Consider the following 288,358-nt stretch of genomic DNA (forward strand, 5'->3'; position numbering starts at 1 on the left):
ACAGTAATAAATCTCCCGCATCTAAAAAAATAAACTTGCTAACTCTCAAAAGGGGAAACAAAGAGCTGATTGGTTTCAACTGACAGATTAGTCTATTGAATTTGTCATTTTTTAAATGCAGTTTCTTCATTGTACTGTATCTCCCCATGAGAAAATAATTTGAAAGATGGTTCTTCATACATTTTTATGTACAATTTACAATTTATAACTATCTCCCAATTCATTTTGAATATATATACACTACAAATCAAAATAAGAGGGAGCATTATACAGTTTACTGTTTCAGCATGAGTTCAGTGAGGAGACAAAAAGGAAACTCCTTGAACAGCAAGGACTTCATTGAAATAATTTTTAACCAGGTCTTTTCTGGTTAAACATTTCAGGGTCTTCCAGACCTTCTAGGTCCCTTATAGACATTGTGCCATTAGTGTTGTCAAAAGAAAAAAAAATCAAAAACAGTGTGCTAATAGGAGTCCAGAACCCCTTTCTTGACCTGTTCCCATGGGAAGCATTAACAAGAATCATGTCTAGAACAACTTTTGCACAGCAAATTCATTTCTCATTAATGTTCTTTTCTTAAATGTGAGAGTGGTAGACTACAAACCATTAATCCTAACAGCTTACACTCTACAAGAACACTGCTGGAAATTGTTCTTTGTCTAGGGACTTGTGTACAGTAGAACCACAACAGAATTTTGCATTATCCTTGTTTTTTATGGACTCTAAATTGTTTAAATATAAAGTATTAATTAATTGACTTAAAATAGATCACTAGATGGATAAGTAATGACACAATACTTGAATATCAATATATTTTAGGGAAATCAGTGAATGTATGGTAATGATATTAGCAAAAACATAGCTTTTCCAGGGTGAAACATTTAAGATACATAAAACATACAGTATACACCAGGGAGCAGAAATATTTGTAATATGTTTTAACTGGCCTGTAAAACAATCAAGTGAAGAATACGCAGACATATTTTGTTTGTAAAACTCCCCCCCAGTTTGGCATTATCACAAAACCACTTTAGCTATAATATCTTACTTTCTTTCAGATAAAGCTTACGCAATACAATAGAGTCTAAACTTGAAAAGTTAATTGTAAAGAGGAGTATAAATTAACCCTGTTCACCACCGTTTAATACCTTTCTCTTAGTTCTGGATTTTGATGGAAGACATGGTGTTAACTAATTTCTATCTGAAGCATGTATGCTTTTTTCTAACAGGATGACATTAATATTGCATGTTCCAGGATTACATTGCCTTTCATACCAATCCCTTTATTTTAAAAAGCATTCAAAAAGCAGTTTACAGCATACATCATGAAAGATTATTGTAGTTAGTAATTAATAATGCAATTCTTTATAAAATTAGATACCTGTAGTTAACATATCATTGAAAACAGCACTTGCAAAATAATTTAATGAAAAAGTAACTCCTGTTATCAAAATGACAACTTTAATGGTTCTGCTTGAAAACTTTAAACTTTAACAATAAATAAAATGGGGAAAGGAGACTTATTGCATTAAAACAATCTTTAGTGTTGCTCACAGTCTAAAAGCTTTGCCCAATTTTTTATTTCACTAAATTAATTAATTTTAATTAATTATTTTCCCTCTTAAATGAATTGTACTGAACTTTGAATCTCAGATTATCCTTCTTTTAATATTGTAATTTGTAATTGTCGATTGTTCATGATTAGACCAGGGGTTGGCAACCTTTCAGAATACAGTAAGTGTGTCAAGAGTTAGCTCATGTACTTGTTTTTATGGATTTGCTTGCCATTGATACATTTTTAACGACAATAATAGCTCTACTTACGAACTGATTAATACAATATTTAATATTAAAATACAGTAATATCTAAAATTAATAAGTTAATATGCTCATCTTACCATTTAGTGAGATCCTTACACATGCTTTCTCTTGCTGAGTTCAGTTGTTAACCTGCTACAGGAGGGACAGAGACTAGACTTAATGTGTGAAAATATGCGTTCACAGAGATATGGTGATCCAAATGCTGAAAAAGTTATCAAAATGCAATCTTTTAAATGTCAGTGGTTTGAAATCTCTGTTTCACTTGGAAAGTTATTGGCATCTGAAACATTGTGCCTCAAAATACAGTAAATAGGTGTTTAAATGTTAAAGTGAAAGTTGAAAACAAAATCATAAATCCCTCTGAACACAATGCAAGAAGTTTGGCATCTCTCTAAAAAAAACAAAATCAAGCAAATATCTAACTTTGAGCTAAATTTAGTGTGGTGCATTTCAAAATCCCCAACATCCATCCACTGATACACTGAAAAATTTATGTCGCTGGTATCAAAGCTGTCTGGTTTAATCAGAGAATAAAACATCGGGCCAAAACATTAGAAATACTGTACTGAAATCGGAAAAAAATGTTAATACCAGTTCTCATATGGACACTCCAAGTGAACAACACAGATTGTACAGTGTTTTGAAAGTTCTTTAAGATGTTGGAAATAGCAGAAAGTTGAGATGTCAATGTCCTCAGCACAAATGCCAAGTTTTGCAAGAAATATCTTCCACATTTCGAAATGACCCATAGCAGTTTGATCTGCACCCTGCAGATGGAGGTTGAGTTAATTCATATGCGTGGTGATGTCAGTTCAAAACATTAGTTTTGCAACTCATTTTTCATCATTCAGTTCAGGCTAGTTTTGACCTTTTTCTGACAAAAAGATCTTGAATGCATCAAGACAGCATGCCAAAACCTTCCCACTGCTTTAAAATGTTTGACTTTACACTTAAGTCTGAAAAATGTTATCAGTGATACGGATTTCTAGCTTTCCTGTGAAAACTGTAGGCAAGCCCCGCAAAAAAAAATGCTGTAAATAAACCAAGTGAATTGTTTTTTTCAGTGTAAAAGACCTTTCATTATGTAGTATTTTGTATAGAAGTATGGAGCAGTCAGGGACAGTTTTTAACATTTAATTTTTTGTGTCTTATATGTTGCACGTCGCTTTTATTGCATTTCCTGTTAAAAATCCCTGCGTGCTGTAGGTTGCCAACCCCTGGATTAGACTCTCAGTTTCAGCTCCCATTCTAGCAGTGAACACTAGAACATGTTCTTCTGAACTGCACTCTGTCTGGCAAACCAGTTCTGCTCACCTTACAACCCCACAGCATGAACAGTAGGTCAAAGGTGTCAAATAGGAAAGTTAATGCAGCTCTCACTAAATTTCAGCTGTTTCTTAACGACCAGAGGAGATTCTCTCTGACTTGAGTTGCTCACGAGACCCCCCGCCCCAAAGAATAAAGAGCTAGGAGGTCTCACCTATTCATGTTGGAAGAAAATTGGGGGAATGTTTAAATCACAAATATCTGTAAAAACGATAAAACCTTGCATTAAAAAATGGGTGGAAACACATGTACTATGTTCTACTTTTAGGTCAATATAATTAATAAAAATAATTGCTTACACTTATATAGTGCTTTTCTGGACACTCCACTCAAAGCTCTTTACAGGTAATGGGGACTCCCCTCCACCACCACCAATGTGCAGCATCCACCTGGATGATGCTACAGCAGCCATAGTGCGCCAGAACGCTCACTACACACCAGGTATCAGTGGGAAGAACAGAGTGATGAAGCCAATTCATAGATGGGGATTATTAGGAGGCCATGATTGGTAAGGGTCAATGGGAAATTTGGCCAGGACACCGGGGTTAAGAGCTATACATTTTCTTTTAAGGAAAAGTGGTTTGAAAATTTTAGAAAAAAAGACTTACTGTACCACTTTCTGTCATACTCGCTTACCATGAATCGTTACCCTGATGAATGTTTAGTGTGTATTATAGTCTAATGTGACTGGCACCATGTTGGGAAGCAATTATCAACACAGACCCATTGTAAATCAACAAAGAGAGATTGTAAAAATGTAAAATGAACAATGAGTTTAAATAAGTAAAAACAAATCAAGGGTTAAACTTTTCCCCACTGTCAACAATTTAAAATGAAAAATATAAACTTTCACTGTACTGTATATAGCTATAACAAAATGCATTTGAAATTTGATTTTTTTAAAAAAGAAACTAACTTAATAATCTGTATCATGACTTGTGCAATATTACATTCCTTAAGGAGGAAAAATCAGATTCATTTTTTGATTGGAAATAGGGTTGATGACTGAACATTTCTCTTCTTCAGCTTTACAGTAGTTTTTTTTTAATTTAGCTGAGAATATTAAAATTCATACATTTCTCACAAACATTTATGATTTACAAAAAATATAATGGCTAAAATTTTTAACCATTTTCTCTCCTTTTTTTGAAATATATTCTCATGAATAAATAGCATATCACTCTTGTTAGCATTAAAATAGAGCAAATAAACATAAAAGCCACTTTAGCAAACCAAAAGGTTTTTTCTCATACATGCAGGCTTTTCATAAGAAGTACCATACCTTATATAAATAAATGTCATCAAAAAATGGGCTATTTCATTGAGACATACAAAAAAACCTGTACACAGTATCTTCAGATATCCATGGAGCACTGTCTTTTGTCAAAATGTCCACATGCACAGGTATAAAGCTTAAAACCTTTTTGTGTCTGAATGGTTTGCGAGGTCCATAACACTACTGTTTATAGATTGTGTGTCCCAGAGTTCAAACATTTACATATGTGGGGATTTCCTTTGAGATTTTGATGTTGGCATGTGGTGAAATGCATCCTGGGAGGAAAAAAAAACAAAGAAAAAAACACTGTTTAAATTCATTTAGAATCAGCCATATTTCTTCCCTTGTACATTCACTAATTTAAAATATCCAACTGCAACACATCTCACTGTACAACTACACGTTGTCAAACTGCCCTCTACATGCTACAAAGTACAGTTGCACAAACAGGAAGCCTTCATGTTAGGTGGAGAATTGATATGTTAAAGTAAATTTCCACTTAGATTTACTTTCATTGCACTTTGGCAATTAAAGATAACTTTTAGGATGTTTGATAGTTTAAGAACAGTTACGCTATTATTGATGCAAAATGTTTCCTTATTTAAAACTTAAGGTGTTATATACTGTACACCAACACAGCAGTTTATACCAGTTAGCAGCAGTTCAGATTGACTCATCACTGTCCTCTTCCAGACAATATAGAGAACCAATTAAAAATGTTTATAGGGTTACACAATAAGGTTTTTAGACCACACTTAGACTTACAGGGTTCATCAATACCCATGAAAAAGGTGAATGAAGAGTAACTAGAATACTTCTGGGTCTAAATTTAATATTGTACACAGGCTAAAATAGTTATTCAATTTCAATATTGAAGTTATTCAATATTGCGCAGAAAAGGAATAGGATAGAAAATCCAAACTTTCCAAATTTCAAACTGTATTGATAAAGTCGTCCATTGAATTACAGATCGGTATGACTGTATTTAGGATTGAGTACAAGAGGCACGGTTTTATACAAAGAGTAGTGCGTGTCTTGGACAAACTGTCAATTCACATTGTTGAGGCCAATTCTGTGGAAAGCAATAAAAGAAGGAATACAAGAAATGGGGGGAAAAGATCTTTGGAACAATAAATATTATCAATAACTCAAAGAAGCATGGGCCAAATGGCTCTTGTTTGTGCCAGTTTTGTGGCACCGAGAAATGATTCAGGAACACCTAACTGATTTTTCAACCCATGCAGTTTGGACTGCCAGTATGTAAGAATATTGCTATTACCTATAGCCCGTGTATCCAGCTCCTTGTCCAGTAGCTCCAAAGAAGTCACTAATTCCCTTTGTGTATCATTAGGAGTGCTTTCAATGGGACTCACTGGACTTATCATTTCTTGCTCTTTTTCGTTCTGCATCTGCGCATAGACATTGATGCCTGGGATCTTCCTTGAGGAAAGATAAAGATAAGTCATGGATAAAGAGCATTGCCAAACAAGTATTTACTTGTTCCCCTTTCTTTATGACTGGAAACATGCTGAGGATTTGCCATTCTAAATTAATAAAATATAATTCTACACAGATACGTCAATTTCTCACTTGACAGCATATTGATAACTTTTTGCCACTGAATGATGTATTTATTTTAATGTGGTTTGAAAATGCCAGTTGAGTGTTTAGTTTGGATTTGAATTTGAATTTGGAAACACAAAATTGTGCATTTTGGCACAATTTAGAGTATAAGCCTGTATTCAAAACAGGAGTCATTCTAATCTGATATGTCAATAAGCATTCATTATATAACTAAAGATATGAAAAGCTGATTTAACAACACAACTAGCAACTGAGTCCTGTGATTATATTATAACAAATGAATGTACTGTATACACTTGTGAGGATTTTTATGCACATGGGATTAATAAAAAATAAGGTAAAATAATAAATTGCAAGTTTGTTTCTAAGCAATTGATAATCATCCATTATAATCCTTTCTCTTGTAAAGAGCTAAATCAAAGTTTATTTTTTTATCAAAATGAACTTGTTTAATCTTTTTTACGTAGTTTATAGAAGGGGACATAATCTAGTCTTTGTTGAGACTAGAGACATCCATTTAGTACAAACATGCAGATATTAAGAAAATTAGTTGTTTCCGCCAGTAAGACACAATACATAAATCAATCCCTACTAAAAATATATATATCAAGAACACTGTACCTTTTGAATTTATAGATGACAAACACAGCTAACCCCACAAATACGACTGATAACAACATGAGCATTGCAGAGCCACTGTGACTTTCACTGGTATCCACAAGAGGAGCTTAGAAGGAAAACACAGAGCAAATGGGATTCACGTAAATTTGTTTTGAAACAAAATTAGATACTGCATATATTGAAGCTTTACAAAAAATAGCTCAACAGAACATTTATAGCTACACCTGACAGATAATAAGTAGAAATTAAAATAGACATTTGTACTGTAAAAAACAAATTCCATGTTTTCCATAAATTCTGTTGTATTACATAACACTGTCCTATTCTGGTACGTTCAGGTTGCTACTCAGCCATTTTCTGAAGCACAATGATCCCAGGTTTTCTATAGGGTTTCAATATACTGTATATCAATATACATATACTTAAAGAAATAGTTGAAATTATAAACCTTTTTTTCCAATATGTCAGCTACATGTAGTAGCTTGAAGTAGCCTTTGTATGGGTATATTATTGTTTGTGTTACATTTTCATGATAATTATTAAAATGATTATCAAAGTCAGAAGGAAAATGGCTTTTCTGAGACAACATCTAGTCTTTCTTTTGAGTACACAGCCAAGACGCATACTTAAATAGAACTTACCTGCTGATAAATGAGCTGCATAGACTGTGACTTGAACACCTGGCCGAAGAGTGAACTGTATTAAGTTTTGGTTGAGTGCAGAAAGCAACATTTCAGAAAGCTGGGGAATGATAAAGAGGTTTTCATAGTGTTACCATTGCAGAAGTAAAATCCTGGTGAACTTATGGCTTTTGCAAAATATCAACACCACTAGGTTAAAAAGATAATACCACATACTGTACAATTCTGAAAGATAAACAACGAATAATGGGGAGCATATTTATGGGGAACTATATTCTTATCTACTGTAACACACCCTTAAAACTGCCTTCTCCATTGTTTCTCTGCTATCTGGGAGTTGGTATTATAGGTGGCTTTGCTATACTAAACAAAGGTAAATTACTTTTCAACAGTGGACTAGTTTCCATGCATAATGGTGACCGTGAACCTTCGGTGGGGGGTGGGCTTATTCTGGCTGGAAGAATAAACCTAATGAAGAATATGGTTATATTCACTTTGACATGAGACTGAAAGGCAAAACCCCAAAAGCCGTAGCCATTATTGTAATGCAAATAAAAGTTTCACCATTGTTATTTCCTTATGAAACAGTTAGATACACTACAATGATGTTTTTCCAAATGAACCATAAGCTATGCCGTGGTATTGGGTGCAAAAGCCCTTGGGGGGTTTGTTTAGAGTTTCAGTATCTTACAAGCATGACATCCACCACCATCTATGATGGTCTTTGAAGCATATGTTAAATTATATGGTATACATATTTGAAAATGTAGACATTTTAAATTTTCATCTGTTTGCCAGAGAAATAGTCATTTTTAGGTTTGTTCGAAACATCAAGCATTTTCTTTGTGAGCAAAAGGTGAATTTGTTTTTAGCTCTGACCAACAGCCCATACATATTTCTTTCCTTAACATTATAATGTGATAAAAAAGGTGTTTTCTAAGGGAACAGGAACTACCGCCACCTAAACCAATCAGTTTTAAAGTTTGGTTGTTAACAGTAATATGCTAATAATAATAAAAGTGATCTAGAGTGTACACACAATGTGCTAACACTGCATGAGGGGACAGTTCAATGTTATAAATCATGGCATAAACAAGTAAGTGTTCCAGCCTATTTTTATTATTATGAAGATCATAAATCCTTTAATTCACTGGCATTGCTATCCTCTTTTAATCCAACACCCAAAGCCAAGGAAGAAAGAACTATGATTTGCAGCTGTTTAAGGATATTCTACAAAACAAATGCCTTTCCAGAATTCATTTTCTTTCTCAGCTTTACTTCATTAATTTTATCTGCCCCATTTAGCAAATTAATTGTGATATGAGCAATATATTCAGTTCTCGATTTCTTTTTTTCTAGTAGTTAAAATTAGACTATTCTATGAATAATTACCTTTTTTGAAGTGTATCAGGGTCAGTAAATCTATTAAACTTTTTAATAAGCTGCCTACACATTACACTTTGGAGATGCCAATCTTGAATGATGATTTATTACATAGTTTGCCAGACAATCAAAACCTGTTTATGATTAGATCAACCGGATTTCTTAACTTGCAACACCTTACATAATTACAGGAATCCTTAGGACATTTTAAAAATGTTTTCTGATAGTACTGTACGTCAGAATCAGAACCTTACACATTCTTGTATTAGACATAATCTCTCATTTTCATTCCCTAGCACAGTTATATACATACACACTCATATACATGGCACTACGTTGTTTATAAGCAGAGGTGTTAATATTTAAAATGTGATTTTAATATGCAATGTACATAAGAATTTGCAAAAATTGGAATAATCTTAAACATACTCTGTAGGTTATTACACAGACACAAACACAGGTCCTTTCTTTGGTCTGCACTCTAAAAGCTATCATCCTCATATGTCACTTTAGGTTAATTATTGCATCTGATTGCTCTAAAATATTCATGTATCCAATGCATATATCATAAGTAATGTACATATAGTTACACAAGGGCACCACTGCCCATAAAAATGAACAAACAGTGACATCTAGTGGGGTAAAATAAACACTGGAGTAAAATAAACACTGACATGTTAAGACCTTACCGCATCTTCAGACTGGAGACTAAATAAGTTTCATATGTTGTAGTAACACCTTGAATTATTTTTAATACTATGTAAAAGTAGTTCATAAACAAAAAGTAACAACAGCTGTGTATAAGACAATGTATTTTAAAAAATTATATCATGCTAGTTAATACCAAACTTACAGTACATTAAATATGAAGAAATAAAGAACAATCCATACACAAGCAAGTTATTTGCTAATAAATATTACATAATTAAAATTTCACTGAAACAGAAAAACATTGGTTTGGTGTAGTGACAATGTTTGAGTGTTGAAAGCATTAAGATTTACAATTGATAAGAAACAATTACAAAAATCTAATCACTACTCACACTTTTACCAGTACCAAATCTTCTTGTTTTTATGTTTTATTGGAAATTAATATTTATTGTACAATTATATCTTTTAATAATTGAATACTGCTTTACATTTTCAAAATATGTTTGTACTGATACTTTGATGTCCAGAAAGTATCTGAAGCTGGTTTTCAATACCTATTAGAAAATCACTTTTTTCCACTGTGCTTTTAGAAAATGTACAGAACAGGTAAAGTACAAGTGTCATAAAAATGACACTTTTGAATTCAGAGTAACAGAAAACAATCAAAAGTCTGGGTAATCTCACAAACTATGTAGTCTACCCAGTCATTTTTTAATCAAATTTAAGGCTTCTCTGACAGAAGAACGACTAAATTCAGACATAGAGTGCAAAATAACCTCTTAGTTTTTGTGTTTTTGTTTAATCACATAAAAGTCTTACGACTTTCTTCTTTTTTAAATAAATCAAAACTTCCATCAACAACACTCACAGGTTCATGACTGTACTACTCCACAAATACAAAAACACACTAAAAATACCTAAACAAATGTATAAATAGATCTTTCAAAAGTCCCCAGCTTGCAGGTAAAAAATTAAGGTCAGGATGTTGTAAAATGAGAATGGTAGCAAAGATCCAACATTGTTTTATTGTTAAATGAGTATCAATAAATGCCAGGAAAATCGTCAATAGTCATTACCTATTATCATGGTCTCTGACATTTTTTCTCACAAAAAAAAGTTGTTAACCCCTTAATAATTTCAAACAACTTTTTCCCAGTGGCTCTGACTTCTAAATATAACACAATGATTCATATCACTGTAGGCACCCAGACATCTGTACTTAAGAGATGTAAAGAAACAGTAAAAAAGCATGTAAATAAGACTGATAGTCTGCGAGGCTGAAATCAAGATCATTCTTTGAGCTTGATGCTGTTGTCAAGCTGAGAGGGGAACGTAACATTCTGTAACGAGACAATATTTTTACCTGATCTAAATGTGCTGCATTTCTTTCTGGTTTCCCCTCTGTTAACTCTTTGTCAGGTAAAAGAAAGAATTCTGCAGCTGTTGGTAAGCCAGGGAGAACTGTAACCAGGAGTTGTTCTTCACCAATATCTGTGGCCTAACGTAACATAAATATACATACATGTATACATATTGCAATCAGAATTGTTCAATTACAATAAAAAACATTTTCACTTTAGAATGTATTAACCCTTCTTTGTCGCTAAAAACATTAGAGAAAACTCTGATTATGTGATAATAAAACACAAAGTGAAGGAGAATAGGTCAGTAAAAGAAATCATATAAAACACTTAATCTTGTTCAAATGTGAATTTTAATATAATCTTCTGTATCTGAACGTTTTGTTTCACTTAATTTGCATGCTATAGATACAATAATTATGCATGTTATTTTTCCTGTCTTTTCTTGTCTTCTATATTATCATCATTTCCATGAAGAATAAAAAACGTGGATTTAATATTACATCACAGTCATTTCTTATTTGGGGTTTTATAGTTTTTTACAGAATGTGTACTAAAGCATTGGGATGCACTGTTTGTGGAAAGAAAAAAAACAATGCTAAGATTACTGTATTCAAACTTGTACAGCAACAGAGGAAGAATATTATTTATAATGTTAAATTGTCATGAACTTCTTTTTATCTGTGTAAAATTACCCTGGTTTTAAGTGTCCTCAGTCTGCATGAATAGGGTTTTTGACAGTTTACAGCAGGTATTTCACATTTGATCCACCAAAGCTTCTCAGGTCATGTAGTAAGTATCTAAAACTATTTTCACCACCACTGTTACAGAACACTTTTCTGGAAAGACACTTTATTTGATGATAATTCGGTAATAGCTTCAACTACAAATGCCTACAAATGGTGATGAAAGGAAACATCTGGTGCAACTCACTTGCACCAAAGAATTCTTGATGACTCTACTGATGTCTTGTCTCCATTCGGCAACATCAGGGTTATAGTCATCCAAATTGGAGGAAAATGCTAAAAGCTGTGATCTGAAATATTCTTAAAAGAGAAGATCAATTATAAATACATATATATGGTAGTCAAGTATGATTATGGGTACTTTTCACTAAAATCTATTTTAAAATAAAATTAGTCAATTTATTTGAGCTATTCTGCATTCATGTTTTTGCAATAATATCTGAGGGTTATTTTCAATGAAGATCAAACACTGCACTATATTTTTCAAGGTTCGTTGGACAGCAAAATAAAGGCTCTTAATATATTTTTTAGCTTTGATGAGACTTTGAATGAAAATAATGGCAACAAATAGAAACCCAATTATAATAATAAAACTTCATAACAGTATCCACACAACAACTCAGCCAACTTTTAATATATCTGTTCATAACTAATTGTCTTAAAATTGGATTTAAACAGCGAATAAGGGGTGTAAAACAGAGGTTCTACAGTATAACAGTAATTACTACTGCACCCCACCTATATTGCTCTTTTATACTGTATGGTATATTTCAGTTTATATACATGAAGTTTTTATATAAACTTCAGTATGTCCAAAATTCAGCAGCCAGAATCCTTATCATATCGCATGCAAGTAATCACATTACTCCTGTCTTGGAGTCTTGCTTCCTATCAGGTTTTGTGTCGACTTCAAAATGCTCATACTTACCTTTAAGGTTCTACATGGATTGTCACCTCAGTAGCTATATGACTTATTATCTTCCTACTCCCCACCACACAATCTTTGTTCATCTGATTTTGTCTCCTGTTTGTCCCTCAAGCTTGCTTACACTCACTGAGTGGCAGGGCCTTCTCTTGCTATGCCCCAGAGCTCTGAAATTCTACCTACCCCCAAGCATATCAGAGAGTCACCCACCCTTAGCGCATTCAAATCCAGCTGCAAATACTTCTTCAGAAAGTCTTTTATGTAATTTGGCATTTGTGCCTACTACTTTTCAAATCCCTTTTCTATGTACTATTTTTTTATTCCCTATCTTTGTTAGTTTTCATTTGTTTTGTTTGTGGTTTTTACTTTTCCTGTAAAGAGTTTTGAGAAGATACTGTTAAGGGAGCTATTAGTAGTAGCATCAGTGGTAGCAATAGTAGTAGTAGAACCTAGGTTCTGATTATGCTATTTTTTTAGAAAAATTTAAAAGATTATGACATTTCTTTAAAGCAGTGACATTGTGAGTTTGTATGCAACTTTTAAAGTTTAACACCCAACAAATGAGTCAGGTCCTACAGAATTCCATGAGTAGACTGGATAGCTAAATACTCCTTCTTTTTGAAAAGTTAAAGTCTCTCACCATGAACAGCAATTGTTTTCCTGTCTTGCAGTAAGGAATTCCCAGCAGACACTTGCACTGTGACAGTGTTTATTCCTTCCTTGCTGAATGTAAAGGCAACACTTCCCTCTAGAGTGATCACTGGCTGAAATTTAAAGAAAAAAAGATAAGGAGCTGGTGTATCCCTTGGGGTCTTCTTATCAGCCTGACTACTGGGAGGACATTGGGTTATTTACACTATGTAAACAATAGAAGCCTACAATATTTTTTCTTGAATAGTTTTAAGTTGCCTTTGAAAGAAAGGTAACATGGTCACACGAGTGAAAAATATTGTTTTTTGTGATGCTTTGCAATATAATAATAAACAAGAGACATGTAAAAAGGATTTAATAAAGTAATTAAAAAAATATTAAACGCCACAGTATAAAATGAATTTTAAGACAGGATTCAAAAGTGCTGACTGACATGTAAGAACTGGTATGAGTTGGGAGATCATTTCACAGCCTTAGGCAACAGCACAGAAAGCACATTCTTCTAGTGTTCAGAGCCATGATTTTGGAACTGAAAGAAGGCCAGAATCTAAAGAGCACAAGTGATGTGTAGGTGTAAGGGGACTTAATGGCTCATTGATGTAGTCAGGAGCTGAACTATTCAAGCCCTTAAAACTGAGCGGTAGTATTTTGTTTTTTTTCTAATGCTCTGGTGCAAAAAAGCTTTAAAAAAGTCATCAATTATCATAAAGTTTAGCTTTAGTTAAGATCTACAGTATGTACAGTAGTTAGACATTATCTTAACTAATGATACGTTAGATATCTGAGCTAAGAAGATGTTTTGAAGTGGCAGTACACATTGCTTACTAATAAGCAGTTCTGGAAAATGCCAAAAGCGTGTTAGCTTTTCTGCATCAGATTGAAAGGAATGTAAATGGAAGTGAGGAAAGTTGCAAAGAAGAAACAGAAACTTTCACAACATTGTAAACATGTAAATTAATTTTATTTTTCCACTTTAGATGTGTCTTAAAGTCTCAAGATTTGTTCAAGGCAGTAAATCACTACTCTTCTGCTACTACAGTGGAGTTCACTGATCCTCCACTGATGGAAAATATACACTGTACTGAAGAAGGGTATTGTCGACTTGATAAACCCCCTGAAATTGTTTCTCTCTATATACTGTACCCATATAATATCGGTGAGAATAAAAATCTGGCCCAGATTTTTTATTAAAGCTAGAGGTCTTAAAATTTGCAAAATATATAAATCAATAATAATGACTTCTTTAGCATGACTATAACACAGATTAAACCAACACTACCCACCCACATACAGTATCAACAGCAAATTACAAACCAAGTACTGGATTTGGATGGTTAACTTAGGAAAGCTGAGGCAAGCAAACAGCTGCCACTTAGTAACATCTCTGTGACTGTGACATGGGATGTTGTTTCCATTAAACCCAGGACTCATCCAGAATAACAAACACAAAAAAAGCAAAAAGTATGAGCACTGTATTCTACATTATATAATGAAAATTAATCCTAATTTAAGAAGTTAGATTTTTTAAAAGAAGAGCAAAAATCACTTAAGACTTATTTATATCTTTAATTATTTGATAGTGTAACTTCTAATTCATAATTTAATCATAGGTTATAATTTATATTTAATTGTAGGAGAAGGTAATATCATTTTTAATATATAAATTTATATTATACATAAAGTTATTATATATAATGTCTGATGAAAATGTGCTTTTATATCATAATAATAAGTTATTACAATGAATGTACTTTATTTATGTATTGAGAATCTATACAATTTATCAATCAGGTGTGTATATAATGTCTGAAAACAGATATTTTTCAATTTATAGATCTCTTAAGAGTGGCTGAAGTTTGATATAGATGTAATATCAGTTCAAAAAAAGAAAATAATCACAGGTTTTCTAAAAGAAAATTCATATTCTGACACTCTTTAAAATTACAGATGCTTCTTAAAAAATTAAAACCTATTTGAACAATGGTATCAGAGCCAATGTACCTAGATACCTTTACTGAGTAAGCTCTGAAAACACTGAAAACATCTCATTGACCAACCTCAGTGTTATTTCCAAACCACCAGATGTAGGTGACTGTTCCCACTTGACTTGGCCAAAGGACTGCTGTAAGATTGACTTCTTTGTTCTTCACAGCCACAAAGGGAGCAGAAAGGTGAATGTGCTCTAGCTGACCTACTCAAGGACAGAAAAACATCCAGCATGACAGACTGGAGTCCTCATTCTTTCATTTACAGTATTTGACAAAAATTAAATAGATTGATTCAATTCTCTGCATGCATATTTTGCTTCAGTTTTTTTTGCCCCTCTTCCTCCTTCCTATAACCTAAATTTTATCCCTGAACAGCTCACACTCCATGGAGTTTTATACAAATGTCTCTCTCATTGGGAATCATGTCATCTGTGTGTTATTTTTCATCTCTAACACACTGAGCAAACCGGACCTCATTTTCTTTTTCTGGCAAATCAGATTGACAGATTGGAGAGCTCAACATCCCTGATCAATAAGTCATTACCATTATATCTGTCAACCTCAAATACATCAGGGGGTGGTCTGTTCACTCACTTAACAGCAGGAGTAACTTACATGTTACGTGTAGGTAGAGGACGGCACTGTCCGATCCAAGGCTGTTCTCTGCAGTAGCAGACACCTTATAAATCCCCACATTTTTGTACACATGCTTGATCCCATCTTCTATGGAACTCACATTGGAGTATGATATGGCATTACCATCACCAAAATCTACCATGATGCTTGTTTTAGACCCATCACCCTAAAACATAATGTTTAATACAAAAGGCACAGTCAAAAAGCACAGTAACAATCCAAGAGAGATAAATTATAGAAAGTACACCAAGTAAAAAAAATTCCTCATATCACATCATGAAAATTCTAAATAGAATTGAACTACAACGAACTTTACACATTAGTAGGACACAAGCATTGAGCAAATTAATGCATCTTTACAATGTCACTGAGGTTTGAAAATGAGACCACAGAGATAAATACAGGCTTTTCAATGACATTTCAGTAAATTATCATAAGAAAGGATAACATTTGTGTCAGTAAGTGGGCACCTGTGACTACATTGGCTCCAGGAAATGGCTGTTTGATTACAGAAGTGCCTGAGTATCTAAGAAGATAGAGAAACTTCAGTTTTGGTGAAATTACAGAGTACTCTGACACAAGAATAGCCCTGTCAGTGTTATTCTAGGATGGAATAAACAAAATCTTTAATCACGTCTATTTCCCTTCAGGGTACTTACTTCTTCCAGAAAGATGAGGAAAGTGACGTTGTTACTCAGAGTGGCTGTCAGCTTTCCTTCACTGGTGACGAGATGGAGGCCCCTAGGAGGCCGATTAGGACACTGCTGCCTCCTGGCTGTGTACAGCTCCTTTACCCCAGCAGTGCAGTTATTGGACACCACCTTCCGGTACCTGACAGACACAAACCGGCAGAATATTGGAAGAAGAAATACTATTTTGACAATTGTGAAAGAATCTTTTTTAAAGGGAGACTGCAGAGCCACCTAGGGTTAGTTCTTTTTACTCTTATCACCAGGGCTTATTCCACCACAAATTCAGAGTCAAATAATATCAGCCCTTTTCAAGAACATGAAGTGCACTTTATGAAACTGAACGTTTTTAGTTTAACAGTGTTAAACTTCCCCCCTTGGCATGAGGTAACAGATTAGTCGGAATAACAAATGCAGGGATCATGATAGACTCAAGTATGAGAAATCAGACTTCAGTTTTTTTAATGTTCTCTTTTTCTGAATGCCAGGGATTGAAATGATGCTCATGCACATGGCCTGTTCATGATACCAGGCACTTCTGGCAATCATTATGGCTTTCATTTGCACAGATCTGTCTGGAGCATACAGTACCTTGCCATAGGGTGCCCCATGAGAGAAGCGATGCTGATGTGTCAGGTACCATTGCATTTTTGCCTGTATGACTCAGCGCACCTGTGTACAATTTGGCACGTAGACCCGGTTGGTTATGACAAGACCCTACAGACTGGCAGTTTTACTGATGCATTGCTAGTGTGAATGACAATGAATAGTACCAAATGTCATTCAGTTGTAGAAGTTTCTGTATGAACTTTATACTGTCAGTCTTCATAGTGGCAGAAATAAAATGTTAAAAGTTGTTAGCAAAAGAGAAAAAAATGCTGTAATACCAGTGCTTTTTTACACTGAAAACATGCAGTATGTTATAATGATATAATGATAAGTTCAAAGGCAGTTCATTTATTACATATATTTATATTTCCATTTCAGAGCACCCAAGATGCCAGTTTTACTGAATTCTGTATTGAATACATATGATGGAATCACTTTGGTATATAAGTCAACGGGATACACCTGAAAATGCAAATACATTTATTACAGTGTAATAACATAGTTATTACCTTTTAATAATGTGGTAGTTATACTTTTCAGTGATATAATTGCAAATAATAATCCTATGACTGAACCAGCAATCACACTATAAATTATCTTTTTTCTACAGTTTACATTTGTAAATCCCATATTGTACAGTAAGTAATTACATAATGCAGTTACAATATCAGCCATATGACTTTAAATGTAATTATATGTATTTCAAAATGTAAATGTCACATAATTGCAAGGTGATTAAAATGTTACTACACTGTAATTAATGTAGCTGTATTTTGAAGTATATGACAAATCTATACTTGGTCTCATGTCTATTTCAGGTTGCCTATTCAAATATTGTGCATAAAGATTCAACACTGAACTCTTCTCAGTTTCTTTTAAAGATGATCATTTTAGGAGAAAAAACATTCACTGACAATGACAAAAAAATCTCATGACTTTTACATACTGTACGCTTACCCAGTGCTGTTGAGGAAACTCTTTCCTGAGTTGCAGATTCTGGACACAGAAGATGGAGTAAACCAGAAGGCAGGTGTGCACTTTCCATTTCCTCTTCGCTCATATCCATAATCACTACAGTGTGCATACAAGAACATACTTATCTATTAAACTGGCTTTAAAATTAAACACAGAATCAAAGGCAATTAAAATGCCATACAAACTGTAAATATCCTGACATACAGTACAATATACTAAGACTGTGATTTTCAATGTGGCTGTGTGATCTTTTCAGGTTTAATGATCAGTGTATATCTTTTCTTCATACAGTTTATCTAATATGGATAACAATTTGAGTTTACACTGCAGTTTTATTTATACTACTACAATTAAAAAAAATAAAGAAAACATGAATATATGTAAAGTCATTTCAAAAGGCTTAAAAAAGCTACAGTGAAGACACTTTTTAAAGAGCAGAACACCTTTTATTTTTATATTCTGTAGTCCACACAAACTCAGTATCTGAGATTTTCACCTGTCTATTTGGCTCTTATTCTTATAATGAACGAGGAAATGTCACAATACCACCAAACAAAAGAAGTATCTTTCTACTATTTTTTTATTACAAAAGATACTTTCCTAAGGCAAGTGTATAACTACAGTACAGGGATCAACAAATGTTAGGCTATATACAGTAGCTAAAAGCCTAACATTTAAATAAAGGGATGTTATATTAAAATGTACACCATTAGTAAGATCTCATTTAGATATTTTGTACAATTTTGGTCTTCACAGTGCAAAAAAAGATATTGCTGCTTTGGAATCAGACCACGGAAGAGCATTCCAGTTTTAAAAGAATATGCTATACTGAAAGGCTAAAAGCTTCTAACTTGAATTGTGCAACATAGAAGACTAAAAGTTAATTTTTTCAAGTATTCAACCATCTCAAAGATATTGGAAAAAGTCACCTTTTCTTCATAATCAATAGTAAAACATGAAAAAGAGGAGAAATGGAAACTATGTGAAAATGCTTTTGAAAATGGAAACCAGCAGGCATGTTTTTACACAAAAGGTTATGGGAGTCTGGAACAAGCTTACCCAGCCATGGTGTTGAACCTGTTACCTTGCCTTCTTTTATTTGCACTAATTCATACGTTCTACTGAGCACATGTCACAGCAACATACATGTCACTTCAAATTATGTATGGTGAGGTGTTCATATTGAATTATGTAGGTTACCCCTTGGGTTTTGCTGGCAGGTTAATGACAATTTGGGAATTGTTGCAGGTCTCCTAAGTGTTCTTTGCCTCATTGTTCCATCCAGACCCTATTTATTAATATCAATTCTACTGCCAGTATTTTATAATACAATCCATGGGCTTTTTGCATATAAACAAGCAAAATTGAAGTGATGTCAAACTTTTAAAATTTATGTATGTGTACATTACAGAATAAATCCACTTAGAAATGCATACTTTACTATCGTTGTCATAAATTTACCTGAAGCATTTTTTTTATTAAACTATCAAAATGCATGCCATGTTGAGCTTTTAATAGACTGCACACTTTTCAATGGGTTACAGAACAGAGCATGACTAAGATTGATGAGAGTTTGATAGCAACAGAGCTCTGTGTGGTTTTTCAAATCATTTTTCAGTCTACTGTAAGGTGTATGTCAAATGCACCTCTCTGTGTAAAAGTGAACTGAAGGAGTACAAAAAAAAGAAAAAAAAAACAACTTAGGAAAACACAGCTCTTTTCCAGAGTGTAAAGGAAGGTGCCACAAAATGTTTAATTCTTATAAACCTCCAGTCTTATCAGATGTGACCGAAGTTTACTACTACAGTGTGTCAATTTCTTCTTCCCCCTTATTCCACAGAAAGAAGCAGCAGTGGAAAAAACATACAGATTGAAAACTTTGGCAACTAATTAGAATGAGTACAAACACACTAATCTAATTAAAAAGGCAGCACAGTTGTGCTTTCCAACAATGATGGTAATGAATTACACCAATTAGTGGTACATGCATACAGATGCACAGCAGAGTTGTGATTGTTAATGAAAGCTATTACACAAGATGAGTAATTGCTTTCAGGAACCTCAGTTTGAATAGTGCACACCACATGGGTTGAAAAGATTCTAGGGTTTGAGAAGAAAAATAAAAACACAGTAAGACACAAAATCAAACAGAAAAAGGAAATTAGATCTACTGTATATTCTAATATATTGTATTGTAAGAGGACAACAAAGAAAAGAGCATATCTACTGATGCCCATTCAAGTACAGTACAAATTAGCCACTAAACATTCCTGATGTCTTCATCGTAATCTTTTAAAATGAAGATTTATTATTTAGTTAATTACAGTTTTAGGCATGGACATTTTTGTATCTGATTAATAGTTGTCACAGATGAAGAAAAGCAAACAAAGCCCGAACCCATTAAATTCCCAACTCTAAATCCCAAAGCTTTCTTTGTTATTGCAATATTGCATTAACTTGAGTGCCAACTCACTTCAGTTTATAAAGAAGTACCAGACTATCGTCTTGCTTTGTGGAATGACCCCCTTGCACTCACCATTCAAAATCAGACTCTGTACAAAGACAGGGTTCTGATGTCATTGTGACAGAATAATCTTTTCCCATGACACATCTGGCTGTTGGCTTGAGTTTCCTGTAGATTCTTTTCACACCCATAATGCATGGCTCACCCTGCAGGGAGACATTACGCTGATCAAAAGCATCTGTAATGGGGACCTTGGTTGACAAAGTAACAAGGTTAATATATTTTTCCCATTCAAATGTCATTAAAATGATTAAAATAATCAAAGGATTGATTCCAGTTGGTTTTAAATTGGGGTGGAACAATGAATCAGTGGTTAACATTGCTGTCTCGCAGTGCTTGGGTCCGGGGTTCAATTCTGGACCTGGGGTGCTATCTGAATGGAGTTTGTCCTGTATGTTCTCCCCATCTTTGTGTAGGTTTCCTCAGGATGTTCGGGGTTTCTTCCACAGTCCGAAGACACACTGGTAGGTTTACTGGCCCTGTTGTGAGTTCATGTGTGTTTGTGTCTGTGTGTGTGCCCTGTAACAGAGTGGCTTCCTGTCCAGGGCTTATCCTGCCTTGAGCCTCTTGCTTGCTGGGATAGGCTCTGGCTCCCCTACGACTCCATACTGCATAAAGCAGTTTGAAAAAGGATGGATGGATGGTTTTTAATTGTTTTGTTTTTAACTCAATTTAATTAAAATTGGTATGTGAAATTCAATATTGTAGCTATGTTCTCTTTTACTAAATGTATTTGGGTGATTTTGTCTTACACTACATGCTAGTGATTTCAGTTCCATCTGATACCTGCTATCCTGAAGCACCTGCCTATTCCTCTTAATGGTTAAGATTGAATACTGTTTACCACTGTTGTGGTGGAACTATGATCCTTGGGTAACAAATGCTTTTCGCTTAGGCATGAGCTCATTTATCTTCCTCACTCTCATACTTGGCAGTGTTTCTGTGAAATTTATTGTTGGCATTCTGAGTAATGCTAAATTAAAAAGGACTGAAAATTGGCACGCCAGAGGAAAACAGTAATTGTATGAGTGGATAACAAAAAATACAGTGGTTTAAATAAGTACAGTATGTCAAAACAAACAGTATTTTTATTTTTAATTTGCTAAATGCAAATTTCTGTTTGAATTGTAGTTTTTAGAGGTTCATCAATACAGTTTATTTTGATATATACCAAAGCAGTATAATTTGTATAATTTCCATGAGAAATGAAAAGTGCAGTAATGTACAACAAGAATTGTGTTGACAGAGAGGCACCTGTAAGACTTACTGCACTGGGCCACTTTCAGATCAGAGTTCAAAATCCTTGTTTTAAATGTTTCACTTTAAAGTAATTCCATCAGATGAAAATTTACTTATAATAGTATAATAAGATACATATAATAAATGTATGTCCTTTAATAAATTGTACAAATATATTGCAGATATTGTACTTTGTGGCATTGAGGAGTCATTGCAAATTATCATTACTTTAATATTTCAGTGCATAGGTAAACTTTGGGTATATAAAATGCTGAGATTCTTACCTGGTTGTGCAGATGCCATGTCTGATAATCAGATTCTGTACATCTCCGATTAAAGATTGACCTGAAGTCAATTTTGACTAGCTGCCATTCTGATCGATGGCTAAAATGACCAAATATACTAAAAACAAAAAAGAGAACCAGTAATAATATTAAAATTATAAGTCTACAGTTTTGAAAATCCTTCATATTTGTTGCAAAGGGTGGAGATTTATTCGGATCATTGAATTCATAGACTGTATACTTTCTCTGTCTGGTAAATAATACCAGTAAATGGCCTGGCCAAAGTTAGAAAATGACATGCTTATGGACCATTTCCATCAAACACTATTATTTTCTTAAAAAAACAATTATACAGTCACTAGCTTACCAGAAATTGATCTTCATTGATCCAAAATCAAAAGAATTTTGTTTTGATCTGAGTTACTGTACTTGGGAATAAGATCCTTTTTAAAGAGGGGAGGACGATAAGACAGGTTCAAAGAGTTCACAAAACTGTTATCCTTTGTGAACAAAATTTATTGCCAAATAAACAAAATTCTTCTTCATCTCCTTTTTGCTTTGTGTCACCGCACATAGCACCTCTTACTATATCAATAAAGATTATGTATTGCTAGGTGTCCCAGGTGGCTCAATCAGTAAAGATGTTCACTTTGAATGACGGTTGAACTCTGTGGCTCTGGTGTTACTGGTTTGTGCATCTATCATGACATTGCTCTTTAATGTCAACCTTGTTGCACCTACTGCAACATTCCCTGCACCTCCAGGCTTGTAGTGACATCAGTGATAGACTGATAGACTACCACTATGATAGACTTTGCACTACATCTCCAATAAGGCACTGTGGAGTTCAAAGTGCGTCAAAAGTGTTTCAATTAGTATGTTATACCCAAGGACTAAGCCTTAAACAATTGGCAATTCAAAATTGGGTGGGAACGTTATAAAAAACATAATCAATAATTCTATTGAGTTGCTGTAGTACTGAATATTGGTAAAAATCTATGGTGCTAAAATCTATCTATGCTAGAAAAGGCCTGTTTTTACAGATATTTTCCTTGCCATCAGAAGTACCTCTTGAGCCAAATTGATTTGCAGGATTTTGCATCTGCAAACCATGACTTCGGACAACACTCTGCTTCTACAAAAACCTCTTGAAAAGCCTACATCAATTCCAACTTAACCACAGCTACTGTCTCAATTTGATTTGATTATTTTTTATTTTAAAAAAAGATACAGTACTTCAGTTCAAAACTCTGCACTTCAGGTTTTCACTCACGTCATTATCAGAGTTTCATCTCCAGGTTCTCCTAGCACTCCATCCACAAAGAGGGGGGTGAAAGTGAAACTGTACTTATTCCACACCCTGCCTTCATCAAAACTCAGCCTGTGTGAAGTAGGAGGAAATCAGAGTCCACAAAAAAGAATTCCCACAGAGAAATATAAAATAACCTCCCTCTTCCTTAACTCATAACATATGATACAGTACCTATGCAGCAACAGGATGGAAAACTTGTTTTTAATAATTCACTAATCCTATTGATTATCAAAACAGAAAAGAATACTGTAAAGTGGATTAAAGAGTGAGAAACTCATTGTAGGTATTGACAAGTTTCCATAATCCCAAATCATTTTTAATAGTTATTCATCCACCATTTATCCACCCAAACTTCTAGCCAGGTTTGCACGAATATTTAATTTTATTTGGCAGGCTTCATGCAATATAATGGAATGCAATAACAGACTTTGGAATTCTTCAAAATATATTTGAATAATCATCACAAAATCCAACCCTTTATGATGAGCAAAACATGCTGAGCTATGAACAAATATTTTCACATCAATGCTGATCAACTACTGTCCATTTTTAAGCAATTTATGGAATGTCAAATGTGGAATGATCATCCTGTTTGTTTGTGCCTCTATTTGGGGTACTTTTAGTAAATGTATACTCAAAACTAAAAAATCTCACATCTCCCTGCTATGTAGGTGACCTATTTTTATTCAGCTTAAGGCAAACAGTAGTCATTATCACAGCTGATGACAAATGTAAATATTTTCTTAATTAGAAAAATTCTACAGTTTCACCTAATGCACCTTGTGCAGGTGTTTGAAATAATACTTCTTGTCTTAAGGGTATGCACACGTAGCTGAAACTGGTGTAATTAAACAACATCCTGCTGATAATAAGGTGATTTTTTTTCACTGTTTCATATAATTGGCTATCAGATTTACAGGAAAAGTGTCTGGAAGATATACTGAACAGGAGTTATTTTTAAATAATAATTTTTATTTGGCATTACCAAAGATGTCTGATAGGAAGAGGTGTGTGTCTAATTGCAACTAAAGCACCACCTTGGTCCAAGTAAAGAACACTATACTCTTCATCAAAGATCTGGAAAAGAAAAGATCACAGACTCTTTTTATGAACACATTCATAACAATCAGGAATACAGTCAATATTTGGGCTTACTATAACAAACTTTAGTGTCTTTGTTTGGACAAAGACAGTAGACAAGGACATACACAAAAACTTACATATATATCTACAATTATCAAAGGTATAAATAGACTGAAATACAATGAAATTAAGGCTATACAGTATACAGTACCAGTCAAAAGTTTGAATACACCTCCTTAAAACCAGACCTTTCATGATTATCTGTGCTTTAAACTGTATAAACCTGTCTATAAACACTTAATATTTAATTACATGATATGTGTACTTCATCTTAAGTGAACTGCATTAAAAATGTTAATTTTTCATTTTCAATAAAATGAACACCCAAAGCAAGTGGATTTCAGTCTGAGGCCCAGGTTAGTTAAAAGTCAGAAATGTGTATAACATGGTGTTAGAACACTAAAAGAAGTTTAAAATTGTCTGTGTTCATGTTCTCACAGACTAGCATGTCGCCTAATTTACCTTTGTCACCAATTATTGGTAAACAGGTGAGGGTCCACAATTACTATAAACATAGGGAGCATGGGCAAAAGTTTGTAATTCCTGAATGAGATTCCTAATACAAGTACTGTACATTACAGAAAATATATATAATTAAAAGCACGAGTATTGAAATGTATTCAAGTATTCTAAAGTAATACATAATGTATTGAATAACTGACTAAGAGGTTGATTGATTGTACTGTAGCTTTCAATGTGATGTCAGCACCCGTCCTGTAATTTTTCCCCCATTATCTGATAACATTTCCCTTATTTTTCAGAGCTTGTTGTTTATACTTGTTTGTGTTGCAGTGGTTGCCTTGCTGAATTGTGAAGCTACAGTAAATGAGGTCAGGGTATCATTTCTGTCATGAAATGAGTTACCAGTTTGCCCCTTTTATTTAAATTTTCATTAAAAAATGCTTCTTTTAGGCCTTGGCTGGACTTACGGCCCTCAATTATAAACAACTCAATATCTGATTAATCATATAATAGGATGTTCTCGAATAACTTCTGAGGTTATGCATTCCATTTCCATGTGCTTAATTTGTATGTTTTCTTTGATCACAGATTTGCACTTTCATCTTGTCCACCTACTCTTTGCTTGCTGAGGGATAATTCTGCCAAATGATTTACAAGGTATTTGAGTCAAAGCTTAGGTTTTATATAGATGCAATGAACAATTACTATATCAGATTTCACTGCTATTTCACTCCTTAATCTGAATCGGGTCCTACTTGTTGATATACTGTAGTTTTATATGCAATAGTCTAGCTCATGTGAAATTGATTACCTGGCTTTAGTAATTCTTTAAAACTTTCTGAGCTTCAGTAATTACATTTTTTTCAGATTTTCAAATTGGTTTTCAAACATTTGTACTTTCTATACATTTAATATTAGAGTACAGTTTGTACATTTTTGCTTCATAGCACATTACTTTGCTATGAGTCTTGGACTACGGTCAGCATTTATTGATATGGCTCTGGGTTCTTGCTCTGCTTAATTCTGAAATTATAAGGCTCTTTGGGATTACATGTCAGATCCTTGACTGAAATTATTACGGAGTAGCTGGAATTTAATGCACTACTTTAAAAGAAGGGGTCCCTCACACAAGAAGTAAGTGCAGTACTGAATTATGAAGACAACCTTTTCGAACACATCAATCTTTGAAAAATCACCACTCTACAGCTTTTCTTTTCACTTCTACCTGTATTTACCTGTCTCCAGGTGTTACCGGCATCAGACGTTATAAACATACTGACATTATTGTTTGACAGCTCAGAACCTACGGAACCTTGAAGACAAAGAAGGAAAAGTATTAGACATTTTGCACTTGACTTCGATTGCATTTAAACTTCAAGTTTATACAGTTCTACGACATAATACGTGTACCAATTCCATTTATGTATCACTCACAACAGGAAGAGAAGAAAAACCCTGCTGTTTCACCATTTTTTTCCCATTAGATCACTGTTATCAACAGTGTTAGCAAGTTATCAATGCCAATGCATTGTTTTGAAGCTAATTATTGAGGTTGTCTATGATGGCACCTCTAAACTAAATGGTTGTTTTTTAGAAAAAGCCCATGAATTGATTTTACAGAAATTATTACATAAAATATTCTGTGTCAGGTGTGACATTTATTTGGGTACACATTTTTATGTACTGTACATTGCCCCTGTGTAAGCTGAGAATAAATCATACTGAGTAGGATTTTTGCATTAATAAGTGATCTTCCTTATTTTAAATATGATAAAATATTCACATTATATAGACATCTTCATGGAGTTTTTGTCTATGTAAAAATGTAGACACAATTCAACTTAAAGGTATATACTAATTAAAAGAATTGATTCCCTCCTCTATCCTAGTCTGGGTCAGAATTTCAGCAAAATTAATTGTCAAAGGACACACGATTGCTTTTAACATGAAATTTAAATAATCAAATTCTTATGACTACCCATTCCTTCTGCAGGTCACAGTAAACATTGAAGTAAACAGTAAACTGGACTAAAATCAAAAAGAAATTTCAAGAGAGATATTGATTTGCAAGGTTGTACACTGCAAATTAAAAAAATTCTAAGCCAGTACATACACTTCTATTTATCAATATTCTCTGGTTCTGACATTCATTTCTGATATATTTATATTATTGTGTATCTATTTTTGCAATAATGAATTTAATATTTAATATTACAAGCAAATTCCTTTATAATAAATAAAATGTTGAAAGCGAAATCAGAGAAGGCGAACCCAAGATGGAAGTGGCACAGAAGCAGAAAGCAGACAACTTAAAAATGATTTTATTTTTCTCATATTTCCCAAGTGAGTACTCTAAACTACAGCAATATGACACATGCCTTTGGTGTAGATAATTGAGGCTTCTTTTGTAACAAAGTTTTGTGGTTTTCAACTATAAACAATGAGGAGCAAAACACACATTATAAAACAGAATCTGAAGAACTTTCATGTGCAGTTAATGATAATCATACAATGAGCTCAGACCAGGCAGTGGGGTCAACTTTAACAGTATTATTGCCGCCAGAAGACACTGCTCATTTATTCTGGATGCACTAGCTACAAGTACAAGGGGAATGACATTAATTAATAAAACTCTTTTGGTGCAGCTTTCTATTAATCTCAGTTGTAAAGCAGCACAAGGACAGTACCATTAGCATCTATTAGCATCTTCCCAAAGAGCAATTTTCCAGAGTGATAATCTTTTTCTACAGCGATAAAGAATATTCCTTAAAAATAATATCTTGACTACAGGAGAACAAACGCAAGGCTCATTAAGGCAATCAGATTAGATAACTGATGCCTAGGGTAAAGTGGATGGAAAATGATAAATGCAGTTTTACCCACATAGACTGTAGCAACCATATAATGACTGATTTTTTGATACATGGAAAATTCCAACAAATGGCTGTATGTGACATGGAAAATTAGTTACAAACATGAACTTATTAAAACTGATGTAGAGAAAAAAATCACACAGCTGTCTTACAACAATCCCTGCTCAACAATCTGTAAAATATTTTTTTGCAACTGTAAATCCAAATTACTATCTTGCAATAATATTATTTTTTTACCACATTATAATTTAAATGTTAGTAAATAAATATCAAATGTATCTGTGGCACCATGGGTTGGTAGAAATTTCAGTAGTGTGTCAAAACCAAAGTGCTCTTCATCTTCACTAACCATTAACTCTCCATAAATCTCTCTATTCAATAACTAGGTTTCTTCATAAAACAAGCCCTTTCTGACCAAACAACTCATACTACCCCCAGCAGATAACACAGGACACTGACACATCTAAACGCAATACCCCTTAACCTCCTCAGCAATGACAAAGCTTCTTGTTACTATTTTAACCAAGAGCAAATGGAGATCTGTTATATCAACAACTCAAGACTCACATATTTCAGATAATGATTTTACCAGTAAGACAAACATAACAGGGGATAGTCTGTATGTTTCATGTTAGCTTTGTGTATATTTGTTATTGATTACAAGTGCCTTCCTCCTTTACCTGCATGACATCAACCAATCATGTGACAACGTCATGGGGCTCAGGTGAGTGTGTTTTTATTATTTTTATGGCCTTTGTAACTTCAACATTACAGTAGCATTTCACATATTTTAATACTTCTTAATGCTGACAACATTTCTGAAAACAAGACAGTTTTAGAAAGTCCGTTTTCAGTAGAAATATTGTTGAATTCTTAAGTTGACTAAACCAGTAATCAGTGCACAAATCAGTGTACAAAGGTTTTTACCTCTTTTTAATTATTTCTTTATTCTAAATCTGCTCATAGCTGGTAAACAAATATTATCTCTATAAAGAGCTACTGTATGCAATCTAAAATACATAATGATAAAACCAAAACAGATACTGATGAATAATATTCTCCATCTAGCATGGTCTAGATAAAATGTGGCTTCATAAAAGCTATGTGCAGTCCATCTGTTATTATTTATTAACAAACAATTACAATGAAACCAAAGTTGCCTACCTGTGGCAACTATAATTCCAGGGGCTGAATATTTGCTTGCAATATTGCCAGAAGTGTAAGGATTATCAGATACCTGAAGATGTAGGTGCAAAGAGCAGTAAGGCTGAAAAAAAAAAGATAAAGAGAAAAGTCAGAATATAATTACGGTGCATTTATCAAACACTCAGTCCTCATTAGAGTACTCAATACTTTCATAGCATAAGCTCATAGAGTTACATTAATTCCTATTCCATTCTCCATCTCCAATGCACTCCCCCATTGGGCGTCCATAACATTACTTTCTATTAGAATAACCTTTACTGACACACTCCTCATTATAACATGCAAAATGCCAATGGCAAGAACATATTGTGAAGAGTGTTGAGGGATTTTATAATGCTTCTGGGTTTTCTAACTAATTGAAGTGGTATTATGGCACAAAATTGTTCTGTTAATTTGTTTATCAAATGGTGATTATCACTTTATGCAGTAATGTAGGTTAAAGAAGTTCATGTTAGGTGGAACTCATTTACAAATAGCAATGATTGTTAGTTTTATGTCGACTTTTTCCATATAGAACATATGTTTTTAAAATCTTTTGGCAGTATATAAAACTGCATCAAAAACAGAAATTAATTTAATTGAAGTGCTTCTAATATGTGTGACGTAAAAGCCCTTATCCCTTAGTGATTTAATATATTGCAGTTGTTTATAATGTACTGTATAATGTGCAAAGCCTTGCAAAAGTATTCAGACCCATGCGACGTTTTCAGAATGTGTTGCTTTAAAGCTTGCTGTCATAACACTTTGAAGTAGCAAGTAATATACACAACACATCCAAAAAAGAAATAAAAGAAACAAGTAAATAGATAAAAATAGATAAAAAAATAGAAAAGTCATGATTGAATAAGAAAGTAATCAACCATGTGCTATGGCAAACCTACATTTATTAAATCACCAAATTATTTGAGTTGCCTCTGTTTGTTTGGAATAACAACAGTTCTCACAATTTCATAATAAAAAAAAACACCAGTTTCTGTTAGGTACCTTGGTTAGGCAGATAATTAAAGCAAAGCTCAACCACAAAGATCAAGGAAGCTTTGCAAAGCTGATAAAGGGATAAAGTAATTAAAATGCTCAGAAGGCTACAAATATACAGTACATGTACTGTATACAGTATACTGTATATGGAATCTTTATATTCCAGTGAGCACAGTTTGCTTAATCATTAAGATATAAAAGGTGCATTATATCACCTCAACATTTCCTAGATTAGGCCCAGATGTCCAAATTGAACAGCTGAACAATGATAAAAACAGTGAATGACAGGCCAACAACAACTTTGAATTGGCTAAGATGGAAAATAACCTTGCCTTTGTGGTAGAGTGTAAATGTCCTATCTTGCATGGAGTTTGCAACAAAGCACCTGAGTGATCTTGCAAAAATGTGGCAACAGGTGTGGTTCTCAGATGGTCTTAATGTCAAACATTACATTTGGTGCATACACAACAAAGGACATTGAACATTCAATTCAACACCTTTCCTATTTTGAAGCATGCCAGTGTCAGCATCTCGCTGTAGGGATGCTTCTCCTGTATGGGACTGGAAAGCTTGGTAGGATTGAAGGAAAAATTAATGTTGCAAAGCACACGTAAATAATACTGAAAACCTGCCTCAGTCTGCTAAAGACTTAAAAATGGGGTGAAAATTTACCTTTCAGCAGGACAATGATCCGAAGCACAGGCCAACTCAAAGTTGGGGGAGATTTATTCAAATATACTGTACATGTGACTGCAATTGCTACTTCTGCCACATATTTAATTCATAGGTCTGAATGCTTATGCATTTATTTTTTGCTGACATTAACCTATCTAACCCTTAGAAGTCAGTTTGAGTTTTCAGGTTTTGAATAAAATATTAAGTTAAAAACATACATGCATCATTTTGTAATTTCACAAAATAGGACGCTATGGGAAGAGTCTGATTTGTTTGCAAGTCACTATATAGATATATCATATTTTTTATGGAAATTAATGTTAATAAGCCCATGCCGTTTCACAACACTGAGTGGGGCAGAAACATCTAAAGAATCTCCCTAATCTGCCTTCACATATACAGTACAGCACGTTAAAAGTTAGCAGCCTTTAAAAGTTAGACATCACGCTGATGAGCCCTAATGAGGGCTGTCCATGACTGCTGACTTACTTTATACTTTAGCAAAAGGATGAATTGAAACTCTATTTAGATTCACTCCAGTGTTATGAAACAGCAGGAGTTAATATCCATTCTGATAATTAATTTTATAATTCATAATTCATAACAACTTCATGATTTTAAAACATACCGAAAAGTACTTCAGGCACTACTGAAGTTTAGCATCCACCTTAATAATATACAGTACAGACTATGTGCCAAGACCTTCACTACACAGCACAGCAGATAAAGAAGAGAAACTGCTAGACCAGTTGAAATGAGTGTAGAGACTGTAGAAGTATAAAGTGAATTTGGCCAGAACACCAAGGTTAACACCACTGTCCTTATGAGTGCCATGCGATTTTCCACGTAGTGAAGACATCGGTTTAACATCTCTTATCTTATCTCTTAACATAAGACTTATCTGCAGCATTTTCCTGGCTGAGGCACTGAGTTGCCATAGTTTAGACATGTTTTGGGTTGTGGGAATATGGAACAGGGGCAGCACAGTGGTTAGCATTGTTACCTTTTAATAATAATAATAATAATAATAATAATAATAATAATAATTGCTTACACTTATATAGTGCTTTGCTGGACACTCCACTCAAAGCGCTTTACAAGTAATGGGGACTCCCTTCCATCACCATCAATGTGCAGCATCCACCTGGATGATGCGACGACAGCCATAGTGCACCAGAACGCTCACCACACATCAGTGGGGAGGAGAGCAGAGTAATGAAGCCAATTCATAGATGGGGATTAATAGGAGGCATGATTGGTAAGGGCCAATGGGAAATTTAGCCAGGATGCTGGGGTTACACCCCTACTCTTTTCGAGAAATGCCCTGGGATTTTTAATGGCCACAGAGAGCCAGGACCTCGGTTTTACATCTCATCTGCAGGATGGCGCCTGTTTATAGTATAGTGTCCCTGTCACTATACTGGGGCATCAAGACCCACATGGACCACAGGGTGAGCGCCCTTTTAGCGTCAGGGCCCTTGGTTCAGTTCCTAGGTTGTACTGTATGTTCTCTTCATGTTCGCATGGGTTTCTTTCAGGTGCTCCAGTTTTCTCCCAGAGTCCAAAGACATACTAGTGGGTTAATTGGCTTCTGAGAAAATTAGCCCTGTTGTGAGTGTGCCTGTGTTTTCCTTTGCAATGGACTGGCGTCCAGTTTAGGGTGTATCCTGCCTTGCACCCATTTCTTGCTGGAACAAGCTCTGGCTCCACTGTGACCCTGTATTAGATAAAGAGGTTAAAGAATGGATGGATGGAGCATGGTTTGAGCTACCCAGCCATGTGGCTGGATGAGATCTGTGGATCAATAAACTACTACTAGACAGGCTAAACTGGCCAAATGGCCTTCTCTCATTTTTTAACCTCTCTTATGTTCTCATGTAGACTTTAACACTGTTACTAGTTTATCAGTCATTTCAAGTGGCAGTTAATTTTTTAGTTTTTTCATGACACTGTATTAAAATCTAAAAAAAAAAAACTATTACAATTGTCCATTTTAGTTTGATTAAAACGATGTTTTGGCTGTGGTGCCTTCTTCAGGTGTGACTTAATACCAGTAATAATAAGGGAATGATGAAAAACGTATTTGACTCATTTTAAACATTTGATAGGTACTGTATGATTTATTTATAATGTGCATTAATTCACTTCCATGAAAGAACTGATTTTTTTACAGTGCAGACATACTACACTTGCAAATTTGATTTGCTTTTAGCCATCTTTTCAACACCACCACTAAAGAACACATTTATAATGAAAACTCTTTAAGGGTCACTCTGAGACATAAACATAAACACAATAAAGCAAATACCCTACTGCTGTTGTGTAATAATAGCCCAAACAATGCAAGCATTGAGCCAAATGAAGCCCATTAAACCATTAGTGCCTAAGGGTTTGCATCATTCCTCAGAGCTGTGATCTGTTCCACCTCATTAAAGCATTAAACTATATCATAACAGGATAGTGAAGGATACTCTGTGGTATAAGAGTTTCAGTAGGAATTGAAGTTTAAGCAAGGGAAGTGATTAAACATGACAAGTCATTTTTTATTTCTCTGCCTTATTGCCCCTCTTGGTTTTCTGCTTGAAATTACTAAACTTTCTTTGTCTAATATGTTCATTTTATAAAATGAACATATTAATTTAAATGGCTTGTTTTGCCACAGAAGCAAATGCTTTTTCAAAGCTGAATAAAACAACAGCAAAAACATACAAAGAATGGGAGCTCAGACACTAAAAAGGAGAAAACAGGGTTAGCTCAATAACTGTTTAAGGTAAGAAAAGGCATCTGACTGAACTATACTTCAGAGTCACACAGAAAAAATTAAAGAAATGAAGAGCAGATCCTTCGATCTCATATCAATTGTAATTGTGTGCTACAGTTGCTAGGGGGCACCGAACACAAGCATGTAAGCAACAGAAGCATTTAATAAAACAAAGGGCTAGTGATATTAACTTTATATTTGCATTAAGGACATGAAAGGATGCAGATGAAATGTATTTTCAAACGGGCTCTAATTTGTATTTATTTATTTTTAAATTCTATTTTAATGCTTATTTTGGGGCATAACATTGAAAGTAATGATTTTTTAAACAATGGCTCCTTGTTCCACACAGCCTTACCTAAAAAATATCTAATATTCACATATTAAAGTTTAAAAAAAATCTTATGGTACCTTCTGCATCAAAAGTATCAAGATGGTTTTCTTCATTCTCTTCTTCATCATCCTCTTATTATTACAGGTATTAAGTCATTTTCCCTCCATAAATTGCATTTAAATATATCTAAAATCTCATCCAACATATACTTTAACAGCTGCCTTGTAAATGAAAGCTGTTAAGGTTTTAGAGGCATTTGAGAATGGATTATGTATAGGATAAGTACCTATTAAAAACTGTAATAATGCAGTTTGTATAAACCAGGATTTACAGTAAGCTCTGAGACAATTGCGGGAGTTCATCCAAATAATTTTGTTTAAGGCTGATGCAGATTTCTAGTAGTTAACATTTGTGACTGATTGTTCTATGTGCATAAATACAGTACTTCATTGTAAAGCACTACACTACTTAGATCACCCCATAAAATATTTCTGCTTCTACCAAATTTATTGCTCTTAAGACTTTCATACCTCCTTGTTCTTAATGGGGAAAAGGTTTTTTGAAACAGTAAAACAAAATATTGTACTTCAATTTTCAAATATAAAAACATATTTTCACCATTCAAGTGAATAAAACCCCTTTCTGCTTCACATAAATAGACCACATTATTTTAACGTTCCCACTCTGGTCTAAGAAAATTGTTTGAATTCAACATCAGAAACTGATGAAGGAGAAAGGAATTGTGCTGTAATGTCAAACAGGGCCAGAAAGAAGGCACACAGAACTGCACATGAACTAGAAAACCACTACGAGTACAGATTTTCATGGTACAATGCTTCACGTGGAGAGTAACATGCAACATAAAGAAAATCACACAACTAGCTGTTGCTGAGAATAATTTGCCTACATTCTGTGGCAACCCCTTATTTCACCATGATACAGTAGCTCCATTGCATAAAATTCATTAAGTAGGTATCATAGGAAAGAAGAATTATTTAAGAAGAAATAAAAAATACAGCAAAAAAATCAAAGAACAGAATCTCTTTAAAAAAAAATAAAAAAACAAAGAACAAAACAAAAACAGAAAAAAAGAAGACAGAAAAAAGACCTGAAGATAAAAATATTTGAAAAAAAACATATACAGTATTTGTTATTCATCACTATGTTGCATTTTCTGACTGCACGCTATCCCTGGAGCATTTTATTTGGATATGTTATGAACATAAATATTCAAGAAAATAATACATTATAAAATTGAAACATATGGCCATTTTAGGTCATTTTCTACTGTGGTATCTGGTAGACTGAATATTGAAAAACACTGCAAAACAAATAACTGTCATTTCTAAAACAAAAGTAGATATTAGCATCCAAAACAATAACAGGAAAGAAAAAATCAATGTTAACGGCAATTGGGATGAAGTAGCTTAATGAATGTGCCAGTGTTCAGGACAAATGTAATAGCTGAAATTCAGATTGGTTAAATCATGGACCCGTTTACCTTTTATAGATCATGAAGACTTCATTAGATATTGATAATATAATTATACAATAATTTATTCAAGGATTTTCATACAGAATGCTCCTTAGCCTGATCCATGTCTTTCATCAAACGGCAAACATTTTGCATTTAAAAAACTAAATGGTTGCAGTTGAATTCAGGAATAGAAAACAGTGCATTGGAATGTTTAGCTACCCCTTATATAATTGTACTGCATTCACTGCATTGCCCAGGGAGTGAATTGAGAATTTGTAAACATCTGGTACACCCTGTGGTCAAAGTACAGTATTTTCTACATGGAATTTGTCCTTCATCATGACAGAAGCTCTTATTAGAAAATGTCTCAATCATGTCAACAACCAAGTGGCTAGGGCTTGTCTTTGTAAGTTAATAACTACATTGCTTCATGTCAGTTTAAAATGCAGTTTGTTTAATTATTTAAAATTAGAATTTGATGTCTTTCCCAATCTGCCAAGCAACTAAAATAAGATACTTTAAAGACCACCTTTATCTCAAACAACAACAAAGTGTTACGACCAGCAATCAAAAACCTGTTACTGGAAAACGCTCTAACCAGTCCCCAGTGCAGGCTAATTCCACAAAGCAATACTGCACATGATAATCAATCATTCTCAGCTGTCCTTCACTAAACTCACCCCAGTCTCCACTCCTTATAAGCCCTCATTCAGTATCAGTCAGCGCTAGGTATTGGTTTCTCCCCTGGAGCTCCTACCTCACCTTTTGTTCTCTCTGACTACCTATTCTTAAACCTTTAAAAAGCCTGTTTACCGACTATGTCTTTGCCTAGCAATTTGGATTGCTCACCTAACACTCTGAGATCACTGCATAGGGTCCTGATACTGTATATGGCAGCTCACCGTCACACAATGTTTCAGATGGATTCTGCTAACAGCTGCATTAGCAATCCAGATGCTTCAGGAGTGAAAGCAATCTAATACAACTGAAAGAACGTAGGGACAGCTAGTATTTCCTTCAGAAGCCTCAATGTGTTCTAGCTCATTAAAACATTAATGCTGATGATGCTCAGAACTGTATTTTCTTCTTTTAAACAGGCATCCCTTTAAAATGAAGCAGTCAATACACCAGTAATTAAATTTAACCTTTCACTCTATGTTTCTTTTGCTTTTTTCTCCTTCACGTATTGGATTCCTGGCTGTATTGATCCATCCTGTTAGTCCTGCTTTATTACTGTGCTGTTTGGCTGCCAATAGCGTTCATGGTCAATCAATCAACCACCTCCAAAATTGGAGATAACTAATTAGCAGCTAACCCAGAAAAATTTAACATCTCCAGCTCCCACCAACCTGTCAGTATTCCTTCCCTGAAACATTTGAATTCTGAAATGTGCAGATGTTGGACAGCCTGAAGCTGCCACTTGGACAAGATGGGGCATTTTGGAAACACAGTCTGGCAAATCTCCATTAAAATAGAAACCAGAAATAACAAAAGAAACGCAAGAACAGTTGCCAAATTAGCAGCTTTTGACAGTGGTGTTTGGATTTGGATCTAAAACATAGTTCTGTAGATATTAGACTAGTAAAATTAAAGTAATAAATGTATTTGTTTGCACTCCAATGGAATAATAATAAGAAAAAGAAAAAGAAATTGGATTAGTAACATTGCTTTTAATAGGCACATATGAGATTCTGATTCACTGAGAGACAACAATTAATTCCTGCATTCCTGTGTTTGGAGGTTGAAAGTAACATCTGGGAATCACTAGTGTAAAATAACTACTTAAAGGGAGCTCAGTTTTGATTCCTGTTTTTTACACAAACCATTGTTCAGTGAAATAGAGGTAGAATGGACACTATTACATCCAAGCATGGGTGTATCCATACCCATGTGGAAAACAAGTGCCTCCTTTTTAGACAGAGAGATTCATCTATTATATTTCTGCCAATCATAGTAATGTCATGTTTTGAAACACTAGAAATATAGAAGATAACACATCATTATAATTGGCAGTGCCTCTACAGTATATGTACAGATAGACAGGTGGACTAAATCAAATTCATGACCTTTAGCTCTGAAATTTCAGTCAAAAGGATACTTACAGTAAACGGCACCTGCATCCACATCACTCAACATTTGACAAGGCTTAATTGAGAAGCCTGACAGAGACAACTCACCAGAACACATTGGATGTCGTTACCCCTCAGGTCTGTGGCAGGTGCCTGCAGTAAACGCCAGTCTCTGCCTTTGTTGTACGTGATGTAGGTCTTCACTTGGTTCTCAAGCTTCTTGTTTGCCAAGAACATTCCTTTTATCCCTGCTACCTAGGAAAAATGGAAGAAGCTGAACAATGCATCTATCTTCAAAATATTTAGATTTTTGATTCAGTGAAAAGTCAATACAACAGTTTTAGAAGTTAAAGACAACAGTAGTACAAGTGCAACGGAAATTAACTTGCTGTGTATCAAGATATATGACTACAGAGCTCAAAGACGCTTAAATAAGTACATATTCTGAGACCGTTTTACAGCATAGACATAATATAACGATCTCTTTTTTGGGTGGCACAGATTAGGCCACTACAGTGCCTTGCGAAAGTATTCGGCCCCCTTGAACTTTTCAACCTTTTGCCACATTTCAGGCTTTAAACATAAAGATATAAATTTTTTATTTTATGTGAAGAATCACCAACAAGTGGGACACAATTGTGAAGTGGAACGAAATCTATTGGATTTTTGAAACTTTTTTAACTAATAAAAAAATGAAAAGTGGGGCGTGCAAAATTATTCGGCCCCCTTGCGTTAATACGTTGTAGAGCCACCTTTTGCTGCGATTACAGCTGCAAGTCGCTTGGGGTATGTCTCTATCAGTTTTGCACATCGAGAGACTGAAATTCTTGCCCATTCTTCCTTGCAAAACAGCTCGAGCTCAGTGAGGTTGGATGGAGAGCGTTTGTGAACAGCAGTTTTCAGCTCTTTCCACAGATTCTCGATTGGATTCAGGTCTGGACTTTGACTTGGCCATTCAAACACCTGGATACGTTTATTTGTGAACCATTCCTTTGTAGATTTTGCTGTATGTTTGGGATCATTGTCTCGTTGGAAGATAAATCTCCGTCCCAGTTTCAGGTCTTTTGCAGACTCCAACAGGTTTTCATCCAGAATGGTCCTGTATTTGGCTGCATCCATCTTCCCCTCAATTTTAACCATCTTCCCTGTCCCTGCTGAAGAAAAGCAGGCCCAAACCATGATGCTGCCACCACCATGTTTGACAGTGGGGATGGTGTGTTGAGGGTGATGAGCTGTGTTGCTTTTACGCCAAACATATCGTTTTGCATTGTGGCCAAAAAGTTCGATTTTGGTTTCATCTGACCAGAGCACCTTCTTCCACATGTTTGGGGTGTCTCCCAGGTGGCTTGTGGCAAACTTTAGACGAGACTTTTTATGGATATCTTTGAGAAATGGCTTTCTTCTTGCCACTCTTCCATAAAGGCCAGATTTGTGCAGTGTAAGACTGATTGTTGTCCTATGGACAGACTCTCCCACCTCAGCTGTAGTTCTCTGCAGTTCATCCAGAGTGATCATGGGCCTCTTGGCTGCATCTCTGATCAGTCTTCTCCTTGTCTGAGCTGAAAGTTTAGAGGGACGGCCAGGTCTTGGTAGATTTGCAGTGGTCTGATACTCCTTCCATTTCAAGATGATCGCTTGCACAGTGCTCCTTGGGATGTTTGAAGCTTGGGAAATCTTTTTGTATCCAAATCCGGCTTTAAACTTCTCCACAACAGTATTACGGACCTGCCTGGTGTGTTCCTTGGTCTTCATGATGCTCTCTGCGCTTTCAACAGAACCTTGAGACTATCACAGAGCAGGTGCATTTATACAGAGACTTGATTACACACAGGTGGATTCTATTTATCACCATCAGTCATTTAGGACAACATTGGATCATTCAGAGATCCTCGCTGAACTTCTGGAGTGAGTTTGCTGCACTGAAAGTAAAGGGGCCGAATAATTTTGCACGCCCCACTTTTCATTTTTTTATTAGTTAAAAAAGTTTCAAAAATCCAATAGATTTCGTTCCACTTCACAATTGTGTCCCACTTGTTGGTGATTCTTCACATAAAATAAAAAATTTATATCTTTATGTTTGAAGCCTGAAATGTGGCAAAAGGTTGAAAAGTTCAAGGGGGCCGAATACTTTCGCAAGGCACTGTATTTAGTCAACTTGTGGTCTGGAAAGAAACTGTAACTTCTGCCTATACGTATTTCACAGTTCTCCTGGAGTTGTCTTTCATCTCCTTGGTAGAGATCATCTACCAGAAAAGGCCATATTTGTATGGAATATTGGAGGTAAACAATGTGCACCATGGAAATTAAAACTGAGCCAGGGGCATTGCAAACCTGCTGTGAATAACCACAGTGTCCTCAGTGATTACATACGTATGATCTATGCTCACGAAGCATGCCAATAAACCAACTTCACAAAGCTGCTTAATATTAAATGTGCCAGCAACAAGGTGCAATCTCAAGGAGCATTCCAGAGTGTTATCCTCTCTAATATTTGACCAGTGCACTGTAAGTTTCCTGAATAAACAGAAGCTTTTTTCAAAACATTTAAACCAATTACTTATTTCACACATTGAAGCAGGATCCATAGCCAAATAATTATGTTTTGTATTTCTATCTACATTTCAGTGTGAAATTAACCTCTATTTTCTCCAAATGTATAAGCAGAGATATTTATGGGTTTAACTGATAACGCTTTGAAAGTTAATGAAACTTCATTAGTGAAATGCACAGTACTCATTAAAGTAACAGTTACAAATTCCATTCACATTTCTCCATGTCTACAAAAAGTAAAAGTCAGATAGGAAGTTATCCATGAGTTCATGGATTACTTCAAGGGAGAATAATAGTTTTTCGATTGATTTCAGGAGAATACTTTTATTTTATTTAAGAGATAAAAAAAAATGAATCTAAAGAAAAACCCTGCAATTAAAACTCAGTCTAAAAGCAAATTTAGAATTATTATCAATCCATAGAATCCAACAAATTCCATGGAGTTTCAGTAATATAAAGGATGAAAATATATTATTACAACAATTCTTATAGCTATGCAAAGTCAAAAGAAATGTTCTATTTTTGTGTCCTCTAATTAAAGACAAAACTTATAACCTAAAGGATAATATAAGAGCTTAAAATGAAACTTCTCATTTAAAACAGCATGCTGTGTAATCAGCAACTTAATCAAAATACATTTTATGAACGTGATATTTAGAAATTCATATGGGCTTTTGAATAAAACAAGAAACTAATGTTTGTAGAAGGACTGTGACAAATTTTCCTCCAAATAACATCACATCAGTAACTAAAATATATAGTATGAATTTACATCACAACATGTGGTTTATCCATTTAATTAGATTGATAAATCCTCTATCTCATTTGGATCTAGACAAATGAAATTTGTTGAATAAGCTATGTGATTCAACCACAAAACATTAATGTCTTTTTAAATGTGAACAACAATTCACATTTCTTGGGTAAGCCCATTATCTTATGTAAAAATTAAAACTGAGCACCTAAGACTTACACGATGTGCTTTGAATGTAACTAAGGTTTTAGACTTACAGTGTGTGACAAAAAATCAGTTTTGTTATCTTAGTGCAGACAATCCTGTCTTTTAAGGAAATTTGAAATCTGTATTGATGTATTTTCTTCTATGGGAGAGATTGAATTGTTTTAAATGACCCAAAAGCCTCTGATGAAAATAAGAAAAAAAGGTGTAAAATCTCAGAAAAGATTACAAGAGTACTAGGGCTGAAGAGAAAGAAACCAAATATTAAGTACAGTTTAAGTGAACATTCCAGAAACAATAAAAGCCAATTATAGGAACTCACCCAACCACAGTATTTCAAAGGCAAAAGTAAAGTTTTAATAAGCCTTCTTATAAGCTTTCTTTGTAAGAATAAAAAAAGACTTTTTGCTCAACTTCAAGGCTTGGCACTTTGTTAATGGTTCCAAAGTACAAGTATGGTACAATAAGAAAATAAAATGTCATTTTATCTCAGAATATGATATATTCTGTTTTAATTCTGTGTGAAGTGTTTTAATTATAAGTGTTTTGATTCTTATTCTAATAAGAAATAATCAGTGATTACCTTAAGAATGCACTACATGTACAGTATGTGTATACTGTATATGTTATTGCCAGCCCTGGAAACAAGTTTTCAATCTGCCAGAATTCGAACTCCATCTCTCAAAAACTTTCCATGTCTCAAACATGCAGTGAAACAGCACTAAACACCTGTGTGTCAGAGGCGTGATCTTCCTCAGAAAATGAACTTGCTTGAAAAAACAATTCTTCATTGTGTAGAGATTCATTTATGCTTTTAAGAATCAGAACAATTTTACATAAGACATACATGAAATTCATTTTTATTTTATGTTTTTTCGTGTATGTTTTGAGGCAAGACCATGCCCATGTAAATCCCTTAAAATCATTTTTGAACTGTTATCTAGATTTTGTTTGTTTAATCGTATAGTATTGTTTAATAGTAGTTCATTAGTTTATGTCTTCAATGGTCTTCATTTCGAGTAGCACAGTGTTTAGTATTGTTGCCTTTTAGCACTGGAGTCCTGGGTTCAATTCTGGACCTGGGATGTTATCTTTGTGGAGCGTGTACTGTATGTTCTCTCTGTGTTCACGGTGGGTTTTTGCCAGGTGATCCAGTTTCCTTCCGCAGTCCAAAGTCATACTGTTAAGTCAATTAGCTTCTGGGAAAATTGGCCCTCAATGGGTGTGTGAATGTGTGTGCTTGTGTCTGTGTGTGCCTTGTGATGGATTGTTGACCCATCCAAAGTGTATCCCACCTTGTGCCCATTGCCGGGATAGGGTCCAGTTTCTCCTCCACCCTAAATTGAATGAAGTGGTTAGGAAATGGATGACTGGATAGTCTTCATTCTGTTCATGCTTTATTGATTCAATTCTAACATCCATTCACAAAGTACAGGTGCTGATCAGAATGCACATCAAATCATGTTTCACTGGTAAGCACACTGTGGTATACCATGGTGTGCTTTAGCATGTTGACTTTAGTGCTTCACTGCACAAAAAAGATCAATAGATCAATAGATGGTCAATAGATGATTAAGATGCAAGTAAAACAGTAGCTTCATTAAATGTATTTTAATACTTCTTTAAATCCACCTAAGATGGAGTATTAATAAGGACCCGGGTAACAAAAGGACATGTTGGCATTGGAAAATAAATATGTTATTTTATAAAATGTCCATACTTATTTATAAACATAAATATATTTACACAGCATACTTTTGTTGGTAGTAGTAGCTGATAATAAATGCTTTTAAAATAAAAGTTTTTGCTTTGTGGTTGGTTTTGCTATCTCTTGAATGCAGTCTTTGAGGGAGTGCCAAACCATCTCTATTGGATTTTAATCTGGGGATACTCAATACGAATACAAGACATTGATTCTGTGCGTTTCACATCATTGTGCCGAGTGTCTAGATACTGTACTGTACATACCGTATTGCTCCCTGATGTTATTGTTTTTTAAGTAAACAGTACAGGTATGCAGAACAGAAATGACCAATAATAGACCAGTTAAGAAAATACTGAAGTCTGGTTAGTTAATGTCTGTGCTCTGCCTTTCTAGGTTTTTGCCAGTCCCAAAAAATTTAATGAGCGGCACAGGTTCTGATTAGTGCAGGGAAGCACTAATGGATTAATAAACATTTAATACCATAAAGATTGAAGTGACAGCAAAAGTTCTACAATGGGAATTAAACTTGGGAAATTAAATACAAAAATCAAATTACCTAAAATGAATGTATACAGACTAAGAAGTACTGAAGCGCTTATATGCATTTCTACAGTTGGTATAAAAATAACTGTAGAAATCATACATACATACAGTATCTGTATTTTGAATAGTATTTTCTTGTCTCATACTTTAGAAATCAAACTTCAAAACTGATGACTTGATTATAGTTAATATATCTTCACTAATGTCAAAAAGCCAAGTATTTCATTTTTAAGTATCTTTTAATGTCAGTTTTATCAGACTAACATTAATCTGTCCTGAATGTAACATAATAAATTCTGTGCAACTTGTAGTGGATAATTTTTCCTTGTTAGGAAAAACCTAGACAACCAATATCAGAAGAACTGCACAAAGGTATCCATAGCAATTAAGATTTTATCTAAAAAGTATCATTTTACAGAACACCATTTATGAAGACATACAATTTAAAACAAGAGCCCTAACGAAAAACCATAAATATAAATTAATCTAATGTACTGTACTTCTTATATAAAATTGATCTGATTCTTAAAAGCATAAATGAATCTTTCCCTCCATGTATCTATCACAATTACATACAGTAGATATTTTTAAATCTCCCCTTTACTAAAAAGCATATTTTATATGAAGACATTTGCACAAAGCATATTGCAGATGAGGCTGTCCTGATTTGGCTTTGTCAATAGATTCCTCCTCACCTTTCAATGATCAAGAGTGATCAATATAAATCAAGACCTCTTTGGATTCCCAGTGAACTTATGAAAGTATTACAGATGGCTGCTCATTACGGAAGATAAAAGACCCAAAATAATGAGAAGGATGGGAGCAAAAAAAAAAACATACATAAAAATGTCTCAAACACACAAAAAACAGCAATAGTTATGGGCACATTTATTATATGTTTTGCACTATGTCAAGTTAAGCAAGAGGTTTGTAGTAACCCGAAGTCGATAAGATTAATCTGTAAAGCCATCAATACAGGCAAGTGAACACGTTGACAGTGTGGCAGTGGTTGTACAGTATGGACATACTCTTTCTCCTGCATGTCTAAACATTAATATGGGAGACACCACATATTCCCTGGACACTGAGACAGAAAAGAATTTTGAATTTTGAAGTTGAATTAATGTTTTCATATTCATAGAGGACTATGGCATACAGTAGATCTACTGTAGTGAAGAAGAATTGAATAAATGAACTTTCATTTAATGCCTTTTCTATGAAAGTGAAGAGCCCATTCATCTTTGCCCCTTGTCTTACCACATACAATATTCATATGTCACAGTTTTCTATTTGCTATTAAAATGATCTTCCTGCATATTGTATTTTTACTTTCTATGTTTATTCGTAATCACGTTGAATGCTGTACAGCGAAACACTATCCTAAAACCTACCGCATTATTTTTTATTCTGTTAACCTTTGCAAAAAGTCGGAGGTTGAACATTCAGAACCTAATTAGCCCTCTAATAGGGTAATTACTCAAATGTGAAACGAAAATATGGCTTGGGAAAAATAAGGCTAGAAAGATTTGAAACAATTCTGTGTTAGCACAACCCATAAAGTTCTGAAATACATGTGGGAATAGCCACCCAATTAGAATTAGAAGAAACGTTTAACATCACTGCTCAGATTGATAGTGGTTTATTTCTGATCAAGCTATAGAGCCAACTATTGTAAGTGCTGATAGACTGGATAAGACACATTTACTTCACAATTGACAACATTCATTTGCTACTAAGTGTGATGAAATACAAAGATTGTATTTTATTTTATTGATGAAAGAATCCAGAAAAATAACCTTTAATTAATAAGAATAGCCACAGGTATAATCATATTATAATCATACAATTATTCATAAAAAATAAAAAAACAATAATAACACATGGGTTATTGTTATTATCATTATGATTTCAATAAATATTAATATTCATAATTTTGCAAACTGCATACCTACCAAAACTTTAATCACTGGCTACCACTGAAAAGCACCATGAAAATGAAGAAAGCAGTGACTAATAATGCACTATACAGTAGCTCATGAGCGGCATTAAAGTTTAACAGTTTATGGATTCTTCTGAAATTATTGACATTTCATCCCAAAGTCTGCAGTAATAGATGTACAGTAGATCTTGATATTTAGCAATGGAAAAATATTTAAGGATCCTTTGACTTGAAGGAGACAACAACTGTAGTGATGTCATTCAGTGATCTGTAGTATTATCTAGCATGATGCAGCACAGTCATTTGTCAACGTTAACCACAAGAGAAGCTTGATACAAAGCTTCAGTTCAGGGCACATGGATGTGTGTAGATACAATCAGCAAGATTAGCCGGCTTTCAGTGCTACATACCTCATAGAGATCAATCATAATGTTCCCTTCAGGGCCCATGCTGCTCATGACATTCTCCAAGGCCAGGGTGAAGTAAACCCCTCGAGCCTCTGAGACATACAAGTTGTAGGTATCATTCTGATTCCATTCTTGCACGGCAGCTACCACACGGTACTCATCCGTGCTGATAACATGCATATCCTGGAAAGCAACAGCATTCAAGTTATTTACATTAGAGAGAAGCTGCTGGCGGTCCATGCTCTGATACTGTTATATGTTTGGAAACATAAAAAAAGGAATAGTGATGTTACTGTATTTTGTGGGGAAAATATTGCTTTTCTTTGCCTGTGGTTTAATTTCAATACAGTTTTCAGAAGATTACCAAGTAAATTCATCCCCCCAAAAAATTATGTTGGTGAGTATAATATACATAATATGAATTTTAAGCCCAAATGCCATTAAAACTAAGATGTCTGCAATAGTACTCTCCCCCGCTTTGAGTATAAAAACTTGCTGAGATCAGTCACGCTACCCTTCAACACCCAGTCTAATTTGCACCAGTTCCATGAAACTGGATAATCTATTTCAAGATAGACATAATATTCTCATTACCTCTGATTTTTTTCATGTCAGCCCAGCAAGCACTACAGAGCACACGCAGGTGCTTTGCAAATTGCTATCTACCTCAGACTGGGCTCAAGTCACCTGGAACTTATTTCTCTAGTAATCCTTGCAATCTATTTAGGAACCATGCTGATAAAACCCAGGGAGGAAGAATCAGATTGCTATATATTTTGATACTGGAAGTCCTCTATGGAAGTAGCATTAAAAAGAGACATTTTGAGTACAGATTCCTCACCACAGAAGGTTAAAGGGCATGACATTTTGAACTCGAAAATCCTGTAGTTTTCAGGCTACCCTTTTGCTAATGATAGCTGTCTTGACATTTGCATGAAAGGATATCAATAACATGAAGCTCTAAGATTAGACATGCATTACTCATAAATACAGTACATACTGTATAAAATAGATCTATGAATGCAGAACTTAGGTACTCATTGTACTGAACCCTTTTGCAATCTGTAGAAAACTTCACGTTTGTACTGCTCAAAACTAAAAAAAAAAATCTCTATGGAATTAGAAATATATACAGTAACTATATGAAACATATACAATGTTATATTTTTTCTTTTTCTATCCATCTGTTTATATAAACATCATAATATGTTAGACTGAACCAGTGTATATGGATACCATTCATTAAATGAAGATGTTTTTAGTAGGAGAGATTTGTGATTACCAGTTAAAAATTCTTACCTTTGGCAAAGTGTATTTTGGTAGCTTCATTTGTGTAAATGTTTCTCTTTTATAAGATACGTAGTAAACTGACTGGCCTCCTGTTGACACCTGGAATTCAAAACATCAGTTTTTCATTTTATTGCACCTTTATCAAAATGACCTTTAAGTCCACTGAAGCCTTCAGAACCATACAGGGTATGTATTCTAAGAATCTATTTAGTGCTTAAAGCTCCAAATACTGATACTGGATCAACATATTGGAATTGACTGCACAGAATGGAAGTGAATTAAACTTTTTTCTTTGCAAACTATGAATCACAGTGATTCAGTTGGAAGATAAAACTCTGATCAGGCATTTCATAAGTACAGGTATGTATTTAGATCTTGAGAAAAATAATATACAATAATAAATCTGGTTCACATAACTGTAACACACCAATCACCAATAAACCAAATGTAATTTTCATTTTCATATTTTTTTTCAGAAGTGGCAGTAAGCTTACTAATTTACAATACAATTAATAATTAAAATACAAATGCAATTAACTTTAAAAGATTTTCTTCAAGGTTCCAATTTGTCATGTCTTTAAATAGAAGAGGCATCGCATGGGGTTTCTGACACTGGATAGATGGTTCAAAAGACATTCTTCAGAAGGGATTCATGATAAAAAGATTATTTTAAAATTGTTAGGGTTTTGATACTGAAAATCAGTTTAATAAAATAATCAAATTATTGAAACTGAAAAGGGCAATGATATATCATAAAGATCACAGTCATACCTGTGCAATATACAGATTGAGAAAAAATATTTTTCTTGCTTTCTTAGCTTCTGTACCTGTGTACATTTTATCTCTTACAATGAAAGAAGGAGAGATACTATATTCCTAGTAAACTATGGAATAGGTGCTATCAATCAGCTGTCAAAGTCAAGACATTCTACGTTTTCCTATTCACACATTCAGCAGGCATTTTTTCTCCTTCATTGCCTTACACACAAATCAATATTATATCTTCGAACATCCCATAAACACCAAAACCCCTTGGCCCATAATTAAATACAATAATGAAAATACAATGAATACTATTATGGATAAAACAGGGGACATTTTAATTATCAAAAGTGAAATAGGGAAAACAAACTACAAACTGGCTTTAAGCTACAAAACATGACATTATATGATTTATATGCAATGCATCCTCTAATCATTTGTTACCTTTTACTGTATTACAGTTACAACAGTCTTTCTGGTATTATTTTGGCTTATATAGATTATTTTCCAGATACACTCCAAGGTGTAAAGATGGAAGACAACTCCTAATTTTATACAGAACTGAATCTATCCAAAGATAATACAATTATTTTAAAGAGAATCAGAATTTATGACCACTTCACTAGTTAGTGCCATAACAACACCACATTTTGCAAAAGCCTCATAACTCAGGGCAATGTTATATTGCTACCACTAAATTCAAACTAGTAACACAATAATCTCAAGACCATTTTTACTATTTATGAAATTAAATAGTGACTACACCAGTTGTTAACGTGTAATAATTGATGCTCCAGCACTAATGTTCTGACGTGACAATGTAATTCCTACATTTTAATTTGAGAATCTAAAAACAATTATAAAATATTTAATAAATAATTACTTTAGAAGATTAACCACAGCCTTTCTTTCATACCTCTGCCTCCTACTTTAATACTTTTAAAACAGCAAAGAGTGCCTCATTATTGTTGTCATTTTGGATTAATTTTCTGCTTCATATTGTTAGACCCCTAAGTGAATAAATACACATCTACAGGCTATGAGATATCATTTTTAAAGACACACACTACACAGAAGCAGGAATTCATTTTAGATTCATGGCTATTAGTTTTAGTTTTATCATGTGATCCCATTAAGTTTATATGTCTTCAATCAACTTCATATTTATTGAAAGGTTATAATCACTTATTACCAAGTCTTAGCAAAGTTATTCTACCTTATTTAGTCAGAAGTTATTTTATTGCTACACTTTGGAATTTTTAAACACTTATTGAACTAGAGATCTGCTGAAAAATATTATTTTAGCAGAAAATAGACCTCAATGTATTCCAGTAGCTGTTTAGCTGTCTGAAAATAGCAAATGCTTACAATGCAACATTAAAATGTAAATAATTCATAAATAGCATTATTAAAAAAATACAGACAGCATTGACTATTTTCTCTTAATTAAGTAGCAGTGATGACTTAAAAATATTGTGATTTAAAGAGAAGTACAGTATCTAGCTGGAAAATAACTGCCAAAACCCAGAAGCCCTACTTATACTGTATTACATGTTCCATACTCATGCTGGTGTCGGGCTGGTTTGGCTTCTAAATTAAATGATATATTTTTAATGCTCATGCCTTTTTGATAAGACTGGCCTCCCTTGCTGCGGCATTGCCTACTGCTGGATTTAATTTGTAAATTATTGCAACAAAGGCAGCTGCCAGCATGACAACTCTGCTCAATTGGATTGACCTTAAGTGGCTCTGCAGGGGAGTATAGGGTAAAGCACTGACGAACACAGCCTAGGCAGTTCTCTGACATTGAAATTTAAGCTTTTCTAGTCCACAGCTTACTGCCTCCCTCACCTCATACTTGGCAATTACATACCTGAACAAACACATACTCATCCTGAACCACCAGGGAATTGGGGTCAATGTATCCTGGAAACGGTTTGCCTTTGTTGGCCTCTGTGCAGTTTTGAAGTTTGCAGGTGACATATTGGGCTTCTGAAACAGATATCAAATGAATCATCATATTAAGCCAAAGGAGAACAGCTTTCACTGACATTCAATCAGAGACTTACATTAATTGCATCAATGAAGTGACAAAACAGCAGAAGATCATAAAAAACAATGGCTTTTTTTCTTCTAAAATTCTAGGGCAGGAAGTCAAAAAAAGTCCTTTAGCATAAGCTAACAGTTTTTTGAAAACCAGCTGATCAATACCAATGCCCTTATGAAACAAACAACCTCACATTCAGTCGTCAAAATGCTGGTACTGAATCTCTTTCAGCAATATAACATCAGATACATAACCACTAAAGATATTACACCAAGGATTTAAAAATTAGATCAAGCAGCATGGTAAAGCGAGAAACTAACAAATTTCTAACAAAATACAATGTAATTATCATTCCAGTGACAGTATAGTTTAATACAAAGACAGAGTTTCTGAGTACAGAGCAGTTCTTATATTAAATTAGGGCAGTTGATATGGTGGATCATAACATAACCCGCAAATGACTGTTATTCTGCCAATCTACTGCTTATTCCTGGTAAGAGGTAAAGAAACCTGGAATCTATCCTAGAAGCACAAGGTGTAAGCCAAGGCTTTACCAAGTATGCTAGTCTTTTGCAGGGTTGTGAATAAGCACAAGCACATAGGAATACGTTTCATGCAACAATTAACACAGTGCAACTTGCAAGCCCTGCAGGTACCCCAGAAATTTAACCTAGAAATGTAGAACTGTGAGGCAACAACACTAATCAGCACACAACAAATTTTAAAAGGATTAGTATTATTATTTTAAATTTAGAAATTAATTATAATCTCAGTTTACTTCTGAACATCCTGTAATACAGTGAAAATGAGAAACTATGAACACACTTCTCCAACATGTACAGTACATCTGTCGGAGCAATTTGATGAACTGTGTTCAACAGTGCTGACATCATTGAAAGATCCCAGGTACCTGGAAAAGGGTCAACTGTTGCTCAGCAAGCCAAGCAAATCCCAGTTGACTAAAGCTACCCCAACAGCAAAGCAGGAGGTCAACTAGTATATCACCAGTTGATGAATCCCAATCAATCAGCTGATAGAAGGTGGATTACTTTCTGTCACATCTAAATTATGATAATTAGTCTGACTTTTACTCCATCCTGACCAAGTAGTGATCAGAAAGCTTGACAAATCCGCCTCCCTGCCCGCAGTCTATGCAAAATATTCTTGTTGACTATTGTTCTTGGAAAAAGAGAATCAGGCAGTCAGACTAAAAGCAAAGTGCTGTCTGCACCATGACCAATGTTCTTGGCTGCCCTATAATTAGTGAAGCACATAATTTTTTTTCAAGATAATCCCTTCAAGATAATTTTCAAGGTAAATTTATTCAGTCTGAAATCTACATTTAAATATGTAGTCAACTGTCTAAAACTACAAAAACACAACTTTAATTAGGATTCTCTTTGTCACCCTATCTCTGTCTCTCTAGTTTTTGCTCTATAGACATAAACATGAGCAAAACAGAAAGCATTGGAGCTGCAATGGCTGAATGAAATTACTTACGTCCCTCTGAAACAATGGTTTCCAGGTGAATTAGGCCAGGCTCCTTGTCTAAACCCGTTTTTGACCTACCGGTGAAAAAAAATATCAAAAGAATGTTATTTCAAGGTGACGACAGCTCCCTTTACCATAGTACGTATTGTAGTAGTATTCAGAAAACCGGAGTGTCTGTCTTCTGATTTATACTACCACAGATAGTTTCTCTGTTAAGTGCAGGAACACTTAAAATACCATTAATTAAAAGGTAGATGCTGGTCATCAGTACTAAATGAAAAACTAAAACCTTGACCTCTAACTCTGCAGTGGCAGATTAATTACTCATATAAGATATTTGATTATCTACAGTATGCATACCTACTCTACACTGCTTATCAAAACTCTTCTTTTAAATGCAATGAGAAGTTACAATATATGTATTTTCAAAGCATCAACAATGTATTCCAAGTCTCTACTAGTTTTCAATTACCATCAGAATTTCTACTTTTTTTTTGGAAGAAATCAATCTTGTTTTAGCAAACTTTAAGTCATAAAGAATGGAAATTTCAAACGGTTGATCACAAGAGGTCAAGGTAAATACAATTATATACAAATACAGTATATAATTAAATCATTTTCAAGTGTTCTCATCATTAAAATAATTTGATCCTCTATACACATTAGTAAAGTTTAGAGGATTATTTTTGTATTTCATCATATAGATCAGGTAGGATTAACTGTCATTTTAAAACAAAATGGTTTCAGAAGAAGATTACCATAATAGTATGTTTCGCCATACAGAAAGAAAAACTGAGAGAAACGAATCAGACAATTCAAATCTAATACTTTTGTGCAGTGCTGTACTTCTATGTATACCTCATGTATTTGTGTTGGAATAAAATAATTTCTTCGACACTTCTAGAAAGAGAACCAGATCAATATGATGCAATGTATTTTAAAGTAACTCTTGTGCTTTATAATCCACTTTACTTTTTTAACAATGAGCTTTGGTAGCTGTGCACAGTGGGAATGCACATCTTTTAATGGTTGCATCCATGTGCAATCTTGACATTTACTGTTTTTCTAATCTTTTAGTCTGAGAAGGCAACTTCTTTGTATGGTACTGCCTTCAATTTAAACAAAAGACAAAAAAAAACATTCATTTTTATTAAAAGCTTCATTCCAATAAAACCCGCCAAATGTACAGTATCTAAGCCTTTAAATTAGGATAATAAGCTTTTGATTGTTTTTCTTAATCAAATGTACTTCTTCATAAAGAAGTTGTGCTCTCAGCTTAAAGGATTACTGCTATAGCATTTAAGGTGTTTTATTTAATTAATAAAACAGATCACTTTTAATACATTTGAACAACTGCATTGTTAAAACCATACTTTAATTAGAGCAGTGCCACTCATTGCTGCTCATAGAGAGACACAAATCCAGCATGTTTTAAAGATAACCCAAATTCCTCTGTAAAGAACTGGAAAGAGAGTATTTACATACACAATGAAATAATTGATTCCGTTTAGTTGCTAAGAGTTCAAATGGACTGGAAATACAAAGTTCCCTGGGTATTCCAAGGAACTGACAAAGTTATCACTACCTTAGAAATATTCTACAAATAAAAAAAATGTACAAAGAATTACCTAAAGCAATTCTTGGTGCAAAAAAATCTTATTGCAGTTGAACATGCTTGTTCTCCTTTCCCCCTTTTAATTCATAATTGCAGGCTGTGCCTCTGTCACACTATTTGTATTGTTCTGACTTTGTTCTGGGGCTCAAGATGTGGTGGGAACATAAAGGACAGTAATGACGAAGAAAAAAATGAACTCTGGGGTCAGCAATTATGATATAGAAATCTCTATGGAGTTTCAGAACTGAAAGACTGGTTTCTGAGCTGGAGAGGTTACAGAAAACAAGGAAGGAGGAATTTATATCAAGGTAAATGTTCACAATGTTTGCCAGAATTTTAAATACTTTCAAATTTTTCAGTACTTCATAAAAATAATGGTATAAGGAAGTTTTTTAATGTTTTTTTTAGAATGAAGATAAATATTTGATCCAGCCTTCCACATCTTTTGAAGTAAAAAAAGAGCCAGAGATTTTAGCTACAGTGTCCCCAAGTTTATTGTTCAAGGCTGCCCTTGGTTTCTGACAGAACAGCAGAACAGAGCCTTTCGTTAGAATGAGACGCTCATTTATCTGCTCACTAAAAATGCCTACAGGCATTACAGTGCATTCACCAAATCCTCCTTTCTGCTTTTTGATGAAAAATCTCTGTAAGATTAAATATTTATTAAAAAGACTTCAGAATCAGAAAGACAACTTCAACCAAAGTACAAACAAAGAGGGAACTCTGCCTGTTTCAACGAGACAGATAATTAGGACACTTATTGGAAGCATTGGTGGATTAAACTTTGCGGCTGCACCACCTCTTCCTCAATGACCTACTTTTTAGTTTTCTGGAGACTTGGATGCCTAGGCAAGCTACAGTATATGAAGGAACACTGGAGCATTTTTTTGTTGAAACATGTGAAAGGCCTGTGCTACAACACATCTATGCTTTTTAGGCAGAAAAAAGTAACTTTCCTTCACAGAAATGCATCTACCATTTTAATTAACATCTGCTGGACATCTGTTCTGCATCCCATATCCAAATGAATACACATTAATCCCATGTTGTACATTTTGTAAGAGTTTTGAAAGTTTTCATCAATTTAAATTACTAAGGCTTTTACCAAATTTCAAACTCCCCAAACTTTGATAAGGTTCTCTTTTAATGTATGTTACAAATTGCTTGCTGTTATTTAGTTCCAACAGGTTTATTATTTTATATATACAGTATATACTTACAGAATTTTTTTATTGATTTTTTCTGAGTAAACCTGAGATCCAGGAATTACACAATAACATTCTTGATAGTAAATTATATAATGTAAGTCCATGCCTCGGGAAATTCAACTGGATATACATTCTGACTCCTATTCTTAGACTTCCCATTAAAGTCTACATGTGCCATTTCTACAGTACAGTATATACCCATCTCATACAAATTAGACTTGTAACTGAGAGTTGTTGGAAATATATATATATTTATTTTTTTTCTGTTGATTGCAAGTTTGGAAATTCTAAATCAAAACTAATTAGGAAAAATTAAAGTTCATGCCTTTTATCTTTAAAAAAATATACACCTGTTTCACCTTTCTATTGTGGCAACAGTATTCACATTATCTACCCCAGAATGACTATGACTGGTTAAACAAAATGCCATCTTAAGTACAGGATTAGAACTAAAATAAATTTATTTTAAAATACTTTGGTTAAAATTAGCAAGGCTTTTGTTTAAACACTGACCAAAACAAGTGTTCCAGTAAGGAGCTGTAAAGCATTGTGATAGGCTGACAGGAAGGTAGGAGATGATGATTTGGTCATCTTCATTCACCTGCTGTCAGGTGATGGATTGCTAAAAAAAAGGCAAAGCGGCACTACCTCTTCAATATTTCCTGATTTTATTAATTGTGTCTGTTGTCAGGAAGGCGAGATTTCTTACGTTTTTCATCTCTGTGCTGTAATAAAAGTTACAGACTTGCCCTGTTCAGCAGTCTGTAATTGCTTTGTAGTTCAATTCCTTTTATTGGTGGAGTTTCCATCAGGGAATTCAACTTCCAGAGCCTTAGCACTGCAGCTCATATTCCTTATAATAAATCTTATACATGTGCTAAACAAGCAGCCCTCTAGACTCCCACTCTGCAGCTTGTTACGAGTTTGACAGTTCTTCCAGAATTGCTCTACTAGAGCTTTTTAAGAAGTTGAGGCAGCGATGTTATAAATGACTGGGTTTGACAGCTTCAATCCAGCAGACGGGAAACCAGCTATCCATAAAGCTAAAGAAATATGAAGAGAGTAAAAGAAAAAAGCAAAAAAAGGAGCTGCATTTCCAAGTTAAAAATAGATTAGATACTTTTCTAAGCTTTGCTTCAGCTTTCTGAAATACTAGCCAAATATCAACAACAAAAGCAGGGCTACCCTTCGTGGAAAATGCAGCAATGTAGAAATGTGCATTTGTGTAAGACAGACCAATTTTCTGGAGTGAACTTGAGTTTTACTGTTTCTACTGGATGTATTAAACATTATGAGAGGTAAAGATCAGCTGTTCAGCTGATGTTCTTGAAATTGTGCCAGAATTGCAAAGCACTGCTGGCACAAGACACTATTAAAACAATAAGCAGCTTAAAAACAAGAAAGCACAAAGATAATCACGAAGAATCACTAATGATCACGAAGAAATCATACATTAACACTTGCATCTTTGCAGGAACAACTTATTCCTCTGCCTTTTAATAAGCAAATGTGGTACAAATTATATTTGAAAAAACATCGATAAATCATTTTTGGAGCAGCAGATGTACTCTGGAATGGCCTACTGTATATTCACTATGCAGGAGGATATGACAAGTAGTTTTACTTCCACAAAAATGAAAACAATATTCTGAGAAGACAGAAGAAAAACTATTTCTGCATATCATTCTTTCCCATGCATAATACTGGGAGCTCTTCTGCCAGGTCTCAATAGCCTTGGATGATGTACAGTAGGTTGAGTGTGTTGATTGACTCAAGAAATAGATAATACAAAATTATGACTTATTATTATGAAAAACATAAATCTATAAAGGGAACAATGTAACCTTTGTATAATTTATTTGGAAAGACAAGGTTATCATGTGATTAATTTCCAATTTTGAAAATGTTATAGTTTTCTCAAGCCTATTTGTGTGGACTTCACAAAATAATTTAAATAAGTCATTGTAATAGCCCAGAAATAATCTGCCACGTTGTAATTGATTAGTGGTAGTGTAAAATTACAATTTTAAGAAAAATATGCTGGCATTAGAGCATGCAATGTTCAGCTCTAATGGGTTCATTCATTAAGAGAGTCATAATCATCTGTACAGGCAATTACCTGTAAAACACCAGTGCATAATGTTCCAGCCTGAATCAAGGATATACTCACAAAAAAAAAATCACAAGAGGTATTTAAAGTAATAAAGTATAATAACATTCTGCCATTGTTTAATCTGTAATAGCTTATTTTTTTCAAAGTAAGAAGTGTTTTATCTTATTTACAGGTATTGCTTTCTGAGCATGTATATTTTTCTATATACTTTTTACTAAAATGTGTGTGCCAGAAATGCATGAAACAATTAAAGTATATACTGTCACACTATAAAAATAGATAGCAGAACATGTTCTTACACATCTGAACTGTGCCACACTTGTTGTTTCTGTTTTAAAAATAAAAGACTTCAGGAAACATACAGTATACCCATGTGCATCAGTCTTAAAGTTGCTACAGTATGTCTTGTTAACCTTCTGACTATTTCAAACAATGTTTTTGTTACAGCTTCCCTGCAGGTCACCTATTATTGTAGGCTGCATTATTGGACTTGCTACCCTCTGGTGGACAAATAGGGAACTACATTTCAGTAATTTCAGTCGTTGCATTCATACAGTACCTTACCCATTCTGGTACCCGAAACTCAGTGCCATTGAGTCACTACTCCACATTCGATTTTAGCACAGTATCCATTTTTATTTGACACTATTTGCCTTTAATACATATCTGTCAAATTCAGTTACTTCAAATAAATGTTTTTCTGCTGCTTTCTTAATTTCTATTCACAGACATTATTTAACAAATCACCTTGAAATTGATCACAATCAAATTGTGCTAAATCCTTAGATATGGTTTAGTTAAAGGTTACCTATAAAGTCTGTTGGACTGGGTTTATGCAGCAGAAGGCGGAGCATGAATGACAAAAATTGATTTTTTTTAAACCTGGAGAAAAGAGGGCCAGGATATGGAATTATAAATTACAGGATCTCAACATGCATTTATTTTTCTCCTGAGCAACCAGCACTTTAAGATTTTATTTCATACCAGTAGAATCGGTTAGGGGTCACTCTTTCATGGACCAGCTGCCACCGCCTCCCGAACTCCACGGAGCTGTAGAGCTGAGGAACAAAGACAAAGACTATTAGAAACATAGTCCAGTATAAATATTTGTTACAAAATACAAAATATGAGTTTAATGTCATTAGATGAACTTTGTCTGTACAGAGCATGTTTGCTTATTTTGTACATTTCTGATTTTCAGTTGACCTGTTTTCTCAGAAGCCAATTAACTTATCAGTCTTGCATATCTTGGGACAGTGGGAAGGAACCCAAACAAACACAAGGAGAACATACAAATTCCACTGAGAACTGAACCCAAGGCATCTGCACTGCAAAGCAGCAGTGCTAACCACTGTATCATTTTTATTTCCATAATTATACAATATTTTCTTGCTGCAAATGTGATACTTTTCTTACGAGGCATTATTTAATGCTAAAACACCGCATAAAGAAATTAAAGAAATCTCCCAACGACAGTACTCTACATTACAGTATATGTTGAGCGCATTGAAAACAATTACTAAGAAAAAAATAGGAAGATGATACATTCTTTTTTCTATTATGGCTACTAATTCACAATTAACTTCTTAAAAAGTTAAAACAGTTGTAGTGGGGTTGTGATTCCACAATATTTTGAGAAAATCCTTTTGAGGGAGAAATTAAACTACACATGTATAGAAATTAATCTGCATTCTGTAAAATGAATGAACATTACGACTTTGCTTATAGCTTTAAAAACTGCAAACACTGAATTCTATTTTGGGCAGCAACAACAACAAAAATGAATTCACGAGGAATGACAACACCCAAGATGAAAGCATCATGGAGCGAAATTGTGGTTTAACCCGCTTGGCTGAGGGAGAGGAATGGATTGTCTGGAGCATTTACTAATTACTGACAGCTGAGTCTGATTGAGCTTGGTTGTTGTCGTCTCTTTTGTTATAAACTCCATTAAATAACATAACACCGGCAGGTTAATGAGTGTTTTTAGTTAATAATTAGCTTGTATTATATTACAGGCATTCAAAAGATTCAGAAGCAACAAGTCTCACCTGAAGAAAATAAGGCCTCTGTGGGATTGTCTAGCTATACAGTACATTTAAAAAACTGCAGGGAGAAACTATTTTTTTTTATTTTGAACGCCTTTGTAAGCGATTTACTCCATGATATTTCAAGCATAAGACACCCAAATCTGGAGGCTGAAAGGATAAAAAGAGCTGCAATATAAAGAACCTGCAAAATGGAAAGGATATCCCAAGAAAATCATTCAATATCTAATTCCTGATCCTGACAGATCCTGGTGAGTAGGTAAGAGACAATAGAAGCACAGGACATCTACAAGCACACTAATACTTCAAAATACAGCGAGTCAAAAAAGCAATGATTTTGTCTTGATCTTTTGTATAAACAAAAAAAAATCTTTCCAAAGCAAAAGATGCATCAAGGATATTACACTTCACAGAAATGTGAATGAAATGAATTTTTTTAAAAAAGTTTGATTTCACATCCATGCCTAGGTTTCCTCAATGAAGGGCTTTTGTGAAAAAGAATACAGTACAGTAGTTTGTATGTCCTCCTTCTTTGATGTGAGAATGCTTCAAGTTTGTAATTGCAGTCACTGCAGTTATTTATCTTCTTAGGTAAATTTGGAAAATAACTATAACCAATGGGAATAAGTGAAACAAGAAGAAATATTTCTATTTAAAGCAGCTAATTTCCTGGATAATTGGTAGTGAATGGTTTTAGGGGGTCAATCATACTGTAGGTTGAACAGCTAAATTCCTGCTTAAATAGATTTAGCAACATATGGAAAAATGTGTAAATCACAAACCGTTGACATCACCTGCTTCTAAAGTTAATTTAATTCCTGTATGGAGTTAATCTCATGAAAACAACACTACCATCTGTTAGCTTGATCTTGTCAGATTTTTAAGCTAAAAAAAGATAAGCCTGGCCAATACTGTGTTGGGTGCTTACAGATGCTGTATGTGCTGCAAGTAGTATTTGTGAAAAAGGAGGTAGAGATCTTCACTCTGCAAGAGTATTTCTAAACCAATGCCCACACAAGGATATAGTGCTGGGATTTTGTCATTTGGAAGAGAAATTAAATTGAGGATATGACTGCTTGGTCATTAATGATTGCATGGTACTTTTCAAAAGAAAAGGGGTGTTAAACCTGTTGTCCTGGTTAAATTCCTATGTTCCTTCAGGAAGGTAGGCCTTTCTAAAGTGGACCCTCAGTTCAATTGGTTAAGGAGTTTCTCACTTTCTCTTTTGGATTGTTGGCACACGTCACCCAGATGGGCAGTTCGCTTCAGAGTGAATGAAGTGGGTCTACTTCTTTGTGTGAAATATTTGGGGATCCTTTAGAAATGTAGGAAATTTCTTCCTTAAGATTCTTATGATTTGCTTGCTACATCAGAAATGTTTACCATCTAATTCAGACCAGCAGGAATCCTTTTGAACTGTCCCAGAATAGCTTGACTGAATATACTGTAAAAGTATATACAGTACTTACAGTATATACTGTTATATACAGTATAGACCAGCTATTATACATTGAAACCCTATTGCCCATGAACCTCAGTCCAATACTAAACAGTTATTATTTTTACTTTCATTCTGACACAAACAGATGTGCAGCTCCAGATCTGATATTAACAAGAGAGGAGATAAGGCTAGGTCTACTCTATATCAATCATTGGCTTTGACATTTTCTGACTAGTTTACTCCTAGTTAGTGATCAAAGTCTGATTTGACAACTACTGTATGAGCACAGCCCTACAAAGGAGGTACCAGGATTCTGTAATATAAAGGCCCAAACCAATTTTCTAAGCAAACAGCTGTACAACATATAACAACTCAATACTAGTTTATGAATGTAATTTTGTAACATAGCAAAGTTGTAACCTTTAGTCTTCTACAAATTAGTCCTAATGTGAGTTAAATGAAGCTTAGCCAGCCTATTACATTTGCTGTTTTCAATTTGTAGCAAAGATGAGGAGAAAAAACTAAATAACATCACATATAGTATTATATATCACTGCTTTGGTTCCAGTGATATAATTAAGTTTGCATATGAATTCAAAAGTAGAGAAAGGTATTTAAAATATTAAAAAGTAGACATATGCACCACAAGAGTGGTAACATAAAATTAAATATGGTAACAGCATATAGAAACCACAACGTTACAAATCAATACAGTATATCTACACAAAGACATGTCTATTTTGAAGATATCATCTACTCTACTCCTCCTGAAGCAAAAAAAAAATGCTTATCAAATAACGAGAATGACAGAAACAGTGTCATTTATATTACACTGATTTAAACTGAGAAAGGAATATAATCTATTTTCTTCTGAATTTCTGCTTGCTATGCAACCCATTTTATGTAACTTTAAAACTACAAAATAAAAAGAAACATATCAATATGGTGTGCCAGACATAATGTCTTCACTGAACCTTTCAGACTTAAAAGAAGCACAAAGTATAGTGTGGAAAATGATGAAATTGTTAAAAGGATTATTAGAAGTAATTCAGTACAGAAAAAAATACTACAAGGCACTTTTAAGATATCCTCAGTCACTTATCTGAAACTAGGTTCTGAAATATGATTTCATTTCAATTAAATAAAGGATAGAGAATGCTACAGGAGGCATTTAGTTCTAAAAGACTGTCACTCAAGCGGTCTTATATAATGTCTACTTCTCTGATCTTTCCAGAAGCAATAAGGGCTGTTTCCGAGGTTCTTACTGACATCAAAGAAGCTTTGGTGACTGAAGTGGAGAGGATTGCTTGAGTTACCTGAGATCAACAAAGGCACTGATTGAAATCCTCTCAGCAAAATGATCACAAGTCTTTTGGAAAGGATAGGGCAATAATGCACTCATCACAAAAGACAATTAAATTAAAGTAGTTTGTCATACAGGTTTCATTTTGACTTATTGTGTGTCTTTTTACTACGGCCTGGCAGCAAATACCACTTTTCAAAACCAAGCTTTAACAAGATGTGCTGCACAGAGCAGTAAATTTAACATTAGGCAGGTACTTTGAACCCTTGTTGTTGAAGAAGTGTGGGTTCTACTGGACCCACTAACCTCTTCATATGTTATTACATTTCAGATGAAGCCATCATTTTAGGACCTGACAAATTTGAAGTTGAGTTACAAAGGAGAAACTGTCAGTCTAAATGAATCATTAACAAGAGAGAAATACTGAAGAATTAATTTACACTAGGATAATACACTAAATAAAGTATAGATCACGCACATTTGTAGTATGTTTTAAGCTTAGCAAACACTGTAATTTAACATTTCAAGAAAGTAGTAAATTTAGATAACTTAAAAGTACTTGAGAACTCAGACTCATTGTACACTGTTTGGAATAACATAAGATGGAAGGCAGTGGACAAAATAAAACTTCACATCTTTTTCTTTCTAACCGTGCATCTGCATTGCCTGTACATATTTTGCAAAAATAATAATCAATGGAATAATTCTCCCTGGATGTCAGTATATTTTATTCCTAGCTTATTTGATAAACAAGCACAGGGTTACATAATTAAATGCTTTGCCTGTCTAAAAAAATATGTGAAAATAGGTAAAAAATGTTCTAATAATACATACAGTAAATGTTAAAGATCACTCCAAATGATCTTGGGATGTCATTTGCACAGAAAATAATGAGACTGGCAATCTTTTGTTCAGGATCTGAAATACAGGTTGCCTTGTTTGAGAGCTTATCAGACATTGCTTTGACACTGCAAAGCTGATTGACATTTCTCACCTTTTGGTCATGGCTGTATGCCAAAATCCAGTCCTCTTGCTCGGGATGAAACAACAAGCTCAAAATGTAGAAATTCAGGCGGTACTTCTGATAGGTGGCCCCTTCATCTGAACTGATGAGCAAGCTGTTTTCAATCTCTGGGTCAGTCAGCAGCATTATCTGAAAGGGATACCATAAAAGACACCATGAATTCAAGGAAAGCACAATAAGCTATTTCTTTGACTATACAATTTAAAATTCTGTTTGGCTGCAAAACCATATTATTCCTATGGAAAACAGCATTATGTGTGATTTTATTCATAACAGAATATACAGAATCTAAGGATTCAAGAAATGTGGGTAAAATAATATAAACAAGAATGAAATCAACAAACTTTGCATGACAACAAAATGTACAGTATAGCAAAATATAGCAAAATGTTTTTTAACTGATTAGTCTTTTTACACAAACTATAAATTAAGCAGACTCAGGGAAAAATCTTTCTACAAGATAATACCATATGGCTGTGAGTTACTCCACCAAACTGTGGTGTCTTTTCTGTTGCTTTCTTCTTTTTTCTCTTAAAATAATGTTGAATACAGTAAACAAAGCATTTTAACTACATAAAATGTTAAAGAATGAGAAAGAAGGTAAAACTAATAGTCATTTAATACACTAGTGACTAGTGTATTTAAATACATTAATGTAATTTAAACACAAGGGGCACCAAGAAAGGCTAAACTGTCACAATACTTTCAGCAGTTATAGCTGAAATGATAAAAGGAATGGATTATGTCTGTATCTGCAGTATATGTTGTTGTATAAGTACTATATATATCTACATGTTTTTATATGTTAATTGTTCATGTGATAATACAGGCTTAAATCTCTCTTAAGCTATTGGTTAGCAAAAAAAATCAATGTTTTTGGTATAGGATAAGCAAATTCCAATCAATATGCCATTCAATAAAATACATTCTAACCTGCAATGAAATTTAATTTACTCACCTACATATCGTGATAATCTTTAAAAAGGTAAAAATGATTGATTAGCTGAAAGAACTACTTTATTTGCTTTTAGTTACTTTAAAGCATGCAGGGCCTGACCATAAACTGATGTGGCAAAAAAAAAACATTGGAGCAAACACTTAAAACATGTATTATGATTATCATTTAGATGAGTTCAAACATGTTTTGACATTATACAGAACAACATTCAGGCTAACTCTGACCCTCATTCAAATAAGTTAAACACAACATCTCTAAAAAGAATGACTTGTTAATTACAGTACGTTGTTCTTTTAGCAAATATCACATCTTCATTCTGATGATCCTTCTTTCTATCTCTCTTTGTGCAGTTACTGTATTTGTACTAATGTATTTATAATTATTGATGTATTATTTCTGTGTTTTCCATCTTAATTACACACAATTACAACATAGTGCCTTGCTAACAGTGTAAACGTGGGTAAACAAAATTCTTCTTTGTTCAATAAGCATGAAGTATTCCAGTTTCTAACAAAATGAAAAAAAGAAAACTAATAAAATCACACAACCTCAGAATCTCTTTGTGTACCAGGAAGCAACAATATGAACAATATGGTCATTATCTGTTTTTGTACTTGTACTAAGAGAACTGTTTTACTGTGATAAACACATTGAAGTTTAATAAGTCCTTAATAATTAATGGATACATAATGTTCAATATGCTGTTTAATAATTAAAGCAAGAAAAAGGTCAAAGCGCATTTGAAAGAGTGTTTTTGAAGTAAATGTTTTTTAAAGTGACGTGACACCTGCTTTGAAAGCTTCTGAATTGCTCATGGCTAATAGCAATACCTTGTGTTCACATATTACTGACTTCTAAGAGCTATTGACAAATCTAGTCACTGTGGTCAAACACATTCAGCAGTCTGTCCCAAGGTGTCTCATTAAATTGATCACATACTGTAGGTGTCTGGAGGAGTTCATGCTGGGATGTTCAATACCTCCTTTTTCTGTTGTAATGACCTCCTTTTTTAACTACTGTGAAACATTCCACATTTTTTATGTTCTTTATCTACAGCTTCCTCAATCAGCCTTTTACTGTTTAAACTTTTTTTTGCAAGTATCTGATTCAAACAAGTGCCACCACTTCATGTGAGTTTCTCCTAACAATTATGCCTTTAACACAAATTACATCATACGTAATATATATATTTTTAGAATAGCTTCTAAGTGATTCTTGGGCTTGTAGAATGCAAACATTAAAACATCTTTACCATAAAGTCACTAATTCAGGTTTATTTTGAATAAAGAAAAAAAAAATATATAAAAGCAAAATGACTCTGAATATTCATGATTTACAGCAGAATAACAGTCAACAGTAAAAAAAAATCCAGAGAGGCAATTTGTAGATTTGTAGACTAATGTGTAGATTATATAAGGGCCTTAACATTCATTCAAAGATTTTATATATGATCAAATCCTCTTTCAATATTTAATACTATCCATTTTGTTCAGTGATCTCTTTGCATTTACAGATCACATACTGTTTGAATTCAACCGATAAGTCACTAAGAGTAAAACAGCTTACAGGCTAAACTGAAACAACAGTACATTCTGTAGTGAATATTTTAAAATGTCCTTTTAAATTATTTCCTTATTTCCTTATTTATTCTTCATTTTAAAAGTTCACCAGGTGTGTAAAAGTCAATAACAAAAGAAACAGACCAGAATAAAAAATAGCATTGCAATTTATGTATGTTTCTTTAGGTTTTAGCATAGAAAATCAGTAAGTGGAAACAAAAAAGCAAGCTTTTATTTTTTTACGATCATTATCTGCTTTACTTATTAGAACCATTTTTCTACAAAAATGTAAAAAGCCAAAGGTTTCTTTCAATATACATTTACAGTATATTGAACAGGAGCTAGTCCCTTTTTTGTTGTACAAGACAAAGGTAAAACATGTGTAAATTCATAATCATCAATCATAGAAAACCAAAAAAATAATGTTGCTCAAAATAACCTTTTCTTTTGATCTGTTGAACAAAGTAGATTTTAAAAAAGTGAAGAAAAACTTTTTTATATCTATGCCTAAGACTCTGAGGGAGGTCTGTGTGGAGTACCAAAGAATTGTACTTTAAAAGTTTATTTTCCTTCCTCCCATATCTTTGAAGAATTGGGGAAATGTCTCACTTTATCAAGTGAAGACACACACTTGGGATAAACAAAGATTGAGAAACAGTTGTTGGAAAAATACTTAATTAGCAGAGTAGAAAACAGAACTGGAATTGTTAACAAATCACTGGTGCATGTTATTTTAATCACAGCGATTCACGTTATGCATAGTTCATATTTTTAAAATCCTTTTTACACTTACTGAGCAGCAGAGTCATCTACATGATCTTGTTTGTGTTTAAAATTCCCTGACTGAGACAATCACTACACAATGTCAAATTAAATGGTAGTAGCTATTAAGTACTGTGAAGGTGGAAAGGAAGTGGAGTCATTAATATGGAATCACATTAAAACATTCCATTGCTAGTTAAATAATTCACCATTTAATTCCACATACAAGCAGAAGCAACATTATCAGTGACTGAACCTAAATCCTGCTCAATTGAAATACCACTAAACTAATGGCACAGAGTTTTAAAGTCACAGCACATAAATTAAATGGAAAAAACCATGTTAAATAAGAAATGGAATAGACCATTCTGGCACATCACTAGAGAACAGCATGATCTAGCAGGCCAACAGCCCAGCATGATTTAAATCCATCTTTAAACAACAAATTATCCTTAAAAATGAAGAATTACTGTAGTTCACACACTGTAGGTCTTTGTTAATTAAAAGCAGGTTAGCACAGACACAGACATAAGGAAAACCAAAACATGTATTCTTAAGTTTGTGTATCTGCAGAATATAACAAACAAAATAGAACTAAGGAGGTTAAAGCACAGGCTACTTTAAAGGTCATACCTTTAAAGCTACAAAAACCTTCATTATGAATAAGCAGTTTTTATTATTGTTATTAGCAGTAGCAACAGTTTTGGTTACTGTTGCATTTGTACACTAATAGTCAGTGCCCCCTTCTCTTCTACACTTGCCCCTGCAAAAACGTTCCTGCTTTCAATCTATCATCCAGACTCCCACAAACAATCCCCATATGACTGTGTCTTGAAACACTCCGTCTCTTATTCCTGGCACATGTATTCTCTGATACACTCCTACCTGGGCAATATTTGCAGCATTTACAGTGCCTTGCGAAAGTATTCGGCCCCCTTGAACTTTTCAACCTTTTGCCACATTTCAGGCTTCAAACATAAAGATTTACATTTTTTATTTTATGTGAAGAATCACCAACAAGTGGGACACAATTGTGAAGTGGAACGAAATCTATTGGATTTTTGAAACTTTTTTAACTAATAAAAAAATGAAAAGTGGGGCGTGCAAAATTATTCGGCCCCTTTACTTTCAGTGCAGCAAACTCACTCCAGAAGTTCAGCGAGGATCTCTGAATGATCCAATGTTGTCCTAAATGACTGATGGTGATAAATAGAATCCACCTGTGTGTAATCAAGTCTCTGTATAAATGCACCTACTCTGTGATAGTCTCCAGGTTCTGTTGAAAGCGCAGAGAGCATCATGAAGACCAAGGAACACACCAGGCAGGTCCGTAATACTGTTGTGGAGAAGTTTAAAGCCGGATTTGGATACAAAAAGATTTCCCAAGCTTCAAACATCCCAAGGAGCACTGTGCAAGCGATCATCTTGAAATGGAAGGAGTATCAGACCACTGCAAATCTACCAAGACCTGGCCGTCCCTCTAAACTTTCAGCTCAGACAAGGAGAAGACTGATCAGAGATGCAGCCAAGAGGCCCATGATCACTCTGGATGAACTGCAGAGAACTACAGCTGAGGTGGGAGAGTCTGTCCATAGGACAACAATCAGTCTTACACTGCACAAATCTGGCCTTTATGGAAGAGTGGCAAGAAGAAAGCCATTTCTCAAAGATATCCATAAAAAGTCTCGTCTAAAGTTTGCCACAAGCCACCTGGGAGACACCCCAAACATGTGGAAGAAGGTGCTCTGGTCAGATGAAACCAAAATCGAACTTTTTGGCCACAATGCAAAACGATATGTTTGGCGTAAAAGCAACACAGCTCATCACCCTCAACACACCATCCCCACTGTCAAACATGGTGGTGGCAGCATCATGGTTTGGGCCTGCTTTTCTTCAGCAGGGACAGGGAAGATGGTTAAAATTGAGGGGAAGATGGATGCAGCCAAATACAGGACCATTCTGGATGAAAACCTGTTGGAGTCTGCAAAAGACCTGAAACTGGGACGGAGATTTATCTTCCAACAAGACAATGATCCCAAACATACAGCAAAATCTACAAAGGAATGGTTCACAAATAAACGTATCCAGGTGTTTGAATGGCCAAGTCAAAGTCCAGACCTGAATCCAATCGAGAATCTGTGGAAAGAGCTGAAAACTGCTGTTCACAAACGCTCTCCATCCAACTTCACTGAGCTCGAGCTGTTTTGCAAGGAAGAATGGGCAAGAATTTCAGTCTCTCGATGTGCAAAACTGATAGAGACATACCCCAAGCGACTTGCAGCTGTAATCGCAGCAAAAGGTGGCTCTACAAAGTATTAACGCAAGGGGGCCGAATAATTTTGCACGGCCCACTTTTCATTTTTTTATTAGTTAAAAAAGTTTCAAAAATCCAATAGATTTCGTTCCACTTCACAATTGTGTCCCTCTTGTTGGTGATTCTTCACATAAAATAAAAAATTTATATCTTTATGTTTGAAGCCTGAAATGTGGCAAAAGGTTGAAAAGTTCAAGGGGGCCGAATACTTTCGCAAGGCACTGTATACCTTCATTACCAATTATTCTACACAGTTCCTAGTCTTGGTCCTGCTTCTTTTCTGCCATAACTAATGTAACTCTCTACTGGCCACTCTGCCTGCCAATGCGATCTGTCTTCTCCAACTCATCCATAACTCTGCTGCTTGACTTGTCATTACACATGCTACACCATTACTTCAGTCCCTTCACTGGCTTCATATAAAATACAGGCAGAAGCAGTGTCTAAACCACTTTGCACCTGCTTGCATTCAGTGTCTTATCTCTCCCTCACACTCTCCACTCCTCCACATACTTCATTCTTCCATACCCATATCCCATTCACTCCATCCTTACTCCATAGTGGTTGAATGAACTACGCAAAGGAATTATGACTGCCTAATTCCTAACCATCTTTTGGCACTTTCCCATGATACTCTGTTTTGACAGCATTCCATTACCTTTCAATTCTCTACATTCTTCAATAACTCCTGAACTGCACAGCACTGTGCTTTTAATTATTGCTTTTAATTCTCACTTTGGTAATGCAATTCACTTGTTGTTTTATTCACTAGAAACATACAATACAGTACCAGTGGGCTGTCAATATTACTGCTTTGTTTCCACCTGTTTATACTTGGAATTTTTAATAGTACTTCATTTATTTTTCTCTGCATTCATGTGGCACATACTGTAAGTCACATAAGAGCATGTGCTAAGCAAATTAAAAAGAAAAAAAGTGAAATTACAACTGTGGGAAACTGTGCTGTATGTGACCTTGAACACTCATTGAAGATACATTAAGTTTTTAAATAGGAATGAGAGCCTCATTGGTTCAATAAATTGTAAGGAAATACAATTTTCTTGTTTTATTTGTATTCAGTGAAACTCTATGCATCAGCATTTTACTAACGTAAGATCTGCATTATTATCTTTTGTTAGGAAAAATACAAAGTACAATTGCCATGGCATCTTTTATTCTGCTTATATTTTACAATGTGCTGTTAAAGTACTGTTAAATTAAAGTTATTTGACCATCTGTGAGGTATTTATAAGCACAGTGTTCATTTTAGAACTACAGTATGATCTGCACTATTGTTAGTACTTACTTTTGGCAATGTCGTAAGTATTTGCCGGAAATGGTTACAAAGCCGCAGATGAAATATTGTCACATCCACAGAGCTTTTTGTGTTGATGCTGTAACAGATTGTGAGAATAGCCAGGGTTGTCAACAGGTTTTCAGGTTTTAAAAATAAGGAGCACATCTAATATACTGTATCTTTAGCACAGTGGGGCTAAATAAAAATCAGTTACAATCCATGTATATATGTAAACTAGTGACACAGCAATATGGACACTCCTAAAGCCTAGGTTTGTAGACTGCAGAGATTGCTGTGCAACACTGGTTAGCATTCAATGTAGAAACGTTTGGCAATACTTGCCAGCCAGGCCGCAATCTCAGCATTTTGAAGGAATGAATAAAATAAATAAATAACATAACACAAAGTGCTTACACTTGCAGTTCTGCTGCTGCCAGATTTGTGGTTCATTCACAAAACATTTTGCAATCTTACCAAGTTTACAATGCAGAAAATACATTAGAAGATTTAATTTTTGGGTTACTTGCATTTTTATTGATTTTGCACACAGGCCCTGCTGGTACTATACCAGCCTTTCTAGTTAAAATGTATTGCAATCTGAAAATCAATACATCACAGCGAAGGATAAAAATGGGTTATGGAGATTCCATAAGCTTCTTCATGGGGCTGCAGATTCCATCAGTTTCAGCTTGACCTTCTGCCCTAAAGCTGTATGGTGAGGAAGAGAGGATGGTTTCAATGATCAAGAATGACTTGTTCTTGTCCTGTATTCTCCAGGAGTACATAATCCCGAAATACATCCTATTTAAAACTGATATTAAAGAGGGCTTTATGCTTTAACATTTTTGAAAATCCAAGCTAAAACTGGTGCTAAAATGGTGCTTCATTTCCATATTTTAAGTATAGAATGACCAACACCTTTATAGACAAATCTCCTGATTTTAACTACTAAAGTGCTGAAATAAAACCTCTTACTGGTGTTCTGGAAAAACAAATGACCTTTCAGATAATTAAGCCATTAGATAGCATCACACCATATATAATTGCTTAAGATTTGGGCATATGGGGAATAATGGGCAGAGTGGTGACTCTGTGGCAAAGGGTCTGCGCCTGTGGCTGGGAGGTTGTTGGTATGAATCCCGTGGCCGGAGAAATCCTACTCTGTTGGGCCCCTGATCAAGGCCCTTAACCCCAAGTGCCCCAGAGGCGCTGTATAAATGGCTGACCCTGCTCTCTGACCCCAAGCTTCTCTCCCTGTCTGTGTGTCTCATGGAGAGCAAGTTGGGGTATCCAAAAAGACAAATTCCTAATACAAGACATTGTATTTGGCCAATAAAGTGATCTTATCTTAATATTACACTACTAATAGGCCAAATGTTCAGTATGTCACGTTTAAGAAAATATGTCTTCTCCTTTAACAAATATGCAAGCAGGCATTACACTGCAACAATGAAGCAAAAAAATAATTTAACACCATTGAGGAGTCTATCTCCACTTGCAGCAAGTGTTGTTATCTAATTCTAAGACACTGAGGTGAATTGTTATTTCCTGAACAAAAAAAGTCCTGAAATTATAGAAACACTTAAATATGTAGGCTTTCCTATAGGTTAAACATCACAAGAAAGAACTTGTGATAAGCCTTTTTAATTTGAATTAGTCTTCCGATTGATGGCATTAACAATGTGATAGATGGCATTATGGCATTAGCACTGTAGTATAGTACACAGTATATTTATTACATATTAAAATTAAATATTTTATCTAAAAGAAAACATTTATCAAATAGTCTGTTTAATAATATAACATATTATTACTGTTAAAAGATGACCTACAGTAAGCTAAAAATTACTTTTTGCCATTTCTTGTTTTAGTTTAATACTTTAAGGTTTTTATTGTACAGGTATATCATGCAACATACAATACAATATACAGTAACTCCATCGCCAGTTGTGTATATATTATTTAAGAAGATTTAGCAACACTTTGATTACATTTGTTTTATTTGTGTACCTTATACATTTGTATAATGCAAAGCTAGCAGCCATATCACCCTACAACTTACAACTGGCAGCCCACTGAAGCTAAGCAGGTGTGAGCCTGGTCAGTACCTGGATGGGAGACCTCCTGGGAAAACCTAAGGTTGCTGCTGGAAGAGGTGTTAGTGGTGCCAGCAGGGGGCGCTCACCGTGCAGTCTATGTGGGTCCTAATGCCCCAGTATAGTGACGGGGACACTATACTGTAAACTGGCGCCGTCCTTCGGATGAGACGTAAAACCGAGGTCCTGACTCTCTGTGGTCAATAAAAATCCCAGGTTTTTTTACTTCGCCTTGTATAGGAGCTGCAGACTGTCACAAACATCTTTTAAGGCTGCCTTTTAAAATGGAATGAGTGGAGAAATTTATACATTACCCAACACACAACACGTATCCCACTTTTGTAATGCACTTTAAATATTTTTTAATAAACATGGTGTATATAAGATACTTTTGAGCTATGGTGCTGGAGAAGACTGTTATGGATACCATGGACAGCAAGGGTCACCAATAAAGAGGTTCTGGAGTGCATTAAGCCAGAAATTTCGCTTAGGAAAAGATCACCAGACTCCGGCTTACTTATTTTGGTCACCTGATGCAATCAGATTCATTGGAGAAAGCAATGATGCTTGGAATGGTCAGTGGAACAAGAAGACAAGGCCGCCAAAGAACACCGTGGCTCGACGCCATCAAAACAGACACTGGCTTAGGCATAGAACAGCTGAAAGGGAAAGTAAAAAAAAAAGCGTGGCGAGAGATGGCCTATAGAATCGCCGAGAGTCAGATCCGACTGAATGGATAACATCATCATCATATAAGATACTAGACTAGAGGATACACTGGGTAGGACATTTTGAATCATTTTTGCTTTGTAATACTGTACATATTTATATCCAAAATTGCCCAGAAGAACATCTCAGTTGTATTAATTTAGTCTCTTAAAGCTGTTGGGAAGAACTGTGTGGCTTAATCCGATACACATGAAAAATCCTCAGTATATATACTGTATCTTGGATATCTCAGTGGTACTGTATGTAAAGCTATACTAATTAGTTCCATACTATGCATGAAGCTGAAACATCTGGTGAATTTCATCCATCTCCAAAAAGAGAGAAAGTGAAAAGTACTCTTATTCCCATTCACTCCTAAATTATCTGAAATCCTCACATTAACAAATGCAATTATGAATTAACGCAGTGACTGATCTGACATTTCCCAATTGGTAATGTACCTAAACATTGCTTTTGTTTGAGCAGGGGAATTTTCACCATGTGCAATGCACTAAACTATTTGTAACTCCATACATACTGCAATTAATAGCCCCAACCAATATTTAAAAGTAAAAGAATTTTACCTACTGTATGTTGTTTGTTAACCGATGTACACATTTACAAAAATGATCTTATGAAAACTGACTTATTTGAGTTTTAAATAAAAAGTCTGAGAGGATGTCAAACTCTAATATCGCCCATTTCTGCCTACCTACAGTAAGAATAAATATCATGCTTTTTGCTTGAATGAGGAATGAATTTTCACACTCCTTCCTCTACTTTATCTTCACTCTTGCAAGAGCTCCCTGGCTCATACTCATTAAAAAAGTGATTTCCAACAGCCCTATATTTACAGACCCAGTGTCGGATTAAGGTGATCAGAGACCCCTAGGCTACACATTGTGTAGGCCCCCCTACCCATCCCATTACCAGAAAAAAAGCGAGAGAAAATACTGTAATAATTCAGTGATGCATTGGGAGGAAGAGCCTGCTACCGCCAATTCAAACGGAATATGACGCAGCACACACAGGGAACATGTCCACATACTACTATAGCCTGTAATGTAAGTACAGCAATGCAACCATTAATCAGATTCACAGCCAATCTATGAGCTGGCTCGTCATCTTGATCGGCGTTGATGGGGTCTGCGCCCAAGCCAGCTGCAGCTTTTCTATTGCTGTAGCACTGGCTGCAACAGTAGCTGTAAACTCGGGGTCGGGGTCTGGCACAGGCTGACTGGATGACGATTCAGCACACTTGAAATAACCCATCAATTTGGGAATCTTTTTGAGTAGATCCTGCTCACTCTGCTCTTTTAACCGCTGTGCTTTTCGTTTTTGCACCCCACTATCATATTGTAACTCAACAGGGTAATGCGACCTAATGCGGCAAGGGCGCCCACCTGAAACCCGTTGCGTTACATTGGTGTCAGAGTGGGATTGGATAGCCCTTCACTGGGGAAGGCGAGTTAAACTGGGGAGAGTGTAACGCTTATGGCCGACAGGTACTGTGTAAGAGCCGGCTTACCAGAGCGGTGACGGCACCGCCCTTCCCTGTAATAGCAGGACCACAGCCCCTGGGCTGTGGAGAGATCTCTCTTCAGCTCACCGGGCTGGGTCCCTGTTGAGTGATGCGGGAGTCCTGGGTTCGAGCCCCCGACGGTGCGGGGCCGACCTAATGCGGCAAGGGTGCCCACCTAAACCCCGTTGCGTTACAATATTGTAATGAATACAGCCAACAGACAGATTGTACGAACCGGTTGCAGGACGGTGACAGTACTGTCCTCTACTCCTCTGCGTATAACAGAGATCTTGGCTGCCTGGGCTGAGGAAGGTCTTCTTTAGCTCAGCCGGCAAGCCCCTGTTGAATGACGCCGGAGACCCAGGTTCGCTCCCATGTTGTGAGGAACAAATTGGGGCAGGAGCGGCGTGGGCACAAGCCCCAGAACCTGAACTTGCTACAATATTTTCTGTCACACATTTTGATATTAGCCACCATGAAACTGCACCAGAGATGACCCACTAAGTGACACAACAGTGATATAAAATCCTCCAAAATAAATTTGAACTGCGAACCTATTGCATCTAACCAATCATCGATTCACAAATTATTCAATGTTTTTATGGACCAATGGGGGCCCACAGGTCTGTTAAAAAAATAATAACAACAAAAATTCTGGCCAATCAGGGCCCCATGATCAATGCCAGCCTGTTCATTATTCCGCCCCAGTACACACCAGTTATTGTACTCCTCAGCCAGGTGAGTTACCCCAATAAAGCACACTATTCAAATGTCCCTGCTTCCCTGTCTTAATTAGGGTTGGACCAAACTTCTGAAAGTGGGAGAAGATGAAAAGACAAAGGGATATGACAAGTTTAAAAATACAATCTAAAAAAATGTTAAACAAAGTAAAACAAAAGATGTTGGAATGAAAGCTGGAAGCTGAGTTCACATCAGCATTTCCCTTTCTCACTCTCTCTTGCATCTCATTATATTTTATACATGGATTAAAAGATTATTTTGCAACAATGATGAGCAAAAATCTGTCAGAATGTCTTCTCAAAACATTACTTAGAAAATTGGTGAATATGTGAAATGCATTAGTTACAACAAGAAATTATGGTATACTGAAGCATGTGCAACACTAAAATATTTAATTTAATGTTCAAAATGAGCAATTTAGCTTCAAAGGAAAACATCTACATTATACAGTTTAGATGGACATTTAAATCACTGACTTCCTTGTAAATTTATTGCTCTTGTTTTGGTTCTGAAGTTGTTTTTTAAACGGATGCTGTAAGAGAATGCATTGCACTGTTATTCACAATGGATAAAATAAGTAGTGTGAGTATGTTTTAATCGACCAATTTTCAAATCTGTTATAGACTGCACACTGGATATCTATAATTTCCCTTTCAGACTCAATATTTAACAAGCTGTATGATATTTGCACCAAGGATCCAAACAGGACGACCTGTGTTATATTCTGTATATAAATGTCACAGATGCTATTATAATTCTCCAAAGGAACTGTATCAGCAGACTTAAATTTCTCCAATTCATGCACATCCTCATAAATATTTCCCTTCTCTAGTATGCTAATCGGTCACATGAATGATTAACAGCGAACCTATTTGTTTTCACAGAAGTAATTATAATGCTGCAGAATAATAACTTGCCTCTCTCTTTTTCAGGAAAGCTGGTCTCACATTAATCCTTCAAGGCACACTGGAATGATGTCACACTCATGCCCCAGACAGACCTCCGCTTCCATGCCTTTTTTTTTAAACTCTACACACAATTTGCTTAAGGAGTTTTATAAAGCCAAATACAGGAGAATAATGTCAATAAAAACACCATCCACTGGTGTTTCTCCACTCATTCCATTTTAAAAGGCACCATCATACCCTTACAAATGGGAAAATACAGACTATTCTAAGGACATAATTCCAAATCTGTAATGCCTTTTAATTAATAAATGTAACAGAATGTCTGCAGGTGTGACAAAACAATGTTTAAGTCATATTACATAAACAACAGGAGACTAGAAACAGGAAGAACTCTTCTGTCACAGTCCTGCCAGGCCCCTTTCTATACTAGAAAAGAACTAATAGGGCATAGTACTTTCATTTCGGAACAAATGCCCTAAGGATACTGTAAATGTTTCACTCTACACAGAAAAAGGCTACCTTCTTGTCAGATTCCATCAGGTTTTGAAAATCTGATGACATTTCCTTACCATTCAATTTGAGATTCCAAGTCTTTTTTGTGGTGTAATCTCAATCCTACAAGGCTATGACAAGCACAGAAATCAAGGCTCTGGAATGCAAAGTAATAATAAATGCTATTGCTATTTTTTTAAAGTGCACCTTAGCAAATGCTAAATTCTTGATAGTCAATGTACTTAAAATTCAATGGAACTTAAAATTCTCTTATCATATCTCTCTCAGCACCAGCAGTCACAGGAAGATTTTTATCAATAACATTGGTTTCAGCAAAGCAGATTTAACAGTTTACCTGAACATGAGAAGAAAAAGCTTCTTATTTTGTATTCATTTTTTCTCTCCAAACAAGTCTTTTAAACTAATGTGGCCAGTCTGTTGCTTGATGAATGTTGTGAAAATGCCAAGTAGGTGGGCTCTTTTGTTCAAAGCATTTCATTGACTATTAAATGTAAGATGAAGCTCTCCTCTTGCAGCAACTTTATGGGTTTCTGACATTTATCAACTTATATTTGTCACTGCATCCCACATGTAATGCAAAACAGGTTCTACAGAATATGATAAAGTGGCAGCTTTTACTAAAAATAATGAATACATAAATCAATTGGTATGCATTTATCCACTGTCCTGGCTATTAAAATGAAAACAGCAAAGCACTCACTGTTTTGGTTTTGTCATAATCTTGACAACACAATTTTGAAGTCTAAATTTTAAGTTACATGTGCAAGTTATTCTGATGAGTCTGCTGACCAGTGTTATAGGTAATTTGCAGTATATTCTCTTCTGCTGAATAATTACCTGCATTATGGGGAAGAGAATCAATTTAATTCTCTCAGCATTTCTCACTTCTGAAAACTAGAAGCTCATTCTAAATTAAGATGAGTGTGACAATGGCATTATGAAAAGGAAGACTAATTTAGAGTTCTACAGTGTTCTGCTTCATGCAGAGACTTGTACATCAGCCAAACAAAAAATTATAAAGGCTTACAATTCAGCTGAACTTTGCATTTTGTACTTAGCAATCACAAAACTAAAGTTCTGGCTAAATTAATCTCATTTTTTTATTTCTGTGAGTATTAAAATTGTGTCTTCTGCCAACTTGAAGGATGAACAAGTTACAAAAACAATCTTAAACCTTGCTATACAGTACAGTACATCCTGTAAATAACACTACAAGGAACTTCATTCTGGGGTACAATCATGTCCGATTCTCAACTGGACATACTGTATCAAGTGTATAATATGTATTTCTCTGTGGGCTTTGTTTAAATTAGTTTACAATTATATAAGGCTAGATCTGTCATAAAATAGCTTTAGTAAATCGGTAACAACAGATTAGATAAAGATACAGATTTTCTGTAACTGGCAAAATAAATAAATTGGCAGCATTTTAAAAGCAAAGCATAAAATAATGCACCATAAATTGTTTTAGACATGTTTATAACTACGATTTGGTTTAATCTCAAGGAATTAAACTAATGAAGATACATTTCTAGTTTGTTAGATAAAGCATGTTATTTTGCTTCTTTTTCTGAACTGGCATTACTTTCTCAGTACAGTTTACTGGAATTTTAAAATATGAAGCAATTCAATAAAAATTCAGTGACCACATACAGTAGGCAAAGAGCTTTAAAATGAGTCTTCACCTGTGGAGAGGTACTGTAGGACTGAAACACATAGGAATGGCTATGAGCTAAACTCACACTCTTGATGTCTATGCTCAATGAATGTTTCAAAAAATATTGATAAATTAGCAGCTGTCTTAGAATTATATTTTTGTCTAACAGGAAAGGAGATGCTTAAGGAGATTCTCATTCTGCCATTTTGTAACTCAACCTTTTTCATGTAGTATCTGTTTTTAAAATGTATTGTATACCAAATTGCTACTTGAACAAGCTAAACAATAAGGTGGCATAAAGTCAGAGCATACTCTGGAATTAGCATGCACACATTGTAGCTGCTAGGTTTTAAATGTGATTAGGACAGCTAATTAAGGTACTGCATATTGCTGTTGAAAGAATAAAAATGTGCTTCAACCTGGCATACTTCCCTGCACACAGCATAATGATGTGCCTTAAATTCTTGACAAAAACCTGCAGTTGAACAGAACTAGAAAGAAACAGCCACCATCTAGTGGCTGCACTGTTTACTGCACTAAAAATATATAAATTATAAATGTTAGACAGTATGCATCACTGTTTTGGCAAACAAATTAAATTGCATATTGCATAAAATAGTATCAACAGTTAAAATAGTGTTTTAACATTGTTCATTAATAACACTGACCACAAAACCGATTTCAGTGACTGACTTAATTTATAGACCTAATCAAGAGCCAGTTACATTTTCCCTTGAAAAGGAACGAAAAAAACCCCAGCAAAAATTATCATTCTTCAGACCAAATCTTGGCACTTGAGACTCATAGTTAACCAGGATTTACAGGTTGTTTTAAATTAGTTCTCCTCAATCCTGGTCCTAAGGGACCACTGTTCCTGGAAGTTTTCATCCCAACTGAGCCCTTAATCATTGGTGCTAATTGATGCATGTAATTGATCTGCTTGCTTTTTTTCCTGTCTTTTCTTGATTTTTAAAGAAACGCCGTAGTTAAGGTATGATATATCAAGCATCATCAGCATACAGAACATAGTCTCTCCTCAACCTACTAATTATGAATTTCCTAACCAAATAGTTACTACCAAGCCATTTATTATAAACAGACACAGGTGGGTAATTTATCAAAAATACCCATAATGAGAATTTGTTTTGTTTCCTTCTGTTTAAGTCACACTTGTTACATTTTTACATTTTAGGATAATGCACTTGAATGAAAGTTCTGGACTTCTGAAACTCAAGAGTATAGGGTATAACATGTCAAAAGAGTTGAAACAAAATTAACAGTACACCTAAAGAAAAAAACTAAATCAATTTGACTGCAATAACATCTTGGATGAAGCTACAAATAGAAGACACATAAGAGAACACACTGGTAAAAAAAAAATCAACAGCTTAATCGTATATGGAAGGCTTTCATTTTAATTAATTAATTGAACTGTCTTAACTATTTAAACAGGTCTTAATAGTTCATGTTTACATTTTTCAATTTTTAAATGAATAATGTAATGTAAAAAATAAGACAAAATACTTATAGTTTGACCAACTTAGCACAATCACAGATGATTTGGATTAAAATATAGTTATAATCAAAATTGGTCAAGAGAGTCTATGAGTATTTCAAAATCAAAGAGTTTGTAGAAAAGGCACCTAACAAGGTTTCAAGATAGACATGTCAGTGAAACAAGGTTGCATTCTGTCAGAATTCCTTTTTATTCTTGCATTGGACTGGCTGATGAAACAAGTGACAAGAAATAGAAGACTTATCATAGACAATGACATTCATGCAAGAAGGAATGGATTACACTGATGATATTAGTCTTCCTTCCAGCCAATACCAGGACATTCAATAGAAGATGGAAATTAGACAGTAACAGTAAGTGGCATTAGTCTGAACATCAATAAAGGGAAAACAACTTGAAGACCAATTCCAAGGTGAATTACCCAGTTACAGTGAACAACATGCCTTCCATCAGAAGAATGGACATTTCTAATGTGTCAACAGATATTGAAAGTGGGAGGAATGTGAACACACAAAACAGCAAAGCAAACAAAGACATAGTTCAACCTCCTAAGCATTTAAACCAAGTTAAGTATCATCTTCAGTGTGTTGCTAATGTCTTTTAAAACTACTTAAATTGCAATTGACTATTGTAATGCTCTATTCGCTGGGGTTTCTAAATACACATTGAACAAACTCCAATATGTCCAAAATTCGGCAGCCAGAATCCTGACCAGGTCTAGTGCACGTGATCACATCACTCCCATCCTGGAGTCCTTGCACTGGCCTCCTCACCTCGCCTCCCCACCTCGCAACCTTTGCTCTTCTAATTCTGGTCCCCTATCTGTCCCCCAAGCCTGTCTGCACTCTATGGGTGACAGTGCCTTCTCCTGTTATGCCCCCAAACCTCTGGAACTGTATCCCCAAGGATTTCAGAGAGTCACCTTCCCTAAACTCATTCAAATCTAAACTAATAACCTTATTCTTTAGAAGAGCCTTTACTTAACTGGTTCTGTTCTTTACTTCTGTGTTCCTTCTGTATTCAGTACTCCCATCCACTGTCTCCTTTCATTGTGTATTATCATTGTACATATTTTTTTATTGCTGCGTTTGATCTGTAAAACTCTTTTAGAAGCCACCTTTAAAAGTGCTATATAAAATAAAGTTGATTATAAGAAAGATATTAGATATTAGATAAGATATTACTAGAAAGATTAAAAACGTCATGCTGCCACAGAGTCAAATGAACTCCAAGAATAACAAGCCTGGAGAGCAGCATCACAGCAGATGGAGATGGCTGATTATGTACGCAGAATGCCACCTCCTGCAATTCCTGGGGAAGACCTTCAATGGACACCATGTGGCGAGAGAAAAAGAGATAGGCCAAAGGAGGCATGATGCATAACAATAGAAGGAAACCTCAAAAGCAGTGGCTTGCCTTCAGAAACAGCACCAAGTGTGCAGAACAGCAGCAGCACTCCCCCTACATTGTCTTCAACACAACAGGATGTAGAGAGTACAGAATGAATTAACAAGTGTTTGATGAGCAAAAAAAGACCTTCCCTTTTCCTAATGTTAATAGCCTTAAAACTCCTTTCATGTTACTAATAGATGGCCGTATTAAAATGTTATTCAAAATAATTGAAAGCATTTCTTTGTGTTAAAAAGTGCCTGTGAAAAAGCACCTGACAAACACTTTTAAAGTGCATACCCTCTTTGACACTGAGAGAATAATATAAAAAAACAGATGTTAAATGTTTCATGAACACGCCTATAGCACAACAGACAATTTTGCCTAATGCCATTTATGTTTTCATCAGTTATTCCCTTTGTGTGTACAGAAAAAGGAGTTTAAAGTTACTGCTTATTAAAGATCAATGTGGGTTATGTGCCAATTACTCTTGAACTGAAGATATATCATTTTGCAGCCATGTCAGCAAGAAAAAAGGACTTAACGAGATTTAACCATTCATCTAACACAGGAGAAAAGGAACGCTTAATTGAAGCCTAGGGCTCAGGTCAGTTGACTGGGAACAAGGCTTGGCTGCTGAATGAGAGGTTTGTAAATGTCAACAGTAGGTTTGGAATGTTTTAATGAAGGGCTGCTCCCTTAGTAAAAGCCGAGCATCAGGGTTAGAAAGTTCACAAGCCGGGATTTGAACAATTGTATGGCACAAACTTGCCTTTTAATAAAATACAGTAAACACAAATAAAGGATTCATCTCTTTATTGATTTATTTATTCTAGTTTTTTAGTGCTCCTCACAGACACTGCACTGCACAAGTTGGATAACAGTTGTCTTTTTGCAGCTTTAAATGGTACTAAGCTAGGGCTTGGAGAGAATAACAGTGGCCTTCTTTTCAATTCAATGTATGTATTCAATGTATGTATGTAACTGTGTAAAATCTGGGAATGAATCTCTTCCACATAGAGCTACGGTAGTCACCTACATCATTGTACTGTATTTGCTAATGATGCCAGCTCTGTTACTAGTGAAAGGCTTGTGAACTACCACAATAATAATTGTTTTTTTTTAAACTTTTCAGATTTCTACTATTTTGTGACACACATAATAGCTCCCTGACCACACACACATCATTGCTTTCATATATGAACACAACAATGTATTTTTGGTCTTTACAATCTGTTAAACAACATGCTTCATATTTAAATTAGTCATTTATCATTATTGTCAAAGCTAAAACTAACATTAATCCATTAGATGGGCAAGCTCATATGTCTCAAATAAATACTATAGAATTTGTTTAAATGTTTCACTTTGCTCTAATGAAAGACCCACAGTAATATGACTTTCATTATATTTTTTTTCATATTGGAATATAAGATATAAAGCATTCCAGCATTCCATCTGTAAGCATGAAGGGACATTGTTAACCCTATTGCTGTGGAATATAAGGGTAGCAAATGGGAAAATTCTGGGCTGTACTATACCGTATGTACTATATGATCACCAATACTTAGCTTTTGTTTGAACTAAATTTCATACATTACTGAAATAAATATGATTCTAGGTATATACAGTACTAATCCTATTTGATTAATTTTTTAGTATTGATAATAATATAAACTATAACTCTTTCCTTGCACACATTTTATACAATAAAACATCTTAAATAACACATTTGTCATTTTATATTTGAGTATTGAAGGACAACAAGATAATATTACAAAGCTGGTTCAGTTTTGTACTTAAGGAAAACATGATTTTGTTGGGATACTGAATTTATTTCAATGCCTCCGGAAAAAAATATGTTGCCAAAGATATAAAAATGTCAATTTCATTTGTCCAATGAAATGTCAAAACAACTTGGGAGATTAGGACTCACACAGAAAGCCATGGATGGGTGGGAGGAAAAATGCCAAGAAAATAATATTCCAAGATGAAAAATATATTTACTTGGACCATACATTTGTCATAAATTAAATCCTAAAATCAAGGTAATATACAATGTTTATATTGCCTTTAAAAAGAAGCATACTATTTTGCACAACAAAATTCACAGTAGCAATCACATAATAATAACAAGAAAGTATGCTTTGAAAAAAAACAAGATTTAAAGCTGTATTTTTAGAAGTCTGTAACAATTAAACAAATTACAGTACCAATGACCATCAACAACAATTTGTTAATTAAACTGCTAATACGAAGGTTGTTGCAATAGGAGGATCAATTGAAGAAGAAAGTGAAAAGAGCAATAGGGTGATTGTTCAATGACTGTTAATTACCCTGCTTACTATGTTGGCTCAGCTGACCTCTTTCACTGCAGATCTAAATTATGGGGAAATAGACAACAAGAAAAAACCTGTGAAAGAGATCAGGCTGTACTTTTAATAACTAAAAGAGAAGATGAGACATACTTCTGTAAGGTTAAAAATAATAAGTCATCGTCAACAATTTTCGGTCCTGACACTTAACTGTAATCAATTATTCTTTACCTACAGTACAAGTAGTTTAAAGCTCAATGGTCATTGTTTTCCCTCTGCCCTGTACTGCACAGGCATTGCACTTCTATAACATGCCTGCCTCACTGAAATAATAATAATTCCTCACACTTATATAGCACTTTTCTGGAAACTCCCCTCCACTGCTGCCAACTTGCAGTACTCACCTGGATGATGTGACGGCAGCCATAGTGCGCCAGTACGCTCACCATACATCAGCTATCAGTGGGGAGTAGAACAGAATGAACCAATTCATAAATGGGGATTATTAGGAGACCATGATTGGTAAAGGCCAATGGGAAATGTGGCCAGGACACCAGGGTAACACCTCTACTTTTTTTAAGAAAGAATATTTGGTGGAAAATATACAGGAACAGAGGAATTCAACCACAAGGCATAGATAGACTAAATCCAACTCTGACCACAAATTTTCAATGTAATCATTTTTAAATAATAAATGGCACACAAATATCACCTTGAAACGTATAAAATCTGTTATTCGACAACTTCACAGCACTTCACAAACTCTCCTGGTCAAAGACACTAAAGTTCTTTCTCTTTTCCCTAAGGGATTAGCTTCCAGTTGTGAGGCAGAGCCTCTCATGCGACTCTCAGTGAGTCAAGGGGCTATCTCCTCCTTTCTATCACCTGAGGGTATAGCCTAGTCATGAGGCAGCGCCTCTCAAAGCAACTCTCAAGAAGTCAAGGGAGTCTTCCTCTTCCATTTCTATCCCCTGAGGTCCTACATGTAGCTCCCTTTCACGAGGCAGCACCTCTCAAATGACCCTCAGGGAGTCAAGGGAGTCATCCTCTTCTTACTCTACCCATGAGGGCCCAGCTCCCAGTCATGAGGAATACTGAGCCCCCTACTTTTCAGCATTTAAATGTTTCCACTTTGTCAGCTTTTAAGATCTCATGACCTCAATCACATGAGATCAAATTATCTGAAGGCCAGCAAATCTAAGCATTTAAACCAAGTTAAGTATCATCTTCAGTGTGTTGCTACTGTATATGCTTCTGAGTGCTGAAAAACTCTTCCATTGGAATTGACTATTGAAATACTCTACTCTCTGGAGTTTCTAAATTCACACTGAACAAACTCCAATATGTCCAAAATTCGGCAGCCAGTATCCTGAGCATGTCTAGTGCAAGTGATCACATCACTCCTATCCAGGAGTCCTTGCACTGGCTTCTTGACAGGTTTTGTGTCTACTTCAAAATCCTCATGCTCCCCTATGAAGCTCTACACGGCTTGGCACCACAGTACCTGTTTGAGCTACTGCCGTCCTTCTCCCCACCTCACAACCTTCGCTCTTCTAATTCTGGTCTCCTGTCTGTCCCCCAAGCCTGTCTGCACTCTATGGGTGACAGTACCTTCTCCTGTTATTCCCCAAAACCTCTGGAACTCCATCCCCAAGGATATCAGAGAGTCACCTTCCCTAAACTCCTTCAAATCTAGACTAAAAACTTTATAGAACTTTATAGAAGAGCCTTTATTTAACTGGATTTCTTCTTTACCCCTCCTACTGTATTCAGTACCCCACCCACTGTTTCCTCTCATTGTGTATTTTCATTGTACATATGTTGTATATTTTTTTTGTTCTTGTTGTCATTCTGTAAAGCACTTTGAAAAGTCACCTTTAAAGGCACTGATTAAAATAGTTTATTATTATTTTTATCATTACTATAAAAAGTTCACTTACTTAAAACCAGGAGTAAACTCAAAATAACTCGGTGCCACGCAACTGTTTATTCCTATCCAGTTTTTCTTTTTTCCCCTACTGAGCGCTGATGCTTATTACAGACATTCTCAGATTATGCCTAAGGGCTGACAGATGTTTCTTTTTTTTTTCAGTGCAAGGTTGTTCATTTCCACCACATTACCACCAAGCATATTCTGTGCAGCACCCAGCTGATTCAACTTGACTTCTATTTTTGCACAGATGTAGATTCTACTGGACTTATGCTTGCGTGCCTTTCTGAGAGACATTTTCAAAGACTCCAGATTACAAGTACACTGCTAAATACAGTTCATCCACGGTTTTTAACAGGGCAACTTAGAACTCCACTCCTGGGGACTTCCAGATTGGTGAATCACATGGGTCTGTGCATCTCAACAGTTTTATCACGTACACAGAACACATTTCCCTGGAAATTAGGAGGCTGGTTCTTGAGGCTGTTAAACTGTTCAAATGTTAAACATTTTGAATGGACTAAGTTGAATTTAATTTAACTTTGATTACCAGGTACAGTATATAGAGAAAAGTCAATCAGTGTCATGTTCTAGAAAGTTTTCCTGAAACCAAAGTCAGACTTTAAACATGTGTGTGCTAGAGAGCTAAAAAAGAGGTAACAACAATCTGCACTTTGTAATCTCTAAATCTAAGATAATATTTTAAATATCTTTACAAACCATACATTACAAACAAAGCCCGAAAGTCCATAAAAGACACACTGTAGGTTTTGGAAACCTACAGAAATTGAATACTTTACTATGAGTTCATAAGTTTTGACCTACTTTCTTACTATTTCTTGGTTCAGATAATCAGAAAATCGGAACAACTAACACAAATAAAAAGCATTATTCTTTTTTAGAGAAATTATTGCGCTTTCTGAGTACTGACAAAAGATGATCTGGATGGGTATTGTAAAAGAATTGTGTAATCAATATGTATTTGAGAAAAAAACACAAAATGATGAAACCAAATAAAACAGATGGAATAGCAGAATCTTTTGAACCTTGGAGAAGTACAGTATCGTCAATGACTTTGAGTAACCTCTAACAATTACTCTTTTCATACTACTCTTCAAGTCAAGGGAGGCTGAACATCTTCAAACCACATTTTCATCTTCAAAACCAAAATAACAAAATCAAAATCCAGGCATAACATATGGGCGAACAAAATAATGAAAAAAACATTTAAAATAACTGCCAAGATTGCTAAAAGAAGATACTGCCATTCAGCAAGGTAAAGAATGGATCCACCTAATTAACAGCTTCTGACAAAGTGATAATGAAGTTCTTCTGTTTAGCGCAACTGTTCGTTTTACACAGAGCTAAAGATGGCTCTTAGGACATTCTCGTTATTCTCATTTTAACACTTTTCACGTTCATTATAGTTTTCAACAAGCCCCCAAGAGGAATGTCAATTTTTTTGTTTTCACCAGTTGGCTATAAATGGATGACATGAAATATTCATTTACATTTGTAAATGCAGGCTCATTCCAGAGTTGCGTGAAGATAAAAGGCCATTCAAAGGCATTGAACACAGATGTATGGAGATCATCTGAGGCAGCATTCATATTCCACCCACCTGCCTGTTGTTGGGAACAGAGCTTCACAAGGGTGTAATTGTTTCTTAACAGCATAGACACAATACACATCAATTTCGGGTCAATTTATATATGGAGAGGTAGGTTTTAACATTTTTAATTAATGTAGCACTGAGATCTGTTATAAGTGGTGCAACTAGGAAGACAAAGGCAGAGCCCTGTTATGCACACACAGGAACAAGCACAAAAAATCATCAGCTTAAATACTATAGCATGTCATGACTTTCATCTAGAAAGGAAATATTTTTTGTTATTGAATCAGCAAATACTGTATATTAAAATTAAAATCTTTAGACTAAAAACAATTTAACAAATCAAAAACAATGTATTGTTGGTATTGTCCCTGATCTATGGATTTGAAACCATAGAAATAATTGTTTTATAAATAAATTAAAATTAATTTGCACATGTCCATACTTCTGCCATTGTTTAAATAAATATTTTCAAATTTAGCAGACCTTTTTGTCAAATAAAACCAGTGTGTGAACTATGCATCAATAACTACGTCTAGAAAGTCACCCAGCAAGAAAACCTTAGCTGTACAGTCATATAAAGAAAAGTGCACAAGACTCAGTAACCAAACTGGGTTTGAAATTGAAATATTCAAAATATGAAGTATCAGTCATTTTCCTTAACCCATACTATAGATTAACTACTCTTGCTTGCAAACATGTAAGCTGCCATTTGAGAAGTGTCTCAGAATTTTTTTCATACTTTATGTGATAGCACTACATTCACTAATGTGCATGTATGACATACTGTAAGAATCCCTCTGTAAACAAATATTTTAATACCCAGCCTATACCCCTGCATATGTAGCAAAAATTATTTCTAAATTCTAAGTTCTTTTAATTAAAAAACAACATAAGAAAGCAAATATATCTGCAATTTTTCAGCTCAGACAAATGAAAGCAATGGTGTGCAGTGGCTCAATATCAAAAGAAAGGTTAGGGTGGAGGTCCATATTGGAGTAATAATGCTATGCATTAAGATCATTTTGCAGGGTCCCACTTGCTGTGAAGCACAGTTTGTAACATGATCAAAGTACGACCATGCAAAAGAAATAATGATTTTTGACTGCAGAAAGAGAGGACACAAAGAGAAAATGACTACTGTAGAGTAGGAGGGAGTGGAGAATAGACAGAGAAGGCTGTGCTGTCACATTGCCAGCCTTCACTCCTGGGTATCTAATTAACTGCTCAGCTGCCACTTATCTCCCAAGAGAAGGCATAGAAACGAGGGTTGTAAATAAGAACTTATCCTTTGCCTTTGATTTTGACATTGAAATTCACTAAGCCATTTGAACTTTTCCTATGGTATACTTATTCTAATAACAAAAAAAATGTTTAATGCCATCAAATAACATGGAAACAAAATGTTACTTTGCATTCTAAACACACAAGCCATTAATTATCTCCCCTTATGCATTTTTAAGAAGAATAGCACATTATGAATTTTCAACTTGCAAAGCCAGGTTCTTTGAGGTTAATATTCAAGTTTCAAGGTTTGTTCAAAGTTTGTTCTTGAAAAGATCTCATATTCAAAACAAAGAGTTTGACTTACTGAAGTTTTCATTACTTGTATTCTGACTTGGTTTCCCTTGATTGCACAAGACAAAACTGTGCAATAGTTTTCCAAAGAAATGCAATAAGGTAATATAAAATGCAACAAATCCCATTAGGGTCCCCATAAATGAAATAGAAAACTTGGTTTAAGAGCTTTGCGTTAATGGAACTATTGCTAGATTGTTGTGGCACATCTAGTTCAAATCTTGTAATTAAGATTTAAAGATTGCAAGAACCGTGGAAATCTGCAATTTCAATTTAATAATCTATCCATTCATTATCACAAAGTTGCATGTCTTGGTAAGGGTCACAGCAAAATAGAGCCCTGGAACCACATGGTGCAGAGCAGTGCTGATAGCATCTGATAGAATTGGGCACCTGTCTATTGCAGGGCACTGGACAAAATGGGATACCATAGCAGACATTCCTTAGACACCTTTTCATGATATTCCCATTCTATGGGGTAGGAAACCATAGAGAAAACACAGACAACTAAAGAAAAGCAATGGCCTAGCCACTGTAAAATCATGAGAAAATGATAAAAGACCTAGGATAAATCTACCATGGCAGAATGGCATGCAAGGGTAATGTAAATATATAAATATAAGGGCCTTACCTTTCTCTTGTTATTAGGGCTGACATACAAGTAATTCAGAATAGTTTTTGCTCCTACTTTGTCATTAAGCTTCTCATATGTGGTTCCATAGTCAGTTGACCTGAAATGTAATTAGAAGACTCAGTGAATAGGTTATTGCAATCAACAGCACAGGGCTATATTTAATAGGCAGAGTCAAAGCAATTTAATAATGTTTCCTATTTTCTTTAATACACTTATGCTGTACACATAAAACAATGCCGATTTTGACTGACATATTGCAAATTAACAGTGAAATAAGAAAATAAAGCAGTTGGCAAGGTATGTATTTAGGCAGACCCATTTATAAAGAGAAAGCCAACCATGAAATACAAAAGAGATTATTAAATTAATGTGCCTGTTACACCACCAACCCATCCACCCCCACACTCTTCCTCTGGTTTCTAAACATTTCAGAACACACTGCTCAAAAGTTGCCTCAAACTGGCGTGTCAGCCACTGAAAGACTTTCCTTGTTTATCCCCAAATCTATTGAGATTCTTTTTCTACAAGTTGAACCTAATCAGTGCAAGGTGTCAAACTGAAGAACATTGAGGATTCCAGTTTAGCAAGGGAACTGGCCTCAGCAGAATGGGATACTGTGACACTGTCAGGCAAATCAACCCCAAACTGTTTTCAGTCTCCGGTCCAAGATTAAAACACAAGTCTGGCTTTTCCTTTTAGGATTTCACTGATTTTGGCGCATGGACTGAGCATCTGCGCTCTATCAGTTTAGTGAGGCAGATCCCTTTTCCCAGTGGTTGTGTATTTGAAATACTAGACATGATTCTCCCTTTTTTCACCTTGGTTTTGATGATTTTTTCATTCACTGAAACACAGATTACAAAACTTTATTTACCAATAATATAATAAATCAGACAGCAGTATACACTAAAATGTACTATATACTACAGCATATCTAGGAATTTAAAATTGAATATTTATTTTCGCTCTTTGGAAAACAATGCTGTTGGTCACAACAATGTCATCATTTTGGAGGTTATGCTCCAAGTATAGTCAGTAGACAAAGAAAAGCTGCTTTGTTTCTAACCAGACGAAGATAGGACAGGAAAAGAAAGAAAAAATTAACAGTCGGTGTATTACAGTATAAGCACTTATTCTTTTCAGAAATACTATGAATACAGTAAAAAAATTACAGAGAAGAGAGGCACCAAGGTCACTTTCTCACGATCGTGTTGTGAAGTGAGAGACCAGCTACCCCCACCCAAGGGGCACAATTTAAATTTAATCAATCAACCTGAGTAGCATGTCTTTGAAAAGTGGGAGTACAGCGAAGCGCCTGGTGAAAACCCATGTGAACAGAGGAGGAAAGTACTAATTTACAGAAAGGTACCCAACTCCAGGATTGAGAATCAGCAGTGCTAACCGCTACGCCAGCATGCCCCCAGGCTGCATCAATTCCATAAATAACATTTCTGTATCTTAATTACAAGAAGTATTGCTACTGGGCATTAATATGAAAGATCAAACTTGTTATAAATACTACATCCATCCATTTTCTAACTGCTTTAGCCAACACAGCAGGGGGAGGGGCAGGTGGGGGGGCTGTCATGGCAAACAATCCATCACAGGACAGACACACATAAACAAACTCACAAACACACTCACACCAGAGCCAATTGTCCCAGAAGCCAATTAACCTACCAGTACAGTATGTCTTTAGACCGTGGGAGCACCCAGAGAAGAACATACAGTATAAACTCCACACAGATAGCACCCCAGGTCTACCCACTGTGCCACAGAGCCACCCCAGTACTATATCTACTTAAATCATTCTTCATTTTATGTTCTGTATATCATACACACCCCTATCTTTTTGCATTTCATTTCATGCATCCCTCTTTCACCTTTTCTCCATCTTTGCAGCTGCCCCTTGATTAACTCCACACTCTGGCACTCTTGTCCTATGGCAGGAAGGCTGTCCACAACCAAGCCAAATCACCCTATAACTAAATACTGTTACTCAGCACTATAACACTATAACTACTCAATATACATGGGTTTCATTATTCCGTATCAAATGTTATATACATTTAATTTGGAAGATGAAGGTTAACTTTTTGTAATCCAGACAAGTTTGATTAAAAAAAATAATAATGTTAAACCCATCCTGTCAGTATGAGATTTGTAATGAAAACAGTTCAACCTTGCACATCTCCGTAACCACCAAAAAGCAAATTCTGTATGGATCTAGGCCAAAGTTCTCAAGGATATTCACCTGCAAACTTTAAACGTGCAACTTTTTGGAACCAAATATTTACAGATTTCTTCAGGTGTTCTGCAAAAATATTTTCTGAATCCTTTATACAGTGCTGCTTGGAAGTTTGTGAACTGTGAACTGGACCCAGATGATTCGCCATCATCGAGGAAACTACGAATTCAGTCACACCAAAATATTCTTGGGGAGAATGTCAGCCCCCTGTCCATGAGCTGAAGATGAGCCTAAAAGGGGATCCTCCAGCATCACAATGACCCTAAACATTCCCGTAAATCTCTCAAAGAACAGATTATGAGGAAGACATTTTGTGTTTTGGAATGGCCAAGTCAAAGTTCAGATCTCAACCCAAGAGAAATGTAATGACAAGACCCGAAGCAGGTTCTTCATGTAAGACAGCAAACAAATCTGGTGTGGTTGAAGCAGTTTTGTAAGGAAGAATGGGCAAACACTCCTCAAAGCAGATGTTAAAGACTGATTGGTAACTATGGGAAATATTTGGTTAGTGTCATATCTGCTACAGGGTGTGCCACTGCTTATTGAATTAGGTTCACACAGGGATCATTGAGTTTCTGTTAAATAAATAATTTATAAGTTTTATTTAATAAATAATGAAACAATGAAACTATATAGATTTTGTATGTGTGACTGTTGGGTTATCTTCATTAAGTATTGAAGTTCAGATAAAAGAGTTTTTAAGATAATGTGTCTAAGACATATGAAAGGTTCACATACTTTCAAGGAGCACTGTATTTCCTGTAAAACCAGTGTGTTTTCTATGAATTTCTCATTAACTAGGAGCAAAAATAAAGATGCAAGTATTCATTTTCTTTCTCCTGATACCTCATACAGAGAAAAACCCACAAGATGCCAGTAAGTTCCTACAGTATGTATACTGCTAAATTCCTGTGATATTCACTAATACACAAAGAGAATTACCTACTGGATGAATATGCAACTGTAACTTATCCCCACAAGGTAAATAGATCCTTTATTTAAATAAGCCAGTCTATTTTCGCTGTAATTACTTTTCCTTAGTTCTACTGAGGATATAACAGTCTTCAGGCCAAATCAAAAAAGTTCTCAAGATTTAGTGTGATTCAGTGAAGTCGTTAATTCTCACAGTAAAGCAGTGATGGCCCTATAACCACTTAGGGTTATTCCTTGTTCTATGAAGTGTCAAAAGGAACAGTAATAAAATACAGAGAAAACGTCAGGAAAGATGCTCACAAAGGACCAGAAGAAAGATAATGGAAATTTCTAAAGGGGGCAGCACAAAAGAACAAGCTGAATGGCATTGAGTGTGTATCTGAAGTCAGAGAAAGTGATCTGAGAATTCCACCTCAACTGAAGACAGCTCAACAAATTAAAGTGTCAATAAAGAGGCAGCTGTGAAAAGTTGGTTTAGAGGCTGGCACTGCAGTCAGGAAACCAGCTACAGTACGTCTGCAGCAACCAAATAAAAAATAATGGAATTTGACATGAATGGAGGTCCAACTACTACCTTTTGTTTGAAGTTTCTCAAAAATGGCAAAAATGTAATATTTTATTTTGTATATGACAAATAACACAAAATAACAACCAAAACCATTTATACATAAACTGCACTGTCCTTTCAACACTAACATGTCCTGTCATTTGCCAAACCACTTTATACCATATGGTGGAAGCCAGAGCCTACCCGGCAAGCAACGAGCCTAAGGCAGGGTACAGCCTGGACACGGCACCAGTCCATCACATGGCTCAACACTAACATAACACAATTAAATTTACTAATCTGCCACAGATCAAATTAGAGTATTCACTGTTCAATTATTGCTGGATTAAAATAATCTGTATTTTTTTTTGCTTTATTTCTCATAGGAAATAAATCTGAAATGTTCTCATAAAGATCTACTTCTTAGCTTTTATTTTATGTTATCTGAATGAATGCCTCATCAAATGCATAATTATACTGTACATAAAACTGACCATACTAATTATTGACTTATTCAAGCTGAAATGGCAAGTTCTGCACCATAACCCCTTAACTATGTACTGTATGCTCGTTTAGTAGAAAGAAGCTGCAAACTTAGCAAACAGAAATAGAATGTTTAAGAATTGATGTGTGAAAAAATAATAAATGTTATTTTTCTATAATCCAACAAGATGTCCTGTTTTTCCTGCATAAATATGTAGACTGAACAGCATTTTTGGAGTGCATTTCACTGATAGTACCAGCAATACACTTATTTCATATGCCATCAAGAAATCAGAGTAATCGTAATGTGAAACTGGACATTGCTCACATCAAACAACCACTGAAGATATTGCTTTTGAAGATGTGAAGTACATTTCATCCCATGTTGAAGAAATAAATGCATTTAGTTGTTACTGATAGAACTGTGCTGTAAATATGAATGACCAAATCAATAAAATCAGATGATGCAGCATTTCAGCCTGGAATCATGTTTGAAAGCCTTTTTTCTTCTGAAGAAGAAATTATTACATAGCTTTAAAACTGCTTTTTAAATATTTAAATATTTTTATGTTTGGTAATTCTTATTTATGGTAATATGTTGTTGTAGCTTTTGTTTACGAAATATATATGCAAATAAACATTGTACTTACAGTATGTAGTGTGCATACAGTATGTACTATATATTTACAGGATTTTGGCACAAAGATGTTCAGGACAATGAAAATGGGTGATGATTAAGCTCATTTCACTGCTTCTCAGGGTTCAGTTCCATGGGGAAGCTAAAGACACAGTCATGTTTTACTAGAACTATGTTGTATCGGACTTATTCAGTCTTTAAAACTGCTCATCAGAATGGGAAAAACAATATAGTGACAGAGATAGAAACAGACTTACTACTTAGAAAAGTCACTTTTGACAGAACTAGGGATCTTCCTTCTGCCTCCTACACAATTAACCAGCATCTAGGCCACATCTACAACCATGAGAGTGTGTTTTTACATAATGCTTTTTGAAAGTATTAATTTCCTGATGAGACTGTCCAAAATATTTACATTAAGCAAAAGAATCAGCAGTAGCAGCAGTAGTAATATACTGTTCCATTACTGAAGTATTAAGTGTATTAAAAGCAAATGGCAATGACAAAAACATACTTTAGTCAACAATAAATATTATTAGAGTTTGAATCAAAGACTTATTGAGACAGTGTTCTTCTACAACTATTCTAAATATAAATACAGCCATCCATTTTTGGTAATCACTTTATTCCTAGCAAGCACAGGGCACAAGGCAAGACTTCACCCTAGGGGGGAAGCCAGTATATCGCGTAGCACATAAACACACCAATTTAGTCTTATTGTATGTCATTGGACTGACCCATGCTGACACAGGGAGTGCACGTAAATACACATACAGAAGACACCCCAAGTGGAGTTTAAATTCAGGATCCAGAAGATGGTAGGCAGCAGTGCCAGAAATAATGCCACCATGCGACTCTAAATAAATATATACTGTAAGTAAATAAATGGCATGCAGTCTCTAGGAAATTCATCCTTTTCTTTTGAGCTTTTGGTTCCCAAGCCTACTATAATGCCTGTACTTCCCTTACACTGTTAATCATATTTGTATGCTAAAAAAAAGAATTATATATTTCTTGTTATCACTGCAGATATATATCTGTGAGTAGTTTTGGGATGAACTAGGTCATAAAACACAATATTTATAGCTTCTCCAGAGATGAGCAGGACAGTTGGTAATATGCTCCCCTGACTCTTAAGTCAGGGATAGGATGAACATAAAAAGAAGTATGTTTGCAAAAGGCAATGAAAGGATGAACTTCTGAATTACTGCCACTTCAGATATATAGGATACTAGTGGTAATATTAATAGAATGAAGACATGGTGCTTGTGTATACTGTTTCTGGAAAAACAAGACATTCAAAAATTAATCCACAAAAAATCATTACTAATCAAACTTAAAGACTTAAAGTGTCTACAGTTGACACTTGATTCCATGTTATTGCCTTGTTGTTTCATGTAAGTTAAAGCATAAACACTGATGACTATTGGAAAAAGTCTGATATTTTCTCTGAAGGAGGATCATGGTCAATACTGACTAAATAATGTCTCATTGGGATACGATGTGATGAAATCTATATATATATACATACAGGTGCTAATTCCATGATGAAAAGAGAAAATTAAAATGAAAAACAAATAACATTTTGACTGTGGAGCCCATTTCAGGCTCTAATGAATATTCAACAGAATTTGAAATCTGTTTAGATGGCTCTGCCTCAAGCATTATGAAATGGTGAACACAAATGAATATTAATTCCCATAATTCACAGTCACTGCTTGCTTTTACAACACACCGTGTGTTTATGTGTGTGTTATACAGTATATATCCATGCTTATTTTTTGTAGGGATTGAGTTCTAATAAAAGTCTTCAAGAGGTAAAAAGTATAAGGTTATGTATAGCATATGATTACTTTTGGGTTAATCAAAACCATGAAAATAATTGACCATTTTAGTGATGTATTCCTGTAAGCCTATGCTACTGCTACTATAAATTAAAGTGGTGGAAAATATGCTTTCAGTATTAAAGAAAGCTTTTGAAGTAGATATAAGAAGTTAATTAAATTCAAGCGATGTGGGATTTCTGTGAAGATGATAGGTCAGGATATATATCGAACAGTCACTTATTTTTTCCATATTAATTTATCTAAACATGTTGCTTAAAACAAATGCATATAACTACTGCAAGAAAAATGAGTTTATTTTTAATGCTGATGGAGGCAAATGTGAAAAATATACCGAAATAAAAAAAATCATATTACTAAACATTTATGCACTGCCTTTTTTAGAAATAAAATATAGATTTTGATTAGATTGTGAGAATAAGTTACTAATATGTTAATTGTTGTGTACAGTTGATGTTTAAGGTCCAGATGTGATAGTCTGGGTTGGAGTGTCCAGTCATTATAGAACTCCACTTCATCAAAGTGCACCTCCCCTCATTTTGCTATATTGATCCAGTAGTGAAACCTCAATAGCCACCCTTCCTGCGGGCTCTTCCAAACTTGACACATTCTGTACCTACATGCAACTCCTGGAGTAAGTACTTTCTAGCAAGATGAGCAAGTCACAGCTGTGCCATGGACCCCTTAATTACACACACTGAACCCCGATGAAATTTCAGTTGTTTAGGTAAATCATTATGAAGGAGTAGAGATGTGATTGGAACAGCAAACTTTAAGATGGTAACACCATGCGGAGGAGAACTACTGTACAACCCAGGACTGTCAGAACACCTACATTACTGTACCCTCTTCTAATGGAGGATGAGCCAGCTGAAACATGAGATGCTCCAAGGTTGAAGTTGAGATGAAGGGAGGCATGTGAAAATGCACAAGTGAAAAAGCAAGAAGCATGATATTTACTGTATATGTAAGATGGTGGAAGTGTCTGAAATTAGGTTTTGATCCACTCTTCAACAATTGTTCAAAATTCTCACCAATGAGCTGAACTAGGATGGAATGTACTATTGATGTGAGACAAGTGAACATGCAAATGCTTGTTCAGCCATTATAAGAGGAATAAGGTAGAATCTGCAAACTGAAGCAAAGTACAGTATGTATCACAGATTTCCAGCTTATATTGCTTCAAGCAATGACCAAAAATGTTACAGCAATATCCTATGACTTCCATAGTAGACACACTCTTGATCACCACTGTTGATGATAAATGTTTTTCAGTAAAAAGATTTTACATACAGGTAATGTCTTGTCTGTTCATGTCAGTATATTTGCTAGATGTTTCTTTTTATGCTCGGTATATTTGCAATTCTACATTAAAAGATCCCAAACTACATTAGTAGTTTTGCCTGGAGAAAATGAATATCATTGGGGCTTTGCAGTTCACAGATGAAAAAAAAAAACATTACTGTCTTATACAAAAATGAATCCCAAGCTATGATATGTCGAGTCATGAAAGACCAATTAGTAGCTGGATTAAAGCATTTAAAAAGCATCCTACCCACTGATCCCTTGCGAAGTGCAGTGAACTGTTGACTTCTCCCTTTTTTGTAATTCAGTACACTTGGCTTTTTTATTAAAACTGAATACATTTAAATATATTTTCAAATACTAACCCACCTTTTGGTCCCAGGCTTTGGTAACAAAGGTCTATTTATAAAAAATATAACTTTGACCTCTCTTGATCTATTAAAAAATAATTGTAGTTATTAGGTCTGCTTCTATAGCCACTACCAATTTGTCTTAATTGGCATTCACTTGGTGTGCCAGTATTTTCATTAAAGAACACGATTCTCATAGGCTAAATGCAGAAGAAGGTAGCTGAGAGAAATACATAATTGTCTTGGGGAAATTTAACTCATTGAATTAATATTTCATCATGTTAAGCTTACTGTATGTCCCAGACTTTAGGTAAAAATATACTGTGGTTATTTTTCTCCATGGAGGTAATTTTAAATTAAAATTCAAGGAATGGGTGATTTGTCTGTTCTCCTATTTTTGTACTCTCAAATTCAAAATGTGTGTACTGACATAATGTAAAATACAAAGGCATGTTGAGACAGAGACTAAATAATATTAAATGTAAATTCATTACATATTCTACCATATAATTCATATTTGAAAATACTACATACAGTATATACATATACACACAATTTATATACAGCAAGGTTTACTCAATATACTGTACTTATAATAACATTTTTTTTGTTTTCTCTTACTAGACAATAAACATAATATTCCCTTATAAATCAAGAAAAAAAGTCCAAATCTTCTTGTGCCATTTGGTTTTCTAATGTAGCTTTCTGAAAAGATTAAATGCGTAGATTTTTTTTCTTGACCTAACAATAGGATGAAGGGAAGTGCTCATATAGACAATATATGCAACAGTCAACAATACCTTTCCTTAAAGTTCAATATTTAATGCTGTGAAACCTCTTGATCAAGATTGTTGTATTATTCTTTCCTAAATGTTTGGCAGATTTGAAAATATTTTCAGAAACAAAAACACGGGACCTCTTTTTCTCAAGTTCTAATATAATATTTCAGGTGGGTAGTTGCGTCAGCATGCATAGTCAGCAAAGGAACGAGTAATAGGTTTATTCTATGCTGAAAAGAGAAGAAAGAAAACACAACATTTTGGCTGTGAAGCCTTCTTCAGGTGTGAGATAAACTAAAATTTTCCTTCTGTATTAAATCAGTAAGATGTGAGACGATTACTTATAAAGAACTTGACTTGAAAGAATAATAATGAGTCAAACATTATAAAGATAAACATATCTAATCTAACACTTCCATTTATTTTGAGCTAACGGATGTACTGTAATAGCATGAAACATTTAAGAGATAAAGATTACAAGAAACATGGATAGTGCTCAGGATCAATAACTTAATCAGGGAGATGAAGCATATTCATACTGTATAGTGCTGTGACTGGAACAGGGTGGGGATAGAGAAGAAGACTCTAAAGAAAAAATGTATACAATATAGAATATATTGAACACATTAAAACTGAATAACAAAATACAAGAGAGACAGGTTAGAAGTGAAAATGCATATTGGACTCAAAAAGATGTGCTTTCATTCAGTGGTCTGGATCAGAAAAGAATGAAAAGTTAATGCAGATGGTTTCAATAACAATACCTTCAGTTTCCACAGGGAAATGTCAAGAGTTTACTCAGACATTAACAAGTAGCTATCATACACAGACCACTATGTTTTGACATTAGCAGTAAACTTCTTTCTTTTAAACACAACATCTGGCTTATTTTCAGTTGCAGTGCCTCTTATGAAAGAGCAAACAAGTCATGAGTATAACTAAAACTGAGGGGAAATAAAGCAACTTCTTTGCTACATGTTGTGTTTCATGTCCAATATAAACAGAGGCAGACTTGAAAGACTTAGAGGCTATGAAGCCGGTAATGATGATTTTAGCCTCCTCAGTCTGATATGAACATGGCACAGGCATGCCCATTCAAATTTAATTTGTCGTCTAGCACACTAAGAAATAGAACACAAAAAAAGGTTATCAAAGGAACTTTATTAATAATTAAAGTTATTATGCTGAAGAAAGTCAGAACACAGAAGTGGGAGTTGGGTTAATGGCTTTTTCCTATATATTTGTTATAAAAATTGCAGTACCACCAGAGTACAGCACATTTCTGTAAAAATCCCTCGTTTCTTCTTTGTCGCAGAGGGAAAGACATATTTTCTTAATTTCTCATATGCACTTTCAAACAATGTTACACTGTGACACCTTATGTGACATGTTCTTCCCTTATCTTATACTGATACTCAGTAAAACAGCAAATTCAACACAAACACAGTCACAAGATAGGCACAGGTGCATTTTTCATTTTATTTCTTGCAGATTTATTATGAATTGTAATCTGGTGAAATTAATTACAGGTAGTCACTCTGAATTCATGAATTATTTGAACCAAACTGCACCTGCAACATTTATCAAAATGGAGGTTAACGACATACGGACTATGGGACAATGACATCATCTTGCTATTGATCAGCTCCTTATAGCCCATCATAGAACTGTATGATTTAAAGCCCCATGATTTACTTTTACTATTACTTTGTCTCGCTACATGTTCCCATAGAAACTGATCTAGATCCAAGCAAATGAAAAAAGGAAAATTATAGCCTTTTCAAGGACAAAGTTGCTGACAATTCTGTGTTAAATTGTCAATGCAGATACACACCCAACACTTTTCCCATCAACAGAGCTACAAAAGCTAAGTAGAAAATAAAAAATATTATTTAATTTTAATGACTCTAACATCAGAAAGCAATATTGAAATGTCTCACTTTCTGTTTCTGAAATAACTTTTTGTTTTAGTTTCATCCTTAACCATTAAGATAGCAACATTGTCAAGTCATCATTTGTTTTACTTGAATTGATGTAACTTAAATCTTCCTAGAGTGGCAGCACCAGCAAAAAAAAAGGTCTTTGTTTGCAAGAAGTTGGACAGCATCTGGGACGCATGCTTTATACCAGACTGCGGATCCAAACCAAAAGCATTCTTTCCCATTCCCATTTTCCATGAAGCCTGGACAAGCAAATCCCCGTTCACCTACTGTAGATGGCACAGTTTCGGATCTCATTCCACAGACGGGCAATGGGGCTCAGGTAATGCAAGCAGGTCAATCACAACATTACATCCTGATCACAAAAAAGCCATTGCTACCGAATCAATATAAGGGCATGTATTGCCCTGCAGGAATATTGTGATTTTAGGATGAACCTGTACTGGGCAGTAAGAGAGGTCCTATTACTTGAGAAGTGCAGTTCCATGCAGTCAGGTTGCAATCAATCACTACAGGTGGAATTCTGTACAAGCTAGATGCTCTTGTTCCTTCATATTTGGTCCTGCAATTTGATCTTTATATGGTATTGTTACACATTCTCCCAGTTTGTAGTCTACTACTGACAGAATCAGTTTGACTGTAAGATCTTGTCAGGTTAGAAATGAACACAGAGACACTGAGCAACACTACACTGAATTGGTCTAGATACTACTGTACAATACATACGATACTACAAGGTATTTATAACGTTTCAGAGAGTGAGAAGCAGTAGACTGACTTAGTCCATCCTCCAACATACCAATGGCTCACTGCTTTCAGAAAACTGGAAGCAAGGCATTGTTCTCTTTATGATCATAACACATTCATTCCTTTGCATGTTTTTTTTTTCTTGGTGTTCTTTTCACCACATTACCTGTGCCTGATCAGCACCCACAGAAGTCACTTGCATGTGACACGGTGAGCCATGAATGATTGGCCAAAAACATTTGATCAGTATTGAAAATCTACGTATATACTGTATATTTCTAAAACAACGTCCATAAATAGGAAGGTAAGTTTATTATGAAGCTCAGCATACAGAACTCAGCATACAGTTTAACATCAGCTTGGAGATTTGTTTCCAGAGTAGATAGCAGTAGGAAATAAGTATACAATGGCTTATTTTGTTAAGGATATTCGTACATGTTATTCAGTGATTGAAGATGGTTTCTTTTTTTACTTACACCCCATGGTGTGTTTAGGAGCACAGTTCAAGTGACTGTGAAGGCTTCTGCATTCTCCCAGTGCACAACTAGACAGCTTATCTGCTCTTAGGCAGCTTGTTTACTGAACATAGGTAACACTTGCTGAAGGTGTCCACCCCCTTCAGCCACAAGGCAGACAACTGGTAAATATTGATGAGCAAATAGTACAGATTCACTGACAGACCTGTACATGGCAATAAAGTGCTGGTAAACAGCTCACAGGGTACACATTTGAGTGTGTCCAATATTCAGCAGAATACTTCAGTAGAATAGAGTAGTTTATTGGCATTTGTACAGTACACGTACATTGGAATTCTAAATCGCACTCATCTCTGGGACATACACAGTACAACAGACAACACCACACAATGTACAACAGACAACAGGAACAATAAATATATTGTGTAAAAATAAATAAATATGTAGTAGTGAGACTGAGAAAAAAAAGGGTAGACTATGTAAAAAGTGCAGAGTGCAGGTGTGTATTGAGTTTGAGACCCTGCAGTTAAGTGTTGAGAATGTGTACTGCAGTGGGATAGAAGCTGTTCTTGAGTCTCATGGTCCTTGCTTTAACAGTGCGGTACCGCTTGCCAGAGGGTAAGGGGGAGAACAGTTTGTGGCCAGGATGGCTGGGATCCTGAATGATGGATCAGGCTTCATTGTGAGAGTGGATGGTGTGAATCTCAACAATTGATGGTTAATCGCATCCTATGATCCTCTGTGCCGTTGCCACACCCCTTTGTAGTGCATCTCTGTCATGCATGGTAGTACTGCTGGACCACACAGTGATGCCACTAGAGAGGACACTTTCTTTGGTGCTGAAGTAAAAGTTAATGAGGAACTGCTTTCCCAAACCGCATTTCTTGAAGCACCTCAGAAAGTGCAAGCGCTGTTGTGCCCTTTTCAGATTCGCTACAGTGTTGTGAGTCCAAGCCAGGTCGGTGGAGATCCGTAGGCCGAGGAACCTGAAGCAGTTGGCAGTTTCCACTGCTGTGTCATTGATGCTGATTGGGGCATGACTCCCTCTGGATCTCCTGAAGTCTTTTGTCTTGCTGACATTCAGGGCCAGATTGATGTCAAGGCACCATCTTGTAAGATGCTCCACCTCACTCCTGTATGTGGACTCATCGTTGTTGTTGATCAGCCCAATAATAGTGGTGTCATCTGCAAACTTAATGATGTGATTGCTGCTGTAGGTGGCTAGTGTTTAGGATTGCTGTAGAGATATTGTTGACTATTTTTTACCACCTGAGGTCTGCTCATTAGGAAATCGTAAAAAAAAGTTGCAGATAGAGTTACATACTGTAAGCCCATATTCCTGAGTATTGGGACCAGCTTGGCGGGAACAATTGTGTTGAAGGCTGAGCTGTAATCAATAAACTGCATCTTAGCATAGGTACCAAGTCTGTGTAAATGTTCTAGGGCATTGTGAAGTGCTGCTAGAGATATGGCATCATCAACTGAGCTATTCGGGCGGTAAGCAAACTGAAGTGGGATAAGGGAGTCCAGGATAGAACAATTTATGTAGGACAATATAGTCTTTCCAGGCACTTCATGACAACTGAAGTGAGTGCCACTGGGCGGCAATCGTTCAAGCAAGTTACCTTGGTCTTCTTGGGCAGTGGCACACTTGTGGTTTTCTTAAAAACTCTGGTACAATCAACAGGGACAGAGAGGTTAAAAATGGCTGTATACACTGGAGATAGCTGGTCTGCATAGGTTTTAAGGACACGAGAGGAGACACCATCTGGACCGGCTACTTTGCAGGTTTTAACTCTCTTAAAGGCTCTACGCACCTCATGTTTAGACAGCTGTAACACAAAGTCCCCTGGTTTACTGGGAGCCTTGATAGCGTGCTCGGTGTTCTGAACCTAAAAACGGGAGTAGAAGATGTTCAGCTCATCTGGTAGAGATGCTTAATTGGAGGAAATACCGTTGCTGTTGACTTTGTAGTTCCTGTTAGCTTGCAAAGCATGAGTCACATGAGTCGCCCCCAAGCTGTTTTTCTAATTTGTCCTTGTATTCCTTTTTTGCGAGTTTTAAAGCTTTCTCCAGGTTCTACCTTGATTTTTTATACAGTACTCTGTCCCCTGATTGGAAGGCAGCAGACAGTGCTTCAGTTTGGAGTGAACGTGTTTGTTCATCCAGGGCTTCTGATTTGGATATATCCAGATCTTCTTTGTAGGTATCTTTCCGCACAGTAGTTGACATTGGATGTGACCACCTCTGTATACTCATTTAGGTCAGTGAACGAATCTTTGAATACACAACAGTCATTTCAAAACAGTCTGCGAGTGCTTGCTCAGCAGCGTCTGACCAGCACTGCACGGTCTCTGCTGTAGGTGGCGCACTCTTTAGCTTCTGCTTGTAAACAAGAAGGCGTGGTCAGACTTCCTAAAATGAATCGTAAAATGGAGCGGTATGCTCCTTTAATGGTGATATAGCAGTGATCCAGTGTGTTATTCCCTCTAGTGAGAACAAAGACGTGCTGAAAGTACTTTGGAAGTACTTTTTTTAGGTTACAGTGGTTGAAGTCCCCCACTGCAATAGAAACAGCTTTCGGATGCATGTTTTCGTTTTTGCTGAAGACGCTGTACAGCTCGCTGAATGTCGATTAAACATTAGCATGTGGGTGAATGTACACAGCGATCATAATAACAGCCATAAAAAGGCGACATTTAATAGTCAAGTATTCCAGATTAGATAAACAAGAACTGTAGAGAATTTCTACGTCAGTGTATCAAAGATTATCATGAAATACTCCACCTCCATTCACCTTGTCGGTAGAATTAGCTGTGCGGCATCCTCTATACAGCATGAATCCAGCAGTTTGTACAGCAGCATCGGGAACATTGGGTTTCAGCGAAACAGAAGACGCAGCAGTCTCTCAGTCTGAGTGTTGGAGTGTTGATGCGACAATGAAGTTCATCGATCTTAGTGTCTAGCACATTTGCAACCATGGTGCTGCCTGATTCGCGCTAACATGCCGCTTCTCGTACCCCGCTTTCTTTGGCATTCATGTCCCTGTTTGCTCTGTGCTTGAGAAGTACTGATTCTAGCTTCAGAACCTAGCTTCTGAATCTCAAGTATTTGTTGGTCGTATGTAATGGTCCCACCCGTATTTTTGCATATAAAACGAGACATAACACGTAAATAAACGAGAGCAACACACGAGACGTCGCCATTGAACGGGGCCATCTTGAGAGACTGCATTGATACAAGTGGAGAATTAACTACATTCATTCTATTACACTGAGTGCTACTATAACACAATCAAGTGCTTATACATACCTACAGTATATTGAAAGAGATAAATTGATGGTAAAAAGCAACACATACAGAACATTAAAAAAATTGATTGTACAGTAAATTCAAACTACCGGAAAAGTTAACTTTCACCAATGGTATAAAGAAACTAAATACTGTATACTTTAGAGACAAAAAAACACTGAAAAAACAATGTTTTAAAACATTGTAATCTAACATTTTACAAAAAAAAAACTCTGTTGTCTGCACATAAGATGCAAAAAAAACAATGGAAATATTTTTTACATTATTATGGGTTGACATTTTTATTTTGCAAAGTTTCCTAACTAACTTTAACATTAAATGTCTCATAAAATATTGATATCCTCGCCTGGTGGTGAGGAGGAAGCGCCCCTAGGCACTCGTAGTACCGCTGGGCATGCTGGGAGTGGTAGCCGGGGAGAGTCTGAGGGTCAGTACGATGACCGGCGGCTGACCCTACCTGTGTAAATAATGTCCTAGTAGTTCTAGTGCCCTGTGTAGTCTTATAAGAGTATAGCGTGTTGTTAAGTAATTACCACTGTGGTGTCTCCGGGGGAAAGTTTATGTAAATGAAAGTAGTACTCACACCACACTTTTCTTTCCTGAGTTTCGTGGCGTTTCTTCCTTCAACTATCTTCCAAATACAGTCCGTAATATGTTCCCTTAATCCTGATCCGATCCGAGTTCCAAAAGTCCGTAATAAAGCCAATCCGCTGAAAAGAACCTGTAAACGCTACATTGCTGTCAGAAGCGGGCAGGATGGACAAATCGTGGCAGACACTACCCGATTCTGTTAAGCGCTGGCTGACTCTAAAAGAAACAGAACCCATCGGCAGCGCACATAGGGAGCCTGAGCAACTCCTGGGTGCGACAGGTGGCCACAGCCCTTACCAGGGCTATTCAGTAGTGGTCCCGCCAGGAGAATTGGGGCGACTGGCCGCTACTCCTGGTCAGCAGGTGCCCCAGAGAGAGGATACCCTCCCTGCCGGAGCCGATCAGCGATTTCCACACCCATCGGCGCGGGTGCGACCAGGTCACTACGATGGGGAAGCGCCTTGGGAAACCTACGAGGCGCAGTTCCAGCTCGCGGCCCAGACTTATCCAGGAACTACATCAATTTAAGCTTTTGTCTTTCAAATATATTTATACACATGCCTTATTAAAAGTTATATTAGAGTGGGTGGCATTAGGATACTGTACAGGCTTGAAAATAACTTTTGCTAGTGTATAAAAGTATAAAAGGTCAGAAAACAAAAGCTAAGCAGCTAAGGAAGTATGTTCAACGCATCAATTACCACGTACAGTATGTTTGTATAATTATGTTGTACATAACAAATTCTGTGTAGTACAAAATTAATATTTTATTGAAATGCTATAACTGTAATAAGACATGTCTGATACAATTATCTTTTTTACTGCATTATTATAAATATATTATGAAAGATCTGTTCCTATTAGGTGGGAAAAGAAAAAAAAAGTTGGGCTATTATCATTGTAGCTCAAAACAGAAAAACTGATTTTAATTTAGTTTAATTCATTCGTTTTGGATGACAGTACTTTTGCAGTGTCCTGTATGGATCTATTGATAAGAAATCAGATAATTGGTTTCAGGGGTCTTTAAATTAATTTAATTAAGAATGCTGTTCATACACCATCAAACTAATTTGTTAGACCCATAACTGTATATGGGCACAGTCATAAATATTATTTCCACTGAAGTTTGTTTAAATGCATAAAATATAAATTTTAAATATTTAACCATCCATAGTTCAGTAGTGGAATTTAGTTTACCTTAATAAATCCCTTGTTACTGTTTATTCTTTCCTGAAAAAATACCAAAATCAATTATAATGTACTGTACTGCATTATGAGTATATCAACCATCTGGTTAAAAAAAAATAATTAAAAAAATAAAATATTTTAAAAGTGTTTTTTATTTGAATGTTAAATGCTTTAATGAAAAAATGTTTACAGATAATATTGTTTAAAAAATAATGCATGGTGAGATTAAAATGATGTCACACTTACAGTATGTACAGTAATGGTAGAAAACACTGAGAACAATGAAATCTGTAAATAAATACAGAAAACTCCTGTTCATTGTGAGTTGTAATATCTGTCAAAACTCATGCATGTCTTGTACACATAAAGGAAACACAAGTTCTGAGTGGGAAGTAAATGACTGATGGGATATGACTGTGCTTTCAGCACAAGAACTTCTTTGCTTGACTGACCATGATGGCAGAAGGGAAATGGATGAAATGCATGCGTTTGGGCCCGGGGGTGAAGACACAGGAAATGTTATGCAAAGAAATGTTGGCATGGCATAAAATTCTTTTAAAGAAGCCTGTCGATATCCTAGCAAAGAAGTCTTAAAAATGAGGGCTTTCTAATCTCTCATTAAATCAACATTCATTTTTTATTTAAATTGTGATCAAGCAATAAAAGTTGTTATATACTGTATATATATAGTTATTAGCCTTTCTCACTTGTGTTGCTCTAATTTGATTTAATGGGCTCAGACTTGAACTGTAAAGAGCCATTGTCAATTTTAATTGGCTAAGATTTGGAGCTTCTTTTTATTTAGTATGTACTGCACTGATATAACAAATTATCACTGATGAAATGGTGAAGAATGTTCTCAAAAATCCTTTGGCCAGGAATGTGTAAGCACAAATGACATTCAATGAAATCAGATATCAATAACTACATGTTTTTTTTTAGTTAATATCAATGCAGGGTTACGTTTACTGAATGAGTTACAGACGTCATGCCACTTGCCACTTTCTAAAGTGTTGACCTCTGCAGTGCCAGAGGACTTGGTATTGTGGATAGCAGAATTTATATTAATTCGACCTCTGCAGAAGGAAGAAAAAACAATAAATTTGGGAGTGTCCGATACAATGTTATCACAATGTTATTCCCACTTGTGTCTGCTCATCATAAAATGAATAATTAGCAAATGAACTCTTTAGATTATAAAAAAGGCAAAGTTCTGAATGCTGAGGGTTTTAGAAACAGTATCTTTGACCACAGAAACAAGTTAAAAGTCTTATAAACAAGCAAGCAGATTGATGAATTCATTAATTAGCACTGAAGAGTTACAGCTCAGCTGGAATGAAAACCAGTAGACACAGTCCTCCTTCAGGACCAGGGCTGGGAATCACTGCCCTAAAAAACTGAGCTTAATCAATTAATACAAGATCTGAAAAGCTATCGCTATATGCGTTCAATTCAATTTGAATAAAAACGTTACAATCACATTTTTGTAGTAAAAATCTTTGTTTAACTTTCCTCATGATGTGATGCATGGTTTTGTACATTTTGCAGTTTATGTGATTATCAAATGAACTCAGTGATGATAATAAGTTTACTTATTGTCATTATATCTTGATAGACCCACCTATCATCTCATACCATTGACCACCTAATCTGTGCAACTTTCTTTAACCACCCACAGCCTCCATTTACAACAGGCACCTCTTGCTGTAATGGAAGCTATGGTATCACTTGAAAAGATATATGTATTATATCCTCTGCAGTACACATAAATTATACAGTACATGACCCCTCAGCCATTTCAAAATCATCTAGAAATTATTGTATATGTCTATTGATCTCATTAACTACATCTTTTGTAGAAATCTCTCTGCCATTTACATTGGTTAGACAGGAAAAAGACAGTGAGGATCAAACTTTTCTCTAAGCCAACAGCTCCCTATATCACCTCTCTTAGTCATGATCTTATTGTTTGCATCCTTCGACAGGGATTCTGAGACTTCTACTCTAGGAAGTCTCCTAGAGTAAGGACATCGGGAGCCAAAATTATCCTTAAGTTTGGATTACACCTCTTTTTTTTCAATGATAGACTAATTTTTTTTTACATCTTATTCAATATAAAGTGAATCATAGAGTACATCTCACATAGCACAAGATGTATAAGATGGGCTTAATGAATTCAGATACTGAACATGCTCACACTAGACACTCCAGATAACTACTTCCATGCCATTTGGCTCTGCCCTACAACTCAACATTTTTGGCAGACAGTTATTGATAGAATGTCCCTCCTTTTGAGTTGCAGCATTCCTCTGCCTGCATCTCTTTGTTTACTGGGAGATCTCTCAGTAATTAATCCACCCATTCAGTACCCCCAAACAATACTCGTCACCTTAACTATTGCTGAGAAAGTTATTCGCTTGAACTGGAAAACCAGAAATTCACTCAATGTCACACAATGGTTAAATCTACCTACTGTACAGAACATATATCAATAGAGAAAATGAAAGTCTCAATTACAAATCAAACTAAACATTTTGAAGAAAGTTGGGCTCCATTTATTGAAAATCTAAATCCATAGTGCACACTCGCATATACAGTATCGTAGTGTACATATAATACATGTACACTTTTGAAGTATGCACCATGTATTACCATCATATGCCACATTTTTCTTTTCTTTTTCACAAGGGGCTGTTATCATACTTACAGTACCATCCCATATTGTGATTATCCCTCCTTAATACTATATGTAATATGTAAACTCATAGTGTACTAAATGTAACATACGGTTTCCCTTTAATACTTCGCATTTACATTTTACTTGTCTCATCTTTTCATGTATTCTGAATGTGCTTTATCAAATTTGTCTGTTAAGTTTTTTTCTTTCCTATTTTTGTTGAATTTGTATAATCAAAATAAGCTTTAATGAGATTACGTAACTGCTCCAGCATTGGATTAATGCCTGTCTGACCTGGGTAATTTTCCCCATGGGACCATATAGGTGACCGGTACTGTGTCCTGCCTGCTTTTTGCAGCAGTGAGGTGTGCATGACTGTGACCCTGCCCGCTGGCTCCCTGGAGGAGATCAAGGATCAGAGAGCCTCTGGCAGCTTGGTGTTGGTGCTGGATCTTGTGGATACTCTGTGACTGAAGGACAGTACCTGAACACCCTGTCTATCCTGTACATTGACTACCATGTCTGGCTTGTGGACTTGGATTACATGGTCAAGGTGGTGTATGTTCCCAGTTATGGCCCAAGAAGGGAGTTGGTGGTGTCCTGTCCCTATTGCACCTGCAGACCAAAGGAGAGCTGCAAACGTCCCAGGAGTTATCAGGTGGCTTATGGTCCAGAAAGGATCTCTCCATCCCACTGCCCTGGCCAAGGCATGCTATGTGGATCCAGAAACACTCTCCTGCTACTATCCACTGGAGGAGTGCATTGCTGACAAGCAGTTTGTCTTTGCTGGCCATCGGGCCAATCTCTACACCCTGTGGATCCAGCCTGGTGATTGCTGGCAGCACATCCAGCACCCCTGTCATCTGTACCCCAGATCTTTCCATCTTCAAGTTCCCTGTAACTGGTTGTAGGACCTATGCTTCTGTGGTGGGAGAGACCACCATCCACCTGGCTGAGGTGAAGTCCTTGTGTGGACACAACAGCCAGAGCTATGGTGTCATTACCAGAGACAGTCCCTCTGCTGAGGGAAACCTGGCCAGCACAGGCTACCTGCTATGCTGTCACAGGGAGTGTTTGGGGTACACCTCTGGATTTCTACAGATAAGAGGTACTCCAGGTTCAACCCTCAATACCACTGGCCTCTCCGGCTCCTGGTGGGGAACCAAATCTACCTCGAGGTGCAACTGCTGAATGCTCCAGACCCCAACCTGATGCTGCTAGTGCACTACTGCATTAACTAACCTGCTCTGGTCAGACTGGGTCCTGCTGTATGATGACTGCTCTGGACTACGGCCACATTTCTAACCTGCACATCCACTCCAGGCTGCCTCTGCCCAAGCACCACCCCCACTTCAATATCCACACCTTCCAGTTCCTGGACAACACCCCCTAATCCTACATCAATGAGGAAATCTACTTCATGTGCTCCATAGAGCTGTGCCTACTGTCTGAGCGGTAGTGTGTGGAGGGCTGCTTTGATGGCCTCAAAATCCCAGTGCTGGAAAAGCCAGATATTGACAAGCGCTGTGTCAGAACACCCTGACCTGGAAGAGATGCGGCCCTTAGAGGTTAAACCAGGACCCAGCAGTGTGTCTTGAGGGTGGTCCCAGTTGTTAATATCAGGGAAAGTCAATTCTAATAAAAATGGAGCTCAACTGGGAAAAAATATATAGGATTTGAATACTTGGCAGCTGTCTGGGGATCTATGTTTAAGTCAGGATGCATACCTTGTTTGTAAATATTGTAACTTGTATGTTGTATGTCTATGTGTGTTGTTTACTGTGCATATTGTATTATTAAAAAAATGATAGACTAATTTCTTTTTAGAATCCAGCCACTCATTTATAGATACTAGCTTTTCACACCTCTCCCCCTGATCTCCCTTTGTTTGAACACTCTTTCTCACCTGCTCTGTCCTGGAGAACTCCTGTTTTCACTCCCTCACACTTTAAAAAAAGCTTAACAGCTTACAAGTTGTCTTTGCTTTTCTTCAACTTTTCAGTATGGAAATCATCTTTACTTTCTCCTATACTGTATATTTATATGTTCAAGAAAAGTATGACTATAATCATTAGGGAACATCAATCACCAAAACGGTTTTCCACTGCCACCAAGTAGAAAAACAATGGAAATATACTTCAAATTATATAACGTCTAAACCTAAATGAAACAAGAGACATACACTGTACATCCGTTCCAGAGCAGCAATTAGTCATCAATGGAAAAAAGAGCACTCCAACTATAACTTTGAATTCTTAAGCACATGCACACAAACAGCAATAAGGCTATAAAAAACACTAAAGGAAGCAGAGGCACAATATTCTTTAAACATGAATGAAATTCTATTTTTGTATCCATCCTACAGTATCTGCAAGCACATTGCAGGAATCCCTTTTAGCGCTAAGGCATTTCTTCCACCATGTATGCAGCACATGGGAATGAAAGAGAATTGGATTTTTCCTGTTTCCTTGTTTGTGTTGCCCTCATTATAACAGCAACTTCCAGCAAGAAAGAAAGCAAGTTTTGTATTATGCATTTTAAGCTGGAACTTCTTAATTTATACAGGTATGTTGCATACAGTACATGTACTTTAGTTTTAAAAACATTTTTAAATAGTTTTGTGGTGAAAATGCACATGATAAAAATTAAAAAGATAACACCGAGAGGAAGCCATGCTGTTAATCTAGTCTGCATGATAGAGTAGTTATTGTAGCATTGCATTGCTCTAAGGATCTCAGCCAACCATGTCTTAAAAGAAGTCAGGGTATTGGATCCAATAGCTTGTTTCATACTCCCACATACAGTATGAAGCATATGGCATGGCATGATCAGTTAATTTAATATCTTAGTTTACTTGAATTTATTCTCTTTTACATAACTATTGACAAGCTTCCAAAAAGAAATGTTGATTCAGCAACAGATTTTCCTTCCCTGAGGATTTCTGTATCCTTATACTCCCTCACCTTTATAAGAAACAACAGACAGCATTGTTCTTCCATGGTATCCTTTAGATACTAATACTGCTGAGGTGTTTGTATATTAGTGTTTATGTTTCTAACATACCGCTCTTGGAACATGGTTTCTGTCCCAGGCTGAGGTGTTTTCTGTGCAGAGTTTGTATGTTCTCTTGAAACTTGCACATTTTATAAGCGCAATATATACTGTATATTGTACAGTATATACAGTATGTGACCATAACACATATACTCTAATTGAAAAACATGTGCTTGTTGATATAAACACAGTACTTGGAAATTTAAAATCCTTTAAAAGTATAACCTTGTCAAAGTGCCAGGAACTTTAATTTTGGAAATGATAATAGAAATGACCATTCTTTGTACATCAATGCAGCTGTCTATGAAGAAAAAACTACACACTGTGGATGCAAAGTGCAAATGGTCTAGGTTTACCAAATATTTTAAGAACAAGTTCTTTCCAATACATTGCCTTCTAATGTTTCTAAAATCCAAAATGTACAATTTTGGAAAATTACACTGTATTATGTGCCTTTGTGATTTTAAGCTGCATGTTTTGTGCGTTCAATGTTTTTGATTTGTTTGATATGTTCAAAGAGTTTGATTATTTAAACATTAAGGAATTTTCCTGAAATCTACAAATAACATGCTCTTTTTTCTGTCCACTGTTGTTAGTTTGTCTAAATTGTGACACCAATATTTTTGGGGGGGATTTCAGATTTTTCAATATTTGTCCACAGCTTATCTGAAGCATGATTATCTCTACCAGAAGTTCAATTTTCTTCAGAACTAGTTACTGCTTTTAAAGATTATGTGTAGACGTCTCCTGGATACCAGTTTTTCAGAAACATGAGAAAATTGCCTTTATTATGTGGTGTCCTGTAATAATATTGAATCAGACTTTCAATTCAAACTCAGCTGTGGCATGTAAAATAAAACTCCTTTTCTCATTATTAAAGACTGGTACTTACAATGAAGCTCTTCATAATTTTAAATCTTTTTCTAATACCTAGCAGGGGTGTATGAGTTCAAATGCTAATACATGACATTTTCCAAATGTTTTAGACAAAACACATCAAAGAAGGTCACATCAAGGGGTTTCAGTTTTATATATTATTTTAATTTATCCATTTGCATTATCAGATGTTTTAGATAAACCACATTAAAAAAGGTCACTTCAGGGGTTCTGTTTTATATATTATTTTAATTTATCCGACTGCACTTCTGAAAAATTGAAAAAGCTCTCTGGGGACATGAGGAGCAACACTGAGCAAGGAGGCAAAAACGAGAGCATTAATAAATCACTGCAGTCATTAAAACACCAACAGTTTTGAATGTGGCATGAAGTTCACTTCACCAATCCTGCTTCACATAAAAAATAATTAATTAAAAAGAGGGGCTCAATTGATTAACAAAAGGTCACTAATTGCATAAGTAGGCTGCAAGATAAACAATAAACAATATGACATACAAAATGGGTGGCAGATTTGCTGTGTATCTGAAATTAATTTATGAAATGCTTTGCTGAACTAAGCTCCTGTTTCTCCTCCTTAAAACAGCAGACTGGCCCCCCCTTTCTCCTCTGCCCTTAGGAATCATGGCTGATTTCCATGCCAAAATCCTTTGAGGGAGCCACAGCAAACTGGTGCGGAAGAATTTCTTTTAATCCTATCTTCTCATAGCTCTTGTGCTGCAAAACATTACCCTCTATTGGGTACTTATTCTAAGGTTAGAATGGATTCTGCATTTCATACGAAATGATGCAAAGTAATTGGCTGTTGTTTGTATTTTATTGTATAATACCATAATGGAGTTTGCATCTAAAATACGATAACTAGTTAGTAATTTCAGAAAAAAATATTTTAATAATTGCATTATAATGTGTTTTCTTTAAAATGTGTTTTTTTCAGGATTTCCCAGTTGTACTGTGGTCATTAAGCCCTTAATCATAAATTGAAATAGAAAGTGGAGTAATAGGAATGCCCATCACAAGATGACTTCAAAATGAAAGCCCAACCAATATGAACCCTTATATGAACTCTGATATTTGAAGGATATTAGTGATCCAGAGACCCTGTGTGAATGATATTGGAGTTGGAGCTCATTTTTAGGAACCGTCCTGCCTACCTTTAGCTTTGAGCTTGATGTTTGAACACTAAGAGAAATTGTATCTGTTCAAAGTGATTAATACACAGAGTCTCATAAATGTTGAATCTCTGTAAATCAGCCTCCCAACTGGTGATGAGACAACACACATCAGCTGAATCTAATTTTCTGTTTCTATCACAAAAGGCCATGAGAATAACAAGAGCAAGTCATAAAATGTGTCCAGTTAAATGAATCCTGAGAGTAACCTTGAAACAAGCTGCTCCATAATGGCTTCCCCCTGGTATACTCATCTGTGAAAAGTGCACTATGAAGCATATGAGCAACATGTGAAATGTCTAGCAGGTCTTACAACAATTTCTTTTAGGCATAGGCCTGGCAACTCCTCATTAATTCTACCCACAAATATCATTCGTTTTCTGAGAGAGGAAAAATCCAATGGGACTCAATGCTACAGGAGATCCACAAGCTGTCCCTGTTTCCTTTGTGTTTCACACTAGATCAGTCATTAAACAGGCAGAAAGAGCAATCAAGACATTTCACTGGGGGCAACGACTGTCATGCGCGTTGAGCACCACTTACAGTATATTACCCACTCATATCTATACTTCCCAAATCCTTGGGGCCGATAATGAGTAGACAGAATAAAATGCACAGCAATCTCTTCCTGGTTGGACTTGATTGATTTATGATTTGTTTTTCTTCTTGATCATTGCATTTTCCCAGTCATATAAAGTTCTAAGTTCAGTAAGTCTGCTGTACTTTTTCTTACTTATTAATATGAAAAGTTCAAGTCGATCATTAATTAGTTGATTTGTGTGCATAGTGCTCATTTCACAAGAATGCAGTTTGTTGACTTCATGCAAATGGAAAAAAATATAAAATGTAAGAGTCATTCAAACACAGAGATCCATTTTGTCAAGGAAACTGCTGGCACTTTATGCCAGGAATAGAACAGCAGCAGAAGAGCATAGAGGGTTCGGTAGAAGTCTGTATTCATTTCTAATGAAAATGCTTTTACACTTATTAATCTATAAACAACTGACAGAGTAATGACAGTATTTCTCAAAAAGATCATTATAATATTCCTGTTATTTATTTTAACAAGGCAGTTTATTGGTTTATTACTAGCTGGTTACTAGTTGTTTAAATTGCTATTGTACATTTTTTATATTTTCTCTTTTACTAACTACTTCTCTTTTCACAAGTAGTAATTGCTATTCACAATTGGCAGCTAACTAAAATAATCATTGATAGAGATTCGACTGAACAAAAGCATAATGTTTTGGTCACTGGAATGGCCACTCAGTACTTTAGTAATACATTTTATGTTTACACTAAACAATACGAAAAGTAAATTAAATTATAAAAACTTAAATTAGGGAATAAATGATCCTGGCTTGTATACAAGAAAAAACATTTGTAATGCATATTATGTTGCTCATGTGAAGTAAAAGTAATGTATTACAATATAATAATATAAAATATTACAAAAGCAAGGAGATCATTTGGCTCATCTAGCTTATTTTGTTTGAGATTTAAGGCCTGCAGGTAGCATAAAAGAGTGGAATTAGACAGTACCATAATTTTGCTGCATGCACTTGTGTGCATGGTTTTATATAACTTTAAAATAGAAGTTTATAACTTTTAACACAACCTTTATTCATGTGTACAGATGAATCACTTCCTTCTACAGTTTCAAACGTCCTTATTCTGAGAAGAGAATATTTGTGACTAAGTGCCACAATTGAAGTATTAGTGTAGGCTGGAGACAATTTGCTAACATTCTGTTCTGTTCTATTACGTAAACTTTTGGTTGCTTCAGCTATTGAATTGTTTTTTGCTTGCAATATAATATAATTATATACCTTGTTTATTTTACAATTACAGTTTTACAGTTCGCTATCAAATCTGTAACATTGCATATTTACATTATATTCAACAAAGGAGTCAAATCAATAATTTAAAGAGTAGGCCATGTTCCAGAGACATCCATGCATTCCCTGGCATGACATTACCTCCACCATGCTTACAATTTGCGCATAAATAACACATCAAGCCAGTAGAGTGTTGAAACAAGAACTATGGACAGAAAAAACTTTTACGAAAGTTTGAACATGTTCAAATGTGGAGAAAGAAACTAGACGCAACAAAGAATTCCAACTCAAACATAATATATGACCAGGCTTGGACTGCATGAACTGGTTCTTTCATCAATATTGATGATGTAACTAAAGAATGCTCCAACAGAACAAATTACTGTAGTTTACAGACCTTTTTTGTCTGCATTTGTGGATGAAAATGCTTCCATACATTGGCAAGGGTTCACAATGACCGAAAAGATATAGCCAATGCAACAAAGGATTCATCACAAAGTAAAAGTGGAAAATCTCTTACTGCCCAAGTCAATCTCTAGATTTAAATCCAATTGAGACTACATTTTACCAATCCAATTGAGCCTACTCTAGTTTTTGTCCTTCTCTCAGGGTGAAAGGGTTCTGATGTATAATTACATCTGACAAAGAATGTGAAAATCCTGTACAACATTACCAATGATATCCTCACAAAAACTGTTTCTTTCTGCATGCATCCCATGCATGCCATTACTGTTACTTTATAATTCCACATCAAACAACCAATGTCATCACAGCAAGTTTTCTCATGGGGGCCACCAGAGACCACAAACTGGAACTAAATATTTGTTTTATAAATAACTCTGTGCAGTATACAGTAATAATTTGGGTATAATGCTGAATAATACTTATGATATTTAGTGAGGTTCCTGTGCCTATTTAAAAAGTATTTCAAAAAAGTTTTATCTAACAAAAGCTATGAAAAGCTTTTAGTGAAGTATTAAAAAGGATGTTTACATTTGGACAAACCTTATACCAGAGAATTTCATTTGAATTTTACAGGTTAGTCCTGGAAAAAAAATGCTTTTTATTATGTCATAAGGTCATCTGTATGCATACAAAAGGTTTATTTAACCCTAGATATTATTCTGAATTTCAAGTGGAAAGGAGTGAACCATTACTATGAAGAAATGAATACATATATATGGCTAAACATAATGACAAAGAAGGTGTTTAAAAATGGGACGTGCACCATGGATAATTTGCAATGCATAATTAGAACTAAATGCTTGAAAGGGAATTTTGAGTAAGATGAGAAAGTGACAATAACTTACGTTGCAAGGCTTGCCTTTCAGAATACAAAATTTCATCTGTATTCTAGAAGCAATGAACAAAAGTCTGTGGGTGGGTTCTTGTAAGTCAAGTTAATGAAGGGAAAACTCAATAACGATGTTGCATCCTGGCATGAGCTCTTTCAGATTTCAGGCAAAAAGAACATGGCAAATATGCTTGTGTTGCTTTCTGTGTAAGATGAGCTTGTTCTTTGATTCATTTTTAGAAATGCTTCATTAAGTGTCAATATTAAATTCCCCAATATCTGATAAATATTTAATTGGAATTCTTTTGTTAAAGCGTCATTTATGCATGACTTGATGCATAATTTGGACCGATAGCTACAGCAACATTTCTCTGTGGAAATAAGCTATGGGGAATGTACCGCATCAATAATATGGCATAAGGCATCCACAAACACTTTTAGTACTGTATATCAACCAACAGAAGTCCCAAAACACCAATAAAGACATAAGAAATCTTGTAAATTATAGCAGGCCAACTTAACTAATCTAAAATTTCATCTGGCCATTTCTCAAAGTTTGGGCTTCAAGAATCTTGCTAAGAGGCCTGTTCTAAATACAACACTTCGTATGTAAAGAAGTGCTTTTTATTCTCTGTCCTAAAATAATTCCACCAGTTTGTTAAGTTTCTTTTCTATGCTATTGACCCCATGTACCCTTTAGGATGTTAAAGAGTTGGATCAAATCTCCATTTATCCTCCTTTGTTTGAGATTGAAGAGATTGTGTCCTTTAATCTATTAGTATTGAATGTGACAGTACCCGTGAGACAATATCCTTGGAATCATCCTTGTTTCTCTTCTTTCAATTCTTCCAAAGGCCATAATATAGTTTTTGCAGTACAGTGACAAAAACTTAACACGGTATTCCAGTTAACCAAATCCCCTGTCTTTGTTTTATTTCCAATTTTCCTATTTTGATAAAAAATATAATTAATGAATAAACATCAGGAAGAGCAATCAGACACAAAAATTGAACCCTGTTATACCAGTATTTACATCAGCCCAATTACAGGAAGCTATCATAGCTGCTTGTTCAAACACTTCTTGTAAGTTAATAACTAGCACTTACTTATTAGAAGGGTATAAGGCCTTCCATTTTCTAAACATTTATATTATCCATTGTTTTTATGTTTTGTTACAGGTTAGATAACTCATTTCATTTCATATCTTTACCAGAGGTAGGGCTGCCTGGCCTATACTTTCTCCCTTTTTTATTGAATTTTTGTTATATCTGCCATTTTCCCCAATCTCTGGTTACAATTAAGTGTCAGCTGAAATATCCTAGCTAGTGATCTATGAATAGCATCCTTAATTTTTTTCAGTGCAACTGGGAAAATACCTGAGGCCACAGAGGTTATTTTTAAACCATGCTTATAGAACCTCAGTGTCAAGAATGCTAAAATTACCCAATACCGATATAGCTCCTATAATATGGAGCATGTTACTGCATATGCTCAAAGGATATTCTTTTCAGCTACTGTATTTCTATATCTCAGTGTAATTTGCCTGTTTCTGTCTTTCAATTAGACCTCTTTACACCCTCTTTAGAGTGCTTTTTCCTTCTGTTTTTTTTTCTTAATTACTCTAGAAAATCTTTTAAGCCATATTTTATACTTACTGTATTTGTTTCAAGGACTTATTTGTTTTGAGTTTTTAACATTACATTTTTGGTGTATACCACCCTTCTGGTTCATAGTTTGTAAGTCCTACCTAATTCCACCTTGGTCTTATTATAAAAATGTAAAATAATAATCCTTTACAGTATTATAGAACTAATTCCCAGTTGCATAGCTAACATACACCTCAACTACTCTATACTTCCTCAAAACATCAGTGTACTTCTGGTTCAAAGGTGTTCTAGAAGGACCCCCGTTGCTCCATAAATGTAAACCTAATTTCTTCAGCAGTTTCACATCATCTATGAGCTTTGTGTTAAGTCTCCATGCTGTACAGGTATTCCTTCTGTTTCCCTGAGTTAGCATGTGACATTGACAGAAAAACGGAGTATGCCTGGACAGTGACAATTAAGGAAGTCAAAAAAATAATGCAATAATAACTCTCTTTTTATCATTTTAAAAGAATAAAAGTTTATTTCTTTGCCAGTATTATTTCAAAGTGTTAATCCTCCATATAGCACATTGAGAAAAAAAAAACCTTCAAGGAGAATAGGCAGAAATGTGAATTCTCAAAGGCCCTTGGTATTAGACTTACTGACGAAAATAAATATTAGAGTATTTGTTATTTTGTTTTTTAATATGAAATTGACATCTAGGCTCACGGGACAACAAATGTTGCATATCTCCATATTGCACCATATCTTTAAAAACTGATTTATACAAATTAATGTTTTACTAATATACTAACACACATTCAAAATTAAAATTTCAATCTTCAAGTGTGGATTTTGTCAATATGATGAGATTTTTTGTGAGCTTATAACAAATGTGATGTTTTCCATAAAATATATATATACATGTTTATATGTCCAAATATATTCATACTTAAAAAAAAAAGATTATATCGATTTGAAGGGGTAAGGATATGTCTTTTTTCAACAAGAATAACAATCCAAATAATAATAGTATGACAGATTTTTACAAATCAATCAAAGTTCATTTCAATATTGGCATTCTTGTATAAAGTACCACTTTGTATCGATCTGGCTTACCAGATGACACAAGAAGCACAAAGAGAAAAATGGACATTACCAACGCAAATTTTGTAAACAATAGCATGTACAAAGCTGTGCATACTAAAGGTAAAGTAATTTTTGGGATTTATACTGTATATACTGTATTTCTATTGTGATTTTCTGATTATATTTATGATATATTATGCTATAAACCTTCCTAAACTTCCTAAAGTTTAGTTCCTAAACTAAGACAATTATGTACAGTAAGTACTGTATATTACATGCTAAAATTTTCAAAGATATTTTAGCTTTCAGCAGAGCATTAATTTATTTTTACTGATTATTGAATTATTTAAAAGGTGTTGCTGCACTGCATCATATATTGTTTTTTTCGTGATGGGCAAGCCTATATTATTTCATACAAGATGCTTGAAATCTATTAGAAATATTTTAGTTCACAGATGTAGTGACCTAAAATTAATTGTGGACCGGGGTGTTTTAGAAGTATGCTGTAGTAGTGAAATTATCAGCTGTGCATGTCAGACTTTTACAGGTCAAATGCAATTGTGCTTTGTTGCCTTGTTTGCATGCATAAGCTATTACTTTAGATCTAAAATTTTGTACAACATACTTTTATATCACAGAGCATTACTGTTCATAGCTGGTGGATTTTTGTCTTTACATACTGAGGGATGTTGCTGTGTGGCCAGCTGCAGGAATATCAGTTTTTGGAGCCCCAGTCACCTTTTTCATTGTCATATCAAATTGAACACAAACTCTTTGTGTAAAGAAGTGCCTCCTGTGCTCTGTTTTAAATGCACTTCCCCTTAGATTCCACTTGTGTCCTCCGGTTTGTGTTTCTCTGCTGATCTATGAAAAACTGACTGGGATGACTTTGTTAACACATTTGACAAATCTGGTCTTGCCTTATTCTGTAGGTTACACTCCACACTAAGCTGATGTTAGCTTTCTGTGTCTCCCCAAGGCAGGTTTGTACAGCCTGAGTTTTTCTTCTAAAGGACTAATAATATTGTAATGCTTTGTCTCACTGGATTTGGGACTCTGAGTCAGGGGAGTCAATCTACAAGTCAATTAAAAACTCGCCTTTGGACCTCGCCTCCCAATTAATTTTAAGTACCGCTTTGTTTTAATCACTTAACTATTTATTAGCCCTCATTTGTTACTGTACCTTGGGATGCTTGCTGTGAAATCCACTTAATTACTGTTGTATTGTGTGAACAAAATTTATATTAAATAAAATAAAAATAGGAGATAGTAATCCTTAGCAACATAAAATTCTGTTAGAATTTATTCCTCACTTTATTCCTTGAAGTAATAGTAGGTTCCAGGAAATGCAAACAGCTGAAAGAAAATATTATATTTTGACATCTGCATGTGATGTAATTTATGGGTCACGTGTTCAGATTTGTTTTATAAAAAATACTGTTTTATTTTCCATTGTCATTATAATCCTATTGTTATATTATTATAACCATTGTTACTATACCAGGTAAGAAAGTATGCATTAATTTAATTTTGTTTATTGTAAGTGAGGAAGGAAATACCTTTTTATTTATTTTTTAAATAAAGGTTGAAACAATCATAAAATGGATAGCATGCTTTTTCATGGTGATGTTCAGAGCTGATTATAAAATTTACCTGATTTGCAACAGCAATATCATTAATATGCATTTCTTAAATACTTACAAAGTGTATTTTGGAAAAGAGCATACAGTACTGGTACAAAAAAAAATGAATGTACTTTTTTTAGCATACCCAGGGGCAATGTGCAGGAATGGGATCCAGAATAGGTGAGTCTAGGTAAAAGAGACAGACAAACACAGCTCTAAAATCAACTGCTCTTTCTTCACAGTGCAGGGAAAATAAATTAAAACCACAAACCACAAAGTCAAACAAAGAAAACTCAAAACTTTTCCAAAAAAACTACCCTTAAAAAAACTCATCCTCTCCCCAGGACTCTTCAAAAGCTCACAATATCTATCCATCTATCATTTGGTCACTTGGTTCCTCCCCTTTCCCCTGATGCATCACATTTCCAGAGGTTCTCAGTCTTTTGGCTGGTATTCCCCATTGTGGACAAACAATACACTGCAGCATCAACAACTTCTCTTCGACTTTCAGGTGCCTGGCAGACAGCCTCTCCTCCTTTTCCTTTGTGTAACACTGACCAATGGCAACTCTGCCTCTTTCGCTGTTCCTGTTTCAGGAAGATCTGGACGGTCTGACTCTTCTTCTACCACTGGCATCGTGAATGCAGGCTCTTGCCAAGGTAACATTGGCCACTTCTAGTCTTCCTTCTCTGGCCCCAGGCCATCCCTTGCTGCCTCAGGTCTGAGTGGTAATGCACTATTCTGGTTTTTCTATCACCAGGTTCTCTGTTGGTTCCCTCTATCATTCTTAGGTGGTCCCTTCTCTGACTTGAGTTGTTCTTTCTCAAGCCATAGTTGCATCATTTCATACTTCTTCTGGAGGTGTAGGCCAAGATACATCATCATCTGCCTCTGGGAACAATGGGACACAGAACACTGTTCCTCCATTACCTCTAGTGACTCTTGGGAGAGCTGGAAGCCTCTGCTTCCTGTTTTTTTAATTGTCATCTATCACATTCTCTTTCATCAACTAGCCATGTGACTAAGGGTGGCAGGTCATTCCCTGCAGCTTTTTAGGGACTGCAATACAGACAAGAGCTGTCATCTTGATTGAACCTGCTGTCCTATCACAATGACTAACAAAAATATCAGACCCGTTCTGCCTCCCATTTTGTGAAATTACAAAATAATGCATACACATTTTTAAACTTCTATTTTATTTAATAATAATAATAATAATTGCTTACACTTATATAGCGCTTTTCTGGACACTCCACTCAAAGCGCTTTACAGGTAATGGGTACTCCCCTCCACCACCACCAATGTGCAGCATCCACCTGGATGATGCAACGGCAGCCATAGTGCGCCAGAACGCTCACCACACATCAGCTATCAGTGGGGAGGAGAGCAGAGTAATGTAGCCAATTTATAGATGGGGATTATTAGGAGGCCTAATGGGAAATTTGGCCAGGACGCCGGGGTTACACCCCTTCTCTTTTCGAGAAACACCCTGGGATTTTAAATGACCACAGAGAGTCAGGACCTCGGTTTTACGTCGCATCCGAAGATTGAAAATCTGAATGTTCAGATGGAAGACGTATATGACACCAAAAGAAGGAAAACTTTTGTCTAGGTTACCAAGAGAAAAAAGGCTTCAGACAATCAATATATAGGAGATACATCAGCAAGGGTGTAAAAAACTAAAAAATGTATGCAGAATAAAGCCACCAAGACCACCAGGATCAATGGAGAGGGCCAAATGTGATGGCCGGAGTAAAAGTATGTACTTGTTACTGACCTCAACTTGTAGTGACATACTGTAGTAGTGACTGATCATGTCCCAGGACCTCACTTGCTGGCCCACACTGATGGGACAACATTCCAGCAAGACAACCTACGGCACATCCTCACACTGCTTGTATACCAAAATAAAATGTGACAGCTACAGTACAGTATATTACGAATATCCTTTTCACTAGAGATGAGCCCTTGAGGCCTTGTGGGATAAACTATTGATAAGATTTCCCAAGTGAATTTATTTTATTTTTTTATTGAGCATTATGGAAGTTAAATTATTAACTAGCTGTTTATTAATATATTTTTATTTTACTTTTGGGGTTTGTTTTGTTTTACTTCATGAACATTAATACATTTTATAAGGCAATATTAAAAAAAACATAACATTTCTATTTCCCATTCATTTTAATATCACAGAATATTAATGATGAAGAAAGTGCATGAACAGTTCTAAAATTTTTCATAGGAGTGAGGAAGTGCTAACTATTAAACACTCTTTGTTTCTATAAATATTACAAAATCATGTGTTTGATGAATGGCGAATAAAATAAGTAACCTTGAGCTCAGTACACTGATTACCAGAATCTATATTTTACACTTGCTGAAATTCATCTTTAGATCACAAAAGAAAGGGTTCAATAAGCAGAAATTTGAAATCAGTGAAACAAGGAATAAAAAATGGCAATACTTAAAACAACCATCACTAAAAATGAATTGGTGGCACAGAAAACAACTGCAGTAAGTCTAAAAAAAGGAGCATAAGAAAATGTACAAATAAGAGGAGGCCATTTGGCCCTTCTGGCCCATTTGGTAGTTAGTAGGTACAGTAACTGATCCAAGGATCAATTATATAGCTGTTTCCCAAAAGAAGCCAGGGTCTTGGCTTCAACACCATGGCTGGGTAGCTTGCTCTATACTCTCACAACACTTTGGGCAAAGAAGTACCACATGTTTTTTTTAAATACACATCCACATAGTTTCCACTCCTTCCTTCTGGTTCATGTCACAAAAGACATTAAATCCTAAAAGAAGAGGTTCTGGACACTAAACTAATGGCAAGCATTAGATTTGCTTAAAAAAATCACTCAGAAAGCACAGAGTATTTTTCCTTTAGACAATCAAATAAAAAATACATACACCCAATACATAGATTTTTCTCCTAACCAGTTTGAAAAGTATGTACTGAATAGCAAGCTGTTTCCTTTATGTTATCTAAAAAAGTGAGACACAATTACTGTATTGTAATGAGTAATAAGTATTGTAATATTTTGCAAAAAGTGATCCAACTTAGTTGTTTTCCCCTTTCTGAGCTCCCTTATAATGTACAGGATGTGCATAGCTGGCTTTCTATCTACAGTTATTTGAATAACCCTCATCTCAATATACAAATTATCACATTACACCTAGTTTTCAATGGCAGGATGCAATCATGTCCAGCTGATGAACTGACTGTCCAAATTTGTGAAGAAATACATAAATACTAAAGAGTATGTACAAGGTCACATACAGTATACAGTTCTGACACTAGTGTTTTTCACGATAGCTATGCATCTGAGAAAACGTTGTCAAAACCTGGAATAATATTACACTAAAAGACAATTTCTTGATTTTATTTCTTATTATAATCACCCTCCATCTCAAACACTAAACACTTTATACTGTATATCCATTCTTAAGAGTATCAGTTTCTCGATTATATTACTCTTCTATCTGCTTTTTAATTACTTGTCAATAGAAGCCTTTATAAATCATTGTGTTCAATGCCCCGAGGAGTATAGACTTCAGCTGAAAAAATAATAATCATGCCAGGCCACATCTTTGTTATAGCATGGATTCATCTGTTCAAATCCATTTTTGTGAACCTTATCCTGTATGAATCTGATTGTGCAAATTAGCAAATTGACAAACATATGCCGAACACCATTCCCAGAGTTACTTGTGGTCATTTCTACACAGCTATATAGACCAGTGATTGTAGTGCAATGATGATTTCGATTAGAGGTATCCTGTTTAAATCTCAGAAGATGCTGGCCTTAATCTTGTTATTTTAGGCTTTGATGCAGAACATCTTTGGGAGTGGAACAGTGAATAGCACTAATTCAATATTGCTTTCTTCCCAATACTCAGTCACCAATAGTCAGAAACAAAGTCCCCTGTCTTGTGAGCTAGGGTTCCAACATACAACATACTGTAAAAGTTTGACATAATATTTGCACACATAAAGCAATCAATGCTTGGTCAACTGCTTACCTGTTTAAAGTTTGCAAATATATCAAACAAATATTATTTAGATTTTGAAAAGATAAACTTCTGTTTAATTTTGACAGCATCAATATTTATTTATTGGCTGGACTTGGTTGATCTTTTTGGGACTTATTAGCATTTCAGTGTGCAAAACAAGGTAATCTAGATATTACTTGAAAATATTGTTGCATGGACATACTTGATTTAATTAAAGTTTAGGTTTTAGCACTCAGAGTTTTGTGCTTTCCAATGCAGACTACTGCTTGGCTAGTCATATTAAAAGGACATCCAGACCTAGGGAAATGAATCAGTTCTCTGCTAACTCATGTTGTCAGCATACCACTGTTGAATATTTAGGGCCAGCTTTTGCTAACAGAGTTTCCAAGCATCAATAATAATATGACGATTCCACTTTCCTTTACCTTTGATGTCTTTTTTTTTTTAGCCTGATTAGAAATGAATGGTAGCTGCCACTTACAGCATGATACTGATATCTTTTAACCACATTAACCAAATTAAAAAAAACAGGAAATGTGTAATAGTCACCATCAAAATATATGAGCTATAGTCTATGAATGACCCTTTTACTAATGATAAACTAAGAATATATCAAATGTACAAAAGTGGAATTACATCTAAAAAAATATTAACTTAATAATATTAAGGATTTTTTAAACATAATTTCAGTTTACATTGAACACTATTCAGGATTTTTTTAAATCCTGGACTAAAAAGGTAGACCAGTATTTTCCTGAAATGCCAAAGGATATGTTTTATACTTAAACTACATCCTGTTAACCCTGCAAATGGCTCTTTTTCCCAGCCTAAAGCTGAAATCTATCCTGAAAATCTGTCGATCACATCTGGTTTTACAGCCAATGGTGATCTGTTTTTTTTTTATAGATACAGTAAGTGAGGAGATCAAAGTGCAATAATTAATACAAATTTCAACTTGATTGAAAAATGAATAAAAAAGTTATTTTAACTTGATTTCCAAGAGAGACTTACTATAATATATACAGTAGAGGATTGGCTTAAAACTGAAAAACTGAATTCCATTCATCCATTTTCTAACTGGATTCCTGTCCATCACAGGGCAGACACAAACACAAACTCAGACAAGCACACACCCAAACAAGGGCCAAATTTTCCAGAGCCAATTAACCTCCCCAAGGTCATAGACCAGGACAGTATGTCTTTGGACTATGGGAAGAAATCAGAGCTCCTGGGGGAAACCCATGTGAACATAGGGAGAACAATACTAACCATTATACCACCATGCTGTCCAACACTGAATTTCACTAACGTCAAATTAAGTATTTTAATATCTACTTTATCACTTTAAAACCATTCTTGACAAATACATTTACAAAATACAAAATATGTATTACATAATAAGTATTACACAATACATTTACAAAAGTTCTGTAAATGTAAAAAAAATGTATGTGGACTATGCAGTTGCTAGTCTTACAACAATGAGAATTGTGTTTCTCAAACAGGGCCATGTCAGTTTAAAAATTTAAATAGGGACTATGAGCTTTCTCCCAAAATAATTTTGAAACATTCACATGCTTGTTGAATGGGTGAACAATGGAAAGAGAGTTATGTTAACAAAAACTTAATTTCTATATAAAAGAAATAAAGAATTTCATACTTTATAAATGTAGTAATTTGGATTATAAAGTCTACAACATCTGTAAATAAGCTTGTAGTAACAGACAAATAAGTTCTGGAACCCGAGATGAAGTTTAAGAACTGAGTTTATTGCATGCAAGGAACAATAAGACCAAAGTATTGTTCGAAATATAGGTACAAAACTTCCAGTTTATATAGCAAATTTCACCCGCTTCTGATGCAAATTGTTACCATAGTAATGGGGGGCCACCTGTGTTTGAACATTCCCAAGACCTTGAACACTTGTGATGGTCGGTTTTATCTTTCCTTAGTTAGGGAGTCTTTATCTTGCACTTGGAATTTCATGTAAATTAAATCCCATCCCTGCCATAACTCAAAGGTGCCTAAGTATGGAATGTCTTGTGCCACAAGAAGTCTTTGTGGAGAAAGAAATCAGTTAACCCATTTTTCACATCTTATATCTTTCTTCAAGCTCTAAATAAGCACCACCTGTTCTAATGTATACACTCAGATCATGTTACTTACCTCCACAAGGAGCTCTCCGTGACGCTTCCCAGGTTGAAATCAAACAGCTTCGTCAACATAAGAATGACCTAAACAAGAAATTGGGAAACAGACTTTTAGAATCATTTACACCAATTTGCCCCACTATGGCCATTGTGTAAACTCAATTATTATAATAAACTCAGTTATTATAATAATTAGATGAGATAATTTTAGCTTAAACTTTAATATTTAAAATATCTTTTTTATTCTAGAAACACACATTTTGGAACCATCAACTGCACTGACACCCGAAGAAGGCTCCACAGAGAAAATGTTGTGTTTCTTTTCTTCTCTCGAATAAACCTTTACTTGTTCACATGCTGACACAGCTACCTACTTGAACTACCATCAATTGAATATTTACAATTCAGCTGACAGCAATAGGCTGTGTACCCGCTTGTCAAGACTGAGGAGATGTAGACAGGCTCCTCCAATTGAGACATTCAACCTTTTGACATAATAGAAACTCCACATCACCATAAAGGAGGTTTAGTACTGATTAGAGGAGAGGAATGTCCCTGACTGACAACACCATAGGCCTGCAGATTCTTAGGAAGTTTCAGGGGTTTCTGTTTAGATGACTAATCTCCAGTCCTACCCCAGTGGCTTTGTGAAAATTGTAAACTGCTGTTTGGAGAATCCCAGTAGCAGTCAGCTAATGACATGACCCAGGCTTGAACTTATTAAGTCTAGATCACAGAACTAAAATTACACACATAGTGAGCAACTTTATTGGTGGAGTCCATGAATCATCATCTGTTACAAACGCAGCTTGAGGTTTTTTATAATTCCTGCTGTCATTTTAAGTTTTATGATTCTGCCATTTTCCCACTGAATGCCCCAAAACACGAACTGCCCAGCCATTAAAAAATTCTGAGAAAAGACTGCTTATATTATGCTAAGGATGGAAGACTATCCATCACAATAATGTCATACCATATCTAAACATGAGGAACTTCATTTTTAATAACCCTTAAAATACATGTTACATGGTTTTAATAACCCTTATAATACATTTATTTAAACTTGACTGCTGAATCAGTATTGAATTATTCTTAGACATTTTCCAATTCTTTATTGGGCTTCTGAGTGGCTCAGCCAATAAAGGGGCTTGTATGGAATCCATATAAGCTCACCGTGATTGAAATTTACCAGGCAGCAGCAAATAGCTGGCTGAATGTTGGAAATGAATTGGTTTAAACTTGACAAGGGTATCGTCCTCTTACAAGAAAACTGATCCTCCACTGACAGGAGAGGTGTCTGTTATTAAGAGCTGCTGCACTGCTCCAATCAATGCTTACTGTGATGGGACCACCCTGGTACATTACAGAGGAAACCTCTACCTGTATCTACATATCATGCAGGTGCAACATTCATAGATGTGAAGATGAGTTGACAATTGACAGTTCACAAATTATTTTATAAAATTAGTAGTAAAATCCTCTACTGACAACAGACTACTATATATAGGGGTGAAAAGCAGAAATAAATGTTCCTCTTGGGAGTTCAAACCTGCCAAGAGAAATAAGTAGATTATCTTGCACACATGTTTCTGGAAGCATAACCAAGAAGATTGTGTATTTTCAATTTAAGAAAACATTCTACACTATATAACTACACAAAAGACCCAGTTCATTTAATTAAATTGTCTACCTATAGGTTTCCACATCAAAGCTGTTACATTTTAGAAATACCAATAATTATGTACAAATACATTAATAAAGTTATGTATCGCAAAACTAATAATAATTTTTGTATCGCAGATTGTATTGTTCTAGATGTACTGTACTTTACACTCAAACCAAGGTCTGTAAAAATAAAAGTACCCCTCCAATAACCATAACACACAGCTCTATTTAATACATTTCTTTTAACTTACAAAACAATAAATAATGCTCTGACAACTTCAGGGCTATCATTTGTACAAAATCATTAAACATGACACATTTCTGGTAAATCTAGCTATTGTACACTACTTTATATTGTATGTATATATACACTGTACTGTACACTGACCACAGAATTTCTAATAATATTTAAGTAAAATTAATTACTTCTCCAAAAAGAAACCTTGACTGTTTCCAATAACTTATCCTTAATGGATTTTTACAATTTTGGTATAGTGTAGCTGCCCAAATGTGGTGGTGTATCTTCATAGTAAGAAAGGTAACATACCTGAAAATTGCTTTAAAGCTTATGTGCATTACCTGTTTTAAAGCACTGTGGGGGAATTCCATCACTGTGTAAACTACATTTTCCAAAACATGGAATACATTATTAAAACTACACTTAATGAATATACATGTAAAACTAACAATCATTGTAAATTAACATATCTATTTAAATATTTATTCTTTATAATACAATATACATTTACAGTATCTCCTTTATAGACTACTTTGAGTCAAAAGGTAACAATCAAGTAGAATCCAAAATACTGATCCCCTGTTGCAGTAGTTGCAGGTGATCTTCAGAGACTCAGAAGATCCATGTTCTGATAAAAGGCTAATTATACACTATGTGCTCTGTTACACTCTGCCCCTCTCAGCTTCAAAGAACACTCAGTGGTTGACCTTGTATCATTGTGTCTGATTTGAGAGATAGCATCACTGAAGCATATACAGTATGACAAGATTCTGGACTTGAACTTCTGTCATATGTACAGTACACCTTCTTGTTTCTGAGCTGCACAGACCACACACAAGATCTAACATGCTTTACTAAAAGACCAGCACTTTGAAATAAAGGATTTGAGTGCTGAGAGACTATGAGAGTGGGAAGTGACATCATCATTAAGAACTCGTTATTCACGATTTGCAAAGTAACACATGGAGACAATATTACATACAGTATACTGTATCACTTCCAAAATATTATAATGAAAGTGGTTAAATACTTTTAACTAAAAAACATCTAGAATCCAAAGTACATACTGTATAAATCATTTTTTTAATTCCATAAAGCTTTTCACACTGAAGATAAAACAGGATTACCATAAGAATTATGACACATAAAGCATCAATTTTGTGAAGCCAGCCTTTTCCACTTCCCCTCAGTACTGATAACTCAAGCTGACATGTTGCATGTGCTCTTGAATTAAATTCAAATGAACAGATCTGTGTTTTTTAAGTAATTGCATATGTTCACTGACAGGGTGCTAAGAACTAGTGTGTTTTGCTAGGGGCTGTACCATCATAAAACAGAACAGTTTGGGGCCATTTTTTTTCTAGACCCACAGATGTTAGTCACATGATACTATTAATTTTATAACCTGTCAGTTGAAATAACTACTTTAGAAGGTACGTATAGCCCAACAACTTTATAAGAATTTGCTTATTTGTCTGGATGGTAAAAAATGTCAGTTAAAGAGAAACTGTTTCTTCAGTATTTTACAGTTTTGAATTATCCTTATGTACGTATACTTGTATAAGTATGCTGCACATTCACAGATAAATGTTAGTCAGATATATTTAAAATGAACAAACTACTGAAAGTGTGGTATTTTACAAGGTGCTCTGAAAACTGGGCATCACACCTTTTAATAAGCAAAAAAACAAAAACTGGAAAAATGAAACACTTCACACTCCCAAAGCAACCAAATCCTGCTAATTATTTAGAGCTCATTATTTAATCATAGTGGGTCCAATCTTAAAACTGTACAGTAAATATTCTTTATGAAACCCTCCAAGCTGAAGAGATTTGAAAATTGGGTCAGTTGAAATCTAAGGGGAGAATAAAGACTGAAAATCGGATTTTGCCTGCAGCTGGATAAAAGTACAGGAACCTGCAATCTATTTACTCTCTGGCAAGGGATTCATAGGTATTTGAAATTCATTATACCTTGTGGCTGGGAAAATCAAGAAGATATTTATAAGGATGAAAGCACTACATGAAGTGTAGCAGAGGATCATTTTTTCCTAATTAAAACAATTTTTATTTTTAACTTTTCCTAGCTTTTGAACTTGCCAATTACATTTTCAACAGCTACAGTCACTTGTCTATTAACCACTTCAAAGATACAGTATTTCTCAATGTGTTACTTGAAGGCAGTTGAAATAAACACATACAGGATATGTAAAATAATTTATTTCAACTATTACTTGAAAATATGTATTATAGTATTTTTTCACTCCACATTTTTGTATTTAATCTTATGCTTTAGGAACTGTAACAACTTTTAAACCTTCAACATATTTTCTTTAAAGTTCCTTGATATTAGTGTTATATGATGTCATAAACAGTACAATAGCTTCACCAATAAAAACAGTAAAGCTTGGGGACAAACTCTCAATAACCAATTAATATTACATATTAAGCACATTATACAATTACATATTACATTTCACTAGTATGCTGCAAGTTAAGGATGTAGCCTAAGAAGATTCACCACTCCAAACTGGAGGGAAAACCACACCTTAGATTCACCAAGATGCAAGATCCTGAAAAAGTAGTCCAGTTTGCAAAATCTATGGATGAAGCTCTGAAAGTCACTCAGAATGGTGATTCTGTCACTGACACGTGGGAAGAACTATATATAGCGGTGCTTTTTCTAAATATGGGAAAAGGACCTCGGAGAACAGAGACTGGTTTGAAGCCAAGTCTTGAGAGATGAATCCCGTTACTGAAGCAAAGCGTGCAGCCATCGCGGAACACAGGCATTCACCAAGTGGGAGGTTTTTGCAGATGCTGAGAGCTGCCAGGAGGAAAGTCCAGCAGACAGCCAGGCGCTGTGCAAATGAGTACTGGTAAGAACTCTGTGAAGACAGCTGAACAGCAGCTGCAACAGGTAACATCAGAGGGATGTACGATGGCATCAACAAAGTCCTTGGTCCTGCTCAGAACAAAACAGTACCCCTCAAGTCCTCCAGTGGGGAAATGATTACTGACAGAGGCAAGCAGATGGAGAGATGGGTAGAACATTACTCTCAGCTTTACAGAGAATACTGTCATCAGTTCAGCACTTGATGCTGTAGAGTGCCTGCCCATTATGAATGAACTAGATGCAGAAAGCCAAACCTAGAACAACTCAGCAAGGCCATTGACAGCTTGGTTTTTGGTAAAGTTTTAGGCAAAGATGGGATTCCCCCACATCTCATCAAGCGCTGCAAAGGCACGCCACTGCATCCCCTATATGATGTCCTATTTCAGTGCTGGAGAGAAGGAACTGTAGCCCAGGACATGAGAGATGCAAAGATCATCACCCTTTACAAAAACAAGTGACTGCAACAATTACAGGGGCATCTCTCACCTGAGCGTTGTTGGCAAGCTCTTTGCACATGTCCATGTCCGACTCCAAAAGCTGGGTGAGCGTGTCTACCCCGAGTCATAGTGTGGTTTTAGTGCTAAAAGATTCACGGTGGACATGATCTTCTCCCTCCGTCAGCTTCAAGAGAAGTGCAGGGAACAACATCAGCTCCTATATGTCGCCTTCATCTACCTCAAGACATTTGATCTGGTCAATAGAGATGGTTTCTTTCATATCCTTCTGAAGATAAGATGCCCACCGAAGCTACATAGCATGATTAAATCTTTCCATGAGAACATGAAGGGCACAGTCCAGTATGACGGCAGTTCATCTGAAAGCTTTGACATCCGCAGCGTAGTCAAGCAAGGGTGTGTTCTGGCCCCAAAGCTCTTTGGGATCTTCTTCTCTGTGCTTCTGAAGCATGCATTTGGGTCGTCAACTGAGGGCATATACCTCCACACCAGATCAGATAGTCAGCTATTCAATTTGGCACGTCTCAGAGCAAGAATCAAAGTCCGTGAGACTCTCATTAGAGACATGCACTTTGCCGATGATGCTGCAGTCACCACCCATACAGAGCAACAACTCCAGAATCTAATGGTCCACTTCTCTCAGGCCTGCACAGACTTTGGACTGACCATTAGCCTAAGGTACTGCATCAGGACATGGAAACATAATCGACAACTATGAACTGGAAGTCGTCTATCAGTTTACAGTATATACCTGGGGTCCATCATCAGTGACAACCTCTCCTTGGATGCTGAAATCAGCAAACGCATCAGAAAAGCTGCCATGACTCTTGCTCGGCTTAGTACTCGTGTCTGGGAGAACACGAAGCTCACTGTCAAGACCAAAACAGCAGTGTACAACGCGTGCCTCATCAACACACTTCTCAGCAAGACCTGGACAACATACGCAAAGCAAGAGAAGAAACCGAATAGCTTCCATCTGAGCATCAAGGATGTCTGCAAGCGAGACATGAGAGAGCTAGACATTGACGCTGCATGCTGGGAGGACATGGCAGGTGACCGTGTCAGCTGGAGATTCATTCAGCGTCAGCTCAAGATAGGAGAAGAAAAGGTCCTCAGGCAGGCCGGAAGAAGAAGAAATCATCAAATGTAGCGCTGTACCACCAGGTACACGGAGACTGTCCACAGATTCAGCCACTTCAACAGAGACTGTCACTCCCGCATCATCAGCCACTCCTGATGCTGTTCCAGTCGCAGAGTAACCAGTAACTAGGGCGCAACATCCATGGTCGACCCCGACTGACGGAGGCTAATCATTAATTAATTTAATGAATTAATTACATATTCTGGAATAAAAAAACAAAACAAAACTGAATTGTTTTCTCCTCAATTTTGTAACTATTGTTTTCCCCAAAAACTGCAGGTCTTCCAACTATGTTTAACTTCTCAATTATTAAATACCTTAAAAAAAACAGAGTCAATTCTCATTCTCTGTATTTTCCTGTTGAAATATTAGACCAGTGAGAGTCAACTCCAGATCTATGTATGGATATATGGATCTCTTCAGTCATTACATACTTGAAAAATTAATAAGTATATTGTGTGTTTTTTAGGGGTTATACACTCTACATAAGATGTTTAGAAATGTATTATCATTCCTGCTACAATAACACATACAACACATTTTATTCTGGTGGGAGCAATGGAACACTGGCATATGAAATTTTAAAATCTTATGTTAAATTTGAATGGTGTATAAATGCAGTAGTCTTTAAACTGGATATTGAGTATAACTTCTACCCCTCCATGTTAACACGTTTTCTGTGAATACTCTATGGTGATATACAGTAGTTTATATCAGCAATGCATGTAAATTAACTTAAGATACATTAAGCAAACATATTATAAATAACAAATTAATTGTTAGTTTTGTGCACTGTTCTAAAATCCAGATGCCGTGCAATGCTAATCAGATGTTAAAAAAGTATCCATTTGATGGCAATTTGATATCATATTGTATATATCATATCAGCTTATACTTTACATAAGCCTTATTTGTTCATTGCATCATTAAACTAATATTTAGTAACTTAATTCTCAGATTATACAACACAAAAAAACATATACTGACAACAAAGCCCAAAATGCATTAAGAGTTTTTCTTATTAGATCATTTTGTGAAATCACCTACATTTTCTACTGCACAACATTCATACAGTATCTCAATATTTTAGTTTTGATTGAATCACTGGTGAAACCTCATTTTCCAAATAACTTAATATTCCCTTTATAGCAACACAGCACATTGAAGATTTATATTTTTAATGTCAACTCAAAATTTTAACAACCTATTTTGCAATTTTGCATGATAACTCACAACTCAACTAAACTATCAATTATAACTTTTAAAATGAATGCATCTCTATTAACATAAGTTTCATTACTAAGATTCAGTAATCTCTTGCACACAATCTCCATACAGTACTAAGGTCAGATACTTCAGCTGAATTACTTAGCAATTGACTCTTTTCTTTCTTATTAAAGAAGCCATACCATCATCTCCACTGCATTACTTATGGTCTCTTAAGGCTGCCTCTTTATTTCTAGGCTTAATGTGTACTGCTGAAACCCTAAGGCAATACAAAGTATGGCCTTTTCATATCCACTGAGACCCTGTACTTAAGATTCATAAACAACATTTGAATTGAGCAATGCTCCTGAGTCAGCACATACTTTTGCTCTAAGACTATTTGCTTTCTCAATATGCCACACAGCTATTATTAGAACGTGATCTTCTGCTAGAAAAGAGTTATCTTCTCCTTCCAACTTTGCAAAATTGTTTGACAGCAGACTGTTTGTCGGCATTTACAATGTGCAAAAGGGACACACTACAGCAGCAGAATCACCTTACATTTGCCCCTGCAACCACTCTAATTATGCATGCATTAAGAGCTGCAAATTAAAACGTCTGCTTTGAGATGCACCAAAGTAAGAAATATACTCCTCTAATTAAGAATCAGAAAATACAAGTAAGTGCAGAGGTCCTTTGAGAGAAATTGCTGAGGGACCAAATAACCTTAAATGTCCAGATAAACCAGTGGATATGAATGACAAAGCATCCAGTAACACCAGCTGGTAGGTGAAATCACAGCTTCTTCCTTACTACCTTTCCCAACAGGCTTCACTGCTGGTCCAGGTGTGTATAAAATGTGCTTCAGTGGGATGAAAGGAACTGGCCAAAATTATAGTGTTTAAAAGTTAGGTTAAAGCATCCATTCATCAGCTGAAGGACAGTGTGCACATGAACCTTCTGTCTGCCACATATGGAGACTAATGTAGGTGGCCAGCACCAAGTAGAGATGTCAGATGGCTTCCCACTGGAAGGTACATATGCTAATATCATAAGCATGCCAATTAGACTTGTGCATTTGCTAAACTGTAAATATCACCTCCCAAGAGGTGATCCCTGGCAAAAAAGAGACCTTTCTTGCAGTTTAGATCCAAGATTTTTAACAAAAAATCACAGCATAATCAACTTTACATTTTTCGTAAAATCGATCAGCTTCTTAATAGAAATATTTTCTAGTATCACACAATACATACTTTGGATTGCCTCTGAAGACTGACACTCTCCACCACTTTGTCTTTTATTTGTTTCAAAACCTCTTTGGTCTTCACTTTTAAATTGTCTTAATTCTATGTGAGTTGTGGCCTGAAATTCAATATCTAACTGGGAATTTACAGCGACAGATGCATTTACTTTGATGTCAAGCTAAACTACTTGGATTGCTCACAGACCATTACACTGCTTTTGTGGCTTTTCTGTTTTTTATTTTCACCTGAACTGATTTAGGTTTGCTGAATAACCCTATGAAATCAAGAGTATTATAGTTTTCTTCAAAATCAAAATAAACTACATGCTATCATTTTTTCTTAGATTTATCAGTTTGGAGTTGGTAACAGATTCAAAACCTTTCTAAGTATAAATTTCTATTTGAATGTGTCATGATTGAAAGCTCACGTATGCAGAAACATTGTAAGAGAAATGAATACTTTTGTAAGGGACTGTATGTGTGGGGTGTGTAACATATCCCTTCTGTCTCTCAGGAATCTCCCAGGACTAAACCACACAGTCACCACTCACAATGGTGAAACCTTCTACACCAAGAGGGAAAGAATGGTTTCCTGCCACAGGAGACTGAAGTGTTATGTTAGTCCTAGTGCATGAGTAGTTTACTGTATATGTACTTACATATGTACATACTGTATACTGTATATGTCCTGTACTATTATAGAGAAATTGAAAAAAAAACAATGACTTGCATGTACTGTATGATTATTCAATGACAGAGAAAACTATGGCTACTATTAAATGCTGCATTTGGTGTAGTCCATGGCTGTCCTTATAAAAAAAAAAAGATTTGGACAATAAATAATGTTACATACAAGATAAGTAACTTTTTGTGCTTCAAAAAATTAATATTCTTACAGTTATAGATACTAGCTACTGAGTTGTCTCATGAATCTAGGGGAAATAGTCAAACATCTAGAGAGTGTCAACATTTGTAGTTTGTAGTAGAGGAAGGAACGTGAGAGAGTTAAGGTGGAAGGTCTTTGTTCCGATCAGATTTGAGTTAAGTACCTGTATTTTAACCTTGTTAAGAGAACTTGCCATTCTATTGTTTTTAGGAAACTCCAATTTCCTGTATAGAGAATCCCTAGGTTATAAATAGCTTCTCCTTGTTAGTGGATGCATTTTTAAGGAGATAGATTTCCCATTCATTTTGTAGCATCTGGGTTTATAGAGTGAGATGTAACTCTAGGTTGTATTGTTCTTGGTGCAGAAGGCAGGTGTATCTCTATAAATGTGTTAGGTGTTATATTGTATTCCAATTCCAGGTAGCAATATGTTTTTTTTAGTTGTTCAGGACGTAGACGTTTGAGATGCCCTGTTTGTAAATAGTGTATCTGGCATGTTGTTTGTTTATGTTGTGTGTTGCTTAGTATGTTATTGCCAACCGCTCATGTATATTTGTGGCAAAATCTTTACAGTTTATGATTATATTATTTACAGTAATTGTTGGTTAAACCACTTGGTCATTTCTGATACTCTCTATTTTCATAACCCCATTGGTAGCAATATGATACTATTTTTAAAAGACAGATGGTACAGTAGACTGTTTTACCAATATTACCCTGCACTTGGCTGGCCAGAAAAATATGGTAAATGTTACACTGGTGTGATACGTCTTGCATTCAGAAAATACAAAGACTAAATGCTTATTCACATGCAATCTGAAAAAATAAATTTACATTTTAACATCTAGTTCTGTACTGGCATACATCAGTGAAAATAATTCTAACTATAAAATATTTGCATTTTCCATATTTGCAAGTTTCCAAATAATGCTGTGGAAGTGTTCTGTTTTCTTCTGTCTGGGGATGGTTCTTGGCATAAAAGCTACATCCCAAGGACATTTTCTGCAAAATAAAGCACAGATGAATAGTACCTAAATTCTACACAAAAAATAATAATCAATGGAATATCTTAAGATAACCCTAATGGGTTATCATAAGTGAACACACACAAGGCTGCAGGACCCGACAGCATACCCAGTCGCGTCCTCAGAGCCTGCACCAATCAACTGGCGGGTGTATTCACAGACATTTTCAACATGTCTCTGGCCCAAGCCGTAGTCCCCACCTGCTTCAAGACAACCATCATCATCCCCATTACCGAAGAAAACCACATGACATGTCTTTATGACTACCGACCGGTGGCACTTACACCTGTCATCATGAAGTGCTTCGAGAGGCTGGTCATGAAGCACATTAAGGACACCATTCCAAACACAGTGGACCCGTACCAATTTGCCTACCGGCCCAACAGATCCACAGATGACGCAATCTCCATTGTCATACACACTGCCCTATCCCATCTGGACAAAAAGAACACATACGCAAGACTACTATTCATCGACTTCAGCTCAGCTTTTAACACTATCATTCCAGAGAAACTAGTCAAGAAACTCAGTGCATTGGGTCTCAACACCACCCTCTGCAACTGGATTCGGGACTTTCTGACAGGCAGACCTCAGGCTGTCAGGCTTGGAAACCACACCTCCGGCACACTAACTCTGAACACTGGGGTCCCCCAGGGGTGTGTGCTTAGTCCATTACTCTACTCCCTCTATACCCACGACTGTAAGGCCAAACACAAGACCAACCCCATCATCAAGTTTGCCGATGACACCACAGTTGTAGGTCTGATCACAGACAATGATGAGAGGGTCTACAGGGAGGTGGTTAATCTCCTTACGTGGTGTGAAGACAACAACCTCACCCTCAACGTCAGCAAAACCAAGGAGCTGATCGTTGATTTCAGGAAACTGCAAAACGGACATGCCCCTATCCACATCAACGGGACTGAAGTGGAAAGGGTCAGTAACTTTAAATTCCTTGGCGTCCATATCACAGAGGACCTCAAATGGTCTCTCAATGCCACCTGTCTGATCAAGAAAGCGCAACAGCGCCTGTACTTCCTAAGACGGTTGAAGAAGGCTAAGATATGTCCCCAGATCCTCACTAACTTTTACAGATGCACTACAGAAAGCACACTGACAGGCTGCATCACAGTGTGGTATGGCAACTGCAGTATTGCTGACCGATGGACTGGCAACTGCCCAGTCCATCACTGGGGTTGCCCTCCCATCTATACAGGACATTTACGACAGACAGTGCTTGAGGAAAGCTCTAAGCATCATCAAAGACCCCACACACCCCAGCTACAGACTGTATGACCCTCTACCATCTGGAAAACAGTACCGGAGCATTCGAGCCCAGACTACCAGACTCAGAGACAGTTTTTACCCCCGCACTATCAAACTATTAAACTCCCAGCCTCTTTCACTCTCACCTCACCTCTCACCTATGATCTGAACCTCACAGTGCCTTCTTTCTTACCAAAAACTCAAACACACATTGAAATCTACCTTTACCTTACATGTCAAAAAGCTCACTCCCTATAATTTCTATCCCTTTATTTCATTCTGTTGATGCATGTTTTTGCACATCTGATGTTGTTTTTGCACATTACCTGTCACCTTGTTGTTGTTTTGCACATTGCCTGCTGTTGTTTTTGCACACTGCCTGTTGTCTCTGTCTTTCTTTTATTATACAATTGTATTGTTTTTTTGTACTACTTATCGTCTGAGAGCTAGCTAAATAGCATTTCGTTATACCACATACCTGTATATGAGTATAATGAAAATAAACTTGAACTTGATTAAACCCTAATGTTTCAAGATGAGTATAAAAGTCCATTATGTAATTTAGACTCTGTGTTTCTAAAGTAAATTTGAAAAATAACAACATAAAAGTTATAACTGGTTTCTGAGAATTGAAATATAAAGCAAAATTCTCTACAAAGACTGTACGATTTTGATCCTTATAAATTCAGCGTCAAACTAATCACAAATTACTTATAGTAGACTTACTGTTCAGCTCTTGGTGTAGACCATTTATGACCCATTGATTCAAATAAAAAACAGCATTAAAAATGTACTGCTTTATTTTCCCAAGACAGTTGCAAAAATGCTTTACACTACCTGCTTTGAGACTCACTTTGCCATATCTGCACTGCCAAGCGTCAGATATCTATGAACACATACCAACAAATCCCTACTTATGCAAAGTACGTCTTAGGTAACATTGGAGGCTTAGTTACTGTATTTGAGCAAGATCCTAAAACTACATATTCTTTCATGGTGACAGGTGTAAAAGACTAAATGTGATTTTCTAGAATTTCAGTTATATTCTTTAGACAGCAGGTATGTAAAATCCTCTATTTAAAGATAGAGATCTAAAAAATATATAGTCCTGCAGTGTGACATTTGCAGATCACCAAACAGTGGCGGTAGACAATGAGACATAACTTAGGAGAAATCTTAAAAATTGTGCTGCACCAACAAACAGTAATACTTGCCCATAGCCAACCTTGAGGGATCTTTTCAGAAGATTTATTTTGGTTGGAATACTTAGGATATGTCAAAAGATCTAAGCGGAACAGAAACAACAAGTCACAAAGGAGAAAGGCTCATTACGGGATTAAAAAAATATATATAGCATGTCAAACACAAGATAATACAAACTACCATTCTAAGTTATCAATTTATTAGGCAAGCTGCAACTTAACACAGTTTTAAAATCTTAGTCCTGGGATATATTGTTTGGCATATTCATAGGCTCTGTACATTCACATTTGTTTTTATCACTTTCAAAGAAAGTTAACAGAATATCCGTTGACCTTTTTGGTAATATTGACTATTTTCAGGGAAAACTACAACAGTTTTCATGCTGTTGTTATTTTCCCATTTTTATTACTCAGTGATGTCTGGTCACAAACACCTGACTTAATCTAGGTTAAAACTTATAGAGATAACAAAACATATTCTGAATGCACTATTCCTTGGAAATTCTGGTAAAATAAATATATAAAATTAACATTATTGAAAATAAACGACAAGGTTTTTAACATTAAATGTATCTGAACATGGAGGTGGACCCCAAAGCAGATTTGTGATGCATAAATTTTCATTATTTACATTTTTATTTAATAAGTAATATATCACTATAACCAAGCAGAATAATGTCTCTCACTTTAAAATGAAAATTGTTTTTCTTTTTATATATCCCCTATTTGGAATTGCTAATCATAAAATCTAATTTGGCTGATTGCTGCCACTTCCCTACCACCATGGAGAAATATTAAATACATGCATGCTTTCCTCTGAAATGTGAAATAGTTAAAATGTTTGCCATGTTCCACAGTTAGCTTCACATCATCTACAAAAGGGACAGTACTGAATGAAGGACTGACACATTTCTAACATTGAGAACTCATAGACTCCCATATCTCAGTAAGCTACAAGAGTCTGTGAGCATGTTTCATGGTAGGCTGATGATACCTTAGCTGACTCAAGCCCATGCAACTTATTGTGCTCCACCATTTGAGAAATTCCAGATACAGTCATCTAAATATTTGAACCAGTATCGTCTGCACTGTGGGACTCAACCTGAGTTCTTAAGGAGTCATTGCAAATTCTGTAACAACTTCCTTCAACTTATTGTGTAAAAAAACAAAGACATAATCTTTGATATAAAGCAACCATCAGCTGCAAAACCAACTGTCACTACGGAGCAAGAAATTAAAATTGTCAACAGTTACAAATATCTTGGCACTACTGTTACTTACAAACTAACCTTTAAGGTTAACACGGATGCCATACAGGTATGTACTGTAAGAAGGGCCAACAGCAATTCTCCTTACTGAGACAATTACTTTATTCTATAGAACTTTCATGAATATGGGCTAACATTCACTGCAGTAGCCTGGTTTGGTAACCTAAATGCATGCAACAAAAACAGACTGAGCAGGATTGTGAAGTTGCAAACATTTGTACGTCAAACAAATAGTACGGAAGGCCAATATAATCATTGACTGTCATGTCCACCCCTTGCACAGTGAATCTGAGTTTCTTCCATCTGGGCATCAATTTAGACTACGTGTATCTACTGTAGATTCAAATGAACAGAATTAAGTAATCCTTTATGCCCAGGGCTATTAACTTGCTGGATTTGGAAAATTGACTGTGTATTTTCCTTATTTTTTCTTTCTCATTCTCATTTCTCATAAAGAAAGAAAAAATGCGTATGTTTCTTAATTGTTAATGGGTTCATGTTGTGTTAAATTCATTGCATTTTGTATGTACATTGTATTTTACCTGCCTACAAAGCAAATTTCCCATTTGGGAAATAGATGTAAGTTATGAGTAAACTAATGAAAACCTTAACTGGTTGAGTCACCCGAGAGCCCTTTCATTGCATATCTGGAATGGAAAACTTGTTTTGAAGAGCAGTTCACTAGTTCTAACACTGAATATACTTATGTCAGAACTGAGACAGAACATCAGCATAATTTTAGAAAAATTGAGCTGTTACTGAGAAAGTGCTTACTGAACAGTTGTAATGGAAATCTTACACTATGATAGTTTTACCATATAGGACTGTTTATTTAATTACTGAAATTTTGTTTCTCAAGCCATTCAAGTGTTGTCTGTATTTCAAAGCCCCAAAAATAAAAAGTGAGGCATAGAGTAAAAGCTGAGCAAGAAGCAATAACCTTAAATTTGGCCTCTTCTGAGTAAAGGGCTTACATGTCAGTACGATCATGAATCTTAAGCCAGACTTAAATTGCAAAGCTCAACAATGGGCTTTGAAACTGACATATTTGTCTTGTTTGTCTTCTGTCCATAACTCTAATTGCATCTGATGGTATGTATTGAACAGGAGAATGAAAGAAAGAAGACAACCAGAATAAATATGGCTGGAGAAATAATTAAATTTGAACAAAACTGACTATATTTATGGAAATAGCTTCAATTGGAGTTGCTGCAAAATATAATGAGGACATTGTTCTACACTTTATTAAATCATTCACAGTAACTGTTGGGACAAAATAGTAGATAGGTATGTACTGCTAAAACTATGAAGTGATACCTAGGGCAAGTGGAGAGGGGATTGCTAATGAAGACCAAAATATTAATAAGAACAATGTACAGTAAAACCTTTCTCTGTTGCTTTTTATTTTAAAATGGCCAATAAATTTAAATGTAAACCAACAGTTAATACTGATTCTTACCTTCTATGTTGTATTACATTAAATGGCCCAGGTGTGCCCATAATTACAATTGCAGAGAAATGCATAGTGAGTAATGTAGTGAATAAAAACTGCATAGCAGACAGGAAGAAGAGTTTCTTATGTGTTTGAAAAAGCATTCCTTTCTTTGGTAACTCACAAAGTATGCAAAGCAATTTGTTTCTTAACACCATGGGAAGAAGAAGATTGTATTTTCACAAGCTGACTGGCATACAGACAGTTACTGTCAGTCACACTGTATGTCAAGTTTACAAAACTACAGCTCAGAGAATTTTAACATCTTCTTTCAGCACTATTTATTTTGAACTTGGATACCAGCAGAAAGGATGTCTATCTTTTTTTTTTAAGTGCCCCTAGGCTAATAGCCATATTCATTGAACAGGACAATATGTTATCTTCTGACCCCATGTATTGTAAGCTGTTGTGCATGACAGTTTAAATACACAGAGAGTTTAATATGAAAAAATACGAGAGGTGAAAATTTATTTCAGTGAGCTGCATAGCTATATCATTTAAACTGCTACCTTGGCTTTATTCAAGAAATGAATAATTGAGATCCATTAGCTATTGAGAAGAACAAACAAGGTAGATGTGCCACATGGTATAGTCTCAGTTGTAACTTTATTTTCTTTTTCTTAAGTACAACACACATGCCGATAGCTTAACGATATATTATGATAGTATCATTACATTACTATAAGCACATTATACCCATGACCCTTTCTGCTCTTTTGTGGCTATTAGTAATTTAAAACATAGCATCATGCCAAAAATAATAAGACATTTCCCCTACAGTCAATATTTTTAAACAGATATTGGTTTATGCAATTATAGTGAAACTATTTCTTATCACAGCAATAATACAGTATTTTGATTGATTTTGTCTATAAGATATCAGTGCTTGTAACAGAGAACTTTCATGTTTACACACTAGTACAAGACTGATTTTATTTTTGTAGGATTCCTACAATAGGAGCTGACAGTTTTAGATTAAAAATCTTTAAAATAATTTAAATCCTAAGGCTAAAGCGCAAATGATTAGAAGAACAAATAAATCAGATCCTAGTAATTAATTTAATAAAAAAACAATTAATTCTTATGCTCTGTACATTGATTTATTTCAACTTTTCCATAACAGTCTTACTGCCAATTTGCATTACTATGGCATTTTATGACAACAGAACTTGCCTAGAAGCCATCGAAACTGCTTGCAGTCCTTATTTTGTTTGTTTGAGGAATAATATGGTAAAGAAAGACAAAGAAACAAACTGTAATGAAAGTATTAGGACGTAATACAACATATCCTCCATCCATTTTCAGAACTTTAATGCTTGGGCATGCATGAAAAATTATAATAAAATGCATAATTATTCTTATGATTAAATTTTTTGAAAAGCCAGTGGGGAAGAAAACTTTGCCAGCATGAAGCCACTGTCAATAATCAGCACTCACAAATGCATCTGTACTTTGAACTTATCCCAGCATTCAGTCAGACCCATTAGCATACAATGAATAATGGATACCCATGTGTGCTAGAGTGTGTGTCTATGTGTGTGGCTTGTCTTTAAATGAATAACTTTTCTGAAGACAATGTTTATTCAAGCAATAAATCACTGTTTAGTACTTTGCCACCAGGGTAAGATAACACTTGACACAATTATTGAAATAGGATGCATGGCCACCAACTCATGTTAGGCAGATAACTCAATGCATAATGCTCTGAGGGTCTATGGCACCAGGATCTATAAGAGGATGCACTATGGTGATTGATTTTCTCTTTTAAAGTGGATTAAGATCAAATGGAATATTGTAAATTTTATTCCTTGCCCAAAAAGAAATACAATGCTAATGATCTGATGAAAGAACAATTCTCTAAGATGCAATGAAGGAAATGTTAAAGCAACTTTTTTGGAATACAGCAATGTATTTGACGTACAGTAAAGAAAAATTGCTATAAAACACTGATACTAAAGATGAATCATTTTCACTCTTCAAACACTTTGTAGAAGTAATAAAAAGTGCTAATAGAATATTTGAAATATAGTTAAAACTGTGGTATTTAAATGAATGCTTGTTCAGTTAGAAAGGTTGTTTAGCTGTTACTGCAAACAGAGAAGACTATAATATTAACTGATTCTTGGACTCAAAATTGGAATTCTCAAAACCTAGACAATGTCAGCCCAATGGACATCTTCAGAACCAACACTGAGACACAAAAGAGACAACACAGGTGGAAATTATGGAGAAGTGCATTGAAAATTGAGCACAGGATGACATTTCTTACAAATGGTTGCTATAATAAACCACCCAGGAAGATTTTTAAAACTGATACCATTTCTCCTGTCAAGAAATGGCTGGATGAGATTCTTGGATAAATTACCTAAAAAACCCAAACAGGCTAGATTGGTGGAATGGATTCTTCTTGTTTGTAAACATTCTGAAATTATTTTATTCCAACACAGTTACTGTACCTTTGCTAACTAGCAGATCTAGATACAGTCTGTGATATGCAGAGCGGAGCTCTGTATTGGCACTTCTTGTGGAGTCCCAGCACTTTTTAATGGTTCATAAAACTAAACAAATTCACTGATAACTCCACCATTAACAGTAATAGTCATGTAGATTCAAAATACATCTGACTTTAATCTGTAACACTAAACACTATAAAATGGCTCTGCTTTTAAATACTAAACTTTAATATTTAAAGTCGAAATTCAAACATCTACAGTATATTTCAATTAATTTGATACCCCCAAGATGACTGAGCATGAAAAAAAGCTACAGCAGAGTGAGGCAAATGTTTGTCTTTACTTTCCATTTCCAAAGTCTGCATTTCTCAGTTGTGTTATTTTTTGTGTAATCTAGCATTAAACTAATAAACAGGTCTGTCTCCATCAGATATTTTACCTCTTTACCATTTTCATTCTTTTATGCTTCCTCAAGCACTGGTGCAGGGGAAGTACTGTAGGTAGGTAATAAGTACATAGCACATTTGCCATTATATACTGTACTGTATATACTGTACACTGTATTGCTATTATATAATAATAATAATAATAATAAACTTTATTTTATATAGCCCCTTTAAAAGTGGCTTCTCAAAGTGCTTTACAGAATGACAACAACAATAAATAAAAAGAATACACAAGATAAAACACAATTACAATATACAGCGGAGACCATGGATGGTGGTACTAAGAAAAGCAGAGGGGTGAAGAATGGACCCAGTTAAGTAAAGGCTTTTCTAAAGAAGAAGGTTTTGAGTCTGGATTTGAAGGAGTTTAGAGAAGGTGACTCTCTGATGTCCTTGGGCAGAGAGTTCCAGAGCTTTGGGGCATAACAGGAGAAGGCCCTGTCACCCATACACTGTAGATGGGCTTGGGGGACAGTAAGGAGACCAGGATTAGAAGAGCAAAGGTTGCGAGGTGGGGAGTAGGGTGATAATAGTTCAGACAGGTACTGAGGTGCCAAGCCATGCAGAGCCTTGTAGGTGAGCTTGAGGATTTTAAATTCCACACAGAATTTGACAGGAAGCCAGTGCAAGGACTCCAGGATAGGAGTAATGTGATCATTTGCACTAGACCTGGTCAGGATGCTGGCTGCTGAATTTTGGACATACTGCAGTTTGTTCAAAGTAGATTTAGATACCCCAGCGAGTAGAGCATTACAGTAGTCAATTCGAGAGAACACAAATGTGTTGATCAGTAATTGTTTGGAATTGTTTCATTACCAGGTCACAGCAGTGCTTTAAATATTCATAAAAGGGTGTCATTATCTGGCTACCATAGTAGAACTATACCAATATGTTGTGTATCTGTCATACATGGAAATCTTGATTTGCGTTAAGGAATATTTTATTTCCTTGAGATTAAACTATTGTTTTAATCAGACACAAATCTGCAGAAAGTCAGTGATTAATGACTAATTACAGACATCATTTGCATATAGTTGAATCTATCACTTACAGATGACATGATACTCATCCTTATTTGTACTAACAAACACGTACTTCATGTCACCTTCACTGTTTAGGTAATGCATCTGATTTTACCATAACAACATCTCTGTCACATTTATGGGGTTTTTTTTTCTGCAATAGCAAATTTCAGTATCCTTGGGCTAATGTGCTTTAAAAAGTAATATTAAACCTTTAATACAAATTATTAATGTTACCTAATTTTGTTTTATTGCTATTTTCATCTTCTTGTACACAACCAATGTTAAATGCAATCAATGTGCTGAATCAGAATGCATTGAACCCTTATCCAAGCCTTTGGTCTGGAACAGCAGTCTGTATCGAAGGCACCATGCAGTACTTTGCGCATACAGTAGTCTCAACTATCGTTGGATTTTTTGGTCAACAAGATTTTAGTCCTAAATCAATATATCCTCAGTGTTGCTTGCGATGATGAATCAAATGCATAGTACCTGTCTGGTCATATTATTCATGCAAAGATGTCTCTTTCTTAAGGAGCAGATCTGTCTGTTCAACAGAGATATTAAATGTTAGTAGAAAAATGAATGTCTAAAATGGGTACTAAAATGGTTTTGTTTTTCTCTGAGCATAAAGACGTTCACTATAAATAATTTCAAAATGTCTTTCGAAATGCTGAGAGAAATGTCACAAACAAATGTTTTGACATCTGTCTTTTTCAATATATCCCCAATGCCATTACTGATGCATACAGTAGATACAAAAGATGACGCTCTAGAGGTAAAAATGCTTGTGTGATGTATGTTTCAGCTATTTCAATCAGAAAGAAAATGAACACAAGATACAGTGAAAAACTGAAATAGCTCCTGAACTAACTGCAATTGCAGACCAAAGCGTAGGAATAGAAATAAATGCTGACTGATTTTTCCAGTTCAAATCATTCTTAAACTATAGGTATTTGGTGGCACAATCAGCTTGTCACTTAGATAAATTGAAGCTGAGGCAATGCAAAAGACAAAGTTAATTGTGTAAAAAAAAACAAGAACATTATTTGTTCATTTTTTAAAAAGAACTTTGTCTTATCGATTTGCTTAATTTTAAAAGAGCTTTTTTGTAGAGGAGTTGTGAGTTGCTGGAAATGAGACAAAGCCAAGGACTCAAAGGCACTATGTCAGTGGTAAAAAGCTCTTATCTCCCACTCTCTGCCTTTGTTCTCATTGTCCTGAATCAAAGGTATCTGATTCCGATCATTCACATGTGAGATTAAAGATGATTAGCTGAAAAGTGTATGCAGCTTCAGACCTGAGCACAGCTGCAATGAAATACAAAACAAGGAGGATTACACAGAAAAAAATATTACAGATATAGAGAAGCACAAAAGTAATATGTAAAGCTATACACATATATATAAGACTGTGTAAAAACGTATTTATTTGATTTAAAAAGTTAAATTAGAATAAGAAAAGCTACCTGCTTATTCAGCACTTCAATACCTAGAGTGCATGTATGCTTTTTAGCCAATATTATGATGTGAATAATAAATATTTAATTAATTCATTCATTTTTTTAAATAAAAGAGTAGACATAGCAATCATATAATAAGAAACTCAAGGTATAGGATGAGAACTACAGAACTGTTTGAGCTGAATAATTGTGAGCTGTACTTAATGAAAATATTAGTAAATCTTTCAGTCCTGCTAAAACATATTACCACCACGCAGCAGCTATCCTCATACATTGCTTTCAAAAACAAAGTTCAAATAACATTTTCTTATATTTTTAGTAAATAACACAAAAATATACTTCACATTTTCCCATTTAGTACTATAGCTAAACTCCTTCAGGTAAAGGGCAAATACTGTGGTGATCCTGTTCTTAACTGACAGAAAGTCCACATTTGTAAAGGGCATATATTCACTAGGATTTTCAATCTCTGATTTTGATTTCAAATTGCATTATTGTAATTTCAACCTTGCTAAACACTTCAACAGATGACAGGGCAAATTTTCATACATGACAATTCCAACCTGGATTCCTGGTGCACTACATGAGGATATCAATGCATCATTTGACTCCTATATCAAAGAAATACCAAATATTTCATACCAGGAAATAATTTTAATTAAATAGTACATTACACACAGCATAGTAAAAAACATAGCTGTTATATCACTTTTCTTCAGTTTCTAATAGTAGTGAAACAGTGGCTACATCAGAATAGAACATTTGATGTCACTAAATGCCAGGCAGAAGGTTAATAGCTTTCTACTCCAGCTAAGCCTTCCAATGTGCTCTACAATGAAATGTGTGGATTGAAAGATGGAATATTATTCACAGACACAAAGCAAAACAAAAGTTCACAGACATTTCTGCTATTAAAAATATAGATTTGAGTTTTTAAAAAGTCATCACAAGAAAATACTATACGGGGAGTTCTTTCACATCTGTCTACCTAACTACGGGTTGCAATGATTGGTTTCTGAATAATTTAACTGATGTATGTAAAAGAAAAAAAAGTTCTAAGCATTGTGTATGATAACATTTCTGGAACTGAATTTGTTATTGCTAATAAATACATAAATATTAATCATTCAATCAATCATGGCAATAAAGACATCAGTTTTCCAAAACTCACACAATCTGCTGAATGCTAATTATGTAGGATCCTATTACACCCTTTGTGAAAAAATACTCCAAAACATGAACTTGCTCAAAGCTCATTTTGTACTTTGAAACGCCATCTGCAGAGGAAAAGTCTACCGGTGAAAAACACAGCACCTCTGGGACAATGTCGAGAATAAAAAAACGCATCAACTGAAATTCAATTTCCAAACCAAGTTCCAATTTTCATTGAAATTTTGGGGTTGCATGTGTTAGAAAATGATGTAAGGAAAGTGGAAAAAACAAAACAATAAAAATACTCTTTTTAGCTAATGAAATTAAAATGTAATTGTAAATCTCTCAGCCAATCAACTAAGCCCATAGCATAGCTACTGTACTGTATATTGTCAATTGTATAAATAAGTCTTGCATATTTTCTTAAGGACCTACAGCCCAACTTGCAAAAATGTTAACCTTAAAGCATGTTAATTAATTATGGCCTTTTAACAAAACAGTGAAAATACAAGTTCCTAATTTCTATACTGCAGACTTTTCTTAAACTAAGCTCCTCTGTTGTTACAGTTAATGACCCTGATAATACTGCATTTTAAGATACAGTTGTTGAATGCAATTCAGCACTTTGTTGCAGTTTATGCCAGGTTTATTCTACATTCAGATATGGTATAGAATGATAGTTTTCGTGCAATGCCGAATACACTGTTTTTTGCAATATGTTAAACAGTTATAAAGTATTAGTAAATAAAGAAAAAGGGATATTAGGGAACACCTACCTAGAAAATATTTCTCTGAAAAAAATGGATGATGCCTTATAATAAGACATGTCTATATTACTAAAGACCTACCAATATTTTGATATATTAAGCACCATTAACAAACATATCAAATATATCCTCAAAAGATAAACATATATTTAAACAGAATATCTGAGCTAGTGTAAATGCATTAGGAATGTAATGCTATAAGTGAACAACATTGCTGTTTTACAGCACAATTTCACCTATCTGTACAGATGGGTGGAAACAGATCATTGGGAATTTGATGCTGGACCTTTTCCAACTTAATAAATAAATTAATAAGTAAGCAACAGGGAGCAAATAATTGGTCCTCCTGGCTAATATTCTCATGTTTATATGACAAAGCACATTGTGTAACTTTCAAAAGTACTGTAATAAACACTAGTTTATTTTAGCTCCATGCAACTAAATAGAATGCAAAAGTTTCAAAGTTAATTTTCTGTAATCAGCTAAACATATAAACACAGAACAGGCCCATCGGGAAAAAGAGGATTAAGGTAAGAGAAATTAGCAATTGACAGATGCATAACTGGCCCTGAGTTTTCATTTATTGAGTTATTGATGATGCATCACATTAAAAACATAAGATCCATAAAAGTCAACAAAATATGACCTCTGTATTGCAGCTGGTCCCTGGGCCCCTATAATATTTAAAGAATGGCTGCCTAAGGCAAAGCTGTAGTCTGTGATGGCCAGCCTCATTTAGTGTACAGAATACAGATATGTAGCTCTAATTATAGGTTAAGCATTTTGATTTAAAAGAAGGCTGTATCATGATTGTCTGGCAGTGTTAGCAATCTGCTTGCTTGGAAGTGCTTTGTAAACACTATTTACAGCATGCAGAGATTAATAGTTACAAAACAAACACCAAGCAGTCTTTTTCTTTGTACTGCACCCTAGAAACAGTGCAAGTGTACATCACATGCAGTATAATTTAGTATAATAAGTTTCCTTCTTTTTAAAAAGAGTGAAATTAAATTTGTCGTAATAAAAGTATCATTATGATTCAAATAATAAAAAGCGATGAGATTTCTTTTCATTTATACAGCATTGATCTGTACACATATGTTAGTGCCCAGTTCATTTATAAAAGCCTCTGACATTTACAACACTAATTTCTATTGCAGAGCTTTGTATTTAAAGAGAAATTGCTGATGGTGATATAAAAGATAGGGTTTTCCCTTTCAAGCTCAGCTTTAGAAATTCACATTAGACTGTAATTTAAAGTTAAAAAGAAATTACTCTGCAAAACTATCCACCTGACACAGACTTACTGTCCTGCCCAATTATTGGGCCTTTTTCAGAGACTACAAAACTGAGATATACTGTAAAGAACCAGTCACAAATAATTTCACCATTATACAACTATTTTGTCACTAATATTTGCTAAATATTTGTTAAATATTTTTTAGCAATACAAAAATCTGGGATCTCATTAACTTACGATATGTTATATTATTAGTTACTGTAAATAAGACTAAAGCTAATACAGATTTTACATTAGTCTGCAAAGTTTTTTATCTTTGATCAACTTACTTCTTCTTACAAGGATTCTGAGAAGATATTACATTCAAAGGTAATCAATTCTAGAATAACATAAGATCATAACACTGTCTTTTAAGAATGCAATACTCTGGTCCCTATTATGCTAGAAGGTTTTGGTTCAATTCTTAGCTGCACTGATTTCTTCTGCCTGTTAATATTGATTACTTCTGAAGTAAAGGATCTAGAATTTCTTAAGGGGCTACTGATGAGTATCATTTGTGCACAATGTTAACAGAAGTGAGTTGCACATTATAGAACTAAACTGAGATCCCCAAAAGCATTTTTTGTTTATTGTTTTCATATATTATATACACAAATAATCAACCGACTTTTTTCAACAGTTTTATGCAATTTGATGCAAATTCAATTTTACTTTAATTTAAAAAAATGCAAAGTTCTGCATTTGCCATATTCAGAAATTCATAACTGTGCTGAACATTCACATTGTCTGGATAACAGTAATCATTTATAAATCCTAGGAAGAAAAGACCATTTCTAAATCCCTTTCTTCAGAATGACAGTGACACCTTATATATAAAACTTCTTTCTTTTGAGACAGCTGTTTCCAGTTTCAATTTTAGAAGAGCTTTAGTCTTACTTCGAAAAGGTCACCAAGATAATTTGTTGAACCTGAATAAGCAAATTGATTTACAGGCAACTAAATCCAAGGTAAATCTCAGCATATCAAGGAAAATGGCATATAAATGCATTTGATCATTATAAAAATCTGAAAAGGGCTTTATGGTAGCTTAGAAGTGCTCAGTCAGATGTAATTACTCTTGTGTATCCAGGGGATGTATTTTATTAGTGAAAAATATGTGAACACCTGAGAAAGACAGATTAAAGGACAAGACTGATCCCCATTGTAATTCAATGCCATTCTCCACAATCCTGCCTTATCAGCACTAGAATTAAGATACCTCATCAATACCAGTGTCCACATATTTACACAATGTAATTAATAATGGGCTGATAGATGGACTTGGCTCTTAAGAAGAACTTGTTTAACCAAGAAACAGATTGCCAGGACATAAACTAGTGCTTTCTGATTCAAAAAAGAAAAATAAGGCTTTGCACCACCAAATAGCTGTGGTCTGCTAAAATAAAGTATTAAAGCCATTTTTAGGAGTATTTTTTTAAGAGTAATTTAACTTTTTAAGAGATTAGTTTAAATAATTCTGGCAGTTTAAAGATGCTTACCGTTTTGTTTTTTGGTATTTTTAAAGTGTTCCATGATGGAAGGTTGTAGAGAAGACAATCTTCTTTTCCAAAAACTCATTCTAGAAATTCCTATATGGAGCCAAAAAATGTCCCAATTTCAATATTTTTAGATACACAGAGTACAAGATTCCCCTTAAACAGGACTCTATGGAAATAAGGTATCTTCAGAGTTTTGTCACTAATAAAAAAGAGATTCAATAGTACCAGCATGAAGAGTAAACATGAGTCCTTTTGATTATAAAAAATGTATTATCAGTCAGTTATCATTCAGTTATCAGCCATCAACACCTGTTTCACCTGCTATGGCTTTTCAGGGAAGCGCAGCTTGACCTATGAAAATATATTAATAACTCTTGATTTATTCACAATTATAAGTCTGTATAGACCAGAAGGTCAGATCCATTGGTAGGGATTGCATGTGCAACTTGTCTGAGCTTGCATTACCCACACATGAGGCAGGAACACTCCCTGTGGTTCCCTGCCTCTATCCAATCAAAGTACCCCTGTTAATGTAACTCAATAGTAGTAGCATGAAAAGAAAACAGAAATCCTTGTGACTTCAGAAGTATATTCTTTGAAGCATGAAAAATTGCATCAGATATTTCCACCAACACATTTTTAGTTTAAAATGTCAACTGCATTTTTATTGTCTCAATAAAGAGTCTTTTGAGGGCAGCAAGAAAGCCTTTTATATGCCTTTACATATCTTTGAGGTCAGGAGCAACTACATAAACCTTCTTTTAGTGATCCTTGCCAACTGAATGTCAGTCCCCTAAAGAGACAGAAAGGGACACTGGGTTCACAATAGCCTTTATTTCCAACTTGAAGTGGTAATAATGAAAGAGAAGTCTGCAGTCCTTTGTGGAGTCTCTGCTTGTACAGTTAAATCCCAGCTCCTTTATTTTAAATACAATAAATATCTTGAATACTTATACATATCGATACTTTGATACTTATTAAACAATAAATGTAGTAGATCCATCTAGTGAGTGTCAATTTAAACAGATCCAATACAGTTTTATCAGGGAGATGCTCTAGCAGCTGGACAAATTATAGAGACAATTCAATAGCAATAACATAATCAACATATTTGGGTGAAACTGGAGAACTTCCCCCCAAAATTAATTTTGTAAATTCTGAGAGAACATCACCTCTATCCTAGTTCCACTTCTAGGATTTCAAACAACAACCTATTGTAATTAAAAGAGATGTATTTACTTATATACAGTTTAATTTAGCAAGTTAAATTTAACTGTAACTTACCTGTACTGTAAGTTAAATTACTTATAGTATAGTATATACAGTACGTATAGTATATAAATACTGAATTGGAACCCCGTAATACAGTACATTGTCTGTCACATGGTTCCATCTTGTTCACCACGACATGCTTTTACAATAAGTGACACAGTGCTACAGAAGTGCTCTTCAATTCTTTTGGTTTCACCACATTAAAGTCAATGAAAATCTCCCACACAATTATGACTCCTTGTTTGAATGCTTTTGTTTTTCACTAATATGCAGAAGTAGACCACCATATCTTGTGGCAAGCCAGATACTGAAATGGCAAATGTCAAAAGTCATCAGCGTGAACAAGACGGCTATCCTACTATTTTATCAACCATTTATCTGGTGTCAGTACCCAGTAGAAAATTGGTACAAAATCCCTGCCAGTAGTAATATCCTAGAAGACTAGCCATTCTGCATTTTTTGGACTTCAGCGCAAGAAGAACCTGCTTGTATTATACATCATTTAATGTTGATACAAATGATATATTTTTTTTTACATCAGAGAACAAGGATGACAGCTCAAATTCTGCCCAGATGCTAACACTCGAAGAGACATATACAGTATTCATTCAAATTGCTTCCATTCATAGGTAATATTACAATAAAAAATAGATGTGAAAATAAATTATCGCTGACTGATATACAATGAACTGCCTAAGAAAGATTAAGCTATGTGAATGTAGAGTAGGTAAGGAGCCACAAACCACTTTTTCACCTTTATTTGGACTGCTCTGCAAAGTTTAGCTAACTTTGACCAGTGGAAAGATCTGAAACCAATTGAAAGAATTAGATCAGAATTTTAAGTCTGTTTAGACAAGAAGGTGTCAAACATACAGTCCACAAATTGGGTCCAGGCCTCAAAGCTCAATTATTCTGCCTGTGTAGCTGTTGTTGTCAAAGCCATGTGTAGGGATTCAACTGGCAACTTGTCTGAGCCAGCATAACCCAGACATGAAATAGCTGTACTTGGTAGTGTTAATTTTATTAGTATTGCAGACAGGTTCTTTACTTCTTTGATACTGTAGTTTGATGGGGGGGAAAGATTAACACCATGTGACCTGTGTGCACACTTCCTTCACATTTTGGAGAAACCTCAGCAATAGAATCAGAAAGGATCTCACTGAAGCTGCATCTGGTGTTCTTTATGATCTCAAAAGTAGATCACAGGAAATGTTTTCCTTATTTCTTTGTGACACTGTAATTTCTTTGTAATACCTGAAGCACTGGCAACACATCAACATGAAGTTAAAAATAAAAACTATATTCAATTATCAAAATCACTAAATAAGAGAGAAAGTGCTGGCTATGATGGGAAACATCTTTGTTGCAGCAAAAATTTATAAATTGAATGGTTGGTTGTATAGTATATATCTCCTCGTTTAGGACAACTATTATTGAACAAGTTGTCCCAACGATATTCTTTTCAACAGGACAGTTTTATGTAGCGTTTAAAAATTACAACTATAACATTTGAAAAAATTATATAGTATAATGCTAAACAAGATCCTACAATGAGAATGTAAAGAGTACGTTTTGCTAAATTGGCATATACCGAATTTACAGCACACACTCCAGGCCTCTCTGGCACGGCCTCTCACGCATCTGAGATCGAGATTGTGAGATTGTGTTTTTGCAGCAACCTCATTTACTGCATCTCATGCAGAAAATGCCCAGTCATTTACATTGATGAGACAGGAACAAGACTGGCAGACCACATCAGGGAACATGTCAGAGCTGTGAAAATAAAAAATCTCCAAACAAATAGTTTCCAATTTTATCTCTAGCGGTCAGAATCTTTCTGATCACTCCATCTGCATCCTCAGACAGGGATTCTGGAACTCCTATTGCAGAAAGTCATCTGAAAACAAATTATCCTTTTACTTGGATAACACCTTGCCCCTTCTCTCATTGACAGCCTCATGTTCTCAATCCTCACCATTCATTTGTAGATTTCAGCTTGCCACACCTCTGCGCCCATTCTCCCCAAGTTTGGACATTCATTCACACCGCTTTATGTCCATTTTCCTGTCTGGCCACCATCCCTTTTTATCTACTGTATCTTTTGCTCGCCTACACCTTATTTATTTACTTTTAAATCAAATCTGGCCTGCCATAGCAAATGGGTAACTGAGTAAGCAGTCAGTTAAGTAGTGTGTAAGTGGGGAGTGCGGTGCAGGACGGGAACTTGGTTGAATATTTAATCCCTGCATGGACATTTGCGGGATTCAGTGCTTGTGGGAATGTGCTTGTGTCTGGTTCCGTGCGGTCGTGACAGTGAAGTAACCAGAACCAATTCACATTCCAATATCTGAAAGTGATTGCTTGCTATTACGAAACACCATTAACCTGAAAGGTACCCCTTGTAAGACAGATATAATACAATTTTATAGTTTTCATAGAATTAAACATTAAAATTGGTTTTAAAATATTATAGGTTTATTATATCAGTGCCTGTGGAGCACTTTAAATATGCAATTAAAAAACTTACAGTATATGCTTAAACACTGTAGAGCTGGAATCTGTTATGAAGGCGTGTATATAATAGTGATTTTTTTATTGTGCTTAGGTTAACTTCCACTGTTCTTGCTTACAAAGCACATGAACACCTACTTGTTAATTAAATTAAAATGAAAACAAAGTACTGTACAAATGTGTACCAAATTGCCTATTATAATCTGTGCAGATTTTAAAGCTAGCAAACCACTGTTATGGGATGGAGTATTGATTGTCAAATAACAAGCAGAATATTCTTGGTACTGTAGATGGTCACAGGCTCATGTCCTGTCACTGGATGACCTTACATTGCCAATTGCATCCAGCCAGACAACTGACAAAAACAATGCCCTTTAGAAAATACACAAAACAAGTGGAAATTAAATATGACAATGTCATTTCTTATTTCTATTAGAACAAGTAAATGCTCATCTAATTCCAGATGGAAGATCTGATTAAAAGGATTTAAAAAAAATATTGCTGTATTACATCTTGGGGATATCAAAATGTTTAAACTTCACAAAGTACCCCATTCTATAGGTGAAACAGTCAAATATATCCAAAAAATTGTACTATTTTTTAAATATGACTAAACTACAGTCATTGCAATTAAATCACTATTGAGCATAAGACATAGGAATTGTAGGGTAAATGTTAGATAAATGGAGCATACAAAAACAGGGAAAGATATGGTGGAAGAGGAAAAAAAAGAGAAATGAGAGAAGCACTTAACACTAGGACAGAAGTTTGTTCTTCATAGTCTTGGACTACAGAACTTCCAAGTAATCTTCAAACTAAAGAGACCATCAATTTTCTAACTGCTTCATCCAATTCAGGGCCATGGGGAAGCTAGTGCCTATCCTGGAATACAATGGAGACAAGGCAGGGTACACCCTGGACAGGATGGCAGTCCATCACAGCGTAGACGCAGACACAAACACAGAGATGCAAACACTCACACCAGGCCCATTTTTCCCAGAAGCCAATTAACATCGAGTTTTGAGAGAAATCGTGTTTGAAATGAAAACACCGATATGAGTCTCCGGAAGCAAACCCTGAGTGATTTTCTGAAACAAATCATTGGAAGACCAGTAGTGGTGACACTGAACTCTGGTGTCGATTACCGAGGCGTTTTGGCCTGTCTGGATGGCTATACAGTATGAACATCGCCATGGAGCAGACAGGACAGTATGTCAAGGGGCAGCTGAAGAATAAGTACGGAGATGCTTTCCTGCGAGGAAACAATGTTTTGTATATACAGTAAGTACTGAAAAGAGGAAGATGTGAAGAGGATTTTAAAATCTGACTTCATGATTTCGTTTTTTTCAAGGCTTCTTTCATTCATTGTTTAATTCTTGAAACTTTTCTGAATGGAAGTCCTTTTTTTATTGTATGAAGAAAAGATCTTGAATAAATTATAATTTGAGTTCTTAAAAAAACATATCAGTACAGTATGTTTCTAGACTATAGAGGAAACTGGAGCACCTGGAGATCACACAAACTCCATGCAGATAGCACACAGGGCCCCAGTACTGTGAGGCAGGTATGTTAACGACTGCAAACTTGTTTCCCATTTCTGTACATACTGTTTTCTTATTTGTGTTACCCACCAGGCACAAATAAATCTCTCATGTTTTAGTGACACATTATTTTTAATAGGGAGATTGTTTTAGGAAGACATTTAGTCCTAAATTGGACCTTTTGCTTGATAATATGGGATTATCATATATAATATACTGGTTCCCAGTTTTCTTTATATGGTATTGTTGTCTCAGTTATAGAATTATATGTTCACATGTCTGTACAATGCAGGATCCCAACTAGTAATTTAAATACCTGTATACAGTAGTAGAAAACAATGTTTGTTTATTTTTGGAATAAATACTTTTTTATCCTATTTTGGTTTGCCACCAGGTGTGAGCCATGTTGTAATTCAGTATTCAGTGATCAAAGACAGTGTATAATTGTTACATTTTATAAATGTTATTTTTATAGATTTTGCTTGCATGGAAAGCTGAACTCAGGACTTGATATTTCAGATATTGAATAGGATTTGATTCGATTGCTATTTTGTATTTAGAATTTTAATTTTTCTATAATCAATTATTTACACACCCCTCCATTTATACATATTTTTAAAACAATTTTCTTTTTGTTTTCCCAAAATTGGACTTGACAATAGCTGTTGGTAATCAACCAAGCTCACCACAACAACTGTTACAGAAGCCCAGAGATGATTGTGATACACACATCCCCTGAAGCATGCACTGCCAGGCCATCTGCTTCTATTCACACTGAAAGCTCTCAGTGCAGTTCGAAGGCGGAAGTTGGAGCACTGATGCATCTCTTACTACACTGCAAGCTCGTAGGTCTTCTCGACATTAAAAACAAGACCTGTTTAAGGAAAAGAAATCTCACCAGCACTAGAACCAGCTAATTACATGACCAGCTTTAAAATCAACAATTTCCAGACTATAGAGCTTAATCTGAATTCCCAAGTTTGAGGCTTTTGCCAGACACACCATCTGCATGCTAACCTACAGTATACTGCTGGTACACTGTTCATAGCATACTAATGATCCTAATATTGCATGCTTACATGGTTAAAATATACAGCTAATTAATAAGACAGCATTGCATGTCCCATTCATACAGTACATACTGGAATGAAAAATTAAAATGGAAAAGACACCAAAATAAGTACAAAAAAAAGCTTTGTACTACTGGGAACTGACTATACAGCAAAACATCTCCTGCTGGTGAAATTCAAATAACTGAATGCATTTAAATGTAAATTTATCTAGGAAATTTCTTAATACACCAAGTGGCTTTTCTGGTAAATTGTTTTAGTACTACAGTAGGTCATAATGTGTGTCTTTATAAAGTAATGCACTGGACAGAAAATTGATCAAATTATATTAATACATAGTTTCTTCTGCAAAGAATAACAATCATAATATTGTAACTAGTTCTATTTTGTTTTTGCTTTGTGTGCGTACATTGGTAAATTTGGGCAGCTTCCTTTTTTGCAATTTAAAAATTTATGATTCCTTCACAATCCCACCATAGTGTAAGTTCTTTATGGCTCATCTAAAGATCCCCACTTATGAATATTTAAACAGTGCCATAAATGGCTTCACTAGTTATTACATTTCACACTATGGAAGGCAGTAAAATCAGTTACAGCAAATTGGTTGTCCTCCAGAACAGATAGCAGATAGCTATTAATGATGGTTAGAGTCCTTTTACAGACCTCCTCTTCTCACATCAGTCAATATTTTATGGCAATTACTTATCTTACTCCAGTGACTAAGCTGTTTTAGAATGGTTATCCCAACGTAAGGTAAATAGGAGGCCCTGCCATTAAAATTAAATGAAAAAATCATTCACCTACAGAGACAGCTTATTTGTGTAACCTTGCACACACCTTGAAGTAAAGCAATGTTTGGAAAGATGAAAGTGGAAACCTGTGGCAATTACAATTGAGTACTGTATGTATTGATTGACAAGACCTTTTCCCATAGCACAGGCTATTTTATTAAAGCCGGCATGTGGAATTGACATGATGTCGAGACTGGCTGGAGTTTGTTTGCTAACCTAAAATGGCAACAGACTGAACTACAGTATGTTCAAAAGTAACATGTCCAATTATGTTTCACCCCTTTCTTTTAAAAAGGACCATCTATGCACAATGCAAGACTGCTACGTATCCACTGGTCTTACCCAATACTGTATTTATTATCCAAAACTACTAACAAGGCCAGAATTAAATAATTCTGCAGTAGAAGATGATGAACAATATACATGTTGCAGTTATTGAATGTGCATAGTACAACCTGAATATTTCATAAAGGAAATCAGGTTTGCCAAGAATTCTTGATTCATCTAAATAACATTCTTTAACATTTCCTATGTTATCGCACCTGCAATACATTCTTCTATTACTTGTATACCTACTATTACTTGAATTATTGCATTCTCTTCAGAGCTATTGTATTAAGTTTGTGCAAACGTCAGTCTATAGCTTATTGGGTTCTATTCATATATTTTAGATTACAACTTAACATATTTGTACAAATGAAAGCCAACAACAGTTTATCATATTTTTACTTACTGAATTAAAAAATAAATAAAACACTGTCAAAAAACAACTGTATAATTTTAACAGATTTTCAGAATAAGGTTAAGTTTACAGATCTTTGCATTGTCTTGCTACTCTAAAATACTTTACATGCATATTTGTCCAAGACATCTCCTTCAAATTAACATGTTTAGTTTTTTTAGACACATTACAGTTATATTCATTTGAATCACTAGAACAAATTTGATGACAGTGAGCCCTGCTATAGCCATAATTTCAAGAAAGCATTTACCTTCTGGAATTTTACAGTTTGCAGTGCACCTAGCAATGAGAAGGAAAGGCTCAGGCTGGCTCTTTGCCTTTTAGAAATCTATACATTTCCAACTGAAATCTTACTGTTACAGCATTTTTAAATGAGGAAAGGTCTGGAGGGCAGTCTTTGAGTCTGCAACTCAATCTATAGTAACTGATTCCACTGATGCAGACCAATACATTGATTTGTCTTTTACTGACAGTTACTGTTGTGAGTGACACGTCATTTATTCCTGAGTGCTTTTGTTTTCAGATGTGCATGAGCTTGTGCCAATATGCTTATATTGATTCCTTGGTAAGTGGTTTGATTAAATTATTCTTTTTTTTCTGAATGTCTACTTATCCTCAAAATAGATCTGGGGAAAAAATAACATTTTTACCTATATTTTCTTTCAAGCTCTGCCTTATTTTAAAATGGGTACATACAAGGTGGCCTACAGACCAGTTGGATTGCAGAGCTCCTTTTTGCAGATACTCTAACTGGAAGATATATCAGAATCGTATGGTTCTAACAAACCCAGCAACCCAGTCCTACCTTCTGTCAAAAGTATTACATATCACAAATCATCAGAAATCATCTTGCACCAATACAAATGAAAAAATGTCATTTTTAAGGTTGTAGGAGCTACCTCTCAGAAGGGGATGTTCACCATTTCTTGTAGGTGTAAACAGGCCTTGAACGTTATTAAAATGTTGCCCTTCAAATCATATAACATCCATCCACCAATCCATCCATGTTACTGTATCCAAGGTGGGTGAGCTGATATTGGCAAGAAACAGGTGCAAGGCAGGATATATCTTGGGATGTACGCCAGTCCATTGCAAGGCACACACATACACAGGCACAAACATACTGTACACACACTCACACCAGGGCCAATTTTCCCAGAAGCCAATTAACCTACCATTACGGTATTTCTTTGGACCATGGAAGGAAAATGGAGCACCCAGAGGAAACTCCACACAGTGAGCAGGAACTGAACTCAGGCCTCCTGTGCTGGAAGGCAGCAATGCCAACCAGTGTGTCACCATGCCATCCACCCATAAAGTTATCAGTGAAAATGTAAAATGAAATTCAGAAGTAAATAGTACCCATTTTAAATGTGGTACTTTACAGCAATTATGGAAATCCAACGAAAAGCAGTAATGTAAAAAACGCAAAGTACTTAGACATCATTGGTACAATTATGTCTACTTATTTGTTTGTTTAAATCTTACCTGATTGCAGGGTAAGTTAAATAGAAACCATGTTTCTATTACAATTTATTTTAAAGATAATTTGCAGGGCATTCCTGCCAGCATACACAGAGAAAAAAACATATTGAAGAGCTTAGTCAGGGCTAATTATCTATAACAAAATATACTGCGCAGATTGACTTGAGCCGCCAAATTCACAATGAAGGCTAATTAAAGAAATTACACCAATTAGTGAGCCAGCATGATTATTTTTTGTTAATGATACTAGTAGAAATTGAACAGGGCATTTACTAGATAATGTTACAAACTAATTTTCCACACTGTGCTACTTAACCTTTTTTAAGCTTTATTCATCACATCATAAATGATAGATTTCCATGTCAAAAGAAAGTAAGTTTAATGTGCATTCAATATTTTGGAACTTCACTTTTAATGTGTATCAAATGATGCTGCCTGCAGTTAAAACCTTATTCCACCTTTTTTTTAGAATTAAAAATAGGTAGGTACAGAATGTAGACAACACAATAATTTATAACTTCTAATTTTAGACCATTGAAGAAATGTAAAAATGTTCTTTTATGACCCTCTATCATTTCCTTCCTGTACATATTGTCACTATTTCCTGTTCTAACTGAAGTATTTTTGTATAAACCAACACTTTTGAAATTGAAACAGCAAGTACCAAATCCAAACAGTAAATTGATGTCAATAGTCTGATTTTAAAAGCACTCAAGTTTTATCTTCTCAAAAGCAATGATATTTTAAAGGGAAAAGTCAGCAAGAAACAAGCAACATATCAAAAACATCACAGCAGTAGAAACTTCAAATCTGTATCTGTGGATACCTGTTTGTACATAAGTGGCCTTGTTTACAGACATTAAAAGAGACATTCATTGTGCAAATTAAAAAATAACATTTTAGACCTGTTTTTCAGGTTTTTAAAGCATGTAATTATGAAATATTACTTTGTGAAAACACCTTTCCACACCAAATGTTTTCTTTAATTTGTATTTAATTTTATAATAACTACACAAGGTGAAAAGTGGAAATAGGCATACTGTGAAATAATCCAGTATACCTATGAAAATATTCATCTACAAACCAAGTGGAAATGGAACATCAAAATTAAAAGATTAAACACCATATTATCAAGTGGAAAGCAGTTTACTTATGAATCATCTAGAGTACATGCACAGATATGAAGAGAAGACCAAAGCTACTGCACAGAACCCTAAAACATAAAAACACTTTTCAAGTACAGTAAATAAAGGGGATCAATCCCTTAAGAAGCCTGTAAGACAGTAAACAGTAAGTGCAGTTGGAGAAAGAATTGTTGTGGATTTCTTGACTAGCAAAGGTGTCAAGTTTCTTTTTTCCTATTTCAAATTGTATAAACTTTACAATTCTTTAGGACCCGCATTTCACAGAAAAGGTATAAAATTAACATTTTTGTAACACTTGATATTTCACCAGCTGTCATACTATTTATCAAAGACAGTTGCTTTATATCTCATGTGAAAAATCAAAGGAGGAACGCTACATGGCTTGACAAGTGAGGTGGCTCAGAAAAGAATAAAATGGTAATTTAAACACATAGAGAGAGATGTTGTACACTTTGTAGCCTGCAAAACCCTTAAAACACTAAGGCAGGTGGCAAACCTAATCATGGCAAAGTTATCAAGCCAATCTGAAATCCATTTTGAAACATGCTGGGCAAGTATAGCAAGGAACTATTGGCTGATATGGGTACTTTGGTACTGTATGCCAAATATACCGTACTGTGCTTCTACCGTAGATGTTGCTTTACAAATCTGATTTTTTTCCCAAAATCACATGTTCTCCTTTCATAAAATCAGCAATTATGCCCAAATTCCAGCCCCCAGCATCTAGCTCCCACATTTTGGTTTTGCTTTTCTACGCTGACAGTGAAACATAAGTCAGCATGCTTCCTAATAAATCCATCTGCTTGGAAGAAGCCAGCCAAGTCTCATCCTTGTCACCAAGATTATCTGTAGAAGAGTTCCACTTCTTCCTTTCTGCAAAGCTGAAAGATGATGCGAAGCAAAATTAGCAGATGAACTGCTTTAAAGAGGTACTGCAGCCACAAATTGAAAAAAAGATATTCATATTGCATCCTTTAGGTGCTGTAGTTTTTTTTTTTTAAGTTTCAGAAGTGTTTGAGATGTACAGTGCCTTGCGAAAGTATTCGGCCCCCTTGAACTTTTCAACCTTTTGCCACATTTCAGGCTTCAAACATAAAGATATAAATTTTTTATTTTATGTGAAGAATCACCAACAAGTGGGACACAATTGTGAAGTGGAACGAAATCTATTGGATTTTTGAAACTTTTTTAACTAATAAAAAAATGAAAAGTGGGGCGTGCAAAATTATTCGGCCCCCTTGCGTTAATACTTTGTAGAGCCACCTTTTGCTGCGATTACAGCTGCAAGTCGCTTGGGGTATGTCTCTATCAGTTTTGCACATCGAGAGACTGAAATTCTTGCCCATTCTTCCTTGCAAAACAGCTCGAGCTCAGTGAGGTTGGATGGAGAGCGTTTGTGAACAGCAGTTTTCAGCTCTTTCCACAGATTCTCGATTGGATTCAGGTCTGGACTTTGACTTGGCCATTCAAACACCTGGATACGTTTATTTGTGAACCATTCCTTTGTAGATTTTGCTGTATGTTTGGGATCATTGTCTTGTTGGAAGATAAATCTCCGTCCCAGTTTCAGGTCTTTTGCAGACTCCAACAGGTTTTCATCCAGAATGGTCCTGTATTTGGCTGCATCCATCTTCCCCTCAATTTTAACCATCTTCCCTGTCCCTGCTGAAGAAAAGCAGGCCCAAACCATGATGCTGCCACCACCATGTTTGACAGTGGGGATGGTGTGTTGAGGGTGATGAGCTGTGTTGCTTTTACGCCAAACATATCGTTTTGCATTGTGGCCAAAAAGTTCGATTTTGGTTTCATCTGACCAGAGCACCTTCTTCCACATGTTTGGGGTGTCTCCCAGGTGGCTTGTGGCAAACTTTAGACGAGACTTTTTATGGATATCTTTGAGAAATGGCTTTCTTCTTGCCACTCTTCCATAAAGGCCAGATTTGTGCAGTGTAAGACTGATTGTTGTCCTATGGACAGACTCTCCCACCTCAGCTGTAGTTCTCTGCAGTTCATCCAGAGTGATCATGGGCCTCTTGGCTGCATCTCTGATCAGTCTTCTCCTTGTCTGAGCTGAAAGTTAAGAGGGACGGCCAGGTCTTGGTAGATTTGCAGTGGTCTGATACTCCTTCCATTTCAAGATGATCGCTTGCACAGTGCTCCTTGGGATGTTTGAAGCTTGGGAAATCTTTTTGTATCCAAATCCGGCTTTAAACTTCTCCACAACAGTATTACGGACCTGCCTGGTGTGTTCCTTGGTCTTCATGATGCTCTCTGCGCTTTCAACAGAACCTTGAGACTATCACAGAGCAGGTGCATTTATACAGAGACTTGATTACACACAGGTGGATTCTATTTATCACCATCAGTCATTTAGGACAACATTGGATCATTCAGAGATCCTCGCTGAACTTCTGGAGTGAGTTTGCTGCACTGAAAGTAAAGGGGCCGAATAATTTTGCACGCCCCACTTTTCATTTTTTTATTAGTTAAAAAAGTTTCAAAAATCCAATATATTTCGTTCCACTTCACAATTGTGTCCCACTTGTTGGTGATTCTTCACATAAAATAAAAAATTTATATCTTTATGTTTGAAGCCTGAAATGTGGCAAAAGGTTGAAAAGTTCAAGGGGGCCGAATACTTTCGGAAGGCACTGTAAGTTAAAAGTCATACATTTTTCCTTGCATTTTTTATCATTCATTATACGTCAGGCACTTTGATGTTGTATTTGGAGAAAGTGTTTTAAACACTAACTGATTAGGCTAAAGAAGTCCGGATGTGATGGTAAATTACTCCTCAACTTTCCTTATCAGTGTCGGACAGACTAGCTGGACAGTCTCAGTACAACAAACAGTGATGCATTTCTCTGGACCCACTGAAATCACAGCATCAGCAAAATGCAGAGCACTCACATATAAAACAGGAACAAGTTGGATAATGTTTTTCTTTTTAAAACTCTCTGCTTTACAATATTTGCATTCCTTGAGATGAACATAATTTATAAAGCAACCAATTTATCAAGAGTTTTAGTAGTCTTAGCTATCATCTAAAACTGTTCAAATTAATTCAGAAGGGAAACTGTTTTAACACACTGATTATATTACACTGCAAACTGCAGTAATTGCATCAACCTCATACTGATTCAACTGCTAATTCATTCTCGTACTATTGCATTGTAGTATTCTTGTACTATTTGCATTGCTGCATCCAAAATAATAATAAAAATGAGGGATCTATTATATCTATTATATCTATTATAACATGACTCAGAATCTTGCCAGAGGCTCACAAATGGAGTTTGAAGCTTTAGTACTGTAATTTAAGCTGGTATCAGCAAAAATAAAATAGAAAGAGCTTTACATTTTCATTGATTAAAACTCAATGTTTTTTTGTGATTAAACATGATTTCCTCACAGAAGCAGAACTGTCCAGCCATTATACCATGGCTTGCAATTGTCTGGTGGCTGCCAGGTTGCTGTCAGCAATCTATCACATCAGCAAACTGGATTATAAAGAGAACTCCATTTGATAAAGTCGCCTTCCCTGGCAAAACAACGAGCAAAAGAAATGCCTTTGGCTGACTTGTTTTTGAGGTACAGAAACACTATGAATTTCCTTTTAATTGTTTTTTTCTTTATATTTTTCCATCATTAATCCTTAATTTTCCATTTTAAATTCCAGAGTACTACATGGTGGAACAAGACGGAGCATTGCTTGTTCAACAAATCTCCAGTGTAAGTCCGTTCCAGGTGCTAACATTTCAGCAAATCTCACAGTAAACTGACATTCAGGGTTTGCACTGTATATAATATAGTCCAAATGGAAAAAAAATCCTTTTCATTTACAGCATATGTACACAAATATGGTTATATATTCACTGTTTAGGTTGAAACAAATGTTCGTAGAGGCTAACTAGAGTGTCTACTCCATTTGGTATACAGCAGATTTAGCAGATTGAAGGACTGTTTGAATAAATTTGCTTTACTTGAAACCCAGTATGAGCAAAGAATTGTCATCTGTGGTAGGGCTCTAACATATGGTCATCCAGGGTGGAGAATGGAGATGAAAACCCTAACAATGGTTTGTAGCACATGGTTTAGTAACTTTTTATAAAGGTTACTACTGAGAGGAGGCAATCTAACCCATCTTACTCCTGATTGCTACTCCTGATTGCTACTAGCAAATTCTGTTAATAAAGCCCCATCCCTGTATGATTGCTATATGCCAATTAAGGGTCGCTATCAACCAGTGACAAAAGCCCAGATATCAATTAACTATTTCTAGGCTAGAGACAAAGTTTGAACTTACTTAAAGCCATTTTCTGAAGAAACACAGATTCATCTTAACATTCCTCTGTAATTTCATCAACACATTTCATCTATGGCTTTTTGTATAAAGACGCATCTATTACTTGTAGTTCACTTTGCACCTGCTGTTCATTTCTGCTTGCATCCCAGTGTCAGAACATACTGATTAGGTTGCCTGAGTGAAACTGGGAACATCCATCTGCTTTAAATCATCGCAGCAGTGAGCAGACATTGAGGTAAAGCATGACAAATTGGGCAGGAAAAAGGGAAAACCAGGTATCATTCAATCATTTATCTAGCAGCTCATTTGTTTCTCTACTCATTGATTTATTCAGGAAACCAGAAACTAACCAAATGGAAACACTGTATTTCTTGAATCAGAGAATACCAGTTCACATGGAATGCATTCAGATGTCTTTTCAGTTTGCGGGGGAATCAAAACTCACTTTGGCTTTGCAGGTGTAAGGAGCCATGCCAATTTGGACAAAAACAAGCAAGCAAATGAGAGCGGCTAAGCCAATCCTAACCGATGTGTTAATGAGCATGAGTCCTTTTCCAACTATTGAATGCCCAAGGCCCTGTACTTATTCAATGGGAAACTTGTGCCTTAAAGGGTACTAATGTCCCTAAGCAATGATGCTTTTTATATTAAATGCAATCACATATCAATACAAAACTATTTTTTTATGGGAACACTGGCCTGTAACAAACACATCAAATCTGACAAATTCTCATATGACTTAAAAACAAATATCACATAGTCATTTACTGTAATCTGTATAGCATTTTGCATATGCTAAATATTACTGCATGTACAGTACAACACCTGAAAATATTGGTCCTATATTTTGCACTTTTGTGTTGGTTATTTTATATGGATTCTCTATTATTTTGTATTGTTGTGAATATTTATTTATATTTATATAATACTGTTTGTTAAAAACACAATTCCAAATAAAGCTTAAAATTTTCAAGTTTAAAGAAAATAAGAAAAAGAAAAGGCATGGTTCACATATTCATGGTTCAAGCTTTCAGGCGAGGTGACCTTATGCAACTGATCCACACCTTGTGTGTGCATCTTTAGTTCAATCAATTGATCATTACTGAACTACAGTAAGTCAATTGAGAAATATTTCTCACTGATAATGATCACCTGGCTCAGCGTCTCACAAAACTGCTGCAGATTAACAAAACGTTTCTCCTTCAAATAAGCTGAATGAGATCCTTGGATCCTTTAGATCTTAACTACACAATGGGATAGATGGGTCAAATGGCATCCTATTGTTTACTAAGAAAAATGCAGGATTTAACATAAAATATCATAAGCCACACAGATGAAAAACTGTTTATATTAATATAAAATGGTGATGGAGCCTACACTGCAGAAAAGGACAATCCTAAAAAGTCAGCGTGTGAGATTTTACATTTTAATCTTCCCTTCAAATGAATGAATACAAATAACCAATGGTGTCCTCTCTAAGTTTATCATCTAAGTCTTGTTTAAAAGATTTAAACTGCAGTAGAGAAGTCTGTTTGATGTCATTATTTCTACAATCAAGATTTGTTTACAAATATTAATCTAAAGAATGCTATGATATTACTAATGTAATAAGCAATAAGTTACCCTTTTCTATGACTCTCAAAAGGCCAAACAGAATGATCCTGAGATGTGAAATTTAAGTCAAGATTTTGAGGAAAGGCACTGTCATGGCATGGAAGTATTTAACATCGATGAAACCAAATAGTTTAAGTGGCAGGAGATGGCAGGAGATGGAGTGAAGATTTAGATTATTTAAATGCTAATCAGTCCCATCAGAAAAATATCTTGTTAAGGCAATCTACTACCAGAAAAAAATAGTAGATTGAAAACATCATTACATTACCTAAAAAAGACAGAGAATGTAATCTTGTATTCAATGTAAGTTTTTTTATTTCTGATTTAATCTTAGAATAAAGAGCAAGATGAAAGCACGATGAAAGAATGCTTTTATTTTGCAACCCTTGGTCTTCCAACACACTTGGGCAAAAAAATACTATGGCAGGATTTTGGTAAAAATTATATTTGATATATTTTGTATTTATTATAAGAGTTTATATAAGGTAAATATGACCCCCACTAATACAATTAAATAGCTAAAGCTCAACAGAATAAAATTTTAGATACCACTTTCTTTAGATGTTTAAATAAAAACAGTCTCTTCTCACAATCAAACACAGAGAATTTTGTCTCTACAAAGAATACTGACTCTCAGGGGTTATTCTCTCTGAGTTGCACTTCTCTACAGATGTAAGCATCCTATGATTGCAAATTAAAGCCATAATAAGGACTAGATAGTAAACCAGACCAGACTCTCTCAAATCATTAGCATTCAATTGAACTTCTCAAAGGACTGCACTGCCACCAAACTTGTAGGGCGATATATACACATCTTTACTCCAGTGCAAAACGTGTTTTTTTTTTCAATTGAGACTATATGTTCTAAACATTGTTGGTAAAGCAACAGGTGGCACTCTTCCATGCTGGCTCGGCTCATTGTGCTCATCCAATAACACAAGAACAGCAGAAAGGGCAGCGGCTGGAGTACGTTTGGGGAAAACAATTATCTACGACAATATTTTATCAGAACCCTTTCACAACTCACTTACTGTTATTTGAACCCAGTATTCTTCTTGTCACCTGTTATAAATCATAATAATAGGGCTTAGCTTTTTATGCTTTGTATATATGTTTTTATTGTAATCAAAAACAATAAAAAGCATTTGTGTACTATATTTAATTGCTTCAACCTACATCTGTTCTCACAGACTGTGTAAAACTGTAATAACACACTGATTTTGTAGTTAGATGTTTTATAAGACAAATAAATATTTTATTAGTACATATCAAAGCAACATTACTGTGGTTTATATTTCATGAGGCATAACACTACTATGTGTGAGAAATATAAAAAGATCATATTACATAAATCTCACTGTGGAACTTTTCAATGTCTCTTACAAGACATTGGCCTTAATCACATTACTACAGTATACAGTATGTATGAGTATACTGCTCTCTTCCTGATGCATTATACAGTACATATTTGAATATTAGATTTATATAACTTTCTTCTTTTAAGTAGTGATTAATATCATCATCACAAATATTGGTTTCTGTGACAGGACTTCAGGTTCAGACATGATGACAGCTCTTTTTTTCTGAACAACATTCCTCAGAATGTTGGATGATCTGCCATCCTTAGTCACCTGACTAGTAGGTGTAAAACAGTTGATTGAATGACAATGATTGAAAGCAGGAAACAGGAAGCAGAGACTTTAAGAGTCAGTCATTAACTGCTGTTCTTAGACAGAGGGCATAACCTTTATTATGCAAACTGTGCCTGAGGAAGGAAGGGAAGGAAGCATTGGGTTGAGCAAGTGGCAGGTGGAACTGAGAGCTTTGAGGTTCAGAGAGAAACTTTGTAGTGGAGCTACAGATGCAGCCATTCAAAATGCGCGGGCGATACCGCATTATTTTGCGGTACGCTGTACGCAGTCTACCGCAAGCTACCGGTAAATACCGCGAGTTACCGTAAATTCTCCTATAATACGACAAGCAAAATAATAGTATCCGGAATTTCCGCAAGGTGGAGCTAATAAAGCTCAACCTCTCATGTTTGAGCTGTGGCCATCAAAGTCTTTAACGAAGATATTACTAATAGTATTAATAATGAATGACCTTGGACAAGCTGTAAGTGTAAACTCAAAGTATTGCCCTGGTCAACATTCTTTTTTTCATTGACCGTCTTTGTAAAAGTAACACCACAGCATTTCGCAATCACACATTTGTTTCCAATCATGCAAAGTACAGTAATTTTTGAGAATCTCCGATTCACCATGCCTTTCACATGCTCATAAAAGAGATTGATTTAGGAACATAAACATATTACCGTATGAAAACTGTACTGTATACAGTATGTATATGTATATTTAATGTCTTAACTGTGCCCGTTTAAGTATTGAATATTCATATCTAATTTTACCACTGAAGGGAAATCTTAGTAGCTGAGCATAAAAAGAATAGGAGCATACTGCAACGCGTGTGAAGGCCATAAACGATATTAATTTTGGAACATAAACATACAGTATATGGCTGGTCTCGGTACTTTAAAGAAAACATACACAAAACATGGTTTTTAACTTGATTTACAGTATTTGAGAGGTATGTCTTAACACCGATACTACAGTGCGTAAATACTGCTCACGTATATGTTTCTAGGTTTATATTATGCATTTCATACGGTCAAATTACTTTTGAGCAACTAATAAGAAGCGCGAAACGGAATGCGTTTTAGTTTCGTTTTGTGCTGGGACTTTTAACAATGTCGCCATGGATTGATTAGAGATATCAAGTACATACAAGTCATTTTTTAAATGTTGTAGTTCGTCTTGTAAAAATGTTACGAGTACATCATCTATTAACAATTACACAGGTTCTGTTTCCATATTGCGGATTTTGGTTACGTAATATTATTTTCTAGATTTCCCGTTGTGAATATATGATTTGGGCAAACAGAGCCGCAAAGAAGTACATTATGGGTTGTTGTTTTTTTTTTGCAGTTTTATCTAGAACAAGCGATGCTTAAACCTTTGTCTGATTCTTGTGAAACTATCCACACGACAGTTACAGTACCTAGGAGTTGACTTCAGTGATGTCACTGATGGGATGTTTCTAAAAATCCATCCTCTGTAAAACGTCTTCTCTAGTTGTCCTGCATATGTATTCGCTAATGAAGCTGTGTGTTCTGAGCCTGGATCTCTACATTTCTGTATGAATCAGCTTAGAGGGCTAAAGACAGCTTGTGTTTAAATTGAGTGTAAGGCAATTTATGCTTCTAAAGTCATGGTCAGCATTTATTATTGTACTGTGCTGTAAACTTGTTCTATGCCTAGTCACATTATTTTATAGCGTTTTTATAGTGTTATTAAATCCGGTGGCGCTGTGTGTTAGTTTCCTGACTCCCATGTCACATGGTCTGTGATTGAATCCCATGGAACTATGACTTTATTTTTTAACAAACATTTCTTTGAAAAAATGAAACGTTTCCCTTGGTCAGATGTTAAGGTCGCTGCCTTTCATCTAAAACCCTACTTGAATCCTTCTAAACTAAAAATCAGTGTTAGTGAGTTCTAAATAAAGAGGTATCCAGGTAACAGTGAAACGGGCAGACAGTCTGGGGAGATCGCCCGTTTTCCATGTAAATAGTTCCCTGGTTCCGCACCCCTTGGTGTTTCTCTCGCTCTCTCTCGGGTCACCTGATCATTAGCTCGAAAGATTTGAGTGCTTTGTGTATATTCTAATGGTAGTGGGGGCAGGGTGTGTGGGAACAGGTTTGGTTGAAATTGCATTGGAGATCTATGTTCTTCACACCTGAAACATTTTCTCTGAAAGCATTTTCTTCGCAGTTTAGCCGATCTTGTTACAGCATGTTACAGTTTACTATTATTAACCATATTAATTTTAAGTGCTTAATGCCATTTTTTGACCAGGCACGAATATTCTTAAGTCCATATCTTCGCAGGGAATCAGTGCGAATTGCAATACTAATTAAATGACCGCAGGCATTTTCCACCCTTAAATTAATATCATTATTAATAATAATGATTATAATGATAATAATGATAATCGGCCAGTGAAAGCTCTGTTGTCCTTCACATCAATGCCTGAAACATTTTTTCATAATGTCGACATACACAGTCGTGTAACTGACAGTTTGAGGTAGCCTATCGTGTAAATTTCGCTTTGTTGCTGATAGGTTAAGCTTTCGAAACTCTGCCCCAAAGTCATGTGACTGATTTTTCGCCCTGTTTCGTTGGTTAAACGCAATGATCACAAGCACCACCATGGTAACTGGGATGTGTAGTTTTTAATTCCGTTTGAATTATAACTGTACGTACTGTCTTCATATTTGGCCAGGGCTTTAAAGAGAAGGCGCGCCAAAAAATTTCGGTGCCGTCGTCTCCGCTTTAAAGGTACCCCCATGCTGGAAGAATTTGACCTCGGAACGTTTGCCCAGCGTAGTTATAGTGGACATAAAAACAAGAGTTCGCTGGCATTATATAATTATACGAATTACATGAATATAATTATATCTTATTAATTTCTTGAGATACGCGATTCTTTTAATACAGTCTTTGCTGTGCTCTAGAGGATCCTTGTGATATCCGAGCTCTGGTTGAATGATAAGTGTCACAGTTTAAATAAATTTTGTAGTTGGCAATTATGAAACGCTCTGTTAAAAGCAAGGGAGTTTTTATGTCCGTTGCAGTTCTTTTGAAACTGAACTTGTTTGAATTGACTGAGCTCTGTGCTGTACCACACAATGTCTGTTTTTTTTTGTGCTGTCCTACTGTACTTCCTACTTTGAAAATACCTGTGAAACCAGTTTAATTCGTCACAGCCAGCCCTCCCGCAGAGAGGGGGGTTGTACTCGTTAATGTCTTAGCACAAAGCAGAAACTTCTTGGAAAGATTACAGATTTTAATCGTCTTTTTTCTGAACCAGGGAAAATCTGATCATGTTTCTCTATAACAATAATAAAAAAACTTTATTTTACATATCACCTTTAAAAGTGGCATCTCAAAACAATACAGTAGATGTAAACCAAAGATTACAAAGTAAATACCCAGACAAAAGCAAACGCGTTTTTAATAAGATGCTTTTATTCGTTCATAATCCGACGATCTCAGGAAGACTAATGGGGGTCTGGCTTTTTTTCTGAAAAACCATAACTCTGGTCTTGTCCAGATTGACTGTCAGCGCCCAGGTCTGACAGTGCTGCTCCAGCCTCTGTTCTGTGGGCGACAGCAGGACCAGTTCCTCTGCAAAGAGGAGGAACTCGATTTCTGTAATTAATGCAGATCAGTAAATCAAGGGACAAAACAGTTATTGCGCCCGGCTCCTCAATGGGCTTCGACATGCTAATGCGTTGGTTTAACAGTCCGGGTGTGGCAATGTTTTTTATTATTGTTATAGAGAAACATGATCAGATTTTCCCCGGTTCAGAAAAAAAGATCTGAAGTACTGTACCGTATACTAGCTTGTCACTCTTCTCATCCCCTCTTTGCTAAATGGCTTTTGAATCGAGTCACATGAAGACAGAGGTGAAACAGCCCTACACAGCCCTGTCGCAGTACACGAATATAATTATATCTTATTAATTTCTTGAGATACGCGATTCTTTTAATACAGTCTGCTGTGCTCTAGAGGATCCTTGTGATATTTCGAGCTCTTGGTGAATGATAAGTGTCGCAGTTTAAATCATTTTCGTAGTTAGAAATTATGGAAGACTCTGTTAAAAGCAAGGGAGTTTTTATGTCCGTTGCAGTTTTTTTGCAACATGAATATAATTATATCGTTATTAATTTCTTGAGATACGCGATTCCATATTATATTCCCTTTTAATCAAATTCTAAAAGTATGCTTGTTGACTCCGGTATCACGTTAGTTAAAGACTTCGATGCTTAAAATGTTTAGGGAGAAATGGAATACTGGTGTGTATGTTTTCTTTAAAGTACCGAGACCAGCCATATACTGTATGTTTAAGTTCCAAAATTAATATCGTTTATGGACTTCACACGCGTTGCAGTATGCTCCTATTCTTTTTATGCTCAGCCACTAAGATTTCCCTTCAGAGGTAAAATTCCATCTAAATATTAAATACTACAATGGACACAGTAAAGACGTTTACTGTAAATCTTTCTACGACAGACCAACGGACCACGAGTGCCCCTGTCGGTCAACCAATCACGTACCGCGGTACCCCGCGTCATCTTGCGTCACGATGCGTGACGCCGTAGCCAATTACCTCCGGTACGTGTCTGTACCGCGCACTTTGAATGGCTGCATCTGTAGTAAGGAACTAAGCTTCCTGGCTGAGTTATTAGAGAGGGCTCACAAAGCCCAGCTAAAAGCTCAAAGAGGAGTTTAGGATTATAATTAAATTCAACACTTAAATTTTGATTTGCACTACAGTATAAATAAAACAGCACTTTTAACCCAGCCATTGTTTAAAGTTAACCACATCTAGGTAAATAGTTTCACAAAGTCTACCTGCTTATAAATGCTCCAAGGTCATCAAGGTCATGTGCATTGTGATCTTGAAATAAAAGCTTTGTTTTTTCAAAATTATGTCATAATTATTTCATGATCTTCAACTAATAAGTGAGACTAAAAAATCATAGGATATACTCAATGAGTCATTGTACTTTTCCTTCTGAGCTACTGTACATTTTCCAAATCAACGCCACAGTACTGTACTGTGATGTAGGATGTGCAGCCATTCAGATAAGACAGTAATAGGGTGTTAACCATCAAATTTTATCATGGTTTTACACAATAAGGCTAATCCGTCCCTTAATTCATTTGGTAAAGTAATTTCTCACTTCTCAGTTCTCCATCTGATCTGCCGTGTAGTGGGTTTTCTGGCAAATAATGCCACCCAGGTGGTTGCGGCACTTCACTTTTGGATAAAGTGGGTCCCCTCATATACAGTATGTGAAGCACTTTGGTATCCTTTGGGATCACATTATACAAATGCATGCAATTATTATTATTCCAAAGCTGCATTTTAAGTGAAAAAAAGGCATTTCTCATTTTTAACACTAATGCTGTCCCTTGGTAGACACTCGCGTTTTACAATTACTCAAATTTAGCTCCAGAGCTAGAAGTTCTTGAAAAATAACCAGGTTAGTGTCTTGATCTTTTCCTGTTACCCTCAATTATATAACATAGTTGCAAACCACGTGCATGGACTGAGCACCTTCTTTTTTAGTGTTTCATTTTAGAATATCAAATAGCACTTTTCTCCTGCATTAAGGAAAAACAAAATAATCTTTAGTAAAGCACTTCACAGCAATATTGATTCCTGCTAGCTCTGCAATTCAGTCTCCATTTACATTTACAATGTATTATGAAAGAGATTGATTTTTTTCCTGTATCTGATGTTTCAAAAGAGGTTTCCTTCAACATCATAGCATACTGTAGCTGAGGTTTAATATCAGTTTCCAGAGGCCAGACAATCTCGGTTAAAGTCCCATGCTTCACTGTTAGCTTAAGATATTAACCTGTTTCTGTTTTTCTGGCTTCCCACTTGCAGCATACTGGTAATTTTTTATAGATGTGGATGTGAGGTACATTACCACCTTTCTGATAGAAAGATTTGTATTCAGTAAAGCAGTAATATAAAACAAATTAACATGTCTCTAGAAATGTTGTGGGATATGTGATATATAATGAAGGTGACATTTCAGAATAGTTTTAACTTGTAACTCTTTAGCTTAGATATATAATCTACAAACAATCAATTAATACATTATTATTACATGTACAGATGCAGACACTCAGAACACACTGTATTTCTCCCAAATGCGTTACCTATAATGCGGCGTGTTGTGTTATGCAATTCACTGGCCAAAGACGATCGATAGATGGCACTTGTGGTGTGTTCGATGTTAGTGAAATGATTGCTTCATTTAAACTGTTTCTCTACTGTGTATGTTTAAATTAATTTAAAATTGAATATTAATATGGAATATTGCAAATAAAGGGATTTTTTGGTAACAGAAATAAAAACAGAAGTATAATGTAATATATACAGTACTTAGTGGACCTAATGTAACGCATATTTCAGTAACACATTATTAAATTTTGATTTATGAAAAATATAGTTCATACATACTGTATTGTAGTAGCTTTAAAGCCATACTGTTTCATATGTAATATATACTGTATCTTATGCACATACTGTACTGTACAGTAGGTGATAGTGGTAGCTAAATATAAACAACAAAGTACACAACAGTACCCCCACCTTCTTCATAAACATTTCATGCATCAAGGTCTTTAACTTGGACCATAATTTACAGTGGTTAGTTTGGAACCGTCGTGATGTACTTGGTCTAACTATACTGTATAAAGCTAATAAACTTGATAAAAACCTATAATATTTTATCAGTTTCTATGAAAGCATTATAAGAAGATTGTACTTACTGTTACTATTGTTATATAAAAAGTTGTAGTACTGATTTAATACCACATGATAGGATATATTACTATAGAATCATGTAACTAAAGAAATGCTGACAGCTAAAAATATCACTTGTGGATATTTTGGAAATACTATTTTAACATTCATTTGAACAACTCTATTAATATTTTATTCACAATCCCTAAAGCATTATACTGTATATAGATTATGGGTTAAAAGTTCCATTTACAAATTATTTCTAACCTATAATATAATAAGATATATTTAATACTAACAAATAACCTCTAATAATTATTATTACGGATAAATAAATAATGTTTAACAATCTATTAACAAAAGTGATAAAACACAGTGGCACCCACTTGAGGAAAATGCACGAAATCACCTGACTTTTTAACAACTGATTCAGGGATGTTTTGGTGTTTTTTAAATTCATAACAGGTTTACAAACATTTCAACAGTGCATTAATTTCAGTGTTATTCATGCAGGGATGCCATTGTTCACCTGCACTATGCACATTCCATCCCTTGAAAACAATTAGGTAAACACTTGCATTTACACTTGGGATTCGGAATGCTGGAATGCCACAGCACTAATTTGCATGCAATCTTGATATCCACCCAGCAGTCACCTATCAACTTGGTAGGACAACTGGAACCCCATGTCAGCACAGGAAGACAGGAATATAGTAGTCTTCCACACCTTCTCAACAGGTTAGAATCTGCCAGAGCTACAGCAAATGCTGTCATTGTGAACTGACAATTAGCAATTAGTGACTGAACAGTTCTAAGACATCTGGCAGACTCTGTTTTCAGTACTGAAAATCTGTCAATGTCAAGGAATGACGGTTCACCACCATCATTTGTGATGTTCACCCCCAGGATGTCTTATTGCAGAGGGAAATCTTACTACACAATGCAATGTGGATAACATCGTATGGCCATTCCTCCTTCAATGGTTAATGCAAACTCATGGATACAGACACCTCATGTTCCAAAATTGTACACATTGCACATAACCAGAGTAACAAAATGTCCAAATGTTGGATTGTATTCCAAGATTACCAGATATGAACATGATTTAATACTAAAGAAACCTATTAGGTTGTTGTGTTGACAGCAATATCTTGACCTACTGTATAGATAGTATGGTTGCAGTATCATAGGACATTTCTCCTACATCCTACATGAGATGTTTTTGTGACCTCTGTGGTTTTATGGTATCTGCTACTGTATGTCACAGCCAATCCATTCAGTGAGGACTGATATTCTTTCTTCTGGTAATTGCATTTATAAACACACTCAAAAGCAATGCATTAGCCATTTGAACCACCTTGGAGTCATAAAAAGGATTTAATTCACATAACTGCATTTTTATTGCCTTGTAAAATATATTTTACTTATAACCAGTGGGAAGTTAAAAAATACAGCTAGAAAGTATAAGGAGGGGCAGTAAAAGTCTTCTTTATTTCCAAGGGTAGTTGCCTAAGGGGAAACACATCTTGCCATATTGTTTTTTATATCTTATTTATGTTCAGTTACTGCTCTGCATTGATAATTACTACCCTCAGCAGCTTTGCGACACAGAAAATTCCCACACACCAATTTGATGAACATTTTTAGTGTTCTCTGTAAAAAGCCATTTTCTGAGAAGAAGTCATTAAACCTGCTCAGTGTGCATGTATTTCTGTCACTGGAAATTCTTAGTTTGTAGTTTAAAAGGTAAATTTGAATAATGATAAAAACAAAAGAAGTTATCATAAATATAAAGCAATTCCAAGGTGTTGAGAATATGTAATTTTAAATATAACATTTTTTTTGCAAAACTGATTATCTGAGTAAACTGGCTTAACATAAGTCTTTGAATGGCAGATATACAATGGTAGCCTGTTGATTTCCAGATAAGAACATCAAACACACATAAAGATTCGATTACAGCATTAAATACTGTGTCATTTTTATAAATACAAAGAACAGGACTGCTTTGTATAGCTGCACTGACATAAAAATAACTAGGATGGGCCGCTATAAGAATGGGATCTCAACAGGTGTTATAAATTCAAAAAGTCATTTACAGCATTACCAGGGGGTAAGATTGGGATCCTCCAGGTTTTTCTCCTTTACCAGTGAAACTACAGTACAACGCCTATAACCTCCCTTCACATACCTGTGCGGTGACATAAGTGAGGGACATAAGTCTCCTCTAGTACTTAATTTGTAAATCGCAATGTGATGGAGATCAATGTGAACGGGAGTATTCTACAAGGAGCAAAGTAGGTACTGGCACATGGTTAAGCACTAAACCATGATGTGCACAACAATAATGTAACAGACTATCACCATATCGTCAAGCCATCACTTTTGGTAACATACTAATAAGGTAACTAAAAATATTTAATCAAAAATATATAATCACATGGTGTTAATCCTATCATATACTCAAATATGTTGCAAAGACAAGACATGCTTTTTTCTCTTTGGTTCTTTGGTGTGATGAAATTCAAATGGTTCGGAAGTTCAAGCAGTCAGAAGCTCCTGAGTTTTGCCATCCAGTTTTACACCCTCCACTTATTGATACATCCCTCTCCTGATTTGGCAGAGCCATGTTTTTATCTAGAGCATCATTATTAGTGGCAACCAAATCAGTAGAACAGCTTATACTGTATCTGTCTGCTGCTCAGGGCTTCCTTCATTTCTACACTGTTTTCATAGAGGTTCAGATTAATCACAAAATGAGTATGAAAATTAGTTTATTTCTTTTGGCGATTTTTTAAAGAACGAGGATGCAAATTCACATCTATAAATGGGTAGCTTAAATAATTTTTTGTCATACAGTAAGTCTGCCGCTCCTCCTATGGTAGAGCATGTACTTATGCTGCAACCTCTGTACATGTAAAAAATGGCAAAGCTTCAAGTTCTTGAAGTTTTCACACTTCCAGTCCATTGTATAGGTATTTTTAAACTGAAATGTGAATGTTCAATTTTTCATGTCTTGAGGAGGTGCCAGAGCTGTGCTTAGAAAGTTAGAAAGTGCTATAGAGCTGACCTCCACTGAGTTCCAGCAAAACACAAGTTCAGTTCTCCTCTCCAATCAGCACAGGACCTCTTTTGTATTGCTGCAAACCTTGTAGCAGATGAATAGTGATGAATATTGATTGAATGTATCGATGGGTTAGATGAACCAGTGCGTACAAGTGCCTTAACTGTGAGCCAATATGTAACTGATGATTTCAAGTAAGGTGGGTAGAAAATAAAAAGATGGCACTACGAAATCTAAAACAGCAAAAAAAAAAATTCTGTTATAAATCCATTTTTATCCATTTTCTAAGCACTTCATCCAATTCAGGCTATCCTATCCTGGACCTGAAATGACACATTCTATGTTCTCATGTTGACAAATTGTGTCATATAATAGGCATCTATCAGGTAAAATCAAGGTCCTTGTCTAAGCCTGTACCTTCTAAGAACATAAATAAGCCCACACATTTAACCAGGCTAGAAAACCAAAATAAATGTACCACTATGGGGAAAGGTGTGAAACGCTGATTTAAAACTAAAGTGACATGATAAAAAAGCATGCATGTAAGATAAAGATTTTTTTGTTGGTAAAATATTTATCAATGGATTTATTGTTGGTTTTTTTAGCGCTCTGTGAAGATCTCTAACAATCAAAGCTCCTTTACAATTTCATTACTTTTTCATTGGACTATTTTTTTAATTAATGGTTTTATCATTTAAAAAAAAAACATTTGAAAGGCATCACTTCCTTTATCTATCAAGGGTAAGAAAGTTACTACATGGATATTACACGGGTTTGCGGAAGTGGATTTGCAAAGGGTTCTGAGGGAGGTGCGTGTCACTGGGATTTCAACCAAGTGCAAACATAGGCTATAATTTGTTGTACTTGTTACTGATCACCATTACTTATTGATCCATAAGTACTTTATCCAGTATTGGGTCTACTGATAAACATGTTGACATATTATTTGCCATGTTTTGTGTTATTTATTTTTACACAGGGCTGATTCTGGTGAGTTTGCTGCTGTACTAGGCTTTAAGATTCTCTCCTCTGGGTCTGAATGCAGCTCCATCCGAACCAAAGTTCTAGCTGATTAGCAGAAGTTTGTCCAAGTGAGTATCTCTTCTCCTTATTTATAAATATCCTTCTTTTTCTCTGTATTTCATTATGCTTTTCTCCATCCAATGTGATGGTAGGACGAAAGAAACTTAGCACTTCTTGGTAGCAGCTACTGTAGGTTTTTGGACATGTATCAAATCAGCAATCATATAACCTATAGTTAATAAAGACCTCTACTTTTACTCAAGCGCAACTACTGATTTGCTGGCATATTCCCACTGGCACATATTGTACAGTATTTGTGTAATATGAATAGCTAAATGGGCACATCATTAGTTAGAAATGAGCAATCATAATGTGTATACAGTATACATTAAGATGTATAGGTGATCCCAGTTGTGTGTATCTATAGGTAAACATTTTTAAAAAATGTTATTCCATTTCAGTTCAGTACATGGCACTATATACAGTATAGTACGAGTGCATATACAGTATGGGTATACTGTATGTACTTGTGTACTGTATACGGTGTGTAATGTCATTACTGTAAATTATATTGGAATCTTAAAGGTTTCATAAATTAGTGCTGTATCTTTTTTAATTATTTATTTTGACCCATCCCATTTCTGATTTTCTTTTACTTACAATCACACAGCATCAACTGGTTAATGGTGTACAGACAGCAGTCTGCCTTCATACCTTCAAACACTTAACAGGTAATTTAGATAGATAGATAATACTTTATTAATCCCGTAGAGAAATTGATGTGTTACAGCAGTCCAGCCCAAGACAAGCAAAACAGACATCAGAATAGTTATAAAACAAAAGACAAACAAGATAAATAAAAATAAATATAAATAAATAAAAATAAAAATAAATTTATTTATTTATGTATAAATAAATTTATGTCTCCATACAGTATATTGTTCATGTTAACTTGGCTTACTGTTTTGTCTTACTATTTGAATATTTTTAAGTAAATTGCAGAAATCACGTATGTTCTCTGCAAAATGGTAATAACCAAACCCTGCTGTTTGTTGTGTGGATGAGTGGTATAACCAGGGGGAGTGAGAGTGAAGATGTAGACAGTGGTGTCAACTGTGGGATCTGTCAAAGCTGAGTAGAACCCATTGTTTTTCCTTCTCTTTTTCCTTTAATATGTCTTAATTTGCAACTGTGTGGGAAAGCTGTTTTTTTTCTTAATTTACTTCCTTTAAAATATGATGCTTGCTAAGGCAGCTACTGTAAATCTGGTGACATCTGAGTCAACATTAAAAGCTGGAATGTGATGGGCTTTGTACCAATTAGCAAAATGTTAAAAAGTTCTATCCCCTCCCAGAAGGTGAGAGTGGGAGCTCTGTTTTGTGCAACAGATCTGTGCATATTTCTCTTTATTTCCACATCCGTGGGGATGGATGTAGCTTGTGTTTCATTGTAATTTTTCCAGCAAAGCCATAGGTATAGCAATGCTGATCGAGAGTTCCATTACTTTTGTCCTTTTTCATATTATGGTGAAAAGTATACCCAAATGGTCATCATAACATCAGCGACAAATTATTATACCCCACTGTTTTTTGTTTACAGTATGTGAATGCAACAAAGTGGGATATGATGGTGAATTCCTAAAGCTATTTTCTCTCTTGCCTAGGGTAAGCTTTTAACTCTGCCCTAAACTATGTTTAGATCTTAATTCAAGTCTGCCATCAAAGTCATTTGTAACTATCTGTACTTAAATGCTTACTTAAAGGTTTCAGAAGCATAGCTTTAAATATGAACATAGACATAAATAGGAACAGTTTATTTTCTCATTCAAAAGGATATCATTTTCTCCTTTTCAATTGGCTGTATAACTTCAAACATTTTCTAAAATTGACTATATTTTACTCTGAGCAAATTACCATCCTCCATTCCATGCTTATACACGCGGGACCAGCTGATCGCGCTAGCGCGTCCGCCTCTACTCACTGGAGAGAAGGCATCGGTGCCGGAGGAGCTGAGGAGGAGAAGCCGAGGCTGTAGGGCTGGTGCGACGCGAAAGGCGAAGAGAAGGAGATTTAAACCCTACCTTCCTTCGATCATCATGGGAAATGTGCGGTCCTTAGCGAACAAGATGGACGAACTGGGAGCATTGGTGAGAAGCCAGAGGGAGTATCGTGAATGCAGTATCATGTGTTTCACCGAGACGTGGCTGCAGGAACTTATTCCGGACTCGAACGTTACCATCGGCGGCTTTCAGACGGTGCGGGCGGACAGAAATACCGAAAGCGGTAAGAGGAAAGGAGGGGGGCTCGCGGTGCTTGTAAACAACAGATGGTGTAATCCTGGACATATTCATGTTAAGGAGCGCGTCTGTAACCCGGACATTGAACTGGTAGCCGTAGGTCTGCGTCCGTACTATCTGCCGCGGGAGTTTACATGCGCCATCTTTGTTGTTGTTTACATTCCACCTACGGCAAATGCAGAGGTAGCGTGTGACGTCATAAACACAGTCACAGCCAGGCTACAAACAAAGCACCCAAGCGCTTTTATAGCTATTTCAGGAGACTTTAACCACGTATCTATTTCCACCACTCTGCCTACTTTCCACCAGTTTGTTAAGTGCCCGACCAGGGAAAACAAAACACTGGACTTATTATATGCCAATGCTAAGGATGCATATAGTTCCACAGCCCTTCCCCCCCTTGGCAGATCAGATCACAACCTTGTCTTGCTTACACCACTATACAAGCCTATTGTCCAGCGCCAACCTGTGACCATGAGGACCGTGAGGAGATGGTCTCAGGAGGCTATGGAGGATCTACGTGGTGCTTTGGAGGCCACCAACTGGGATGTGCTGTGCGAACCACATGGGGAGGACATAGACAGCATGGTGGACTGTGTCACTGACTATATTAACTTCTGCGTAGACAACACCATCCCCACCAAAGACGTACACTGCTTTTCAAATAACAAACCCTGGATCACCAGCGACCTGAAGGCTCTTCTGAATGACAAGAAGAGAGCCTTTAGGAGGGGAGATAAGGAAGAGGTCAAGCGTGTACAGAGGGAGCTAAAGCAGAAGTTAAGAGAGAGCAAGGATGCCTACAGGAGGAAGGTAGAGGACAAGCTGCAAAGGAATAGGGTGAGAGATGTATGGAGCAGCATGAGAGAGATCACTGGCTTCAAACAGGCTGGGGTTGCAACAGAAGGGAACCTGGAGATGGCCAACAAGTTGAACCAGTTCTTTAACAGGTTTGATTCTGGGTCCTCTGTGGCGCAACACCCATCCCCCCACAGCCACACGCTCCCTAACCCTTCACAGCTGCAACTGCCCAACACCTCCTCCATCCCCCCACAAACATGGCCGCCTACAGCTACAACCCCCGACGGCTGCTCACCCACACATCCCCCACAGCTGCCACTCTCCAACACCTCCGCCATTAACACCTCCGGCACTGAAAGCACTATGAGCATCATCCCCCGGGCCAGGCTGACCATCACAGCTGACCAGGTGAAGAAGGAGCTGAAGAGGATGCACGGGGGTAAGGCCACAGGACCAGATAACATCTGTCCCAGAGTTCTGAGGGCCTGTGCTGATCAGCTGAGCGGAGTGCTCCAGCGACTGTTCAACCTGAGCCTGCGCTTGGAGAGAGTCCCGGTGCTCTGGAAGACATCATGCCTGGTCCCGGTACCAAAGAAAGGGCGCCCCTCTGTCCTCAACGACTACAGACCAGTTGCACTGACTTCTCACATCATGAAGACACTGGAGAGACTGGTCTTATCCCACCTGAGACCCATGGTCAGCTCATCACTGGACACCCTACAGTTTGCCTACCAGCCCAGTGTTGGTGTGGAGGATGCGATCATCTACATGCTGCAAAGGGCCTACTCACACCTGGACAGGGCTGGCAACACTGTAAGGATCATGTTTTTCGACTTCTCCAGTGCCTTCAATACCATCCAGCCCTTACTTCTAAGGAGGAAGCTGGAGGAGATGCAAGTCGATGCCTCCATGACCTCGTGGATCACTGACTACCTGACGGGCAGACCACAGTCTGTGAGACTTCAGAACTGCGTGTCTGAACTGGTAGTGAGTAACACAGGGGCACCTCAAGGGACAGTTCTTTCTCCATTCCTCTTCACCCTCTATACTTCGGACTTTAAGTACAACTCAAAGTCATGCCACCTGCAAAAGTTCTCAGATGACTCTGCGATTGTTGGATGTATCAAGGGTGAGCAGGAGGAGGAGTACAGAGGACTGGTCAGCAGCTTTGTGGAGTGGTGTGGGGTGAACCACTTGGAACTGAATGTTACAAAGACAAAGGAACTGGTGGTAGATTTCAGGAGGAAAAAGGTCAAACCTACTCCTGTCTACATCCATGGGAGTGGCGTGGAGATGGTGGACTCGTACAAGTACCTGGGAGTGCACATCGACGATAGACTGGAATGGTCTAAGAACATCGAGGCCATCTATAAGAACGGACAGAGCCGACTTTACTTCTTGAGGAGGCTCAGGTCCTTCAATGTGTGTAGTAAGATGCTACACATGTTTTATCAGTCGGTGGTAGCGAGTGCCATTTTCTACGCAGTGGTGTGCTGGGGCTCTGGGATTAGAGCAGTAGATTCCAAAAGGCTGAACAAGCTCATCAGGAGAGCGAGCTCTGTCATTGGGTCTGACCTGGACCCCTTGGAGGTAGTGGCTGAGAGGAGAATGATGTCCAAACTGGAGGCCATCATGGACAACTTCTCCCATCCCCTCTATGACAGGCTTGCAGGAATGAAGAGCACGTTCAGCAATAGACTGATTCACCCACGGTGCGACAGGGAGCGCTACAGGAGGTCATTCTTGCCGTCTGCCATAAGACTGTACAACGCATCCACCTTGCGTCTTGGCAGAGGCAACAGCGACAGTGACCTGTTTCTGGACTAAACGCATATACACATATACTGCTACATCTGTTCTCTTTCTTTTTCTTTTTCTTTTTCTTTTTCCCGTTTACAACCACTTTTGTGCAATATATGCCAGGGACCTGTGCAATACATTTATATTTATATTTATATCTATGGTTACATCTATATTTATATTCATACGTGTGATACGATTTTCTGTGTACTGTTCTGTTCTAGTTTCCTCTTGTGTGTCCGGACTGTGAGTAACTCTTGTATTGTATTGTATGTATTGTACTATTAGTATATAATTCGTTACACTGTGGCTGTGTTGTGTGTGTTAAGCTGCTGTTGCACTGCAATTTCCCTCACGGGATCAATAAAGTATCTATCTATCTATCTATATAGTACAGTGATATCTGACCAAGTCCCCTTCATCATGGTGTTCTCTGAGAGAGCTCCTGCTCAGGCTGTTTTGACCAACTGTTTCTGCCAACTACTCATTGTTAACTTTTTAATCAAAATAACTGTCTCTTTAAACAAGTATATTTTGACATCTCAGGGATCTTGTCAATCACATTATAGGAAACATAAAAAATTGACCTTCATGGTCAAATTATATAGATCTTCGAGTGCTAATACCATAAAGGTAGCATACCAGTTGTGCCCCAGAATTAACTGCCCTTATCTGGGGGTTGCTTAGATCCCGATCTATGTAAAAAACAATTGGCTCTATAGTAATGATTTAGTCTCCTGTCCCTAAAACAGGAAGAGTAGGTGGTAAAAAGATCCTATTACACATTTCTGTGACAAACCACGTAAATAGACAGCTTCATCCTTCTACTGCTACCCATAGCATTGATGAAATTTCAACTGAATCAAGTGTGGTTACTGTCAGCCAAAAGCAGATTTAACATTTATCTGTTTAAATCATTTTGTCCCTCTATTTTTGTGATTTGCTCAAATGTGTTGTATTATTATTTAAGGCTTTATTTTATATTCTAAATATCTTTGGTGAAAATTCACAGCCCAAGACCAGCCTGGAAGGATCACTTCATTTGTGAGATAAGGGCAAAGCAACAATGCAACCAGGGGAGGACACATTTCCCATTAAGGTTTTTTTATAGTTTTTTTTTAATATTTTAAAAATGTTTTTAGATCTCTCCTTTATTGAGCTGTATGTTTATCTCTTATTATTTTTAATCTTCTGCCCCATTCAGAGCCTCAATACCTCTGTTTTTAAAAGAAACAAAAACCTGCACTTTCTAATTTGCATTGTCTTACCCAGTTATTTTTCATTTGTTGGAATTAATAAAATGTATCATATCCATGTTGACTTTTAAGTCCTGTCAAAAGAATAACTATTACTAATTTTTGCTTTTATTTCCAGTCGGATAATGTTTACAGTATTTTGTGTTGCTATAGAGCCAGAGAATAGAGAAAATATATCGATCTCTATATTCATTATAGAGAGAATATACAGACAGATTTTCACTCTTCAGTGTGCCTACATAAAGAAGAAAACTCTTCCAAAGACTCCTCTGTGTCTGCTATACAGTATGTGCCCCCACTTCCAGGTTATGATGACAAAATGTATAAGAAATAGATACTGTACAGTATATCAAAACAATACATTGACATATTGACATATTGAGATATTGACAATATATTTATCTTTCTTTGATCAAATATAATTAAAGGATACATGTATCAAATACAAGAGAAATTTTGGATTACCTGGAACACATTTCATTTGTATTTAATTTGTTTTGCATTTGCTTCTATGTTGCAGTAAAGTACTTTTATCAACAGTATATGTCACCACATTTGAAACTCATGATGACTTGGTGAAAATCGAGGAATTACTAAACCCACTTAATTTGCTGAGCAGGTCTACACTGAAGAAGGAATAAACAGGCTTCCATGTTCTTTTTTTAAGTAGACAAAGACATGCATCACGTAACATAATATAAATATTCATAAACATGAATTTATTTCAGATTAACATACAGTACAGTACGGCACCTCATATTCTGGAGCAGGCCCCAATCATTTCTGCCTCCTGTGCACATTTTCTTTAGATGTAGATACAGTAATACATTTGATTATCTGAAACAGGCTATACCAAGTTATCCGATAACACTTTTTCTAGAACTCTAATTCTACCATCAAAATGATCTGTACACGCATACACACGTTTACAGTACATCAGTGGCAGAAGTACTCAACAGGGTTTCCCATCGTCAGCAAGATTTATCTTTCATTTGATTCACTGACATAGAATATTAGACAGAATTCCACTGTAGCGGAAAGGCTTACTAAAGTACAGGAATTAAGTTTGCTGCTCCCTTGCCAGTCCCTCTCTTCTTCATCTCAGTGGTGCTTGATACAGAGAGGCCAGTCCATTTGGTTTACAATCAAGGTGTTTTTCTAGCTGATAGAGTGTCCTGATAAGGAACAAATCCCAAGGCTGAGACACATCAACCACCCTAACAAATGGTCATCTTTGGCACCTTAAAGTCTGGGAGATTCTGGGAGAGTCTCATCCCAAGTTTGTTTACAACTCTAAGGTGAGAGTGCATTGTTATTTATCATCAGCCAATCAGGAACTGGTAGGGCAGGTTAACCCCACGTGGGTCTCGGATGCCCACGAAACTTTCAACCAATTAATGACCGTAGTTCCTCCAGGTAAAACAGGCAGCGCAGGGCTTCCTCAGGGCTCCTCCTGGACATCCTCAGACTCAGCCCGGACAACCACGTAACGGTCAGTGTGTCCGAGTGCAGGACTTTCCTTTGTTCTAAGAGTCGAGAACGGAGGTCACCAGCGCGTAACCAAAGGATCCATCCGAGGTTAGCCTTCGTGAACCCACCACGAACGCTCACCTGATCAACAAGTGAACTACGGTCGGAACTGTGGACAGCTGAATATCAATATTCAGGACTCGCGCTACATCAGGAATGAACCGGTCTTCTTCCTGTCTAAAGAGTGTGACCTGCTTGGACCCGCGGTCACTTTTCTCCTGTGCAGAAAACTCTGCTAGCAAGCCAGAACTAACTAGCCAGTCTTCAGAGAGCCCACTGCTAGAGCATCGCAGCAGGAATCTCTCCCACCATGTCGCAAGCCGCAACAGCACTGCCTGGCACCGAGCCAGAGATCGCTGATTGGACACAGCAACAGCCTGACACTGCTTCTTTGTGCCCGTGAGGGATCTGAATCCACACAGATTGGATGAGTATTTAACATTCTCCATTACAGCTCAATAATTCAATTGTTACCTCAACCTGAGTTGATATCAATTTAATTCCTATGAGTGATGTACTTGCTGTTGAGTATCTAGTGTAGAAGTTGTAATCGAAGTTCATTTACGAAATGGTCTAAATGAATGATATACTGAACGTATGTCCCTCTTGGTATTTGTAACTCTTTGTGATTGAATATATACCTTTTGTATTCTGCTAACCCTCACGATAAGATCTGTTATGTTGATATGCACATTTTATGTATTAATAAATGTATTCTTGTGTATAAGTGTCCGTGTGTGTGCGTTGTTTGAGTTATCCTGCAAGGTTGATTCTAATAGCCATCAAAGAATCATTTTGTGACTTACTGCTACAATTAATAATTGTCCCAGTAAATGCACAAAACCCCTACATTTACTGGTGCCTCGTGAGAGGATGCCTGCACCACCATTACTGCCCTTGATGTCCAGCTATCTCACTCTACGCTGATGTAATTCTCCTACTTCTCTCTCATATTTCTTTGTCAGTTTCAAACATCAAAACAATGAGGGCAAGTATTATTGTACTGCACCCTTCTATATAGGGCCTCTCTGTTTTATGTTTCACAATACATGCATCCCTATGTGTAATTGTTTATTTTAACACTGTCCTACTAGCAGCCTTTTGGTTGCTATTTAGGCCATGATTGCACTACGCGTTATTACTGACGAATCCCCAAACGAGAACATCACCTTTTAGGGTTTCAAGAGAGGTGAAAAAATAGGGGCCAAAAGGAAGGACATGGAAGATATTCAAAATACAGTCTGCTCAATGTTACAATAAAGAACCTTGTAGTCTTGCACTGCCGTGCTACAATAGAATACTTTGCCCCATCTGAAGCTCTTTGAATCAGACACTAAACAATTACATTTCCTCCAAATCATCTTGTCCAATACATGGCCTAATCTATGATCTTAGCAGGAACGTCCACATGGGACACCACAGAAATCACCCAGTAAGAGGTAACCATTCAACTGATAAGACAAGAATTACTTTTTTGTGTGCACTACATTACTTACAAGTCAAAAAGCAATCATGATACAGTATTTGAAAGGTAGTGAAGATAAAGCAGAGTAAGCAAGCCAGAATTCCATTTCAAAAAAGATGTTACATTTTTATTTCTTCTTAGGGTACTGATAAACTCTTTAATGGAAGGATTTCAGAATGAAAAATGGATATGCATTATAGCAGATGCAAGTATAATTTCACTCCGTTTAAAGTATACAGTATATGGCTTTCCATAATGAAACTGTTTTTGTATTCCATAAACTGTCCCATAAGGAAACTTCAGGCACGTGATGGATAAGTTGTTTTTCTCCTGATGAGATTTATAATCTCTGTATTAGCATTCATGAATTCTATGAAAAGCATGGTGGGGAAGAAGATTTAAAAGCTAGTTTATAAATTTTAGGAGAGTGGCTTATACATCTGCCAGGGATTCCATAAAATACCTTCCTGAGACTTGTCACGTGGGCTGGGTGGTAAGGGACGTGTTTTACTTAGTTTGGCAGGTCGTCAACTACACATACAGTCTAAATGCAAAAGGATAAAATGCTTTAGTTAAAAGCCCCAATGAGTGTTCAGGGATCTCTTAACTGCTGTCGAGTTTCATAATGACATAGAAATTCTCACAGCACAAGCCTGTGTGCTGACGATGCTCAGAGGCTCTCAAAGTTCATGTTAGTTAGTGGCAGTGTGAGTTTTCACACAAAAAAACACACACATTTGCAAAATGATTAGCTTAGGTGTTTTGTCCATGTCTTATATATTTCCTATGGGATAGAAAGCTTAAAACTGATATCAAGTGAGCAATTCACTGCCAATGCATAAATCCCAACATTAAGTATACAGTAGTAATTATTAAAGATCTTATATTCAGATGGGAAAACTGTTAACCTCAAAAAGAGCTACTTAGGATATTGAGATATACTATAATCCCCACCCCCTTAATGTAATTAATTTCAAGGTAAATGTCTAGAAGGGGAAAGCCACAAAGCTGCTGCTCTCCAATTATAACTTTTGGCAAGGATGTTAGTAACTATGACCATAAAGCTGATGCTTCTCCCATTAACTTCTAACGTATGGATATTGTGGCACTTCTCCAAAGATGACTTGAACCCAGCCATTATGATTGTCAAGGTTGTATCTGATGAAAACATGATGAACCAGCAGTTTATCTTTCAACTTTTTTTTCTCCTGGTGAGTACTTATTGAACAGTAAGAGCTGTGAGCTTTTAATTACAACAAGAACTGAGGAGGTAATTGAATGTTAAGGAACCCTAATTTCATTTAACAGCAAATCAAGATGTTGCTTATGTAAATTCTGAAGTCCCATCAGGGACTCTGTCATTCTCGGAGATGCCAATGTCATACTGGCTGTACAGCAGAACAAATTTGAAGTGAGGGAACTTGATAAAAACAGCAGAAGAGACTGCTTTGGAGAGTAATATATAAATACAGCTGGATAATAAATCTGCCAACAGACTAAGCACAAGAAACAAGGCAATGAGCAAATCCCCTTTGTAACTTTTAAACTCATGTATAATGAATGAGGTAAACAATGAAGCTTATTTACAGAAAAGGCACCAATTTAAATATTTCCTCGGATAATGTTTTTTGTTGGTGGTGCTGTGTTCCTTTTTTATTGTCCAATTGACCTGCATAGGCAGCAAAGTCAAACTGGAACTGGACTTGAAGCACATTTCTGAAAACACAAAGTCGAACATTTAGGACAAGCAGAGTGCATTTAAGATTCTTATCTAAACCTATAAAATCAAAATGTATTAAACATTAACATACAGATGCAGCCATTCAAAGTGCGCGGTACAGACACGTACCGGAGGTAATTGGCTACGGCGTCACGCATCGTGACGCAAGATGACGCGGGGTACCGCGGTACGTGATTGGTTGACCGACAGGGGCACTCGTGGTCCGTTGGTCTGTCGTAGAAAGATTTACAGTAAACGTCTTTACTGTGTCCATTGTAGTATTGAATATTTATATGGAATTTTACCACTGAAGGGAAATCTTAGTAGCTGAGCATAAAAAGAATAGGAGCATACTGTAACGCGTGTGAAGGCCATAAACGATATTAATTTTGGAACATAAACATACAGTATATGGCTGGTCTTGGTACTTTAAAGAAAAAATACACACCAGTATTCCATTTCTCCATAAACATTTTAAGCATCGAAGTCTTTAAATAACGAGATACCGGAGTCAACAAGCATACTTTTAGAATTTGATTAAAGGGGAATATAATATGGAATCGCATATCTAAAGAAATTAATAACGATATAATTATATTCAGGTACCGCAACACAAGAATAGCACACGCTGTACATTGTCTGTTGATAATGTTTCTGTAGTGCTTTTTCAGCACTCTGCATGTGACCTTGCTGGTGGCGCTGTGGGTTAGGTTCCTGACTCCCATGTCACACGGTCTGTGATCGAATCCCACTGTAGAACCATGACCTTTTTTTTAACAAACATTTCTTTAAAAAAATGAAACGTTTCCCTTGGTCAGAGATTAAATAAAACCTCACTCGCACCAAACAAATTTATATTTCTAAATATCACAACATGATCGAATTTAAGTCATTTTAATAACAATGAATAGTCACCTAGGCGTTACAATATAAACATTTATATTGATTTAAATCGCGTTTAAATCGCTTTTATTTAAAACCCATAGAGCTGATACTGTTTAGACTTTTAATTATTTAAAACTGTATTACAGCAGCACAATGCACAATGCAACGTAAATCGCTATCTTTGTCTTCTGTGTAATAATGTTCACCTCTCTGTCCAGCAAATTAACAATAGTAATAATAATGAACTTTATTGTATATGGCGGCTTTAAAGGTGGCTCCTCAAAGCGCTTTACAGGTTAAAAACAATAACAACAATACTGTTAGGCTGGGCAAACGATTTTTTTTTTAAAGAAAATACAAAATTAGATATAATGATGTTTTCCGGCTTAGACATTAACGAAGAGCATAACACGTGGGCGGCGTAGAGGTCGGCTCTGGCTTTCCCATCTACTGTATACACTGCAAGTACAACCCCCCTCTCTGCGGAGTGCTGGCTGTGACGAATTAAACCAGATTCACAGGTATTTTCAAAGTAGAAGGTGGCGAGATTTCCAGCGAAAGACACCCCCCCCCCCCTCAAAAACCCAGTAAGTACAGTACTTACTAGTTAAGAAAGCTAGGCTCCTCAATGAAATCGCTTTAACATGCTAATGCGTTGGTGTAACAGTCCGGGCGTGGCAAGCTTCTAATGTCAACCCGACTACGGCGAAAGGAACCCTTCTTTCATTGGAAGACAATGAACATATTTTAGCCCTGAATGAATTAATAGCAAACATGGTTTACATAAAAGACATTTTTCCAAGAAAGTTTAGCCTTTGTCACTAATGAAACCACTAAATAAAGACATAAATATAGAAATCTTAAGATTTTTAAAATACATGACTTTGCTAAAATTTATTTGAAAATAAAAACGATTACAAACGCCAGGGGAGAGAGAGAACAGGGGAGGGATGTTGGTTTTGCATAAGGGGCGGGGCTATGGAAATGAGGTCTGTTTGGGAATGTGGAGTTACATGTTCTGGCTGTTTGTGAATTATCGTTGTTGAGTATGGAGTGTTGAGGTATTGATTTTGTGTAATGCTTTACAGTATGTTAAAAATTGAAGTGGATTTTGTTTATGATAAAGAGGATAAACTGGGATGGGAGGAGGGTTTGGTTTTGCATAAGGGGCGGGATTATGATAATTGCAGGAATTTGCGAGAGTATAATGGTTTGATATATTTGATTTTGTATTGTGGTTGTTATCTATGTTTTTGGTTGGTATTATGTTTATATGGTTGTTTTTGTTGGTTGGTTGTTATTATGGTTATTAATAATACGATCTATAGTTGAAATCTGAGCCTAAATAAAAAGAAAAAGCAAGTGATTAGGTTTATGAGCAATCTAATTACTTATTTGTTTAAAACGCTATATAAAATAAAGTTTATTATTAATTTGCTGGACAGAGCGTTGAACATTATTATGCATAAGACAAAGATAACGATCCTGATCAGTTTAGAAATCTGTGTACGCTGTAAGGTTTTTACTTCTTAAACTTTTAAAATACACGTTTCGAATAGAAAGAAATCCTCTTCCTGGTACAGTACTGTATGTATAGCAAACCAGCACGTCTTTTTTCTCCAATCAGAGGGGTGTCAGATGGTGTCAGCCAATCACCATTCTGAAGCCCTACCATAATCTCTGGTATGGGGAGACCCCAGAATTCTGTCTCATAGTTTAGACAGATGATAGATACTTTTATTGATCCCGTGAGGGAAATAAAGTAAATCATTTTCATTTTAGGAAATTATTAAACGCTCGGTTAAAAGCAAAGGAGATTGTCTGTTATAGTGGACATAAAAACAAGAGTTCGCTGGCATTATATCCTAGAAGACACAAACCGGCGCCAGACCGGGAGAATGCCTGCAACGTAAAAGAAAATGCCTGATGAACTTGGGATTGGACAGTTTCCAAGTGCTTGTACAATCGATGGAAATGTTCAAATAAATGTGCAAAAGAAATAAACAAAATAATCATTTATTTCTTTATCATATTGGCTAGCTAATGTCCTCTCTTTGCTAGTTAGTGGCTGTGTTTCTGCGATGGGTAGCAACGGGTGACTGTTCTCAGGCGGAAGATGTAAACAGCTTAATTTTCGTGTTAAATAATTTTTAATACAGCAATCCCATATTTGGGTACCGTTTCATAAAACTTTCATGCTTAAAATGTTTAGGGAGAAATGGAAGACTGGTGTGTATTTTTTCTTTAAACTATCAAGACCAGCCATACACAGTACAGTTTATGTACATACAGTAATGTTTATGTTCCTAAATTAATATCGTTTATGACCTTCAGATGCGTTATGCTCCTCTTCTTTTTATGCTCAGTTACTAAAATTTCCCTTTAGTGGTAAAATTCCATATAAATATTCAAAACTAAGCGGATTAAAATGTGCACAGTAAAGACATTAAATGATTAAATCCTTTCACTACCAACCAATGCACCACGAGTGCCCCTGTCGGTCATTTTGGCCAGCCAATCACTTACTGCGGTGCCCTCCGGTGCCCTGTGGTGGCTTGTGGGTAGGTTACTGTACCGCGGGTTTTTACTGCGCATTTTGAATGGCTGCATCTGTAAATGGCTTTTGAATAGAGTCACATGAAGAGAGAGTTGAAACAGCCCTACACAGCCCTGTCGCAGTACACGAATATAATTATATCTTATTAATTTCTTTAGATATGCGATTCTTTTAATACAGTCTTTGCTGTGCTCTAGAGGATCCTTGTGATATTTCGAGCTCTGGTTGAATGATAAGTGTCGCAGTTTAAATAATTTTCGTAGTTAGAAATTATGGAACGCTCTGTTAAAAGCAAGGGAGTTTTTATGTTCGTTGCAGTTTTTTTGCAACATGAATATAATTATATCGTTATTAATTTCTTTAGATACGCGATTCCATATTATATTCCCTTTTAATCAAATTCTAAAAGTATGCTTGTTGACTCTGGTATCACGTTAGTTAAAGACTTCGATGCTTAAAATGTTTAGGGAGAAATGGAATACTGCTGTGTATGTTTTCTTTAAAGTACCGATGTACCAATATCGTTTATGGCCTTCACACGCGTTACAGTATGCTATTCTTTTTATGCTCAGGTACTAAGATTTCCCTTCAGTGGTAAAATTCCATATAAATATTCAATACTTAAACGGGCACAGTTAAGACATTAAATATACATATACATACTGTATACAGTACAGTTTGCATACGGTAATATGTTTATGTTCCTAAATCAATCTCTTTTATGAGCATGTGAAAGGCATGGTGAAACGATTCTCAAAAATTACTGTACTTTGCATGATTGGAAACAAATGCATGATTGCGAATGTGGTGTTACTTTTACAAAGACGGTCAATTAAAAAAAATAAATTGTCCAGGATAATACTTTGAGTTTACAGCTTGTCCAAGGTCATTCATTATTAATACTATTAGTAATATCTTCGTTAAAGACTTTGATGGCGACAGCTCAAACATGAGAGGTAGAGCTTTATTAGCTCCACCTTGCGGAAATTCCGGATACTATTATTTTGCTTGCGGTATTATAGGAGAATTTACGGTAACTAGCGGTATTTACCGGTAACTCGCGGTAGACTGCGTATAGCGCACCACAAAATAATGCGGTATCGCCCGCGCATTTTGAATGGCTGCATCTGTAGTTAAAATAATTCCCTAAACACCCAGACACCAATCACTTTAATATTCTACATCTAAGTCTTCTATCAGTGAGAACACATTGATCTTGATTTTACAAGACTTGATATTTTTTTAGGATAAAATAAAGAGGCAGGTATTCAAACATGCTCCCGGCAATCATAAGGCAACACTTGATTGAATTCCAGATGCATTATTTGTATGCTTTTGTTACCATATACTTACAGTATAAACCATGCCACCATAATGAATGAAAATAGTTTACCACAATGGATCTCTCTTTAAGGTCTACAAATTAGTAACCAAAGACAAGAAGCAATTACTTCCATGATAATAAAAAACTAAAAAAAGCAGCATCTCAAAAAAAGCAAACATCTACATCCTCAAACTTGTTGGATGATATAAATGAGAGCACACAGATTTGTAAAGAATCCTTTAATGCTGATGCTGCATTAGATAGTCTTTACCTAGAATTAAGCTTTAGCCCTTCTTCAATAAAACAAGCAATCTAGAAACACTAATGTCCCACTACATTTGTGTTTCTTATCCCTTTGCCTTCCTGTTCAGATCTTTTTAGTTTAATGTACAGTCCTAGTCTACAAACAGAATACTGTACATACAGTATTTCTCAACAGATGGCATGCCCATCAAGTGGTTTATTGGATGAACTATAATGTTTTAGCCATATATTGTATAACCCTTTCGTTTTCAAGTTATTTACAATAACACATCTTAAAACTTTAATTTTGTGGTACTTATAGAAATATATGAATGACATACCAAACATAGAAAAATGTCTTTATTTTCATTAATACTCTTGTCATACTGTATGTAACATGCTGACTTTCTTTAAATAAAACGCCCTTGAAATATTACCACTTAATCAATTGCAGCATTTACAGGGCAAATCTGCTTAATAAATAGCTTGCTCTATAGAACATTAACTTTTAATATACATTTTTTATACCTTTTATAAACGTTTTGTATACCTGCCAGGGAACTTTTTTTTCCCCAAAAACTGTTTCTACATATACAGTACCTGTACATTGTCAAAACGTACTCAAGTGCAGATGGATGGGCATTATATTTGGGTGAGGGGATTGCTTGTACAAAAATAATCCAGAGGTTTCTATGGTTTGCATTGGAATGACCCACTTCTCTCTAGAAATCTAGAAATCATCTAAAGGTTATGTTTATAAGTGGACAGCAATTGTTTTGCCAGTTTTTATTTTAATTTCAACACAGTGATGTTACACAGTAAAACATCAGTTAATGATGGGTTGCTCATGCTTCGTAAAAGAATACAGATAATGTTTACAACAAGAAGCTCTGAGCCTCCTTACAATAACAAAACAAAACTGGGTACCACTTTTACAGTACTCCACTTAGGCTACATTTGTGTGCAAATGTTTTGGGTCAATTGTCACTCAGACTTATTCACTTACTGCTTTAAAAGGAAAAAGTGTACATAATAGACCCCTCTTAGATGTTTTTGTGCATTTTAGTTCTTTTTATCTGAATTAAGGCTTAAAGCGACGTGTATAGAGAAAAAAAAACAGGAATTTCCAAATGACTGCCAGTTGAGGAAAATGACTTTGGCTGCCTTCCTCAAGCAATAAATGACCCAGAACATGTGAACAAAAACATCAAAACAAATGAGGGCTGAGTTTCATTGACAAGCACAACAAAATTGGGTAACTAGAGAGGTAACAATAGTCCACTGCTACACTTGTATAACTACAAAATACTCTTCTCCTGCAAAACAAAGTATTTGGAGACTGATTTATACAAAGTGCTGTAAAACGTAACAATAATTATAGGTTAACATTTCATGACTTTTTTTAAATGAAATATGTTGATGTTTTCAGAAGGGCAGAAAACAAAATGGCTTCCCCATTATACAAAAAAGAATAAAAGATATCAGTATATAAGAATATAAGAAGAGTAAACAGCTGTTGATTTAGCTACACTATGAGTTGATTTCATAAGGCTTTCATTGACTCTAATGAAAATTCCAGAGATGATGTCCATCAATGCTGAAAACGTGTAACACATTAAAATTATCGTAACAAATTATTTAGGTGTCATACTTCACTATTTTACTTTGAAGTTACAGAGTTAATTTAAAGTGTAGGTTGCTTTCTTATTTTTAGAAGAAATAAGGTTTAAAGCCTGTGTGTATTTCTGTAATTACAGTGGCAATATTTATTTTCAGTGCCATATATACAACAGATTATCTTAAACTGTCATTTTTCAATATATAAGTAAAAAGAAATAATACTCATGGCAAAAAAACATGCTTATGGGTTTTCTTTACCCACACAAAGTAAACAATAGAAACAATAATGCTGATTTTCATGATCTCACTCTCCAGTTCAGCATACAGTACAGTATATCACTAACTAAATCTTTACTTGTGTTACTAAAAATAAAAAGTGATATGTTGTTGTTTTAGGAAATAAATGCACAAAAACTACCATGTAAATCATCTGTATCAAATGTAGTTGATTTTTCTGGGGAATTCTCACCCCAGAATACACTGTGCAAAATAAGGAATTTGGAGTAAAAACACATGCAAAATGAATAATTGCAGAACTTTTTATCAAAACTACATTAAGGACAGTCACATAGGAAACAAGAAAGGATACAAAAATGAGGAGGCCATTCTGCTCATTTGATATTAGTTTATTGATCCAAGGATCTAATCCAGTCATTTATTGAAGGAAACCAGAGTATCATCTTGATCCATATTCCCACAACCCTAATCTCAGTCACGACATGAATTCATAAAACAAAAAGAACATCAAAACAGCTCGTTCCAATAAAAATTCCAGCCTAGGGGATAGAGAGCTATAGAATAGTCTGTTAAATTGGGAAATTATTAAACAAAAGAACACTGCTTGAATACAGTATGTGAACATGTGTTTATATGACTGTAATAAATCAGTAAATCATTTGAGATTAAAGATTAAAAGGTCTTTGCAGCAATAATTCTATTCACTTACACTTAAATGAATGCACAGAGAGTTTTCTTTCATTTTCCTAAATTAATCCCTGAAACATATCAGACTCAATAAGATCACTAAGTAAGCATGATTATAAACAGATTGTAAATGTTTGGCTATAAACTCACAAAAAGCATGAAGATTTTCCATTGTGCTTGTGCTCAGTAGCCTTTACTGCAGAAATTCCAAAGAAAAGATGGACAAAAAAACTTCCCCTCGGGGAATCCATTACACTATTCACTATACCGTGTATTACAGAGTGCTTACATCAGCTTTCAAGCCTAAAAAAGATTTGAAACTGAGAAAGTAAAGTCAAAGGAGAAGACACACTACACAAATACTGTTGGTTGCTTGCATTCTAATGGACTAGACAACATTTCTAAGTTATAAGACACAGGAAAGACCAACTTGCATAGGCAACAAAAGTCATGGTTTTAACAGCAAGAAGCTGACAAATGCATTTCACTAAAATACAAGATCAAACTTTTGAGTGTTACCATGCATATACACTTTTTAAAAAATATATCCATTGTTAGGCTCAAAGCATTTTAGAAGGAAGAGCTCTAAGTATGAAATGCAGACTTTTTTATGACAGGTCATTACTATAAAAGACTAAAATTAATTTTACTACTTTTTCAAACACCTCAACTGCATAATATGCTTAAACATTGTCATTCATAGACTCTGAGTGCCATTTAGGATTCAATTCCAGATCCTCAAATCTTCAGCACACACACAATAGAATCAATAAAGCCAGACTACTTGGCAGGGGTGTGAGTTTGTGCTTGGATTTACTGGGTATCTTGATAGGGCTGGAATGGCATGGGCAAAGACTAGATTTGGATTTTGTTGAGAAAATAATGTATCCACAGAATCTAAGTTAAAAAATTGAACTACCAATTGCATTTTATATCCACTTAATTTGGAATTGCAGCTTAATATCCAAGTTAAAACAGATTCAACGCCCATACTTTATAAGAAAAATAAGGACCAAACATATAAAGAAAATGCACCCTGTCAGAACTATTCGCCAGCTGACATTTTGCAAACTCCTCAGTGCCAGAGTGAGGAGTGTTTGGAGGAAAAGAAAATGTCTCTCTGTCTCAGCAGGATTGTAGGCACCAGGCACAATCCAGGAGGTGCTACTGCATTGAGCCAACAGCCTAGCTCCTCCTCCAATTGCATCCTACCACTTGGGTAATTCCAGTCATGGTCGGCTAATGATATCAGTGAGATACAAATGAATGCCTCATCATTTCTAATTCACACTGAAAGTCCTACAGTACCCACAATGGTTTCTGTTAATTAGAGAAGTTAAGTGGCCCTGAAAAGAATATTCACAGAGACATTTTTTTGTATGGACACAAAACTTAAATTTGTAAAAAAAAATAAAAAGTGTTCACTGGCAATAACATTCACTGTTCAGGAATAAGAAATGCCAGTTACAGTCTGATGGATGCCAATATGCTGTACTACCTAGCCAGTAAAGATTATATTTGTAAGAATGGACATCTGAGATATGATACAATACAAAACCCCTTTCCTGGCTTGAATATGGCAAACAGTATGAAGAGAGAGGAAGTGAATAACAGTATTGGAATAGTATGAAACTTCAGAGCAATCCGCTTATGTTATTTCCGGCATATTTTTTCTCTAAAGTTATATTCCACCATTGACTTAATCCTTCTACTTCCAGATCTAGTTCATTCTCCACCCTGCTTCTGATAGTAAAATTAACTATGCCCAGAAAGTAGAAGTGCCGAGTTCTCTATTACCTTTCAGTGCTTCTCAAGAGTGTCATCTGTTTACATAGCACCTACAACTCAATTCTCAATTCCATTGTTTAGATACTCTTACTCATGTTCTTCACTCTAAAACTGGCAAAGTGACTTAATCATTGCACCTGTACACTATGAACATGGAATACACACCATTAAGCAATCTCCATTACCACATGATATTCATACTAACTGCATATTGTTTCATTTCTTCTAATGCAGCACTTTAAGTCACCCAATTAAAAGTGACTAAGATTTGAATCAGTTAATACAATTGGGAATTTTACATTTGCCTGTACTCTAGGTCTTTATTTACAGTATACTCGGAATAAGGAGCTTTACTTTACCAACAGATTTCATTTTTATTCTGTAGCTCACATTTCTTCAAAAAAGTCCATACTTCTATAGTAAACACACCTTCAAAAATATATTTCAAGACTTGCATCTCGAGATTTTTTTCAGATTCAGTATCAGTATTCTACAGGATGAAAGAATTTGAAAGAATATTTTACATATTAGGTGTTCAATATAAATATACTGTGCCACCTACAGTAAGTTTGTATCTCATCTATATAATTTAAACATACTGTATAATCTATCAACAGCACAAAATGCAAATCATTTCTTCATTCTGGAAAACAAAAACTGTTATACAGAATTTAAATATTGTGGCCTGTGTTTGCCAGTACAAAAAAATATGGAAACGTACATAAAACGTACAGTAGTGTACATTTAAGCTTATGCTACTGATCACGTCCCATTTTCATTATGTCACATGTACAGTATCACTCTCTGGCTTTCCATATACGCTTATACTAATTACTATTTCTAATATTATAGATTATTCATACATTCACTCAATAATCTCTGCTTCAAGAGCATACAACACAAATTTGGTGCTGAAACATAAAAGTTCTTTTTCACAATAGGAGTTTGGCTCTTCTCATCTACTAGAAAAGAAAATATTTTTAAGAAATAAGTTGAGTTCTTTTGAGACTAATTATTTTCTGAAGGCTTTTCCTTCCCAGAAGACATTGTCTCTATATTTAGAGATCTCAAAGACAAATGAAAATAAACAAACATTGTTTTTGACTGTTTTTCATGGACATTTCATTTAATTGCACTTTTATGCCTTGGGCTATTTCAATAATCTGACTTGTGAGTGGTAAACTGGGGGGGGAAATGCAACAGGAAAATTAAAGAAGCTCTTCAAGCTTGTGGACTGAAGCACAAATCAATAATAATTAATTTGATCATACTGTCCTTTATTGTAAAGTGTTTCAGCACTTTACTGAACATGCCATTCAGCTATTTACTGTACACATGCAGCAGGCAATCATTTTCTTATGTTCTTATTTACTGAGTGAAAAGACAGAAAGAGCTGAAGAAAAAGAGAAAATATTGATTTTGCAGTGAGATCCACCACACATATTACACACTTTCTGGGAAAAAAAGGCCAGGACTACTTTAAGCCATTTTAAACCAATTTTAAGCCAGTTATGATTAACAGCCCTGTAATGGAGCATATAAATCCTGGAATGTTTGTGTCAGTTTTAACCACTAGAGGGTGGCTTAGTTGGAAGAGGAATCTAACATAGCTGGTTTTCACCAGACATCTCTATAAATGTGCAGAAACACAGTCTAGTCTTATAATGAGATTAGACTAGTCTATGGTTGTGGTGAGACCCAAGTCTTTAGGTTATTTTAGTTTTTGAGCTGGTGCAGAGGTGGGGCATTGATCAAGGTTTGTGTTTGCTCATTGACTCAGGGTTAGGAACAGACTGAAATGTTTTACTACCTCCAGCTCACTTTCTGAAGAGCCAGGTTCAGAGTACAGGAACCTTGATAAGGTTTAGATATAAAATAGAAACTTGACAGTCGAGTATTTTATGGATGTATTGCATAAAACACAGCACATGTGTATGAACACTCTGTTTTAATGTACAGTACTTAGGTCCAACACCAGGCTAAAGGATAAAAGGGAGCTGCCACAACCCCATACCCAAGCACCTGAAGGCTATGACACTACAGGGGAACAAGTAATAGGTTTATTCCATGCTGAAAAAGAGAAAAAAGAGAACACAACGTTTCGGCCGTGGAGCCTTCTTCAGGTGTATGACTATACCTCAGGTGTATGACTTCACCCAGCATAACACCTGAAGAAGGCTCCACGGCTGAAACGTTGTGTTCTCTTTCTTCTTTTTTTCAGCATGGAATAAACCTATTACTTGTTCCTTTGCAGCCTACGCATACTGACGCAGCTACCCACCTGAACTATGACACTACAGTATTTGTTCATATTTTTTAGTTTTATCAGATCTGTAAATCACATGTTTTTCTGAAAAAGGTTTGAGTAAGAAACTATAGTAACATGTGCAGGCTGCAAAGGAACAGGTAAAGGTTAATTCCATGTTGAAAGTTAAAGAACAAAAACACAACATTTCAGCTGTGAAGACTTCTTTAGGTGTGTTTTTGTATGTTGTTTTCTTTTTTATGTGTATAGTCAGCATATAAGACAGCTACAATACTTTGAATCATGTCCCCTTGCAGTCTCTTCTGTTCAAGTCTAAAAAGGTTCATTTATTGTAACCTGTCAATGCAGGACATTCCTTTGAGCCTGGGAATGTATCTGGCTGTTCTTTTCTAAACTAATTCCAAATCAGAAATATGTTCTGTGTAACACAGTGACCAAATTAGTACACAATATTGCTAGCACAATATACAATTTTAACATAACAAGCGTTAATATAAAAATATCCGAACAGACACTCTGCTATTTTATTCCTCCTATACATGTGTATCTTCTACAAGATGTGTCTACATAAATACCCAAGTTCTTCTCATAAATATCCTATCCAAACTCAGTATTTCATATTTATATTTGACATTTTTCCTATCTGCACACACCACCCTGCATGTCTACATTACATGTCATGTGTAAGGTATTTGCTTAGTCCTGATTTATGTGTTTTTTTATTTCTTCTGCAGTTTCTAAAACGTTCGTTCACCCCAATTTGTGAAATCACCCCTTATCAGTACCCTATTTTCCCCATCCATTAAACAATTCTTAATCCAATTTAATGTGTTACCTTTAATGGCAACCACTTGCAATTTTAGAATTAATCTTTTATGAGAAACTTAATCAAAAGCCTTCTGAAAATCTAAATATATCCATCTAACTGCAGCATATGCTCTGCTAATATCCATTACCTCTGTTTTTGTGTTGAAAGAACTCTATGAAGTTAATCAGCCTTCCCTAAACCCATGTTAACTTGACTTTAGACTCTGATTCCTAACAAATTATCTTCTAGGTTACTAATAATTCTTATTTTCACAGCTTTTGTTGCAATACAGTAAGACTTAGTGATCAATAATTGTTTAATTTGGGTTGGTCACTCTTTTTATGAATGGACATTACAATGGTTACCTCTGCTTTGGGTGACTCATGAAATAGTTTTTTAATGGCCTAAATATAACCTCTTGTTTTATATCATGAATATAATTTCTTGTTTTGGTAAGTATAATTGTACAATTCAGCCCCAAAGATTTATCCTAAGACATTCTAATACTAATTCTAATACCTGGAACAAGTCAGCCTCTTCTAGGCTAATATTTAATGAAAACCTTTGTGCTTTCACAGACTGGAACATATTGTCTTTTTCTTCTTAGGCAAACACCTGAGTAAAATATTAATTTCATACATCAGCCATTTCCATTTCAAAGTTTTCAATTTCTGTCTCTGTGACTCTTTAATTCTTCATTTATTGTTCTTTTGCTATGATAATAGTGAAAGAAAATGTTATTATTCATTTTAGTCCCCATTGCAATGTTCCTTTCTAGGTCCTACACCCAGCCTTTTGAATATCTTTTCCATATGTGCTGGCTGGCTCATTATATTAATTTTCTTTAACCCTTTAACTTAAACCCTTTTGTTTTTGGAAGATTTTATAAAGTGGTCTCTTTCTCCTTACATTCTTCATTTATTTTATAAAATGGCACACCTTTTCCTGAATTTATTTATTTACTTACAGGATAAATGTCTTTTGCTCTTCCAGCATAATATTTTTCTGCCATCCATTTTACAGTGATGCCATATTTATTCTGTTTTACTCTGTTTCTTAACTCTGTCTCATTCCATACTAGCCTGGTTTCATGAACTTGCAAAAGTTTGTCATGGATTCTACCTTACAGTTTACAAAATTATATTTCAAAGCACAGCATATTATGATCATAGTTCCCTAATGGCTTTTCACCTCTATGTTCTGCACTCTATCATGATTGTTTAAAAAGTCAAACTATTTTAAAGTAGATCAATAAAGTCATTCCCTTTTGTAAGCACTCTTAGACACTGAGTAAGAAAGCAGTCATTAGCCACGTTTACATTCTACAGCAATACTGACATTCCTACTGTTCCCCCTCAATATGTGAAGAAAGTTAAAAACCTACAATGGAAACAACTTATTTTTACACGCAAACCCTGATTTAAGCATTACACTCCTAATACTATGACTTCTGAATGTTTCTGTTTCTGTCTGATCTTTACAGATGCTGACCTCTTGATGCATCTAGGTTATGTTCCTGTGTCTGACTGCGTTTTTTGATAGATTTGGTTCTACTCTTTATTTGTGTCCAACCTCTTTGAATTTGTTTCAGATGAAAAGTGTGCTATTTATGCTGATGTTATTTGTTCTAACAAGAAAAATCATTGGGTCTTCAACTGCCTTTGCTAGGAGCCTATCCACTCTTTGGATGATGTCAGCTACAGTATATCAGCTCCAGGGAGACTTCACACTGTTGATAATTCAGGGTCCTTGATGCATATCTCACTTACAGTATAGTGTTACTGAGAATGGTCACCATCTCAGAAAAAAAGAGAGAAAAAGCTACTTCTATTTTTTTTGCAATTTTGGTTTCAAAGGCATCGATTAAAGGCTAGCTGATTACTATGTGGACTTGTATACTGGGAACTAATGCCTTCAGTTTCCAAGTCTTGAAAATGTGATGACCATTTCCTAAAATGGACCAAACCTGTATGCTGATGTGATAATTGGAGACGTTGTTTAGATTTGTTGTTGACAGCTGGTTAACTACTCATTGATTCTTTAGTGATCTGAATTTATGACACTGTTTTTTTAAATGTAAGTCTCTAAACTAAATTTAAACCATCTCTCAACAAGAAAATGCAAGACTGCTTAAATGGGATGTATTAGTATATGTCAAGCATTTAAAACAAAATGTGGATGAAAAACATGCCAGGTCTGCTTTTTCAAAGATGGTTTATAAAACAGCCCACCTGTTAACAAACAACCACACCTGGTGCAGTATGGACTTAATTTACAAGCTGTCATATCTTTGCTTCATCTGGCATGTTCCAATCACAATTTCATACAAAGACCTAAAGAGGCAAGTCAGCTAACGCAACTATTGCTCATCTATCATACTGTATCAAAGGTTATCTACCAGTCTGTATGAGATATATTGTGTATAGTTATACACCTAACACATACAGTATACTGTTGTTATACATTTTCATCAAGAGTTGCGATTGGTACTTTGGCACAGCACAGTGACAATGCTGAAATAGAGGAGACACAATTTTGCAACAGTCAGAGCAGTCTGCAGAAACTGGCCATTATTCTACATCCCTTTAAAACAACATTGTTTCAAAAAAGATAAACACAGACACATTTGGAAATATGGTAGAATCAGCCTCTTATATCTATTTGCAGATAAAGGTATTGAGTAATGTGGCAGAAGACATCATGCCTTTAACAACTTAGTTCTAAAAAGGCAGCTCCTTTTAATACTGGGATGGACAAATCAAGTCTGAATGTGAATGGCTTTCATTCCACTTATCTTAATTACGTATTTGTACTAATTATTTGAATAAGAAACCAAATAATCTATTCCTTTACAGCTAAACAGTTACTAAGAGAAAATGACCTGAAAAACCTATTGGAATCTTGCTCTGGAGAACTGGAGCTGGCCATTCTCCATTCTTCCACCACCTATAATGTTGGATTGGTGTCCAGTGTGCCTGAAGCAATGGTAGCAGACTCATTACAGGCTATACAATATCGAGACGTAGTGTTGTAGGGTTGCCATAACTTATATAAATAATCCCTGTTGAAGTTGACATGTACTGTATGTGACATATTCAATCCAAAGCAAAAATGTTTTTTTTTTAACTATTTAACATGAAACATGGTTATATACTGAAGTTAAGCACTGCTAATGTTCATCTAATCAAACTGATACTTTTAAAAGGTGTAAAAAAGAGCGGACATCACAGTACTTGGGTTTTGTTTTAGAATTCTGAAATGATACCTTCTGTTGTTTAGGCTGTTCATACAAGATGAAATCTTGGATGTTGTTGTAGATTGGCAATCAATAGTACTAGATGCTCAAATTTACTCTGTGAAATCCTTCCAGTTAACTCAATAGGAGTTCCTCTTTTCTAATTGATTAAAAGTTCTTCAAAAAGTTTCTTGAGGCTTATATAAAAAACGAATTAGGACATGGATTAAACAATTGTTAAATGTATACTTTTTCTGAAGTATCTTTAAGGAATTGCTGAATAACAAACACTGTGAGGTACAGTAATTGCAATTATGTAACGCTTAGAAAATGGAATTTTTCAAATAATTTTAATTGAACTTCTTTATTACTCGATATGTCTATAAGGCAACTCAAATAAAAAGATCACAGTTTAACTAGAACCCAGCACAGGTTTGAAAGATGTACTAAAATACAGGTTGAATCTTTTACAGATTTTCATACTGTTGCTTATTACTCACTTGCATCTTTATCACAAAAGACTGAACCAGGCTTTGATATTTAGAGTGATTGTCCATGACCTTCAAAAATCTCAGCAAGGGCTGCCTGAATGGGGATCCAATACCTTACTTTTCACATCCATGGAGCTCAATCATTTCAGACAGGTCGTCATTTTCTTTGATGACGAGAAGAAAGGTCTCTCCCTCAAGGCAGGTAAAGGGTGCCTTGGATTCTCACCATGGTTGTACACTATGCCACAAGATCAATCACAGGTTGGCAGGTGCTAGATGGAAGGATACCTACAGTTATAATTGACTAGGGCTCCCAGCAGAAATTAAAATATGGGAACTGAAAAGTGAAGTGCCTCCACAGTTGTAATATCTGTGGAAATGTCGGTTTTCAGAAACTATACTGCTTTCTAGCAGGGTGGTGTTGGCTTAATTGCTAAGAACAATAGGTGACAAGTTGAAATCCTCCCCAGTTATCTCCTTTAAAATGTACCTTTGTTACGTCCCAGTGTGTGTAAAACCAGAAGACCAGAAAACAATTCAAATATTAAGAGATACTGGAGCAGCCCAGTCATTTATTGTTGTGGATGCACTGCCTTTGTCTGAATCTTTTTTAGTACATGAGGACAGGAAACAGTCCTCAGCAAAAAGACTAGATGTAGGATTGCGTGTTCTGAATAATGAAATAAATGGGAAATTATCTCGGGAACAGTTAGTAGCTGCTCAGAAAGTGGATCCTTCTTTAGCTAAATGTTTCTCTTCTGTAATTAGACTTGAGGAGGCTAAAGAGAAGAAAACTGCTTATTTCATGGAAGACGGGTTGCTTATGTGAAAATGGTGTTCCAATACTACAGTAGACCTGGACTGGAATGTAGTATTTCAGATAGTGATACCATTAGGCTATCGTAAACAAATACTTGCTCTTGCCCATGATCACCAATTATCGGGTCATTTGGGAATCACGAAAACATACGATCGAATCCTTAGACATTTCTTTTGGCCTGGTTTGAAGTCTGACGTTGTTCAATTTTGTAAAGAATGTCACACATGCCAACTTACTGGAAAACCAAATCAGGTGATTCCACCTGCTCCGTTGTACCCAATTCCAGTGAACCTTTGTGAACCTTTTGAACATGTCATTGTTGATTGTGTTGGACCACTACCGAAATCTAAATCTGGAAATCAATTTTTGTTAACTATCATGTGTGTTGCTACAAGGTTCCCAGAAGCAATTCCACTTAGAAAAATAACTGCGTCTAGTGTTGTTAAGGCACTCATTAAATTATTTTCAACGTTCGGCTTACCGAAAATAGTACAGTCTGATCGAGGCACAAATTTTTTATCTAGACTTTCTGCACAAGTATTACAGTCTTTAGATATCACACATCGGGTGTCAAGTGCCTACCATCCTGAAAGTCAGGGAGCTCTTGAAAGATTTCATCAAACAATTAAATCTATGTTAAGAAAGTACTGTTATGAAACAGGAAAAGATTGGGATGAAGGCATTCCATTGATATTATTTGCGGTCCGAGAATCTATACAAGAATCTCTGGGTTTTAGTCCCGCAGAACTTGTATTCGGACATGCTGTTAGAGGTCCATTAAAAGTGTTTAAAGAGAAAATGTTAGACATTAGAGAAAATCCTAAAACAAATGTACTAACATATGTAAGTAAATTCCGAGAGCGCCTTCATAAGGCTTGTTCACTAGCAAGGGAGACATTAGGAGTAGTACAGAAAGGCATGAAGCGGTGTCATGACAAGAAAGCTGTTGCCCGCATATTTAACCCTGGTGACAAAGTTTTAGTTCTTCTGCCCATTCCTGGTTCTGCCCTTTCAGCACATTTTTCTGGACCATACACGATAGTTGAAAAACTGAGTGATACAGATTATGTTATTCGAACTCCTTACCGCAAGAGACAGACTCGAGTGTGCCATGTAAACATGTTGAAGGCTTATGTAAACAGAGAGACTTCGGAACAGAGTGATGTAGATAAGACTACAATGTCCGCTGTCTCAACGGCTGTAATAGCCAGTCCAGTTATAGACAATGTTGAACCTAAAACGATTGATGAGGATGGTTTAATTTTGCGCAACGCACCTCAACAGTGTGCTCATTTATCAAATTCTGATATTTTGATGAACCTTCCCTCATTCCTTAGTCATCTGTCAGATTCACAAAGTGAAGATATCATTAATTTAATTTGTCAGTTTCCAACATTATTTGGTGATATTCCCACTCAGACTAATGTGTTACACCACGATATTGACGTTAATGGTGCTAAACCTATAAAACAAAATGCCTATCGTGTTAATGTTACAAAAAGAAGAATAATGAAAGAGGAAGTAAACTACCTTCTTGAGAATGGATTAGCTAAACCAAGCTATAGTCCTTGGAGTTCCCCATGCGTACTAGTACCTAAATCTGATTTTGTACAGATTATCGTAAATTGAATGCAGTCACTGTTCCTGACTCGTTTCCTTTGCCAAGAATGGATGATTGTATAGACAATTTAGGTTCTGCTCGTTTTGTGACTAAACTAGATTTATTAAAAGGGTACTGGCAGGTTCCTTTAACTCCTCGGGCTTCTGGAATTTCAGCATTTGTAACTCCTGATAAATTCTTGCAATATACGGTCATGGCATTTGGACTACGTAATGCACCTGCCACTTTCCAGAGGCTAGTCAATATAGTTTTAGCAGAAGTACCTAATTGTAATGCTTACCTTGATGACTAAGTTATTTATTCAATGGACTGGAAGGGCCATGTGGCCTTGTTAAAAATGGTGTTTGAGCATCTAGAGAAGGCAAATCTAACGCTCAACCTTGCAAAATGTGATTTCGGAAAAGCCACTGTGACTTACTTAGGAAAAGAGGTTGGACAAGGTCAAGTTCGACCCATAGAAGCTAAGATATCCGCCATAAATGAGTTCCCAGTTCCTACCACAAGGAGAGAACTTCGTAGATTTTTAGGTATGGCTGGATATTATAGAAGTTTTTGTAAAAACTTTTCAACTGTAATGAACCCACTGACGAGTTTACTTAGCCCGAACAAAACATTCACCTGGTCCGAAGAATGTCAGCATGCATTTGAGAATGTGAAAGCTCTTTTGTGTAGTACTCCTGTACTTGCTGCCCCTGACTTCTCTTTGCCATTTAAATTGGAGGTTGATGCAAGCGCTGTGGGAGTAGGAGCAGTATTGTTACAAGAGGATAAGAATGGATTGGACCATCCAGTGTGTTACTTGTCAAAAAAGTTTAATAAACATCAGTTAAATTACTTGACAATTGAGAAAGGAGCTTTGGCGTTACTACTCGCTTTACAATATTTTGAAGTTTATGTAGGTTCTAGCCACCTACATGTAAGTGTTTACACTGACCATAACGCTTTGGTGTTTCTGCATCGTATGTATAATCAAAATCAGCGACTGATGCGCTGGTCATTGATTATCCAGAACTATAATCTGGAAATTATCCACAAGAGAGGGGCAGAAAATGTGTTAGCTGACGCCCTTTCTAGAATCTAACGAAGATTTGATTTCTTTTTGTTTTCGCGTTGTCCAAACATTAGATGTTTGTTTTTATGGGTGGGGGTGTTACGTCCCACTGTGTGTGTTTTTTCTGTTATGTCCACACTGCTGACCCTTGATTGTTCTCCCTTCCCCATTGGCCCACCATCACACCACATTTTCAGTATGACGTCATCATTAATTAACTCTCAGCCAATCAGAGCACATTTTATTCACTATATAACATGGAGGCTTTCAGGAAGAAAAGGCCTTTCGTTTGACTTCGGTCCCGTTTGGTTTTGGTTATCGCTTCGCTTCTGGTTATTGCTTCGGCTTCGTTTGTTGGTTTGTTTTGCTTTGTGTGTGTGTATTTTCGTATAGCTTCGGCTTTGTTGTTTTGTTGGTTTTACGTTAGTTTCTTTGTACTTTCGTTTGTTTGTGTGTTCATCCTTGTTTTGTCATTACCTTGCCCCAGTGTTACATGTTCAACTTTTGTGTTCTTTTGTACCCTGCTCCTGTTGATTACTCTTGTTTTCCCTTATTTGTATTCCTGGTTCACTTGTGTTTTGTGTGAACTTTTGTATATAGGGTTAGTTTAGGTTGTTGGGTACACTTTACACACTTGTTGATTTTGTATTAGTACACTAGGTTTAGTACGGGTGAGTGCCATTTGTCTTGTATGGTTTTGGGTAGTCAGTGCAGGTTAGCTAGGGTGTTGAAGACGCCGAAGACCGTATGTTTCGGGTTTTCTTTTGTAGTCAGATTAGCTTTCCCTCACTGTCCTAGCCAGCTCCATTTTGTTTGTTATTTTCTTTTCTTTGGCTCCACTCTAGTTCCTTACCCTTATCACGCTTCCTAGTCCCTCACCAAAACCCCCCTGCTTCCAAAAGAATTATCCTAAATGTTACACCCCTTTTCCCCTAGACACTTGGGGTCGTAACAGCCTTCTTGTAGGACTCAGTGTGATGTGTGATGGTGCTGTGCTGAAGAATGAGACCCTTTCAAGTCCTGATGTAAAACTGAAGAACCATAAACTGTCAAAAAGACTGAAGATAAAAATGGTTCTATAGCAGTGTAGACATCACATGGTGTAGTAATCTGAAGTAAAGTTTTCCACTTGAAACTAGACATTACTGACAATTAAGGAGATTTAACCAGCATGTCCCGGAGAATTTAAAAAGCACCTGGTGTTTTAATTTTACACATTATTCATTAAGATTTAGACATTTATTTGATTATCACACAAAAAGTCAGAAATCTCTTCATGGTGGGTATTGCTTAGGTTTACAATTAATGCACAATGTGTGCATTACAAGTTCCCCAAATCAATCCTGAATATGATGAATAACAGCAACCTTGTATATTAAATTGTCTGATTCATGAATAAAAATTAATTGCACAATGCGCACAAACTAATTTGAAAAGGGGAAAGAAATATTTCTAAATTGCACTTTTAATTCAAACTTATGTTTGATTGCTTCAATAAGTATAAAGGTTCAAGTATGAAAAATAATAATAAGCATGAATACTTTCCCAAAACCAAGGCAGCTATTTTGAAAATCTGAGAAGATATCTGGCCAGCTTTCTAAGAGGAAAACAAGAGATCAATATAGAGTGAGTTAATGGGCACCTTAGCTGGGCATTTAAAAACTTCTTCATAGGAAAAAACCCTATTGAACCTTGAAAGGAAAAGAACAAACATGGACATTTTTCTTTTTTAATCTGCAAAACATTTTCAAGCAAAGATAAATTGAGCAGATTTACTTCCAATTACTTAAATTACACAAATTAATCTCTGATAATAGCATAAATGTGAATGTATGTACTGTACTCAAAAGTTATATACAGTACTAAAAGAATTATCTCAAACACAAAACTTTCATAGACTCCTCTAAGACATGAATGATCACTATCTGTAATATGTGAGAAAAGTGTCCAATTTTAAAAGTGTTACTTTCTAATCAATCACATTTCGTGGCCCTTTTGATGATCACAATTGGAGACACTGAGTGTGTTCCATCATGTCTTCTGTTTATAAATTGCTTTACAAATAATGAGGTGAAATCAATAACATTAAATCCATTTTGTCATAGCAAGACAGGATGTCCATTTTTATGAAAAAAAAAAACTAAATATGGGACTTAGAAACAGCTATGAATTTTAAAGTTTTTGTTTGGCTGGCACTTTACACACATTTATTTTCATTCCAGACAGATCTCATCAATAGATTGCTGATATTACCTAAAAAAATAACAGCTTTGTGCTTACCCATCAAATCAACAAAAGTAACCTGAAGTATAAGCCTTAGACACATTTCTATTAAACACCTTGTCCTGAAACAAAAAGGAACAACAATGGGATATGCACAGATAGACTGGCAGATAGACAGATATGTAGACAAATGGATTAACAGACAAATTACTATAATAAAATCCTTACATTAAGTTACAAATCAAACAGGGCTGACTGGACAGCAGTACAATTCACTGATTGAAAATCAATGGAGCTCAAGGAAGATGAATGCAGTAAAGAGCAGCATAAACTGGCTTTAGGAATAATGCAGAATATTACGTCCTAATGAGACTATTCACTACTCCTTTTGATTTTATAATCAGGCAGGCCAATCGTGTGGAACTGATTAATTGGTAACCTTATTAATTAATGCTAAGCAATAGTGGAGAGAAGCTAACCCATCATAAGTGAAATGAGTATTGATTCATGGGAGAAACACCTGCTCACAATTTACAGAGCAACAGAAGCTGGCGAAGTCCCCTTTGGGTAGTCATTTTTGCAAGGAGAGACAAACTTTGTTTGGTAAATTACAAGAGGCTGCAGAGGGAATCCATCTGCCTGAAGCAGATGGCTTCTTTTTTCCATGATCAGGAATTCTAAACACTGGATAAAATAAACTTTAACGAGTTTAATATGAACTTTTTTTCACCCTCTCTCCCTGTGGGCTGCATTCACAAAGACTACCTTAAAGTGGCCAAAAAAAGGCTTCTCATCTCTCTCTTCAATTTCAAAGCCTCTCTTCAACTAAAATAACTAATGTTAGGCTTTATGGTCAAATTGGTATCGGCCAAATAATTAAAAAGCATCTCTCCAGGGGCTCCTGAGTGATTGAACCAGGAAAGGTGCTTACAGTATATGTGGCAAAGGATCACTCCAATAATCCAGCAATCACTGGCTTGACCATGTCGTTAGACAAAACATGGCCATGACAATTAGCCATTGGTTTGCCTTGCACAAGTGTAATGATGTGATCATATTAATCACATGATTAGAAATACGAATTACATGACTGTGGTTCCTGGGGCATGCAGGGGAACCTACTTAAAGTGCTTTCAATAACAGCTGTATCACTCTTTTCAACAACTGAATTGTTGTTCAGAAATTGGCCGATCATATTAATCCTGATTACAAACAGAAATTACTTGACTGTAAAGTGAAAAAAACAGCTTTGATACGTCCAAATACTTTTGAAAGGACACCGTATACAGATCTATAGAATTTTCCAAATTAGTAAAAAATAGTTTTAAAAAAAGCAACAAAGAAGGGCATATTATGAATAAAGTACACCATAAATCAACTCACAGTGGTTACAGTATGTTTAAATCTATCCTTGTTCAGGATAGATTAAACAAAGGGCATTATTGTTACATTCATCTTTATTCAGAAACTATCCCAAAGGCTAAAAAACTGAAGAAGAAAGATGGCAAAAAAGAGTTTAAGAAAAGCTGTCTTTAATAAAGAGAAATAAAAGTTTATCTATCCTTCTTGTATTTTTGTATTTAGCAAATAAGGATATGCAGTTAAGCGCATTTCTTAGGGACGTACAGTATAAGCAAATGAACAACAGCACAAGGGTCTAAAAATCTAGACTGCAGCCTTATCAAAGTAATTTCTTGGTACTTTCAATGTGAGTGAGTCCTGGAATCAACAGTGTATGTTTCCTTTTACAGAAATATGTTGCAAATTGTACTGTGAGGAAATATTTGGATAAATATGTCCTAAGGTCACTAGCTGAAGGTTCTGTTGGTTCACCATTGCACTGCAGCAAGCCTAATGAACCAGTAAGTGTTCCCCAAGGCTATAAAACATAATGAATTTAAACTTCTTCGAGAATGAGAAACTGGCACACTTTGTTTTAATCCCCAATCTGCTTTTGCCTTGAAGCAGTCATCTGTTGACAAAGATTTCTAGTTGCCTGTCAGAATTTGAAGGCTCAGCTAAGAAGCCAAAAGATCAAGGAATTACTACCATATATTTTTCACAAAACATAATCTAAAGTAATCCTGGGAATTACACCACAGCCTGTTCACATCCTACAAGACACATCAAAAATTTCTGTAGTTTAATCTTATTGGGGATCATCACAATAAACATCTTCCTAAATAAATATATATTAAATAGCATAACTTTAAGAGCATAATCTAAACCGATCTCAGCTGGTCCCTGTTGTACTAAAGTCAGCACACTTAGTTCGGCCATGTACTGTAGTTCAGTATCTCATGGATAAAAATGGTCTGTCTGGCAGAACAGGGACATATACAGTACTCTATAAAGTTCTGTAAAGTTGTAGCTTTAAGTAAATATCTTATATAAGTTCTTTAAGTTATTATAAAGCACTTGGTGTCATACCCGGATGGGTGAGAGCTCACAGCCTTCGGTTGCCACAGGAACCCACAACATTCCCACAAGGCATTCATTCCAGGGCAATAAGGATACACTGACGTTTATCAGTGCCCTAAAATCTAAATAACTGGTAATCATCCTATTTAGTGCTCCTTATTTACAACTTGTTACACCACTGGGATGGGTGCTCTGACATTGAGAAACTCTCAGTAGTGCTAATTTCAGGGCTAACCTGACAGACTCTTCCAGTCTAAAACCTGAACCCTGAAGATTTCCAATTCAGCCTCTCAGAATCCTGAGAACTCCAGCTTTCAATTAGGCACCGGTCCAGTGGCATCTGCCCCTTCAGCCATCCACTGGCCTGCAGCACAGTCTCTAAACCTGACCCAACCTCAAGACACGAGTTCACATTCCACACAATCCGACTCTCATCTGCCCTTAACCACCACAATCTCTATTCTTCCACGGCTGCTTCCCGAGCTCCTCCATGTTCGGCTTTTCCCTGCCACCGAAGATCAACAAGACACTGTGCTTGGATTCCAGCCTGTAAGTTACCAGTGGCTATGAGCTGCAGCAAGCCACGGTGTACCACTTTGTGCGATTCCCACAGCATAATAAACAGATGATAGATTGTCTTTCTTGTTACTCTTCATTTTAACTAGTATAAATAACTTACCCAAATCAAAATACATCAAGCAAAAGATGACTTGTAAATCTTACAAACTGATGGACTACCTAATGCTCTATCCCTGCATTAAGTTAATTATTTTATTTGATTTAGCTGAAGTAGTTGAAAATGCACAAAACCCCATTTAAAGGGTGAACCTAAGCAGTTTCAAGAGGATCAAAATGGCTGGTGACAGCAATTTATTTTTTAACCTAAAAAATGTGCAGTGTTCTTCAAAACTTACAGCATGATAACTGCTGTTTAGAACAGACATTCAAAATAATTTACTGGTGATCTATAGCAACTATGATTTAATTTCCTCTTAATGCATAACCACAGTAGATATAAAAAATAGGTCCTTTTATTGAATCTTGGTTTTGGGATTTTGTCAACTCTACTCAGAAGCACACCTGTTCTGCCCACACTCAAGCAAGAAGTGTCTGCAGTGAATTACCTCATTCTTAAAATGTCTGACAAGAAAAATATGAATCTATCTATAATTTACTCCAGTTAAAGTCTTTCATCATTACTGCCAACTCATATGACAGGCAGTTACCTTTTAGAACAGTAGTAATGGTTCCCTTGGTAGACATACTTTCTTCACAGAGTTTCAACTGACTGTTACCATTGACAGCTGAGGATGTTCAGTTCTCTGAATTCTCTAGAAAACCACCCAGATGCTAGACACTGCTTGGGAAGAAAAGGCAGTCATCTCACTTCTTCTTGATCCATCTCAGGGTTTGAGACATCAATTTCTTCATTTCAATTTGAATCGGAACAATTAAGGTGTAATTTACATTGTACAAAACTGATCTCTTCTAGCTGACTTTGGAAAATCTAACTACAGTATGTCAATAGTGCATGTAAATCCTTACAGTGAATATGTCTGTTTTTTTATTTCAAATTGACTCCAATAAAGCATAAAAGCTATTCTAAGTAAATTCGGCTGAAGTTGTGAATTATAGGACTAAATCATATATGTAGAATTATTTGGAATTTGGAATGCTGTCAATCAAAGGAATTTGAAGTGCTCTGTCTATAAAAGAAAACAATGGTGGTGCACATACTGTACCTGAAATTTAGTGCTGCTGTCATATACAGTAGTTTCAGAACCCAGGGTTCTATTATGGCATGCTCTCTCTGTGTTTTTCTCTGTGTTCAAGATAGTAGATGTGTTTTCACTAGATTTCTCTGCAATGAACTGGCACCCGTCCATAGGAGCTCTCAGTCCCATTAACAAACCTATACCTCCAATTTGAACAATCAGGAGGTCTAAAATGTTTTTTTTCTTGCCTAGAATATAGACTGAGATACTTTAAGGCCATCAGATTTTATTTTCCAGAGCCTGAGTGAGAGTACATTAATTTTACGTTTGCTAACCTTGGCAAATACAAACTGGTGAAGAAAACAAAGAAAGTTTAATTTGTACAGCCCAGTCCAATGAAACTAAACAACCCTTGCAGGTTTTTTATTTTTAATACAGGGTAAGAATGGAATGAAAGACAACTGCATCCAGCTGATATCAGGATTTACAAATCCATGAGTCTTCTTCATCTCATTTTATCATTATAAACAGAATTTTTCACCCTGAGATGCCAAGTACTGCTGATTTAAAAAAATGCAAAGATTGTTTGTCTTTTTTTGGGGAGAAAAAAACTATGCAAAATACCCATTATTTTAATAGAAATGCCCCTCATTGTCATATAATGAAGCCTTTTTTTAAATTTTGTATATCAGCTCTTATCGTATGGTTAAGTAACTTCCCCTAAACTGTCTAAGGAACAAAACAATTACTGTATCTTACTTCAACTGAAGAGTACAAACAGGTTTGTCTATGACACCAAAAATGTACTCTAGATTTACTCTTCATTTTCATTTACTGTATTTATACAATCAGGTGATACAATCATGGTTGTAACTGATTTGTAGGGGAAAGAAATAAAGACAAAAACTGCAAAAACAACAATTCAGTGTTTAGTACCCAGTGTTCCAATTCGCTGCCCTGCAGGTGGTGAAAATAGATAGGTCTGTCATAATGATCCATTAGTAATGTTTATTCTTTGAAAACTATGGCTCCACATCCAGGATATCTTCCAAAATAAAATTAACACTTCATGGTATCTATAGTAGAAGAACTAACTTCATTATACAGTAACTATTATACTGTATGTAAAACTATATACAGTAGCAAGCTAAAACACAGAGATGCATAAATGCATAAAAAGAAATTAATTTTTCATATTTTAAAGAGGGCATTAAACAAAGACCAAACCTTTAAGCAAATTTAAATGTCCTACACTTCTATAAACAAACTAGATCAATGAAAACAAATGCAGTTATAATTACACAATGTTCACATACATGTACAGTAACTGTCAAGAGTTCAAGAACTGAACGTGCCAATGACATGATCTAATAACAAAAATAACAGGCCTGCAGTTTATACCTGGTGTGTAGCAGAATTAAATTATCTATTCATAATCCTCACATTGCACTGTGAAGGTACAGGAGTTCAGTACCAACAATATTTTTTATCAGTCCGTAATGAGAACAAAAAGCGTAATTCATCTGTCAGCTAGTTGTGTGGCATCATACGGATATCTATGGTGCAGTATAACCCTCACCAATTCATTTGTCCGCTCATTTCAGCATTACCCTTGTTGACAATGATCTAAAGTCTAACCCAGCAGGTGCATGGTATTTGGTATACTCTGCAGAGGATGCCAGACTACTGTGGGGCATACTCACACATACTATGCTGTATATAGAGGGAGTAATATAGAGGTCTCAGTTAACCTAAACAGCATGTGTTTGGACTGTGGGTGGAAACCAGCGTACCAGGAAAAACCCATACAAATGCAGGGCAAATATACAATTTCCATACAGACAGAGATATATTCTCAAAAAGAATCCTAGAAAAGTGAAGCAACAGTACTATCATGTACAAAGCACCATGCCTTTCTTCTCTTTTCAGCATGGAATAAACCTTTTACTTGTTCCTCTGCAGCCTACGCATGCTGATGCAGCTACCCACCTGAACTAAAGCACCATGCCTACCCTCATGATATTATTGTATAGAATATATCAAATATATTTTACTGCCATGCATTGGAGCAAGAACAGCAAAGGAGAATGAGAATGACAGAAGAGGAATGGGTTCTTTTTCTTGTTTTTGTCTTACTTTTACCAGCTTCTTTCTCCATTCTGATGCAAATAATCCTCACGCTGTTACTGGATTTTTAAGTTAAATTTGATCATCCATTTCTATAAAAGCATACTTTAATTTCTGTGAGAAAATGGATAGGTAGGCATTACAGTAAAAAATGTTCTACTCTCTCCAGAGAAATTATGAACAATAGCAGCCTTGCTATAATTGGATGCAACAGTGCATAGGAATAATACAGTATATGTATATATAATGAAAGAGCAACCATGGTTTTGTTTAGAAATAAACAAAAACCTACCAGCTAGCATTGTTATTAAAAATATTACACTGATACTGATGAAATCATGAAATCATTGCACTGACACACTGAGAATCCTTGACACTTGGAATCCTTGACAGTGATGTTGGTATCAAGTTAATGTAACCCCATTTGTCTTCACTGGTGCTGAATAAAGTACTGTATGTAAAGAAAGAAGATTATCCAGCACCTATGAGGAATATCACTGCAACATTTATTTCAAAACCAAACAGAAAACCCTGCCCTTGTTTCATTATTTATGTTGTGCAAAAACTGTAACAGGGTTTTTTAACATTTAACACTTTAAGCATTTTGTCAAAATTAAAAATGTGCCTGTTTCCAGGAAATGACATGATATCCAGTAAGGCAGGGGTCCACAACCTTCCTACACTGAGTCTGCTGTAGTAGACCGTAGTTTTAAACATAAATTGCTCAAGGACCCCCAAATAAGTCATGGTCGGGAAAATGAGCAATACAATATTAATCCTGTTACCTTCTGTTTTTTATGAATTTCAGCTTCATGCTTTATGCCTCTCATATTATTAGGATGTCACTGAGATGTGCAGTTAAAGTACGGTAATTGCTTTCAGTCCACTGCAGTAGCATTTCAGATAAGACAGACCTCATAAAAGTGAAAAAGTATTGACATCCACCATTTTTTAACTTTCCTTCTCAGGAATGTAATTGTTTGGAACAGAATAAAAGAGAGTCTGGAACTTTTTCGACTCTTTGTGGCAGAATATATTGAAAAATGAATTCAATTAGAGTTTTTTTTAAGTAAATGAATGAAAAAATAAAATGCATATGAATCATTCAAAAGGTTATTTTTAGGATGTCCTTCCAACAGGCACTCTAACTTTGTTATAGATGCATTTATTTTCGCTAGATTTGAAAGGGTGGTGCAGACTGATTAGTTATGGCAGCAATTGCATTTTAGAAACACCACCTGGCTGACTGTCAATTACCCCCCTCAGAAATTCATATTTGCATTTTTAAGCACTTCTTTTCAGGTGTCAAATGAATGCAGTGACTAGCCATATGGGTGTTTTCATTTATCACAAAAAAATAACCAAACACAAGATGTTTTAAATTAAAATGAAATTGACTTATTTGGACAAATTGTTTTGTTTTGGACAAACAACTATCTGTAGTTTTCAATTGTAACAATAGTTTTGGAAAGAAATGAGATACAGCATAAACAATAAAGAATATAGGCACAAATAAAATTAATACTGTACTGCTCTTAACTGGATAACCAGATAATTTGTATTACAATACTAGATATTATAATACACTACATTTCCTCATGTCATATTAAAATTATATTACAAAGTAACATTATCTGGGACATATTATCAAATTATACAACTATATATCATTAAAACCCTCAGTTGCTTTCGACCAAAGAAATTCTCAAAATATAAAACCAATCCATTTATCAGCTAAATATAGATAAAGCCATTTGCCTCTAATGCTCATTTGTACAGGAAATAAAGCTAGTTCCACGAACCTTTAGGTTAAATTAAATAGAATTTTCTTCACTACTTTCACCACTGTAATTTGCTTATTTGGGAGAGCATGTTTAAAAAACAAAGGATCTGGTAGTACACTTTGTGAGTACTTGCAACTAGACAAGCACTGTATCCGAATCCAAGTAGCTATAAAGGAGTAATTTCTAAATAACCGAACACTGATGCGATTAAGCATGAAGATAATTTTAAGTCTTTTCTTCAAAGGTTGAATTAAGAAAGAAGCATATGCAATTTAATTTGATATAAATGAATAACATGCCAATATTAGGCACCTGCTATCTATGCGATAATACGATACACAGCTGGTGCCAACAATCTTGAGCTATTGAATATGAAAATGAAAGATCCCTTTCATATCATAGCTCTCTCTCACTAAATCAAGTCAATATGGGTAACAGATGAGGAAAAAAAGCTTGAGGTGCAACACATCTAAGCAAAGTGTTGTCTTTCTTCAGAAAAGCAGGTGTAATGTTGTAGCCTGTATGCTGGAGTTCTCAACAACCACAAAAAATGGTGATACCCAGAATATTATTTTAAATACATAATGGAATCATATCAAATGTTATAAAATATTTATTCAAGACATTATCTGTGGTTAGCACTGTTGTTTTGCAGCACTGGGGCCCTTGGTTTAATTCCAGGGGTGCTTCCTGTGCGGAGTTTGTATGGACCCATGTCACATGGGTTTCCTCTGGGTGCTCCAGTTTCCTCCCACAGTTCAAAGGCTTGGTGGTTAGTGAACTGGCTGCTACGAATACTGGCCCAGGTGTGAGTGTGCCCTGTGGTAGACTGTTATCTCATCCAGGGTGTATCCCATCTTGCACCCAAAGCTGCAGGCCACCATGACACTGATTTGGATAAGTGGTTCTTGAAAGTAATATAATGATGATATTCTCCAAAACACAATTGCTCCCACTTTCCTACAGTATACCTCTTTGTTCATTTTCAATCTCTGCCCTCTTTGTTGTAGTCAGTGGCCATGTACAGTACGTCATTACACTTAGGGCAGCAGAGTGGAGCAGTGGGTACAGTTCTGGTCTCATATCTTGAAGGATGTGGTAAAACACTGATTTACCTGAAGGAAGTACTTCACCAAAATTACATCAGTAAAATACTCATATAAATGAGAGCAAACATAGGCAGCTTTGTATAAAAGTGTCAGCCAAATATTTTTGTCATTAGATTCTCATTATTTTCAGGTGCATACTGTATTCCAATACAGAACATCATGTAATATTACGAGTGGTTATGTTATTTTGTATGAAACACAAGCAGCTGTGCTAATGCTTTCCACCGCATGCAGTCACATAATGGGAACTCATCTTTGTTAATACAAATTTTCTGCTTTGGACATGTTAGGACAAAGTGATTTAATAAGCTAAGACAAAATATTAAGTCTTTTCATTTTGTTATTTTCAGATGTAAATTTTAAGTCTTAATCTTACAATTTTTTGTCCATTAAATAGTACAATACTATAATGCAATGGTATTTTTGTAAATTAATACAGGCAGTATGCTTTATAAAATCATACATGCACATACAGTACAAATATAAATAATGGATGTACCTCCTACTGAAAACATATGTCTGTCAAAACTTCAGCAAATTATTTTTTTACCACCAGAGTTAATATTTCCTGGTAACACATTTCTGATATAGTAATTAAACTGATAAATTGTGTATACTAATTTTAGGGTAGTGTTCAGCATTGTCCTCTGCAGTCAACAATTTCAGACAAACTAATTGTAATTTAGATGTAAGAAAAGACTTATCTTTAGATTCATTAAACTTACAATTAGAGTAGCTGATTGCTTTCTCTAACTTTGCAGTTTTTATTAAATCTTTTCTAAAACATAAAAAGTAATATTCTGGTTCTCAATGTTTCACATGGTAATTTCATACTCAAAATTTCTGTGACATTTTATGTAAAATTAGAAAAGTTTTTTATCTTATTCATCAATTGGTTTTGCAGATGTTGACTGCGCTAGATTACAGATGATGAGCGTACATAGCTGTATTTTTTGCATTTAAACATGACGTCTCCTACTGTAGATACAAAAACAATGAATAAATGTGCTGAAGCTGAACTGCACCCTACTGCTGCTTAGGCAACCTCAAAATCCTTTCAGTAGCATTGCCTTACTCGTCCACCTCCGAGAATTCAAACGTCGTTGCTCTGGCAACCACAGAAAGCCCTTCCGTAAGGATAAGAGAAATTGAGCTGCATTTTAAAAATAAAAATACATGGGAAAGTAACTTAATTGTTAGTCAAGCTGCATGAGTAAAACAATGTAATTTAGCATGTTACTATCACAGGTGGTTTGTAGTGTAAACCATCCTATGTGGGCTTTGCATCTTTCTATGAGCAGGCTAGACACAGCATAACTGCCAGGGGCTGTGCATCAGCAATGATATGAAAGATGTTTAATTCAAAAGATCACCTGTGAAGCATGGCTTCAGTTTAAATAAAATACAGTACACCACTCTGATTGCAACAGGAAAAGGGATTAGCCACAACTCTGCTATTAGCTCTGAGGCCTAAAAATGTCAAATGGCAACTGCGGGCAGCTGTCCTTTGGCTGGTGTATAGTGCACCATAATGAGTGGAAAATCATTCATACACCTAAGCACTGTTACTCTCATATTCATGAGCCCTTTCTTTGGAATGACCAGCACTTATGTGTGATTAATACAGAGATAAAATTCAACAATGGAAAATGCCAACTGTATGCCAACATATGCCAACAATATTCTCATACTTGTACTTATATGTAATAATGCCTGGGCTACAGAGTACATTACAAATGACATACAATCATAAAGTGAGATTTCACTTACTATACATAAAAAAGGAAAGACAAGCAGAACATAAAAGATAACAGAGTGATAAAAACAAGTTTTACAACATTTACAAAGTTCCAACAGTAAGCAAACGTCTTGATCTACTACATTCTTTAGGTTTTACACAGATCACAATATTTGGCTAAAAAAAGTTCAGTGTGATAGATCCTACAGTATATACAGTATTTATGCTACTTATATATCGTTTCTAAACTAAATTACTAAAGTACTTGTTGATGGAATGTTCTGATAGGCTGTTAGGAGGCTGAAAGCAAAACAAAATGCTAAATGTAAATATAGAAACAATAAAATTACAACATTGACATTATTTCTATTTCATTATTACTGTGCAGTAAGAATGATAGATAGATATACATACATACACACTGTGGCTTGTGATTTTATTTGGTACTGTATTTATAACAAGTTCTGCTCATAACTACCATATTGAAGAAAGAGTTCTGGAATCATTAGTGTGTTGAAAGATCAGACAAAGAGCACACAAGTGAAATGTACAACAGTTCATTTCCATTTTCTCACACCAGTGTAATGTGGGCATACTTCAGATCTCCTTTTTACAGAACCATGACTCTCTTGGAGGAATCAAACATGATATGATCTTGCTTCCGGTACAATTCAGAGCTAGGTTCTCTACTGAGAGGTATGGCAGTAAGGTCTCCTTATGAACTAAACAAGCTCTTCAGTATGTTGCCTCAGGGCAAGAGGAATGCAAGTGAAAACCTAATTAGTTACAATATTATACTCTTTCTACAGGGTCCTGTCATATGATTCAGAAAGCCAAGGATCTCTGTTTCCAGGACATTTTACTGTGATTAGCCTCAAATAATACACTGCATTTTCATGCTTCACTTTGTCGCTAAAACTAAAGATTTTACAAAGCTGCAGCATTGCAGATTTGTGCAAGTAAAACTGCATAAAACAGCAATATTTAACATTCCCAGGTGGAGTGCTAGCAGTTGCATAATAGGTACATATAAACAGAATTTTGTACTAAGGGATAAAAATAGATTACTTCAAACAAATTCATAGTTTGAAAAAAAAAGTTTGAATATCTTAGTGGAATGTATTTTTCCAAACAGGAATATTTCTTACATATTTGTATTCATCTGGAGAAGCAGTTAAGAATCATAGTTATGTTAAACATCAGAATGCTGCTTGTGCAAAATCAGGTCTGAAGGAGAAATCTTAAATTTCCTAAGACTACTGTGCAACCATTGTGAATTTCTAGAAATGTTCTTTATTAAAGAATGTGACAAAAACAATATCCATGCAGACTACAGGTAAGTTGCATGAATTCAGTGAATTGCTATAGTGTGGAATATATGTAATGTATATTTTCTTTATGGATATATCCAGTATATGTATATATGCATTAAATAACACATTAAATAAATCTCTCTGTTTTGCTCAGTAATTTTAGTGCTGTCATTTGTCATCATCTTGTACGGCTTTATACTTATTCTTCTCCCGCTTTACGACTTGAATTAAAGTGTGATTTATTGCTTTTTAACACAGACCCAATGGCAGTAAATGCTAATAAAACATCAGTGCATATAAAATATATCTCTAATCAATTCTGGACAGAGGGAATATACATATAAGCAAAGAACAGCGCAAAGGATACATATAAATAACAAAGGATGCATAAAAAGGTAAAGAACTCATTGAGAGACAGAAAGATATATGGACACATTCTCTGTGCATAAAGCCAGGGGAGAGGTGGTGGATGGGGAAGGACGGGACATGCACAGACTATACTGTACATGCCTAAATAGGATATTTGGTTTATAAAAGCTTACAGAGTAGTGACAGCTCATATTCATTTAATTGCATTAAAACCAAATGCATTTCAGCACCATGGTCAGCACACTACACTCAACATGTATTGCTTTACTGCTACTATACTGTAAATTCTCCAGAAGAATCTAAGAAACATATGCATCCTGTATACACTTAACAGGGATACAAGAAGAGCATCACATGAAAAAAGATGAAAAAATACCTCCTTCATCTACTTCACCTCCTTCAATTACAATTTTCAATGCAGAATATAATATGTACAATGCCATCAAAACTCCCAATAAATATAAAGTGTGCACTTTCCAATGTAAACAGAATCAGTCTACCAGCATTGTGAATATTGTATGTTGAATATTGTCCCTTACCTGCTATCTACTGTATAAAAAAAGCACTATAACATTGCAAGCAGCTTTTTTATTCTATTCAGTGGGTGACACTGTGGCCCATTGGATGGTATTGGTGCCTCACAGCACTGGGGACCTGGGGCGCTATGTGTATGGAGTCTGAATGTTTTCATTATGTTCATGCAGGTTTTCTTCAGGTGCTCCAGTTCCCTTCACAGTCCAAGCTCATACAGGAAGGGTAATTGGCTTCCACAGAATATTCCTCAGGAAAATATCTGCAGTCAAGTGCTTAGGCTTTGGGGGTTGCATCTATGCTACTGCAGTTTAGGAAAGGAGTTAGTAGTAATATGAACTGTAAAGAGATATGATAGCATAGGATAAGTCCTTTCACATCAGCAGCCAGCCAAGAGACCTAGCACCTGTTAAAATCTAAAGGGTTAGAAAGAGATAACTGAAAGAAAGAAAGATAATTTGCAAGGATTGTGTTATGGATTGGATTTTGTAAAGAAAGATGGATCGAGAGTGAATACAGCACTTTTAATATGTATCCTGGATTAATTTAAATTTCCCAGAATCTCCGTGTAGTAGTAGATTACTGCTGGAAACTGGGAAACACCATGATTAAACTGGGTAAGGCACAACTGCAGTCTCTGAGGAGACAGTGAACGTGTATCACCCAGCAAAGGGAAGGCTGGCCATGGATGGGTGTGCCCAGTTGAGTGTGCTAGTGTGCGAAGGGAATGAAAATAAAGCTTCCCCTTTTCTGCCCTCCTGACGATTAAAATATGCAGATCTCCTGAAGATCAAAGAGTTGTACTATAGTAGATGAAGAAGAATTTAATGCACAGATCTATAAACACCTGCGGGTGATTAGCTAGTTTTTGGGACTGAGCAGGCTTCTCTGACAGGGGACTACCAGTACATCTTACGAGCCTGGAAGGGTTCCGCAAGCCAATAGTGACAGATCATCCAAACACATACTATGGCTCAGAGGTCAACATTCATCACAGGGGAAACTGGCCCTGGTGTGTGTGTGTTTGTCTGTGTCTGTGTGTACCCTGTGATGGACAGATGTATGGTTTGATTTATTTTATTTATCAATGTTGACACTATAAGTATATTTATTAAATGACTTTTTCGTGTACATGTTTATATAAAGGCTCATTAAAGACAAAAGAGCTGTTTCCTAAATTAGTCCTCATTATTCAATCACCTACAAGGTGTGAGAACAAATATAATCCCAGTACACTATATACTGTACTCTTACTAGGATGGAGTTACTTGATTTCAGATTTGATTGACAGTCAATGCTAAACAATATTGATCATAAGACAAATATTTTTCATATGACTTATTTCAACAAAACTAATAGAAAAAACAACATTTAGTACAGTGGTGTACATAAGAACATAAGAATGGTTACAGATGAGGAGAAGACATTCGGTCCATCTAACTCATTTGGTAGTTAGTAGCTGCTTGATTCAAGGATCTTCTTGAAAGAAGCAAGGGTATCAAGTTGAACAGCATGGCTGGAACATTTTTCCGCTCTCATATAATGCTTTTACCTTTTTATGCTTTTATTTTTAGTACACACTGAGAATACCAACATCTTTCAATTTCAGTTCTGGAGCACAAAATTCATATTTTTAGATTTCGTCAGCTCTAATTATTTATGTAATAAATAAATCAGTTCAAGCAATGGGTGGTGCAATGGCTCTGCGGCTAAGGATCTGCGCCTGTGGTTGGATTGTTGCCGGTTCATATCCTGTGGCCTGCAGAGAAATCCTACTTCGTTGGGCCCCTGATCAAGGACCTTAACCCCAACTTCTCCAGGGGCACTGTATAAATGGCTGACGCTGCGCTCTGGCCCCAAGCTTCTCTCCCTGTCTACATGTCTCATGAAGAGCAAGTTGGGGTATCCGAAAAAGACAAATTCCTAATACAAGAAATTGTATATTGCCAATATAGTGATCTCTTATCTCAATGCCAGACAGAAAGAGCCAAGAGCTTCTTTTGTCTTTCAAGAACAAAGGATTTTAATTGCTTGAGCCATCTCAAGTGTAGGACATTTTTGAATTGCTCATTTATACCTACCTAATTTGGGATCATCAACAATTTCCTCTGGTCACAGCAGCAGCTCGTTTACTGCACAGGGAGAATAAAGATGGCTGGGTAGACTCCTTCACTCTCTAGCCCATAAATAAAGCCAAACAACTTTTGACATGCTCCATAGCTCTTGCAGGAGGTTTACCATTGATTGAAGAGGTGCTGTTTCCTTTACCAATTTCACTGCAAACTTTTAGAAACTGTTTCACCAAGAGCCAAAGTGTACTGACTGACGTCCCCCAGTTGTTCATTGTCAATTGTTCAGTGCTATGTGAGGAATATCAGACAGTCAATGTCATTTATGAGGTTGAATTGCGCAGCAAAATTTGTTTAGTGTTTTTAGTTTTATACAGATAAAGAAGTCCCTTCTCTTTATAGACAATGTACATAATGCAAGTTAAAATTATCTGTCAGAGCCAAACGTGATTGGAAGCCATTATACGTAATATCTGGCCTGCAATACCATTAAACTTCAAAATGGAACTGACACAATTCTGACCAGAGTACAAATGTAGAGTTTTGAACCTAGAGTCATTTCTCTGTAATTGTATTTTACAAGGCCAAAAGTACAGTAGTTGAATGTGCTTTTTTAGATTTACAAATCTTTCAGAATTCCAGCCTAAAACACAGTATTTTGCAGAAGCAAATCTGAATTAGCATAGTGACTGTATATGAACTAAACCAGTTCAAATATTTTGTTGTTCCATTAATCAATGGCACAATAGTACCCTGATGCTACAGTATATCATTCAAAAGCCTGAATTAAGGCTGCTGATATTGAACAGCAATGGTGAGTAATGATATTGAAAGTGTCATTTTTTTTAAACAAGCTTAAAAGGGAACTGCAGTCCCAAATTTTCAGACCGGTTAATAAATCCTGGTAACAAATTAACTGACGGTATAAAAAAATTAACAAATTTGAAATTAAGCACAAAGTACAATACGGTCACCATTGTTGTCACAAACCACTGGTGAGAGTTCATGCAAATTGCAAGATGAAGCGGCCCTTCCTGCTCACTAGTCACTGTAATGACTAACATAATGCAGTAGACAAGTGCATGTTGTGCAGCTAGTTCACCACAGAAATGTTCCAATGCGATTTGCATCCAAACTTAACAAATGAGGAGTACTTGCAGGTAAAACCATCTTGAAGTGGAGAGCAATATTTCTATTGGATAAAAATACATATTTACCTAGGAAGATTTTGACTATGAAACAAGCTTAGAATTAACACAACAGCTTAGAATTAACTACAGTACTTTGCTATACTTACTGTACAGTATTTTTACTTGTGATGGGAGTTGCTCTCATGCTGGTTGCATTCCAGTAAAACCCACTATATCACAATCAAGCACATTGTTCCTGGATATCTCACTGGCTGAATACACATTCTGATGCAAACCCACCCAGGCAGATACAGCAAGTGAAGAAAAGAATGAAACCTCTATGAGAACAATTGTACATAATACATTCCTTTTCAGAAATGATTTCTATATTGCTAAAGCCAAAGATAACTGTTTTGTGGCGTTAAAAGTTTAGAGATTATTATTAAGACACTCTTATAAAATGTGATCATTTTCTTTCTCAAAAGTACAGATTCATCAATTTTAACACAGACACACAATGGGAAAAGAGTGCATTCAGAATGTGAGCTTCTTATCACCATTGACATCTTCATCAACACAGATAAGACTGTAAAAACAACAATTTTCATTCCTAATAAAGATTATTTCAATAGGCACAATAGCACGAGCTGCAGAGACATGAAGTGAATAATGCTTTAGCATGTCAGTCACACACTGACCTTGACCATGATGCAAGCCTACAGTTATGTGTTTACGGTGTAAGCCAAAGAATGGAGCTTTTGCTCTGAGCTCCATGTGTCACATTGTCTTCTGATTACCCACACACTGATGCACAGCAGCTGCATACAGTGGTGCTTACAATGAAATCAGCAGTAAGCCTGATAAGCGCATCCTATCTAAGAACTGACCAATGTGATATAAAAGCGTGGTAACACTGCAGATCTTTCACAAGTGAATCCATTACTCCAATCTGGAGTTCTTCAGTTGTATGAAGAAGTATGAAGGCCATAATACACTGAGACAGTACTCAATTGAGCATGAACAGCACACGTTTATTCTAGTCTTGGCTGATTTCTTTTTACTTCATGTCAACTAAAGCAGAATTCACTGAGCTGGCTCTTTTATTAGTCTCTGGCAAGCCCTCTGGAGTATCCTGCTGTTGTGTGGATGAATTAATTATACCTGAGTTCAGTGCCCAGTTGCAACACCTGAAATTCTAATGAGGTCAGCCTTCAGTAGTCAAACACTTTCTTCAACTCTGCCATTCCACCACCTGTACTCCCCACTCTGTTTAACATATAAATTAAACTAGAAAACAACAGTTAATGCAAAAGATAATTTTAGACAATATTTTAGCACAGAATGAAGCCCTTGGTGTATCTGTCTGGAAAAGCGTCCTAGCAACTGCTAATCAGATCCACAGCTAGAATCTTTAAAGAAAAATCAGACCCTACACAGGTTCATTATGTGGCCATTTCTAATGGATTCAAAGTTCATGATAATGACTTTGTAGTACTTGGGAGATGGGCACTTACACAGGTAAAGTTGAACTTATCACAGTCCTTTATTCCTGATGAAGGGTACAATGAATGAAATAGACACCAGTAGCTGTAGAACACCTGATATCTGAACATCTTCATCAAATGGTGACAGGTCTTTTAAACTGGCTTTGTGCCAAGTACAGTACATTCAAATATTGCTGAAAATCACAGTCCATTGCAATTTCATATTTTAATAGTACTTTTATCATACAAAAGGCAAGGTTTTCTGTAAGGGCTCTACATTTTGTATCTTAAGATGCGTTTATGATGTCTCATTTGTATAGTATATGACGTTTCTACATTTCTGTTTGTCGCCTACATGAATTATCATATGCAGCATTTAGGAGTCAAAGAAAAATACATTTTTGATTCATTTAAAGATTTTTAAATCACACCCGACTTTGATATATCTCACTTCTATGATAAGGCATCCTATTGCTTTCTACATTATGTTTTTTATGTTGCTTTCCAGGGAATGGGGTTTCTTTTGCTTAGATCCTAATTTAATTTAATACAACTTCACCTACAACTATTAATTGATTCTGCCTGACCTGATTTAAAAGAGCAATTACAGTCTATTCGACCTCACATATAGTGCAACAAACACTGGATTCAAAATATCAATAATGATCAAGTAGATTTTTAACTAAAAAATGTTAAAAATAAAGAGTTCCATCACAGACATAACCATATAAATTGCTAATGTAAATATTGGATTAAATCTTTCCTGGTGCTGAAACTGGCATGATTACTTAAGCCCTTTCACCCTAGTTGAACAGGTCTATTTACATATGGTGAACACTTACTACATACCCAGAATATTTAAATAAAATGGTTAAATATTTTAATTCTTCCTTCTACAATAGGGATAATAGAAATGATTGCAGTGCTGCTTGCTGGATATAGATAGAAGTGAAAAAAAGGATGCTGCATGTTTAATAACCTCTTTAGGGAATTTCAATTACATCTGCAAGATTGATTGTTTTTTTTTCTTTTGGTTTCTTCATTGAAGTTTCCCAAGACTCTGAGAAACACATGGCCACAAGCACACGGCCTCTAATACAGCCTTTGTTGGTTTGCTTCACTGGCTCAGAAAATACAATGAGATCCTGGGGAATTCTTTGTGGATTTAATTAACAATTAAAAAAAACAAGCCTGGTTCTACACAAATTATTTTAGATTTTTAATTTATCCTTTAAAATTAAGCTAGTAATTTTACTAGAGCAGAGTACATACTCATTAAATTTTATGGAAATGTAAACACTTGTTGCACAGTTTAGAATGTTGCAGTAGTCTGTTATTCTATAAGAACAAAACAGATTGCAAACAATTGTTTTACATTTATCAGCAAAGACTTAGACTAAAATTATATACACATACTGTACAACAAAATTACAAATATTTTGAAAAAGAAACTGTTGAACTTCAGTAACAAACTATATTAACTTTCACAATTTTCATTGTTGTTGTCAATATATAAACAGGAAACCACTAACAGGAGTCTTAAAATCTGATTTTTTTCTTATTTAATTTGTATTATTTCCAAATTTTCTAGCATGTCATTCACAAAACTAAGTAAGGTAACACATGTCAAGGTAATACAGAAGAAATTATACAGTTTATTAAAATAAACACTAATATTAAGGTTTAATTAAATTAAACTGTGCTACTGAAGAAACAAACTGGTCATTCTGCCATCCCACTCTTCCTAATTTTTACTGACCTACTGAATTAACTTCAGCAGCATCTCATCCTCCATCCAATCTTTGCTTCATTCTACTAAAAAATGGCATTTTTATCTTCACTTTCAGTCATATTCCAAAGGATCACAGATTGCTCAGGTTTCAATTTGTGCTACTGTGCTTTTCAAAGTTCATATACAATTCTGCACCTGATGCCAGGTGATACTATTTTTTATAAAACAGCCCTGACTATCTTTCAATAGCTCAAACAATCATCCTTGTCAATCTGAATTGCAAAACAGGCAAAACTGTAAGGAAACTACTAATGTGTATACACTCCGAATGTCAGCTCATTTCTCTTTTCCAGATTGAGAGCAGGCACCCTCTCTAAATGGTGAAGTGTATATCCTTTCTGTTTAGGTTCTGAATTTTCTTCATATCACACACATTGCATACCTCTCACCTGTTCTCTCCCTTTGTATCTATTTACATAACTTGGAAAGGCATTAGACATAACTGCAAATAAAGGATTTGACGAAATGACACATACAATTTTTCAATAATTTTGCCTGAATGTTAACAGAACACAAAGTCACTTCATACTCTGCTGACTACAATTGCAAACCACAGTCAATTAATGTGTCTAGCATGCTATATACAGTATAAAATGCTTAACCCATATAAAAAGATGCAAAAAATGAAATACTTAAGATAAATGTCATCACAAAATTTGAAGCTGGTCTTAGATTAGTTTTTTCAACTATTCTAAAGAGCAACTAATGACTACAGTTGTAATTTCTTTAACACTTCCCTTGCTATCTATCTTGTAAGTACTAAGTAATATTAGCTGAAGTATTCAAAGCTTAAAGAACATAGAAAAATATGTAAAATGCCCTTTGCATTTATGTTTACTATTTTATATTCAAAATATTGTACTCAAAAGTTTAGATTCATTCTGAAAAAATATTATTTCAACTTGATTGCTTTACGTATTGTGCACTTGAGTTCATATAATACTTCTAGTGTCTACAAATTTGGATCCATTGAGCAGATAAAGGTTATCCAATTAAAAGAATAAAACAAACTAATTAGGGATTTACAATTTGATTTTCCAACTTATTTCCAGCAGAGCTTCAAATTAACTCGGAATTTCATAAGTAGGAAAGAGGACACTACAAATCTTTCTAGTTATAACTTAAAAAGAAAACATAACTGTGCAAGAATGTATCACTTAGATATTTTGTGGTAAAGCAAAATACAGTATATTTATGTTTAATTTAAATCAAGTTTTGAAAAGCAATTTATTGAATAAATAATCCTCCAGTACCAGTCACCCTAGCAATCAGGCTCACTGCTTATAATGAAAAAAGGAACATAAAAAGGGATACCCAACATGCAGCCTTCTAGATCCATTACACTGAGTGGGACATTTATTACATTCCATAAACAGATAAACACATAAGAGTCCTGTAAATGAACATAAGACAAGGCCAACTGGTTAACAGCCTTGCTGCAGGTCTCTCAGTTGTAGAAATGATAAAAATAGTCAAAAGCACATGATTTAAATCTTTGATGTGATCTAGAATGCTTATAATACTGTATGTAACAACCAATTTGAGTCATTTCGCTTTTTTCAAAAGAGCTAAGATAAAAGCAAATAGGTAAATCATCAGAGCCAGAGAGCCCCATCTGAAGCCATGTTTCATCCTGTCCCTTAGGACTGACAGGAAATCTGTTTTCGGTCAGTACGATTTGTTTCCATCTTCAGTGGGCCAAAATCGAAGCATTCTGAATTCCACATCAATGTTTTTCCTTTCCATGTTAGTCTAAAGAACTGCATGTAACTAGAACAAAACATACAAGCAAAAAGACTAGAAAAATCTGGGTATCTGAATGCATATTCAAGCAGGTGTTTAAGGTATTGTTCCATTGGGGTATCATTTTATTTATTTTTGGCATTGTCATTTCATGATCTTGTTTCTAGTTCTAAAATAGTGAAATGTATAACTTCATTCTTCACAGAGATTCAAAGCTAGCCTAGCCATTTAGAGAAAACTGTACAAAAACTGTAAAAACCCTTCCTTATGGAATAAATGAACGTAGGTTAATTTTAATAATGGACATACAGTAAGAGTTTCTCTTAACAGAATCTCTGACTGGTTATATGGAATGGGTAGACGAAAAGTTTACAAAAAAGGTTATTTGACCCATCTAGCACATACTGTATGCACTACAAATTCTACTCCTCACAGACATTTTTTGTCTTTTAAATTATTTTTTTATATGAAAACAAGATTCTCTGTATGTAAGAAAGTTAAAGGGCACTTATTCTTATACAATCAGTGGTGTGAAAACTCTGTACATAAAAACCTTAAATAAAAAAATGTAGTCTTTTGAAGATATCCACAAATTGCAGGAAATTCTCAAAAATGAGGACATTTCTGTCATATTAAAAGCTTTGAGCCTTCCTTGTGGTACTATTCCTGACACATCCAAGATTTGAATTGCTTTATTTCATATTATTTCTTGTTCTGTACTTGGAATTGCACCATAAAGTATTCCTCCACTCACACTTAAAGAATGACATTAAGACAGAAACAAGCAGTTCATTAGTCATTCTTGATTTCTAATGGTCTATAGTTTGAGTGAATTTGTAAGAATCAAAAGATTACACTGCACCAGGCCTGAGCTGCTTTCTACAGAGCAGCTGCTAATTCTGAGACAACACTAAGTGGGGTAAAGCAATCAACAGCAAGGTTCTGTGGGGCTGGACAGCCTGTCACTCAAAATGATGAACAGCAGTAGGAGCTTCTCTGGCCCCATAAATACACTGTTTCAACAGCTTCTGTCACCATTAAACTCACAGGCACCGTGATTGTGACATATTAGTACATTTTTGTCAGTTACAGTACGTTGTGCATGTTGCATGTTCATGCTATTACTAGTAACTAAGAAAGTAACCAAGAAAAGACTGTTTTGTTGTAGTTGGGCATTGGAAAAATATCACATTTTACTCATTCCCTCCCTCCAGCTAAATCTCCACCTAAGTTACCACCTTAGGAAAATCATCTTTGTAAACCAGTACAGCTGAAATGTGATTTCACAAAACACCCATGAAACACTACATTTTTGGTAGGGACATAAGGCGAGACTGATTAAGTGCCATGCAACTCCCCTCCCCATCTTCTACACAAAAGATGCATTCATACAGAATTGCATAGGTCTTATTCCTTACATACATATGTCAGCAGAATTTGTAGGAAATACAGCATCTAGCCAGGCTTCACCAAAAAAGTGCAACTACAATAACAGCTAGGACTTAGAGTTTTTTTCAAGAGTACATTTTCACCTATTCCATGTGTAGTATACATTGTTCTTAGGATGCTCGAGTGGGGAGTTGTGTCAGCTCGTGAGCTGCAAAAGAACAAGTATTGTAGATCTGAAAAGTAGAAAGCCCGTTCATCCTTCTCAAACAATGTGTCATGCTTGAGCCTTCTCAACAACAGCTGAAAATGCTCAACAGATGAAATATTGTGAGTTTTTTTTTCTTTTTTTCTTTTCAGGGTGAAATCAACCTCTACTTGTTCCTCTAAATTGCATTTATTTTTACTAGGTCAAAACTTCAAAGATTCATTACTTAATACATTTCAATGGTATAATTTAGAGCAGTGAAGTGAGCACTGATTTGAAATCTATAAGTATGATTTATTTTTGCATTAAACAGGGGTATCTAGCATTCACGGGTCCTCCATTTCAGTCACTTCCATGCAACATACTGTACCTTCAATTTACAGTATAGGGGTAATTCTCCTTTTTTGTATTCAGTTTTAAGGTTTATAAGGAATGGGATTCAAACAGAAAGAAATGTTTAAATGCCAATATTCATTATTTATCTTTTGTTTTAAATGTTCCATGAATATTGCAGTTCAAATTTAGATTTATTTATTAAAATAATAAAGTGTCCATTTCCACATAATTTGAAAAATCTATAACCTAGTTTTAAAGGAACTTTTCGGATCCATTAACCCAAAACAAAAAATGCTGAAGAGTGTCCAGTTTCACACTGTTGATTAACTTTGACCACACACTAGACCTTGATACAGTACTGTACTATGGGAGTTGGTACTAAGTGGGAAAAATGAATAAACACTAAAATAGTCACAATTATTAAGCACAAGCCATTAAAAGCATCTGAAATGTAAACTGAGACGCCTCACACTGAATTGACTGGAAAATTCCATTTTGTTCAAATCTGAAGAATCAATTATTTGAGAACGTAACAAGACGTAGCTGGAGATGGATGGATCTAAGGCTAAAGGCAACGTTAAGGGTGAAAGAATAATGTTAAAATAGAATGTGTTTTCTTAGAATGAAAGAGCTTGCTACATCACAAGGTAATGAGTAAACAGTATGTTTTACTTTAGAATCCCCTTGCAAAATAAGCATTATTAGGACACTTTTTATTAGATATGAGCAAACTAAAGAAGATGAATTGAAACCAAGGATTCCGTTAAGAGAATTTCTGGTAACTTGTGCATTTGTGTGGGATTCCTAAGTCTTAAGAAGCTTTTGTACACTGTAGCTATTTATAGAACTCTGCTTTGTAGCATCAAGAATTCAAAATTTTAAATTAAGTATTTCTCCTAAATACAGTATGTAAATTTATACCTTTAAAAGAACGAGTGAACATTTGAGTAATTATATTACAGTTCAGAGATTTGTTTTTCTTTCTACTTCATTAAAGAATTTCTATTAGAGGGTCAACCAAGAAATGGAGCTGTTAAAATAAAATGCATAATGTGTTTCTTACTCTCTTTTTGTCTCTACAGCTGTTTTGCCTACCACCTACCCTTTCACACAGAAGTAGTCCATGGGGAAGAGACACAAATCTCCATTACTTGCTTGATGAAACAGAACAATGTCAGAAGTAACCCGTGAAAAAAATATGAATGTGTGATAGTGTGAAATTGGATTCTGTTTTTACAGAAGGACCTAAAAAGTACAATATTCAAGTAGCACTTTATGATCTTTAAACTGCTAGTATATTGAACATTCTAAGTGCTCTCAGACTACATATTTAACAATTGTATTATTTTCTTTCTAAAATCATGTTTTTTTGCTTACAAAAGTAAAAGTTTAAATGCACAGGATTTGTAATTTCTTAAATCTGTTCGGTAGTGAGTCAACACATTACAAAACATATTACAAAAATAAAATGATTTAGATGTCAAATACCATCCTACTCACTCAATGCTTTCAGTAGTTTATATGGCTTTAACATCTACCAGTCCCTATTTAACAGTGATATTTTATATTTAAATAGGTTCTTAGAAGCTGCTTACAGTGAACAATTTTGTTTAACATCAATAAGATTTTAAAGTTACTGATTGCGTCATTCATCCTGTGATTGAATTTTACATCTTTAATATCTTGAAAAATAGAAACCAAATCAATTAAATCACTAAAATTTCCATTGCCTACAATATGCAAAAACTTGCCATTTGCACAATGATCACTTTTACCATTTGGAGTAGCTACAGTAAAGTAGCTTTCTGCAGACTTCTGCAAAATTATTTATGTATAATTGTAAGTAGTCTCTGAAGATTGGTCCCTGGATCAATTTTCTGGATAATAGGTCCCATATTCTCAAAGGTTTTTTAACAACTTTATAGCAGTTATCAATACTTTAAGATGTAAATAAAAGCAGATAAAGTGATATCTAAAGGGACATTTAAGACACAAGTGTACACAGCAACTTCTTTGATCTTAATAACATGCAGTGTAGTGCACCTGTAACTTCTAATTGCTTAATTCAATAAACATTTGTAAGTAATGACAATTAAATATAGATTAAAGTCTGATATTATAGACTAGTGTGAGACATAATGGCGATTTTCCTTTTAAAATAACTTTCAAAACTCAATGCTACAAAAAGAACAGTATCTAAAGAGGAAGCCAACCTACCACATCACAATGGGCAAATCATGTGGTGTTTTAAATCATTGTAACTGAGACAGTGATATGATATCGGACGTTTGGAGTTATCAAACGTTTGGACGCAGTTAACAGGCGTTTTAAATCTGATCGTAACTGCTAACATATATTTAATTGATTGTAAAAAGGTAAATTACGCTATCGTGCAGATAATCTCTGCATAAAGCTGGAAGGGACCTTACATGAATTTAAATAGCAGGAATTTATAAAAAGCTTAATTGTGGATGCCCTTTATAGCGTATGCCCTTTAAATCTTGATTACATTAACATATATATTTTACTTACACTGCTATTTTGCCCTGACCAGTGCACCATGGCTTGGTTATGAGCAGAATCCCCAGTCAATGCAAAGGTGGAACTGGTAAGTTTCAACTCTTCCTGTCTAGGAGGGGTCATCTTCTTTTCCTCACTGCTCCATCTAAATTCAGCCCGACTCAGTGTGTGGTCAGGCAGCGCTGCGCTGCGCTTCCGTCGGTGACCAGCAGCTGACGAGCCCCTATCCTGCAGTACAGGGGATGGTTTCACTCTGTTGTTTACCTTTCCCAGTCCCCTTATGCGCCTTCTGATTCTGTGGCTGTGACTGTCTTTTACTATACTGCGGGTGACTGGAGTATAAAGTGCACCAGCATTTCCACTGCCGTCTTTCTGTCCATTCCATCGAAGGCTCGAAACTTTCTTGCCATCATTGGTCACTTTTATCTCATCCTCGGTTTTTGGCAGTCCTCGACGTAGTGATTTGTTCAGATGCAGCCGGTCAGTACTTCGTTTTCGTGCAAAGCTGATTGCTATGCTTTGCCCCGAATGGCAACCGGGAGTTTCTGCAACACAACCAAGATGGTAAGTTTCCTCACTTGCAGGTTCAGACCCCGCTGTCCCGTCTAGAAACCTAGTAACTTCCCCTTGAAGCCCAGTTGCAGATTCTCCTGTGTCCATCTTAATAACACCACACGGTTCCTGCGGACGTGGCTTACCCACCAGGGAATGGCAGGACCTGCAAGTAATCTCTCCTTTAGCAACGAAAAGGAAAGAAGTAAAGATCAGTACCCAGACCCAAACACCAATGTGCCAGAATGGGCTGAAACCGACCCCCCTCTCCATTGCTGGTAGCACAGAAAGACACTGGCTTTTTCTCTTTGCTCCCTTTAGTCTTTCTTTTTCTTCTTTGCTACGTTACGGCTACAGAACTGCTTGTAACTTGTGGGGTTACAGTTGCGGTGTTGTAAAAAGTGATTTTCGCTGAAGCGGTTCACGTTGAAGGATTTGATCAAATGAAGCACCACATGGGGGAGGAGCTCGGCTGAATCCAGAGGAAAGATAGGGGAGATTTCTTGCTCCTTTGCTTTTTTACACGGCATTAATCTTTGCAATATAATGAGCTCACATCCATTAACTTGCGGTGGGAGTTGCATTACATATCTCTTTCGGTTATTGCTGTTTTCCATATTGCGTGATCCTGCATTTAATGTCCAACGCAATTAAACTGAAAGCGGAGTGATGCTATTCAGTATCAACCGTTATTTAAAACCAGTTTTTGTGTATTGTGATAAAAGGTTACAGTACGTTACCTTTTTATACTTTGTTGGAACAGTAGCTCCTGAAAAATAGAAGAAAAATATTTAAACCCATATTCCGATTTGCTGTATAAAATATATTTTGCCTACTTTAAGCATTACAAATTATAAATTGTGCTTATGTGAAATATTCCTTACACACTTGATATTGACGTATAACCGACAAGAGTTGAGGCTTAAAATTAAAGTTTTTTTTTTCTATCGGAGACTTGATTTGAACATGGTACGTCTCAGGACTGAAAATACATTTTTGACAAGTCGTATTTTGATACACGCGCGAGTTGATTTCATTCTTCAGGTTGCTGAGTACAGTGGTCCCCATGTATTGCAGACAAACGATACAGTAGCTTTTGCAACAGTAGCCAGTCTCGGTGCTTTCACTAAATGACACGGAATAGATAACACAAGTTGCATGTTTTTTTTCCTAGCCTCTCATCAAAATACCTGTTCTCTTGTTCGGTTTTAACCACATGAAGTGCAGCTCATACACAAAACGCGTGTAAAACAAAGCTTTACATTTTACATTTAAAGACACGCTATTGCATATATCAAGAACATGTATTTTATTTAAAGAGAAATTCAATAGTAAAATACTGCACAAGTAATTGTAAACAACACGTCTAAATTATCAATTGAGTACATCAATCTTTGCTAATAATACAAACATTGTATAAGAAATGAACTGAAAATCTGGGTACTACTATAAAGTAGCAAACCTTTGCTGAAAAATGCTAGTTTTTTGTTAGGTTATCCTTGTGAATTTAAAGACACCAATGGCTATTTTTTTTTCTCCAGAAATACTATTAAATCATTTATGCATAAAACCTACAGTAATTGTTAAAAATACAAAAGCTATTTTGTCTTTTGCTGGCAATACCATTTTAACAGCTTTGTGATTGATTGCTGAAGTTCCAATGAGCAATGTACTGCCAAATGAAATTGCAGTGGATGTGCAAAAAATTGCCCTGGCAGTAACAAACTTCAAGTCTGAATTGGTTCTGAGAGGGCAAGACTGCAGTTTGAAAAGAAGGCAAAATGCACCCTTTTACAAATAGCTTATCTCGTTGCTGTAACACCATTTTAACAGATACTTGTCTTTGTTCAGCAGTAACTGTCCACCCATTTTCAGTTTGCCTTTCCTGGTGAAGGGCGTGGTTCAGTAGAAGCAGTTTATTTTAAACCAAAAATACAAAGCACTTAATGTGAATGATGTGAAAAAGCAATAATTTCCAAGACTTGAGCTGTTTCATTTTGTAGGAGGGTTTTTTTATAGAGGGGTTTTGATCATATCTTCTGTTTGAGAAAGACCAAGATGAATTTTCCATTTTCATTGTCTCAAAACAGTTTGTAAGGATGTACATTTTGCCACTGCTTGAAAGTAATTGTTTTGCCAAATAGAGTTACATAGTGGTGGAGAAATGTACATGCACTACTCAAAGTACTATTGTATATATCGTTTTTATTGTTGACAGTTTTAAATTTTAGGATACAGTTTGTTTTTTTTATTATTTCTTAATTAAAGGAGTGACTTCAGCTAACAGAACAGCAAGTTCCAGAGCTCTGCTATGGTGTTTAAAAGATTGAATAGTGATGCATGTACAGTTGCTGCTACATGTGCTCAATGATATAAAGGAGTTTAGTCTGGAGATATGTTTTACAGTGAACAAAGTAAACAGAGGTTAAAAAGATAGATAATTAAATTCCAGCTGCATGCATTAAAACAATATGAGCAGAGATGTTAACAAACTGGCTGCCTCCTACCCTGTCCTGATTAAAGAACAATCAAAGGTTAACTGAGACCACTGAACAAAATAAACAACTTCTTCTCAATGTCATACAGTACATTTTCTGCTGAGTTCTCCGAACCTGTAAGGGATGGTACAGTGTACATATTTAAAAATGGATCCCGGAATGTAATAAACAAATACATTTATGACTTAAAAATGATACTGTCTATGCATGTACTGTACACAAATACTTCATATTTATTTCTGTATCGATACTGCCTTTTTACTATATATAGAAATTCTATGCACAGTGCCCTCCTTAAATATATCACAGCTCTCCATGTCATACTTTAAAAATATACCTGATTCATCAAATAAATGCTACATGTTAAAAAAGTACTTCGATCTCTTTCTACCTAGATCATGAGTTTCATGCAGTGCCAGAATTCAATTAGGCAAGGAATGAACAAGTTAACACATTTGTGTCCTACTTTTGTGACCACCATGAAGGAAAGATTTACAGAACTATGGCAAGATCTGGAGCGCGCTGTAACTCAAAGACTTGTTGACTCCATGCCTAATTGAATTCTGGCAGTACATGCTGTTCAAGGAGAATGTTCTATCATACATAAAAACCTTCCCTTCTTCAATTCCGTGTCTGTTCCTATGTACAGTTGCTTTTCAGAATTATTTCTCCTGGTTATGTGTTTTTCCATTTTTTGCTGTTTTTACCTTTTCCCTTGGTCCCTTGTGCTGGAGCCAGGTAAAAGTATTTGCATATACAAGGACTGTACTGTACTTTCTCTGATAATCTTCTCCAAATCCTTGTACTCAAACGGCACCTGAGACATTTTTATATTTTTGTAATGTTGCACTCCCACGATGGGACTCGAAGCAAAACCCAGGAGTGTTAGAAAACCCAAGCGCAGGGCAAACAGGTGGCTGAGTTGGGAAGCTTGCAAACACCACACAGGGAATACCCAGAGCTGTGTGATACCGAGACCAGAGGCAGCTGGGAGTGGGGAGCAGGCTGCTTGCAGAGTGGTGAAGCACAGTGCAGACACAGGTTTGTAACTGGGGAGACATTGGAACAAAGCCAAGGAGGATCTGGGAGTTACTGTAGGTCAGGGTTTTAGTCCAAGTTCAAAGCCAGAGAGACACACAGTTAACAAAGCTGAGGAGGTGATCAGGAACACAGTCAAGAACAAAGCAGGGGTCAGAGAACAAGCAAAGCCTGACTCAGAGAAACAAAACTCAGAGATGAAGCCCCGAGCTCTGTCAGGTCCAAGTAGGTATCCTGAGGAGCATCTGGTATGGGTGTGGTCATAAATGACCCCAGGTGCTCCGTGTCTCCAGGGTATTAGTTTTCTGTGGCAGCCAGAGAAGGGACAGATTGTTGGTAATGACATCCCCGTTGGTGCTCCACAGCTAGCTCGCCCGCCCCACAGTTCAGAAGCTGGGAACAAGCACTCTGTGCTTTGTAGCTTGGAAACTTTTACTACCAGTACTGCAGTGCTGCACGCTCATGGGCCCAGCACTATGCATAAAAATAATTAAAAAAAATTAATATCATCATCAATTTTATGAAGATTGATCTTGATAAACTTTCATGTTGTTATTTATTGTTTGATTTTACAGATATACGCTTATTTTATTTTGTCATTTTTTTGGCATCACCAATATCTCTTTCAGTCAACACTCAGCATGACACTCAGCATGTCACATGCTCCCTGTGGGGGAAATATCCAGACTAATAGGCTCAGTCTGTATTTCAAACAAGCTTATATATACTGTATATGTATGACTAATAATGTTTAAAACTCCTTTACTATCTTTAATATATCATTTTATAATAATTGCAAATCCCCATTAATCAGAAGTGCATAGTGTTACTGGCCTATTATGCAATAAGGGCATAGTGGAGCTCAATGCTGAGCCACAGGTGGCACTAACATGGTTTTAAAAAGAATACATATCATTGGAACAATAAGCCACTCACTGAATGGTATGGTATGAAAAATCTAATTTGTTTAAAATACTGAACCTCATGTAAAAACTGTGCAGTGGTATCCATATGTTACACACAACATTCTCTCAGTGGCACACAGGTGTCTGAAAGAGATGGTGATTTCTGCAGAGGTGAGTTTTGCTACAGCTGAAGACCCTTTGATCACCAGGGACTTTACACCTGCTAGTTTCATGTCCCTGTACACCTGGCAGAAATAGTGTTTCTGAATTAATCTGAAATACTGTACATGTAAAAAGTTATTTTTACATTTCAGAGACTTGCAGACTTTTAACAAGAAGAATTATATTTTATTTTGATCACTCTCCATGTTTTACTTAATGCTAGAAACAGAGCTGTTTACACATTTTGAGCACAGTTTGGAAAATAATCCATATGATTAAGAGATAAAAAGAAAATGCCAAAATGAACGTACAGATACATATATTTTACTCTGGATTTTCAGAGAATTTATATGTACATTTGGAGAATAATTTAAAGCTATTTTTGGTATAAGTCAGAAACACATTATTACAGCATTTTGTTTTAGGTTTTTTCTCAAGGTCACCAAACCCATCTATAAGGATAATGAAGTTGTAGATAATTAAGTTTTTTTTTTTTCTGGGGCAAGAATGTGCAGAGGTAGTGGAGCTCAGGGAGTAATGAAGGTGGGTTCCACAAACAAATAAATGTATGCACACAACTTAAGCCTTACACGTCTTGCTTTCGTATAAGATTTTTACTCAGGGTTTCCCTTTCTTAACACAGAAACAATTTTATGGTGATTTTATACTGAAATGTAAGCCATTTTGTTTTAAGCAAACACTTAATCATGATAGATCTGTATTACAGTATGTAGTGCAAAGAGGTGCCTTCTAACAGGTGTGCAGAGAGGAACAAATAATATTAGGTGAAGAATACAGTACCTGATAATGATTATATTTATCATTTAAGTTTTGTAATTATATTTGTTAGGTACTGTAAATATGATGGTTATGTACTACATGAATATTGGCTACTCATGTACTGTATACCTGTCCTTGAGTTGCTGGGATTATGTTGTTAAAGATTGTGCACAATATTAATTAAAGATAAGCTAAATCTGTATATACTGTACAGATTATGTCTTTTGCACATAACTGTGTTTAGAATCGTAATGTTTCTTGTTGTAAATGTTGTTTGAAGTTTGTACCTCAATGTTTGAAAATATTAAGAACAGATCTGGTTTTGAATGCTAACAACAATATAGTTTCAGACACCTCTCATCCCCTAATGGCTCAGGGGCAGCTTTGAGATTCATTGATATGTCAATGTGGAATTCCAAATTGCTTTAGTATATGGCAGTTAAGTCATTTACAGTAAGACAATGAGGAGATTGAGGGGACCTGTCATAATAGGACGAATTCACTGAGCATTTGCAACAAATGGCTTGAATTTAATTGGGGTAACTGAGTTTTATGGAAATGGCATTAATCAAACATTTTTGGAAATGTCATTCTTTCCATTCAGAAATCTTGTCATCATTCTGCTTTATCTTAAAGTATGCAGCCATATGACATAACTCATTTAACGATAATAAAGTGCAGTTTTCCTTACTTGTAAATTACTTTGTGACTTAAAAAGATATATAACTGTTTTCTGTAAATCTACAGCAATAACTCCTTTTCTGAAACAACCTTGATTTATTCACAAGAAATAAGTAATTTTAAAATAGTATGACTGCTTGAAGGGTCAGGTAAGTGGAACTAGTAATAACAAAAGACAACTCAACCACCACCTGCAGTCTTATGTCTGAGGTTTAAGGACCATAAAATGTGACAAATGCATAACCTGCATACTTATGTCATAGTTTATACATGCATACTTTGTTCATAATACTGATCTGAGCAGTGAGGATTACCAATCTTTCCAGGCCATTTTAAAACTCTTAGCCATGATCTCACTGACCTTTCTGCCATGTCCTTTCACAGGAACTCCAGAAATACTTCATATGCCAAAAGTATCCTTAAATAGAATCACACCTTCCACAGGTTCCCAATGATAAATTAATTTCTTTATTAAGCCCACCATTCACTCAAGGATTTAATCTTTTCACACTTTTCCTGGAATTTGTCCCACAGATTTCCATTCATGTAGACAGCCCGTTTTCACATGATCTTTCTATTCTTCTCCTTATCCACACTCTTGTTTCATAATCCTGCATTTTAATATCCTCAAACCCCCAAAAAAGACTTCACAGCTGAAACACTGCTTTTATTTCTTCTAATTTGCAGTGTGGGATTAACACTACTTGTTGCTTTGCAGCTTTATTGCTGACACACAAGTAGCTCTTCAGTCAAACCTATTTATTTCATATACTCCAAAACTGTTTTAGTTCTACCACACAGAAAGGAAACTCAAACTGATCAAACATTGTCAATTTGTCCATAAGGTGGTAACATTGATAAGGGCCATATAAAGGCTTGAAGTCTAAAGGTGTTTTTTCTCTTAGGTGAGTTATACCTTAATCTGGTAATCTGGAGAAATATTATTTTTACAAAAAACAAAATATAGTGAAGCACCCAGGTACATATTTTTTGTTATAGCTGTATATGATTTCTAATTGTCAAATAAAATAAATGTAACTGTTACAGTATGTCTGCATATATTTTTCATAGGAAAGGTCAGTCAATAGAGATGAATAAAAAATTAAAAGGTGCTTCAATAGTCACAGACAATGTTTTCAGTCATCCACTTGTGTTGTACGAGATTCTTTTATTGCATGAAAGAGAAACCTATTGCAACCAAATGAGTACGTGTGAATGAATAACAAGGAACCAAAGAGCACTTTATTTACAGTAAATCATGTGGATTTCTTATCATTAAACTGTAGTGTTTTAGACAATCTGAAAATCAGACTTCTCCTTTTCAAGATCATGATCACACTTCGAAGTTTAATGCATTAAAATAGTGTATTGGTATTCTTCCTGTTGCAAAGTTCACAAGCTGGGTCAGTAGCAATCACTTCTCAGCAACTCATCCAAAACAGTTCAAAAGCAGAGTTCAACACCTCTCAGTTCCAACCCTTTCTGCTTGTTTGTTTTCCCTTCAGCTATTAATTGCACTAGGCAGCATCCATAACAATGAGAGAAATGTAAAACAAAGTTTGTGTGATTTGATTATTTGAATGCAAGCCATTTTCAAGCAGCAGGTTTTAAAAAAATCAAAACCAATCTAATCCATGTCTGCAGTGGTTCTTTCACCTCACTTACTTTGATCTGAAGTTAAAGTGACTGTATCTATTGATATCACTGTAATTTGAGGTTCTCAAGCCAGTCTGATTCATCATACCATTATTACATGTGCTCGTGTGCAATTTACTTGTCTATTCTAATGTGAATGAATTTAAATGGTACTTGTCTTTTATTGAAACATCTGAAGAACAGTGAGATCAACATAAAACATCATGTTTTGCATCACAGAACAAAATACGGTACGAGTTTAAGTAAACTGTTCATAAAATCAAACTTTTTGGAGGAATTTCAGTTCAGGAAACACCCTAGAAAGGTCCATGAAACAATAAGTTATACCTTTAACAGCTATCTGTTAAAATCTAAAAAGCCTTCAAGAAACATTTGTATGAAACTAAAGACATAATATTTCTAATTGAATCCAACTAGCACAAAAACATATTGAAACATACTGTATTTTTGGGATACCATTCACAATAAAGAGGTTGCATAAACAAATTAAGAATAACTAAGAATAAAAGTAAAAATTGTAAACAAATGGTAAAATGATCATGCTTACATTAGCAGTAAAATCTGTAAACTAGCTGGAAATAATACATTTTTAACATGTAACATCACCACTATTTCAAATACAAGATACAAAAGAGTGCTAAACAGAAGATGCTGTTGTTCTGCATATCACAGATTTGAAACTGTAAATGTGAAACAAAATGGGTGGCGTATTATTCAATTTCTACACAAGACTGTACTCTGTTGGTCACATAATATTTGTGGGATGCTGTTTTCTCATCCAAAGACTACTTGTACAGTACTTGTATCATATATATCTTTTAGTGATACTCTACTTCATTTTTCATAATGGTCACAATGTCATGAAACTATTAAATGAGACTTGAAATTCCTGTCACCTGTGGCTTCAAAACCATCATAAACATCTGAGCCACTTGTTTCATTAGACTGTTTTTACATATGGAATGTATGATACAAAAGGCCTCCCTTTTTAGAGGTCATTAGAAGAAGTAGTATATCCCTCAAGATCAAGAAAGGGATTTCTAAAATCCCACAGTCCTCAAACACAAAATATTTGAGAGACAATGGTCTCCATTCACAAAGACTTTCACAAAGCCTACAATCTTCTTTTGTCTTGCCATGTGACCTGAATGTGCTCATGTGGGAAAAATGAATGTGTCATAACCTTAGGGATGGGGTGGAAGGCTTTTTTAAATGGAGTTACTCATGCTCCAGTATAATACAATATAAAAAGATTTCCTGTTCCACGTCAGTTGTCACACAACCATTAGCTTCCTTTTTCAAATGCAGTTCAGTTTCAAACAGTTGCAAATGATTCTGATCAAGAGATATTCCAATTCTGTGCATTTGCTCTGCCCCAAGCAATTTGCAAACAGAATTTACTAAGCATGCAACAGAAAGTTTATGCAAATGAGCATGTGTCCCTTATAAACGAAAATAAGAAAAAAAAACATGATCTAAAAAAAGGAAATAAAAAAGGCAGTCATAAGCCAGCTGAAGGCTAAAATGAATTACTAGTTTAAAAGCTTTTATATGAAGGGTAAAATATTAATACATACTGTGCTACATTATCAGGAATCTTAGAGCGCAGCAATGATAATTATTAATGAATCCCATTTTCAACTTACTGGAGGTTCTCAAGCATGTGACCTTGAGGACTCATATCTCTCATCTGGATCTAACTGGATATGAAGGAACAATCTGTTAAGATGTAAACATATAAAGTTTGTGTGGTAGTAAAGGTAATTCATTCCTTATGGGTTGATGGGAATTAGAATGGGAAAAAAACAGCTGTTGTTTGGTTTAATTAGCAATTTCTGCATCAAACCTCAACGTCTTTGCTATTTTTCATTCAATAATTTATGTTTCTTTGTTCTCTCCCAGTTGTAATGCATTAATTACACAGTTTTAGAAATTGGTATGTTTTGTCAGAATTTCTCAAGCAATAGGAATACAGCATTTGATATTTGACATTTGCCCTGCCCCCTTTTGGGTATATTAACAATAAGACTGAAATATTAACAAGTCCCATTCCCTGGAACCAATGTTATTGTGTTATAGACTGGAATTCCCTCCCTCTCTGCCTTTTAAAGTTCTAAATTGGTTGTTGTCATTCCTAAAATACCCATGTTTTTAGCTCTTATGGAGTGAGGATAACCACTGAGAGCACACTGGCACACAGAGACGCACCAACAGTAACTCAGACACACACATACTGCTGTAGACGGGAAAAAGGGGTCACAAGTAATTAAAAAAGTAATATTATACACTTAAAGAAGCAGTGAGTCACAGGAATGTGGATAGCTTCATTTATAGTATAAGGAAGGAAATATATATATGTAAGCAGATATTAGTATGCTCAACAAGTTCATAATCCCACCACCGTAAAGTTGAATTGGGACAGTGATTTTATTCATTTACAACATGACCACTTTAAAAGGCAAGTTACCTCTGACTATGAGAAACCATAGCCAAACTGCGCCATATCTATTTATAAAAAAGAAGCCTTTAGCCCAACGTTTATTTGGAGTATTTATACATCACTGATTACAGCATTTTGCAGAGCGGTGATGGAATTTGTAGAAAGAAGTGTCACATACCATAGAAGCAGCCTGACCAAAGCAGTCTTACCAATAAATGTGATGTACTGTAAGAAAAACAACAATGCACAGACTGGATGAGGAAAGCAGAGATTTTCTTTGAAACCCCTGCCTTCTAAATATGAAAAGAATGAACTTTATGTCAAGGAGTTGCAATTTAACTTGACCTTTGTGTAAGAGGGGAGTATAAAAAAAGAAAAGTAATATTTATGCTTCAAGATGAGTCAATGTCCAAAAGTACCCCTGCTGTACCACCATAGTCTGACACTAACTTTGGTGATATTTTAGATAGTGTATCTCAGAGTTACAGAAAAAAAGTGAATTTGCATACAAGTGTTTACCTAAAGTCGGGTTGTACATGAGTGATCTGGTAAGAGCACACTCAAAACCACATTCAACATTTGTGACTAAAATGGATACATCAATGAAGGCTGTGGCCAGAATTAACATTTCTGGTTATAGGCTTGCCAATACCAGTACAATGGAGGTGAATTTTGACCCCCAGGGCATACTGTACATGGAGTATGTAAGATCTTTCATTCAGGGTATTTGTTTAAAACAAACTGAGCTTTATTAATAGGGCCTGGGTGTTGTTTCTGTGAGCCCTCCTGGACTACAACAGAGCAAATTCCACTCAGTCTCTGATTTTTAACAATATTGTTGTAAAAATAGATACAGTAGATAATTAGCTGCAAAACTGTACTGTTAGCCAATGTAATTTTTTCAAATACTGTGTGAAATGTGCAATTTCATTTATAATATTTACTTTAACACAAGTACTGTGTAATACCTGTGTGTTTCATTGAAGTTGGACTTTGGAGTCTGATGTATAGAATGCTCTTATATGTAGCCAAAGCAATATTTTTAAACTTGTGGATTTTAGCATTAAAGTCTATAGTCATTTTACCAATATCACCTTTACCATTAAGCTTTCTTATTGATAAAATTGTGAATTTATATGGCATCTGGAAAAAGGTTCAAAGTTTGCCTTTGTAAAACAATTTAAATTCATAAAAGCAAATGCATACTGTAACATTTTATAAGCTTATAAGTAGATGCCAAGTTCCACAACTACTACAATGGTTTCTGACAAATGTCTCTACCATGAGGCCATTTACAATTACATCTACTGAATAAAATGTGTCTAAAAGCTAAGAATTTACATCCCTAATACAAAATACAACAATGCTGAACAATAATCGAGAATGCATCTTGTATCACATAATAATTATAGAGCATTTTACATTTCTATTTTAAGGGCCATAATACATAAAAAAGGTGTCAGGAAAAATCAGTGAGATAAAAAACTGAGCTCTACCAATTTATCATGTCAATGGCAAACCATTGCTCTCCCTGAGTGCTCATTGTCCACAATAATCATAATTCCTTGCATCTGTACTGGTATATTGAAATCCATCCCTAAGGATACCTAAATGCATTTACATACAGGTGGAACCACTTCACCAATGATGTGCAGCAGCCATTACAGTATGTGCCGAAGGTACACCAGATTGTGCAAGTCCAAAGAGTTTGTTTAATAAGCAAGCAGTTAGGACCTTGGTTTAATCTCTGAAAAAGAGCACCTCTCATTGTGCAGTATCCCAGGTCATCATACTGGGGCACTAACTTGAAAATTCTAGTCTCAAAAGAAAGTGTCAACCACTGGTCCATCAACATCACTTACAGCAGCATCTTCATTTTCCTTAGAGGTCGCTCACCCCAGTATAGACCAAACCCAGGTGTTGAGTTTCTGAAATTTGAACACTCAGGCTAAAAGGTGGTAACTCGGCACCACAATTTTAAGCAGCTGTCCCAGAAACATTTTTGTTGTTGTAGCATACACAACAGCAAGCAGCCAAATTGAAGACTTTGATTTTTGAATAAAGAATGCCTTAAGAGAGGCTTATTGTTAATAGCAATAAGCAATTCAGCCCTTCTAGCCCATTTGGGATCTATTTAACATGAGGGTCTCATCCAGCTTTTTCTTGAAAGCCAGGGATATGGTTTTAACAACATGGCTAGCTACAGTAGCTTGTTCTCTAATTATGGATGATACCAAAACCCTGTGTGTTAAATGCTTCATGTTCTCAGATATACAGTAAATGCACTTCCACATAATTTCCATTTCTAGTACTTTGCACTGCCGGTCAGCTGTGCTTCAGTATTTACCAGTCTGACCCAGGGGGGTCACTCTTACTCAACAAACAAGGAGTGTTCCATTTGCAGTCAGCAGCATTGCTCACACCAAATCACTGTTATTCATGAGCTTTACTTTAGCTCCACCCCTTCAAGCATGATTGTATCCCAGAAGCAGTTCTCTGCTTCTCTTAGAATATACTGTATACCACTTTTCTGAATCAGTAATAGGGCACAACCATCTTGGTGATGTAACGATAATCAAATCTACAGTAGTTTTGTTAAAAAGACCTGTAGGAAACATGTTTTGAAGGTGCACTTGAAAAAAGACTCTATAATGGCCCACTAAGGGGAGAAAGGCTAATAAGTCGGTAACCTTTGATGATGTTACCCAGATGAAAAGCCAGGTGAAAGGTTATTTCTCACCATGTCTTTTGCATTAGTTATCTTGCAGGAACAATAGAGCATTAAGGGGCAAAGGAGTAACCCTTTGGTGTAAAAGAAAAGCTTTTTTCATTTCTGGTTTAAGACTTTGAATCCAACTTAAATAATAATAATAATAATAATAATAATAATAATAATAATAATAATAATAATAATAATAATGCAATCCCGCAAAACTAGACAAACCATCTACCTTTTGGTACTTGTATTCACTTTCGTACAAAAAAGATCTGTGTAATGTTTGTAATTGCACCCATTTTTAAAAAAGTGTGATGCATGATTTACAAGATGGAAACGTGTTGATTACCTTATCAAAATCAAATGATGTGCTCTGCTCTGTTTTAATTAAATATAGTGTTAAAATGTACGTGCTCATTGGAAAGTAATGAGGCTTAATGCACTGAATGTTGATGAGCTCACCTTCAATGTGTAGTGTACATAAGCATCACCAACTAATTATACTCTATAATATCTTTATAAATGTACAAGGTAATAAATTCAGCAGACATACTGACAAGGTGGAGTGATTTTCCCACCTGAATATAGGATTAAGTCGAATAGTCACCAGTCAGCCTTCAGCAAATATTTTTCCTTCTGCATTTCTGGTGATCTACAGATACAGCCATTCAAAATGGGTGGGGTATTTCGCGGCATACCCCGGTGGGCGTGTCGCGGTATCACGCGGTATCACGCAGTATCACGCGGTTAATCGCGTCATTTGACGTCATGCCGGAAACTATCCGGCATCACCTTGTTAAACCGCCAGGGGGAGCTTAACCTCTCATGTAAAGCATTTGAGCTTTTAATTTTGAGCTGTGTATTACAGCATGTTAATCATCATCATCATTAAAATGTTGGTATATTTTATGAAAGCAAGATTGCTCAGTTGGACAAAAGTACACAACCTACCTTTATCAGAAATATTTATGCATCAAAGCCTTTACCGAAGATATTACTAATAGTATTAATAATGAATGACTTTGGACAAGCTGTATACTCAAAGTATAATTTCTTTAGCACATTTGTACAAGCACTTGGAATCTGTCCAAGCCATACTTTGTCAGGCATTTTGTTTTACTTCAACAGGCATAAAAACTCCCTTGCTTTTAACAGGGCGTTTCATAATTTCTAACTACGAAAATGATTTAAAATGCGACACTTATCATTCAACTACAGCTCAAAATATCACAAGGATCCTCAAGAGCACAGCAAAGACTGTATTAAAAGATACTTGTATGAGATACAGTACATGAGAATCCAGGCTTTTTTATCAACGCTTTCTTTTCTGTATACCAGATTTTATGGATCCACTTCAGAAGGGTGTCAGCCAGTCAGATTCCAGGAATCGGTACTTAAAAGGAAAAATACACACCGGTATTCCATTTCTCCCTAACGATTTTAAGCATCGAAGTATTTAACTAGCATGTGAAATAGCGTGTGAAAAAGTGGTAGTTTTAAGCTTTTCTGCTAATATAATATGGAATCGCGTATCTAAAGAATTTAATAACGATATGATTATATTCGTGTACTGCGACAGGGCTGTGTAGGGCTGTTTCGCCTCTCTCTTCATGCGACTTCCCTTGTAGCCTACTGGTCTACGTGCCTGATTACCAACTCACGGGTTGTGTGTTCAAATCCAGCTGGTGCTGGACTTTTCTTTTAACAAACATTTCTTCGAAAAAATAGAATAGCAATATTATGGACAATCAATTGACTTTTATATTTCAAAATATCACAACATGATCGATTCTAAGTCATTTTTGATAACAATGAATAGTCACCCTCTTCCCTTCTGACAACGGTCCCTGCTTCTGCTTCCTGCTTCTATTGTGTCTGTGTGTGTAATAGAGTAAATTTTTAAAGAGAAATGGAGGCTGGACAGTATGCGATACAATATAAACATTTATATTGATTTAAATCGTGTTTTGATTTAAATCGCAAACGCGTGTTTAATTATATGTGTTTTTTTAATCATAATCAGGCTAATGCAACATAAATTGATACAGTATCTTTGTCTTCTAAGTATCTTAATAAACTTTCAGCATAGCTTTCTACCCGTTCAGATTTATATTTCTTGGGATTTTGGGATCAAACGTGGAAGGATTAGATTGTAATCGTTTTTATTTTTCAAACACGTTTTAGAAAAGTGTAATCTATACCTGCCCAGACTGTACGCCTTCCTAAACCCCGCTTTTCACTCCTGTCCTGCTCTTCCCCGCGCACCCCAGCCGGGCGCTCTTCGGCCTCTGCCCGGGACGAATGTATATTTTGATATTTACACCCGGCGCGGCACTGAGGGATTTATAACTGCATTTATAACTTAGTTTTTAAAATTAGTCAAGCAATATGAAGCATCTCCTTTTACTTTTACGTCCCTTAAATACATTGAGCACAGCTCTCTCACCACTTAAGATTACTTTTTGATACCATCCTTACACAAAGCAGAAACTTTCCGATGACATACAGTACAAGTGGAAAGATTACAGATTTTAATCGTCTTTAATTTTGTTACGTTATACGTTTTAGGAACGTTTCATCTAAACAAACACCACAAAACTATTCTCGATTGTATTTCTGAATGTTATGTTACACCTACAGTAGTTCACTGCTTTAAATACATCGAATTAAGAAAGTTAGGTGTAGCACTTTAGATCTTTTTTTCTGAACCAGGGAAAATCTGATCATGTTTCTCTATAACAATAATAAAAAACTTTGTTTTACATATCACCTTTAAAAGTGGCATCTCAAAGCAATACAGTAAATGGAAAAACAGTTAAAGGTTAAAGATTAGAGTAGGCTGGGCAAACGATTTTTAAATTTTTTTAAAAATAAATAAAAAATGAGATATAATGATGTGTTCCTGCTTAACTTAGACATTGCACGACTTTAAAACCTATAAAAACAGGTTTCGAGAGTTAAAAACCACTTTTTATGCGCGAAAAATGGGTGATTTTTCTTCCTCGTGATCAGCTCAGAATCTTTGTGTACGCTGTAAGGTTTTTACTTCTTAATTAAACGTTTAAAATACACGAATTTCATAAAGACAACACACGTTTCGAAGAGAAAAAATCCCATTCTTTTCTCTTCCTGTTGTGTGAAACTCATCAGCAGGTCTTTTTTTCCCAATCAGAGGCTCTGAAAATAGCGTACCGCCCACTGCGCTCCGTCAGAGAGGGGCGCGGCACCGAGAGAGGGAGGAGGCGCGGAGCTCAGCAGTACAGAACGAACGTTCTTCTGCCTGGAGCGCTTATGGCAGCGATCGCGTCTGCATTTATAACTTAGTTTTTAAAATTTATCAAGCAATATGAAGCATCTCTTTTTACTTTTAAGTCACTTAATTATCATTAAGCACAGCTTTCTCACCACCTAGACTACTTTTTGATACCATCCTTAGACAAAGCAGAAACGTGTTGTTCTGTCTAATGACATTACAAGTGGAAAGATTACAGATTTTAATCCTCTTTAATTTTGTTACGTTATACATTTTAGAAACGTTTCATCCATACAAACACCACAAAACTATTCTCGATTGTATTTCTGAATGGTATGTTACACTTAGTTCACTGTTTTAAATACATCTAATTAAGAAAGTTAGGTGTTAGCATAAACTATTAGCAATAATATTAAATTTAGCACTGTAATAAGTTGTTGCACTTTCCACCGCATCTTGTAAAAATATATTTTCATTGTTCAAATATACATTAAATCTGACTATCATATAATAAGTTAAATACAAAACTAAAGAACAAATAGGGTTAAATATAATTCAAAATATTTTGCTAACAATGTTAACTGTTTATAAATAATAAATTGTATTAACTAAAGAGTAGGATGGCACAGTTGTTAGTATGCTTTTTGTTTTGTTTCTTTTTCATAAATACAACAGTAGTACCTGATGTCTCAGTGGCTTTTAAAATTAAATTATGCATGCAAACCTGTGAACTAGAAAGATAACTAAGATATCCATCCATTTATAATGGTGGCAAAGTGGTTAGCATTGCTATCTTGGAGCACTGGGGTCCTAGGTTCAATTCCTGCCATCCTGTGTGTGTGGGGTTTGCATGTTCTCTCTGGGTTACATGGTTTTTCTCCATATGTGTGATATGACTCCCTCTCGCACTCCAAAACATACTGGTAAGTTAATTGGTTTATGGGAAAACTGGCCCTGGTGTGTGTGTGTGTTTGTGTCTGTCTGTCCTGTGATGGACTGGCGCTATGTCCAGGGTGTATTCTGCCTTGTGTCCGTTGCTTACTGGGATAGGCTCCAAATCCTCTGTACTGGATAAAGAGATTAGAAATGGATGGAAGTAAAGGCACTGTGTGGATGGAACTATACACAGTGTTAGAAACCCACTATGAAATGGCAGCATCTCACTGAGAATAAAATATTTTATAGTGCTGGCTTAAGGAAACAGCCTTTCCACCTCTCTTGCACATCAGTATCCATACCTAGTTATTTAAACAAATTGCCTCTAATTATAAACATCTTAATATGCTGGCTCTGTGGATCCGCATCAGCTATGTTTGCCCATTCCTTCAATTCATGTGCATCCAACACACAGTTCAACGCTAGCAACTACACAAAATCTAAAATACAATCCTCATTTCAGTATCTATGTAAACATACAGTCTGTTAACTTCATCATCTTCATCAAAAGTATGCCTAACCCCATTAGGAAGTGTTCTTGTTATCAGTGTATTCCTCAGCTATCCCAAAATTATCTTCTTCTTACCGACATCTCTAGTCTTTTATCCTGCAATAACTCAGCCAACACTTAAATCTCCAAAAGCTGCTTGTGTTAATTTCTTGAAATCACAAATATCATGTGTAAATACTGGCCATGTAATACTCTGCATTGTGGAATAATAGTTTATTTTAAAGGGAACTAGAGAAACTAAGAACTAGAGAAATCAAGAAAGACTTAGTGTCTGTATCTGCTTCATTTTCTAATTTTGGTAGCACCTCTAACTGCTTGTCTTTCTTTTATGTATTTACTTTGTAATCTGTGGTCTTTTTATCTGTTTTTATATCTACTGTATTGCTTTGAGATGCCACTTTTAAAGGTGATATATAAAATAAAGTTTTTTATAATTGTTATAGAGAAACATGAGATACTGTATAATGATGTGCATGAACAAAGTTATACTGCAATTTTCCTTAGATACGCGATTAAAAAAAAAAAATTGAATCCCCGGCGGAACACATTCCATAAGAATCAGCGCTTTTATACAGTATATCGCCTTTAAACACATATATTTAAACACTTGTTTACGATTTAAATCAAAACGCGATTCAAATCAATATAAATGTTTATTTTGTAACGCATAGGTGACTATTCATTGTTACTAAAAAGACTTAAATTCGATCATGTTGTGATATTTAGAAATATAAATTTGTTTGGTGCGAGTGAGGTTTTATTTAATCTCTGACTAAGGGAAACGTTTCATTTTTTCAAAGAAATGTTTGTTAAAGAATAAAGTCATAATTCCATGGGATTCGATCACAGACCATGTGACATGGAAGTCAGGAACCTAACCCACAGCGCCACCGGCGCAGTCACATGCTGAGGCTGAAAAAGCACTACAGAAACATTATCGACAGACAATGTACAGATTCGATAAAGCTATAAAATAATGTAATTAGGCACAGAAGAAGTTTACAGCACAGTACAATAATAAATGCTGACCATGATTTTAGAAGCATAAATTACCTTACACTCCATTTAAACAGAAGCTGTCTTTAGCCCTCTAAGCTGGTTCATACAGAAATGTAGAGAACCAGGCTCAGAACACACAGCTTCATTAGCGAATACATATGCAGGACAACTAGAGAAGACGTTTTACAGAGGATGGATTTTTAGAAACATCACATCAGTGACATCACTGAAGTCAACTCCTAGGTAACTGTCGTGTGGATAGTTTCACAAGAATCAGACAAAGGTTTAAGCATCGCTTGTTCTAGATAAAACTGCAAAAAAACCCAACAACCCATAATGTACTTCTTTGCGGCTCTGTTTGCCCAAATCATATATTCACAACGTGAAATTAGAAAATAATATTACGTAACCAAAATCCGCAATATGGAAACAGAACCTGTGTAATTGTTGACAGATGATGTACTCGTAACATTTTTACAAGACGAACTACAACATTTAAAAAATGACTTGTATGTACTTGATATCTCTAATCAATCCACTGCACTGCATTAAAACAAAACGAAAACTAAAACGCCCTGGGCATACCGTTTCGCGCTTCTTATCAGTTGCTCAAAAGTAATTTGACCGTATGAAATGCATAATATAAACCTAGAAACATATACGTGAGCAGTATTTACGTAGTATCAGTGTCAAGACATACCTCTCAAATACTGTAACTCAAGTTAAAAATATCTCAAGACCGATACCGGTCATAATGAAACCATGTTTCATGTATGTTTTCTTTAAAGTACCGAGACCAGCCATATACTGTATGTTTATGTTTCAAAATTAATATAGTTTATGGCCTTCACACGCGTTGCAGTATGCTCCTATTCTTTTTATGCTCAGCTACTAAGATTTCCCTTCAGTGGTAAAATTCCATATGAATATTCAATACTACAATGGGCACAGTAAAGACGTTTACTGTAAATCTTTCTACGACAGACCAACGGACCACGAGTGCCCCTGTCGGTCAACCAATCAAGTACCGCAGTACCCCGCGTCATCTTGCGTCACGATGCGCAACGCCGTAGCCAATTACCTCCGGTACCTGTCTGTACCGCGCACTTTGAATGGCTGCATCTGTACATGATACTGCACTGCTAACGGGGTCTTATTTAAAAATGCCATTTAATAATGCTATATTTTTCTTAAGATAATGTTTAATTTTACAATATAACCTTGCAGTATAATACAGTCACAGGCTTTAATAATGTGATGCTCTACCAATCCCACATCCCAGTCTAGATTGATCAAGTTTGCTAAATGCTTTGAGAAACAGCTTGTGAATTGTTCCAGTCTATAATGCAGTAATGTTAGCTTCATGAGTTGGGACATCTGATAAATGCTTTAAAATGATTACTCTAAAAAGGGAAGAGCCAGCTGTCAAGTGTAGAATGCTGCAATCTGATTGGTGAAAATATTTTACAAATGTGACCCTATTTGTACTTCTCACTTGTAATGTCACCATTCATCAAACAAGAGACATAAAATTGTACAGATTTAGTAATCAAATAAAATACACTAATATGATTATTTAAGGAAAAACTTAGCTATTTATATTATATTCTATGTTGGCATTCCTTAACATTTCACACAGCCAAAAAAGAATGCACCATAAGAGCATTATATTAAAAGCACCATAACATTTCAAACATACTGTAATAAGAACAGTAGTTGAACTAAAAGACTACTGACCTTTATGAAGAAGTAAATAAACTAGTAATAAGGCCCATTTGGACTGTGGTGAATCTAAAAAGATATTTCATTGTCTTACTATCATTCATTTCAGTTACCTACAGAAAACGAGTTTAGAACCTCTAAACTCCAATAGTATTTGTTTGTAGAAACTGCAAACAGCAGATGTGGCAGTATAGAGTATATACTGTAGGCTACGGGACAAGCAGTTTTAGAGCTGTTGGCCATGGGAATTCATTCAGATAACTCTTGGTTAAATATTGAAATGGATACAAATGACACTCATATACTGTTGAACTGAGAACTGAGTTCTGAAAAGATTTTGAATGGTAGCTTCCAATCTTTATCCCCACCTAAGCAGATAATCACAGAGCGAATTAATTTCTCAACAACTATCGCCATGGCCAAAGTGAAGGGCATCACATCCAACACTTCATTGCATTTATCTGACTTCAATTCCATAATACTGCTTTTAAAGTCTTGGTTTTAATAAAGTTAACTTAACTTAATAACACATAACTGGATATATACAGTATATATACTGTATATAAAGGCCTACATTGTTCATGCAATCATTTAAATTGAGAGGCTTATCTTTCCATTGTTGGTTTAGATCAATCCTATCATGTACTGTATATTTCATTTTTTTAATGAAAAGTCTCACAATTTCTGTCTAGGGAGTTAAAGCTCTATATGACATCTGTGAACATTAAACTTTAAAAAGATAGTCTAAACCACCTTACCTATAGATAGCATGTACTGTATTTGAATAACATACAAAAAAAAAGAGGTTTTAAGAGTGTGTCCTTGTTTGGCAGAAAGAACACATTTAAAATGGTTTATTTTTAAAACTGAAAAAAGATACACAAAAAGACAGAATAAAATTTGTCCTTAAAGTGAAGTTTGTTGTGTCCTTACTGTATATCACTATATCACAGATTTACTGTATTCTTCAGTACAGTGCGCTTTAACTAAAAGGCCAGGAATTTGCCTTAGAGCCATTAAGTATACAGACTTTGCTCCATCTGTATGAAACTGAACACATTTCCATAGACACACCTTCACTGTATATATTGCTAATCAGATGACCTGAAGTATTGCCACTTCTAAACACGGGTTGCTGGAAATAGTCATTTGTCATTTGTCAAGATGGCAGTTTCCAGACATTTTGTGGTGGAAAGATTTTTCTCTATAAATAAGGAGTGCCCTCTGTTCCTGGAGGCTTTACTACACCTGAATACCCACAATCTGAAAATTTGAAGTGACTGAATTTTTATATTTAACATTGAAAGGGATTGCTCCTTGTGGTAAAACATATATTTATCATTGTTCATGTTAATATTTGACCTTGAGCTTTCTCATTCAATACATGCATGCCTCATGGTCTATAGCTTTAATGTCATTATCCTAGCCAAAGAGAATCCACAGTGGGAAGGTAAATGTGAAGGAACTATTTGTCTCTGTCTGTACTTTGAAATGCACAGGGTCCAATATATCATGTCACTGTTGCCTGGAATTATCTATTGGAATTACAAGGCTTGCAAAAAAATATCCCCCTTTATCCACTGCTGTGGTATAAATATATTAGGTAAGTTTTGAAAGGCATCTTCATTATAACATAATATATTGAAATTGCTTATTAAACAATGTTTTAATTTCCTTAGAAAACATCATTCAGATGCTGTGTTAATGTAAGCATCCCCAAGAGTTTACAAAAGACTGATATTAAATGTACAGTAGAACATGTACTGTATGAATACTATGACTGAAAATGTTAAAATGTGGTCTTTTTATTTTTCCCGATGGCTTAAATATAATAATTAAGACCTGAGATGTCACAAAACATTAGGAGAAAATGAATGCATTTTGTGTAGAAATAATTGCATATCTACATATTTCTGAAATTACATACTGTACCATCAGACATGATATATTTGAGTGAAAAAGGTTAATAACTAACATCGCATTTTTAATGTAATATTATTGAACTTCACATTTATGCTGCTTTGTTTCTTTATGCTATGCTAATCATACTTCTAAATAGAGTATAGGTTGTCAGTTGAAGGTTGTTATTATGATAAGCTGTAATTATTTATTTTGATTTGACACATATGCTGCAGTAGGCTGAAGTCTTTCAGGGTAACAGACAGCAGATATAGGGAGCACTATATCCTGGATGGGACTCCAATGTATCACAGGACATGCACATATCCTATACGCATGCTAACTACAACTTAGCCAGTGTGTACAGTACTTGTAACGGTGGAAGGAACTGTAACATCTGAAGAAAATCCGCAAAAACACAGGAAGAACATACAAACTCAGAATGCTTCACGGGAAGGAATAAAACCAAGAACCCAATCCTTGAATGGAACCATGAAACTGTAAAAGCACAATACTTCTAGTAGGACAGCAGGATATTTCAAAATGTCATTTTCACAAAAAAAGTCAATATACTGTATACTCTTTTCATCATTTCCTAGACACAGTGCATTTTAGCAGTCTATCTTGGCAGTATATAGTAGCATGTGTATATTAATATATTTACAAATACATAAAATACTCTTTATTTATTTTTCATTCCAGCAGTGCCTTACATTTAAAAGTCAAAATACTCTATTTAGGAAGAACATATCTGGAAAAGCTCTGTAACCTTTATTACCACCTAACAAAACTTCATACTGTACTCTATGTGATTTCATTGTAGATACTGCAGCACTAACCACAAATGTGTCTCAGCACATCCTTAATAGGCAGACAATGGCAAAAGTAGACAAACCAGAATAATAAACCTTTCTTCCACATTGAACCCAATAACCAACCTCAAGTACAGTATAGGGATCAATCAGAAAATGTTTATAAGTTTGTTGCTTCTTCAAATATTCTTCTGAACTTTAGGAAGGAATTATTAATATACTGTATGGAAAGGGTGATGAGATCTCCCCTGTAGTTTACCTTACTGAAAAATATGCCCAGCAAAAACATTGTGAATACAGTTTATGATTTCGTCTTTTTTTGATAGAAAAGTAGAAATCACTACACAATCAGTTTTATTTTCACTATGTAGTAAATTGATCATATGTTAACTAAAATAATAATTACTATTGTAGATAGTGTGAATCATTTTTGTTTATTATAGAACAGGTAGCAGTTTAAAGGTGTATAAATATAAAAAATGAAATGTAGTGTTGTTGTATTTGTTTAACAGATTCATTACTGCGTGTACAGGGTAACTGTAACCATTTAAGTGATATTTTATGTATAATGCAATTGACATTTGTTTTTGCATTTTATCTCATGTGCTATTTATACAGTATATGGATAATTTCTGGTTCAAGGTGTTTTTGGACTTGCTGATTGTTTTACTTAATCCTGACACTCCTATTTCTTTTTCCTATTTCTAAGTCATCTTGAGGAAAGTCCAGTCTCTCTATATAGACTTCAAGAATAAATTTATACTAGCTCTCTCATCAGATACTGTAGATTGCATTTTTGTCCTACTTTCACAAAATCTCAGAAAACATGCCATTTCTATTATCCTATTTTTCATATTCATAAACAACTTTTTTCCTCCACTTGTTCCAGGACTTGTCCCAGTACGTTACCCAGCTCTTCTTTCCTTCATTAGGAAATCCACGCACAAGGGGAGAACATACTGTACAAACTCCAGATAGCACTGAACCGTGAACCCATTGAACCCAAGGGCCCAGCAATGATAGTCAGCAATGCTAACCACTGCTTCTCCATGCTGCCCATTCAACAAACACATCTATCCATCCATTTTAACAGCTTTTTCCAATTTTGGGTCAAAGGGGAGCTGGAGCCTATCCTGGCAAGCAACAGGCTCAAATTAGGGTACACCTCAGATGTGACACACTGATACAGACACACTCGCAAGGGCAAGTTTTCCCAGAAGCCAATTAACCTACCATTATGTTTTCTTGGACTGTGAGAGGAAATCAGAGCACCTGAAGGAAACCCATTTGCATATGGGGAGATCATACAAACTCCACGCAGATAGCACACTACTGTAGGTCTGGGATTGAATTTAGGACACTAGTGTTGTGAGGCACCAATGCTAACAACAGCACCACCATGCTGCCCTTTCAACAAACGAATTAAGAAAAATATAAGGGAAAACAAAGTTGTTTATAAATTAAGTAAAAACAACAGGACCCAATTAATGAACAACCGCACAATGAAATACAAACACAGGTAAAAGAATATTAGAAAGCCCAAGAAATAAGTTAAATAGAACATTGAAACGGAGCTCAAAATAAATGTTATTTCATTAATACTACAACAAAAGAATTGTCAAGGATTAGGCTAAATATATATCAGACAAAAATAGAAAACTTGCAGACAATGAAAGGGAACTGGCAGAAGTACTAAATAAGTATTTAACTCGAGTATTCACAAAGGAAGAAGACAACAACATGCCACAGGCAGTGGAAGGTCAGAATTCTGTATTAAATACTGTACTATTAGCATAGGAAAGGCAAATGTGTTTCAGGTACTAGAAACATTTAAGATTTATAAATACCTTGGGCCTGATGATATATTATTTGATGTATTTAAGGAAATAAGCAATGCTATTCAGACGTTATTGACACAACTCTTCCAACAGTCTCTCAGAATAGGATGTTACCCAGGGACTGGGAGATTTTCTAATGTACTGTAGTATCTACCTACAGAAAGGTTGAAAAAACTGAATTATGTAATACATCTGATTTCTGTGACATGTAAGGTTATGGAACCACTTATTTAAACTGAACTAGAGAATCAGTATCCTAGGAAATAATCAATATGGGTTTTGAAAAGTTAGGTCTTGCTTAACAGCTTGTATTGGTGTATTTACATTTTTAGAGAGCTTTTTTATAAGGTTCCTCATAAATTAATTAATACTCCAATTGCAAACTGTACACACAAGGGGTGAATGCTAAAATTGTATCAATCTGTACTACAGCCACTGCTCTTCTCAATTTATATAAATGATTTACATTCTGGTATAGTTAATAGTCAAGTTTGCAAATGATACCAAAATAAGTGGATTAGCAAACGCCGCAGAAGCAGCACATGAAAATCAAATGATTTAGATAAAATTCAGGATTTTTAATCTAGACAAGTGCAGGGTAGTGCATGCAGGTAGTAAAAACATAAACTAATAATATAAATTGAAATGAACAAGATGCTACTTTAAAAATCTTTAGGAAAATATGGGGAAGCAAAAAATTAAAATATTAATTAAAAAATAAAATGCTAAGGTATGTAGTTACAGAATTTAGATCAAGGGGTATTATTTTTAAATTATTCCATGCTGAAAAGAGAAAAGAGAAAACACAACGTTTCGGCTGTGGAGCCTTCTTCAGGTGTGGACACCTGAATGCTCTGATGGTTAAAGGCATGAAGTGCTGCTGCAAATGCAAAAACTTTGCAAAACTTTACTGCATGGTATATGTATTGGCGGTAACTGTGTTGGGGGTTATTTGGTAGAAACATAGAGGAGGGTACCACTGGTGGTGACTGAGTATATGAGGAGGTTTGGTGATGAGCGTCAATATTGGGTTACAAATGTTGTGAATGTAATGTTATTGTTTTTATTTTTCATTTGAAGAAATTAAATTGTATTTAAATAAAATAAATTCACAAAAAAGAATAACAAATGTCATGGATGCTGCTGACCAAAATGTTAGAAATACAGTACTTAGATGGACAATCCATCCATCTTTAGGTAGCTTACTAAATACAGTACAGTACAGATGCAGCCATTCAAAATGCGCAGTACAAACCCACGGTACGGTAATCTACCCACAAGCCACCGCGGGGCACCGTAGGGCACCGCGGTAAGTGATTGGCTGGCCAAAATGACCAACAGGGGCACTCGTGGTGCATTGGTTCGTAGTGAAAAGATTTAATCATTTAATGTCTTTACTGTGCACATTTTAATCCGCTTAGTTTTGAATATTTATATGGAATTTTACCACTAAAGGGAAATTTTAGTAGCTGAGCATAAAAAGAAGAGGAGCATAACGCATCTGAAGGTCATAAACGATATTAATTTAGGAACATAAACATTACTATATGTACGTAAACTGTACTGTGTATGGCTGGTCTTGGTAGTTTAAAGAAAAAATACACACCAGTCTTCCATTTCTCCCTAAACATTTTAAGCATGAAAGTTTTATGAAACGGTACCCAACTATGCGATTGCTGTATAGAATGAATTTTAATTTAAAAAAATTATTTAACACGAAAATTAAGCTGTTTACATCTTCCGCCTATGAACAGTCACCCGTTGCTACCCAACGCAGAAACACAGCCACTAACTAGCAAAGAGAGGACATTAGCTAGCCAATATGATAAAGAAATAAATGATTATTTTGTTTATTTCTTTTGCACATTTATTTGAACATTTCCATTGATTGTACAAGCACTTGGAAACTGTCCAATCCCTAGTTCATCAGGCATTTTCTTTTACGCTGCGGGCATTCTCCTGGTCTGGCGCCGGCCTGTGTCTTCTAGGATATAATGCCAGCGAACTTTTGTTTTTATGTCCACTATAACAGACAATCTAACCCCTCTGATTGGAGAAAAAAGACGTGCTGGTTTGCTATACATACTGTACCAGGAAGATGATTTCTTTCTATTCGAAACGTGTATTTTCAAAGTTTAAGAAGTAAAAACCTTACAGCGTACACAGATTTCTAAACTGATCAGGATCGTTATCTTTGTCTCATCCATAATAATGTTCACCGCTCTGTACAGCAAATTAATAATAAACTTTATTTTATATAGCGTTTTAAACGAATAAGTAATTAGATTGCTCATAAACCTAATCACTTTTTCTACATAAACACAGCGTGATTGCTCTCTGAAAATGCTTTTTCTTTTTATTTAGGCTCAGATTTCAACTATAGATCATATTATTATAAACTTTCTTGGAAAAATGTCTTTTATGTAAACCATGTTTGCTATTAATTCATTTAGGGCTAGAATATGTTCATTGTCTTCCAAACGAGTCGAGTTGACATTAGAAGCTTGCCACGCCCGGACTGTTACACCGACGCATTAGCATGTTAAAGCGATTTCATTGAGGAGCCTAGCTTTCTTAACTAGTAAAATACCTGTGAAACCGGTTTAATTCGTCACAGCCAGCACTCCCGCAGAGAGGGGGGTTGTACCCGTTAATGTCTTAGCCGGAACACATCATTATATCTCATTTTGTATTTCTATTAAAAAATCGTTTGCCCAGCTTAACACTTGTTGTTATTGTTTTTATCCTGTAAAGCGCTTTGAGGAGCACAGCTTTCTCACCACTTAGATTACTTTTTGATACCATCCTTACACAAAGCAGAAACTTCTTGTATTTACCGATGAGATACAAGTGGAAAGATTACAGATTTTAATCGTCTTTTTTCTGAACCAGGGAAAATCTGATCATGTTTCTCTATAACAATAATAAAAAACTTTATTTTACATATCACCTTTAAAAGTGGCATCTCAAAGCAATACAGTAGATGTAAACCACAGATTACAAAGTAAATACCCAGACAAACGCAAACGCGTTTTTAATAAAATGCTTTTATTCATTCAGCAGAGAGAGAGAGCGTAAAACCTGGGCGTAACAGCTGTTCCTTTTTCTGATCACTCGCTCTCTGGATAAACGTCTCACCTGTCCTGTTCTTTGTTTTCCTAATTTGCTGATTATGCCTTCTGCGATCCACTCCTGCCCTCACACCTAAAGAAGACTATTTTAAATTTCTTTGCGCGGTCCATTGTGCAATTAACCCTTGTATGTGCTGTCCTTAAGGTGATATCACATAAAGGTGATATGTAAAATAATGTTTTTTATTATTGTTATAGAGAAACATGATCAGATTTTCCCCGGTTCAGAAAAAAAGATCTAAAGTATACTAGTTTGTCACTCTTCTCATCCCCTCTTTGCTAAATGGCTTTTGAATAGAGTCACATGAAGAGAGAGGTGAAACAGCCTTACACAGCCCTGTCGCAGTACACGAATATAATTATATCTTATTAATTTCTTTAGATACGCGATTCTTTTAATACAGTCTTTGCTGTGCTCTTGGGGATCCTTGTGATATTTCGAGCTCTGGTTGAATGATAAGTGTCGCAGTTTAAATAATTTTCGTAGTTAGAAATTATGGAACGCTCTGTTAAAAGCAAGGGAGTTTTTATGTTCGTTGCAGTTTTTTTGCAACATGAATATAATTATATCGTTATTAATTTCTTTAGATACGCGATTCCATATTATATTCCCTTTTAATCAAATTCTAAAAGTATGCTTGTTGACTCCAGTATCACGTTAGTTAAAGACTTCGATGCTTAAAATGTTTAGGGAGAAATGGAATACTGGTGTGTATGTTTTCTTTAAAGTACCGAGACCAGCCATATACTGTATGTTTAAGTTCCAAAATTAATATCGTTGATGGCCTTCACACGTGTTACAGTATGCTCCTATTCTTTTTATGCAGTTTGCATACGGTAATATGTTTATGTTCCTAAATCAATCTCTTTTATGAGCATGTGAAAGGCATGGTGAATCGATTCTCAAAAATTACTGTACTTTGCATGATTGGAAACAAATGCGTGATTGCGAAATGCTGTGGTGTTACTTTTACAAAGACGGTCAATGAAAAAAATAATGTGGACCAGGGCAATACTTTGAGTTTACAGCTTGTCCAAGTTCATTCATTATTAATACTATTAGTAATATCTTCGTTAAAGACTTTGATGGAGACAGCTCAAACATGAGAGGTCGAGCTTTATTAGCTCCACCTTGCGGAAATTCCGGATACTATTATTTTGCTTGCAGTATTATAGGAGAATTTACGGTAACTAGCGGTATTTACTGGTAACTCGCGGTAGACTGCGTAAAGCGCACCGCAAAATAATGCGGTATCGCCCGCGCATTTTGAATGGCTGCATCTGTATGTTCAAAAATGAGCTGGAATAACCAGCAGCCATATCACCCTGCAACTCACAACTGGCAACACACTGAAGCTAAGCAGGTGTGAGCCTGGTCAGTACCTGGATGGGAGACCTCCTGGGAAAAACTAAGGTTGCTGCTGGAAGAGGTGTTAGTGAGGCCAGCAGGGGGCGCTCACCCTGCGGTCCATGTGGGTCCTATTGCCCCAGTATAGCGAAGGGGACACTCTACTGTAAAAAGGTGCTGTCCTTCGGATGAGACGTAAAACCAAGGTCCTGACTCTCTGTGGTCATTAAAAATCGCAGGGCGTTTCTCGAAAAGAGTAGGGGTGTAACCCCGGTGTCCTGGCCACATTTCCCATTGGCCCTTACCAATCATGGCCTCCTCATAATCCCCATCTATGAATTGGCTACATTACTCTGCTCTCCTCCCCACTGATAGCTGGTGTGTGGTGAGCTGTATGGCTGCCATCGCATCATCCAGGTGGATGCTGCACATTGGTGGTGGTGGAGGGGTAAAGTTTACCATTACCATTACCTGTAAAGTGCTTTGAAGAAAAGCGCTATATAAGTGTAAGCAATTATTATTATTACACTATATCTGGTGACATTTTATCTGAGTAATCCAACATAAATGCATACTATCTTATTGCATTTCACACATTCAGCTCATTCAGTTCATCAGTTCATTTATACAGACATATCACAGATTTTGTGTCTCAGGACTGTTACTTCCAGATTCAGTAGCACTCTAACAAAGGAGAACTCAAAATAACATCATAAAACTATCCAGGTATTCCAGCCAAGAAACATATTTAAAACAGTATGTTTCTGCAGTAGAAAGGCTAAAGCATAACGTCATTAGCATTGATAGTCAATTTAAAAGAAAAGTGTGTACATGTAATCAATTTGAAACATTAATATTAATTAAGTGTAACGAGACCTGTTCATTGCCTAATGCTGAGGAGTTTTCACTGTCAGGACTCTAGAGTTCTAATGCAGAGTAAGGGGGGTGGATGTCTTGCAGCACAGATCTTTTCTTTTGTTAACCAAGTTCGGCAAGCCTTCTAGGAGTTTGCAAGACAGCAGTAAATGATTGAAGCATCTGAGATTATAATGAGATGTCAGCAAATGCAATCTATTTATAAGATATAGGGCAGACATACCTATTGACAAAATGGAGTGCAGTGGTGAACCATTGAATTTCGTGCATGCAATATCTTGGCAACCAATTTAACTTATCAGGATTTAAATTTGAAGATGTGAATTAGTTCTCCAGCACCAGTGCCACCCTGATTTAATCAGTTTGATCTGTGGACAGGCCAGCATGACTTTAAGATGCTGCTTTCTGTTACTTGGTTAAGTCCCAACACTTTTCATTAGAGGTCTGTAAATCAATATTGTTTGTGGACATGGAATTCGCTGTTCTATTCTAATCTTCAGCGTAGCAACAAGTGAGATCAGCACATTTATGGGAAAATGTTTGACTTAGAAAAGGTTTATTTAAATGTATACACTTCCTTTTATATTAGTGTTCTTATTAACTGCTAGATGACAAACTTGAAGTCACATCCAAACCTGCTGAATTTGCAGATTAAAAATCCATACCCCATACATACTGTATGACTTAATTAACAGATGCATACAGTATATATCTGACTGGTGTTTATATTAATGTCATTTTTTTTCCACACAAGGTACAACAACTAGCTTTTCTAGAGAACAGACTAGAGAAGACTATAAGGAAGAAATAAGATGTTCACATAAACTATATTTTAGACATTTAAACAAAAAGAACACCGTAGAGAATCAATTTCTTACACAATGCAGAAGAAAAAGTATCTCCCTATATGAAGCCCAAAAACACTACTTCAGTTTAAATATTAATATTTTAACTATTAGTAGTGGAAACTGGACATGTATCCTTCTTCAAACCACCCAGAAATATAAAATTACTTTGCTCACTTCACACTATTTAGAGATGACAAATCTCTTTAGTTAATAAATCAGTCATAATCAGTCATATAACTTAAAAAATCGAATCAAGGGACCACGTCTAATTTGCAATCCACTAAACAAACCATCCAGGGGTCTTTTTCTTAGATGAAAAGCTGTATCCAGAACAAATGTAAAATGTCTGTATTCATTTAATTCAAATTTGATCAATTCATATTTACAAACCTTCAGTGCAATGTTGGATAATTAAAGTTAAAATCTATGTTGCAACAGGTGCACTCTCCTGTGTTGTATCTGTGTTGGCTTGGGAAAAGACAGATTCAATTAAGACTTTGTTTTCTATAAGCCAAAAACTGGTTTAGATACACCCTGAATCAGGTCCAATCTGTGAGAGATGCATTCAAACCCCTTTCTCTCCTAAACATATGTTCTAGTCACATCCCAGGCTGGTCAGTTTGTGGTCAGATATTTTAAAAACAATATTGCATTTTTTTACATGACATTTAGCTCCTAACCCTATGCGGGGGTTATACTCAAGTATATGTCCCTATTACAGCTGTACTACTGTATGTTTGGCTGGAAACCTTATCCTTTTGATTGAAGCAAACTGGCCCACCTTCACTGACTGAACAGGAACATTCTACATTAAATTAAAAAGTCCTGCTAGGCTTTGTAATAACGTGGACGCTTGTTCTCACCTTCTTCAAGCACATTGAGGTTCTGTCCTTTGGTTAGCCTATACAGTACATATTTCTATATTTTTATATGGATTTTCTTTGTAACAAACTCTTTGGAAAAGCTATTTTGCTATTGTATTACCTTTATGATTTTTGGATGGTAAAATTCTCCCTTTCTTTTTGCTCTCTGCTTCATCTTCACCCTGTATTATGTTTTTACAGTAGGTTTGTATTGTTACTTTTGTGAAGCAATTGAGGTGGCTGGGAATTGAGAAGTGGTGAGATAGAATGGGGTTTTTATGCATATGCTGATCTTATTGCTATGTGTTTCATTGACTACTCAAAGTGCTATCTTTTTTATTTTGAATTACAGAACTCCTAAAATCACCTAAATCAGACTGACTGACATCACTTCTAAGTGCACATATTGATTGCTAGCATTGTATTACAACATCATTGTAGCAAAATATCATAATCATAACAGAATAATAATGGCCATTTTGGAATGTCTATCTTTGGCAAACCCACAAATGTGTGTTAATCTTGTTTCTAGAGGATAATATTTATTACAGTTTCACTAACTTAGGTAGAAACATTTTCAACAAGGATTTCATGAAAAGAAACACTACTATTGGGTAATAACCTTGTCTGATTTTAATTGAGCCTGTCTTTGATGTTGTTTGGCTTAAAATGGCTGTTGTCCATGCTTTTAGTTTACTGTCATCTAATCATGCGAATAACAGATTTGTTTGCAGTGAAGCAGACATTCAGCGTGAGAAAGTTATGCACAGGCCTTTCAAGTGAGCTACTGGAGCAGCTATACATATTTATGGGCAAACAATCACTATGCTGGCTCCAGAATTTATTAGCAGCAAACAAGTCTTAAGCCAGGATCATGGTAAGAGCAACAATGGTTTTTATGAAGGGCTTTGGTTGGCACAGCAGTCCATCAATCATCTCTTACAGCATTATATACATCATCTCCTAAGAAACATGGTCTATAGATCATTTTACTGTTTACTTTTTTACTGCTTGTTTATTGGGGAAAGGTGACTCAGGTATGGTACACACATTTATCTCAAACTTTAAGCAGTCTGGCAAGGGATCGTATTTTGAAAAGTATAAACCTGTGATAAAAGTAAGACCTAAACCTGTGATTGTTGCATTTTAAATTACATTATTATGTACTTTTTCCTGGTAGCTAAGATACATTTAATGGTTTGGAAAATGATCGGGAGGCATTTTACTTATATTTGTAAAATATTTTATTCCTCAATAAAATGTGCAGAAAATGTCAGTAAGGTTTTATAGCAAATATATAAAAGAAACAAAAAGTCTCCTGGTATTTATATTCATGAATTCATTCAAAATCAGGTACTGTCAGGTTCATGTTTAATAGTTGTTTAAAAGGCCAGCCTATTTCTTCAAAGGAATATCAGAATATAATGGTTTAGCAAAGAAACATTAATTACATTAAATAAAACTAACTTTTCACCCTTCACAAACAGAATGAATTGATTCTATTTTACTCCAGTCTTAATTTACACCATTACTGCTTCTTTAATAAAGGCTTCAAATGATGTATGTTTTTACTGTTAGCTAAGATACATTTTTATAAAAAGCAAATTTATTTTGCAGTCTTCAAATACAGACAAGAGACAGATTTACAGTATAGATATCCATCTTACTCAATAAGTAACAATATTTTATAAAATGTTTCTCTCCCCTAGTACTGTGTATTTTATAGATTCACTGCTTATGCAGAATAAATCTGTTTAAATGAGAGTGCAATACAAAAGACCTAATGAAAAACAATATGCAGGAAAGCACCATTTAAAAAATAATTATTGTGGGATTCGCTGCTTATAAATACTGTATATAAGCATATAACATTGTATAATGTTAGAACAACGATTAATGTCAAACAAAGACACCTGAGTAAACTTCTTACTCATTACTCATTGCTTCGTAGCCCAGATGTTACTACTACTATGTAATATGCCAATTGTACCCAACATCCCCAAGCAATGGTACTCAATTGCTAGAATAATGCTGAGCTAGAGTTGGTTTCAGTCCACTTGTATCTCCAAAACTTGCTGCACAATATTTTAACTGACTAGCTGAGCACCTGTGAACTTACAATGTTGTCAGTAAGCGCTGAATGCCTTTCTTCAATTGATATTACTATAAATGAGCAGTTAGTATTATGGGAATTCTAGTGATAAAAATGGGTCTCCCATTAGCTTTTATACAAGTTTTCAACTGACTAGTATGTAAATATCGTCCCAACATCAAACTAGACATGCACCGATTGACATACGAGGCTAACAGGTCTGTGGATGATTACTACTGTTGTCCTTGTATACTAATGACTGTATCTACTATGAATCTGTGAAATTAATAAATTTGGCAGATGATACTACCCTACCCTAATAACAAAAAATAATGAATATCTGTACAGGATCTCTCTCTGACAAAACAATCTTCATCTCAATAAATGTAAAACCAAAGAAGTATTCTGAAGTACAACTTTTTCTGATTAGTGTTCAGATAGTGGAAAGGGTATTTATATTTTAGTTTCTTGGCACCACAATCTCTTCCACCTTGAAATGGGATAACAATGTACATCATATATTGACAAAAAGCCCATTATAAACTATTTTCTCAGGTAGCTCATAAAGTTTAGTACAGTGGTTATAAAAAGTCTACACACCCTTATTGAAATTGCAGGTTTTTGTGACGTAAAGCCAGAAATCAAGATAAATCATTTCAAACATTTTTCCATCTTTATTGTGACCTTGCAACCAACAAAATTCAAGAGAAAAACAAATAGATAATTATTAGGAAAAAAAAACTGAAATGAAAAAACCTACAACACCCTAATTGCATAAGTGTGCGCACCCTTTTATAATGTGGGCTGAAGCTGTGTTCAGAGTTAACCAGTCACATTCAAAATAATGTCCAAAGGTAAGTAGCATACACCTGCCATCAATGAAAGTGAATCTGATTAACCCCAAATAAAAATCAGCTGTTCCTGTAGGATTTGAAAGATTTTGATTTTGTAAACGCAACACGCATATCGTACAGATAAAATTGCATTCCTTCTCAACTCTTCCTGAACTGTGAAGCAATCAGCAATCAGCAGGTTGCTGAGGAAACAGGACACCAGCCAATGAGCTCCATCAAAGAGGCGGACCTGAGAGGAGGCGTGAAGTTCCTGTTCTGCAGCTTTGCGCTGAGCATGTCCATCTGCCTTTAAAATTGAATAATGGAACACAAATCATTTTTTTTAACTTGAACTCTCATGAATGAATGAATTCTCATTTAACATAGCTTTCGCACCAATCAGTTTTGTATTTGAAACCATCGTTTAACAAAGCAGTTGCTTATTGTAGTTCCTAATGACATTACATGTGGGAAGATTATACATTTTAATCGATTTTATTTTTTCAATAAATTTTAGAAAAGTTTAATCTACACAAATACCATAGATTATTTTCGATTGTATTTCTGGATTTTATGTAACAGTTCAATATTTTATATACATCTAAACAAGAAAGTCATGCGTTAGCATAAACTATTACTAATCAATAATTAGTATTAAAATCACACTGTGATAAATTGTTGCACTTCTTCCACATCTTGTAAAAACATTAATTTACAAGACTTTGTTCAAATATACATTAAAATTGACCATCAGAAAATAAGTAAAATACATACTTACAAAATAAAAAAATGAAAGTAAAATATAATTTAAAATTAAGACAGGATTAATTTTTTTTCTGTCTCTCTGTGCTCTCTCTCACCTGCTGCGATTCGGACACAGAATGGTTAAAAATGGGGACAGGTCAGGCAGGCAGAGGAAAAGGGGGAGGGGGAGGCATCGTCCCATCACTATGACTAAAGAAAGTGTCAAAGAGGAATGGCTTAAGTGACATACAGAGCCTAAAAAGTTTGGTGCGGTCTTCTCCGCTTTAAAGGTACACTCCTTGAGGAAGAAGTTTCACCTCAAACGTTTGCCCACCAGCTAACACACAGAAACAAACTGAATACAAAATGTACTTGCAAGAATAACGATTACAAACATTTAAAAAAAACATACAGTACTTGCTTTATACTTTTATACTTTACAGTGTATGAAAATGAACACTCGATGGGCACAACACTGTGAGTAATGCTGCCCACGAAACCTCTTTCCCAAAAATTTCACAGGGGCAAGGTCATGTAGCTGATTCAGAGCTGGATACAATTTTATCTTGCCTCGTGAAAACAAAAATTCAGACATTTTTCAACATATTACTAAAATTATGCATCTCACTAATCACACTGTTAATCTCACTGTGCGCCCTGGTGCACACTCAATGTTCACACTCCCAGTAAAATAAACAAAAACCCATTTTCCGCGTTATCACATCGCACCAGGGGGGAAGGAAAAGTGCGGACGGTAAGTTTTTTCACTCTCCATCACTCTGCCCAACCACCCTGGACAGACAAAGTTGATTAAAACTTATTCAAAAGGGTGCGGTGTGTTAACACAAACTCTACTTAACAGAGCCACTTGCAGGAGCAAGGTGACTTTCTGCTAATTTAAAAAAGCCACTGTACAGTACAGACATTCTTCAAACAAAATCAGCTATTTTGTCAAAATCAGCTATTTTGCAAGCAGTACACAACTTCTCAAAAGGTACCTTTTGCCTCTCATGCAAACTCAGCAAAGGTTTATTTTTTATAATTCTGAACTTTGAACGATATGCTTCAGGGACTCATTATAGCAGTGGTTCTCAAACTTTTTGGACCAAGTACCACCCCTAATCCAACCAAAGCATCCAAGTACCACCTACAAGTCATCATCTCATAGGAACCCCAGAAATTCTCAATGACCAACATGAGCACGCGTGTACACACACTCACACATACATATAATAAATATTATAATAATAAACTTTATTTGATATAGCGCCTTTAAAGGTGGCTTCTCAAAGTGTTTTACAGAAAAAAACCCATTAACAACAAGTAATAAAAAAGCACCATTTCAGTGAGAGGGGTGAGCCTGTTTAGTTGAGCAAAGCAGATGTGAATTAATTTTTCAAGCCTTGATACAATTCACAACAGAGTCTAACAGATTTTAAATCGTCAGGCATTTTCTTGATGGCAAAGGTCTCGCGGTGGATGTTGTAATGCGTACATTAATTTCTGGAGCAACCTATCTAATTCGTGCAACTACACCGTTATGTCGGTTTGTCATTGCTCTAGCACCGTCTGTACAAACTCAGACGCATTTTATCCAGTCGAGGCCATTCTCTTCGATAAATTCATTCAGAAGCTGAAATATGTGCTCTCCTGTAGTTCCTGTTGGTAGCGGTTTACAGAACAGAAAGTCTTCATGGGACATACCCTCAAACTCGTATCTAACGTAAACGAGCAAATTGACCAAATCGACTACAGACTCATCTAATTGCAGTGAAAAACATCTGCTCATCTTAATGCGCTCTATCAGTGTACTTTTGATATAATCCTTCATTTCAATAATTCTATGAATGACTGTGTCTTTCGGGGGGGGCAGCAGGTCGAGCTGTTTAGCAGCTTTTTCTCTACACATAATACGTGTCAGCTCTTTTGCCAACGGTAAATAAGGTTCTTCAAAAATAGTGTAGCTTACCTGCTTTAGCAATACGCAAGCTTGCATGTTTCCGTGTTTCCGTTTTTATTTCCGTATTTATTTAAAGTTTTTATTTCATGCGCATGGGAGCGAAAAACAGAGACGCTCTGTGTATTTTTCTCAAATTAGAACAGTTTTTAAATATTTTTCTGTTATCACGCTTTCGTGTGCTCACAAGATTACCTGCGTTCGTAGCACGTATTTCTATGCATTCCTGTGTTTACAACGTTGGCATTGTTCCAATATCACGCACATTCTCCTTTCTCCCTATTTGCTAGAGATACAGTAGCTTTTTTTAAATACAATTGGTCACTTGCATCCGTAGCACACATTCCTATAGAGTGGTATAGAATTACAGAGTATCTCTTGTGTCCACTGAAGTATTAGCGTGCACTGTATCGTAGTACGTAGGCTACGTATTTGACACGTATTACAATACAAAATATGAAAACCCGTCCCGATTTTTCAGCGCACACCACACAGTTCCAGGGTCATTTGGCGTACCACTTGGCGGCACTCCACGTACCACTGCAGGTACGCGTACCACAGTTTGAGAACCACTGCATTATAGTATTGTAGAGAATACGGTTTGTGCAAGAAAATCAAAATACCGCCCCTCCCCACAGCTGGGTTTTTGCCTCCCGCTGTTCCAAAGCTGTATCTTTTCAAATTATGTGTGAAATATCTTTTCTTACTCAATTTATTAATCCAATCAATTTTTACTCATCCAGCTTTGTAAAAAGAAAATAGCTAAAAGAATCGTTGTAAAGGTTAAATTCCAAGCTGAAAAGACAAGACTCAACATGTCTTCTCTAACTCTTCAGTTCACAACTCATCCATTGTCATTCATTATTAATATTGTAACGAACAGCCAGCATACTGCTGGTGCTGAAGGAGGTCTTCTGTAGCTCAGCCAGAAAACCTCTGTTGGGCAACACAGGAGACCTGGGTTCGAGGCCACACGGTGAAGCATGAATGGGGACAGGAGCAGCGAAGGCACAAGCCCAAGAACCTGAATTCCTTACAATATTATTAATAATATATTTTGTATTGCATTTAAATTGGAATGTTTTTACAAATATAAGAGGCGATACACAACATGTAAAAATAACCCTTTTCCTTGCTTTAGCTTTAAGAATTCCATGAAGAAATACTAAGTCACGAAACAATCACTTATAATAATTCATCCAGATACACACACTCTCACCAACAACAAGCTATAATAGTGGACTATTTTTATATATTCGGCTATGTAAGAAACAAAGTAATTCTCTGATCGGCCTTTGAACCGCCTGGGTACAGCGCACTACATGACAGGACATTGCCTATTACCACTATAAGGACAATAATATATTTTTAATAAAACTACGTCAAATATTTCCAAACTGTCCCCTTGTGATATTTTATCTACTTAGTTACACAACTCCATATTCATATTACTATCAAGAGGCATTAAATCAGTACAACTTTTTTTTACAATAAGAGCAGGTGGTTTTCTTACCACATATTCTTACAAAAGGATAAAACGTTATAACTTTTTATGAAGTACATTATATAAGCTTTATAAAGTTAGAAGCACATTAAAACCACAACCCAATGTAAGATACCAAGTTAAAGACTTTAATGCATAAAATATTTATGCTTACTTAAAATATTTAGAGTCTGATGAAGGTGGAAGGTTTTGTACTTTTGTCCAACTAAGCAATCTTGCTTTTATAAAATATACCTACTTTTTAATCAGTTTAATGTTTAACATGCTGTAATACATAGTTTAAAATTATTAAAAGTCTGAACAGTATACAATTTAAATTCTGTAATTGGCAAAAGATTGTCTGTCAGCATTGACCGGGATTTGAAACTGGGCGTTTTCTCCCTACAGCCCAAATGCTTAGCATAAGATGTTAAGCTCAGCTCAACAAAGCCCATCTCCACCTGGTGGTATTACAAGATATTTCACCCTATTAAAAAACAATACAGTACTCTGTAATAATAATAATAATAATAATAATAGCTTACATTTATATAGCGCTTTTCTGGACACTCCACTCAAAGCAGGTAACAGGTAATGGGGACTCCACTCCACCACCACCAATGTGCAGCATCCACCTGGATGATGCGACGGCAGCCACAGTGCGCCAGGACGGTCACCACACACCAGCTATTAGTGGGGAGGAGAGCAGAGTAATGAAACCAATTCATAGATGGGGATTATTAGGAGGCCATGATTGGTAAGGGCCAATGGGAAATTTGTCCAAGACGCCGGGGTTACACCCCTACTCTTTACGAGAAACGCCCTGGGATTTTTAATGACCACAGAGAGTCAGGACCTCAGTTTTACGTCTCATCCGAAGGACGGCGCCTGTTTACAGTATAGTGTCCCCGTCACTATACTGGGGCATTAGGACCCACATGGACCGCAGGGTGAGCGCCCCCTGCTGGCCCCACTAACACCTCTTCCAGCAGCAACCTTAGTTTTTCCCAGGATGTCTCCCATCCAGGTACTGACCAGGCTTAGCTTCAGTGGGCTGCCAGCTGTGAGTTGCAGGGTGATATGGCTGCTTTGTAGATCATCCACTGCGTTTTGTGCAGCATAAGTCACGCTTTTTGAATGGCTGGATCTGTAAAACACCACAACTAGAGTGTAAAAGAAGATATACCATTTTGCTTTTTCAAACCCAAAATACTTTCCTTGTGTATTTATTCTAACTCTAACCCTTTAAATGTATTTAGATTTAGGATGTAGGATTTTGCTGTCACGAATTCCAAATTATGCTAGGTCATTCACAGATTCTTTTGTATTATATCTTAATTTCCCTAAGACACTGATTTTGAAACTAACATCAATCTACATTGAAGCAACACTCTCATATAGGTATTTCAATCTTACATTTCACCATTATATACCAGCAATGCATAAGCCAAAAAAACTCTTCTAGTGAATCCTGCATTTTCTGTGTAATATACTGTATACATTTTTGTATTGTTTTGATGCATTTTTCTTTTCAGCAGAGTTTAACTCTTGTGTAAGATGTACAGTATGAGGAGCAAATTACTTTTCCATCCTACTGTAAAGCACTTTGAGAAGCTGTTTTTAAAGGAGCTTTTAAATAATTATAATAATAATAATAACAATAATAGTAATAATAAATAATAATTATTATCATTGTTATTGTTATTATTATTATATTGAGATTTGACACATTACCCTTCTATCAGGAATACTGTAAATTAATTTAAACATTAAAATTTTTTGGTACTCTTAGAAGTTAAATATAGCCTTTTATTATTCTAATTTTCTAAATAAAATTAGAGCATAAAACATAAATCATGAACCAGACCAGGTTACAAGAGACAGATGTAGATGACAGTTAATTAGTCTGATTTTAATTTAGAGTAAGTCTGCCAGCCACAGGAAATTGAAGAAATATTCCTTTCTAAAGGAATAAGGAATAAATTTTCAAGTGCCAGACTGCCTGACTGCAGGCATTTGCCTACATAAGTAATATGGTATGTAAAATGCTTTGCGAAGATAGAAAAGAAAACCTCTCTCAATAGATCTACATAAACAAAAATGAAAATTTTTCATTGTCAATGTCTCCATAAATGCCATTATTTATATTAAAAATAAATCGTAGTCCCTTCTTTCCTAAACCAGGAAAATTAAATACTGCAGGCAACCAAGATCTTTATAATATGCATTAATTTAAAGCAGCTGAATACAATATCTATTCTTATTATTTAAATGTTGCTTTTAAAAGGTCATTGTGATTCATTATATAGTATAATGGTAGCATTTAAAATTTAATATGAGGTTAAAATATAGACATTCATTATAGTAAGTACTTTTAAAACACTTCATATTTATTTGTCTTTGCCATTGGTATGCCTTTTTTGAGTATGACTAGGACAGACAGTGATGTAGGCTAATCCTCCTGAAAGCATAAGAAAATGGAGATATTATATACTGTATATAACTATGTATCACGGAAGCCGGAGGCCGTGGAGAGACCAGCGGGACAAGAAGACTCAATGCGAAGCGGCAGGAACGGAGCAAACGCGGGGATTCGCTCCGGGCTCAAAGCATCTGGCAGAGTCTGGGATGAGACTAAAGCCCTCAGGCCACATACATGGGGCAACCTGGTGAGGCGAGCCTCTTGACAACTGATCCCAATGCTGAGCGTGGAAGACAGGACAGACCGGAAATAAATAGCACACCACCACCAGATGCACCAGAAGCACAAGAAAAGCCACAGGGAGGCTAGGAATAGGACAGAAAGATGGAGCGTTCCCTAGGGGTAGGAAGAGGGTCGTGACAGTACCCCCCCCAGCCTTAAGGGCAGCTCTGGACGCCCAAAAATATATATATCTGCATAGCACTTGGGGGAGGAAAAACCTCATTTAACTGAAAGGAAACCTCCGGGAGTCCACGGCTGAGACCTACCCCCTCCTCCGGGGTAAACCTTTATTAAGCAGAGGAAATGGGAGCCGGGCAGGGCTCACGAGGACCGAGAAAAAAACAGACAAAACACGTAAAAAATAGCATACAACAGAAATAACCCAGAAATCCGAGGAAACGAACAACACATACAAAAATACCCGCAACATAAATAAACCCTGATGGAACAGGGCAACAAACAACACATAAAAAATAAGACACAACCGAAAAACCTCAGAATCCATGGGGACAAATGACACCTAAAAAGACAAGGGAGACAGGGAACCAGAAGCATGAGAGGCCAGGAAACCAGAAGCCAGGGAGGCCAGAGAACCAGAATCCAGGGAGGCCAGAACCACTCACGGGGTCCAGTGAAGGCTCGGCATTCTGTCATAGAAGCCGGAGGCTAGCTGTGGAGAGACCGGTGGGATGAGAAGACCCTATGCGAAGCAGCAGGATAGGAGCAAACTCAGGGGTTCGCTCCGGGCTCAAGGTATCGGGTGGAGTCTGGGACGAGACCAAAGCTCTCAGGCCACGGATGTGAGGCGTCCTGGTGAGGCGAGCCTCTCGACATCCGATCCGAATGCCGAGAGAGGAAGATAGGATAGACCATAAATAGCGCACCATCACCAGACGCACTGGAATCACAAAAAAAGGTACAGGGGAGCTAGGAACAGGACAGAAAGGTGGAGCGCCATCTAGGGATAGGAAGAGGGTTGTTAAACTATGCTTACAAATGCTTGCTAATTTCTTTGAGATTAGATATATCAGTATATCTGCTCTTCCATTTAGCATAACAAGATTTATACAAAAAGAATGTAAAGTTAAATAAAAACCAATGACCTATTGCTCAAATGTTTTAAAGTCTAATTAAGAGGTCTGTACTATAATACAATATCTGAAATGGAAATGGCTTCAGCAATGGAATAAATGTGACTTACAGATATTAGAGGTTTAAAATTAGAAGAAGATTACAAAAACTACATGTTTAGGAGGTTTGGGTGAAAATTGTTAAATTTTCATTTTTGAATGACTGAAACGACCTGCATTTGAACAAAACAAAAAGGGACTTTTTAATTAATACAAATCTCACAGTTTCCTGACTGGTGTGCTTCACCCACAGTGTACACATCACTTCTATAATATATATATATGAATTGAAGTTTCCACAAAATATTACTAATTCTGTATAATTTATTCCCTATGCCTATTCACAAAAATATTTAATATTTGGGGAATGCATCACAAAAACAAGGCACGTATAACACAAATAATGGAAATTAATAACTTACAACCTAGCCTCATCTATTGCAAAGAAAATTACCTGACATAAAGACTTCAGAATAAGACATACTTCAGCAGGACCTGAGTTTAAATAGATTGTTTTACAAATAATATTTTAGGTGTCTATTATTATCAGAAAGACTCCACTGTAATTAAAAAATGGAAATGTACATTGACACCACACTGAAAAATGTCTCTAGGGTGTAGAGAAATAGATAGCTTGGTGTTTGCTTGACAAAATGAGTATATATTTTTGTGTTGATTAAGAAATAAATTAATGGTGTAAATAAATAAGGAAGGGTAAAGAATACTCTTTCTCAAGAATACATTAACCACATGCCCCGAGTTTTATATTTCCCATGGCTATAAATTATAAATTTCCACTTTCTGCCCAGCTCTTTGAATTTATATTTACTGTCCCTTTCACACAGTTTAAAAACACAATCTCACAAACTGTCTTATGACACAGATCCATAACTAAAACCAGTGCAAGAAGCTACTGGCAAAAGATGAAGTTTCAATGTCATTGTTTATGAAACCAATTAAGACTAAAGCAAACCAAGTAAAATCAGGAGCAACTGTCTAATGGAGACATGATTTTAATGCATATGTATTTTCACCTCTAGAGAAACAGACACTATCTCTTATTATTATTATTATCATCATCATCATGTTTAGATGAATAATTAAATAATCTGTATATACAGTACTTATACCTACTGTAGGCATAGACATATCCCAAATCTGTTAAGCTGTAATATTATCTATAGTAACAGGGTCAACTAGGCTTTGTAAAAATACTTTATCGTCCATGCCATATAGTAACTCCATTATATTGAGTTTAATCATTTTGTTAAAGCATAGATAAAGTTAAAGACATAAGAAATGAAATCGAAGTATCTCATTATAAAATATTTAAGCTTTACTTTGAGATTAATTAATTGTATCATAGGAAGTAATTTGAAATGAAACATAACAAAAAATAAGTCTCATGTCTTATATTTTTTAAACTGAAACCATTCTATGAATTATTAGCTACACTTGAGGAGGTTTAAAATAACAAGCTTCTGTGATGTTTCAATTAGTTAGAAAATTCCAGCCTATTACTTTAAAGTGTTACCGCAGCCAGGTTTTACTGAAAAACAGCAGGCTATAAAACATTTAGTTTAAATTACATGATTTAGATAATTAGTTTTATTGCCCCATGCACAGACTGCCCAACAGTAATTCATAGGAAGCACCTGAGTTGGAAGAATATTTGCATACTGGAACAGTGAGTGGAAAATAGAAAATTTTAAGTGCTTTATTACTCATGAGTCCTGGAATTTGAAGGCAAATGGGCAGCATGTTCACAATGGTTTTTCAAACTATCAGTGATTTTCTGTGCAAAACACTGCTATAAACCGAAGGAAGACTTTTAAAGAACGTGTCTAAATTATTCATTGTCATTGCAATATTCATAAAGTAGTGAATTACATATAGAATCAGGGCTGCTGGTTTGCCAGGAAACAAGACAGATCCGACTGCAACTCAGCTTTGAGTAGCAGAATATTCATAGGATCCTTGGAAGTACTTTAGATTTCTAAATTAAATGTGCCCATTTCTTAAATGTAAATTTTGTTTGACTTTAGATGTACTGTACATTTACCATGACAATATTGTTTAAACTTAAACACCCACTTCAGGCTTTTTAATTAATGTAATTAAATACAAGTAAGTAGTTCCTTCTACAAGACACTACAACAGCTATCCAGCATGAATAAAGAATACACTTATCACTAGGCAAAGACATGGTTACTTAACTGGTTTCATAATATATGAGCTAGTTAACAGTGTCATGCTGATAATAGCATACTTTAATGTAGCAAACGTAAAGAAAGGAGTATCCAAAAATATTGCAATGCAATTGCAATGATTAATGAAAGAGTGACATAAGTTTAAAAAGTTTCAAAATGAATTGAGTGCAGATACGGTATGTACAGATGAAGCCAACTAGAATGCATGTCAAAATTTGCATCAGCAGACGGTACACAGCAGTATACTACAATTCTGCTTAGTGTATCAAATTCAATCCTTCGCTGTTCAAAGAAGGTTGATAGAGTGCACTTGCCTTGCATTAAATGTTACTGAAACGGTAGCTTCATACGGTAGCTACGAGCACGTAGTATGTACTTTACATTATAGTTAATGTATTTTTAACCTTGAAGCTGGTAACTCTGATCTTTGGAAAATCTAAGTGGAGGGCCACCCTTTCATTTCACAGCAGATTGGTTAAATGTGTTGTGTTTGTTGTTCATTACATATGTTTTGGTGATTTATAAATAAATTGTATATTGTATAATAAGAACCATGTGTGAGATTGTACATTATTTTGTTTGATTTTTTCCTGAAAGTTGTCAATTACACTTGTGATTTCTGGCTGTTACAGAAAATTAAAACTCCACATCACCTACACAGGATGTGCCATCAATGTAACTTAGATCGGACCTCAGTTTTTTACCATTCCTGGTATCCTGGAAATTCATGGAGTGACTATAAACTAATCAAAACAACAGAAGTTGTTAATTGTGCCATTTCCCATGCTGTGAAATTGTAAAGTACCACAGCTGCGTGTTAAACATGAATTTAACCATTAATCATACTTTTGGCATAAGTAACAACAAATAATTCAATTAAATACAAGTATCACATCGTTGAGACAGGATGTTGTTACAGTATGATTAATGCAGCAAAGCACTACTGGGTTAATAAACATTTAATACTAATTTGTCTGAAAATCACATGCAGCTACGGTACTTTAAGGATTCACTGAACCACCTGGCAGTTTTACAGAGTACTGCAGTAGTGCAAAAGCAATGACAGGCCTCTTTCTGTGGTACTGCAGTGCCTACTTCAGTATATCAACTGCCTCCTTGCATGTGCATCAGAACAAATGCCAGAAATTGCAAATAAAAAAATTAATGTCAGAGCAAAGATTTGTTATATGAAACAATTTTTTTTTTCAAGACATTAATTCATTAATACAAAGCACAAATATATGATTTAAAAAACTCCCATACAAGATAAAAATAGGTGCAGACATTAATCTCAACCCAAATCACAGAACAGTCAATCCTTGTAAAAATCAACATCACAATTTTCATCATTAAATCTGATCATCAAATAGCAGAAAAATACATTTCATACCTTAGGACAACTAATATAATTAATACAAACTATATGTAAATGAAATAATGTACAGTATGTTGTTGTTTAACCATATAAAGAGGCAAGACGATGAAAGGAATTTTACATTTTGAATTCAGTAATTAATTGATTTGATTTGTTGAGAATAAATACAGTACATCTCTTTTTCCTACATAGTATTCTCATCTGTAAGTGTTCTAAAAATAAAAAGAAAATGTAGAATTCCTTTCTTCTCCTTGACATTTGACAACAGTTTAGAAAACTGAGCCAGAAAGTACCAATTAATGTTGATCTCAAACAAATGTGCCAAACCTATTCATGTCCTATGAGTGAAACATTGTGAGCATGTCTGTCACAGAAGAGAATTAAGCTTCATGTTTAACAAAACATGGTATGTACTATCACTGCATTTGTATAACAACACTGTATAAATTAAAATTATCTTTGAAATTAATGGTATTAATGGCAGCTCCAGAGAGCCATAAGGCTCAAAAATGTTATAAGCCAACAGTCATTGAAGCACTGAACTTTCAGTCCATTGATACAAAACCTTTCCTTAGTAGCCATGGAATCAAAAGTAATTACACATCCCTTTTCTCTTCTGCTGGAAACAGGCCAACCTGAGGACATCTGAACTTGAGATTAAAAAAATACCTTTTTGGAGACAGAAGTCTTTTAAACATTACAAGAGAGTGTCAGGCAGTCTGGTATGCATTATGGGTGATGTTATAATATTCATTAAGGGATTTTGAAGACTCTTTGTATTCTTTTTTGTAGCCGCTACTGGGAACAGTCATGCTGGGAATTAATAAGAAATGTGGATGTCTTCATCAAAGAGAGTGGATATGCATCAAACATAAAAATCTAAAATAAATGTACAGTAGGAAGGCAATCTGACAATGACTAAAACTCTGCATCTGCTCCCTTATGCTACCAAGGAGAACATGAATAATTAAGCCTTCAGTTGTAATTTCTATTTTATCATTCCTAGAAATTATTACAGCTACCTATCTAACCCCACTTTAAAAGTTTAATCTTTTGCTTTATTTGACGTGAATGCTACTTTTTACAACCACTTGTGGGAAAATCTATTCAATATCCCCCTATCCCCTAAAAGGTTTTGAATAAACTCACTTAAGCCAGATTTTTCACAGCCATCTATTCTGTCAGTTTTCAAGAAAAGGTAGAAAAATATCCACTGTAATGCATAAATGGTTCTCAATCAGACTTTAATGATAGTACTAAGTAATCAACAAGCAAAACCTGGTGCAGGAGTCATGCAGTATAATGACTCCAAAGGACTACTGTTTGAGGATGTTAAACAGCAGTTAAAGACAATATGCATGCTTAAGTACAGTACATGCTACATTGTAACTCCAGCCACATG

The 288,358-nt window shown here is 35.6% G+C and overlaps 1 protein-coding gene, 1 long non-coding RNA gene and 1 pseudogene across 3 annotated transcripts; 2 read left to right on the forward strand and 1 right to left on the reverse strand.

Annotated features, from left to right (window-relative positions):
* Positions 1-3,915: 3,915 nt before the first annotated feature.
* On the reverse strand, positions 3,916-241,110 carry sorcs1 (sortilin-related VPS10 domain containing receptor 1). 2 transcript variants are annotated; one of them, XR_015939582.1, is made up of 27 exons: positions 239,977-241,110; positions 126,466-126,533; positions 87,671-87,770; positions 61,635-61,793; positions 56,833-56,906; positions 50,922-50,986; positions 49,248-49,366; positions 46,622-46,711; positions 45,326-45,505; positions 37,329-37,475; positions 28,885-28,987; positions 26,083-26,159; positions 24,228-24,319; positions 23,204-23,311; positions 21,931-22,048; positions 20,420-20,553; positions 17,866-17,979; positions 16,270-16,441; positions 15,590-15,776; positions 15,044-15,177; positions 12,976-13,099; positions 11,598-11,710; positions 10,667-10,801; positions 7,270-7,369; positions 6,629-6,734; positions 5,703-5,859; positions 3,916-4,698 (listed from the first exon to the last, which is right to left on the reverse strand). XR_015939582.1 is itself a non-coding variant. In XM_088635728.1 (27 exons), the coding sequence occupies exons 1-27, from the start codon at positions 240,787-240,789 to the stop codon at positions 4,634-4,636; spliced, it is 3,858 nt and encodes a 1,285-aa protein (XP_088491854.1). In that variant the 5' UTR covers positions 240,790-241,109; the 3' UTR covers positions 3,916-4,633. The 2 variants fall into 2 exon arrangements, 1 of the variants encoding a protein (XP_088491854.1); XM_088635728.1 differs by having other exon boundaries at positions 5,703-5,863; positions 239,977-241,109.
* Positions 20,539-60,756, forward strand: LOC148661669 (uncharacterized). Its single transcript, XR_015939583.1, has 4 exons — positions 20,539-20,619; positions 20,824-20,871; positions 25,436-25,504; positions 60,572-60,756. It is a non-coding gene; the product is annotated as an uncharacterized LOC148661669 (long non-coding RNA).
* On the forward strand, positions 157,351-157,603 carry LOC148661670 (U6 snRNA-associated Sm-like protein LSm6 pseudogene; annotated as a pseudogene).
* Positions 241,111-288,358: the final 47,248 nt, after the last annotated feature.

This window comes from Lepisosteus platostomus, chromosome 6, assembly GCF_059453375.1.
Source record: "Lepisosteus platostomus isolate fLepPlt1 chromosome 6, fLepPlt1.hap1, whole genome shotgun sequence".
In the NCBI taxonomy this organism is placed as follows: Eukaryota; Metazoa; Chordata; class Actinopteri; order Semionotiformes; family Lepisosteidae; genus Lepisosteus; species Lepisosteus platostomus.

Bases quoted from the DNA above. Each gene is read 5' to 3' on its own strand.
- sorcs1 (XM_088635728.1), bottom strand. From the start codon at position 240,789: ATGGAGAGGGGGGTCGGTTTCAGCCCATTCTGGCACATTGGTGTTTGG. The intron at 28,988-37,328 runs GTGAGTTGTCTC...TTTTTTTTTCAG, and splicing joins ACGACATCCAATGTGTTCTG to CCTTACTGCTCTTTGCACCT. The intron at 17,980-20,419 runs GTGAGTGCAAGG...TGCACACTGTAG, and splicing joins ACAGAGTCTGATTTTGAATG to TGATTATGGATATGAGCGAA.